The 288,358-nt window shown below is 40.2% G+C and overlaps 2 protein-coding genes and 1 long non-coding RNA gene across 8 annotated transcripts in view; 1 reads left to right on the forward strand and 2 right to left on the reverse strand.

Annotated features, from left to right (window-relative positions):
• Positions 1-14,428: 14,428 nt before the first annotated feature.
• KCNH1 (potassium voltage-gated channel subfamily H member 1) lies at positions 14,429-189,623 on the forward strand. 5 transcript variants are annotated; one of them, XR_010359182.1, is made up of 12 exons: positions 14,429-14,665; positions 26,202-26,325; positions 26,564-26,670; positions 36,509-36,637; positions 44,087-44,205; positions 51,942-52,334; positions 64,734-65,163; positions 98,019-98,218; positions 101,739-101,991; positions 114,119-114,315; positions 182,560-183,603; positions 187,486-189,623. XR_010359182.1 is itself a non-coding variant. In XM_064414325.1 (11 exons), exons 1-11 carry the CDS (start codon positions 14,593-14,595, stop codon positions 183,406-183,408), a joined length of 2,874 nt encoding a protein of 957 aa, XP_064270395.1. In that variant the 5' UTR covers positions 14,429-14,592; the 3' UTR covers positions 183,409-189,623. The 5 variants fall into 5 exon arrangements, 3 of the variants coding, with proteins under 3 accessions (XP_064270395.1, XP_064270397.1, XP_064270396.1); XR_010359183.1 differs by lacking the exons at positions 114,119-114,315; positions 182,560-183,603; positions 187,486-189,623 and adding exons at positions 106,209-106,333; positions 106,774-107,360; XM_064414325.1 differs by having other exon boundaries at positions 182,560-189,623.
• Positions 88,408-97,574, reverse strand: LOC135297119 (uncharacterized). Its single transcript, XR_010359184.1, has 3 exons — positions 97,084-97,574; positions 96,056-96,227; positions 88,408-93,858 (listed from the first exon to the last, which is right to left on the reverse strand). It is a non-coding gene; the product is annotated as an uncharacterized LOC135297119 (long non-coding RNA).
• Positions 189,624-197,366: 7,743 nt separating the features above from the next.
• The window catches only part of HHAT (hedgehog acyltransferase), a 146,666-nt gene continuing 55,674 nt past the window's right edge, over positions 197,367-288,358 (reverse strand). Inside the window, exons 10-12 of one of the 2 annotated variants that reach the window (XM_064414328.1) lie at positions 270,570-270,771; positions 255,857-256,001; positions 197,367-199,651 (exon numbers count right to left, since the gene is read on the reverse strand). In XM_064414328.1, coding sequence (XP_064270398.1) covers positions 199,560-199,651; positions 255,857-256,001; positions 270,570-270,771 — 439 coding nt within the window. In that variant the 3' untranslated portion in view covers positions 197,367-199,559. Of the gene's footprint in view, positions 199,652-255,631; positions 255,744-255,856; positions 256,002-270,569; positions 270,772-288,358 lie in introns of those variants that run through there. The other variant, XM_064414329.1, reaches the window with a different exon arrangement.

Here is a 288,358-nt window from a genome sequence, read left to right on the forward strand (position 1 = left end):
TTCAAAAAGTGATCTATTTATTTACCTCTGAAGGGAATTCTGATGCGTTACCAAGTGCTGCGGTGTTACCATCCAGTTTGTCTCAAATATTCACCTTTTATGAGGTAAAAAAGGGCTGAGACAGGCTCCAGGCCGAGACTCAGTTACGGTGCTTAATCTGGAGATGGAGTATTAGTTTGGCTTGTTCTGTGCAAATACATTTAATGTTCTTGTGGCTATGTTTTAATATGTGTTACAGGTATTTTTAATAACGCAGCGATAGTTTGCCAGTCTGATTTCCAGAATGTAGGGAAAAAAGCATAAATTTAAATTGCTGTATATCAAAGTCCCACGTTCCAGCTGAAAGTGTCTGACACGATCCATTACCCTTTGTCACATCTCAGCAATTCTTCCCAAACTTTGCCCTGGCGCTGTCTACCCCAAGCTAGTTGCTTGGTTGATTGATTGATTGATTGATGGATGGATTGAGGAGTGCTAGTGGAAATAGTGCAGCTGCTTTCTTAGGGTGAGACAAAGGGGAGACGACTACTTGTGTCCATGCTTATGGCTACGGAGTTCATAGTGCCTTATAGTGGGATTGTAACATGATGTAGTTAGTCTGTGTTTGCTGTTTCTTGATACTTGCCTTGAAAGAATCCCATTGTGATCAAGTTATATACTTTTGAAAAACCTTTGGCATATGTATGCTTCCTAGAATATGACAGCAAGATATTGTCAAGACTTTTCCTGCTTTGGGAATTTTGTGTCTTTGAAGAACTGTTTTTGTGACAGCTTTGGCTTTTTGGCTATCAAAAATGCAAGTAAACGAGCTGTGACTCCTTTATGCTTGCTGTTTTTCAAGAGCTTGAGAGAAAGATTAGCAAGGACAAGGTAGGAGCAGTGGTGGTTGACTGCCTGCAAGCGCCCCAACAGTTGTGGATTTGCAGTCTCACAGTTTAATGTGCACAAAAAAACCTCACAATAAGAAACCACTGAAATGCCAGAGCCACAGGAAAATCTTGAACCAATGTTGTATTTTTAAGGCATGAAATTCATGAAAAGCACAAAATCATTATGAAAATTGCAGGAAACTGGGATTTGTTGTTTTAGTTCTCCTAAGGCAGTCTATTTGAGGCTTTTATCTTTATTTTCTGTGTATGTGAAATGTGGGCATACATGAGGCACTACGACTGTATTTGTCTGATAGTTCTTAACTACTGATAAAAGCTGCTGGAAGTTTTAGTAAGCTGTTACAGCTTTCAGGAATGTTAAGTTCTTACAGGGGTCATGAAAGTAACCACCTGAAAGGAAGAAAGATTCCTTATAGCATGGTTTGGAGGAGAATTGTCAGAAAAGCTTGACCTTTTCTGTTTCTGTTATTTGCACGGCTGCTGCTGGAGCTGCATTTTGGAGGTTACAATAAAGGGGGCATGAGTTCACTTAGTCAAGCACTTAGATATTAGCAGATCCATATAATGATTTTTTCCCCCCCTGCAGTCTGGAAGTTGGCTTGCTTTGGGCTATTTCTTCTCTTGAATTCTCCTCTTATCCTTCTCTTGTCTTCTGTTTTAATTTTTTGGTTGTTTTTTTTTATCCCCCTCTGCACAGTTCTTCTGTCACATTCAGTGTATGAGTGCTTCTGGATTAGAAGTGACATGTCAATCAAATAGTTGTTTGTGAGATTGGTCCTGCATTTGTTATAGAAACTATGCATAAGGAATTATCTCAGATTAATGTTAGCATATAGAATCACAGTATGGGTTGGGTTGGAAGGGACCCTAAAGCTCATCTAGTTCCAAACCCTTGCCAAGGGCAAGGATGCCACTCACTAGATCAGGTTTCTCAGAGTCCCATACAACCTGGCCTTGGACAGGGATGGGGCATCCACAGTCTCTCCTTGCTTTATGTTGTCTCCTTTCGTCTGTAAATCATTCCTTCTGTGTGTCCCTATTTCTAATTTTTATTTCTGGACACGCTCCCTAGAGGGCAGCAAAGTAACCAATGCCTTCAGAAGGTGCACATTGGGCCAGTCTAAAGATTCTCTTTATGAGCCTGTCAGTTTTTCATTCTTGGAGATTATGCCTTTCTTCCTAAAACGTGTTTCCCAAGTCATAGTTTCAGGGGGAGGGTTTGTATTTGGGTAGTACAAAGTGGATTGCAACTGAGAGGAAGGGAATTAGGGAATGGACAATTTGAAGGCAAGGTGAAGCAGTTGCTTCTTCCCTTTTAGTGAAATTGCTAAAAAGTAGAAACAAGCTCAAAAGGAAACTATCCATTAATTAACTTAGCTTAAAACCTGCACATCTTCTGAGGGTGCTCCTGAGGCCTCTTGCAATTTTTGGTGGTGTGGGTTCTTAGAATTCATTGCAAACCAGACTTTGATTGAAGTGTGGACTCCTGCATATTATTACCTTATAGTGAGGGTAAATGATGGTATTAACTGTTGAGTGGTGAGCTAGGAGAAAGTAAAGACTGTTTATTCAGAAGAAACTAAATTCTTAAAACGAGGTTTTAACATGCCTATATTACTGTAGAATAATTTAAGATGGAAATGACCTCTAAAATTGCGTCCAACCATTAACCCAGCACTGCCAAGTCTGTCACTAAACCACATCCCCAAATGCCACGTCCATGCTTCTTTTAAATACCACCAGGAATGGTGACTCCACTACTTTCTTGAGCAGCCTGTTGCCATGCTTGACAACTCTCTCTGTGAAGAAAGTTTTCCAAATATCCAATCTAAACCTCTCCTGGTGCAACTGGAGGCTGTTTCCTTTCATCTTACCTGTGAGAAGAGACCAATCCCCACCTGGCTACAGCCTCCTTTCAGGCAGTTGTAGACAGCCATGAATATTCCTCTCAGCCTCCTTCTTTCCAAGGCTTAACAACCCCAGCCCAATCAGCTGCTCCTCATAAATTCCCGCTCCAGACTTTTCACCAGCTTTGTTGCTCTTCGGATGCTCTTCATCACCCCTTGTAATTTTATGCCCATCTCAACTGTAAATTTCTAACTCATTAAATTCTAGGTCAGGGAAAGTATTGCAGATCACATGTTTGTCCTTTTTATCTTATGGTGACAGTTTCATGCTTTCAGATTTTTTGGAAAGAGTGTTTTGACAGCTTAGCGTCTCGGGAATGTTGTCTTACACCATTTAAAATCAGTGTCTTTAAATATTTTTAGAAACAGGTCAACAGATTTGTGATGCTTCTCCAGAAAAATTATGGTTAGATGATGTGTGTTGTGTGAAACCTAAAGAAAATAGGATGACCATGGAAACCTTTTGGCAATATCCAGCCTGGACACTTGTGCATTAATGTGAAGGTTTATAATTGTTCCATAAAGAAAAGTAAGCTCTTTGTCGTCATGAACACATTAAGAAAAGCATGCCTAGGATCAAGGTAATTTCAGATAAATTGCACTGCTTGGAGTCTATTCACGCCTCTGCTGGAAAATATATAGGTGTCATCCATCAAGTCCTGTGTTTCTTTTATATTAAACACAACTAGGCCTGCTGGGTGGTAAGTGGGAGGCTTAGAGTGGACAGGGTGAGATTTATTAGTTCTTTTACACTGATGGTTGTTGGTGTGTTTCATTCAACATTCTTGAATTTTTCAAGGACTTCACATTTTAGTGGAACCAGTGGAATGATGGATTTTCTACAGCTCTAGAAAATCAGGTCTTCAGTCTCAACCTAGCACTCATTAGTACTTTTGAATTCTAGTCTTAATGTTTTAAGGCAGAAATTAGTAAAAAATTTGTTCTATAACTGGCCATTAAAATGAAATAGCAAAGAATTTGCTGCCTTTCTGCTGTTAATATCCCCCAACTGAGATTTTTTTTGTTTTCTTTCTTTTTGTAGTGCTGTCTTCCAGTTAAAGGTTTCAAGAGTTATCTGCTTTCCATATCTGAATGGAATTCTTCTGCATCAGAACTGTTGGTAACTTATTCTTGGGAGATGAAGAAAGTCATGTTGCAGTTCCTTTGAGAAGCTTAAGGACTTCAGCAGTTGTAGACACTTTTTCCTATTTAAAGGCCTGTCACCAGGTATCATATCATATGGCCAAAATTTGAGACTCAGATTGTGTTGTACAGTGTTAGTGGTAGATACCTTGAATGGAGTGTGGAATGTTAGGACTTGGCACTCTGTTACAAATAGTATTTTGAGATAAATTATTTATTGCACTGTAGGAAGGCTTGTTCAGGAACGAGCATAATGGGTTAGTGCTAACATCCATCTTGCCCAGTACTTTGATCCTGACAGTTCTACAGAGGAAATAATTTTGGACTGGGTGCCATAGTCTCCATTCTGTGTTGGCAAGAAGCCTATTGTTGGTCTTCTAAAGATTTTTACTCTGAAGTGTAAAGCTTGGTAAAAAAATTCTTATTTCAGTGGATGTGTTACGAAAACTTCTGTTTCACCTTTACGTATTTGTAGATTTGTTTCAGTGACTTCCTACATGTGAATTTTACTGACACTTTACTGACACTGTATAATTATATTTTTTTCCTTAAAAAGAAATTGTTTTCTCTTTTTCTTGACAGGAGGGACAGCTGTTCCTGCTCAGCCCTTTCAGTATCATTGTTTCATTTCTCTTCAGTTAATCTAAATATCTGGTGAGCTGTACTGTTTGCAAACAGTAAAGAGGTTCCAGTTTGTTATGATGGCACACACTGTGGGAAAAGCTGAGTGTAGCTGACTTCATCTTGTGTTACATAGGCAACTCAGGACAACAGGTCATTTCAGAAAGTCAGTCTACAGATATCATTTGACCACTTATATTTTTGCATACCCTTTTTAAAGGAAATTTTGGTAATAGCTGGCAGTAGGTCTTTTAATCAGAGCATTGACGTTCAGTATTGTCAGTGAAGATTCTCAGACTGTGTATGAAGATCTTGTATACATGGCTGAAATGGTAGAACCTCTTTACAAATAATTTGGGTTTAGGGCCAGTTGTTTCCTACAAAAGGGAAAAAATATATTGTAATTGTTTTGGCAAGCTAGTGTGTTTTTACTTTGTCCTCTTTCACTTTTTTAGTGGTTATCTAAACCACTTTTCATAGGAGTGTTCAGCAGAAAGCAAAGGTCACCTTAATCGATACTTAAAGCTGTTGAACTTCTGTAAGAAATGTAGTTTGGTTCTCCTGCACAATGTTTACATTTTCGTGTGTTTGTTGCGGTTTGGGAGGGGTTGTGTTTGTTTTTCTAAATGCAAAGCAAGATCTTTGATTCCATGTGGTTGGGGAAATTGTGCTAAACTTACGCTTTGCTCTTGTCAGGTTGCCTGTCGCTGTGCTGACTTGAAGAGGTGACCATTTGCAGTGAGTTAATGATGTTTATGTTCTCTCCCGTGGATCTCTCCTCCTTTTACTTCTATCAAGTAACACCACAAAAGGAATACACTGTGCAAGATTTTCTCCTTGCAATTAATAATACCAAGCACTCATTTTGTTGAGAAAAATGTTCTTTAAAACATTCTAGAATTAAAAAAGAAAATGATCTGCTGTGTTACCATTGTTGTGTACCTAATCCTGAAAAAGAGAGAACTTTGCCCCAGACACCTTACAGTTTGTTTTGGATCCAGCCAGTGTATGTAATTGGAAATTGAATTTCCAATAGGGAAAGGAAAGTGAAGGGAGAATAAAGGAAACATCAGTAATATGTTGGACAAATTATGTGAAATTGCTGTAACGCTCTACTGCCCATCCATTTAAGATACTGTGTTATTGCAGGAGTAATCTTGGGGGATCTGAAAGAACCAAATGTTAGGAACTTCACTTGAGGAAGATGATGTATTTTTACATGTGGAAAAAAGGTGTAGTAGACAGTAGTGTCAGCTTTTTTTGCTGTATATCTTAGGCTTGGACTCTCAGAACATTTTATACTGTAGCATACTGGCACCTTCTGTTAAATTTTGTCCTCCATAGCTTATTCTACCTGGCTTCTTGTGATTTAAGTGTAAAGTGGAAAGTAACACTGTGTAGGACAAAAAGAAGGTCCCTGATGTATTGCAAGAGTTTGTATTTCTGCTTTCTATTTTGTTGTTTCTATAGAAATATTTTGTTGTTTCTTAGAAGTCCCTGTGTTATGGAGCTGTGCTGATTTTGAAGGTCAGTGTTGCTGGACTGTGTAGCTATCAAAACATTACTGCTATTTAAGAGTCACATCTTTTCCTGCTGTAACTACTGTTTGGCTCATGTAATGATCCACAGCTCACATATACAGTTTAGGAAAGATCAGCAAGAGGTTCCATTTTGAGAATATCTCTAAGATGGAGTTGCAAGCAACAAAAATATAATCATTAATGATTTTTTTCTCATATAAGTAAGATTTATTTTTCCACATGGAAATTGTTATTATAATACCGTTTCACTGGAATTTTCTAGGAGTAAAAATGGTTCTCTTCAAAGTATCCTGTTAAAAAAAAAAACCCAGCAGCTCAACAACAAACAAATCAATATGGCTGTATCTGGCTCTTCAAGTTGTTTTGTACAGTGTTTCCAGGAATGATGTTCTCTCTTCTCCTGTCTGAGGCAGATAATGACTACATAAATATAAAACTGAAATTTGCAATTTTGCATTTGAGGGTATGGATCAGTACATAAAGGGTCAATCTACAGCAGCAAAATTGTCCTTGGAAGGAATGAACTGTTCACAGAATTTCTGCTGACGTGTTTGTTAAACTGAGAGGATAAACAAAGTTCATGCCTACACAACTTCAGGGTGAAAATGTTCATACCACTAGGACCTTGCTACTGTTGGTTTCCACATAGTTTTTAGAAAAACACCCACTGAACTTCACTCTCAACCAGTGCTTTAAATTCTCTTATTGCTGGAAATGATATTTTTACTTGCTCTTATATAGTTCACTATCTTCCATCTAAATTACATACCTTTTCGTGAAGGTGGCTTTTGTCCTCAATAAATTAAACTAATTAAAGCTTGAAATACGTTACAGTCTGGGAGCCTGTTATGAGGTCCATATGTCTTAGACACATATTGTTCTACAAAACCAAAGAGATGACCCAGGTTCCAGAGTTACACTCTGAGCCCACTGCCAGAGATCCCTCCCAATGAATACTGCAGAACTGGCAAGGACATTTTTGATATGTGATGTTCAGAGGTTTATTGTGTAAACATACACTTCTAACTTCCTACCCATCCACTCATTCCCTAATTTCACCTTCCCATGTGCCACGTGCTGTATTTTTGTTTGGTAGCTGCAGATAGGTCTGGATATTCGAAAGGAATGTCCTGGTAGCTGTCTGTACTGTGTGACTTTACAAAGAAGCTTTTGTATTAATTAACTGGTAGCAGTCTTTGCTTCACAATAATACATAGAAACAAAAAAAAAAAAGGAATCCTCTTCTACTTGTAAAAAAATTAACCAGAATTAGAAAAGACAAAACATCCCCTCCAGCAAGTATGCAAGTGTTTATGAAAATCAATAGCTCATATGTTACCAGTTACCAGGTATGAATATGAGTCCAGTACTGATAAAGATCATGGAAAAAAACCTGTTTTTAAGATCTGATCTAAATTTAGAAAATTAGTAATTTTTTCTCAGTGCAATTGCTGGAGATAATAATAAGACACTAGTTAGAATAAGAAAGTTTGTTATCACTTTATTTAAATTTATTTAAATTTTAAATTAAAAAAGGCTGTACTATGCTAGTTACAAAACCCTTCCCTCCCTCCCTGCCAGATTTATGCTCCTTAGTTGTTTGGCTACTTCTGCTTTTCCCTCCCACTGTCAAAGAATGCAACAAAGTTTTGTCTACACAGAAAGCAGTAATGCATGTGAGTAATGTGAGTAATGCAGCATGTTGACATTACTAAGTGGGAACTATGTGATGAAATGCTAAACTCAGAAAAAATATGAAATAAAGTGGCAAGAGTTTAGTATGTTTTTTTCCCTTCTCTATTCTAGGTGGGTTTTTTTTTGGAGGAGAGGTTGATTTCTGGCTGTTGATAAACCTTCCATAACTGAAAAGTACAAGGAACTGGTATGGTAAAGTCTTAAGGTAAGAAACTTAATAGAATATGTGACTTCAGAGCAGGACTTCTGAGTACGTGTAAGGCAAAACCTACAAAATAGGAGCTCTGTGCAAGAAATGTATTCACTGTGCTGAGGAGAGTTTTATGTAGTTATATGCTGGGTACTCTTTAAGGTGTGTTTCTTGGAGAGGCTGCTTGGAAAGAAGGACTAGCTGTGCTTTTTTACCACTGTCAGCCTCACAGGTGGGATGCTTCGGTCCAGAAAACAAACAATGAGACTTTTAAGACTGTTGGGCTTATTAAATTTACCAAAGAGTATAATCTGGGGAGTCTGACTCAGTGTTAGTTGGGAATTCTTTGTATTATTACATTCTTGGAAAATGCTATATAGTAGACTACAAAGGGAAAAAAAAAAGAAAAAAGGACCTGCTAGCTAGCACAAGCATATTCCTAACTAGGAGATACTTTTTCTGAATCTGGGCCTAAACCATCTAATTTTCAGTTTTATTCTTTGGACATATAATGAAAACATAGGATTAAAATGGCTTTTAAAATATTGTTATATTAGAGACTACTAGGCAGCAGTTGAGAGATAAAGATGCAATTAGTAACGATACAGTAATTCAGCCTTCAGAGCTCCTTGCTACTTTACAAAAAACAATCACCCAGAACTATGGGTTCCTAGGTTTATTGTGGACAGGGCATGCAGATAAAATTATTTATTACAATTACTTAGCAGGGCCCTGCATTCTGTTAGAATTCAAGCAAACTGCATCCAAACTGCTTAATTTTGCCTTGTTTTATATTGATTGAGAGACACGGGGAAAAATGAGGCCAGTGAAATATACAATAGATGTGATAATGAAAAAAATCCCACCAAACCTGGAACCAAAGAAACTATAGGTATTTTCTGTCCCTTCTCTGAGTAACAACACCAGTGGATCACTGCCTCTGCTCTGAGGCGGGGAGAGACCGTGGCCATGCCAGGACAGGGCTGAGCAAGAGGATTGAGTAGACACAGCTGCAGTGAGGAGACGGGTGATAGTAGCTGTTGTCCCAAGCAAGATGTGTGGTGACTTTATGTTGGGTTCTAGGAGTTTTATTTTTTTCCCTCCCTTACTCTGGAAATCCAAGATGCTTCCTCCTGTTAAAATAAATGGAGATGGACATGCTGTCCAAATGGGGAAAAGAATTCTATGCCCTTTTGAGGTGTTCTTTAAGAAGGAACAGTTCCTCCCTGTTAGCCCACACTCCAAATGTTAGATGTATAAATAAAAACTGGCTGTGTACTCCCTCATCAGTTTTATTTTGAGATTTTTGTTTTTTCTTACTTTCAGAACAGTGGATTTTTTTAGTTATTTTTCCATAATTGTCACCCATAAAAACCCTGGAGGAAATTCAGTAATTCCAAAACTAGAAAAGTATTAATATTTGTTGTTTGACAAATTTGTTATGGCTGCTTATAAATACTACCATACCTCAGTTCCTAGGTCTACAGTCTGCTGTGCAACTGGATATTTCTTTGAGTTTATTTCAGACCCCAGAAATAATTGGACCTTTAGGAACCTCAGGCTGAACTTGATGAGTATCTCAAGACAGTGTAGAAATAAATGGAGCCGTTTCAGTAAGATGCACAGATATCTTCTCAAATTCTTTCCTTTTGATGGACACATGTGCTTGTTAAACTACTGACTTGCCTTAGTTTTAAGGACCTTTGTTTCTTATTGCACTTCCCACGAGATAACAAATAAGGTTAATCACAAGCAACTAAGTATTCATGGATGTTTTTACTTAACAGGAGGTCTTTGCCTGCATTCCTCTGGGGGTAAGAATTTTTGCAATAATGACTGCTTTATTGATTTTAATGTAAAAAGAAATAAAGTTATAATTGTTTCTCCATCTTAGTTGTAATTCAGTTTTCTTGTTTTTGTTTAGTATCTGCATGGCAATGTAACTTCTGTAATTTGTTATTCTATCAATTAATGTATTTTATTTTGACAGTCTTATCAAAAGTCATATGGTAGTATACAAATTGAACTCAATTTAAAGATCGAATACTCTTTGTTTTTAGGGTTGGTGGTAGTTTGTTATAACTGTGTTATAATTCTTGGTTTTGATAGTTTATTTTTTATAAAGACCAAAAGGAAGTGTGCAAAACAGAGAAGAAATCAAAAAGACCTTAAATAAATCAGTTATTTTCAATATAAACCAGCTAAATTCTTAGCCTATGAGATGTCCCTAACTACCACGTTTCTTCACCCATTTCATGCTGTGACACTGAAATGAGAAGTCCCAAAGTACTGGCAAAATCTAACAGCAGAAGCCTTGTGCAACTTTGGAAGAACTGGGTTTATCCAGACTGCAAGAGGCAGCAAGAGCTGACAGATGAGCATTACAGCAACTTTTCATGCATTTGAAAACTTGCAAAAGGGTAGGTGATTTTTGTGACTGCAGAAGGAAGAGTTTTTACTGGCTTCAAAGACCAGATGACTTAGTGGCATTTTAGGAAAAGCTTTCTCACACGATATGTTAGACGTTGGAACAGATTGCCAAGAGACTCTAATGGCTGACAAAGGGAAAGTTTTTAAAGTTACCTTAGTGTCTCTCAAGGGTGAACCATGTGATAAAGTGCAAGAAGTGAGCTCTGTCCAATTCCAGTGTTTTTATTTCATAAATGCTGTGAGGTTAAATGACCTTCCTATAAGTTAATTCTGGGAGCTGATTTTTTTCAAGGTGTTTAGGTGTATGAACGCTGGAAGTTGACAGTCCTGATAGTAAATGGGTTGATGTAAGCACAGGCTGCTGCCAAAGAGGGACGTGTCTTAGCTGCCCTTTTCAGGCTGGTTTTCAATTCAGTGGGGTGACAAATATGCACAGCTTAGATGAAGGCAAATCTATCCCTTTTGCAGCAGCAGCTGCTCAGTGTGACCATGGAACAGGAGCTTAAGGCTCTGCAGCCAAGGGATGGTCACTTACTGGGGTGATTGATACTACATGTCCTGACCTAGGGCCTTGTTCAGGAAAGAACAGGCTGAAAGAGCAGCATAATGCAAGACAGCTGAATGCCTTCTATAGCAAGCTATGTCCTTTTATATTAGCCTTAAGTGGATGTGTTAGGTATTTAATTCTGTCCAGTAGGCTTTAGCAAACATGCAAATTAAGCAACTCCAGTTTTCAAGTTTCAAAAAAAATGATAGGTGGAGAGAGGTAACTCACTAGTAATGAAGTCAGAGTACATGTCCTGCTTCAAGTGGGGCTTTACCTCACCTCCAGCTCTGTATCATTTGCAAAATTAAACAGTGATGGTGAGAAAATCAGTATTGAATTCAAAATAATCACAGTAAGACATTATCACAATGTCCCTTTGCTCTAGTGGTGAAAAATTCATACCGTCAGCAAGAATCATATTTTGCAGGGGGAAGAAAGTCCAAAGGAGGTAGAAGATACAGGAGAAATCTTCCATTTGTTCTTGGGTCTAGCAGAGATGGAGTTCATTCTCCCCCAGCAGCCCCCAGCGCTGTGCTGTGCATTGGCAGCTGTAAAGGTGCCCATAAGACAGCAGTGTTTTGGCTGCTGCTGAGCAGCGCTGGCACGGTGTCAGTGCTGTCACTCCAGCATCTTCTCACCAGGAGGGTGGGGGTGGGCAAAATCTTGGGATGGAACATAACCAGGACAGCTGACCCACTGACTGAAGGGATATTTCATACCATGTAATGCTCAGATACAGAAGCTAAGGAGAAGGAGTAGGGAGGGGGGACATTTGTTTTTTACAGTGTTTATCCTCCAGAGCAGCTACTGTGTGCTGAAGCCCTGCCTCCTGGGAAGCGGCAAGACACCACTCACTGATGGGAAATAGACAATAAAATCTTTGGTTTTTTCCTTTGCTTGTGTGCACACTTTCTTTTTTTTTTTTTTTTCTTTTGCCCTAGTAACCTGTCTATTCTTGACGTACAAGAGTTTTTTTCCATCTTATTTTGCTGGGGAAGGGAGTGATAGAGCAGCTTGATGGGCATTTGGCATCCAGCCAAGGTCAACCCACTACAATTTGCTACAGCATTTTAATAATTTGCAATGTTACAGGGTAGATATAAACCCAATGCAGATAAAATAGCACCTTTGACGTGAAACTTGACACATGAAGCATGACACTGAAAAATTAGGTAATCAGAGACTGGACCACACAATGCAACATAAACTGCAGCCAGCCCACACTTCATGGAGTTCCAGAAAAAAAATCTTCAGTTTCTTACTCTTATGTCACCTTGTTCCCACTTCTGTGTACTTGCTGATTCAGTTTGAACCCTTTTTCCTTTAAAGGCCTCAAAATTCCTGTAATGTATGTCAGCTGCCAGGTGTCTTCTAAGTCATAGATATTCCTGCAGAGGCCAGCAGAAGCTAAGATACAGTGTGCACTTATTCCTCTGGCACAGGAATAATTCCTCTGGCTTTGAGGAATAATGAAACACTACTTCACATCCCAGTTTTCCAAATCTCACTCTTGGTTGTTAGCAGTTGCGTAAATTCACTGTCAAAGGCTACATTTACAATTTTGTCAGAGGGTTCAGAATCTCTTCAGGTTTGGCCTGTGCTGCTGAAGCTAGCAGGAATTAAATGAACTGGGGTCTTTGTATGGATTTGTTGGTTTTCTGAGCTTTTATAGAGATGGGGTAACTGAGAGACATGTTAAAAGGTTTTATTCTGTTATTAGTCTCGATGAAGGGTGAGACATAAGAGGCATAATACTCAGCACTATTCCATCAGAAGCTAACCTATTTTCTGGTTACAATACTTTCTAAATGTTTTTCAGCCTATTAGCTTTTCCCACACAATGCTGCTATTACTTCTAACACTAATCACCTATATTTTTACCTTATGTAGTCTTATCACAATATATCTTTCACAGTTCTAATTCTCTAAGATATCTAGTCTTTTTACAAAAATGTATTTTAAAACTTATTAAAACTTATTTCTAGTTCAGTCTCTCAACAATGTTGTCTCTATTCCACGACCTTCCTAAATCAACACACCTTATTTCAGTGTTTATATACAAATATACAAAACTATATGAACTGTCAAGTTTTAAAAATTGTTTATAAATCCAATTCTCACATGGATGGTTGTTAGGGATACTTAGATGCGTAAAGATGCAAATAAATGCTTCTATGGGCTCTTTTAAACCCTAACATTTCAGGGACAGTAAGGGGACTTTTTACAGCTTCAGGCACTTGAATTTTTTTTCTCCTAACCTGCCTCTGTTTGGCAGCAAATGCAGGTGTCCAGCATACAGATACTCACCAGTTTAAAAAGGCTTCTGTGGCACAGCTAATTCCTGCCTGGCAGCTGGGCTGGCTCACAGGGGCTCTAGAAATTCCCCCGGTTCCCAGCGGTGTGAGGAGCTGCTGGCACCAGGATGCTCAGGGACTCGATCTGTAGCTGCTGCTGCAATGAAGTTGTCGCCTGCCTTCACCCCTCGAGTCTCACACTCTTCACTTAAAAGTGCTGTAGGTGGCAGGGAGATGAGACTTCTCAGGCAGTATTGTGTCACAGCTGTGTGGCTGAATCGGACCACATGCATGGCTGTGCTGGGGCTGACTGTGGTTCCTGACTCTGCTGTGGTCCTGGCCCAAGCCTTACCCAGGAGAGAGCAAGCTGGGCAGTGCCAGAATTCTGTGGGAACAGGGGTAGTGGTTAAAAATGCCGGCTGACACAGGCCATCGTGTTTGCCATACTTTATTTGCTCACACTGTGAGAAATAGCTTTTGCTCAAGCAGATGAATGTGCAGAAACATACTCTCCACGTCTCCAATATGCCTTGAGCTGTGGAGCCTGAAGGTGTTACACTTAATGAGGCATTACAGCAAGTAGATGCCAGTGCCAGCAAGAGAAAATATGCCTTTTAAATTTAAAAGATCGGAGTATTTTCCATTTGCTGATAGATTGGTACGACGGAACAACAAAGTCGATTAATCTCTGAATGAAAACTTAGTTAAATATCTCAAAGAGTTCAAGACCTGTCAAAGGTTATACTTAAACAGTTTGTCTCGCTGCTTCCACGGAGCTGTTAATCAGTTTGACCACTTAACACTAAGTAGCCTTCTAACAGAAATCATCGCAGGCAAGCGTGAAGCGCGACCCGGGATGAGGGCGGCGAGCAAAGTCTCGGGAGCTTCGCGGGACCCTCCCGGGGTGGGATGTAGCGGTGCCTCCCGCCGCCGAGACAGCGGCTGCCGGGAGTTCGTGAGCGGCCTTCGAGCACTCCGCGTTTCTCATCGGCGAGGGGTCGAGCCCGGCGGCAGCCGCCCCTGAGCGGGGAAGAGGCCGCGGACGGGCCGAGCGCTGCCGGGGCTGGCGGCGCGGCGCGGGCCCCAGACGATGGCGCTGCAGCCCCGGCGTTGCGGCGCGGCGGCGGCCGGCGGGGGTCGCTGCGGGGCGGGCCGGCGGCGGCGCGGGGCTGCGGTGCGCGGGAGGCGGCGGCGGCGGTGCCGCACAGCCGCTGGTGCCGGTCCCGGCGGGGGCATGAGGCGCGCGGGGCGGGCGGGCGGCGGCGCGGCAGAGCGCGGGTCGGCGCGGCCCTGAGCGGAGCCTCCGCGCCGCGCTGCGCTCCCGCTGAGCGACTATGGCCGGGGGAAGGCGAGGGCTGGTGGCGCCTCAGAACACGTTCCTGGAGAACATCGTGCGAAGGTCTAACGGTAAGGGGGCACCGGGGGCGAGCTCTCGCCGGCCGCAAGGAGCCCGCCGCGACCTCGACGGGGACAGCGCCGGGCGGGGGGCGCCGAGCCCCGGCCGCTGCCGGGCGGCTCCGCCGAAGCGGCGCATCCAGGTGCCGGAGCCGGTGCGGGCTGCGCCGCCCAGGTCCTGCCGAGAGCCCCCGGCGCGGGCGGCGGGGCTCGGGCTGCAGGTGCGCCGGCACGGCTGGAGCCCAGCGGCGGGCCGGGATCCGCGCCCCGGGGCCAGCGGGGGCAGCGCCCGGCCCGGCCCGGGGGGCTCCGGGCGTCCGGCGAGCGGCGGGGGCGGCGGCGGCTCCGGACCGGGAGGAGGTGCGGGGATTCAAGATGGTCCCTGGGCTGAGAGAGCCCGGTGCGGGGGCATCGTCCAGGGCTGCCTGCCCGGGCTGAAAGGGAAGGTTTGGCGTAAGTGAGGAGAGAGTTTGCCATTTTAAAGGCTGAGGGCAAATATTGCCTTTTTTTTTTCTTTTTTTTTTTTTTTTTTTCCTTTCTTTTTTTCCCTCTCCTAGTGCACTGTAACCAGGTCTGTCTCTTGGAAAACTGTAGAGTGGAAAATGCCTCGAATTTCACAATTGCATGCAAATATGTATTAATGCTATCCAGATTCTTTCACTTAGGGACTTACCAAAAGCTGCTCCCCCTGTAAGCCGGCAACCATGCAGGCGTTCTTGGATTTGTTTAACCTAGGCATGTGCATTTCTTTTAAAGCCCCGAGCCTCAGTTGTGCCATTTTTAATGTTCTAGTGACTTCAGTGGGGTTACTTCAGGGATTACGAACTCGTAGTGTGGTTGAGAATATGAGGATCAAGCTCCTTTTGAAGATGAAATGAGTTAATTAATTAAAAACATAGTCCGTTTGTTCTGATAAGGCAAAGAAAATTAACCCTCTTGATAAGCAGCTAAAAACTCAAATGATCCCAAGAATAATTTTCAAATTTTTTAAATTAGGCAGTATTATTGGAGAACTAGCCTTTGATAAGACCATATTTTCACATGAAATTGTGAGGCTCTTTTTATAGGTTATTTCTCTCTGCAACTTTCCTGTGGAAGGAAGGGGGCTGGAGGCTGCATTCCTGAAAAAATTACTCTCGAGTTGTACAGTGAAGCTTACCCTCTTATTTTTTTTTTAATGTCTTTAAAAATGAATGTTACGTGTCATCACATTCAGGCTGCTTCTCTAATCTTCCAACAACATTTATTGAAGGTTTTTCTCAAAACTGTCTTGACTCTGTAGATTATTTTCTTCATTAAAAACCAATTTCCTCTTTTGGCTTTCAGTGCCAAAGCCTCGATGCAATAAATCAGTTGAGGCTTGGATATAGCTTCTGCTGCATGATTCCCCCTATGCTCTGTTTCTACCTCTCTTTCCCCATTATTAAGAAGGTGTCATAACAGAGCATGGTGCTAGACAGCACGGGTAGAATGACAGCACTCCATTTCCAAATGCTCAGCAAGTCCTGAGGACTGTAATCAATACAAGTTTTTAGATTAAGCTTGGTGAGAAATGATTCACAATTCAGAACTTACTAGGATAAGCTTAGGGAATTGACTCAGGTTTCGAACCCTATTTCTTCTGTGATGTGCCTTCAAGTTTTTGCTGGACCAAATCCAGTTTTGCTGGAAATGTGATGCTGTCATGTACCAGTGTTGGATGAATCAGTTTTTCTAACCCTAGTCTTTTTTAAGAGATAAGGATAGACTCCTTTCTCTCGTGCTGAGGCAGGGCTGTGGTGACCAGCACGGGGGCAGTACGGAAAAATGCCACGTCTCATCTTGTCCTGCCTACTTGGCCATTGAGATGATTTGGGATGCCCACAGGATGAGTGCTTAAATGGGCCCATAAAGCTTGAGGTTTGGCTCCCCTTTCTTGGTTTCCTTCAATTGGGTAGTAATGTCACCCACAATGAAGCTGTCTACGCCATTTGGGATTTGCCAAATAAACCTTGGGCTTGTTGTCAAGCTCGTATTTGCTGGCACATGCAAGCAAGTTGAGTTGTGCCAACAGATATTGAGCTGATACAGATACAGGAATGCTCCTAATTTGCAGAGGATTCCCTTTGAAAAGAGGAATTTTGTCATTGAACAGAAAGAATGTACTAAGTGTTTCACATGAAGGAACTTGTACATGACACGCGTATCATCAGTCACGGGTGGACTGAGGAAAGAGCGTTTTGGGGCGGGGGTGTTAACTCAGTGGAAGGGGCCGTACGGTGGTAACAAAGGAATGGCCATACAGCCTCTTTTGCAAGCATTGCTTTAAGGACAGCACTAATTACACCATTATTTTACCAGCAGATTTAACAAGGAATTCTTTGGCCAGCCCTTCTTTCGTGTTAGAAGTGGGACTGGTGAGCTGATGCACATTCTGTGGCTAAAGGTAGTAGCAGTGTACATAGACATGCAAGTTCAGGGTTTTTTCCATTAGGGTTAAAATTTGGCTCATGTTTATAGCACGCCTTCTGCAGCAAGGCTCACCTCCAACTCCTTTGGTCTGAATTGTCTGCTTCAGAATTATTAGGAATGAGAGCTTCTTCACAGGCTGCAAATCAACTGAGACAGATTCTCATGCACTGAACGGCAGCCAAAAGAGCTGTGCTAGGGTTAGAGCTGCAAAGCACTTCCTTCCCACACACTGGAGTAAAGAGAGGATGGGATGGCCTTAGAAAGCACACACAGGAAAGAACATGTAACATGTCATCTTCTAGACATGTGGACCTTGTTTGGTCCTTTGTGATTTCTTCTCACACAAAGACCTTCTGCACGAAGTGTGAGCTTAAGGTCTGTCCTTCTTTGAAATGAGGGACACCATAATTCTGATCATCTTGTATTTAATGTTCAAAATATGTGTTTCTATACTACCGTGCAGAGCTAGAAAAATAAATGTTGCATGCAGTGGTTGGCTGACAAAAAATTCTTTGAAGCATTGAAATATTTAAAGACCAGAACACCCAGTGGGACAGAAAATGAGTCCATGCTGTAACACAGTGGAGTATATAAAGAATCACTAGCCCCTGATGGGTCCTGCTAATGTGATATTAATGTTTTTCTTGGTAATGTAATACATCCACAGTATACAAGCACTGTAATAATAACAGTTATAAACCTGGATCATGGCCAGGGCACCCAAGTCAACTGGTGCAGCTTATTGTAGAGGATAGTGGTTATTTGTGATATTCCAATGCTTTATCAATATCAGGAGAAAAAAATTGGTTTTGATTTATGTAAATGCCAGCCAAATTCTTCAGTCCTTCCTTAGTCAAGATTCTCATTGAAGTGTGTGATAATTGTGCATGTATAAGAATGGCAAAAGTAAGTCCTGTGTTTACATGGCTTTGGAATTTCAATGGAAGTCACAGGTACTCTTCTGATTTATGGACAAAATAAGGAGATTGGAAGAAGGGTAAGTTAGAAGGCATAAGGCTTGTGTGAATTTAATTTTCCTTTCACAAAATCCCCTGGGAACACACTAAGGAGACATCAGTTATGGAAGCAAACCTGCATCTTTTGATGGAGAATGCAGAGAGTTCCCTGTAGAGAGAAGAAAAAGCACCTTCAGACATAGATCTTGAGTATAACAGACATTTGCATGATTTATGGCATTGCTTTCATTACAGGCTATAAAGTCCCAGTACAATAAACATTGCGCATCCTGGGCATGCTAACCTTGTACCATCATCTGAGACCTAGGAGAGAAATTAACTTCATTGTAAACACTTCTGAAACTGAAAAGACTGTTTTTGTGTTCAGCCAGAGAAAAATGCAAAGAAAACTTAACAGAGAATGAGGAATGAAAACAGCAGATCTTCAGAAACTGCAAGAGGACAGCTTGTAGGTTCTGTGTTAAGGACATTTTCCCAGAAGAGAATGAAACAATGGGTTTTATTGCTTCCTGATCTTCCTTCTTTCCCATGTTAACAACTGTGGAGACACATATATTTTCACCCATGCTTTTCACACAGTTGATCAGGACATTGAAATACCTATTCACACTGACAGTCTTTTTTTCTCAGTATCACTGGAATTGAATGTAAAATGTGGGGGTTTTTTTCTGCTGGCTTTTACAAGGCCAGAAGACTGGTTTTGAATTTGTGCCTTTATGCATTTAGGAATGTACGACCTGATTTTGTTAAAATTACTTTTATAGAGAGTAAGGGAAAAAATGTACAGCACAGAGATGGCAGGCAATGTGCTTTAAAATTAATGTTCTGAAAGCTCAAGAACTTCTCCTGTGATAATTCAATGTATCAATCCTGTTTTACATTAAATCCTAGAGCAAGATTATAAAACAAATCTTAATGAAACTCACTCATTGGAGAATTGGTTAATGCATTTTTGTAACACATAGATAAAAATGAGTGGAGAGTTAGGTCTCGTATCAAATATTTTTAAGGCTATAATCAGTAAATCAAATGGCTTCTTTAAACTAAAGAAAGACTCATGACCAATGCAACTAAAGTATGCCTTTTCTGGATATGGGATGGGAAAAACAAACACCCTGACCAGCTGAATGATGAACTCTCTCTGCTAAACAGTGGTTTTGTCCTTTAATGAGAGTGGTGCAATGTCTGCCTCTTACCAACTGATGAACTTTCTCATTTCTGAAAATCATCTAAATATCTCATTCTAACGTCACATGTGTGTAAATGTTGTGGGATTTGTGTTTTAGTGCTTATTTTTGGGGTTTTTTTTAGGGGGAATTGTGTTGGATTTTTTAGGTTTCTCAATATGGACAGTACTTCAAGGATAGGTGACAAATCATGCTGTCCATAAAATACATATGACACCTTTGGAACAAATTTGGTGCCATTTCAGCTATTCTTCTTCTTCTGTTATTCTGCAACAATATGCTTTATTGAAAAAAAATATATATAGGTAATTATGGCAATTTTATAACTACAGGTGTTAAAATGATGCATAATTTTCAATTTAAACTTTTCTCATGGTAGATGCCTACTGTGAAATATTTTCAATAACAATGCAAAGTAAGAATGTTGAGATGGAAAAGGTAGTTTTTTGTCTATTCTGCTGGCTGCAGTTAGCATTCATTTTCTGTAATGATTTAAAGTGACTCACTTGAAGTTGTTGCTTTAGTTGGAGTCTCTTGTTATTTGTGGAACAACTGATGATACAAATTTTTTAATAATTCTTTTCAACTTGCACTTGCACTTTGCTCTAGTGTACACATGACAGTGTAAGTCATGTTTGAATAAACATGAAATATCTATATTTAGGGAATTGTGCTCATGCTATAGCAACCAAGGAACTTTTAAATCAATTTTGTTTTGGAAATTAAATAAATAGTTATAAAAAACTTTTTCAAAACAGCCAAACGAACCTATCTATGGGAGTTTATGTTTTTTGTATTACAGTGAGCTTAGAAATTTTGACCTCAATATTAGGAATGGATGATTTTGAGGCCACTATATCATTATCCTGTAGAGAGATCAAGTTGTTCAATGGGATATTTAAGCACTGAAGCACTTCCATTGTAGGGATGAATACCAGGAGATACTGAGTGAACGTGAATATTCGTGTAACACCCCTGACTTCCACAGGAGGATGTGGGTGGAAGAGCAGAATTATTCATTATTATTTTTGTTCTACCATATGAATAGTTTTTCTGTGATTTGAGCAGGTCTGTGCTTGCTTTGACTACAGTTACACCACTTCTGTCAGGGTGAAAATGTGGTTGGTCCCTGAAGTGCAAGTTTCGAATCACATGTGTGCAAAGAAAGGATTGAATAAGTACTTGAAATTCAGTGTGACTTATTTGAACTGACTTAGGGCCATATTTTGATCTCAGAAGTTACATCTGAACAATGTAACTAATCAGTGTGACTAAGTGCTTCTGTTTTACTTTTTTTTTCAAAGCTAAGACTAAACATGAGCAAAGATTATTACATACCTATCCTTTGTTAGCAATTTTGACAGGCCTACTTGCACACAATGTTTGATTTCTATGCTCTGGGAAGAAATTAGACAGAAATGATGCAATCTCTTTTCCCCCCAGTATCCAAATGATGCTGTTTGTTATGCAAAGTCACAAGTTTGTAAATACCACGTGTCCCTTGTCCTTAAGCTGTATGATACAATCTTTACTGCTATGACAGTGGCACATGATTTTTGCCTGCTGCACATTTCTTACGCTGGCTGTGACACAGCATCTCTGCTGTTCTGGGCCCAGCTCAGGCAGCAGTGGCTGTATCCTCCACCCCTGCTCCATGGTGGAGGGGGTAAGAGACACATGTGATGTGCAGTTCCTTTAGTTCTGCTGTAGAAGTGGTTTGTGCTTGCTAATGCTAAAAAACTAGATTTTCTCCCCTGAAGATCCATGGGAAGAGTTTGAGACAGGATAAAAAAAGACTTGCTGGTCTCAATAACCAGTGCTGTCATCACCCAGCATGAGGGAGGCTGTGGTCTCAAATGAGGAGGGCAATCCTCTTCTCTTCTCTTCTCTTCTCTTCTCTTCTCTCTTCTCTTCTCTTCTCTTCTCTTCTCTTCTCTTCTCTTCTCTTCTCTTCTCTTCTCTTCTCTTCTCTTCTCTTCTCTTCTCTTCTCTTCTCTTCTCTTCTCTTCTCTTCTCTTCTCTTCTCTTCTCTTCTCCTCTCCTCTCCTCTCCTCTCCTCTCCTCTCCTCTCCTCTCCTCTCCTCTCCTCTCCTCTCCTCTCCTCTCCTCTCCTCTCCTCTCCTCTCCTCTCCTCTCCTCTCCTCTCCTCTCCTCTCCTCTCCTCTCCTCTCCTCTCCTCTCCTCTCCTCTCCTCTCCTCTCCTCTCCTCTCCTCTCCTCTCCTCTCCTCTCCTCTCCTCTCCTCTCCTCTCCTCTCCTCTCCTCTCCTCTCCTCTCCTCTCCTCTCCTCTCCTCTCCTCTCCTCTCCTCTCCTCTCCTCTCCTCTCCTCTCCTCTCCTCTCCTCTCCTCTCCTCTCCTCTCCTCTCCTCTCCTCTCCTCTCCTCTCCTCTCCTCTCCTCTCCTCTCCTCTCCTCTTCTCTTCTCTTCTCTTCCCTTCCCTTCCCTTCCCTTCCCTTCCCTTCCCTTCCCTTCCCTTCCCTTCCCTTCCCTTCCCCTCCCCTCCCCTCCCCTCCCCTCTTCCCTTGTCTCTCATGGGAGAACAAGCAAGTTTGGTGAGGAGCAGGTCTTCCCACCATACCGAGCCTCGTTCTCCTTTTACTCAGGGGGTAATAAATTTGGAATAAACCTTTTGAGTGTTGAATTTGTATGATGACTGTGGGAAAACAGATTAATATATTTCCATCACATTTGTGTGTTACACAAACCCAAGCGCCCTGGGGGATTTGACTGACCCAGATATGGGAAAGTGCAGTGGGCACCAGCCTCTCTTGTTACCAAGGTCTGCACTAGAACTGCCTGGGCAGAGGTTTCCCCCTCCTCTCTGCAATGAGGGAACACCTTCAGTGTGGGAATGTGTCTGGCAGTGCTGTGGGAATATGTTTGGCTGTTGGTCTCCGACCTTCTGCCACTGTGTCCCAGAAGAGGGGCTGTGCATCACTGGTGGGACAGGGAAGATAGAACCGGTGTGCTGGACTCTGGAAAGCGGTGGGAGGGTCTCAGCTTGGCACGATCCATGTTGGGATGCAGTGGGAGAGAATATGTAACTGTGCAGGGCAATGAATGGTAGGGGAGAAACGTTTCAGTAACTTGCTCTACTTTCGTGCAAGGAGGTGACCACTCCTTAGTCAGTTAGTTCTGGTCAGATAAATGTCTGTGGGTGCAGCTTATCTACAGGAATTCTGGAAGCTGATGGACAGTTTTGGTTAAACAAAGTACTAAGTGTAACAGTAGGATTCAGTAGATAGAGGAGTTTTGGTAAGATGGCTGCTGTAGACACCTGTGATTGTTACTGTTTAAAGGACCAAGGTTATTTAGAAAGAGATTTTCTGATTCTTCTGTGATGGTCTGTTTTCTGAGTGGAGGAAAGTACTGGTTTCAGTGACTGAGTGAATTCCATTCTTACATTTTGGAAGGAGCTAAAATGTTTTTCTTGTTGCTTTTAAGTGGCTATGTCTACTTTAAAGTGATAACCCAAACTGGATCTGACATTTGAGTGTGCTGCTGCTGACGAGGGTATACTGCAGTGAGCAGAACTAACCTGGGGAAAATGCAGACTAGAAAATATGAAGTGATGCACTTCACAAAGTAATCCGTGATGCACAAGCCTGCCCTACTCATACAAGTAATTGTGCTGCCTTTGTGATGTTACAGCTCTTACTGTGTTTCTGCAACATGCTGTGCTGTGTGCTGCACCTCTGCATATTTCCTTGCCTGCCAAAGGTCTTGTTCAGACTGTGCCAAATGCAACACAAACCAGAAGCCCAGGTCTTGTATATGAGGCTGCCCTCTCTAGTTCTAGCTCATGTTTTCTTCAAGCTCACAAGAAGGGCCAGTGATGCTTACAGCTTCGTCTTGGGCCAGACAATACTGCTAACACAGTTGCCATTGTGATAGAAACTGATTTCCAGGTATGGGAGTTCACTGAGTCCTTTCAAAGAGGTGCTTCAAGTCACCAAATAGTTTTGATACTGCTGCTATTACTATTATGTCCATTTCATCCCTGTCTTTGAAGAGAATTTAGCAGTGGATTTCCTCATGGTGTTCCTCTGGCCAACTCCTTTCCTGGCCTTGCTGACCCACTTGTGAGTCCCCAAGAGTCTCTGCTCTGTGATACTCAGAGGTCACTAGAGCATCCCTCATGCTTGTTGTGTAACAAAGCCACAGCTGTTTCCTGGTCTCTGGGACCCTGTGTCCCTGCAGATGGAATGGCAATATTTGCCTCAGTGGATGTAGTATTTTCTTACGTTAGGAAAAATTACCAGATTATGAGCTGTCCTCAAGCAGCACATTGTCAGGGATGTCAATGCAATTGAGTGTAAATGATAGCAATGAGAACAGCCCTTCTACTTCTGGGTTGTCTGTCGGAACAAGCTATGCAGTGAAGTTATAAGTGGGAGTCCTTATTTTATGCTGTGTCTTGCCAGCATTCACATAGACAAAACAGTGCTGTCAGAGACACTTCTGAAGAAATGAAGTGTGTTTGTCAGCTGTGTAAAGCCCAGATCAAAGAAAGGTCAAGATGCATGAGGTTGGAATTGGTTAGAAGGCAGAGACACTTAAGAAACAATGGGATCATCAAAATCTCTGACTTGTTCTTTGGTTTGATAGTTGTGTAAAATTTTTCATTTAAAGCTTTATGGGTGCATAACAATCTCAGCTTGCTTCTAACTCATGACTAAACCCAGCCTGGATTGTCATGAAACATTGTACCTCTACATGCTAGAGAGGTTCACCCAGTGTTAACTAACAGGGGTGCATAAAATACAACAGCCAAGTCATACTGACTTAAAAACTCACGTGGTGAAGATGTTGACATCTATTTGCTGTGGTAACTTGATGGTTAGAACAGTCACTCAAGAGCTGCAATAATGGCTGAGCTTTCACTGCCCTAAAGTAGCCTACATCTTCTAGGAGAACATCCAAACTGCTGTTGGGGGAGAGAAATGTGTGCATGTTCTCTATGCATCCTTTGGAAACTGCCAGTCCAAAAAAATCGGGCTTTGCTGGGCCAAAACATAAGTGAGAACAAGATTCTTCAGCTCCTGCAATAATGGCAAAGAGTTGAGTATTAACTGTGAGAACTGGGCTCATGTTAAAATGTTAGGTATTGTAACAAACATGGGAAAAGGGAAAAACCCCCCAACCTTAAAATATCCCCCTTTTTCATTGTTTTCTGTGGTTTAACTTGGTCAGATTTCCACTTGCTGGGCTAAAGTTTTTCAGTTCTCCTTTCCAACAATGCTCACAGAGCTTCCAGCTCCCAAGTCCTTGAGAGCTGGGCATCAGGGACTAGACTGTTGCAGTCTCAACTTTTGGAGCTTAAATCCCTTATGGATTTAGGGCTTTGTTTTCACCTGTAAATAGGAGACAAGAGCATTGTTGTAACTCACATAAGCCTTGCAAGGCTAGATAAAAGTAGTATTATCACAGTGATGGTTATCAGAAGTGTGTCCTATATAGCCTTCAATGAAAAAACCCAAGAGATTATTTATCTGAAGACAAAAAGGTTTAAGTGTGAAAGGCAGGCAAATTCTTAACAGGAACTCTTTAAGAAGTGGAGAGAAGGGAAAGTTACCTTTTGAGAAGGGAAGGCAGTCAGAAGCAATTCTTAAGCAATTCATGCATGGAATAACACTATTCAGATCAGGGCAGGACCTTGTCTAACATTTGTATTTGCCTTTTTTTTTTGTCATTTTTGTCATTTTTTGTACTTCCTGATGAAATTTTAAAATACCCTAACACAGTCTAATGTAGTGTTTATAACAGACACACAAAAGCACTTGCTTTAGCAGTGAGAAATGACTTGGTTTACTTGGTTTACTTATTTGTAGGAAGGGGTAAAAGAGGACTATTGTTTTGGGGAGAAAGTGCTTCAACTAAGTAAAACCCATGGTATTTAAAAGAGGCTGTGAGACACAAAGCAGCTAAAATAACCTGAAGTTATATTACTGGTGTATTTCATTCTAAAGAGTGTGTAAAAATACACTTAATCATGTTTGTGGAATTGGGCAGTGGATTTAGCTTAACTACAGAACTGCTTTGTTTAAACCCACTTGAAGTTTGGGCTGAAAGATTTTGAAAGGGAAAATTGAAACAAACTAAACTCTCTGCAATTAATAGGTAAAATGTCATTTGGTTGGAGGAAGCTTTGAGATCTTTGGATGTGTGAGCAGCTGGAAATTGATACTGAAAAGTAGACAGTGTGGTGGACTCCTGTAAAAACTCCTTAAAGATGAGTGCCTCTTGACTGCCCAGCCTTTCTTCCAAAAGCCAGAGGGTCTTTGCAGCTGTGGCAGGAGCCACCATCTCCTGCTGCCTGCCAATGTCCAGGGAGCAGCACTGCTGTCTCTCTTGGCACAGGTGTAGGTTTGAGTTGGCAAATCATAAAAAATGTGGCACGCACAGCCCCAGCAAGAATGGAGGCGTGAACCCTGCTTAATTTTCTTTTTTCCTGCTACTGGTGTAATTGCTAGCCCTTAGTTTGGAGTGCTGTGCTGTACACAAGTGTTTGAGCTTGTGTGGCCAGCAGTGGAGGCAGTGTTGAGAGGAGGCCCTGTGTCTGCATTCAGGGAGAAGAAGTATTGCTCATGTGTTGGTTTGGCCACTTGTAAGAGGCTTCATATTTAAACTGAGTGTCATGTGAATCAGTGCATGTGGCACAGAGGAACAGTTTGGTGGATCTGTCTTCAGTCAAGAGATGAATTTTACCAGCTTAACAATCATGTGTTTTATTTATGCTCTGAGTAATTAACTCCTTATTAAAAATAAAAATTTACTTAAAATTAAAACCAGGAATAATCCTGTTGACTGCAGTGGGAATGATATCTGGGAAAATTGTGCAGGGACTGAAGAATTGGGATTGGGTTCTGAAATGAGTATTTCCTCTAATGCAACCATAGCTTTGACTAATGTCTAACTGATGTGTTTTTTCAGATACTAATTTTGTCCTGGGTAATGCCCAGATCGTGGATTGGCCCATTGTCTACAGCAACGATGGATTTTGCAAATTATCAGGATATCACAGAGCAGAAGTTATGCAAAAAAGCAGCACCTGCAGGTATTTGAGAACAGATTTATTTTCTGTTAAATAGCTTGTAGTGTTGTGCCTGTTGCTCCAGGAGAAAAGTAATCTGTTTATTCCAGTTTTGTCTTTTATCTCCTGGGGCTACATCTGTCAAATATGCTTTCCAGGTGAAACAGAATCAAAGAAGAGCCATTTCTAAATGGGTCTCTTTTACACAGTAAACAAATGGCTTTGTGTCTTTTCTGACTTGAATTTCTCCATTTGTTTGCAGTTTTATGTATGGAGAGCTGACAGACAAAGATACAATTGACAAGGTCCGGCAAACATTTGAGAACTATGAGATGAACTCCTTTGAAATCTTGATGTACAAGAAGAACAGTGAGTAGTCGATTGGTTTGTTCATTAATGTAGGTGTGTAAAGTTGTTCTTAATTGTAGTGTAAGCTGCAATTCTGTCACCCTGGAGGACAGTGCTTTATCTAGGGCTAAATAAGCCCCAGTTCTGCCACTTGGTCTGAAAGGGAGAAATGAGAACATTAGAGATGAAAGTCACTCAGGGAGGCAGAGGAAGCTTTCTAATTTGTTCTGACATTTCGAGTAATTTGTCTGTGATGCTTTAAGACAACACTGAAGATTCCATCAACAATGGTAGTACACAAGTTAGGTTTAGGTAAGTTTCCACTACAGAGAACATGTAAAGTTTTTAACAACCTGATGTAGCAAAGCCAGTATATAGTAATTTTGGAATAAAAAGAACCCATCTTTTGTTTTAGAAACTGAACTACTTCTGATGTTGTCAGGTGAAACATCTTTTGTTTTGGACAAAAAATCCTTAACTGGCACATGATTTTTTTTTCTGGGAAATTCAGTCAGTCTGTAACTGCACATGTCAGCAGATGAACTACTTGACCCAAACTTGCCGTCTCACCTAGTGTGGACTATGTTATGCAGTTATTTTTATCTACTCAATGTCACCTGAAGTGTAAATACACTGAGGTCTTCAGCCTGGCCAGATGTTAAGCTGAAAAAATTGCATTCTGTAACTTACTTTGCTCTTAACAATTTTGCCTTCTAATAATGAAGCTGGTAGTGCCTGTATGCACAGTCTGTATGGCCCTGCTTTGTGCTGCTTTCCTCCTAGGGCTACTTGTCTCCCATATTTACCTATTTTCTAAAAGCTGATTTCTGTTCCCAGCTCAGTTTGTGGCCATGGGGACCGTATGCAGCTCACATCTATGCATCCAAACCCAAGTAAATAAGCTGCAGTGCTGGGATCTAGGAGAGTCTGGAATTCTCTCTTAGTTATCAGTGATTTGGCACCAAGAGACAATGCAGCTACTCTTCTGTCATGCTGCAGCATATGGCCTGCAGTGGAGCCTGGGGCCTCTCTGTCTTTTTATGCAGATTTAAAGCAAGGTAACCGTGGAGTGAGGAATATTTCCTGCCCTGCTGTGTACCCCTCTGAGGAGAGGTGGCCTCGAAGGAAGCCCAGCTGTGCAGTAGCTGTGTCGTGAGACGTGCCGAAGGACGGCGCTGCCAGGGCTCTGCTCTGTGCACAGGGGGTCACAGGCATGGCAAAAAGCAAAGCACAGAGCTTGCTTTCAAGGTTAACAAACTGCAGAGCATCTAATGTTTGTTAGATTTGCAGCTTTACAGATACATTAACTACTGTTACAGAGACTGACTAATAACACAAGGGAGTTTTAACTGAGAAATTTCAAAATGGGGACATCCTGGAACTTTTTTTCAATATAAGCCACATCACAGAAAAACACTGTTCTATTTACCAGTCACTTAGCACCCAGACTGCTAAGTGGCCTTTCCTTTGTGGTCACCCTACCTCTGCCTGCAACTGTGGCAATGGTTCAGATCATGAATCCAATTGGTTCTAACCTGCTCTCAGTTTGAAAGCTTGGGAAAGGACCCTGAGTTTTGTTAGGCATCTTTTTTTCCTGCTCTTTGTTTCTTCTGTTTGGTCTCTCTGTTCTTTCCCCATTCTGTTTTTCTTTTTCAAATTAGTCAGGGAAATAGATTTTTCATGTTCTTTACCTGTCTACTGCCTCTTTATAAACTAACAGACATGACAAATAGCAATTTTTTTTCCCAGTTTTGAGTTGTTGGATAATTGGTACATTTTCCACAGCCTGCACATTTAATGTAATCCTGGCTGTTTTAACAGTACAGTCTCTATCCTTTTAGAGGAACAAAGAAAAACAAAATAGGAGTTTTGAGTTAATAATGATGTCTGTAGTGCAAGTCAATCTTGTACTTTTGGGAGCAGCAGCTATTTCTTTCTTTCTCTGAGAAACAATTATTCCCTGGTCTTACGTGTCGAAGCAGATTGAGACATTTAATGATGCTGCTAGAAGTGATAGGCTATTTTTTTTATTTTACATGGCACTCTCCGTGGTGGTGACCCAGTTTTAGTATTTATTTGGTTGCCTGATAAGAATACCCCATCCAGCTCTTGATAGGTGCAGTATATCCACAAACTTCGTTGCAGTTCACAATATTCACTCTAGAAACAGCATACAATTTCCTGCCTTTATCATGTTTGCATTTATGGCTGCTGCCTCTACCCTGGCCTTCCCTTGCTTTGTCCAGTCCTCCCCACATCCAAAAGTGACTATACTCCCTGTTTTCAGAACTTGAAGTTAAGATGTGATAGAGATTTGATGATTCCTTGAGCAAGGCCCTTGATAACTTAGCAGATATGTAAAAATCATTGTTATTCTCTGGAAGAATTGCTTCCCAGAAATACAGAGCTTCTTCAGGATAATTGGAAGCAATTAGAGCAAACAGGTGCATAGCCATCAGATTTTTGTCATTGTTACTTTCATGCCATCCAATTGCATTCAGTGGGGATTCATTGTCATACCTGGAAGGAGACAAAGCTTTCTTTAATCAGGACTGCGAAATGACAACAGACAGATTGACAGTAATTTCACATGAGAGCTTCAGTTCCATTGTTTAATTAGATGTGAGCGCCCAGTGTTTCTGGAGTATTGTTTATTTTTATATGGGAAAATGAAAACATTACTAAATCTGAAGTCAGTGGAGATAAATGAACTTATTCCAAGGAAGGGTACAGCTTATGTATTAATAAATATTTTATATCTAGCCTTAGCCATGTCTTACCTTATCTGAATTGATGTGTTTTAAACATCTAACTTCTTATGAGACTTTGACAGCCACTTAAGTTTTTATACTTTATGGTCAGCATCATGAGTTAAAAATGGCTGAATCAATTCAACTTGGATTTTCTTTGTCTTGTATTTTGTCAACAATGTAGGCCTGGCATGCAAGCAGTGCAAAAGCAGGCTTGTTCTATATGCACTTGCATTCATTACTGATGAAGTATATTTTTATAAGAATACAAAATTCACTTGCTTCTATCTGCCCCTGAAGAGGTGGTGTCCAATTGAAATCTAACCCCCTTTTCTATGCAGTACTTGACCCACTTTAGTGGAAGAATATTTGAAGTGGGGTGAACTCGTCAAAGGTGAAGTGCATCAAGAGTTAGAAAGAGTCTTCAAGTGTCCCCTGTCTGAGCAGAGGCATTCCCATTGCTTATGGTCTGCAGCTGTGCTGCAGAGAGAGTGTTAAGACACCTTTTTTTTTATGTCTCAGTAGTTTTCTACTGATAGGACCAGCAGAATGCTTGCCAGAATGCTGGCTTGGCTGTAGGTAACTATTTTGCACACTGCAAAGCAGTTTGGTAAAGCAGTAGGTTTTGCTGAGTAGTGAGAGTTATTATGGTGAGAGTCCCAAAGGCTTGGATGCACTTTTGATTTTGCTGGGCTTCACTTCCCCGTTTCCTGGGTGCTTAAATATTTAACAAATTTAACAGCATGAATATTTGTATATGATTTTTTTATTTGATTGTTTGATTTTTTAAATTTTCATTTTAACATGTGCACTATCTTCTCCCCTACTTCCTTCTCCCTTCTTCCCCCAGTGTATTAGAAAGGCTTCAGATGTCAGAGAATGACAAATCAGCCTAAAACAGTGATTTGGTAGATTCTATTAGCATTTATCTTTGGGACCAGTGCTTTCTATAGAAGTTCAAAAGCAAACAACCCCATCCTAATTTATAGGAAGCAAAATTCACTTCAGGGTGGTAGACCTGTGATTGCCCACCAGCCCATTTATGACAAAGAGTTTCTCACAACTGTCATTGGTTCAAACCATGTAAACCCATTTATACTTGTGTGTGCTGTGCCTGTAGTGTCTCCAGATGGAAATCTTTGCTAGCCCATGTCGTTGCATAGGAACAGAAGCAGGAAAGAATGAGGGTGTTGGAATCAAGTGACAGGTATCCTCCTCAACCTCTCACTGAAGTGTAGCTCCATTATTTGTCAAGCAGTATGCGCACCTGCATCTCCTGTGAAATCCATCTGTGTGAGTTCACTTACCTTCAGCAAGGTCAAATTAAATATTTTGGACTCATAAAACCGGTAATTCCCATTTATCATTGTCTTCAAATGTGTTGGCAAGCAAAGCCTACTGTCTTCTCCACAAATATGTACAGAACTCCCAGCAGTAATCCTTAAGTATTTTTCTGGTGGTAAATGGAAAAAAGATCTCAAAACTTGACTGTGTCTTCCTTATACTCATGTTCTGTTCTTCAGAGAACTCAGAATCAAATGAACTGTGCCAGCACTACTGTAGTACAAGACTCTGTGCTGAACCTTGTTTTCTACTGTGCTGTTTTAGTGTCACAGGATAACCCTTGTGAACAGCAATTCCACCTTTGGGGACTAAAATTGATTTTCCTTATCTTAGCATGTAAGGATCTGACCTTTAGAAGCATTAGGTGCCACAGCATCCAAGCACCAGATAGAGAAGGCCCGAAGGTAACAGCTTTAAAAGTGGTGGGATTGTATTTTAAAGGTTTACTCTTTAAAAGAGTGGTGAGTTTCAGGCTGATCTGGTCTGTTCTCATTTGGTACACACTCTCTGCTCAAAACTAGAGTCTGTAGGAAGACTTTTGTTCTTTGTCTTGCACTGTCAAATGTCACGGGCTTCTCTGAACACCTGGTTAAAATCTGGTATAATGGCTTGCCAAATTCTCTCTGCTCACACCTCATCGGCTGGTTGGCTAGTTTGACATTGCACAAACTGTTCAGTCTGTGTGGGAGAGAGAGAAACAATCTCATACTGAGTACCTGGGAAGAAGTGAAACCCTAAACAGGGTGGCTGTAATGGTCAGCCATGCTGTTAATAGAAATTAATTCCTGATGTCTGCATTGCTGCATGTAGAATTGGTGGAGAAAGGGCACATTTCTATTTCCATACTGCCAGACTGTTTCCCTTCAGGACAATATGTGTCTGATGACTTGTCTGTTTGACTGAGACATTATCAAGTAATGCAGAGGTTGTGCTGCTTAGAGGAGGCTTGGCCCATTCATTAATGACAGTGTAGATGTCAGCTGAATTGTCAAAACATTTTCTTTCATTGTATTTTAAAATTAATTTTGGTTTAATTAGTGGAAAGAAAAATTGTGTATTCCAGTTTTATTTAAACTGTGCTTTTTATAGTTTTGAAAAACAGTTGGCCTCTTTGTTAAATGGCTCAAGGTATGGGCAAAGAGCACATTTAAATAGTGGTTTGGATTTTCATACAACCTGTTTTTGTTTGGCAGGAGGGAAAACTTAGGAGAGCTCAATAGTATGCTTGTGGAGAAGCTGGAATAGAACTTTAAGATCTCTTTCACTTTGATGATGTAAGAATTTCTGAAAGACTTCAATCAAAGTTAAATAGCATGTGAAATGCTGGTGTTCCTGCCCAGCAAGAAGCTGAACATATTGTTGAAAGACACAGGACTGCAAAAAAGGATAGGGAAGATATATTTGTTTTTCAGATGGGAAATTGAAAGGAATGCAGACATTTAGTGTGTGTTAGTCTGGAGAAGACTTGGGAGTTGAATAACAGCCCTTAAAATTGTCTTTGCTTTAAGGCAACATCATAAGAACTGTGCTTAGATCATAAAAGCCTATCAAGAGCTGCACCTGTTAACTCTGGATTGGCTATGTAACTTTGGTACCACGAGCCAGGCTGGTCCTATGGCTGCTGTCAGGCATTCATTGTAGATTTTCATTTCTTCTCAGTTGTCCACACTGCTTGTCCTGCAGCTTTGAAGGGGCATTCCCTTTCCTAACATGATTGGTGCTATGCCACTAGACAAACACTGGATTCTCTCACTTCTCTCTCACCCAAACCTAACAGAAGCCAATGTAGCTCATGAGTGTTTACTTTTTTTGTTTGTGCACTGGTATTATCACTGAACTTTACCAGGGAGAGAGCTTGCCAGGACTAAAGACAAAATGTAAATGGAAGTAGATATATTGTTGGAAACACTGGTAAACACTTTCTGTGTGACTGTGCATCAGTGCAGACTGGGAAGTTGCTCTTGTTTTGCTGTGAGAACACTGGGACATGCTGCAGTTTCACTGCCTGAATAACCACAGGCTGAATCTGAAAATCACATTTTTCATTAAAATGGCCTTTTTTGTGCCTCCTGCTAGTCATGGTTGTCTGGCTGAGCAGGGATGTTGGCTTTGACACCAAGAGCATGAGGGCTGCCTGTAGGACGTTGAAATTCTGGTTTCTGACCTGATTTATAAGTAGTTTATACTTTAGGCTTTCCTGTTTAATAGTTAAATAAACTGTTTAAGAAGTAAAATTCTTCTGATAATTAAACCAGTATGCAGCACAAAAGCTGAGCATGGCCACTTCTTGGCTGAGCCATTGGTGTGTTCCCACGTTTCAGATCCCAGCTCTGCTGTGAATGAGCTCCTGGTTGCAGAGCTCTGTGGAAGGCCCATGTAACCCAGCACTATGAGCACTCACCTCATGACTGTATTTTTATATCCACTTATCTTCTATTCACAAGAGACACTGACAAGATGTTAGGGAATACACTGCAGGGAAAATACAATGTTCTGGAGGCAGGTACAGAATTTTCTATCTACTTAATTCTGCCTTTGTAGTGTTACTGTGTAGATCCCAAACTGGAAGATGATTTCTGCAGGCCTTGCATGCCACCCTGATTTTGCTTGTTGCTCTGATGGTGGCACTCTGGAAATTACAGGGATACCCAAATAGTGCATTTCATCAAACCTGCCTACTTTTAGCTGTCAAGAACATCTGTCTCTTTCTTTTAGCCTGTGGGACGTATCACTAAGTTATAGACTTGGTTCTAGGTAAAAAGTGTTTTGTCTTCCTTCTTCCTATAAATAATGCAACACATGAGTGGGAGTCAAGGGAGTCAGAAAGGAAAAACCCTGCTGATAAAAGCTCCTTGCCCTGCAGCAGCCTTCAACAGGTTATTGGGAAAAGTCCTCTTGCTGCATTCAGAACATGTTAGGAAATTCTTGCAGCAACATACTGTAGCATAACCATAAAGGGAAGGTGACATCATGCATCTGACAAATATCCAGAATAAGAGGGTGAATTTCTTCCTTTCTGTGTTGAGTACAGTGTCTTCAAAAGCACAGTAGTAAGTTTTTATAGCTATGAGAAGCAGAGAAGAAACTGAGTGTGTAATTCAGCCTCAATGCTATGAAGGTTAATATTGTGAGCAGCCCGTAGCAGAATAGCTGCAGCTTGAAGTAGTAAAACAATACAAAGTGTTTTGGGGAGGAAAAAAAAATCCCTAATCAAAAAAAGTGCATGTAGATAAAGATCAAAAAGCAATGCTGTTGATGGAGATCCTGGCTGATTAAAAAGTTGCAGTGTTAGTGAAGGGTGTTGAAGTGGGTAAAATGAAACGCAGTTAGTCACCAAGGAGTCTCTGTAAAAGCAGGATACAGATTTGATCAGCCTCAGAATAGTTCACATGTGAAGCTGGGAAAAAGAAGTAGGCAAGAAGAAATTGAGATAGGCAATTTCAGGAGCTCTTGAGAAAGGGTAGCGTAAAGGGTGTTACTGTCTAGAAAATTGCTGTTGGCTGCTTTGTGGCACTGTCTTCTAAGCTCATTAGCAAGTCAGTGATGATTTTACTGGCACGGTTACTTTGCTGAATCTTCTTTCACACTTAGCATGTTTGTTTGTTCATACTTTTCTGGAGGGGGCTGTTCAGGAATGTTAATTCTTTAAAAAAAAAAAAAGGTATATTGACCCTTGAATACTTTCTGCCATGCAGGCATATTTCAGAAATGGCCACCAGTGATTCCATCTGGATTTCTCTGCTTTTTGAGCAGAGGCCTCCATGCATCATAGACCCTGCTGTTTATAGAAGTGGCTGTACATATGGCATGGAATCTCAGCCAGAGTTTGAAACTGCTTGTGTGTTATGAAGGCACAGTGGGAGCCTTAGGAATTGAACTTGGTTTATGGAAGTTGTCCATGGGTTTTGGAGATGCCCTACCTTTCTGTAGCCAGAAAAGATTGCTCAGCACTGAGGCTGGGAAACAGCCAGGTGAGGCACTGGTAACAACAATTTCTCTTATATTAACATAGCTGGGAAAAAAGCTGCCTTTGCTTCCTTTTTTGGACAGTAACTTGTAAGATACCTGAGGTTTTCTTATGACCCTTTGACAGCCAGGAAACACGATTTGCCCTTATTACTAAAAACTGTTGCATGAAATATGCCATGTCGTGCTCATTGTAAAATACTGAGCAATTCAGGTGAAAGAGAATCTGATCACTAGCATAGAGAAGGGTCCTGTGACTGAGAAGAAAATGAATAGTCTTCTAAGATCGCTGTTTCTAAAATGGATTTTGCCACATGAGTGAAAAAGATTGTGTGGTGCTCTTTATTCTGGCTTTCCCAGAGGGTCAAGCTCCTGCTGATCTTATTTTGGCCCCTGGTATGTAGACCCTTCTCTGCAAACAAATCTCTAAAGGGACATATAAAAAAAAAATGTTGCTCACAGCAATCAAGCCTGAATTCTCTGTCTCTTGCTTCTTGTGCTTGCAAAGGCAATGGTGAGTTGTTTTCATAACCTCTGAGGGTATAGGGACAGTCTGAAAGCCCGTGTACAAACTCCCTGAAGGCTGAGGTCTGGAGTGTCCCTACTGTGATGTACCTCGGAGTTGGAGAAGTCATCTTTTTATCTGTAAAGTTAAGACTGCAGACTTAAAAATGGTGCCTTCAGGGTGGTCATATTATTGCATACAGGAGCCAAGTGCTTTGTTCTGAGCCCTCCAATCAGTTTATACTCAATAATAATATAATAATAATAATAATAACATATCACTAAAATCAGGACTCAGTGCTGAGTCCTGTGAAACGAGTGGTAGACACTGCCTTGTTACATGGAACTTCATTGGTATCACTAGGGTCTTCTCAGCAGTCTCAGGAGAACTGCCAGAAATATGGAAAGGCAGGGCTGCCTGACAGATTCTCTCCTCAAGGTGATCTGTGTGGATAGAGGTCAAGGAGAAATGGCAGCAACAGCATCTGAAGGGTCATATTGTGGGACCATCTTTTTCTGTGATGTGCAGACTTAAACTCTCAAGCAGTTTTAGTTAGCAGTTCATCTGCTGCAGTAATTAGAAAGGTGCAGTTCCATGCAGTACAACTTGATCCCATCCACAGCTTCATGTGTTCTGGTCCTAATGGCTTGTTCTCTCCTGAATTCAGTGGAGTCTTTCTTCACACTGGAGTGATTTGGAGCAGGTTCAGGCCAAGGCAAGCTGGAAAACAGCTTGTGAAGGTGGAATCTCTTGTATGGGGGAATTTGCAGGCTGGGCCAGAGCTCCTGGAGTCCAGCTTTGAAGCTAGACATAGGCTACTGTAGTAGTTAGGGCATGGTCTTTTTTAGGACATTCTCGGTTAGCAGGGAAGTTGACCAAACTGGTCATATTTATGAATTGAGACTCTGTGTTATGCTCATGTCCTAGGCACAGCTGGCCCATTCTCAAATACTTCAAGAACCAGCAAGACACTGTTGTGTGCAGCCTTTGTACATGCATGGGACTCTTCTTTCAGGAGATCACAAAGCAGTTCTTAAGTTCAAGTGTTAACTTTGCAGGTGAAGTTCAGAAATAGGGTGATTCCTGGAAGATTAAAAAGTTAAGAAGAGACAGAGCAGAGAACTTTAATAACAGACTTGTCAGCTGCTTTGTTATTGTTCTAAATAGGTGTTTGTAAAAACAGCCAACATTAAAGTAACTTCTACAGATGGCTGATTTGAGATGTAAACATCTAAGCTGGCACATTTACTGTTCTGCCTGCCATTGACCAACTCTTTGATGTGTTTGTTTCCAGGAACACCTGTCTGGTTCTTTGTGAAAATTGCTCCAATTCGAAATGAGCAGGATAAAGTGGTTTTATTTCTTTGCACTTTCAATGACATAACGGCTTTCAAGCAGCCCATCGAGGATGATTCATGTAAAGGTTGGTCTTTTTCACAATTATATATTTATGCTGCTTTTGTTTGTTTGCCCTGGTCTTGGAAGAGCTGAAGTCCTTTAAATACCCAAGCCAAAGAATTAAATGTTAAAATAGCTTGTAGCTGTGCCACTGGGGATGACATTTGTGCAAGAAATGGTTGCTGATTTCTTTAGTAAAATTGTTCTGGCCTGCACTGGAAAGGGTCATTGCTAATGAAAGCCCCAAGTGCTTCAGAAAGCCCAGTTTACATAGTAAATAGGTACTGTTCTTTCTTTAAAATACACTATTAACCCACTCTCCAGCACAGGCCTCAAGGACTCACAGTGTTGCTCAACAGTCCTGTACAAATTGTGTGTGAAACTGTATGAAAAAACTGAGGAATCAACGCTGGCTGAGTCTAGCAAAGATCAGAGTAATTAAATTCTGCCTGACTCGATGTTACTTGTCATTATTATGAGATTTCTTATGCTTAAGTTCTGTTCTAGTTTCCTTTAGCCTATGTGAAGAGATTCCAGTTATCTTAAGTGGAATCAGGCTTAAACTGTCCTGGAGGGTGAAGTAGCGCTGCAGTGTTCTGCTCTTAACCCTTTGCTGAGCTGCAGCCTGGAATCCTGGAAGCAAACTCAGCTGTGACAGCAGCATAAACTTTCACTTGGGTTCAGATCCCGTCAGAAATAGACCTTTTGTACCCTATGGAGGATTAAAGAGACTTGCATCCTCTGGGGTAAAAAAGGATGTAAGTTCTCCTGTTGTTTGCATTTTTGTAGTATTTAATAATATTTGTAGTATTAAATTAAACAGGAAACTTACTGTGAAGATGAACTGATTTACATTTGTTCTCAAAATGTTATTCTTTAAAAACATAGTTTCTCAAAGTGGAAACACCTGTTACCATGAAAAAGGAAGTACAACCTTGACAAATATACCCTCTTTCAGACTATGTGGGTAATTTTTTTCTCCTGTTAATGCTATTTGTTTGGGTCTATTTTTTCCCTGCCTAATGGTGCTCACTGTATACTGATGAGGAGTGACAGCACAGATAAATAAGCATGATGCAGTAAAGCTGGCTCTCATTTATTTGCTGGTAGTGAAGGCCCTTGCTTCATTTAGTCAGTTGATAAGCAGGACTTTTAGTCAGGAGTGGTAGCTGTGTCCTTTTCCTTTCACAGGGGTTCCCTAATGTAGTAGAGATAGGCAGTTTGTCCCTGGCTTTTAACACAAAGAAACACTTTAACTTCCTTTTTTTCAATACAAGTATGTTGAAGAGAGGGAATTATAGTTTTGTTTTTCTTTTTAAATCTCCTTTGTATCTTGAAATTTTGCTGTTCTTGCAGTGAGCATGGTAATTCTCAGTGGTTGCACATCTACAGCAGTATAGGCACCAAACCTATACATAAATGCATGGACTTGCAGAGGAGTTGATGATAAGCGGAATTTCTCCCTCTGGCCCACAGAAACTCGCAAAGTGACTAACAGAGGTTGCAAACAGAAGAACTGAATGTATCATTTAGAGGCCACTAATTCACAGCTCTTCACTCTTTCCCTGAGTGCCATGTCTTTATGTACAGAAGGGCTTGTGCACTAGATGAGTCTTCCAAATATTTTTTCTGGATTTCCTAAAATTAATAAAGTTGCAGAAGTTTCATGATGGTAAAGAGTTCTCTGTCACTTTATACACAAATCAATCTTTATATAAATGGAACTGCACTTTCTGTTTTCATCCTTAATTTATCCCTTTTTCTTCCATAATATACTTGTCGTAGGAATTTTGTTGTGTGATATTGTATTAATCGCTTAATGGCTAGATGAGCAATTTCTTGGAGGAGCTGATTTGTCAAACAGAATTTTACATGTGTGTCCATATCTTTAATGTTAGATCTAGTTGTGCAATTCTATGCTGTGAGAGGGGAAAGAAAAGGCAGGTATGGGGTGTTAGATAATGATCTGTAGTAGGCTCTGGGATTCACAGAGTAAAATGTGATGTAAAATGACTTAGGAAGATCTAAAAAGGTAAAATTGTACTAACTTGTTCTAAGAAAATTAACACACATGAGCTTTGAAGAGGGCATATTCATTGTGCTGTGTGCAGTGTAGGAACTCTGTAGCATGCTTTTGAAAGAGGGCAGTTTTCTTTGAAACTTTTATGAATGTTTCTCATATTCTCAACCCAAATGAACTCTCAATCTGAAAAACTAAAACTGAACTGAAAACTGATTGCTAAATCAATTATTTTTCCTTCTTTCACCTTCAGTCAGCTTAGCAAGTACTTTCCTTTTTACTGTGTTTGTATGTGTAATCAGTTTCTTATGCTTATGAGTACTTAGTATGTAATAGGTTGCCGTAGATGCAGATATGTTAATAAAATGTGCTCTTTTCACAGTTGCAGGACATTATAGTTTAAAGCATTTAAGATTTTCAAAATCAATGCCTGTATGTCTGCGTAAAGAAAAACATTAAATCGATCATGTTCTTGTACTACATAAAGAGCAACTAATCTGTCAGGCTAAGCCTGCTTAGCTGTGGTATAGCTTGGTTTTTTATCACCTGCTGGCAATTTCAAGCCTGATTGTTCAGCTGCAAATGATGCAGCTCCTTGAGTGAAAAGTGTAGAGCTGTAATGGCAGGTGTTTGACTATACAAAGATGAATAGGCATCTTTCACCTGAAGGTGACTCAGAGGGATAGAAGGTCCCATTACCATTTTTCATGCTTACTTTTTTTTTATTGATTAATAATGTCAGACATTGGAGTAGATGAAACAAGAAAGTCACATAAAAGGTAGACTTCTCATTATGGCCTTTTTAAAATTGATTCAGATAATTTAGAAATGTTTCTTTTATTATTTCCATGGAAGGTAAGTAAGCTTGCTTTTAAATGCAGCAGCTTTAAAAATAGTGCATTCTAAAAAAAACCACTTAAAAATAGTGTCAGTGATGTTGATAATTTTTTTAAACAACCTCTTTCCACTTCTTCCCTTTTGCTTGCCCCTCAAAAAAAAAAAAATCAGGGAAACATAAAAGAGGTTTACTTGAATAGAAGAAGGCAAAATCAAGCTATAGCATAGCTAAGTTTGGCTTGTCAAGTGCTAGGTCACCTTCTTAGCTGAATGTTAAAGTTTATACTGTATTTGGAATTAATGCATTTTTTTGCCTCTATATGTCTCTCCCGATTTGAGATCTAGCACACCAAGTATGAGATGCTTGAGAATAGTGTATAAAGTGGAATGCATCACTTTATGCAAAACAATTATTTGTGCAGACAAATAAAAACTGTGCTTGCACTTTGAGTAGCTTGTAAGAAGTTTGCCTGAACAGGTTTTGAATGCATGAATACAAGGTAAACATATGCAGAAGCATCTATGCTGTCTCATAAGAGCTTGAAAACTAAGCTTTGGAGTGTAATTTTTGCTTTTGATAACTTCATTTTTATACAAAGAGGTGGTCAAATTCAGCATCACTGAATCAAGTGGTTGTTATCCTCCAAGATGATGTAGCCTTCTGTGCTTTGGAGCAATCATCAGTTGCCATCTCCTCTGCAGAAGATGCTTTATTTCATGTTGCAGCTAAGCTGTCCTTTGCATAACAAGCAGGAGTACAGGCACAAAAAATATTTTGTTTGTCTCCTTCATCTTAATTCAGGGGAAAATTCACGTTTCCTCTTTTTTTTTCCCTTTTTGTTTCTGGAGGGTTTTTTTTGGGATTTTTTATTCTGTTTTTAAAGATGTATTTATATGAACAGAGCCAGTGTTTGAAATATTTTGATTAAGATATACTCTGCTTTCATCTGGATGAAATGTTTTCTTAAAAAGAGGAAACAAATGAAGGGGAAGTAGTGAGTATATTAAAAACTTCAGTATGCTTTCTCAGTCCAGATGGAAAAATAATACTGTTTTAGTCATGAGGTTTCAAAGTGAAGAAGCACTGCAGAGAAGCTGGATGGATTTAAGCAAGGATCTTTCATGTGTGGGAATACAAAGCTGGCTTGAGTAGATGCAAGAACTGCTGGAATCTTGATTTATTCACATTTACACAGTTGTGTGAACAATAGAGCTGTGGACAGACAGACTTGTTCACTAGCAGACAATGGCTTCTTGTTCTGAATCCAGGAATTATGCAAGTCATGGATCAGCAATGTGGTAACAAGGGTTCTGTAACTGCCACAGTTCCCAATGTTTGAATTCTTGAGTTATCAGGAATGAATTGAGAAGAGTGGTAGGAAACAAATAGCTACCTACAAATAAATAATAAGTGCTTGAGTATCTATTTACTTGAAAATACAGAAAATTCAACTTAAGGCCATTGTTAAATGAAACTTCATGCTTTAAAGAAGAAAAGTTTTGATACCACAGCACAAAAGTATATTTCAATGCCATATTTCCACATGAAACAAATCTCAGGGGACACCTTTTGTAATCATCTTGTCTTGGGTGTTATCAGAAGCAATTTCTATTCACCTTTTTGCAAAGAAATGGTGAAAATTGAAAGAACAGTGTGGAATGCAGGAGTGCTGAAATCAGTGCTGTTAATCTTAAAGGCTTTCCATCCTTTTGAAGCTGGAAATGTTTTAAAGTCTTCACATTGCTTTGTCTGTGCATGATATTTTCTGCAGAACTGAAAAAAGAGACCAAACAATGATAAAAATTGGTTAAAATCAAAGAAAGGGGCAAAGGCAAGTACTGCCATAGGGTGGTATCCATCCTTACGTTTGGTTTCTGAATTTGAAGCTGTCTTCTCTTCTGTGTGAACTTATCTTGTTTGAGGATTATATATGCTGGTATTAGAACCACCTGCAATCATTAGATTTTAAATTTAGTTTATATTTCCTCTGTTTCTAGGGAAAAAATGGATGTAGGGCTATAACAACTACTTGTGTTGAAGGACAACTCCTAATCTCTATCATCTGATCCTTGTGTTTTAGCAGGACTGACACCAATATATTCTTACACCATTTCGAAGCTTAGTTCCTCATCTGGGAAAACTCCATGACCCTTAAAATTTAGTGTTTGTGTTAAGTCCTATGGCTTAAGTGCATTACTTGACCTGTCTTTGTTGGATAGATAACTGACCTGCTGTCGGCTGTGTCTGTCCTTAGGGTTCTGGAGGAAAAAATGCAATAAATTCAACAGGTACTGTTGTCTTTGCAGGTATTACTGGAGATGTTATGATTCAAAAGATTTAGTACTGGCATTCTATTTAATTTTTATTTTCTTTTTCCTATGCCACATTTTTATCTTTTCCTTTCACAAAAGTCAGAACCCCAAAAGGCAATACAAGGAGGAGAGTGTTCTAAAGATGAAATTCTTACACGTTGCACATGGATTCAGTGCCTGGTTTTAGACATACCATGGCACTGTGGTGGGTGTACCTCCAGGCTGGGCTCCCAAGTGTGATACCTGTGTGTGGAGAGAATTAGGGTATGTACTCCCAATTTGTGTCCACCCTGCTTTGAAAAGCCAAGCTGAAAAGTGACACCCTCTCTTGCCTGGAGCAGTTATATTGCTTTCAGATCAGAGTTTGGAGTAGAGGGTGAAATCTAGTGTTTGTGGAAACTGTTCTTTTGTGAGCCATTTAGGCACCCACAAGTGAGATGTTTAGCACGTAGGACAGAGGAGATGCTTGCAGGGGATGCTGAGGAGAGAGGAATGGGTTAAGCTGTGCCTTTCAGAAGGAGATGACTCCTGGGAAGAAGGGGGAACACCTGAAGGGCTCAGCATTTGTAGCCATAAATCATACCGCAGAGTTGTCTGACAGTGCTTTTGTGCCAGAAAGCTCAAGCGAGGTGCTTCCTTTTCATCCTCTCTCTGTATTTCTCCAAATAGCTCAAATCTTAGAACAATGTTCGGAAGAAAATGGGCATTGAAAGTTTGTCCTCAGGTTATGAACCAAATTTCGCATCTTCCAGGAGAATGCCCATCCCATCAATCCGCTTCGAGTAAATAAAAGGAGCTGTCCGTGTTATCTGTCATTAGAAAGGAGGCAGGTTTCGAGGTCCGGGGCGAAGCTGGAGCTCCGTGCTGTGCCCGTTTCCCTCCGGGCTGGCGTTTGCGGGCGAGCCCCGCTCGTTCCGCTGCAGCACCACGGCCAGCGCCGCAGCGCCCGGCCCGCCGGCCGGAGAGCGGCGATGGCCGGGGCTCCCCCGGAGCTCCTCCGGCCGGCCACCTGCCAGGCCCTGCCCCGGGGCCGGGGACAGCCTGGGCATGACTGGGCGAGGTGCACTTGAAGCTCATAACACCAGCTGTATCCCGGGATGCAGCAAAAGCGGCGTGGCCAGCGGTCAAGGGAGAGGATTCTCCCGCTCTGCTCCAATCCTATGTGACCCCACCTGGAGTCCTGCACCCAGCTCCGAGTCCCCAGAGTAAGAACCTGTTGAGCGAGTTTAGAGGAGATGCTCAGAGGGCTGGACCACCTCTGCTGTGCAGACAGATTGGGAGAGTTGTGTGTGCTCAGCCTGGAGAGGAGAAGATTCCAAGGATGCCTTATAGCACCTTTCAGTGCCTAAAAGGGGTCTACAAAAAAGCTGTGTAGGCAACGTTTTCCAGAACCAGGTTCTCATTGTAAACTGAATCTTCAAAGTGCTGAGCATCCTTAGTTGGAGTAGGAGATGAGGAGTAGGAGCTCAAGAGCTCCCAGGTGGTACTAGCATTTTTCAAGACTGGGACTAAATTCACTGATACTTTCAGTATACCAAAAATATCCAGATGTATACTCTGCCTATCTGTTATGGCAAAGTACTGCTCATAAAGATTATAGTTGTATCTAGCTCTTGTGACTGTCATTGAAGGTCTTCTATTTTGAGGAATATTTGAAATCACTGTAAAAAATATTCTGAATTAAAATTCAGCATATGACTTCTCTGCCAGAAGCTGCTAAATGTTACATTCAAGTTTGAGAAAATCTATTAGTATATTCCCCCTTTTGTTTAGAGGGAGTAAAATTAATGATTTTGTTTTGCTTTTCTGCTCTGCTTTTTATTATCTTATGTATATTTCTCTGCTTATTCCAGATCTATGCTTGATGCATCTGAGGCTAGAATTGCTTCTGTTACAGACAACTGTAATTTTCATTGTGCATGACTCTAGCCTTACATCTTGATTAGTCTGAAGTATCTTCTGCAGTGCTGTGAGATCCAAATCTGATCATTAGATTTAATATGAGATTATTGTATAGTGGACATTTATCCTTGCAAAATGTGCCGTTCATGTGGCAGTGCTTTTGTAGAGTCATTGAATACAAAAGTCACAGCAGCCATGGGTTTTATTACTGTACCATGCTGACACCTATTTTCTGACTTGCTTTCATCTGGTACTTGGTTAAATTATACTCCCTTCTGGTCAGTATTAAAGCAGATTGCTCTGTTTTAACAACTTTTTCTCCCTTTAGTCATAAGAGGTTTTATGAGGTACACTTGCAGCTTTTTTTGGTAATGTGTGTCTAATCTTGCATGTTTTCTCAAGGTTGGGGGAAGTTTGCCCGCTTGACCCGTGCCCTCACGAGCAGCCGAGGAGTGCTGCAGCAGCTTGCTCCCAGCGTGCAGAAAGGAGAGAACGTTCACAAGCACTCAAGACTTGCTGAGGTAATTTTTTCTTTCCCTGGGAGGAAATATTTCTGGCCTTTGTGGGTATGTCGTCTCTGCGCAAGCCAAGAACTGTCAGTCCTCCCTGCCCTGGGAATCTGGTACATGTGCTGTGAAATGTGTCCTGTGACAGCAGAATGAAAGCAGGTGTCCCAAAGACTTCATGTAACCTAATTCCAGTGTTGTGTTCCATATCCATAGCAAAGTCTTAAAAGGTGTTATTAAAATAATACTTTCTTGCTTAGTTTCCATTCTTTTGAGGATCTTAATAAGAGTAGGATCTTGGACTATCTGCTTATGTAAAACTGAGGTGAGAAAAACAGTCTAGTACACAAGGAAATCCTGGAGAATCCATGGCAGGGTTATTCTCTGAATTAATTTATGTATAGTGGGATCCCAAACTTGCATTAACAACTGGTTAAAACCTATGTTTAAGTTACTGCTTTTATGGACAGAACAGTTGTAAGATGCCACAAGCAGCACTGCAGGGAGATTATGAAAGTGAAACCTTGTGATTTAAGTAGCCTCTCAAAGTTTTGAGATAAGCTCCAGGTAGAGAAGGCCCCTTGAAACACTTAGGGCTTGAGGGCTTCTGCCACGAGGGGGAGAGACTGTCCTGTTTCCTATAGCTGTCTCCTGGGCCAGTAGCAGGGTCTCCCTGGTGTAAAAACAGCCTGGGGAGAGGTTTGACATGGTGTTAATGACAGCACAGCCAATATGAAGTGGCAGTCCTGTGTCACTTCCTGCTGTGAATGCCATGGCAGCAGCTGTGACTTGACAATAATTCTTGATCTTCCTGTGCAGCTGGAGGTGTAAGGCGTTGATGGGTTCCATGAGGTCTCCATATAGTCATTTATACTGACTATGTATAAATACATATAGTCATTAATACATACATTATACTCTGCTAGTTCTGCTGTATACGTCTCAGTTTCTATGCAAACCAAAAATCACCTCTCTTCTTATCAAGTATAATGGCAAAATTCCTGCAGACAGGATTTCATCTAGTCAGTATTTAATACAGAAGAACTCAAGAAGGAGAAACCAATTTCTGTTGCAAGCAGAGAAATAACATGGATCATACTAGCACAGAGGAGGGATAGTCATTCATGGGCACCATACTGCAGGAACACCATGTGATTAACACATGTCCACCCTGAGGTTGCTTTAGTGTCCTGGAATTTGGAACAGTTTTCCTCCTAATCCTACTCAAGGCTTCATATCAAATTATCTTTTCTTGTCTTTAGATCTCTACCCTTGAATTTTAGTTAATGCTAAAATGTAGGCAGCAAAATGTAAGACAAAGGGTCTGAGGTTATTCTGTTTTGCAACAGTCTGGACGTCAGTGACTACATGTTACTGAAACTTTTTGCAAGTCCATGTGTTCTACAAGTCTTTGCTAGTATTCTTACTGGCACAGCCAATTGATTAATTACAAATAATAAAGGGCAAGTGCATAGTTTACATGTGTGAAATTAGTTTCTTTAATTGCTGACTGAATATTGTGGTCATAATTTTACAAAGAACATTAGCCCCAGCTGTGATGTTAGGTAGCTTTTTTTCATGCTGTAATTCCATTTAAGCTAACAGAACTACACTACAGAGAAGAGTGCAGATAATCATACAGACAAGACCACCTTTCTTTATTTGAAGATATATGGGGTGCCAGGCTTCTTATCCTGCAAAAGTTTTTTGATAATATTGAGTATGGGATCTCTAAGAGTTGTATTTTCAAATATTTTTTCTTTTTTTCCCCTTCATCCCTGCAGTAGCCTATCTGAAATTTTAAAAGTCATCCTTTTTCTTTTGCTGCTCACCATGACATTTCACATCAATCTTGTTTGTGTGAGAAGGCTCCACGTTTATTGCGGTGTTATTTGTGTTGCTCTTAGTTATTTATCTCTTAGATATTTGAATGTCTTGGGAGGTTGTTGCATCCTACAACCTGAGTAGAGCAAGGTGTTGGAGCCTGCCACAACAGCTTACAATTTTTTATTGTTATGGAACAGTTTAAGAAAGGTGTTAGTGACAGACTAACGGGCCATGGATAACACAAGCAGTGTCTGTGAAGCTTCAGTCTCTGACTTTCGTCGGTAGGCATAGATTTTTTTTTAGCCTGATTTCTCTAATAGCAGTCATATGAAAACTATTCAAATTAATTATGCAATTAACAGAAGGGTGTTAGGTAACTGTGAGACAACATTTTGCAATAGGAGTTTGTAAAAGTAATTGATGAATTTCTGTTACTTAATCACCAAGGAGCTGGTTGTAGGGATGGTTCTTCCTGGTCACTGCTGAATGAGTACATGTGTCATCTGCACCTGTGGTCTTAGCTGATGTGTTCTGCACCTTTGCCAGGCAGTTCTGGGCAAACAAGACTGTGTCAAAATTAAAAAAAAAAAATTACAGTTATGAGAAATAAAAGCAGAGAAATTATAATGGTGCTTAGCAGCACTGCTTAAGAATGGATCTTCTGCCACTTTTTAATTTTTTTTTTACCATTTACCATTATTTACCAGGGACTTATAACTGCCATTAAAACTGCCAGTCAAAATATTGAGGTATAACACCTAGCCCTTAGTTTGGGAGCAATTTGTGTGGGTGCTTGGGAAAACAAAAGCAAGGAAGAGTGAGAGAAAGCAAATAGGTGCAATTGAAAACATGAAAAGGAGAGATTAAGCTGGAAATGAGTGAGTGTTTGTGTTAGCTTTTTTTTTGCCCCCCAGTCATACAGTCATAAAAATAAATAAGCCATTGTAACCACATTTGATGCAATTTATGACTCCTGACTTGGGATATATTCACCATTTTGTTAAAAAAAATAGGATTTAAAAAAAAAAGTGCTGTGTTTAGAAAGTAACACAGTCTTGTAAAACCTGTGATGAAATTTGGCGTTTCTGCTCTTGGAATAAAATTCTCCAGCGTTAGAGAGCTATTAAAGCACCGTGCATCATTACCACAAATAATAAATGCAGATAATACAGCTGCATTATCTGATGAATAATAAGTAATTGAAATGATACTTTCATTAATAAGTTTCAGAAATAAATATTTCTTTTACCACGATAAAACTGTATAGTAGTGAAAAATCTTCCAAAACCAGAGCTGTTTCAATTATTCAGAAAATTGTAGTAATCAAATTGTCCAGTGCACATGAAAGGAAGCTCAGCATATTGGTTTATATGGTTGTGTACATTTTCTTCATGATTACTTTTATATCAGTCTCTTGGGGTTTGGTTTTTTTTTTAGCTCTCCAAGAGAAATAGCTTTACAAGCAGATTGAATGTGGTTAGCTCATGTGGGTGTGCAACCACACCTGACTACTTTAGCAAACCTGTCTCAGGTTGGCACTACTCTCCCTAGAGGCTGAAGTGCACCTTGGAATAGGGCAGAAGGTACTTTGCATCGACCTGGATTTGCTGGATGGTGTGGAGAGAGGAGGGTTTATAGCTCTGAATCTTCAGATGAGCCAGGGCTGGTGTGTGTGTGGAAATAGACTTGGTGTGGCCCTTGGTGTGAAAAGTGGAGCACGGAGCTCTTGTAACTTCCAGCGCAGTGACCTGACAAAAGCTTGATCTTTAGTACTAAGCTCTGTGGACCTCCTTCCATGGTTTCTGTGCAGTACTGAGCTCTTTTGTTGTGCTTTATGATAAAGGCACATGCTTGTTCTCTTGTTACACCCTTGTTGTAGGTGTGTTTCTCTTCCTTCAGTGAAATGAAGAATTTGGTGCCTTTGAGAGCTCTTGGCTGGCACTGCCAGGCACTGTGAGACTTTTGCCAGTGTGCCAAGCAAGCTGCCTTTGCTGGGAGAGATAGTGTGAGCTGGGGCAGTGCCCTTCTTTCACCCCAGGCTGTGAAATCCTCTCTAGCAGTGCCAGCAGCATGGGGTGGTTTTACAAAGGTGTGTGTTAATGATGTAGGGAGAGGGAGCTCAGGCTAGAACTTGTCACCTCCATCTCACCCCAAAAGAGGACTGGAGGCACCTCTGCCTTTCTGCAGGTGGCTTTCCCCATCTGGTGAGTCATTGGAATCCCTGTGTCATTCCTTAATGCTTGCCTCCTGCCCCTCCATTCAGGATTCATGCCCACAGTGCTGGTGCACATCCTTCTGCTGGAGACCCACTAAAGCCACAGCTCCTGGTCTCTTTAAATAACCATTGCTAGGGCTTCTCCAGAGACTCCAGGGAGGGTAACAGAAGTTCAGAAGACTTATTTATAAGGTCCCTAGCTATTCAGATAGTTTTAGAGTATGTTTACTTTCTAAATAGAAAGGGAAGGAGATCAATCAGTCATCAATTCCTTTTATTTTCCTGTGCTGTAGCCCTTGAATCTCAAACAAGTAAGGAGAAAGTGCTTTGTATTTGGTGATGACATTTTAAAACACTGAAGCAGCAGTTTATTGTCTTAACAAGTTGGAACTAGAAGTCTGGTTTTTCTGCTTTCAGTTCAGTTTTGCATCCTTACAGTTCCACTAGCTTTATTTTCATGGCTTTTTTCTATTTACAGCAGAACAATGACACCATAATTTAGCCCCTTCTTTTTTGCCAAACAGAGATTGTTCTTGCCTTTTCCCCTAACTGGGTAAGCAGGTATACATTAGTATATTTTCCAGTAAATTTAGTTCTGTTGATGCAAAATTTCCACAAATTCTTGGAATACAAAGAGAGCAGCAGTGACCAAAATGGAGTGCATTATGCAATTCTCAGTCTATAACTGATGTGTGTATAGATAAGAACCACCTGACAAGAGCAAACTTTTTTTTTTTTTCAGTTTTTTATGGTTGAGGTTCCTATGCTGGTTAGAATAGTTACCAAAATATTGGACTCACTCATGTAATACCAGAGGTTAAAAAAAAGCTGTAGTAGGCCTGTGATTGCAGAAGAAGCAATTATGCTTTCCTGCTGCATTTGAAGAGTGATCCTGTCTCCCCACACCAGTAAAATCTCAGCACTAGAACTGAAATTCTGCTAAATGAAAAATGCTACTGTGTGATGGAGGTGCTTGGTTTTGCTGATCAGTTATTCCAGTGAGTGAGTGTTGCAGAAGACACTCCTTGCCCAGTGAAGCATATTTCAGGCTTGGGACCCTGTGTTGGAGCTGCTGGTCATGCAGAGCCTCGTGAAAACCAGGAGTAACTCATTGATTTCCAAGTGATTCAGGTACAGCTGCAATATGCAAAAGGGAGGGCAGGAGATGTTTGCAATATTGATTTGGGCTAGGGCTTTTGCTGGGAAAAGACATCCCAACATCTGTCACTGGGACTGCAAACAAACCTTAAAAGGAATGATGCTCTGAGTACACACACAGACTCAATACACACCCTCTGCCTCCTCCAGTCACACCAGTGACTTTTGGGGACTGCATGGGCTGGCCAGTGCCTCCTGCAGAGACGAGAGACTGCATGCGCCTTGTGCTTCTTCCAGCTCCTCTCAGCACAGGGCAGCTTAATTCCCTTTAATTTAGGTAGTATGGAGTACATACATGAATCAGGGTCAGGATCAATAGGCTACGCAATACTGCAGTGAACACGTCTGAGCCCTGGGTGGGTCTGCTGGAGAAATGTTCCTTTCTCCTCTTTGCTGTCATTCTAGACGCTCACTAACAAAAATACAGAGTCCTCTTATTTTTTTTTTCAATCAAATTTTTTTCAAACTCTTAATGCCTCTGTGGTAGCATGCAGGTCTGTCAGAGCAGGTCTTGTTAATTCTCTTCAGGAGAACATACTGGGCTCAAAGTCAGCAGGCTTGCAATTCCCATTCTCATTTACACGTGTGTGAGGAACTGTGGCCTGACAGTGTCTGACCCCTGTTGTGTACACGAGTAAGTGATTATGTGAGGTTCAAAGCAGCAGGGAATTTCATCTGAGACTGTTTTGTCCAAGGAGATCTTGTGTAGCTGATCGTTTTCTTTTGTCCCCTTTGGCTGAAACTGTTGGGAAAAATCTCACCAGTTCACCAAAAAAAAAAGAAAAAAGACAAAAAAAAAAAAGGCACTCAGAAAAGCCTGGAGATAAAATCCACGTCTAAATAACTGACATTAAAAAAGCTGAGATAAGGAGAATGAAAGGAAGACATCCTTCTATTCTAGCTGTGTTGTCTTATCTTTTCCCAGAGAAAAACAGACATTTAATTTCCTTCTCTGCTTCCTATTGCTCTGAACTATGTGTAAATAAATGTGAAAAAGGAACCATGCTCCTAAATATTTTTCCTAAGTACTTCTCACAGGTTCTGTGAGTTTGGCATTACCAAATACATTTCACTCAGGGAAGCCTTCATGTTCCTTTCAGTTTTCATTTATAACTCGTCCAGGGTAAAATTTGCTTTAAAATTTAACTTCTCTTTATTTGACACAGGTTCTTGATGTTGGTTTCACCCTCATGTATAGCCATACATATAAACAGACACATTGGGCAGAACTGGAGAGAGAACAGACGTAAAATGGGCAGCATTGATTGAGACTGCAGTTATGTAAAACAGTGCTCGGTGTCAGCCTGTCCTCAGCTTGAGGTCCAGGGTTTAAAACACATGCTGGCAGATAATCTTCTGCAGTAGTGCTTTTCTGAATTCAGACCTAACTGCAGTGTAACTCAACAGTGTGCCTCGTCAGGTCCCCTAAATCCTGCATTCAGTCTGGAGGCCCCCAAAGCCAGAGGGACATGGGGGCATTGGAGCATGTCCGAGGAAAGGCAAAAAAGGCAGTGAAGGGTTTAGAGAACAGGTTTGATGAGGAGCAGCTTGGGGAGCTGGGATTGTTTAGCCAGGAGAAAAAGAGGCTCAAGGGGACCATCCCCTCTCTACAAGGGCCTGAATGGAGGTTGTAGTGAGGGGGAGAGCCATCTTTTCCTCCAGGCAACAAGTGACAGGACCAGGGGAAATGGCCTCAAATTGCACCAGCAGAGATTTAGATTAGATGTTAAGAAAAATTTCTTCACTGAAAGGGTTGTCAAGCATTGGAACAGATTTCCCAGGTAATGGTGGCATTGTATGGTACCTGGAAGTGTTCAAAAGGTGTGTGGATGTGGCATTTGGGACATGGTTTGTTGAAGAACATGGGGGTGCTGCGCTAATTGTTGAACAATTGTAGGGGTTTTTTACAACGTTAATGATTCTATCTTTCTGTGATTCTACACCATCAGGTAGATAAGATATTGAACTTCTCTGAATGAAAAGGTGAAGTCCAAAATGAGTTTATTGAGGCTAATGATAGCTATCCATGGGCTTTGGACCTCCACAGCCCAGAGAAGAGGGAAAAAGGCCTGTGCATTCATGATAGATTGTAGTTTGAGACAATTTCAGAGAGGGTGTAGTGAAGAGTTTAATAGGCAGTGTTGAAAAACAGACGTGGTCCAGCGGTCCTGCTGCTGGACCAGAGCTCAGTTCGTGTTGTTCCAGGTTTTGCCATCAATTTCTATTCACCCTGTCCTTCCTGCCTATTCTTGCCCATCATTTTTCTGTCTTGTCTGTCTAGATAGCTGAAGGGGTTCTCTCTTCTCTGTCTGTCTTGGGCACTCCACACATTAGTGTCAAAAAATAATTAATGGCATTAAAAGAAACAACCGTTCTTTGTTTGATGCTGATTTGTGTAACAGAATACTTTTCTTGGCTTGCTTACCATTTGGTGGTGGTAATAGGAGTTATTTGACATTAATTTTTATGAACTGTTGTACTGAGCTTGAGAATCTAGTGTGAAAAAATTAAGCATGTTTTCTTTTTCCTCTCAAATTTGTCTTGACTACAGGTATTGCAGCTGGGTTCTGAAATCCTCCCACAGTACAAACAAGAGGCACCAAAGACTCCACCACATATAATTTTGCATTATTGTGTATTCAAGACTACATGGGACTGGATCATCTTGATTTTAACCTTCTACACTGCTATTTTGGTCCCTTACAATGTCTCCTTTAAAACCAAACAGAACAACGTGGCATGGCTAGTAGTGGACAGCATTGTGGATGTCATTTTTCTGGTTGACATTGTGCTCAATTTTCACACCACCTTTGTGGGGCCAGCAGGAGAGGTGATCTCTGACCCCAAGCTGATTCGCATGAATTACCTGAAGACCTGGTTTGTGATCGACCTGCTCTCCTGCCTGCCATATGATGTCATCAATGCATTTGAGAATGTTGATGAGGTTAGTATGCCACTTCCACTTCCATCCATTCATTGTTACTTGATGGCCGGGGGAAGGTGCAGGACAGAAGAAATGTATGTTTTTAAATTTATTGAATTACTGTACGTATGTCTCTGGTAGCTACCCACAGCATGCACAGAATTTTGCTTATGAATCCTAGCCAGAAGATTCATTCTTTAATTTCTGCTGTAGTTTTTGGTGTTAAAAACCCATGTTTATTTTCCTTCTTTCTGCACCCTCAGGGTTCAGGAGTGCAGGTAGAGGCAGAGAGCAGCACCTTTGCACAGAACTGAGGAAAGCTGTTCCACCTGCCTTAGCAGGAATAGTTTGAGGTGTGTGTCAGGACAGTTTGTCGGGGCAGGCTGTGCTTGCTTTCACTGCTGACCGATCAGGGTAGTTCTGCTAATGCCAGTTCTGCACAGGAACCATTGGGATGTAAAATACACATTTCCCAGCTGCTTCTAGTGCACCATGGCAGGTGGCAAAGAGGCAGGCAGTGACTCACTGAATTGTCTTTGAGCACCAGAAAGCACTGTGTGGATGCCTGGTGATCTGTGCAGCATTGTTTGGCAACACTATTTTTAGAGGAAGGTGAAGCAATTGAAGGTGCTTGTTTAGTGATTTCATAATTAAATGAAAGGTAGGGAGAAATCTGGAAATCTAGACTCTTCCTTAGTTCTTCATTTGTCTGGGAGTAGATCACAATCTAGCAAAAGAACTAACATTTAGACACTTAAATCCAGAAAACTAGTATTTTTTAACTGCTTGGTTTTTGGATCAGTCTGCCAAGAAAATATTCCTAAGGTAAATACATTAAAGTTCCCTACCTAAATAGTTCAGAGAGTTAATGAATTTTTATTAAAATCTTAAAGAGGATTCCTGCTTTCTAGTTACATGTTATAAAATCATCAGCTAGTTATGTCTCTGAGTTTATCTGTGACACATGGTAAAGCTGTAAGATACAGAATCACAGGATGGCTGGGCTTGGAAGGGATCTCTGGAGATCATCTAGTCCAACCCAGCTGCTAAAGCAGATTCACTCAGGGCGGGTAGCACAGGGCATCACATCCAGGTGGGTTTGAATACTTCCAGAGAAGGAGAGGAATTTACATACCTACCTCATCAGGGCTTAGTATTTGAATTTTAGCCTGTAAAATTTAAATTTTATGACTTTGTTTAAAATATGCCCATTTATGAAGGACAGCCTATCTATCAAAAGAAAACTATGCCAAGTGAAATATAGGCAAAGCCAAACCCCATTACTTTTTAAAAATTACACTATTTTTAATAAAATTTAAAGTGGTTTTCTCAATAACTTGAGGACAGGTAGGTAAACTATTAAATGCAGTGGAAAAAATGTGATGTTATTTGATATTTAATTCCCTAGAGAAGCTTTCATTTTATATCAAGCTACACACTGAAATAACACAAATTAGATCAAGCAAAAAAGCCTTGAGAGACCTGTCCTTAAGTATTTGTTTGCCATATAAAAGACCCAGACTGCAGATTATTCTGCAGGGCTTTCACCTGTTACTTTGCTGTGACACTGATAGAGCGATGGGAGGAGTGGCCATGTGTCAGGTTCTGACATTTAGACAGAAAGGAAAAAAAAAAAGAAAATTAAAAAATAAACAAAGCAAGAGACACCCCCCCCCCCCCCCCCCCCCAAAAAAAAAACCAACCAACAAAACTCAACAAACTAGGAAGGAAGCTTTTTTCACCCATGGCAGATAGAAGCAGCCTGGTGAAGATTTTGCTGAACACTTTTTGACTTTAGACCGGTGATGTGACCTACAGAACACCTCTGAGGAAAATGTCTGTAGCAGTGGCTGTGACAGCCCTCGAACTGAGCACAGATGATTTTGGACTCATGGTAGCAATTCTGCAGAGAAATTCTTGTGTGAGTTTGTATTTCTGCAGGTTCTCCATCTCAGTGTTGCCTTGTAGCAATGAGAAGCTGATTGGTACTTCAGTTTTCCCCTGGCTCTTCAACAGTCCTTAATCAGTGTAACAGTGTTAGTTTTAGTTATTCTACTATTGTGCCCAAGGAAAAAAAAAAAAAATCAAGATTTTTCTTGATGCTGTCCTTCCTTTCAAGGCTGTTCATCTGCATTTCCCATAGTGGCTTCTGACATTTGGCTGGTAAAAATCGTTGTGGGATCATTAGAGCAGAGTTTCCACTGGTGAAAATTGCCATGCTTCTACCGAGTGCTCCTAGGCTGGTTTATGGGACTTGAGGGGTTTTACCAGCAATGCCAGCAGAATAACACAGTGCATATCAGGAGGGGGTTTGGAACAGTAGATGCTGATCACTGTTTCAAGAACTGCCTGTAGAGAGAAATATAATCTTTTAGTGAAGAAGGAAAAAAAAAAAAAAGCGCCACATTCAAGAAATCTTGAAAGCAGAAAATCTTTGCCTTTTATCTTTTTTTTTTTTTTTCTGTTGTGTAGAGCATTCCCTTGTGGGTCAACTCCCTTCCTTTCTTGCTGGTTTAAATTTACCTCCCTCTTGCCCTGGATTATACACCATATAACTTCATAGCTAGATGAAGTCAGGTGCAAGGCTGCCCTGCTCAACGTGCAAATAACCAAACTGAACTGTATCTCTGTGCCACTTTAATTTTGCTAGAGGGAATTCCCTTGGAGCCATGGCAATGGAGTCAGTAGCTGGCCATGGCTGCTGCAGGATTTTTTTTTTTTTTTTGGAAGTCCTAGTAAGAGTATTCTTAAAAAATAGCCAGAGATGAAATGATGTCCAGTGTCAACAGTGGTGATAAAATGAGATGAAGAATATGAATTCTATTTTCCCCATCTGATGTTTTCCATACATGATTTTAAACAGGAGGAAATAAGATCCTGACTTTGTTGCAGTCCCTATAATGAAAGGGGACTGGACCAGGTGGAAGCTTGCTTATTTTGCTGGCTACTGTCATTTTCTGTTTAAAAAAAAGGCACTGAAGATTCTGAGAATGTCATGGAGGAACTAACTTGACAAGTCAATTTGTACTGCAGAATGTTGTAATTACTGTGATGGAGACTAATTGATTTTCAAGGGACGCAGGAACTGCAGCACTGAATAAGTAAAAACTGTAAAATAGGGTATTGAGATTTTTTTTTTTTTTGCTCTGGGCAGTTTTGAGACTGTCCCATTACTTATCTCTAGATGAATAGTGAAACCATTTTTGTCATCTTTAAAATGATCCACTAATTGTAGTAGATTAAACTAGAGCTGATCAATATTTTTGGCAAGCAGATACTCGAAAAAATTCTGGTATTGGATTTTTTTTCCTATTTTGAAGTAACTTTTTGGTTTGCAATTTACTTCATTATTCCTTTATAAGATATAACAGAAAATATTTTCTTGAAACAAAATTGAGTGCGATTTCTGTGGTTTTCAGACAATTTCAAAATTCTTTGGGTTTGTTGCAGTTTGGAAAATTAGTATATTTTCACTTCACATTTTTCAATATAATCGAAATTCCAGTCTCCTTCTCTCTGCATGGTTGAGAATATTTTTGTCCATAAAAATAATTTGAATTCATTAACTATTAATCAATACAACTATTAATAACTACAATTAATTCGAGAGGCACTTAAGTATGAATAGCCACATTCTACAGATGGAAGAGGAAAGAAAAAACATTAATGTCTTTGTTCAAGGCCATATAATTATATAAGAGACTGATCTCAAGTGCTGTGCTCAAAGAGATAGTAGAGCATTTCATATTCAGACATGAGCAGAATTCAACAAATGAGGAAATGAGTAGCTGTAGAGAAATTTCTGTTGTTACCCAAATGAAAGTAAAGTTGTGGATGTTTCTCCTGGCTTTTATATATGGGGAACAAATGATACAGTTAAATACTAATTATTTTCTTGACCTGACAGAATTTCAACAGAAGAAAATATACCATATTCATACTGATTGATGAATCAACTTAATGCTAGGCTTGAACTTTCTATTGTTAAGAGAATACATCATGCTGTAATTTAGTCTGAGTAAGAAAAGAAAATATTGGCCTAAAATTTAAACAGCCCATGAAACATGTGGTGTTAGTCTCTTTCAAATTTGAATGATCAAAACAGCATTTGTCAGTAATTCTTTACAGTAATTAGTATTATTCCTCACTTAAGGAAATACCACCTACTTTGGGGGATAATGTTATCTTTTTGTGTTCAGACATCAGTCAGTAAATTTAACAAAAACCAGGCTTAAAGAAAATTCCACAATTTTTGCCAAGAACAGTGCAATTTAAGACTTTGAATTCCAAAGCATATTTTTGCAGTTTCAGCTTGAGCAGTTTTATACTGTGGTTTTCGTCCATAATGCCATAAGATATAATTTATATTGGAAAAAATTTGACTTATTACATGTGATGCTGTTGTGAAATCTCATGCTAGGAGTGGAATCCAGTCATGTCACCACCATATAAATCTCTGAAATAGGGAGTTTGTAGTAGTAATTGCTATATGTGTTTGAGCAGAGCGCTGTGATCAATTGTTGGCTGATGCCAAATTGAGAATCATGTATGACTCAATTAGTTGAGGTAGAAGAGAAATAAATGCATAGTAAAAGATCATTAGGAAAGATATAGTCAATATAAATGATATAGTGCTCAGTTAAGTGAATGAATAGGAGAGAAGCTAGCATGTAGGCAAAGAAGATGTACAGCTCTGAAAGGCCAAAATTTATGATGATAAAAGAAGTCCCAGAAAAAAAATACAATACGGAATAATAGAAGTGAATGAAGATAATTAGTGCTAAGTGAGTTTGGTGTAGCTGGAAAGTAAACAGAGAGTTGAGAGAGGAAAAAATGAATGTGTTGCTGGTCAAATTGTTGGCAGCTCTCTGAGGCAGTACTTTTGCAATAGATTAATTTAAACCTTGTTAATGGAATAATCTCTCATGCTAATACAAATTAGCTATTTAGGAATTACTGAAGCAGCTACACTGGAAAGCATACAACTTCCTTTTTTTTTTTTTACCACTGCATGCAATAAGGGGCAAGGGAATAAATTATCCTATTTACAGTTTTATGGAATAAACTGGGACCTATAAAGAAAGATTTTGGGTTAGATGAATTTTGCAAACTGGAAAATATAATTTTAAAAGTATTTTTAAACTGCAAACAGCTGAGTAATATGAAAACTGTTTGAAACAGTAGTTCACCACCCTTATTTGAATCTGTCCAATGAGGCAGTGCTGTATTTTGCACGTGAGTCTATTGCTAAATCTAGTAATGAATGAATAATTTTCTATGACTAATTGAAATTTTAAAGTAGTCATAACCTACTTTTTATGTAATGTTTAACAAAAAAACCCCAGCTGTGTATCACGGAGTGTGATCCAGGCATAGAGGAAATGCTGGCAAATTGTGGTTCTTGGATGAGATGAAGGTAGAGGAGGGATAAGTGAGACCCTGTGGACTGGGTGACACCTACTGGGGCTTCTGGGGAAGGATCAAGCAGTTGGGTTATTGTGCTCAGGTAGGGCAGGGGAGGGCTGGCACATGGGCCTGGGGTTGGGGGTGTCATGATGAAGGAGGTCTGCTTGGTTGGGTGTCCCTGTGTGAGAAGCCCCTGAGACACAGGGCAAAGCCCATGGGAGGTGTGTGCTGGGGGCTGCAACCTGCCAGACACCCTCGGAGCATGGCTAGGGAGGAGCCTTGCTGTGGCTCAGGGTGGCATTTGGAGCTTCAGAAGGAGCTTGACAGCCTTAAACTGTGGAAAAAGGGGAATGCAGTGGGAAGGAAAAGCAGTGGTGGAGGAGGAGGGCTGCTTGTCTGACTTCTGTGAGTGCCTCTGTTCTGCAGCATGGCCCCAGGGGGCTGTGCCAGGCAGGAATTACTCCTTAGCAGACAGGTAGGTGGAAGGAGTATTTTGGGGAAATGCAAATGGTGTAAAGCAGATTCCTGGGGTAAAGTGCACAGCCAGGATATAAACCAGGTAGGCAAAAGAAGCGCTTGATGTTCAGAGAATTGGGGATTCAAGTGAGGGTGTCTCTCTTCTCTGTCTGATTTGCTCCACATCTCCTCACCCCCCCATTTTTTTTTCCAGTCAAATATGAGTTTTTCTATCTTAAAAACCCAACCTCCATGCTACCTATCACATGCCGTTTTCGTGCTACCCTGTGAAAGGGCAGGCTGTCTTTTCCCCCCAAATCCTCAGTTTTCCAAGTTGTGTTGATGTACACGGTCGCTGCAGGGCTCTTATGCCTTGGAAGGCATTCAGGGTTAAACTCTCTCCCGGGCTGTAAGCCTGACTCAGCTACCTTCCCATGTCTTACCCGGGCACATACACCTTGGTGGCTCAGAGATACCTGCTCTGTCTGCTGATGGCTAGCCCCTACCAAAAGAGAATTCCAGAGCAGGATGTGTTGCTGTGCACCTGCCTGATGTTGACCTCCTCTGTAGGCTCTACTGAGGCTGTCAGCACTCCAGTTGACTCTTCTTCTGTACTCCAAATATTCAGATTAGTCTTTCTGCTAAGTCACAGATAAGTAAGGGTGTTACTGGATTTCAGGGCTACTTCTTCAGGGCATTGAAAGGCCTGACATGATTTATCATTCTGTTAAAGAGAGAATAGTAGTCTGCATAAGCTATTCAATCTGTATCAGGCTAAAAGAATTAAAACGCTGAATTACATTTTCAGTGATAATGTATGGTGATAGCCTTTGTCCAAGAAGGAGAGCTAATTGAATATATTAGAGTCTGAATTATTTCAAAAAGCTGCTGTTAGAGCGAGACTTACACTGTATATAAAGGGAGGCATGTTCCAGAGGCAGGGATCAGTAACTCTCCTCTTCTCCCCCCATTCAGCACACTTGTATCGATGTGAGGCAGAAAGTCAGATGAGATTACAAAGGGTATTTGTTCAAGTAGCTAAGTGGTTGCTCTGTAGTCTATTTCATATTAGGGATGGAATTAGAATTGGAAAAGATGGAGAGGTATTAAATGCCAGTAACACTTAATATTATTTGGGTGTTTTGCTTCTTTGAGATAAGTAAAAAGCTTCTGGAACTGGCTGTTGCTTTGAATCAGAAGCCTAGGGAAGCAGATTGTTGTCTATTTGGGTTAATTTTTCTATTTGCTGCCACAGAAATTACAGTTTGTTTAGGTTACTCGTGTTATCTTTATTCTTGTTCTTCTTCTCGAAGTAAAAGGAAAATAGAGTTTGTTTTCTTTCTGTGATTTTTTTTTTTTTTTTTTTTTTTTTTTCTGAGTGTGCATGTATGCATGTAAAGCAAGCATGGACATAGTTTTACAAATGAAAAATCTGCCTTCCCATCTCTTCCCATACCTTATGCTCTAATACATGAATTGTTGCTGTTTCTCCCCCCAGCCCTAACCAAGCTCACAGATGTCTGTCTGAAATAAGCTTCAGGGGTCTAGAGATCTGTTTTCTTCAGTGCTAAAAACCACAGCAGTATCCAGAGGGCTTAGATATTGATTTTGACCTGTGCACATAACGCTATCTCATCTCTTGGTTGCTAAATATGGCCATCTGTAGGAAAGGTCATGTTCTCAGACCTAATTAAGAAAATCAGAGGAGACAAATGACGGAAATGTGTAGTCCTAATGATGACCTGACAGGGCTGCCAGGTTACTGCAGATAGGCAGAGCCAGACTGTGGCATGGCTGGCTTCAAATAAAGTGTCAAGAAAAAAGGCAGTGCTTTCTGTGGCTCTCGCCTCACAGTAGTGATAAATTTGGTTCATTGCCTCCCTTTTTGGAATAAATAATTTATTTTTTTGTCTGTTTCATTCTCTTTCTTTTAATGGTTAGCTTTTAGTCTCCTGCATCTCCCATTAATTGAGATGAAGCCTGAATTTTAGCAGTTCCATATGAGAGAAAAGTGCTGGAAAACTTAGGAAAGATTTGTGCCAATACTGAATATTTCTTTTTTTAAAAATAGGTAGTAAGTAGGAAGTAAATTATCCTGCCTTTGAGCCTGGAAAAAAAGTCTTAATGCTTGGGTTAAGTGCATTTTCTTTTTGTACATGTAGAAAGTGAATAATGGCTAAAAAGTGAATACTGTCATGTAGATTGAATATATTACTAAAGTACTTGTGTTACTGCAGCTGTAGGAGGTGGGGTGAATGCAGCATTTTAGTTATTTTCTGCAGTTATTCATGCTGCATCTTGTTTGGAGTGGAAAATGAAGTATTTCTCACGTTTTTGGGGGGGCAGGTGGGGTGACGTCAGTTACTTTTTATGGCTGCTCTTTAAACAATTTGTATTTTAATTTTTTTTCTAGGTGGACTTTTATTACTCAATGAATTGAGCTGAATTTAATTTTGCATGGCAAATGAACAGCAGCAACTGCTTTTATCTGTACAGCATCTATCACTGTGTGTCCACTGTTATTGTTCTTGGACCACAAAGACACAAGTAAAAATAATTTCTCTGCTTACAGCCCTTGTATTTTCACAGTGTGTTTTTCTGGGTGTGGAAATAGCAGCACAAATTTTATGTTGTCTTATTGAGAGGTAGAGCCAAAATATGGGTATCCTGGATCCTGTATTTGGAAAGAAGGCTACTTACATGGCTGAGGCATCAGTGTGAGACAAGGGGTGCACTCACAGTAGTTTAGATCTTGCAGAAAGCAAAGGAAATTCAGAAGAAAACTTGTGTAAATGTGCACAGTATATAGTGAGGAAGTCTAATTAATAACAAATTATACATGGAAGTTTACTTTTTGGCAGTATTTAATGGACAAACTTATGAAGCATTTTCTGTGAACATTAAATATGGGCACTGCTTTCCTCTGGGTCTGAGGCTGGTCTGTTTTTTCTGGTTTGGGGTACAGTTCTACCCTGCAAAGAATGTGTAGAAGGAGAGGGAGGGGAAGTGGTTGTGTTTATTATTTTAAGAGCTTTTGAATTCAAGTCTGCTCAGTCAGTGGCTATGGAATTATTTCTTCAGTGTCTCAGTGCCTTGAGCTTACCCTTTGGTTTGGAGGGGACTGGCTACACTTTCTTCCTTTTTTTATGCAGCAGCCATCACTGGCAATGAAAGTAAACCTGCCAAACCATGAAATATTTATCAATATCAATGCACAGGTATCAGCAGTAGAATTTTTTAGTCTCATTCAGTCACTTCAAAACATTTGAAGTATAAGTGTGTGTGAAATTCAGTATTTTCTGACATACCGGACCAAGTGCTGCATATTGAAGTGAGCACTGCACCCAAGTTCTCTTTGTAGAAAAATATAGTAAAAATGTACTATGTGTCTATTCTGGCCATATAAATTTTTTTTAAAAAATTATTTTTGCATGGCCTCAAGGGATGTTTTCTGTTGGATAGAGTACTAGCAGTTGCAACTGTGTCAGGGTAAATCAGACCCCAGTAGAACTCCATGGAATATTATTTAGCCTTGTCCTTTCCCTGGCTGCCACATCGACATTCCTTATGGTGACCCTTTAGAGCAGAGCATCTGAGGGTGCCTGCCTGGGACAGGCAATGCCATTTCTAGCTCTTCATGAACCAAAGTTTTTTCTATTTCCTTTGGGCACAAGGATCTCTGGGTGTCTCTCATCTGCTTCTCAAAACTGGCAGGAGCAGCAGACCAAGAGGGTGGGACACACATCAAGAGAAGTAAATTGAGTTCAGGCGCCTTTGCGTGACATCGTGGAGCCATCTGTCTATGATAAAAGCATAAAAATAATCTGCAGTGATAAGAGCATTAAAATGGACAATAATCTAAAAGTACAGTTCTATTTTGGAAAGTGGTAATCTAAAATTGTCAATTTTTCAATCCAGCAGATCTATTCCAGTGAGCGTTAAAATATAACTTGCTAAATCTAGTGCCAAAAAGTACTGATTTAAAGTATTGCAGGACTATCTGATTTTCCCCCCTACTTTATCATCTGTGAAACAGTCTATTAAGTTTCTGTTGTTTGGAACCATTTAAAATTCTTTCACTTAGAAATTTTTAGGAGTTATATGCATAATCATTTCCCTGTGCAGTTCTTGCTCTTGATATTGATCCAGTTAGGATAGACAAATCCTTTCCTTTGAGGAAATCAAAGAGAGAACACTGTTAACACTGAAATAAAAATAATTTTTTTTTTTTTAACCGGGCTTTTTCTGAACTTTTAGAATCTCATTGGCAATGCAGTCAGGTGAGTATTAGGAGTAATTAGTGTATCCTTCCAGGGCAACCAAATCAAGTATATATTTTCTGTAAATATTCAAGTTCTTCTTGTACAAAAAACCTGATTCTCTGTATCTCTGGTCAGAATTTGGTAGAGTTAGTTTCTCCCAAGTGATGCAGTTCAATACCATTTAAATTTTTTAAATAAAATTTCTTTTAGTGAATTCCACAAGGGAAATTAGGAGAAGAGAATGCTTGAAAAAAGTGTTTTGCCTTAGACTTTTAAAATCTGATTTCACATATTTCAGTTGGCACTCCCATTTTTTATATCCAATTTCTTGAGCTCCTTTTCTGTGATTCTTTCCTTTCCCCAAGTATTTCTAATCTTTGACTCTTTTTAATTTTTCATTAAGAATTAACCAAATTCTAATCTATTAAGTCCTTCTTAAACCATTACTATTTTTTGGCTTTGGTAGAACTCTTACTGACAAACAGAATTTTTTTTCTTTTTTTTTTGTTAATCACAGGGATATATTTAATTTGAAGAACAGGTTTTGCACAAAAATAAAGTCATTTGCTCGGATATTGGGGTGGAGATTTTGAAGCAGTGTGTGATTAAAAGGCTTGGTTTTAAGACTGAAGCTAAAAGAGCACCATTGCTGGAGACCTGTCAAAATGTAAAAAATTAGTGTTTCACTGCTAAGATTTCTTAAGAGAAAAGGGAGAAATGGGCATGAGTCCTGAGGGAAAAGGACATAAAGCTGTGTTATAATGTCAGAATATTTAAAATGCAGAGACCAAATTTGCTTGTCAATCCAGGACTTGCATATCTAATTCTAAAATGTTGTTATAATTTTTTTCAATTTCCACTTTGCTATTCCCCTCCATACTGAGTGTTCAGAAATACCTGCTTTCCCTGCCCTGGAAATTAAGGTATTTTGTGTCATATTCTCAGAATTGGCACTGGGGCTTTGCTTCAGTGTTTACAAAACAAAGCTGGGTATAGAATGAATGGGAAATGGAAATTAACTTACTTTGTGTAGCAATTTTTGTATCAGTGATTTGAAAAGTTTGGCTTAGCTATTCATTAAAAGAACAGTTCACTTGCTCTCTTCTAGATTTCTGGAAATATCTCTGATTTAAAGGAAGGCTGCTTTTTATTTTTTTTTTTTAAATCTCTCTCTCTTTTTACTCCCCACGCCCTGGTTGCATTAGATCTTGTCCAGATACTTAATAGAAATTGCTTGTGTGTTCCCAGGTAACAAATTACATCTGTCTCTGAAAATGAGTCAATGTAATCATGACAAATTCATGAAATAAAGGGAAAATGTATTGCTGCAGTCTTGGGGAACATGAGTCAATATACTTTATGTAATTATTTAATAAAACATCTTTTCTAGTGCATTGAAGCAGCCTAAGATACTGAGGCAGTTGTATTTATGTAGGAATAAACAAACTTCCAGTAAAAGCTGGTGACCAGAAGTATGCAATTATGCATTTCCAGAAATACTCATTAAACCAGTCTGCTTAAATTTTAATCAGACTTCTATGTATGAAACAGTCTTGGTAAGAGGAAGTAGGAAAAAAAAAGGAAGGATTTTTATTATAGGCTATTTAGATCTTCTCATGCTCCAAATGGGTTTGAATTTTTTTATTTGACTTCTTGTGCAAATCTGTATAAAAGTTAACAATACAAAATCCTGCATGCTGGCTTAATTCTGTTTTGTGGGAGCCATATTATTTTCAGCACAGAAATACTGCATTGATATCAAAGCTGTCATAAAAAGGATATAATTTGGGGATTAGTGAGATGTTTGAAATATTTAAGCTTTGTGTAGTTCATATGAGAAATGTCAGAGGACCGATTATCAGTGCATTAATTTGTATAGGAAAGTGAAGTCATAGGAAATGCATTGTAGGAAATAGGAAAACCACAAATTGCCAGCTATTGCCAGTATCTTTTGGCCTTCTTTATCTTTCTGACATTACATCTGACATGTTGCATAAGAGTTCACAGCTGGATATGCAAGAGATAGCCTGTCATTTGAAGTTTTTACAAAGGTATTTGTAAACCTATTCAAATAATCTGAAAAGGGAGTTCAGAGAGCAAAATGGTAGTGGATGAAGGCAAAGGTGCATGTGTTCATCCTGGGAAAGGGTCACTAAGCTTTTTGCGTTTCGCAGTTTCTCTGTTATCTGGTGACTCTCTGTTTTTTGTGGATCACCTTGTTTCTTTGGAAGTTGCAGCTATGAATACTGTTGCTGTCACATGAAATCCTAATGGCCACGGTTCTTTATCCTTCCAGGGCATCAGTAGCCTCTTCAGTTCCCTCAAAGTGGTGCGGCTGCTCCGGCTGGGTCGCGTGGCTCGGAAGCTGGACCACTACATCGAGTACGGCGCGGCCGTGCTGGTGCTGCTGGTGTGCGTGTTCGGGCTGGCGGCGCACTGGCTGGCCTGCATCTGGTACAGCATCGGCGACTACGAGGTCATCGACGAGGACACCAACACCATCCGCACCGAGAGCTGGCTCTACCAGCTGGGGGAGTCCATCGGAACTCCCTACCGCTTCAACACCTCCGGCTTCGGCAAGTGGGAAGGCGGGCCCAGCAAAGATTCCGTCTACATCTCCTCGCTGTATTTCACAATGACCAGCCTCACCAGTGTGGGATTTGGGAACATCGCTCCCACGACAGACGGGGAGAAGATCTTCGCCGTGGCTATGATGATGATTGGCTGTAAGTATTAGAGATTCTCTCTTTCTCGTGCACAGCACCGAATAGCTGCGTGTCATGAATGCTGATTTCATAAGAACATCTGGAACCCTAGTAAGTGTGATGCAGCTAAAATTGTTTTTAGTGGCAGTATAAGTATTACACACTTCCTTACTGGTTAGGTTTAAATCACAAATAGGGGTATTGTTGTGACTAGCAAAAATTCAGTCATTTTGGAAAAAATATTCTGTCCGTATCCCCTCAATATGCTCTTGTAATAAGCCATGAAATGCTTAAAGCCTGAACTGTTAAGAATTAATGCACCTTTTTGCCTCCATTTTAGTATGTGGCAAACTCTTTTCATGTCTGAGAGCTGTATACATTTGATAAGTGGGTCAGGGTGTGGGAGGAGGTCTGGGAGCATCATCTTCTAAGGAAGAGAAAACTGGGACTCTTTAGGAGCCACAAACTCTGGCGTGAGCTGAGCACACAGGCATATCCTGAAGCAAGGGGGGTGATGCTGTGCTTGGGCACCTCTGGCTCAGACATCCTTGTTAGAATGGGTACATGTTGCCAAGCTGTCCAGCTTTTGGCCATATTGTCATTTCAATGCAGGATCTGCATTCAAAGTGCCTTGAGAGCTACTTGGAGTTAAGAACCATATGGTGGCTGCTGTTAAACTAGGTCGTGGTTTTCTAGATCAGGGTGGAGTTTGAACCAAAATAAGGAAAAAAAATAAAATCTGCTTTATCCATGGGAAAACTTATCATTGTATGGAGAAAGACAGAAGCTTCTGTATGGTAACATTGCATCCGGAGTAGGAGAAAGTCAATCCTTGCTAAGCAGAAAATGAAAACCAAATACATAATGAAACTCAATTAGCAGCACCGTGCCTGTTGTAGAAATGTGAACCTTTGATTCTGATGTGTCCTTTTACAGGACACTGAGGTCACACACTGAGATTATCTGTGCAGTATTAAGTCTGATGAAGGTTAGTGAAAAAAACTATCAAGACAAGCATTGTTGATCACACAGGAATTGGGATATTTTAGCTATAAAAATTGTTAATTTTGTTTTTCTAGCTTTTTCCTCTGCCAAGAGTCCCATCATCCTAGTAAAACACCCTGTAGGAGAAGGAACATTTTTATAAAACATGGATCAAATTTTGCAGTTTTCTCATGAGAAGGTGCATTAGACAAGGTAGTGGTGTAGCACAAAGCAGGCTTTCAAACATGTTTCCTGATGAAGATGCCAGTTTGATAGGAAATATCCTGATCTTTGGCTTATTGTTGTGACCATGATACTAGCTAGAACAAGAACACCTAGTATTAATCAGTATTATTGTTTAGTACTATGAATAATAATTAAGCATAGCCTTCAAAAAGTCATGAATGTACATGGGGTTATTTTGGACTTGTACCTGTTCCAAGCTCTTCATGTGACAATGTGGCAGAAAGAAACAGAATTTATGCATAAAAAATACTGATTTTGATGAGCAGAAAGAGAAAGATAACCATTCTTTATGTGTGTTTTATCCTCTGCTCATTTGAATAGCAATAAGTGCTGTGTCAAAAGACTAGTGGCTTAAACAATACTGAGCCCAGCTAAGCTTACAGTCACAGTTTCATTAGTAAGATCACCTTTGAAATTTTTACCTTATTTTTATTTCTCAAAGAAACTGACCTTTCTGGAAATGGTGATGGAGAAGGTGAACATGTATGAAAATGTCTTCAAGCCCCACCATTGTTCCATGGGCTGGATGTGGGGCTGCCCTGCAGAAAGTCAGGGTGCAGTGCATGGCAGGGACTGGCCCTCCCACTGAAGGGTGTCAAAGAAGCTGCAGCTCTGTGGGTCCTCAGTCAGTTCAGAGTCACAGCACTGCCTTTGCACCCTCCCTCTGATTATGGGTATTGATGCTCTTGGCTTCAGTTTGCTCCATGAGCTGTGCCTCCATGGTTTGGTAGGGGCACTCAAGAGCTGCTTCCCTGGAGTGCAGATGTTGGCATCTATCAGAGGGAAAGGAAGAGTTTACTTTTAAAAGTGTGAGTCCTTCCTGCTCAGAATTATTTTTAATCCAATGGATTTGATCGTGCAAAGTTCTTGTACCTCTGGTCATGGTGTGTAGATTGCCAGGAGGTGTGGTGGTTTTGCAAGGCTTTCAGGTCCTTGTTTCTAGCAACTTGGTTTCTAGTTTTGTTTTGGTTTAGGGGCTCAGTATCTTGAATGGTTTCTGAAGAAGAAAGGTGTGAATAGCAGTGATACTTTTTTCTTTGATCTTGGATTGTTGTCTGTTGAGCCTCTGTTTCTGAAGAGGACTTGCTGTGTAAACAAGTGTTTTTAAGACTTGCATTGCTGTCTTTTCCACTGGCAAAAAAAATAATTGACTGAAATGTTTGTGCTACAGTCAGCACAGGCCTGTGGTGGCATCCAAATGGGGTGTTTGTGCCAGAAAGATTAGAGGTATTTAAAAGCATAAGCAGTTCATAACTAGTGTCCTTCCACATGTCTTTAGTAAGCTTATGCCCGGAGAGATGGAGTTAACACTGTAATTCCATCTTCCATAAGACAAAATGTGGTTTGCCCTGCTGCTCAGCCATGGATATGTCCCCTTGTGCTCACTGCTTACTCCCTCTGTAAAGCTGATCCTGTGGCAGAATTTCATTTGTGTTGCATTAACTCTGTAGACACACTGACCGCTAGTTATTAGTACTTTGCTGTGATATCAGATAGCTGTTTAAAAAAAAATAGGTAGGACCACTTCCGTTTTCTCTTTTATTCAAGCTTTCATTATGGTAAATAATAAATCCAGGTAACTTTTAATTAAAAATTTAGAAATACTTTATTGAAGCTGTCCTGGACCAGTGGGAATGTTGGCTGAGTTGAGTGCAAATGTTGACCCAGTAAAACATTTAATGTATGTTGCTTGTAGGAGGAGTGGGTACATCACATTAACTGTGCACAGATACTGGTAAGGCGTGGTTGAGGTGAATAAGCTGTGTGTGGGTATTGAGCCTGTGGGGCTGACTGTTGGTTGGGTTTACACTTGGGTTTACAGAGTTTAAGAAAGCATGGCTTTGTCTCAGCAACCCTGGTCTCTGCTTCAGAGCCTCCTTGTGCAGGGAGGTGTTCTTGTGCTCTCAAATGCAATCATGCACATGCTGTCTTGCTGACCTCGGCTGCAGTTTTCAGAGAGAAAACATGTCTTGCTGTTGGTTATTTTGATATGGAAAGGTGAAGCTCCTAATTAGATTTGTGGAGGGGGCCTGTGGCATACTCCTAACTCCAGGGATGTTTTGTCACTTTGTCAGCTCCACAGGAGGGGGTAGGTGAAAATTGCTCTTGATTCTTAACCTCAAATAAATGCACATCTGTTTGGGAAGTTCAAGTTATTTTAAAATAGAGATGAAATACCCAGTGACTGCTTTTAACAATTTCTGTTCTGTGGGAGCTTGTGTTTCTTATTACTGTGTAGCAGCTTTTCCTGAGCATATGTTGAATTGTAGTTTTGCAAAGCAAAATAGCTTCACATCTCTGAACTGACCTGCATGGTTTTGCCTCACTTTCTTTGTTGAGTGTATGTGTGTGTATATAGAGGGAGAAGGATGAGTTACTAGGGGAAGTAAAAGCAATTAATTCCTCAGCTTCATTCTAAATGAAAAACATATTTGCTTATCCCTTTCCACAGATGGCCCTTAAATTGCTAATTAATAGGGAAGATGTCTACAGACAGATCTTTCTGTGAGGCTGACATTACATAAAGCCAGGCTTAAAACCACTGTCTGGGTCTGCAGAAAGACATATATTTTCCATTTTTAATACTTGAGGAAAAAAAAGCTGTTTAAATTTTTAGTTTCTTCCCTGTGGAGACATATGCCTTGAAATTACAGTCTTTATATATTTTTCCCAGTGATTCTGTCAGGTTGGGTTGGATATTGTTTATTTTTTCTAAGCACTAGCAAAAATCAGAGGACTTTCATTTGCAGTTTTTGTATCTGGGCACTGTGTCAGCAATCTTCTTGCTATGCAGGTGGAGTAGGGATGAGCAGTTCTAAAAATGCTTGGCATTCTTGACTTTTGACATAAAATAATACTGATGGATGCTTGCCTATTTGGATTTTGAGCAATGGAACAAAATCCATCATTCTAGGAGCCTTTTGTTGATGTTTTCGGTTGCATTAAAAGATCCCAAGTTTTTGGTGCCTGTTTATGCTAAATTCTCCTTTGTTAGCTAGGAACTTACTGGAACTACAGGGCTGGACTCATCCAAAATATGAAGGAAAAGGCACATGTTTGAATGCTAAATGAAATAATAAATTCCCCTGTGAAACACTATACTTAGAACAGACAGTGAGAGGGATTATGGGAAAAGACAAAAGTAGGAGTTAAAAGGTCAGATTCATGAACATGCATGCTTGCATACTGTGATGAATTGTCAGCCACTGAGTTCATTAGTCAAAACAGTCCAGAAACCCAAGCCATTCCTCTTCTGCATGATGTGGTGTGCACCACAAGCATCATGCAGTCCTGCAGCACTTCAGCTGTTGTCTCTGATTAAGGTAGACACAGATCCCAGGAGAATGGAGTAGCTGTCTCAGCTTTGATCAGCTTTGTCTAGTTTCTTGCTCGTTAGACAAAAAACCCACCAAAACCAAACCAAACAAAAACACCCAAACAATCCAGAAATGAGAATAATATTCAGTAAATGTGAAAATATGGGCAGTTTTGTTTACAGCACTCTTGCTGAAAGGAACAACAGCGTGACCATCCTTGAGAGCTTTAAGAAAATCTTGGTGACAGGTATCATGATGCACAGGTCAGTGTTATTCCATCACAGTCTCATAGAGCATTGGTGACCTCCAGCAGGGTAAGAAGTGTTTAGTGGCTCTTGTGAACAAGGATAGTGAGGAGCTGATAAAAACTAGACTATTGTTATCAAAACACCTGGACAAGATAAGGAGACATTGCAGCATCATATTTGATGACCTTCCTGAGGCATGATTTCCCCCTCATAAAGCAAGTCATCAATTGAAAAGCAAATGGATGTGGTCATTTACTAAACATGTGTCTAATGACAAGAGAAACACATTTACCCCTAGAACCCCTTCTAGGTGGTGGGGGAATGTGTTGGAATAATTTTTGCTGGAAGTTGGTGGCCTGAAACTAAGGGCCAGCCATGTGCCAAGTGTTAGTTAGGTTTCCTGAGGGTATCATTAATGGCTGCAGCACAAAGGCCTAAGAGATTTTAAACCCAAAGAAACTTTCTCTGTGTTCATGGGTATTGCCAGTGCAGTGTTTTGGGCTTGGGGACATGCTGGGAAAGGAAAAAGAAACCTTGTCTTGCAAAAACTGTCTCTTGAATTTCTGGTCTTTGTCAGATCCCTGGCAAGATGACTAAAATCCCTCAGATGTCACATACCTCTTGCAAGCTCCTGAAGCTGCAGATGGCATGCTTTCTATAGGGCTGATAGTTTTGCATTAATTTTCATTGTCATCTATCTTAGCCGACAGCAACACTACTCTAGCCAGTAATTCCTAATTTAAAGGCCTGGATTCTTTTTTAAAAATTTCTTTTTAATAAGTATGGCCAGTCTCTTCAGTTCTGTTTCTTCACCCCTCCACAATGTGCCTTATTACATTTTATTTGATGCTAGTCATGAAATTTGAAGAGATGGTGTGTTATTGCTGTAATTGTTAAGCAACTGTTTAGGATTTCTGAGTGTTATTTTGCTTGGATGCTTTCTCCACTAGAACAAACCACCAGAAGTGTTGTGGATATATTTCTGTGCAAGTTTCAGCAAAGTGATAAGGCTGGCAGAAAAATGGCTAGAGTTTCTCTGTACATTAGTAGCGGGTTTAACTATTAGGGCAGAATTTGGTCTGGTTATCTCTAAAGATGAAAATATTTCAATTTTTAGTATTCAGAGTAAAGAACGAGTAAAAACCAAGCAAAAAAAACCCCAATAAAAAGCCAACTCCAAAAATCAACAACAAAACCTACCAAAACCTCAAAGTCATTGTGACAAATAGAAATAAAATGGATAGACAAGGTTGTTTTTGGCTTTGTGGATATATAAACAATCCTTCAGACATCTGAGTCCTGAGGGATGCAATTTCCAGCGGAGCGCGTCGGTATTTCTCATTGGTAAGCGTGGGGTGCGCCGGGTCGTGGTGGCATTTCCAGCCCCACTGATGTACCTGCTCAGAGTTACATCACTGACATTCAGTGCAGACAGGCCATGGAGGAGGGATGCCATCAGTGCTGACAGGCTTCACAACACAGCCAGCTCCAAAGTCAGAATTTAGCTCTTAAAAGCTGCCTCCTCTTTGGGTAAGGATGTCCAGCACCTGCTTGTTTTTTTCAGGACTGCTTGAACTGAACCGAACCCTGTTCCCCAGGACTCAGTATTGGGACCAGTCTTGTTTAATATCCTTCTGAATAATCTGGATGAGGGGGTCAAGTGTACCCTCAGCCAGTTTGCAGAGAACACCAAGTTATGTGGCAGTCTTGATTTGGTGGAGGCCACGAAGGCTCTGCAGAAGGATCTGTACAGACTGGATTGCTGTGCTGAGGCTAATAGTGAGGTTCAACAAGGTCAGGTACAGGTCCTGCACTGGGGTCACAACAATCTTGTGCAGCTCTACTGGCTTGGGGAGGAGTGACTGGAAACCAGCCCAGTGAAAAAGGATCCAGGGGTGCTGGTGACAGCAGCTGAACATGAGCCAGTGGATGGCCAAGAGGGCCAATGGCATTCTGGCTTGTACCAGAAATGGTGTGGCCAGCAGGACCAGGGCAGGGATTTCTGCCTCTGTACTGGGCAATGGTGAGGCCACACCTTGAGTGTGTGTTCAATTCTGGGCTTCTCAACACAAGACAGAAGTGCTGGAGTGAGTCCAGAGAAGGGCAACAGAACTGGAGGGTCTGGAGCACAAGACTGATGAGGAGCAGCTGAGGGAGCTGGGAGTGTTTAACCTGGAGAAAAGGATGCTTGGGGGAGACCTTATCCCTCTCGAGCTGCCTGAAAGGAGGCTGAGCCAGGTTGGGGTTGGTCTCTTCTCCCAGGTAACAAGTGACAGGATGAGAGGAAATAGCCTCAAGTTGCACCAGGGGAGACTTAGATTGGATATTAGTAAAAATTTCTTCATGGGAAGGGTGTTCAGGCATGGGAATAGAGTGCCCAGGGGAAGTGATGGAGTCACCATCCTGGAGGTACTTAGAAAACATGTAGATGTGGCACTTGGGGACAGGGTTTAGTGATGGACTTGGCAGTGCTGGGTTAAGATTGGACTCAATGATCTTAAAGGTCTTTTCCAATTTGAATGATTCTCTGGTTCTATGATAAAACACTGGTGTTAAAATCAGAAAAAAGCCTTTAGGTGGCACCTATCTAAATAGCGAATTCCTACAAAAATTATCTCCAGGAGAAGATGGACTCAAAGTTGTTTTTCAGGTTCACAACACAAGTGCTAATGCTGTAATAAATCTGTTTTAGCTAATGACCATGGCCATATGAGGAGTGGCCCATTCATATGAGGTATCCCCTCACCCCAACACATTTCAAAGCAAGCAGTAAGAAAGAATTTTCTGTCAGTATATTAGTATGGTAATACTTTGTTGCCTGGCCTGGCCTGGGGAAGCTTAAATTAATTCTCTGTGAGATGTTATTTCTTAGAATGCAAAAATGAGTAACCAGTATTCCCTTTCTTGTTATTTAAAGCATGTATGACCAGATTAAAGCTAGATTAAATTATTGCTACTAATTTTTTTTGCAAAATATATTTTGGAAAGGGCAAGGGTAAATTGCCCCCGTACTTTTGGCTGTAGGGAAAAACCCATAAATGTTCCAGAACTACATATCACATACCTATGCTTTATGAATTGTCCCTTAATATGTTATCTTGCCCTAATGACTAAGAATTTCAGGCTGTGCTTCAGCCTAATAGATCTAGAGAATCACCCTACCCCAGAATATACTAGAATTTAGTTGCTGGAATAGTCCCAGGATAGTCCATATCTTTAGCAGTACTCTGCAAATCCAATCACAACAATTCCTGTAGTGAGATTTTTCTAAAAATTTCTAATTCTCAAGGTTTTTACAGTCCATTTCTCTCCCGCAGAGCTTAACATTGCTCCCCAAGACATTGGACAACTTTTGAAAGAACTGTAAATGCAAATGGAGAAAAAATAGTTCTGTTTGACAGGAGAGAAGATGAAAACTGTGAAGTGTTAATAGTTTGGTTTTTCCAGGATTTGAGGAGAGCTCACACTACAGTAATGTTATAGATAATTGCCTTTTCTCTTTCTTTTACACAGCATTTATAAATTTTGTCTTTTAACTCTTTAACAGGAAGGAGAAGGATAAGGAAAATAGGTATCCCAGCTGTGGATATCTTTCTTTTTCACCTGATGTCTTTCATATCATGTGCAGCATTTTGCTTTCATTAGACATTTTTATCATTATTTCGTATAGGTAGATTTAAAACACTGAAATATGCTGGCTTTATCAAAATTTAATCACAGTGTGCAACCAACTTGTTTAAAAGTCTAAAGGAACATGATTAACACAAGTTAATTTGTGAGAGAAGAGCGTGATGCATCCAGAACATGGACTGAGAGAGCAGAGGAATATAAAAAGAAGAAAGAATATTTCAGGCAAGATAATTTGCAAGATAAATATTTTGTTCCCTACAACAAAATGAAGAATCTGCAAGAGACACAGTGCTTTGCTATGCAGGACAGCAAACCTTGGAGTTCAGTTTACAAATTTATTCTTAAATTGCTGAATTACACAAGTGCAATCTAGAAGAGCATGGTTTGTCTGTCAGAACTATATTATGGATTCCCACTTGTGGAACTGGCTCAATATATGCAACATACAAAAAGCACAAATTTTTCATTGTCTCTGCATTCCTGGGAGGCCTTTCCTTAAGCAGCCAACTGTATTGCTGAAGGATTGTAATGCTGGACAAGGATTTGGTTTTACACAAGTCCATTTCTGACAAAAAAAACCCAATTATGTAGGCATGGAGGGAAAATAGTAAAATAGCACATCCAACCATACAACACATTGTGCCTCTTGTCACCAAATATGTGGAATATGATGGAAGTTCTGAAGCATCTTCTAAGCACTTTTCACTTCTGCATCAGCTTCAAAAAATTGTATAATTATTTTAATATCTACATTCTGATGGACTCAAACAGGCCTGCTGTAGGTTACAGGGTGTTGAAATAGAAATAGCTTGCCTAGCTGGAATGTGTGAGTGGTTTATAGATCATGATATGACCTTAACCACTTGGAGAAGCAGTCTCATGACATCTTGAGGATGAATAAGGCTTAGTTGTGCTTACCAGATCAGTGAGTTTTAGTGCATTTGGCTGCTTTTGTATTTTAAAGGAAGATTCGGCTTTTTATAGAAGTGATAGGGAATGTTTTGGAGGAGGCAAAAGCTGCTATGGGCCATATTCAGCCTATTTCTTAGAGTTCTGAAATACACTAGATCTGAACTTGAGTTATTATCTGAAGACATATCCTATCATCAGCAGCCTGTTGGAAGAAATTCTGATCTACTGAGAGAATATGGAATATATGTAAAAATATCAGTATCTTTTATCCACTGTGCAGCAACTCTTGCCGCTACTGGTGTGAAAAATGTGGAAGGAGACAAGTAACATATTAATAGGTCCTATTGCCTGGAAGAAAAGTAAAAAATTTATTCTTCTAACCAAAGGATTTTGGCAGCCAGTGGTTCTAAAATCTCAAGTGCCTTACAGTAAAGAATGAAACAGTTGAGGTATTAAGGCCTGACTTTTCTGACTCACCTCAACATGAATTAGGAATGCTTTCTTCCTTCTTTAAATCAAACCAGTAACTGTACCAAGTGGTGTGGAATTCAGTTTTCTGGTGAGATGATAGGTAAACCTTGCCTTCCCCTGTCCCCATCCCAAAAGCAAATATGTCTTGGTTGATGGGCGCAGGTGAGTGGGATAATTCGGGTTTGTGGTTTGGTACTTCCTCATTAGTTTTTGCAAGGATCCTACAGGATTTTCACTACAAAATAAGAGGGAACTGGAGATTGATAATATCTTCTAAGTGTAACAAGGCCAAGTGGAAGGAGACAGAATTGGATTTAAGATAATTAATTTCTGCCTTTGAACTTGAATGAGGAATTTTTTTGCAAGTTATTTTCTGATAAAATTGAGATTTACTAGGAAAGCATGAAAAATAATGTTGGAGGTTTTGGGTCATCCTGGTCCACAAAGGTCTTAAACAGTCTCAGAGCTTCTAGAAACTTCATCAAGTGAATTCTGAAAACTGTAAGCTTATTTATTACAGTTTTATGATGTACTGACAGTTTGTACTTTTAGTACAAGTTTTGCAAAATATGAAGTAGCACACTTGCTCCAATTTTGAACCAACCCTATCCTAATGTTCCTTTCCAAAACCTTTCCCCTCTTTCATATTCAGAAGGCAAATGAATGGAATTTTATCTCCTAATGGTCAGGCCTGCTGACCATTTGTGTGTGTGGTCCTGGACAGTGTGCATCCTTTTGCATCAAGCACACAGATCTGGCACTGATTTGGTCTTGGAAATAACCCAGTATCCACTGAGAATAGTTCACAGAACTGCACCCTAAATCTCATGTGGCCTATTGCCAGTTCTCTTTCCTAAAATGGACCACCATTTTTCTCTCACTTGTCTCTATAAACCTTCATTTCTAGGCCTGTCACCACTCTGAGTTTTGTCATCCCACACTAGCAGCATCATCCTGGCTTTATTTTTTTTTTACCTCACAGAGAAAATTTAATAAGAAACAAGGAACCAGAAAAGATACTCAATTTGACTTGTTCTGCCCCTTTGATTTTTGAGAAGGAAGCTGTTATAAATTGTAATTCCTTGAGCTTCTCATTCTTTAACCATTTGCTGAACTTTAAAATTCTTGTTGAGTTTGCTGCATTTAAATCCAGAGGGAGGGAGGGCAGGTGAAATGAAGGTGATATCCTATATTGCAAATAAGTTTTGATCACTTGATTCACTTCTGGTTTGACTATTTTTGATTCTACTTATTTTTTCTTCATAAAAGCCTTTCTTTTCATGACCTAGAAAATTATAAAATAATTTTTATCAGGAACTAAGTATGCCAAAACTAAAGATTTTAGGAACTGTCTTTCTCACACTCCTTGCAAATGAGTTGACTGCAGGTTAGTAATGAGATGACAGCTACAGAATGTGTGAGGGGGGAAATGGGCATTTTTCTGGAAAGGAGCCTTATTCCACATGAAGTTAGCAACCTCCTGTGAAAATCATAGAGGAATTACCAAACAGGGAAATAACTTTGAGCAAACCTCTGTGTTGTGTAGGTGCTGCACAGAGTGGGGGCATTGGAAAGGAGAAGATGACCTATCAATGTGCCATCTTTGGCCCATAAAGCTGTTCTGACCCACTCATGCAGAAAAATAATGTCTAAGAGTGCTCTGAACCTTCATGTATGTGGTAAATTGAGGTGACTGGAGGCTGTGCCAGATGCTGTCTGGAAGAGGCACTGCAGTCCCCCTGGTGCCATTGGTGACAAGGGGAGCTGAGGCCATATCGAGGTGAGGTGTTAACTGTGCTGTCACCTCCCATGACCTGTTTTCCCTTTTTTGCCATTCTTAGGTATTTAGACTCTGTGCAGGAAGGTAGGGAGGGACCTGCCTCACGTTCCAGATCCTGCTGCTTGTTCCCCATGCTGCATGCTTTGGTGTAGGTGTTTCCAAGAGGTACCTGAGAACACCTGTAGATGCTGGCTTGGCACTGCAATATGCCATCTGATCAAGAAGGCAGCTTTCATGGTAAAAAATGAAAAGGGAAGAGGCAGATGAGTGAGATTTTTTTTCCCCCTCACTGATATAAGAGAAGATAGCACACTTGTTGTGAAAACTGCAAGAGTCAAATGAAAACTTCTCCATGTATGTGTAGAAATACGAGAACAGCAGTACCTGTGAGGCAGAGATCTATATGACATTGTCAGGTACCTTCTGGGGTATTGACTCAAAGCTGCCAAGTAGAAGGATGCTCCTATTTTCCAGTGATGGCAACAGAAGGTCCTTTCAGGCCAGTACAGCTGACTGACTGCTTTTTTGGGCTTCTGCTGGTCAGTTCCTTAGTGCACTGACAGGTGTGAGATGGAAGAATGTAGGTTACTGTGATTCCCTTGCTTCCTTTGCTGTTATGATGAGGTCTATGTGGGTGAGCAAAAGGGAGAGCAGGTGTTGAGAGAGAGAAATAGAACTTGAAGTTGAAACTAAGGTTTCTCCTTTTCCTTTACAAACTCTGAAACTTCTTTTTTGACTGCTTTCCAAAAAAACCCCAGAAACCAACATGGAGTTGGTTTAAACCAACAACCAGTTTAAGATGGTTGTTTCCTTATGCTGGTTACAGACATGTAGTCCAAAAGATGAGCAGTATTTCTCTTCTTTGGTCCTTGTGGCTGAAAGAGTGTGGTTTGAAGTGTGATGATACATTAAAGCAAAGACTTGAACAGGGGATTTCAGAGAATTATTTATGTGAGGAAAAATACAGGCTGGGGCATGAGGTAAGTAAGTGTGGCCAGTTGACTGTGCTGATTTTATCAGGTTTGATATTGTACTGTACAAAGTGCATGAGATTCAGATTGTGATTATGCCAACACAGAAGATATCTCCTTTCATGAGGGTGCAGTTTAGGTCCAGAATGGAGTTATCTTTTATTCATATGCAGCCTTCAATAGTACAGAAGACTGGAGGGAAGACTACTGTTTTATGGGACCATTGTGTTGTATCATGGGGCAGCCATACAGAGGAAAATGCTCTGAGTCATTGGCAGTTTGGGTTGAAATGGAAAATATGATACAGCAGGAAACTATATCCAAAAAGAATGGTTCAGTACATGGAGTTCTGGTACAACTATGAGGTCCAAAGCACAATGAAATGGGCAGTTCAACAGTGAAATGCTGGGGTAGGTAAGACATACAAAAACTGAGGAAGGTGACAGCCTAAGGGCAACCACATTTCTCAAGCTGGCTGCCTTCAGCTGGGAAGGACAACAATCTGCTGTGAAGTTTGTCTCCTCTTGCTTTGGGGGACTAGCTGTGGTAGAACTGGTCAGGGACAGAACTAACTCTCTAGCCTTGCACACTCTGCACAAGCAGAATGTTGAATCAGTGTTGATGACACAAATACTGCCCTTGTGGCAGTAGTTACATGTTTTTCTTCCTGCAGCTGTTCTGTAAGCAATATCATGGCTGTACTCACTCTCCAGAGTTTTAATATGAGACAGTGTCAGAAGGGGAGAGCAGTGGGGAAAAATTCTGGGAAAGCAGCTGCATGTGAATGACAAATATTTCCTGTAAGCTTTTGATCTTGATTATTGTTAGGGGCTGGGGGCAGGATCTGTAGGTCCTCACTTTAAGGTAACACTGGAGATGGCTGCAGAGTTTGATTAATTTTGGGTAAGTGGGCAGTGAAACAAGCTGCTTCCCAGAAGAAGGCACTATGGATTGAAGAAAAGAAAGAACTTAAATCTGAGACTGCTATGTTAGTGCATGTGTATGTATGCTGCTAGTGCTGCTTTTTCCTCCTTTAGTTGCTGTCTCTAACCTTAACCTGCCAGAAAATACTGCTTTATACATTTAAGAGAAGAGTATCTGGTTTTGTATCATTTTCTATGCAGCGATGCACAAAATGGTTGATAGTAATGTTTGCCTGAGGCCACACAGCCAAATTTCCTGCTGGTTGCTAGTGGGAAAGTTTGTCCTTCAGTAGTTACACAGCAGCACTTCTGTTCTAGGAGTTTTGGAGGGCTTTACCATCAGTTGCCAGCTGCCTGGCGAACCAGAGCACTCCCGTAAAGCAGGGCTGCTTTCCCAAACAACCTGCTCTTTAAAATGCCCATTGCTTGTTGGTCATTTTAAATGCCACAGGATTTCTTGCTTCTCTCGATTCAACAGGCTGCAGATTCATCTAAAGTGAGGGAGAAAAAAGCATTTACTGAGTTACAGCTGAGAAACAGCAAATTTCCTCCCAGTCTCTACTGAGCCCAAGTCCAGGGAGGGTAGGGGAAGCCCAGCTGCTCCTTGGTGCCCCAGGTCCCTGAGGGAGGGAGGGCAGCATAGAAATGTTCCAGCTGAAGAAAATAACATGCAGTCCACAAAACCTGTTTACCCTAAGGAGCAGATTTTACTTTTGCATCAGTTTCTCTTCTCCTGGCTCCAGCCATGCTGTTTCTGAAATGTTTTGGTAAGAGTTGCAAAGACTTGACCCCATAAGAACAGCCAGTGTTTCAAGAGCTCTTGCAATAAAGGAAAGTAAAATACCTTTCATTAAAGGGTTGGATTTCTTCTGAACTTAACTCAGAATCTCTGCTTGCAAATGCACTTACTCTCCTCATAGATTTTTTAATATGTTGTTAGTTTTCAATTTTCAAGCAAAAAATTGCCTTTTGGAGGAATTAGAGACTATTTTGTGTGCTTTTGCATCGTCTTTTTTGGCCAGTATTTTTCATGGGTGCTTGATAATTCGTGGTTTAGTTTCAGATTTTCCCTACTTGGTACACTACAAACCTGACTTTATGTTGCTACACCTCTGAGGCAGAATAGATTTATAATTTATTACCTTTATTATTATCACACTTATAAAAAGCAATGACCTGGCATTAAGAATTATAACTATTTGTGTCAGTGACCCACTGAAAAACTCTGACCTTAAACAACAGGAGACAAGAGAGACATAAGAGTGCATGATTTTTCAAGCTAGGGATGTACATACCTGTATGTCAATGGCACTTAAGCAGAATGTTTAATAGAGAAAATGTAGATGAACTTTAAAAGTTAAAATGGGAATTAAAAACTAAAATAGAGAAGCCTAGCAGCACAGGCTAATTCTACCATCTTAAACCCCCTAGTTATTTGTGGAAACAACTGCACTTTCAATGCTGCCACTAATATTTCTGGTCCTGTCAGGTAGGAGCTGCACCTTGCAGATATGTACTCTCTGCCAATATGAACAGATATCAGGCTAGTGCTGATATCTGGGCAACAACAAAACCATACTGTGCTTCTGTATGCCTTGTGTGTGATCTCTGTGCTCTTTCTGTGTAGTGAATACACTGGGTATACTGTAATTCAAACTGTGGACTTTAAAAATCACACTCAGATAAGCAAACAGAGCATAACAGCTATGATAACAATTCTTGATCAGAAATTGTATGGCCGGCAGGACCGGGGAAACGTTCATCTCCCTATACTCAGCACTGGTGAGGCTGCGCCGCAAATCCTGTGTTCTGTTCTGGGCCCCTCACTATAAGAAAGACACTGAACTGCTGGAGTGAGTCCAGAGAAGGGCAACAGAACTGGAGGGTCTGGAGCACAAGACTGATGAGGAGCAGCTGAGGGAGCTGGGAGTGTTTAACCTGGAGAAAAGGATGCTTGGGGGAGACCTTATCCCTCTCTGGAGCTGCCTGAAAGGAGGCTGAGCCAGGTTGGGGTTGGTCTCTTCTCCTAGGTAACAAGTGACAGGATGAGAGGAGGGTGCACCAGGGAAGATTTAGATTAGATATTAATAAAAATTTCTTCATGGGAAGGGTGTTCAGGCATGGGAATAGAGTGCCCAGGGAAGTGGTGGAGTCACCATCCTGGAGGTATTTAAAAGATGTGGATGTGGCACTTGGGGAATGCTTTAGTGGTGAACACGGCAGTGCAGGGGTGGCAATTGTACTTGAGGATCTTTAGGTCTTTTCCAACCTCAACAATTTTATGACTGTGTTCAATACAGCTTGATTGAACCCATGTCTTCTCATTAGAATGGGAAAACAAACACAACCCAAAAACAAAGAGCTTTTTTTACTGATGGCTTTGTTCATTCCACAGGCTGATGATGTGCTTTGTGTTATTCCTTATGCTCTGAATCCTTCCTACTATTTATGATTTTACTGCTATTATCCGTCTGCTGTCATCACGATAGCATTAGGACAAAATGTAACAACATCTATAATTAGGGTTGTCTACACATTTTCTCTCTATTTTCCATTTGACTCATGTTTGTAACTTTCAAAATCTTTCAATTTTCAAGTTGAGATAATCAAGGTCAGCCATTTCTGAGAGCAAGGGTGGTGTTTATCCATTTTTAAAAATGATATTTTGATCTTCAGAGCAGGTATATAAGAACAGCAGGGCTGGATACTAAAATTTGACAGGGAGAGAATACTCGTAATAGAGAATTCTTAGAAAAAACCCAAGTCTTCTTTCAAGAAAGATACCAACAAAGTAAGGACACTTAATAGTGACCTACTGGAAAGTGTTGATTTGAAAGATACACAAAATTATGCAGTTATTGAGATAGCCATATGCATAGTTTAATGTCAGTGGAAGTGCTGAATAGACATGAAAATTATATGTATTGCCTTCTCTGGATGAAACCCAAGAGAATGAATCATGAAAAAAGATGGATGTGTGTAGAACCTGAAAGTCAGTGCTCTGAGGACAAGCTAGGACATGCAGGCGCCCTTTAGCTGCCAGTGCCCACAGCCCAGCCCACACTGTGGGGAGGCACCCACTGGCCCCCAGCTGTGGCAGCAGTAGCATCTGGTGAAGAAATGGAGCTGCTGGACCCCGGGCATTAGGGGGAGGCTTAGGAGCACCTGGGAAAAGGTGGTGGGTGATGGACAGATTGAACTTGTAGTCAGTGATAGTATGTACCTGTGCTTGAGCTAGGCTGGTCGCTGTGCCTTTGTAAGCTTGCCTCAAACAGCACAGCTGTGGTTTTCTGCATGGAGGGTTCTGTGCTTGACCTTGCCCAAGCTGTGCTGCTGTGCACAGGTGCTTTTTAGCATGTCTGGTTTTCAGCCAAGTGTGACTTGTTGCTTTTTATTATTAAAACTGGGCTTTTAATGTTGTTTTGTTGTTTTTTTTATGTTTGTTTTTGTTGAGATCCTTAAAAGCATCCTCCTTTGTGTCTTCTTTTGCGGAGTAAATTCCCTTCTGCTGTGTTTCACTCTGGTCCAGTGTGATACCACAGAGTGCTGTGTGTGCTTCATTTCAGGCACTGATTTTTAGATATTCGGGACTGGCCATAAGTGAGTTAATTGGTGATGCTAATTGGTGATTAACCTAATAATGGCTTTGATTATGTTAATTAAACTCTTGTCCCAGACGGCAGCTGTTAAATCATTTGTCTTCAAGCTCTCCCTCAGCTGGGGTCCTTCTGAAACCTGCTGGTTTGTGTTGGCAGGGTACTGAGTACTGAGTGTGTGATACCAACACAAGTGTCAGCACCAACACTGTACTCAGTTTTTTTCCCCTTTAATTTTAAACATCCTCTTGTTAAAACTCTATGGTAAAAAGTTGAATGTCACTGATCAGCTTCTATAGTGAGGTTCTCTGGAAGTTCTTCCAAGTGTAACTGCTCTCCAAGGTGATGGGAGAGAGCCTATGGCACCTGTTTATGCTGATCTGCCTTTTTTGGTGCATGTATGCACTTCGTGGGATGCTTATGGATGCTGGATACACAGATCATGAGACAAAAACACAGCAGTTCACTAAACATACAGCTGGGAAGGCTGGGCCAGGTTGTGGTTTTCCTGAAAGCAAGGAGAGAAGTGGGTTTTCTTTATGGATTGTTAGCTGACAGAAAACAGTGTAGAAATGAATACTTCAGCAAGAAAAGACTGTAGCTGTGGTGGAGGGAGTTTGTGGCAACACTGATGCTGCTACACCTTTTCCAGAATAACCTTTTAAATTTGAGTAAGTAAGCAGATGTCTCAGACTGGTTGTCCACAGCTTTGTAGCAATTGTAATAATTTTCATGCTGCTTTTTTGGCATGCTTTCATCCAGTCAGAACAGTCTAGGAAACTGCAAATGCAATGAAAAGCGAAACTGGGCAGTTCCATGCAAATGTATATGATATGGAAACAGAGATTTTGCTGACACTGCCCTGGTACCATAGCTTTTAATGTTCAGGGAATGAGTACAAAGTATGAAAGCAAAAATTATATTGTCTTAATGCTGGTTTACTGAAATTGATGACAAATACACACAGAAGGATGAATTTAGCTTTATGTATATGTAAAACTAGTATTTCTACTTGCAGAATATTTCTCATTACCCTTGTTTTGTGGTTGTGATCTTTTGGGGCATTCAGAAGTCCCACGTTGTTTGGATTGTTTCAGCTGAGGGTGCTCTGCAATTTGAAGTATCAAGCCTCAGGTCAGAAAGATTGCTTTTCAGAACTGAGGAACATTTTAAATTTATGGCACATTTACAGTAAATACCTTTCCAGAAGACTGAACAGCACCAAGCCTACAGAAGCCAGTTCCTTTAAACAATGCTTTATCCCTTGTGATTGCTGTGACGATTAAATAACTTCAGAGTTGAAAAAGTTTGAATGGCATTTGCCTTGAGCATTCTTGTGCAGCGCTTTTTTTAATGAGCTCCCACACTGCCAGCTTGCAACTTTCAGTATTTAAAGCTTTCTTTGTGCTTCACTCTTACTGCAGTGTTGAGAAATTGGGTTTAAGACTTTTATTTGCAGTTGTCCTTTTTGTGTGAAGTGTGAAACCATGCATTAAGGCAAGGAGAGGTTTTATGTTTGTTACTACTTAATTCTGTTCTAACTTGAATCTAGCTGGAAGTCTAAATGTACTAGACTGTAAGTACAAGGGCAGAATAACACAGGAAAGATAAAAACTGTGATAATGGACTCTCAAAGATTCCAAAGTATTTTTTAAGACTTAACAAAATATGTATACATTTTAATGAAACGGCTGTGACAACTGCTGTGTTACCACTGTGCACTACTGTTGGAACTGCTAAAAGGACATTGCTCCTATTCTAAGGCTGAGGAAGAGGAGACTGTATGAAGTACCAGCAGAGGGAGTCAGGACTGGCCATTAAATGCTGGGAATTTTCAGATCCCAGTGGTCATCATCTGGAAGGGAAAACATATTGTTAATGTGTGAGGTGAAGTAAAAAAGATGGCCCTTAAGAATCTTCTGCCTTTTGTGTGATACATAAGTATGTCTTTTCCCCTCCAGCATTTGGATTAGGACTGTGGTAACACAGTCTATTCTATTTTGGCTATCTTCATAGTGATTCCATTCAAAAATGATTTTCTGAGCAATTTCCCTCTTTCCTGTGCCCTTCTCGAACGACACTAACATGTATGGAATGTGGTAGCCTTTGGAACAGTTCAGGATTTAACACCTCTAGCTCGTCACTGATAGAAGAAAAATGGCAAATGGGATAGATCCACAGAGGTGGAGAGGAAAAGTGGTTCAATGTGCAAAATGCTGGCAGCATGCTCAGAACCAGCACTGCCTCCTCTCTCCCAGCTGCAGAGCAGTGGTCTCTGAATGCATGGGATGCATGCTGTCTCTGATGGCACACTGATGGTGAGAACCTGGGCAAGTGAAAATGCTCTGAAGAGATTTGTGGCCGTGGAGAAGCTCTTGAAGCTCTTTGCTGTCAGTCTGCAGATTAACACAAAGGGCTTCATCCCTCTCTTTCACACCTTGCTTGTGACAACTTGTTTACTTAGGTTTTGTATGGAGGATATTGTTAGGACTCAATGTTTTTGTCCTCTTTAGTGTCCTTTGCAATAATCTCTCTGGATTTGTCGTCTAGTGTTCCTTGGCTTGTTCTAAAGTGTTTTTTTAAAATCTTTCTGGCTTGTTCCCTAAGCTTCATAATTGAAATAATGGAGAAAAGCAAATAAAAATCATAGAGTATTTGCTTTAAGATACAAAAATGGATGACTTTGTATTCATTAGCCTCTAGCAAAGACAACATTTTCACTGGGCTATTTGTTATCACTGGCACTGTGTTCTTTTGGTCTGACATGCTCAGTCTAAAGAGTCTTGCAAGGCAGTCATGATGTTGACACACTCTTCAAACAAAGTTTTAAGGGATGCACGTAAGCCACGGCTCAGCCTTTTACTGCATTTCACTTGGTGAACGTGGTCCCAACTCAAACTGTTTCTTCATTAAGCAGGCTTTTGGTACATTTTTTTTTTTTACTGGAGTAATGGAGATTCAGCCAGAGACAGTGTTCTTCTTCTGCAATCTACCAAACATTCAGAGAGATTGATGATCGTTGCCCTCTTGTGTTTACAGAAGGTCCTGGATACAGCAAACAGGTGTTATGGCCCACAAAGGAAACAAGCTGATAGGCAAAGAGCAAAGCAAAAGGTGGAAAAACCCTGTTGCTTGTCTCTTCAGGGCTGACAGTGTGGGGCTGGTGGACAGGGGAGAGGCCCTGAGCTGGCAGGTTTGGGCTGAGTTCCCAGCTCTGTCACACGCTCCTCTGTGGCCATATACAAACTGCTCCAGGTCTCTGCTTTGCCTGTCTTGCCACTCTTAACTCTTCACGTCTTACTAGTGCAGAGTGGCTTGCACTGTGCTCCGTACACAGCATACCATTGTGTATCTGTTCCCTCCCTCTGCAGTGCCACTGAAGTGTCTTTCAATCTTGGATGGTAATGATATCAGGAAAGCCAAGCCTATGGAGAAAACTGGACTTTTAAACACTCTTTGTGCTTTTTTCACAAGTTCATTTATCAGATGCTCCTTTGTGTTCTGTGTTCCTAACCTCATCTGCATTCCTTTTCTGCTCTTTAACCCCGTGCTTACATATTTAGGTTTGTATCCCTGTCCTTCCCCTTCTTCCCCTCCTCTGATCTGTGAAGTCACCCAATTCTTCTGACCATCTAATTTAACTTTGATTCCCTCCTAGTCATTCTAGTCATTAGGCTTCTCTATTGAGGCCAAAAAGGTCTGGCAACCTCTTTGATGGGTTTGCTAAGCTGTTGATTTAAATTTTACAGGCTTTGTGATGCAGAGAGACTACTAAATCACTGCTCCCATGGCAGGTTTCTGAAAGGCTGGAGGAAGACAGAGTATTGGATAGAAAATTGGAAGAAGTGAGGGAAGACAGGAGGGTGAAACTTCTGGAAGAAAGCAGGAAGAGTAATTATGGGCCAGGTAAATGACAAGAGTCTGACAGGGAGAAACCATTTCAAAGAAGAGAGTGTATGCATGCATAGATGGAGAAAGGCAGGATAGAAAAAAGCCAGAGGGACATTTGTCAGAAGGAGTTGAAACCATGGTGACTGAATTCTGAATGTTCAGCATCAGGGCTGATATTTAAGGACAACTTCAAGAGATTCTGATCAAGAAAGTCCAGCTGTGTGGTTTCAGGTGGATTCTCTTATTTAAAAACCAATCCAAAACAACAACAAAACCTGCAAAAAAAACCCCCCAAAAAACCCAAAGCCATAAACAAACAAACTAACTCCAACAAACAAAACACCTAAAGAAATCCAAACCCGACATCGAGGCTATGTACCATTCAAAGCATGTCAAGAGAGCTTGACAGAAAAATATTTTAATAGCCTGCTGCTCTTGTGCTGATTGATTACAGCAACAGCTCAAAGATAAGCATTCTGTCAAGAATCATTAATATCTGTCAGCTAGTAGTAGCTATGCAATATCAGAAATTCAAGCTGTTGAAAAGCATTCTATCCTTGCCTTGTGCTGAAGACCAGTAAATGAATATTCATGGTAGCACACATGAACAGCTTACAAACAGTTCTTCACTTCACATAGCTTTCAAAAGATGAGCATGCAGGTTATTACCACAGTTTAGGTGTGAAAATAAGTTCCTGCTTTTTTACTTCTTTATACTTGACAACTTAAATTCCTCTAATGACATGGAATATATTTACCACAATCATTTTCCCAAATCTTACTATTCATCTGCAGTCTTACTATTCATATTCCAATGAGCTGTAAGATTTTCTTGTTGCCTTCACCAGTGGGGAGGAAGAATTTAAGATCTGGAAGATTTAAAATGCTACTTAGGTGATCCTGTACGTGGCAGAAAATTGAATTACAAAAGGCAAGTTCCTCAGTGCTTAAACAAGGAAAAGACTGTGAAAGCTGCAAAAACTCTTCTGGAAGTCCTCTGATGTTATGAAAGTTCTCCCTGATCTGTAAGAATTCTCAGGGAATGTGACCTTAGTGACTGCCCTGGGACTGCTGTAGGGTTAAGCTACATCCAGCGTTGTGTCAGCAGACAGTGGGCATCTGGGGGGATTTCCTTTTGGAATCCAAAGATCAAAGATTTCAGTTCAGGAGTTCATTGCTCTTACATTGTGTACCCCATGCCGCAGTGATGAAAAGTTTATTCTGAGGTTTGACTCCTGATGCTGTGCCAGGGTTTACTTATGCTGAGATTTTGGCTCCTTTCACCAGTTGGTACAACTACCTTATTTCCTTGTGGTTCCTAAGACTTTGTTCATGCGAACAAAGTTCCTGTGAAATCACTACAATGAATCTTAGAAATTACTTTTCCTAGGATCTTTTGGGAGTGCTAGGATAGTAGGTGTCCTTGATCTGCCATGGCTGGTCAAGTAAAGCTTCTCTGAGCAAGCCTGCCAGAAAACACATTACTCTGTGGAGAGGTGAGAGCAGAGTCTGTGTTTATGTCCAGAGTATCTGCCTCCTCCATTCTAATCCATTTCATGGTTCAAAGGCTTCAAGGATATGGACATATTGGGAACACACCCCTGCTGTATTTATGGAGATTGGAACAGTTCTACTAGTAAAAACACTTTTCCTTTCCTTTCTGTTTGATTCAAAATACCCAGTCACCTTTAGGTGAAGGAAAATTCAATTTTCTTCAGAAAAATGGAAGATCTGAGTTCAGGTCTCTGCTCCTGCACTGATATTTGAAACAGGCCTGTTGTATCCCAGATGTTCAGTGACTGCAGGGGATTATATTTGTAGTATGGCCTTCCCAATTGTTCTTCCCTAAGCAAGGAAAAGCTTTGTGTGCCTAACTACTGGATGAGGTTTGTAGCTGCAAATCACTGACAGAGATATTTCATTGCCTTTGAGAGTTCTCTGTACTTTCTGTTGGACAGCTTCAGCTTATTAGCATCTGCAAACGCCATTCCTGGGTGCCTGGCAGGTACTGCACAAGCAGAACAGTTCTCTAAAAAGGTCCCAGTGGGATAGTAACACATCCTTACTTCTGACTGTGTGTTTGTTTATGTGCAAATATATTTTCATTTTGTGGTGACTTGCTAACAAAGCACAAAATGCAGCTGCTTGATATCTTTTAGATGTCAGATAATTTCTGTGTAATATTTACTTTAAAAATAATTCAGTCAGTATCTCTTAGCCAATAGCATCTACCCCTGAATATCATGATTATCCTTTTTAGAAGTGAGGTATGGAAGTCCTGCATGTTTACTGCTGCTTTTAGTCCTGCTGAGTTCTAATAAAATAGCAGACTCAGCCTGGAAGAAAAGTACTTTCAAGACTAGAGCCATAGGAAGAGAAATTAATACCTGTTTCAGAAAGTTAGGCTGTAACCCTCTTCACCACTTCAGAGGCAAGTATTCCTCTCACATGCAGTCATCCATGGTTTGTCATTAAAAACACAACAGTGGTTCCAGTTATTTTTTGATAAACCATCTGTGTCTTCACTAGCCTGTCATTTCACTTGTCAGTAAAGCAGTGGCCCTTGAGAAGCCACTGTCTATGAGTTATTCCCATGTCACATTCCTGTAAATACCATGTGCACCTCTTGATTTTGGTCTGCAAGCACACCTGTGATTAGTGTGTGGGAGGAGCATGACTCAGACCTAGTCATACCAGTGACAATTATTCTTTAACCACCCCAAATTAGTCTTCATCGGTAAATGTCATCTTTGTCTCCAGCCTCATTGGTTTAGTCAACATAATTCCAAACTTCATTATTCTTATTTGTGTTATGAGCAGTATTAAATCTTTCTAACTATTTAGTGATACCAGAAAAGGGGAGGTTTTGCACCAATTTGTCTTTAGGTTTGTTTGGGAAGTGCTTGAAAACCCTGTGTAGAAAATAGTCACCTAACTTGTTTGTACTGTTGTACCCAGAAGTAAAAGCTGTGCATGTGCAAGAAGGGATTGGCAGGTTGATGATGACCCCTTTGCAGTCTGGCTGTGGTTATTGAAGTAACAACACCCCAGGGTGGCTTACCAAGGTTTTATTGCATCAAAAGCTTCAGAGTGAGCTGCAGAGAGGCAAAGCACACAGGTGCAGCGTAGTCCAGTTAAGTGCACTAGCTTTAGGGGCTTAATTTCACAGTAGAGGAGATCTGAACTGAGAATTAATTGTTGTCCTTATGTCCAGTGTCCATTAATCCTGTCAGGTGCAGCCATGCCCTTAGCACTTGCTGGCGGTCTGTCACCTGAGCAGACCTGGCAGCTCCTGGGTGATGAGCACAGCCTCTCTGGTGTCTGGTCAGTGCAGAGGTCACTGCTGGTTTCACAGTGTGACTGCTTAGAGCGAAGTCAGCTTGAAGGGCCTGCTGAGTGTAAACCAGGTGAGCTATGGAACACACAGACTTCCAGGTACCCACTTTTAGTTGTTTTTAGGGTTTTGTTTAATTTTGGGTTTGGGGACAATACAATTAATCCAAAGAAGTGTCTTCTCTCTGGAGTCTGTGAGATGAGGGATAAGCAATTTTTCCATCAGCTGTCTGGTTGAGGCCAGCACTCTACCACCCACCTTTGGTTCTCTTCAAAATGACACCAGAGTACCTCCATCCCACTCTGCTTTTATGTTGGGGTAATTTATAGGCATTAAAATTTTACCTTTTCTTTTGTTCTCAGAGAAGACAAAACCTAAAAAAAGACTGTGCTGTACTGCTACATAGACAGCAGAAGCTTTTGTAAGTCACTGGATGAAAGTTAAGTGTTGAAGAGAAATGCTTTGTCTTGGTAATTCTCTGAACTGTGTCCTTAACTTTCACCACAGGCAGACATGCCCACACCTTGCAGTAGTCCTTAAAGCACAGCTGAGTAGAGGCTTTAAGCCTAATGAGAATTGAGATCACTGCAGTCTCAGGGGAAGCCTTGGGTCCTTCCTCCTTGTGGTCTCACTGGCCATTTCAGATCTGAACATGATCAGCAAGGAATGCAGCCAGCTATAAACTTCCCACACGGGTGCTCTGGTGGGAGTAGAGAGAAGCCACCTCAATCCAATTATAATTTGGAACAAAGAATTGCTCTAAACGTAAGATTCCTTAATTAAATGAGTTTGAAGCAATGACCAAAAGGAACAGACAAGAGAATTTTGCTTGAACTTTGCAAGTGACTTTAGCCATTGAACTCTTGGGTTGCATCAGTGATGGGGGTAAGTTTTGTCCAGAAATCCAGGTGCTGGTTGGTGGTTTTGGTGTGCAAAAGTCAGATCCGGTGCTGAACTCTCAAAGACCATGGATAGGTTATTGCAAAATGAGGTCCAATAGTTGCCAACAGGGGCCGGCCTGAGGCAGCAGTGCAAAGCCCAGCAGAACGTGTGGCAGTGATGAAGGGAAAGGACCAGAAAGTTTGGATAACAGATGATCTCCTTGAGTGTCCTTAGATTTCCTTCCTGCAAGGCCATGTGGAAAGGATCATACAAGTCACAGAGGAAATAGCTTGAACAGAGGAATGCTGACAACTACGTAGGTGAGCAGTTTCCCATGAAGAGAACTTTCCTAATTGTGGCTTTTGATTTTTGTTTTTGTTCTTTTGTTTGCGTAGTTCTGTTTCAGTAATAGATTTAAATAATGAGGAGAGCTGGTGTTTAATTGGGAGAAACCATTTGAGCTAAGTTGAAAGTAGATAAAACTGAGCTTTGAAAGCAAAACTTTCATATGGGTGCAAATGAGTAAAAATCTAGAAGCAGTAACTGGAGATTTAATTTTAACAAGTAATTGAAAATGGCCATGCATTACTCTGCATAAACTGTAGAAGAAAAATGATGCCCTTAAATGGCTCAGTCGTCATTTAAATGGTGATCTGTTCATTAGTGCAGGGAAATGAAATGGAAATCCATTTCAATTTTCTAGACAATTTAAATTTTATTGTCCATAAAATTCTACAAAACAGTAAAAGAGTGTCCTTTCTTACAAATTGCAGAGGATTTAATCAGATTTGGCATTTTATTAATTCTCACAATGGTAAAACCTGCTTGTGAATACATTGAGCTGAGTTCTTCCTGTGTTGGTAAAAGTGTCCCACTGGGGAGTCTGCCCTGGTGTGTTTGGAGCAGAGATAGTTTTTGCAGCAGTTATCTGTTTGTACACTTACTTTCCTCTTGGTAATCAAGTTGGCACATCGAGCAAAATGTTGATGATGCTCCATGTTTTGAGCATATGTACTTCAGTGTTGTTTCTCTAGACTAATTCCTTATGACATTCCTGAAGATGTTGTGATAAATTTACTGCTCTTTACAGGAATTGTAGTTGCTGTAACTAGTTGTGAAAATTGGTACATTTTCTTGCCATTCTGTTTTACCTTATCAGAGGTAAACCTATCTTGTGGGGAATAAAATTTAGAGAGGTGACTGGGAAGTGCCATTTTCTGTAGAATCTTCCTTTTTCTCTAGTCTTACCTTTGATTTATCATTATCACCATTTCAAATCTTGCCTGTTGATCTTGCTGTCCCATATTGTTATATTTTCTCTGAAATAAATTGATTCTGCAAGGGGTTTTCTGTGGACTCATTGATTAAACTGTACTAGTTCTTGGAAAGTCCTTTTGCTATCAAGGGTTAAGGCCTCAATTTCAATTAATGACTAGGTATTACTGTGTTTGGAGTTAGTCATAGCTTTCTGTCAGGTTTCAGAATTTACCTGTAAGATGAGGCAGAACATACATCTTCCTGTCTGGTTTATGATGCACTTTTGAATGTAAAAACTGCTACCCCCATTGGGACTCACTAATCAGTGGAAGTGCTGGGCCTTGCTGAGAAATGGATGCCTTCAGGTAATTCAAGCAAGAAGAGTCAGATGAACTCATTGGTCTGCAAGTGCTGTTTGTTTATAGAGTAAAAGTGTGCAACCCTGTTTCCCTGAAAGTGAGAGATGATCACGGTTAGGGATTTTGAAGTCTGTCAGTTTGAAGTCTCGCTGTATCCGGGGTGCTCTTCTCTTTAATTCCTTTCAGCGTTATGCTTCTGTTCTCTTCTGTTGGTGTCACTTTACAGCAGAAAGTTAGTGTATGACCAGATTGTTACTCCTTGATTTTGCAACCAAGAACACATCTAAGTCCTCACAGGCTACTTCTGACTTGTGCATCTGATTACTTTAATAATCTGCTTTTCTGCAAGCATATTGGCTGCAGTAGAGTCTGTGCCTCCCTAAATCCCCCTCTGGTGACTGTTGGCACCTTTCAGGATAAATACAATACTAAACTGTAGCTGTCAGAACAAATGAGTGATGAGTTTTGTGAATCAGGATTCTTGCCATTTTACTTGTTTGGACACTTCTCAATTTGCCAAAATCCAGATTTTACAGTGTTAATTAGTAGGACTGTTAATTTGGTCAGGCGCTGCCGTGCAGAAGTAGGAGCCTTGGCCAGGGAGGTAACAGCCACCACTCTTCCTTTGTATGATTGGCAGGAACTCTCTTTTCATAAGCAGGCTCTTGGATCCAAGATGCAGCCCTTCACAGAGAGCAGGGTGGTGTTGGCCCTTCACTGTCAGCTGGGAGAGAGCTGTTCATGTTAAAGAGCTTTCTCACAGGGCACAGGGCTGGTGCTGAAGTTTGTTCTACTGGCTTGTACTCACTCTGGCTCTGATGGCTCCTCTGATCACTTTTGCTCTGTGTGTTTTTCCATGCTGTTTATCTTGGCCCAAACATGCTGAAGGCAAAAGCAAAACCTGTTAGAGAGTTGTGTTGTGCGTGTTGCTTGCAAACCAAAACACCTGTGATTGCTGCTATCAGCTGTGTGGGTGCTTCCAGATAAAAGTCTAAAAAACAAGAGGAAAGCTTTGAAGAATCCTAAGGGATGGTGGAGTTCAGCATCTTTGGAAGGTTTTGTAGTTTACCAACACTTGCCTCTATTCTTCCACATTAAGTCTTAAACTGGTAAAATATAAGTCATTGCAAATTGATAAGATCGCAGGAGGTCATATGGCTGTGCTGCTGTAGTAACAGGCTGCTTTTATATTGTAGAGTTAGGAAAGGGTGTGAGGAGAGCAGCAGCAGGAGCTGTTTCTGGTGCTTTTTCCATAGCTGTTCTTAAATTCCCTTTCTGCCCTTACACGCTGCAGACAGCCTATTTTAAGGTGCACAGATGTTTCTACTACTCTAGTCCTTGGTAGTTGCTTAAGTGGCTTCTTAGAGCAGCTGTTCCCTTGTTTATGTCTCTGACGTTCATTTCATTGCAGTTCTTGGGTTTTTTTGGTGATGAGAAGATGAAAAAACTCCATGTGCTGATGCTCTGTTGTTTAGCCTTTATCAATTGTGTCATCACTGATATCCTACCCTTCTGCAGGGGAGGCATTTCCATTGTAGCTGGAGCTCAGTGTTGTCCTTCTCTGTCCCAATTTGCTGTCAGCAGGGTGATTTCATCAAATGTGATGATGAGAGTGAGAAGATTTGCAGAAGGATTCAACTAAGAGTTTAATAAAATTTGCCTGTGGTCTCTCATCTTTTATCCTAGCAGTCAAGTGCTTGCACCACATGGTTTGATGTGCATGTCCCTCATAGCCTATTCAGGCTTCCTGCTTTGCTCTTCGCCATTAAATTGGTTTTCAGAATTGCTCAGTAGTGTGCCAGTTCTCTGATCTTTGCCATTGCTACTGCCTTACTTTGGAGGTGCAAATTAGAAGCTGGTGGCATGAAAGAGGGAGGTGGAGCAGTGTATTGTTTCTGTCCAGAAGAACAGAGAGCTGTGGGAAGAGCAGGATTTAACAGTTACTGGGACAGCAAGGGGAGAGCTCCTCTAGGGATTTACTTTTACTTGAAAAAATGTATTTTTCCCAGGTTGTGAAATTCAGGAAGTGATGCATATGCTAAGACTAGCAATTGTAATTTGTTTTATAACAGGTGAAAATGTTCTGGATATATATTGTGAAAAGTCATGAAGTGCAGAAAATTAATTGACCTATTAGACTTTGGCTAAATTGTTTACATTTATTCTTTCCTAGTTAAATGGAATTATATCTTTATACATTGTGTTAGTAAAAAAAACCAAAAGGTAGATAAAAGATTACAAATAGGAAACTTTATAATACACAAAATTTCCTAAGAAGAAGCAAATTAAGAAGCTCTGGGTCTGTCTGTACTGTTCTAGAAGGTTGTGTAGATACTTGATAAGTACATCTCGCTTCAGAAGCTTTGATATCAGATTGCAAGACTACAAATAACAATTCTATCAAAACTAGCTTTGTAAACAATTCTTTAAGGTACCTGTTCAATTTGGTATTTGCTTGCATATTGTATTTAACAGTTCAGTGCTTTTCTTTTAACTGCATGCTCTCTACCCATAAGTAGGCATAATTACCACTAATCAAGACCCCTAATCTCAAGCAATTATAAGCTCTTACATTGTTCTAATTGCACATTTGAAAATAATGTCATTTTCTCATATAATTATGAGATGATCCATACAATTAATTTCTGCTTTTCTTTTTATCTGATCAATGTTAATTTTGTGTGACCTCACAGTGTGTTATCTGAAAAATGCCTTCGAGACGTGCAGTTTTTGTGGTTAATTTACAGTTGTGTTTCATATTCAGTAAGAAGTGATACAGTGCAACAAATTCTCAAGGCTGTGCTTTCAGCCTTTTATGAACTGAAAAATTTGTTGTATATTAGGAACTTGTTGGTGAAACAGAAGTGTGATTATCCATTTAAATCATCTGCTATTTGCAAATGCAGGTGCTTGCTCTTTGAATAGTACTTAGGTTACTGCAGTATGTAAAAGGGGTTTATTTTTTTTTTTTAATTGTTAAATTGGAATTTACATGCAGACAGACAGACTTTCTCAATCAGCTTTCCAGGTAGCAAAAATGAAGGCAGCTCATTTTCAGAAAGCACTGCAAGTCCTGGGGGCAAGATGTAGGAGATTGTTCGCTAGTTGATGTTGGTCTCACTCGTTGCTGTGTAGTTCTGCACACATTTTGTGTGTGAGGCCATTGCATGAGTGCGTTTTGAACAAATCATCGTCAATCTGTTGATTCATCTCAGGAACCGAATGCAGCACTTACATCTGTAAATAGGGTAATTGTAAACCTCTCATTCTGACAGAGAGAATTCTTCCTGTTATAATTCTAAAACCAGACCCCAGCTCTTTTACTGTGGTAGCTGAGACCTACACTGGCGTGTATTTATTTCTCTATTCTTACTTGTTACATCACTAAAAATAGCAGATGATTGGGTCACCTTTGCAACCTGTGTCTGACCTTCATGATTCACTTGTGGGTAATTTGCTGCTGCAATGACTATGGTCCTGTCTGTGATGTTATTTAAACACTGGTTTAAATGGAGTATCACAGACTGCAGTGTAAATGAGCAGCCACGTTGCTGGGGACAACATGTTTTTCTTTATATATTTACGTCAGGGGGTGAGTGCCATATCATTTCTGAGGGATCTTGACATTCCTGGAGAAGAAATGCTGGAGATTTTGCTCTGTCATAAATAGCCCAACTTTCTTCCTTTAGTAGAGTGTGTGTTTCTGAAATCATTCTGGGGCTGCAGTCTACTGCAGTGGGTTCATTTCATTATTCCTTTGAAAGTAAGGAAAGGCACACAGCCAGCTACTTCTGTGCAGAAGAGTTCAAGGTTTAATATGCTAATGTATCTACCCAATATTAGGCTGCAAAAATCCTTGACTTTGATGTGTCTTTAATAGTAATAAAATGGTTGGCTAATGATAAATTAAGGATGTAAGTTGGGGAATTAAAAAAATTAAGCTAGGCAGGAATAATTTTCCTTGCCAAGATAATTGTCATACTGGAACTGCAGTTTGCAGTGGAAATTGCTTGCTTTATAATAATCAAAATATACAGTCAAACTTCCGGTTTTTCTTTAGGCTTCACATTAAAGCTGGACATTAATGGGACAGAGTGGGGACTCCATTTTACCTTTGCTGGCCTGGAGCTGTACATGCCAAGGTACTGAACCCCCAGGTCTCACTGTTTGCCAGAGAGCAAAGATAAAAATCTGCTTGCCATCCTCTCTCTAATTTGTCACCTATTTCAGTGCTGGGCTGGCTGCCTTGTGCTGCTGCAGTCTCCTGTAGGGTCATGTTTGCATCTGCATAACAGAGAGCAAACCAGGACTTACTCAGGGATAGGTAATGCTGTCCTAATACAAAAATACTCATGGATTAAGGAGCTGTTACGGTAAATCTGTTTTGTAAAGCATTTTTTCATTCTTCACTACTCATTGGACTGCCCAGTATGTTCAAGCACAAGTTAAGGTTAAGCAGGGAAAATATATGTTTCTGGTCACTGTAATAATGCTCTCTACTCTTCTTTAAACTGAGTGTGCACGTTTTCCTGAATATTTTTATACCTGTTTGTACAGAGGAGTAAATGGAAAAAGGGAGAGCTGTTCTCTACAGAAACTCATAAAAAAGAAAAGTCATGTAGCATCAGGAAGGAATTCTACAGAAAATTAGCAGTGTAAAGGCCTTGAACAAGCCTTAACTTAAATGACATCTCTTCATGATCAGGACAAAGACAGTCCCATAAGTTTCTTTTGCACAGTTGCAAAGGTTTGTATTGGTCATAGAACCCTAGAGTATCTTAATTGGCTTAAGGATATCTGCCTATGACACTCACCTAAATAAATAGCTGCATTCTCAAAGGAAGGAGTGGGATGAAGATTTTTTTTTTTTAAATAGCTGGTGAGGGAGTAAATAAACAGCAAAAAGAGGTACTTCAGTAAAGCAAAATATATTTTTTGTAAATATGGCTTCTCATTGACTTATTTTTATTTCAAGTGCAAGTAATATGATACTCACAATTTAGTGCTTGTTTTGGGGTACAGGAAATGATTACGAGGAAGAACTTACTCAGCAAGCCAGAGCACTTACAGGTGGTTATCATCCCATCTGCAGTCTGATTGTTCCTCTCCCTCTACAGCCAACCTGTCACATATCACTGACCTGATTCATAATATAGGAAAGCTCCTCTTGAGGCTTCCTGTCTCTCCATTTCATTCAGGGCTGGATTGGCTGGAAGAGCCTCAGCCCAGCCTCTGCAAGCCATCAAACCTGGCTGCTGAGGCTGCCACCAGCCTGCTGTTCTGTCTTGGCCTTCAGCAGATGGATCTTCTCAAGTCCTGTATGTTTTCATCTGCTTCTCTCCATGCTTGGAAACACTGCCTTTTTTTCTGCCTTGTGTTTATTCTTAAACCCATCTTGATGAACCAGCTGGCTTCATAACTGTGTTGTGTGAAGTCAGGAGGGCGGTGCAAAGGTCTGCCTCTGAGGGCTCTAGCTCTTGCCTTAGGCCTTGCTGTTCTTTTGCCTGAAGAATGTAAAGTAAGTTTTTATGTATTATTAAACTTATGTCTATAAATTACTGACCCATAGTAGCTGTTTATAACATATTCCATCTTCTGCTTTGATGCACTGCTGTTGTCACTCCGAGGTGGGTAACAATGACTCAGCTTACTACTGTGATAATGCACTTAAAGCCTGGAAATCTGTCACTGACGGTATTTCAACACAGGTGCTATAAACCTGAGATGAAAAATTAAAGTATTTGCTGTCAAGCTATTTCTCTTAAAATTCTTCTGTCTGCTGTTGTGGTTTTGTAAGGTTTTGGGTACAGCTGAATTGTTTGATGGACAAGCAGTCATGTTTTAGGAGCTCTGTGATGCAGGACATGCTTGCACAAAACTAGGTGGTGGTCCTCAATTTGCAGTGCTAAAGGTGACCTATAAAATGCTTGTGCTCATCAGGCCTTCCTAATAAAGCACTGATATTTGCATGCATTTTTATAACCTAGCATTTCCAGTCTTAAAGCCCAGTGGAACACAGACTGATCACCACATCTTATCATGTATTTTCTCTGTGGTTCTTGCTCTTTTTCACAGCCCTTCTGTATGCCACCATTTTTGGTAATGTGACAACCATATTTCAGCAAATGTACGCCAACACAAACAGATACCATGAAATGCTGAACAGTGTCCGGGACTTTTTAAAGCTCTACCAGGTCCCTAAAGGACTGAGTGAACGTGTGATGGATTACATCGTTTCCACCTGGTCAATGTCCAGAGGAATAGATACTGAAAAGGTAAGTAAATTAAACTGCAAGGAAAGAAGTCACATCCTGAAAGTAGTCCATTAAAATAAACAGGAGGTACTGCTTAGTAAAGGAGACAAATATTCTTTAAATAGTTCTAAGCAGCAGCTTCCCTTAATTTTTAACTTTCAAATACAGTATTGCAGCTATTCTGTCATACTGACATATGATAGTGGTAAAAGTATGTATGTTTTGCTAATGAAATGGCATGAAATAATATAACAATGATAAAGGGAAAAGCTCAGTTTACAATAAATAAAGGTGATAAGTAAATAACAAGTTCCAGATTGTAACACAATCTCACAGTTTTTCCAAATGAGATTTTTTTTTTGCAATATTTCTTCTGAGGTTTCTTGCAGCTCTGTGGGCCTCTCAACAAGGTAATTTTTTTTGTCTTTGGAGAATTAGAATGTAATGTTCCATGTGCAGGTTAAAGATATTAGTGAAAACTGGGAGTATTTAATAACGTATTGCTTGAAATCTACCTTGTGTAAGGCAAGTGTTATCATTCTGATTCATTGAATTGCTGAATAAATTCCCATCGTGTCTTTTACAATAACAGATGGCCTTTCACCAGAACAAATGTAACTCCTTGTCGCTTTCATATTAGTTGCCAACTTTTGTAGAGATAGGCAGTTTTTCTTCTGCTTATAAACAAATGCAATTTGTGGGGTGGATCATTCAGGAAACCATACCAATGCTCTGGTCACCAGCCTTCTGGTTGGCAGCTTAATTTAGTATTCTGAACTGTGGATGATGCAGTTGAAGAGCAAACAGTGTCATTCTGTACAGCTGTTACAGCATCGTTATGAAGGAGGAGAACAGATGTGGCCTTGCACTGAGCTGCCTGGAGACTGAGGGGCACACAGGGCACTGTTTGCTGTCCTGAATGGTCTTCAGCATATCTGCCATTTTTAGATCCCAGACATGATTCTGTAAGCACTGTCTGCCATACTAGCTTTCAGAAAGAAATGATATTTTAGTGCTGGATAGCACTGGTTAGAAGCTGTTTTGCATGTTTTCTCACAATCTGTCTTTGTGTGGGGTTGTGATTTGAGGTAGGTGCATTTGGGGAAGGTGGAGAGACATCTGAGGATACATAGTGTAATGAGTGCTGGTGCTTTCATTCAGCCCCCATTACAAACTCCTGTCATCATTTTAACAAAACAACAAGAAGAAATTGCTATGTAAAACATGTTGTTTTTTTTAAGCTTATCTTCAAAGTTCATTCTTGGCTTCCTTTGATAATGAGAGAAATGCTTTAAGAGGATGCGTTTGGAGACAGCAGAATAACCAAACCAAGCACAACAATACTCAGTGTAGCCTTTGAGAATTATCTTAATAAACAGGAAAAAAGTCTCCAATTGTCAGGACACCGAAGAGCTTAATACAGTGCTGTTTTCAGTAACTGGTGTGTTCATAGCTGAACTGCTGCTGGCCATGACTGCTAAACCAAGAACTCAGCTTTCATCTGCACAGCAAAAGCTGTGGTTGGCTGTGCCAACCCATAAACTCCCAGGTCTGAGCTCTGTTGTTTTGATGCCTGTGTATAACTTCTGGGATGCTTTGTCATGAATAAAACATGTATTGCTCATGAGGCAGAACAGTGGTACTGGTGCTCCTCTGAAACGCAGTGCAGCTTCCTACAGATAAGGCAGGGACTTAAATATGAACTGAGCACAGAACTGGTCCTGTCACTATATTGTAGGCCACAAATTTGTCAGTTCAGTGTTCACTGCAGACATGCTAAGTTATTGGTCTAGAAAATGCCAGTACAACATAATTTAACCAAGAGCTACTGAAAGATTCTGAAATTGATCCATAAAGATACATTTCTTACCTCCCTTACAAATGAAAGTCTTCTTCCATTTATCTGTAAATCTCAAATGTCTTTAATCCCTTTCATTTTTGTGAACTCTAGAGACAGCTTCTTTAAATGAAGAATGGCAAATTGATTAACTTCCTCTTAGACTGCTATACCAAAAAGTTTTTTGATAATAGCATCATTTTAAATATTATCTTGTATACTCGGGGGGGTTTGCTACTATTTCTATTGAAACAACCCTTTTTGTGTGTGATGTTCAGGTAACTGAAAAGTGTGTGTGTAATTCCAGTAGTAAAATTTGGCAAGAATATGCCACTAGAGAGTGTTTTTCTTGCCAGAGTAAATGAGATAATGGAAAAGACAAATATGGCCACTGCCTGTGTTCCCTGTTAAACGCTGGTCTTGCTGCCTCAGCTCATTTCTGTGAGCCTGGAATACTGAGAAGTGGCAGGTTTGGCAGCTCTTCTGTACAGGGCAGCCAAGAAAAATCATCCATGAGTGCCCTACACCTGAACACTATACACATACATCTCTTTTTAGAAGTAATATCTGTAATAAAATGTCTGTTTGGAGGTGGGCCAAAGATGATGATATTGGTGGTGGAGTTATTTGCCTTTGGAGTACCAGGCATGATATCTGGAACCAGTGCCATGCACAGAATTAATAGCTTGGTTCTCTGTGCAGATCTTGCACAGAACCCCATTTCAAAGTGTAGGCATAGCCATAGTGCTTCTTGTGTTACCTTTATGTTTTTCAGGAGTATTTGCAGTGAGACAGACTTCTCTTTCCATCTAGGAAAATGTGTGGGAGGAACTCTGAAGCTCAACTGGAGTGTTCCTTAATTGGATGGAATAGTTATTACTAAGAAAATAATAATAGAAAAAGAGGCAGACTTAGACTAGTCAATGTTTTTCTCAAATAATATGTCCTAGATGTGCTTCATCATAGACCATCCCCCAAGGATTTTGTTATCCCCAAACCCTGTTCATGTCACTTCTTTCCACTTTTAATCTGCACATGCAGCAGTGATTTTGTATTCTTTCCACTTGGCTGTCTGTGTTATATTAAAACCCTTCAGAAATGGCCCTGGCTGGTACCTGCTGTGCTGAGCATCAGCTCGTGTTCTCTTAGGACCACACATCATGAATTGCCATGAGGAACATTCCATTTGGAAGATCAAAAGCTGCCCAAAACAGCATCATACCTTAAAGTCCCTTTCCTGTGTAAACAAAAAACTTGTTAGTGCCACTTGGGAGTAAATTTGGATACCTGCAATTCTCAGTGTTATGAGTTAATTAAACTTTAAGTAATTTGTTTTAGTTGTTAAAGCATATAATTTGTGCTGGCTTTTCATGGAATTTGCCTATCAAAAAAATTACCTGCCCTCTAGAAACAATTCTTCAGGAAGCTTTTCTTTAACACTTTCTCTACTTTTGTACTCTTTTTTTGTCTTAAAAACCTTAGCAGAGCATGTTGCTGAGAGGAAAGCAGTGGTTTCCTTCAGATGTTGTAAAGTAGACTATGTTAGTATTGTTGCTTCTGTGGATAAATAATATAAAAATAAACTCTGAGTTCAGAAATTTTATAAGAAGGAGGAAAGTGGTTCTTAAACCTTGTGTGGTAAGCTAGCCACAGCAGGCACGTAGAAGCCGTGCACAGGAGCTCATTGCCTGATTTCCCTCTCAGGTTTTGCAGATTTGCCCCAAGGACATGAGAGCAGACATCTGCGTTCACCTGAACCGCAAGGTTTTCAAGGAGCACCCCGCCTTCCGGCTGGCCAGCGACGGGTGCCTGCGGGCGCTGGCCATGGAATTCCAGACGGTGCACTGTGCTCCAGGAGACCTCATCTACCACGCTGGGGAGAGCGTCGACAGCCTCTGCTTCGTGGTCTCAGGCTCTCTGGAAGTAATCCAGGATGATGAAGTCGTTGCTATATTAGGTGAGTTTTGGAGCTGGTAATAAGCATTTGCATAAATACAAATATGCGCAGCAATTTATAGCCTCCTCTACTCAATCTTAAAGAGCTTCAGTTAAGTTTGTTTTTCCACTGAGAGGTTTAAAGGACAACCATCTAATGTCCATATTGCTTCAACCCTGTTCCATCTGGTCAATGGAAACCTTACTTTAGCGTGGGGTCCTGGTCATTCTTGGGGTTTTCCCTGTATTGACACATCCCTGCTAATTAGAAATTCCATTTAGAACTTCAGAAAACTTGAAGTGCCTGGCTTCCCTGCCTCGCTCCCATGTCCCTATAATAATCCACTTTCACTGGAATTTTTCCAGTTAGATTTATTTAAGATGTTGTGTTGAAATACTATTTATCTATTTTAAAGTCAAAATAGTTTATAACATTTAGAGCCAATTTGTGTTAACTTGGGTTGGAAGCATTGAAAATAAACTGATGGGGGTGTGAATAGCATTCTGAGGCAAAGCTAACAGAAAAGAGTGTGATAATCCAATAGATGTAGATGAATCATGGGGTGGCTGGAGCATTGAGGAGGTGATACTTATCATTTGATTCTGTCAAGCCCTTTTGTGATAAGGTAAATTCTCATGGTGGCTTAATGCTGTAACTGTCACTCATGGCAGCCTGGAAAAAGAGAATAAAACATCTTGGTTATCTTACCTTTTTCTGAACACATACACTCAGCTCTCCTAAGATGAATGTCTACTGAAAAATGAGGGGGCTAATAAATATGCTGAGCTCCATGTTTTCTCTAATTTTGAACAGGATTGCATGTATAGCATAGGGTAAATTTAGAGTTGTAGGGAATCAAGTTCATAATACTTTGTGCCACACAAGAAGCTAAAAAGGTGAGAAGTTGGAGGACAACTGATTCCCTTTTGTTCTGGAATCACCTGTGCTGCTCAGTGCTATATGACATTTGGAACTTCTGCTTGTCTATTCTGTGCATTAAGAACTTGCTACCTTTTGCCATGTTGAACTCTCATGAATTAACAAATGACAAATATAGAACACAAACTAAGACCCCTCAGTTTGTATACCTTTATGCCACCAGCTGGGTTCAGCATGAGAAGAAAACCTCAAAGCATCTTGCTGTTCTATTTGAGTATAGGCAAAAAAGCACTAAGATCAAATTTCTTTAAAATGTTCTTTAAAGATATCAATTTTCTCCTCATCTTTACTGGTAACTCCTGCATTTTATCATAGCACTCACTTTAGAATGTCCTCAGCCAAGATTGCTTGAGAAATCAGTGTTAAGGAAACCTAACTCCTAATCTCTGCTGCTGCAGGGTGATAGCTACAGATAAATGAGGCTGTTCCCTTGGTATCTGGATGAATAGAAGTATTTTGTTGCTGCTCTTCTCCTGGGATGTAACTATTGATCCTCTTTCCCCCCACAACTTTTTATTTTTTTCTTTTTCTTTCTTTTTCTTTTTTTAAATTTGGAGTCAGTTCCCCAGCTCTCACTAAAGTTAGTGAGCTTTATTCACATTTTCTTTGTGAATATTTTAAATGCAGAGGAAAGTAAAATGAAGTGGGATCTATTTGGGATTCTGTGAGATTTCGCTCTGGATGTACATCAATATTTGTGTTTCAGTTTCTGGACCAAAGAATCCCTTTCCTTCCACACCTGTGTCCCTTCCTCCTCCAAGCTGTGAAGACTTCTGCTGAAGGTTTTTTTATCCTGAAAAGAAAGTATTAATTTAACTAAGTTTTTCACTATTCTAAATCAGTTGAACTTCTTTTTCCTTCAACATTTTTTAATTTAATCACCACACTACTGAAGGAGATGGGTCGGGGTTTCCTCTCTAACTTCTTTGTACTCTCAGTTTTCTTATCTGTAGTAAACAGCGTTTTGGGGTGGGTTTTTTTGTTGTTTTGGTTTTTTGTTTTGTTTTATGGGGGTTTATTGTTTTAGTTTGTTTGTTTGTTTTCATAGCTAGCTAAACTTGCCAAGTTCATAGTTAGCTAAACTTGCCAAGGTCTTGATGAATGTATACCAGAAAAAACAAGGTACTACAAGGGGGGGAAAAAGGTGCATTGTACATGATTCTCAGCCAGAACCACCTATGCCATAAATTTTGTTTACCAGTCCCAACCAAGCATAGCTGTGAACATCAGGCATGTAACAGCAAACCATGTGAGGAATTCCATAGGGTAATTTTAGTTGACAGGTATGTTATAGAGTCTGTAATCTTCTTTCAGGCATTCTGGAAATAAAAATAAAAAAAATAAGTGCACGAATTATTCAAGGTGAATTATTTGCTCAGCTCTGGCTGTCAGGTAATAAAGCAGCCTTTGTAGCTGGCAATGTAGCCTGTGTCTTCCTTACAATGGAGAAATGAATTTCAATTCTGAATCAGTCCGTGGGACTGCTGTACAGCATTTCATAAACCAAAGGCAAACTGCACTTAATTCTTAAAGGATCCAATTCATAGGAAGCATTTTCAAGTTCTGAAATTGTTTAACCTTGCAGACTGGCATGTAAGAGTGTATTGTGTAGCCCTGGAGTGAATTGTGTATACTTGCATAATATCCTTGCAAATCAGTTCCATGTAATACCCCAGAAACAGGTATATCCTCAGTTCAGGCTTATGTTCTTAGAACAAAGCACTGACTTTGATTGACTTGGATTAATATGAGTACTGAGCTGGAGGAAATTGCACATAGGCCAGCAGTGTAAAAAGTACTTCTTTTGTGTGTCCCCTAAGATTGCCTTTCCCATTAATTTAAATTAAGACACAAACACAAAAATGTGCTAATTTAAAAAGAAACAAACAACCAACCCCAAACCTGTGTATGTTTTAGAAAAATTTAAAGAAATTGGTGCACTTTGTATGAAGTTCGATTTGTTGGGATAAAAATACATGTTTTGAATCCTATGCAAAATGTATGCTAAAATACTGAAATTACTGATGTTCACACAACACAATCTTTGCTTTTGGTGTGTCAAAGAACCAGAAACAAAAATGTAGAAAATGACCTCTGAGCCAGGTGATTGATTTATTTGTGATTCATTCCAATACAAATGAGTCAGAAAAAGAAGACTTAGCAAGAAAAGCCACTCTATTACTATGTTTTCTATGTTAATGTGTAAGTATGAGAGTGGGATTATGTAGAAGGGAAGTTTAGCTGGTGAGAAGCTAAACTCAGGATGAATTAAGCTCATCCTGAGTATAGCTAAAGGATGAGGCACAATTCTGGTTTTGGCAGTTTGCTGTTCTTCCACTGACGCTGCTGTTGCTGCGGAGGATGAAGTGCTGACGTACACTCAGCACTTTGAGGAAGACTGAGACCAATCACACAGTCCCTGCCCTGAAGAGATCTGAGTGAAGCACAGGTCATGCAGGGCTTCCATTAACAGAATGTTTTCAACTTGGCTTTGCTTTTAACTTTCCTAAGCCCGCCCACTTGGCCCGATGCTGCTTTATCCACCTGAGACTGACAGTATCTCTTTGAACTACTCTTACTTAAAGACTTAGCCACTTATCCTGATGTGGTTAGAAAAAAGTTGAAGATTTGTTTCCTCTGTTAAAATAATCAAGTGTTTATGTGCACTTCATTTGGCAGCTGTAGTTTCTCTGTTTTGGAGCAGATCTTTCAGGCTAAGACCCTGACCATCAGAAAACCTGACTTTACTGCAGCCTTTGAAAAGTTAAAACCTACCGTGTTCAGGAGATTGGCTATGTTTTAATTTATCAAATAACTTCTTAAAAATATTCCTCCTGAATTAACTATGTTCCAGGCACAGACCATAAAGTCTGACTGCAGCTTTCTTTGGAATATGCAGGGGAAAAGGCATTTTGCTGCCCTGCAGTCATTTAGCCTGAACCTTTTCAATCTCTCCTCCCCATTGCTTGAAGAAGTGCTAATTCCTGTGCTGTCTCCAATTGTGTATGTGCTTAGATAATTTAATGAAAATTACAGAAAAGAATGTCGTTGGCAACAAAAAATACTTTTTGTACATATTTCCTGGAAATATATGGAAGGGCAGGATAGGAGACCTTGTTAGTACCCAAGTTGGTTCAAGTCTTTCTGCCTGAAATTGGGGTAATTTTTGACATTTAGGAAAACATTCCAGTAAAAAACTGGAAAGAGGAAGGAGAAAACTCTTGAAAATTAGGATGGCAAAATTTTTTTTCTAAAAAAAAAGCAGTGAGGAAAGCAGTGTCTTGTACTTAAATTTTCAGACTGCTTCAAAATTAATGGCTCCTAGAGGGCCTGACTGAGCAATAGATCTTTACCTGTATGAGATGTTCAAAGCTGCTGAAATGGTCTTGACACTTCCTGCAAGGAGCCAGTGTGTGTATGGAAGGTAAGAAAAAGGTTAGTTTTGTGGACTTGATTAGAGACAGGGAGCTTTAAGCTTTTATTTAACACTAAAATCCAAAGTCCTGAAAGCCATTGTGGTCTTCAGAGCTGAGCACTGGATGAGAAAAATTAACATTAACTAGAAGATTTAATTAAAAAGAAAAAACAACACCCTCCCATCAAACAGTTTGTCCCAAGAATTACATTCCAGCTGTTCTGCATTTATGTTCTTGCTATCATTATTTGAGCTAAAAAATTTGAAAAGAATAAACCTTTTTCTTGACTGTTGGTTTAACATCACAGAATATCCCGAGTTGGAAGGGACCTATGAGAATTGTTGAGTCCAACTCCTGGCTCCACAAGGCCAAGTAAAGTGAATGAGACAGGGAGGGAAGTCAAGGCAGGAATTTATTGTGAGTAAGGAGTAAAATTTTTCTCCAACAGGTCAGTTTGCTGTTGCTATTCCTTTTGCTGCTATCATCAAGTGTACCATAACACAATGTCAAGAATGGGATTTTCTGGAAGAGGGACAAGGAGTGTACAAAGGATGCACATAGATTTACATTAAAGATCACACAGAGCTGAGGAAGTGAAATTTGCATGACCCTGAAATACAGATCTTTTTTGTTATTTACAAAGCTACAAACTTGACAAGATTGGAGACTGTGGTTTTAGCATGATGTTGTAGGGGACTTCGGTGTGCCATGATTTGTTTCAGCAGGATATTAAATGCTCCATTTGCTTTGTGTGGAGAAATTCCTGCTGATTTAATTTGATCTAATTGCAGTCTTAAAGAAATGTTATAAGAATAATTGTTTGTTTTCTTTACAATTGCTTTAGCTTACTCATTTAGCCGTGAGCATTTCGTTCAGATGTAGACACCAGAGGATTGATTCAGATTTTGGTGGGACAGATTTTGCATGCAGATAGAACAGTGCCAGCTGCAAGGGCAACTTTGCCACAGGAATGATCTCTTTTAGAGGAGGGGCAATAGCAGTGAAGAAGTATTGTCTGTGTTAGACCTTCTCCATGGAAAACATTGCAACTTCCACACAGTCATGTGAAAACTGCTTCTCTGCACACTTGAAGAAGGCAGATAAGTTAACTGAGCCCAGGCTGCTATCTTTAGACCATCCCTAGTACCTGAGCTAACTCTAATTTCCCTGAACTGAACTGCTCTGTGTACTACTCCATTTTCAAAGATTAGTTCTGTTATTTTAGAGCCTGTTATTTAATTCCAAGCCCTTGAGAAGAAGTCCCTTACTTCTCTGCTTCATTTTTCACCTGAATTTTAAATTTAGCTACTCCTCTCTGTGTTAAAAGTGCCAGGCTCCTGAGCTCTCAGGCTTAATAAATGGTTGCAGGAATATGGATGGCATTAAGAGTTTTCTGACAGTATCTAACATCACTGCATTGTTTGTGCTATTGAATAAGACTGAAACATGACCAGTGCTGCTTGGACAAAGGAATGGTTGAAATTAAAATCCATCTTTATCCTCAGCAGTCCTACTGTGCTTTTTTCTATTTATAGTTGAAAGGTGGGGTTTTTTAAGATTGATTTATATAGGCAGGTTGGCCAAGTTGCATGTTTCTGTGAAGTGATTCGATAAACATCAACTGAAAGAACAATTTTCAGAGTCTGATTTGCTTGATGAGTGTCCAGGCACACTTAGCAAAAGCATTACAGATGGAGATCCAGCTAAACTTTTTAAAAGGACATGGCATAAAGAGGTCTACATTAATATAAAATTTTAATTTCATGGTGGATGCAGGAGCAGCACTAAAACTCTTTTTGAGAAGTACAGGTTTATCCCACATGGTGGTTTGTAATTTATAATTTAGCAAGGAAGTCAGCTTTCTATAAAGACCCTGATTTCTGGCAGATGAACCACTGAAGTAATTTTCTTTTTTATTTTTTTGGGTAGGGTTTTGTTTCTGTTTCAGAATTTTGGATTCTCCGAATTTCAAATTAATACTTTTTTTTTTCAGAGATATATATCTGTAACATTGTTAAATTTGTACTGAAGAAGTTACTAGGAATACTAAATAAAATTAAATACAAAATAGATGCAAATTTTGTGAGGTTTTCAACATGTTTACTTTCTGTATTTCAGAACATAAAACTTACTATTTAAACTCTTGTGAATGCTTTCTGTCTGAAATAAAAGAATACAGTTTTGGGGCTTTAATGTATGTTTCAGGCAATATCTAGAATATAAAGCTCCTCCCTAAGTACTCAGGAAAGTAACTCTGAGGATAATTCAATTTGAGTCTCTTATATAGGTTTGTTCTATTTTTTTTTTTTTTGTCAGAGAATTAGCAGTGCCCATGCAATGACAACACAGATCGAGCTGTGTTTTTCCTGTTACTTAACCAATGCAAATGCATTCAAATATATTTATTACTCCAGTTACCTGAGCTACTCCATATCCTCTGAGTTTGTACAAAATGGTCACATATTTATAACATTTTTATAGTAACCATTAAAATGGAAATAAGGATAAAGGATGCAGATTCTGGTGAAGCCTCTTGGCTTTTTCTGTGAATAAACCTGGTAGGGCCCAGTTGATGTTTAAAACTCTTCATCACAGTACGTCAAGTAGTGAAATATAATTCTATATTCTGTGAGACAAATATAAGCACCTTAATTACAGCAACAATAACAGAAAATTTAGCTGTAACTTAATCATGTTGTTGCTACTCATCTCTAAAATAAATGTTTTTATTTTGTCTGTACAGTAATGTGTTTCAACAGAGAAAATTGATGCAGTTGTGTAGGAAACTGTCTGCAAAATGTTGCCAGGCTGTGGTTTACAGCAGGAACAGATACTCTGTGTTTCTGTTTATGAACCAGGCAAATCACTGAAAGAGCAACTTCAGTTTGTTATCTCTGTAACACTTGCGTTGGTTTCTGTGGCAAAGATGCTCAGGCATTTTGGAGGTCTAATTAGAGGAAAAGAGTAGTTAAAACCTCTGGTTAATGAAAAATAGTATATTCTCTGAGTGCAGTTGGTCATTCACTTTCTATTATGTGTCTCAGTTTGCACTTGAGAAATCTTAAGAAAATCCAAAGCACCAAGCAACTTCCATGCATCATCTCCTGCCAGCTGTACTGTGTTGGAGAGCCAAACTAAGGCTATTCAGTGGCTGTCAAGTTGTGCAATTTATCTGTAGGACAGATACTGAATACTCCACCTCAGTGCCAAATGGTAGCTCCATTTTTTAATGGCTGACAGTTTTTGTTGCATTAATGCACCAAGAGGGAAAAATTAATTTTACTCTATTATTTTTACTTTCCTTGAATCTTTCTTTCTGTAAACTGGGAAGGTTTAAATTGCATGCCTTAGATTTGGAGGAAATGAGGGAAGAGAGAAGGGAAGGATTTTCAGTTGAAGACAATCATGTGGTGATCACAGAGGGAGTTTGACCCTAGAAAATCTGTGTGTTTGCTTTTATAGCAGTTGGTGTCTCCCACTGCTTGGAGGTGGAGAGCAGATCCTGAGGGTCAGCTGGCCAATGTGGGGGCTCTGGGGAGCTGTGCTGGGAAAGTCGTTATGGATCAGCATCACAGATAACTGTGCTTGCTAAACACCTGATTGCCAAGATATGCTTGGTGCTGCATTGCCACTGAGGTGAGCAATGTTTGCTCATTCATTGCTCAACCATAAGCAATGTTTGGTCATTCTGTCTGATCTTTGGTTCTGCTGACACTATCAGATCCTAATTCTATTGTTCAAACATGCAGATGAAGGCAAACTGGGAGGGGACATGACCTAGGTTCTGCTATTGGCTGGTAACAATGATTGCTGTAGCTTTGAGAATGACTCAAACATGAATATTTTGTCTGATATACTGAAAATCCATGGGTTCATGTGAATACCTTCAAAATCCATACTGACTTGGAAGACCTGCAATACATGAATCCATAGCCCCATCTTCTGCCCCAGCTACCACACCAAAACTGCACCAGGACTTCCAGACACCCAGAACCCAGAAGTGGATTGAGTAGGTTGTCAGCCAAACATATTCCACACGAGTCAGGTTGTTTTTGTAGTAGAGTGTAGTATCTTCTGCCTGAGAGAAGAGCTCTTCAGTCTTTCCTCTTGTAAGAGTAAAAAGGCCAAGAGTTGTTGTGGTATTGAGGCAGTACAGTTGTAATGTGAGAGTGGGGTTCTTCCCTCAGAATCAGCAGAACATCTGTCTAAGCTGTGATAATCAGATGTTCATCACTGGTGCTGCTTTCAGGAGACAGAGTGGATGTGGCCTGACCTTATGCCTGACTCAGGCTGAATTGTCAGTGGTAGCAGAGAAATCATCTTTTCACTTATAAGATAAACAGCAAACTTTGTGGAGAAGAAACTGGGAAAGAGTAGATATTATAAAAACAGACGGTTTTATAAAATATTTCTTCACAGTTTAAATATATCAGGGTTTGGGGACTTGTTATTATAATTAAAACAAACAAGGAAACATAACAGGCAGAAAATTATTTGGCTTTCCAATGCATGCTGAGTTGATGGTGGAAAAGGTCCTCAGCCCACAAATCCAGCAGGGAATATAAATGATTGATGGTAACAGCTTAGATCATCCACTTTAAGTGTGATTGACAGATAATGTTCCTGGCAAACATCTGGAATTCAGCAAGCTGGGAAAGAGAAATGCAAAGTACTGACAAACAAACGGCCATCTGCATTTCTCTAGCTTTTTAATCTTTCATCAGAGGTAAGGTGAAATATCTAAAGCCTGGAGTTATGTATAAAAAGAGTTTCTTGGCTCAGGTTCCCTAATACAGCCTTTGGACTTTGCCAACCACCTTTTGACTCAGAAGTATCACCATACCCTTCTTGCTTTCCAACTACAGATGATTTTGATAAAACACCCACTTAGTCTGTCCCCCGTTTTTTTTAAAATTTCTTTTTCCACAGTGGTTGATCTTACTTTGTGGAGAACATGTAGACAAAGGGAGATGGTATGCAATTCCTTATCATGCATAAGAGGCCAATTGTTCTAATGCAGTGCAGGTAATCCTGGGTGGAATTTTAATTCCTTCTTGCTATATAGATTTCTACTGCTCCTTCCCTCCTCATTTTTCTATAAATGCCAAACAAGTTTTTTTTTAGAATCTGACAATCAAATTTAATACTTTTTGTATGCATCATTTAGAAAATGGACTTGACAGAAATAAAGCAACGAGGTGCTTGCATGTGCCTTGCTTTGGAAACTGAAGTACAGTGTAGGATTCATTTTCAGATTGATCATTGGCTGTTAACTTCAAGGAAGTTTTTTAATTAAAGAAAAGAGTACAACTTCTTTTAAAAGCAGGGTCTTCTGTGATCTGACTTTGTCACTCATTTGGTTCAGCAGGCACCCAGCAGACCCAGCTCCTTCCTGTGCTGTTCTTGCCTCTAATGAGAGGTGGCAGGACACTGCAGGGGGGAGATTTTTTCAGAGGGAAGAGTTACAAATAGTGAAGGGAAACTGTGGTTGGTGCCACAAGTGGAGGACAAAGTTGTGTCTTTCTGTGTTATGGGAAAAGCAGAATTAAATTCCAAGCAGAGTAAGATATAACTATCTTCTGTTGTGCCTCGTTTTTGAGGTAGGCACAGCAGCACCATGGTTTTTGTGCTTGGATTGTACTAATTATTCATCACATTACTGTGGGGCAGTAAAATAATGGTTGTCATTTTAAGGTAGGGAAACTTGTCTGGAGATGTTAAACAATACACTTAGAAATGAGTTAGAATTCCTCTCCCTTGTGCTTGGACTACCAGCTCTAACTGTTGCTCATCAGTGATGGCACAATTCAATGCTTGATAGATTCTAGAGCGTTAATTAAAACAGTTGTTTAGCTAATTGCCTGGAAGATTGTGAATAAAAGCATATTTACTCCAAAGGCAAACAATCCATTTTTACCCAGTGAAGCATATCGGTTTTTATCGTGCGTAAAAATTGTTTCATTTCAATTTTGACTATATTGTGTATTTGTCTGAAAGCCTTGTAGATGATCTGTTTCAACTGCATGGAAGCTTTTATTCTTTAGCAATTTTTAATGTAGCTGCTAACAAAAAACATACAAGTAATTGAAAATGTGAAAAATCATTGCTGTTAAAAAAGAAAAGGTGTTTACTGTGCTGGTCTGTGGGACTACCACCATGCTTGGTGATATGAAGCTTTTGTACTATTTCCAGATGTTGGCATTGTCCTTTGCAAGATACTAGAGCTTAAAGAAAGATTATCTTTATGGTGCCTTTGCCTAATTTTTTGAAAAATGTGGTAACAGAACAGATGGTTTCAGTGTATATACACATTAAAATAAAGTCTAAAGTGGTCAGGATCTAAACTGATCCATATGAGGTGGATGGTGTAGATCTTCTGTGGAAGACTGAGAACACATTAGAGTTAATAACAACTTATTTCAATTCAGGGTAGTTCCCCATCAAGCTGATAGCTTTTTCTCAGTAAGTAAAAATGCTTATCATCTAATGGAAGAGATTAGGTAAAGGGTGGAAGTATGGATGAAGGACTGAGATGGGAATTCTGAGTTTGATTTAGAAGTTTTCTTTCTGAGCTCTTTACTCATGATAGTTCTCTTGACTTCATACAGGCTTTCGAAAGTGATGATATATTTAGGGAAGGAATCTAAAAGAACCTGGGTGAAGTCACTAAACTAATACATATTTTGATGCTTTGGATTTAAGAATTGTTATGGGCAAGGTATTCCTTATAAGACAAGGGACCATTCCTATCAAAACTTGATAGATATGAAAATGTTTCCATGTTGGTCTTAAGAGAGATGGGCAGTGATGATACAACACAGCAGAAGTTTGTGAGAAAATCTAATTACAAAACAAGAAAGGTATAGCTTTTCATTAACAAGGTAACAAGTGAATATTCCCTTTTTGTTAGCATTATGTATTGGAAAACGGGGAAAAACGACCATTACTCTTGTAAATGAACTTTGTAACTTTCTCCTACACACTCCCTTTTGTGCCCAACCTGAGTTGGGGTGCAACCAGTGAAATGCTAACAGGGGGCTGCTTTTCAGCTGGATTTTGGTGTACATGCCCTGCATGGTAGTGCCCAGACTGATGCAAATGCCATCCTTGCAGTATTCCACAGCAGGGGTTTCGCTGCTGACCCGAGTTCATAGAGACAGGCACATGGGAAGGGTGGGAGGAAATGGCTGTTTTCTTCCTTCCAGTGAGAAACAGCTGAACTTTCATGCCTTGTCATTGTTAGGTTGGGGATAACTAATTGTACTCTTCTTGGTTTGGACTCTGTTTAGCTGCAGACTGTAGCTGCACTGATGTGTGATACAGGATGATTTTATTGACACAACAGTGGGTAAATGTTAGCCAGATTAAGAAAAATCAACAACACAGATGTAAGAAACAGATCCTTTGTGTGACAGTTACAAGGAGGAAGGGAAAAACCATTTCCTCTTAATTAATTTCTTTGAAAGGGATCAGAAGAGAACATGAACCAAGAATGAACCACTTTTCTTGATTTTTTAAGAGAAACCTATATTGATATTTAAAGGAGACTTGTCACATAGAACACTTTTAAAGTATGATTTATTTTTATGAAGTTTTGCTAGGCTGTTGTAATTAAGAAAAAGATAATGGAAAAAATTATCAATTAAGTATTTCAAAGTTGGCTTTTTTCCCCAACATTTTTTTCCGAGTGCAAAAATAGAAGAAACTTGACTGCATGAATGAGATGTTTGTTTTTTTATATTTTTGATGGAAATAGTGCTGTTAATGAAAGCAATGCTGTTGATTTTCTGTAGGCAAAGGAGACGTTTTTGGTGATGTGTTCTGGAAAGAGTCGACTCTCGCCCAGTCCTGTGCTAATGTAAGGGCTCTGACTTATTGTGATCTTCATGTGATTAAAAGGGATGCCTTGCAGAAAGTGCTGGAGTTCTACACAGCCTTTTCACACTCCTTCTCCAGAAATCTCATTTTGACCTACAACTTGAGAAAAAGGGTAAGTAGCTGTGATTTTAACATACATCATGTAAATTATCTCACCTTTAAGGGCTGCCTGCATGAAAAAACTGAATGGCTTGAGTTCTGGAATTTTTTGTGGACCCCTTTTATGAGATGACTTTTCAGAGCTTGCCTAAGAGACCCTGCTGGCATATAGAGTCAAAAGACGATGAGTATTTATTCCAGTGCTAGCTTCAGAGGGCACTAGACTGTGTGTATGTGAAGGTATTATACATTTCCAGGAAGTAGACAGCATATATGAAAACTGTCATGCACTTGTGATAAACAGTTCCAGCAGGTTGTGTTCCATGCTGGAACATGCACTTGTGATAAACAGTGTTCACTACTTAATGCAACTTCAGTTTATAAAGCAGCTAAAAATATTTTAGAGGTGTTGCCTGAAATCACAAGGAAAATGACAGGGAAGATATAAAATATAATATATGGAACAAAAGTCAAGTAGAGTAGACATGATGGAAAAGTGACATGAACATAACATTCTATCAAGAGTTGCTTCATTTATTATAAATCACATTTTGGAATTACTTTGCTTATCTATAATATTTCCATTTTCTTATCCTTGATTTTTTGGTTCTTTTCATTCTTTGTTGTGTGCCATTTCAAGTTATTTTGTCAAATGCTAGTAATCATAATCTAATAGCCCAGTTTAAATCCTCTGTGTAATCTTCAGTGAACAACCTCTGCAGAAATTTATTAAAACTGAAGTGGGTGTAATTCAGATTATATGATTTTATGATGCAAGGTAGAAGACAATAATATTACATTGAAAAAAATACATTAGAGACCCTGTACTTGCTTTATAAGTGTATTTGAGATCAGCTAAAAAAAATATGTTTGGAGACTTTTTTTAGTAATTTCCAGGTGCCAAGTGAGTCCTAGATAATTAGACATGGAAAAAAAAAAGAGAAATATTTTAATATTTTAAGTCTATTTTGTAAAATTGCACTTCACAACTAGACATTTTAAAGTATTTTTTTTAATATATAGAATTGGCATACTGAAATTAAAGTAGTGTGATGATATTTTTTATCTGCATATGTTATCAGTATAAAAGAATTGGATGAAAGAAGAATGTGTGATCCACACTTTGGTGAAATAAATCAGGACTCTGGTAGAAAATTGATGTGATTAAAAACTGAGAAGCAAATTATTATTTGGGGATTTCCTGCTAAGTAACTTTTTTCAAATGAAGGTACACAGCTGCAAGCATATTAAGAGAGATGTCCTTTTAATAAACTGCTCCTTACCCAGTCTTTGTTAATGTAAGAAATAAAATAAAGAATTTGACATTGCTGTCACCTCAAGAATCAGTATCACTGACTGACATATTTTATAATTAACTCCATGGCTAATGTGGTAAGATGCTCTCAGAATATGTAACTACTTTTTTTCTTTCTTAAAAAAGAAAGAAATAGCAAGCTTTGAGGCTTAGAAGGACCAACTTTTTCAAAACTCATAGTAATGCTACCAGAATTCACATAATTTTGGACCTGATCTGAGCCAAAAGGTCCTGCTTTAGAATCAAATGCCTACTCCAGAAGTGCCACTGGCCCTCCATATTTATTGGCATTGCTTTTCCCAGCTCAGGTTACAAAACATTTTTTAACTGTAGCGTCACAAATTCTGTGCTGTCAATTTTCTACACAAAATGTTCCTAATAAAAATGTACATCTTATGATAGCAATTTCCATCCAGTTATTCAAATAATTGGATTTTAATTGAGTTGCAGTCAGCAGAAAAGTGGCATTGATTGATAATGGAAGTGAGAATTTGATGGTTCTAAGTTAACAGACTGTAACACTATTTTATTAAAAGAAGGCTGATTGCAATCAGAATGCAAATGTTAAATAACGTGAATAATATATGCTCTTAGAAATGTGTGGAAGGTACAATACTTTAGAGATTTGAGGTGATGCATGTTAAAAAGCAACTTTTTAGAATTTATTCTCGTTTAAATATCTGTGATTTTGTTTTTTATAGAAATAGCTCCTCAGCCTGTCGCTTCTAACACTTCTCTGGTCTATTTCTGCAAATGGAATTTTGTAGAATTAAGATGAACTGGTACCTTCTGTTAGTTACATTTGTGATGTATTGCATATCCTTTGGAGTATAAATACCAGAAGTACACTTTTCATTTCAATAAACAGTTCCATCTCTCGCTCCAAAAGTGTTCAACTAGTTGAAATGTAGATACTGTATATTCCTCTTAAATATATTAATACATATTCCAAACACATGAAAAAACAGCTTTGGGTAATTTTTTTCAGAAAGATCTCATATTTTTAGACTTGGTTATTCCTCTAAGGTGTACCCATCTTCAGGGTATATGCATTTAGCTGGTTCTGGTACCAAGTCCCACTATGCAGGGCTAGGTGCTTTGTAGCCCAGTTTCACTCAGCTTAAGTGAACTCTAGCATTGGTCCATTTTTTTCTGCCTATTCACATATTCCTTGGGGGCTGGGTCTCCTCTGGTGATCTCTGGAGGAGCTGGATCTCCCTGTCCTTTGGTGCCAGTGAGGGGATGTTCTCTTGTGGTTGTGTTCACGGTTCCAGGACGAGGGAAGAGATGAATCTGACTCCATATTTGTTAGAAGGCTGATATGATATGATAATGTGATATGCTAAAGCCATACTAAAAGAATAGAAGAAAGGATTTCATCAGAAGGCTAAGAAAGGAATGGGTAATAAAAACCCATAACTCCTCAGAGCCTCAACACAGCTGGACCATGATTGGTCATCAAGTAAAAACAACTCACATGAGACCAGTCAAAGATGCACCTGTTGGTAAACCATCTCCAGACCACATTCCACAGCCATCAGATAGTTATTGTTTACATTTCTTTTCTGAGGCTTCTCAGCTTCTCAGGAGAAAATCCTAGCAAAGGATTTTTCAGAAAATATGACAGTGACATTCCCCCATTGCTGGGACTGGATCCACTGCTGAGGTCTGTGACAGAAATAAGCAGACATGCAGGTACATTGGAAGATACCCAAACTGCTAGTTGGTCTTGACCTTAGCTAAACCCAGAGCTGGATTTAGGCAAAGTAAAAGGCAACATTCCTTGGGCTGTTCTTCCTGCTTGTCTTGAATATGGTTTGAGCTGGGCTGGGAGGGCAGGACCCTTCTGTGTGTGTCCCCTTTATGTCTCCCATAGAATAGGCCTGCAGCTGTAAAATGTTACTGCCTGTGATACCTAAAGATTTTGTGGCCAAGGGAAAAATTTTCCATGGTCTGTGCCTGGCATGTCATTATTGTCACTGTCTGTGCTGTGAAAGCAGTTTCCTTTCACTGACTTTCTCAACAAATGCCAGTGAAATATATCCTCTTTTCTGAAAGTGTCAGCTTGCTGTCAGGTGACTCCCTGAGCAGTTTCCTCAAGTGACTAAAATCCCTCCTGAAGTTATTAGTTGTATAGTTACCTCAGAGTGCAGCTCAGACTTAGGAAACTTTTTCTTTTTCCTAAATGAAAAGAGAAAGCAGACCTTTAATTAACTCCTTCTGCTGCCAGTCACTGAAATTTTCATCTAAGTGGGAACAGGGGGATAATCATGTGCTGCATCTCTCTTTCCACCATCCTAAGAAACTGAAACTGCAGTCTGTGCCTGCAGGTGCTATGTGTTGGACATGAAGACTTTGCAGCTGAAAGGAAGCTGAGAGATGTTTTTCAGAGTAATACTTGCTGTAACAATGTTCTGAAATTAAAGCAGGTTAACTTGGTGTTTCTCTCCGTTTTTGGAGTCGTTGAGGGGAACTGGAGTGTAGACACTGGGGGTACTGTGGGATAGTCAAGTGACAAACTCACCCTCATGAAGGGTATGCATTCAAGATAAAAGAAATGCTGCAAGATGGGAGGGCAGCAGGATTCACAGGCTGGATGGAGAAGGTCGGGTTGTTCCCACCAAATATTTAAACACTTCTGCGTTTCCAAATTGGATGTCATAGCTTCAGACTGGTTGAAGTATAAGAAGAGAAAAGCTTCCTCCATAGCTACCTGTCATTGTCTTTGGCCTGTGGTGGGGTGCAAGTTTGCTGTCTTTAAGAATGGGAAAGGCCTTTGGCAAATGTTCTGGCTTTGGCAGCTGCTTCTTTCCACATGCACGAGCTTTGTGGCCAACTTCCACTGGGTTGTACCACCCTGCATTTGCTCATTTCATTCTGCTGCAGCCATAAATGATGTTACAGCTCAAATGTCTGCTCACACTACATAAAAAGGAGAATTCTTATACATAATTTATTAAGCTGAGATTTCTCTGGTAAGCCATTTGAGCCTGGATAGAGATTAAATGACTAATTCTGAATACTTTGGAGTGTTCATGATAGAAAGCACAGAAGCTGAAATTTGTATCCTGATATAAAAGAAGGAAGGCAGTAGGATCTAGGTATGTTACCAGGATTTTGCTGGAGTGAAAGAAGTGGCAAAGAATGTTCTGCATTTTTGCAAATCAAATGTGATTTAGTGAGTTAGAGCCAAAGCTCCTAGTCAGAACATACTTGAGAGAGCAGTGATTGTGACAGAATAGTCTCCTTGGCAGTGTAAGATTACTTGCTTTTGTACATCTAGAGCTGTGTTTATTCTATGGTGCTCCAGCTGTGCCAGTGGACAGGACTCACAGCATCTCTTTCAAAAAGCAATTTTAAAGTGTAATTGTGCTCTCATCGTCAGCATTAGCTTAATATTTCTTCTTTTGATAGTGTAACCTCTAACTAGAGAGAGAACCTCTCTCAAATCATACATTTCACCTAGGAGTGCCTCAAGCCCCAATTTTAAAGCTTAGGGGGTGTTGGAAGCAATTTGTTTTCAGAGGGAGGGTCCATGGCCTTATATTCTGCCTTTCCACATGACAAGTTTTAAAATTCTTCTTCATGATAGGGGTTCAAAATGGTATCCCAGAATTTTTTCTGGTACACAAAAGCCAAAGTTGCTGGAAGATTTCAACAAAGTTTTGAAGAGAAAGGTTTTAATTTTAGAATATTGTCCCATTTGATGATGGATTTCATAATGGTCAAACTGACAGCCTGCTTCTTTCTCCTGTGTTTGTACTCACCAAAACAATCCCACAAATCCTGTGGGAAGAGGATTTTGCTGTTTGAATGGCATGCATCTTACAGCACTGAAAACCGAGGACGTTGGACATGACTGAGATGTCTGGAAGGGCCTGTGGCTTGTGAATTATGCAAAATTCCCAAGGAGGCAAAGTTGTCAATTTCCAAAAAAACTGTCCAAATGTAAATAAACGGTTAAGCTCTGTGTTTTTTCCCATGCTGCTTTTTAAAAGCTGTTCAGGGAGTCGGATGCTCTTGTATACAGAGTTTCTTTATGGCAATCTAAACAAAATGTATTTTATTTGGTTCACCATTATTAGATTCCATTTTGCATTTTTGCATCTTTTCCCTGGCCTTGGACTTCTTAACTTCTATGTCTAATGGAGAACTGTTTAGCTAGCCCTCAGATTTTTGGTCAAATACACTTTACACTCTGTACTGAAAACACTCTGAGACACTGTGTGTCATAAAGTTTGCACATCTTCTGTGGATGATTTTAGTGCTATATCTGTCACTGAATCGAAGCCTTATGCTCTTGGGAGGATGCACCTTTGGATTTCTTCCTTCCTCTCCTCTGGACTTTGTTGAACCCCTCCAGGTAAAGCATTAACACCCACCCTTAGAGCAGATTTGATGAGCTGCAAGCCTTTAACATTCGTTCACCTACAGTGATTGCTGACATACATAATTGTGTTCAAGCCAAAATAACTCCATTATCTATTTTCCAAAAGTTCCAAAATTCTAAACTTGTTTCTGTTTTATTTAATGCTTATGGTCTGAAGCCCTAGAGAGAGGAAGATCTGGCTACAGATAATTTACATAGTGGGGATGTGTATGTACAGTAGAAAACATAATTAACTAGGATGTATAAGACACTGTGGTGGGTTGACCTTGGCTGGTTACCAGGTGCCCACCAAACCTCTTTATCACTTCCCCCTTCTCAACAGAACAGGGAGAGGAAAATAAGATGAAAAGTTTGTGAGTTGAGATAAGGACATGGAGATCACTTACAAATCGCCATCATGGGCAAAACAAACTTGACTGAAGGAAATTAATTTAATTCATTACCAATTAATCAGAGTGGGATAACAAGGGATAAGAAAAAAATCTAAAAAACACTTTCTGCCCATTCCTTCCCTTCTTCTTGGGCACAAATTCACTCCCAAGTCTTCTATCTCCTTTCCCTGAGCAGTACAGAGAGTGGAGGATGGGGGTTGTGGTCTGTTCATAATGTTTGTTTTCTGCCATTCCTTTCTCTTTGCACTCTTCCCCTGCTCCAGCATGAGGTCCCTCATGGGTGTCACCCTCATGGGTGACAGTCCCTCACAAACCTGTCCAATGTGTGTCCTTCCCACAGGCAGCAGTTCTTCAGGAAGTGCCCCAGTGCAGGTCCCTTCCACAGGGGGCAGTCCTTCAGGAGCAGACTCCAGCATGCATCCTCTGGGGAGCCACAGGTCCTGGCCAGAGGACCTGCTCCTTCATGGGCCCCCTCAGTGGCCTGCAGGTGGATGTCTGCTCCACCGTGGGCTTGCATGAGCCAGAGGGGAAAATCTGAAGCTCCACAGTCTCCACCATGGTCGTCACCATGGGTTGCAGGAAAATCTCTGCTCCAGCCCCTGGATTTCCTCCTCCCTTTCCTCCTTCTCTGACCGCGGTGTCTGCAGAGTTTCTGTCACATGTTCTCACTTCTCTCTCCCAGCTGCTGTAGTGCAGGGTTTTTTACTCCTTCCTAACTGTGTTACCACAGAGGTGCTACTGCCATTGCCGAGCTCTCGCCCACGCTCGGTCTTGCCTTGGAGCAAACCACAACTTGCTGTGTCCTACATGGGGACAAGTTCTGGTGCCTTCTCACAGAAGCCACCTCTGCAGCCTGTCTGCTATCAAACCCTTGCCACATAAACCCAAACTGGACAACAAAACTGTTCTGTTGCTGTTACTCACTACATGCTATGTTGTCATGTAAATTTTACCTGTGACTTAGATAAAGCTCTGTGGGTAAGTAGCAAAATGCTTCTTTAGAATACTCTTAAATGACTAATCCCTTCTAAACTGATTTAATGAATTCATCACATGTTTGAGATGCCTTCTGCTACTATGAATAATGAGTAATTTTCATACATTTAGGTGCTGTAGTATAAAGTCTGCACAGTTGTTATAAAGAAGTAGCTTAGTATGCTATGCAAAGCAAGCTGTGGATTTCTTTACAAAATATTGAGTTACTGAAGTTCTGATAGGCCATTCACTAGCAAATCCCATTAAAAGTAATGCAGTCATCAACAGATATTAATAGTCATCAATAAAATTGATGGAAGAGCTGGTATGGGTGAAATTTAAATTCCAAATCACCTTAAAATGGAAGAATATGATTCTTTTATGAAGCTGATGCTAAAACCATAACTGCCTTGAACTATCTTCAGTAAAGAAAATATTTCCTATTCTGTGCTACTGTAGATTTATAGGTTTTCCCGTGGTGGTCACTAAATTCTTAACTGTCATTTCCATTCTGATCACTGAACTAGGAATTAAATTTGTGCTGACTAAATTTGTAAATCCAGAATTTTGGCTATTTCATGATGTGTTTTCTAAGTATGGAAAATGATGTCAATGTTATGTCAATAAAGACATTCCAATTCTATGTCAGTACTTGGAAGAAAAGTGCAGTAAACAGAGCGAGTTCTGGTCAACCAGAAATTGGGGTTAAGCACTTCATTCATCAGTCCAGAAACTGAATTGATGCTTTGCTTGTTTTTATCATGTTTTGAGGAGACCTGCTTGAATTGTTTTTGAAAGGTTTTTTTTTTTCTCTCAGTGACCCATAAAATACTCAGTCTTAAATATAAACTAAAAAATTCTGACTTTTTTTGAAATCTGTAGAGTGTTCATAAAGTCTTTCTATGTATGGAAAAGCTGTTTCGAGTAGATGAAAAATGCCTTTAACGAGGTTGATGGTGAATTAAAATAAAATTTGTTTTCGTACTTTTTAATCCTTAAAAAAGACACATTTGGGTTTTGTGAAGCTATTTTCAGATGAGTAATAGAAAGTTGACATTAAAAAAAGGTTTTGTCTCATTTAAACATGAGACACACACCCACACCAACTTGTTTATCCCAACAGAAGAAAATGCATTACTTTGATTTTTACCCTCCTCCACCCACATGGACTAAAGCGTAGAAATAATTTTAATACAGAGAAAGGTTACTCAGAGTGAATGAGGATTCCCCAGAATAGCTCCCCCAAGCCTTTTTAAAATAGAAAATGCATTTCCTAGGAACTGAGGAAGTTCTAAATGTTGGCCAACCACCAGAGACAGAACACAATAATCCAAAAGAGCATAGCTGCTCTTACACAGTTTGGGAATCTGGTCTTCCTTGTGAAAACAGTGAAAGGAAGGATTAATCCCAAATTTAAACTCATGTCTTTTCTCACTAATGTGTTGATTTAGAGAAATGGAAGTGCAATCTGTGGAGTCTGTCTGCGTGGTGTGTTCGGTATGCACGTGGCACTCCACCACCTGCTCACAGTCAAGTTTAATGAGGTCCTTTAGTCCAATCCTCCACCAAGCTTGCAAAGAGGGGACATTCCAGGGGAATTCAAAGAATTCCTACCCTTTCTCTAAAGCAGTCATCTGCTTATCATGACTGAATGGGGAGAGTTTGAAAATTTTTCTGTATTTCCAATTTAAAAAATAAGGTACGGGGTTTTTTTTGGTGCCTGCCATCTCTGTCTCTCTGTGTGTGAGCATATATATATATATGTATGTACAGTGACTGACTTACTGCTGAAACTCCCGAGTAATTTCAGTGTCACACACTCTTTCTAATATATTCATGCTGCTGCCCAGGCTTTTTTGCCTATATGTGCCACATTCTATCATGTATTATAATTATATTAATGTCACGGTAACCTCTGTGGCCTGGTGGTTTTATATTTTGGTATAACCTGGTGCTTCACTGTGAAGTACTACTGACCAAGCAAAAGATAGAGTAGTGACTTGATACCCTCCTGTATTATTTTTTTCTAAAAATGATCTTTCTGGTCTGGGAAGCAGCTGGGTCCAGGACAAACTTATTAAAAGGAAATGATTTCCTGGCATAACAGCTTTGACCTTCTGGTCTCCTCAAGGGTCACTAAGAGCTGAACTCATATGACTGCAGATCCAAACACAACCTGTTCAAGGTACTCCATGAAGGAGAAAAAATACAGATAACTGCGATATGAAAGCTGAGTTACATTGGCCAATCTACATCCTTGAGCCATCAAACTTTATGATCTAAGCGATCCAATTGATCCTTTTTTGGCACTGCAATGAAAGCTGAAATAACGGATCCCTATGGGAAAACAAACAAAAAAAAAAGGAAAGAAAACTAAGTTCTGGACGTTGAAGCTAGTGTTGTCTAGAGACTTTGTGATCCTGGCTCCAGACCAAACACTTCCTCCAGGTCCTCTGTTTTCTTGCTGAAATGTTGAGACTTTTATTGTTACTGTGAGCTCTTGGACAGCAAGACAAAGGAGGTCCTTCCCCTCTCTGTGTGTCTCAGCCAGGTCTCCACAGTTCCTCTGAGGGCTCTACTTGCTATGCCACATGATGGCCATAAAAGAAGTAGTTCACCTTAAATGCAACAAATCCTGTTAAGATTTTGTGTGAACCAAAGCAGTTTCCCAGCTTGATTTGGGAAAAGATAAACAGTAAACACTGAGAGGTCAAACTAACCCGTATGTGTAGACAGCTGATGTTTTCCCTGTATCCATTCTTGAGAATCAGCCTTTTAGCTGCCTCTGGATGAGCATCTTGCTGGGGGAGAACAGCCAGGAGCGTGCCACATTCCTCAGCCTCAGGACTGCCGGAGAAATCACACAGGTACCAGGGTGTCTGATGTCAGCCTGCTCTGGTGCTGATGGCAGCCTGCCCTACAGGCTGCTGCCCATTCCAGCCTGGCTTTGGAGTGTTTGATTGCTGCATCTGAAGTGGGGAACGACAAGGCGTGGCCTTGGGAGAGTTTCTGAATTTGAAATCCACTATGCTTTGCCATCATGGGAATGGGCCAATGGCAAACAAAACTTGATAGGGCACCTTGCCACTCATCTGCTGTAATTGTAACTACCAGCTATTGCTTCAGCTAAAGTCAAGTGTTAAGGAGTGTGTTGGGCTGTGCCCCAGTATAAGAACTTTAAGAAATACATTGAGAGTAGGATCACAAATCATCCCCTCCTATTTGGTATTAATTTTGCAGCCAGCAACTGGGTTTTTGTTCAAACTGTGTATGATTCCTTCCTCGAAAGAAAGTTCACTTTGTTATGTGCTATGTCAAACATCTGTTTGAATTCAGATTTTCAAACAGAAATGTGACACTGATATAGAATGTAGAATCCCTATGCAAGTGAATGTACTAAGCGGTTTTTTGAGTAATTTTTTCTAAATTAGCAGACTGCAGAGGAGTCTTAGCTCCACTTGAAAATATTAGTATTCTCCCTCTTTTAGTGCCTTTTTTTTTGTTGCTCCCATTAATTTTCTCTTTTGCTTTTTACATTACAAAATGGGACGGGAACTTCAGCATCTTCTGTTTATATATTTGTATATATAAAAATATAAGGACACACACAAATATATGTATATATATACAGTGGGATGCTACTCTGAGTATACTTAGTGTGCCAAAATGCTGTCCTTATAGGACTTGGAATGGGAATTTCACTATCCACAAACAGCCATGCAGTTGGACATAAAGAGATCATAATTAACCACAGGTCCAAACCCATTATCTCTCTATGCAGCTGTGAGACTGCATAATGTTTTCAACAGATTTTTATCAGGAGCTAAGTCTGGTAAATCCATTTTTAATTAGTACAGCATTATGAATGTGAAAACCCAATACCTAATTAAAGAAGTGTTTGGACTTTTAATACTACTATATACCTTTGTAGTTGTTTTGTTGACATCTCCTGGGGTCTTTTCCAAACACAGAAAGCAAACACTTTACACATGCACTTTTCCAAATCTTTGTGACTTGGTAAACCACATCTACATTTTCCCAGCATTCCTCAACCTGGCTTTGCCTTGCAATTCATCTAAACATATTGTTCCTCTGTCTTAAAATTTCAGAGGATGTGCTTCCACCATTCTGACATGCTTCATGGTTGGTCATTTCTCTCATATGCTCTGAAATAAATATACTACACAACAAAATTTTTTCATTATTCATTTGCACAGCTGATGTCAGAGAATGTGAGAAAATTTCAGCCACAATAATTTTGTAATATGTCAGATGATTTACTTTTGTAAGCATTGTCTTTGTGTGAAAATACAGAATTATGTTCCCCTTTTGGAACCTTTGTTTTTACTTTCTTAAAAAAAACCCCAAAACAACCCAAACCCAAACAAAATACTTTAAAAGGATCTAATGTTATACCCAGGTTGACTGGCATAGATACATCTGTGTCTCCTCTCTTCAAGGTTGATGCCTGGATTTAGTATAAAATTTAAATGTCATGTAAATTCCAGCATTCTTTGTAGTGCTGCAGAAGTGAGGCACATTGCAGTCAACCTCTAAGCAGGGAGACGTGCAATTTGTTGTTTTTCAAGGTTTTGCTGTTACTTCACAGTAACTGCAAAGATGTTATTTATGGCCAGTTATTATCTTGATTAATGAAAACAAAATTGCTGTTGATTTCCATCACATACTTGATCAGATGTTGGCTAGAGTGGAAATATGAGGATGCTGTAACCTTTGGTCATGCTAAGATGCAAAGCAATAACAGAGGAAGAAATAATGTTAGCTCTGACAAATGGATATTGGTTTTGCCATTAGAAATTTGGTGTAGTCCAGAAATATTAACCTTTGGTTTTCCTTGTCTGCATTTTTCAAATTGCTCAAGCAGCAAGTCTTGTAGGAGTAAAAGTTTCAGTGGCTTACATGTTCTCAGTAATTATCCTGTATTCTTTCTGAAAGAGGAGATTCACATTTAGTCCAAAGACAAATTCATGGGAGTGAATGGAAGAAGAAATAGTGAAAAGCTTTTATTTGGAATGTCATTTGGGATCAGTTATATCCTGTAACATAAAAGCATTACAGTGGTCTTTTTCAGCAACCTTGAAAATGGTAATTTGTGTTTGACAGTCAAAATAGTTCATAAATGACCTTCAGCATTCATACTCAAACCATTCTGTAACACAGATGCAGCCATGAAGGGAGTCTGGAACACTTGTGGCTTCTGGTTTGTAATATATTCCCTAAATTGATAAAAGTTTGCCTAAATTTGTAATTGCTCCGTCATTTATGTAGCATATTTGTTAGTGATGTGAAGGCATAACTTCAAAAATACTGAGGGTGTGTTTCTTGGTATGCTCTCTGAGAATCTTGTTAAATATTGCATATTGCTTGTTTCATCACATTTTTCAATCAGTAAGATTTTCCAAAGCCCATTATGCTCTTCAGAGAACTGTTCAGAAAAATCACACTTTGCAGAATTATAAGGCCCCTTCCAAATTAGCTTTAATAATATTTTCATTTTATTACATGTTGGAATTCCTTTACTGGACATTTCAAGGTATGCAGATGGAGTACTTCATCCAGAGGGCTCATATGGGGCTGTATTTATTTATTTATTTTTTATAAGATACTGAATGATTTATTGTCCTTATGTGAGGGGAAACAAATGTAGAGAATTAAGTGGCTTTCTGTCTTGTACAATGATCCTAAATGACAAGGAGTAATGGAACCAGGATTTTCTAGTCATATGTTCTACTCTGTGTAGAAGATCTTTGAAGGTCTGCAGCACGTGGCATAGGATGTTGAATTATGCTTTGTATAGTGGAAGAGCAGACTCTAGTTTTGTGCTGCAGTCTTGCAAAGGGCCTTGTGTCTGCTTTGAAACAAAACCCAGCCTGTAAGTATTTAATAGTACATACAAGTGTGCTAAAGAAAGCAGCTGAATGAGCAAAAACAAGGACAGGGCTGTCAGGAGAGGCCAGAAAAATGGTGCTTGAAACACAGGCTTAGCCTTTTTCCCCTTGTTGAATGCTGCATGTACCAAGAGAGCCTCTCAGTAGAAAAGCTAGTTAAACAGAGAAAGAGGCAGGAGATGAGTGGAGCATCTGGTATCTCTCCATGGAGGTGGGTGAAAAAAAATCCAGATGAATGGAGCAGCTGATGCTCTGTGATCCACAAAGCTATAGGACAGCAGTTGGTGACTGGGGAGAGAAACAGCTCAGTGTTTCAGAGTTTTACTACACCAGGTGGACACAATAAAAAAAATAAAGAGCAACCTCAAATTATCTCACCAACTTTTCCCCTATCTGGCCCCCAAAGAAACCCATCAGGCTGCACCACTTGACAGCCTGTCTGACAACAGAAGCTGCAATACAGCAACATCTACACTCTCATGATCCCCAAGGAATATTATTAAAGCAACCAGCAGAAGATGAGGAAGTCTGGTGACGTTACTGCACTTGAGGTCCTTTTTCAGCTGTCTGTATCCAAATTGCTCTAATACCCAAGACTTAACCTGCCTTCTGGAAAGTCTGACATGAGACCACGGTGGTACCCACTGCTTTGTGTCTTTTGGCTATCATAACACATCCTGAAGCCAGGGCCCAATATAGAATCACAGAATAGTGAGAGGGACCCTTAGAGGTTTAGATTGTAGTGAGCAGGGATCTCTTCAACTACATCAGTTGTCCAGAGTCCCATGCAATTAACCTTTGATGTTTTCAGCAATGGGGCATCTACCACCTCACTGGGCAACCTGGTGAGGTGGTAGATGGTCCCATGATTTACCAAAATTTCTTGTAAAAAGTGCTGCTTCAAAAGCTGTGTGGTGTGGGTATGAGGCCCATGTCTCCCACTAGACAGGTTGTGCTGCTGGGTCTCTGCCACAGTGGTCATCTAAAGCAATCTTAATTGGTATTTCCACGTGGTACCCAAATGGTGCATGATTGATCCTGGTGTTCCTGCTCCTCCTGTGTGAACATGAGCAACAAAGCTGCTTTAAGGACCAGAATAGATGTAACACTTGCATCCTGCAGCCCTCCCAGTTTAGAGAAACAGCATGTGATGGAGCTGCTGCTCTGTGGTTGCTGGGTGAGTGCCAGCTGTGGGTTGCTGAGACTCCCCAGACTCACTTAGCAACTGTGGGATATGAGACTGGCTTGTCACACCATGCACACTGCCCACCCCTGCCTGAGCACAATGCCAGGTCATGTTTTCCTTTGAGATTTACTCTGTATGAGTGATTTGCTGTGCTCTGCCCACCAGCAGCTGGGCCGCACACCTTCTGAGCAGCCTTTGAAGGTGACCTGGGCCAGCTGTATCCCTTCAGACAGGTGGGACATCTCAGGCTGCATGAGCCATGTCATATTCTGAGTTGTGGGACCACCTTCTCAGGGGACAGTGCTGGAACCAAGAGCCTGAGAAAGCAGGGAGAAGGTGGTTCTGCTCCACATGAGCAAACAGGTCTGCTGGAACAAGCAGCTAGAGATCAGTGGTGGTTGGATTTCACGTAACAGTCCTCCAGATGAGCCTGGGGAGTCAGGTAAGGAAGGCTGACCTCTCAGAGGATTTCTCCTGACCTCTCTCTCTATTTCCCTCACCTTGCCTGAAGAGATGCTGGCAGGTAGCAGAGCTATGCAGGATCCCTTCCATGCGACTGCTTTGTGTTGGGGGGGTGGTGTGGACAACCAATCTATTAACAGACTAGATTGCCTTAGCTGCCAAGGGGTGGTGGGGTCTGTGGCAGTGGGTCCCTCTCAGGGATGCAGTGAAGACCAGGTAGAGCCTGCTGGACACACCGGGCTGGGCAGCAGCAGAGAAGACAACATTCCTGCTCCAACCATACATATGTGGCATATGCAGATCACAAACACTCTGAAAGGGCAGCCTGACAGTGAATATTGGTAATCTTACCATAGAAGCATCAAAGTTTGTTGATCTGGAAGAAAATAAGATTTTTACAAATGATTACTGTTCTTTTGACCTATTGGGAGGTTTCTAGCACAAACTGTTCAAAACAAAACCTCTTGATTTGAAACCTAGCACAGTTCAGTGGAGGGTATTTCATGGATTATGGAGCTGTGTAGTAAAAAAACAGATAGGAGTACTTCTTATGTCTGGGAGCCTCCTCAAATGGATCTGACACCTGTGGTGTCAGAAATTCCTGGTCCTTCTTTAACCAGAGGTTTCTAGTCTATTTATTTTGTAAATGCTGAATATATATTCTGCATGTTCAGTAAGGCAAGACTGAGCAGACAGGAGTAGGGTGTGAAGATGCAACAGTAATAATGATAAACTAAACAAATTACCTTTATAAGGTAAAGAAAGCTAATGTTAGTCATTATTTGACTGTTGCTGGATCCATGACTTTAGTTCCCACGTGCTTATCTTAGGACATACTAATCATGATTGCATTAGGAAGCTTCCCATTTTATTTTTTGTTTAGGGTATTGATATGGCAACTTGCATTAAATGCAGAAAAAGAGTAACACTTTAATAGCATAATATTAATTGTTTAAGATTGTTTTGCAACATAAATATTCTTTGTTCCCCATTAAAAAGCTTCAATTGCCTTTAGACATCCTAAGTGATTTAGAGAAACAGACAAATGATTTAATTTTGATTTTGTTTTATACTCCAATGAAACAAACAACAGATTTGGAACAAGCTGCTTGCTAGACATTGGAAATTAAACTGCTCTTTTTATTGGGCACTGGTAAAGCGTCTCTGCTTTTCCTGATGGCAGACAAGCATGAAATACATTGACTCATGCTTGTTAGGGTGCCATCAAGCTCCTTTTATTTCCTTGATTATGATTCTAGTGCTGCCACCCAGGCAGGAGCTCCCATTTGATTTCCCTTGAAACCTGTGCTTTCCAGAGAACATCTCCCCTCTACAACCTGGCCTGAGTTACATTGTGAGGGACTGAGTTACAGGGCTCTACAAAGCTTGTAATTTAAAGCTGGTAACTGAATGCAGAACAGCAAAGCTTTTTCTTACCCCTTTAGGGGTGTGCATGCGTGCAGCATTAGGTGAGCCTGGAGCAGGGGCTTTGGAAAACAGCAATAGCCTAATTTTAGCTGATAAACCTGTTTTGATAAGGCCATTGTTGAAAGCAAGGTTTTGATGACTGAGTGTGATACTGTGAAGAACTCTTGTCCAGGTCATTCTTGGATCTTTGTAGATCTCAGAGCTGGAAGCCAGCAGTGGGCAGCTTTTTGCAGAAGGGTGGGAGCTTCGGGTGAGCGAAGCACTCACTCAAGTGCCTGAAGCGATCCTGAGTGCTCCTTATCTGGTTTGCTTAATGCAATCCAAGATTAAACGTTTAAAGGCAGGTTTCTTGCTTGCATGACACTTTTTCAGGCTCTAAAAGTGCTATAAATAACCTGTTTTCACCTGATTAGTTTCAGTTCTTGTACCACTAAAATATTTGCTTTTTTTTTTTTCTTCTTTTTCTAGTTCTGTCCAGGTTTATGAAGGCTCTCACTGCCTTTATCACTGTGTTATCCCAGTGTCTTTTGGTGAAGCACAAAGCAAACCCACTAACATCTGAACATCTGCATTATGTTTATTAGTTTATTCTTTCTCATCTCTTTTCCTTGGAGAAGTAAATGTATATTCGGTATCCTGGCTTACCTTGGTCAGGATTTTTAGTATGTGTATGTTAAAGAAGGTGGAACCTGTGCACCAAGAACAGCAAATGGTAATAGCTTCTTAAAAGCAAGGTGAAGTAATTACACATAATTACATTTTCTTGATGAGGTGCATCTTGTGGGCAGTATGGCTATTTTCCCTAGGAGTGAAGGGCTAAAGGGTTGTTTACTGGAATTACTTTTGTCTTTTAAAAGACTATATTTCCTCTCTTAAGTGTTTCAAGAGTGTTACAAATATGACTGTGTAAAGATCAGCAGACACTATGGCAATCCAATTCCAATGGATTTCCTTTTTTTTTTTTTTGTTTTAAGAAAAACATACAATAAAAAAAAATCAATCTTGATGTTTCATAGGGCATTTTATTTGGTATTTCTCTTGATTGTACAAAATTTGAATGGCTCTGTTAAATCTAACTTATGTTCTTCATATCAGTGCTACTGAAGAAAAATGTGTCTGTCCTCACATGAGAATATTAATTATTGGATGGTCTCTTCAACTACTGGTGAGAAAAGAAAACTGTTGCTTGTTTCAAAATTGCACAGGGTTTGAAGGTCCAGTTGCCACAGTTGATGTATTTTGGTAATGAACTGAGAGCACTGCCTAAATCTCTGGGGCTTTTTTAACTGATGTTCTTGCAGCTTCTGTCTTTTTTGCTCTGACTCACATCTTGGATGCTGTATTGTGTAACCTGCCAGCCAATTGCTGGTATGAAAAATTTAGCTGCAGGGATTATTATTAAGTATGTCTAATAATTTTCATATTTTAGTGATCTATTTTTGGATCATTATGCAACCCACTACTCAGTGGGACTAGGCAGAAAGGGTAGGGCAGGACTGGATGGTGATAGACAGAAACCCCTTGGTGTGCTCAGCCAGGCAGTGGGGGTCCTCTGGGCACAGGTGCTCTGTTTAAAGCTGCCTTGCTTTGTAGCAAGTTGTCAGAGCCTCCCCCCAAAAGCAAAGCCATTTCCTCCCACTGAAATCTCTGGTCCCTGGGGGCAGTGGCTGCCAGCAGCTGCTCTTTGGCTGTTGGTAGGACCCTTCTGCTATCAGGTAGGCAGGACCCTAAACATACACCAAATGTATTTACGTTTTTGTGTGTAGTGGGGAAGGATTTAAGTGCGATCCAAAACAGTGTCAATACATGCTGGAAACTGCATAGTAAATCACCATATGTTCCAGAGGAAATGCCAAACAAAGTCATGATTGCTTTATATGTGCACAGCTGACTGGCAAGCATTAAGGCAGACTCATGATGGGGAATGCTATCATATGCTTTTCTTCTCTGTGCTATATCAGAGCATGATTAGAGCCCATCTGCTTCCCTCGGTGCTGGGAAAGGGTAGGAAAACACTCAGCCTGAAGTTTTGCTGCTGGAGCATTCACACCAGGACAAAAGCTAAACCCAATGAGCTCTCCTAGATATGTTTGTTCTCAATTTCCTTTGAAGTAGAAAATTTGTAAAAATTATTTAAAATTCTCTTGCTTCTGCAAATCTATGGCTCTGGCTGTGTGCTTGTGTTGTGACAGCCTCATGTTTTCTAGCTGTGGTTCTCAGACCAGGCATGTCTGGGGACAAACCTCAGCCATGTGTGCTGGTTAGGCTGGCTAATACAACTGGGGAGGGGGCAGCAAGCATCTCTGTTCTTTTAACCTGTGCCAGCACGGAGTGTTTAATGCCTCACTAAAGCCCTAAGTGCAGGTGTAAGAGCTGTGGTATTTGCTGACATGTTTGGCAATCTGTTTGCGTTCTTTCCAGACCCTTTAAAGATACTTGAAATATCTGATAGAAAGTAATAGAAATTACTAATGACGTCTTCTTTTTTTTTTTCTTCTTTAATTTTAATTAAAGCCGATTTATTTTAAGTACAGTAATTTAGCGTTCTCCAAACTAGGCACCCCTATGGCCTGCAGTTGCTGTGCACCGATAGCATTGACTGCTGTGACACCTACTGGCCGAGCCGAGCAGGGAAAAGCCTCAGGGCGCTTCCTCCATCCTCTTCCTAATGCTAATGCTAATTCCATCTCCTGATGAGCTGCGTCCTTGCGCAGGCACAGCCGTGGTGGTGTCCCTTGGAAGGACTTCTTTTAAACGTCACCTCCTTCAATACATGTCCCGGTACTTTGGGCATCAAGAAAGCTAGAAAATCACTTTTCTTTTTGCTTATAGCTCCTGTCCTTTCCATTCCTAATAACTCTTTAATCTTCACCTTCTTTGTTTCATCTGTCTTATCTTTACCCAAGTTTCTTTTATGTCGTCCCTTAATAGTATTGGGAACTGCAGGAAGTCACTTTGAAGCTTACTCTGAATTGCCTTCCTCTCCTAGAACAGTTCTTCTTCATTAGCTATGATCATTTCTTCAGTGCTTGAGACCTATTACCATTCTTATTGACCTGTTAGGCATTCCACTTTTCTGGGAAAGGTAAGGAGCCATTCATGCAATTCCTCCTATGAAATCTCATACCTGAGGAGCTTTTGTGAGTATTAAGAAAAATGGAGTTTTTCTGTATATATAAAAATAAAGATCTTAGTAATTCACAATAAAAACAGCTTTGCATCTCCACTGAGCAATGACGAATGGATTACATTTCAGGACTGTAGGGAGATTTTCTGTATTCTTTTTCAGAGGGATAGTTTTTCTGCACTCCAGCAGTGCTGTAATCTTCTGGAAATGTATTCTCTTCTGTGTGATTTTGGAACATGCCACCAATGCAAAAAGTTACGCAGAGGCCTTCTCAGGTTGTTCTGTCTTGAAAGACAATTTATATTTGAAAAGCTTGAGTAGTTCCAAATAATTTAATATCTCATGAGGTGATTTGATTGAATCTGATAGATCTCAGTGGCTGATAGTAAGGAATCCCTGTTTTCTCCTCCTCCCTGTTTCTGGTGTATACTTCTGTCACTTTCTTTTGTGTCTAGTAGCTCCAACATTCTTCAGACCCTTTCTGCAGCCACATTCCATTCACTGATGTGGCAGAGAGAGAGAGGATGGGTCATGGGAATTCCAGTCTGATGAGCACCACCAGGTATCAGCAAGGGACAAAGGTGGCTGGGAAGCAGGAGTGAGGAAGCTGTGGGAGTGGAAAGAAGGTTAGTGAGGTTTCCCCCTTTCTGGCAGCAACAGCCTGACAGATTCAACTGTCACAGAGATTTTTCCTATGGAAAAAAGATGTTGTCTCTTGCTGCCTTTTCCCCCTCTCTGGTCTGCCAGCTCTGTGGAGTCTTGCAGTGAGTTATGGGTCATGCTGCCATTCCTCTGTCTCTTCTCAGGTTTTGGGCAGCTTCTTGCATTATGTTTTTAGAGCAGGGTCTGCCTCCTGTCTAGGCCATATGGCAGTGTGCCCAACATGCTTCCCCTCTCTCTTCTTCCTTGGGGGAGAGTTCCATTTGCCTTTACAGTACAAAGTAGTTCCATACCAAAATGTACACAAGACTTTTGTAAGTGTTTTCCTCTAGAACTGAAAGGCCTTTAACATAGCCCTGGAAGTTATGGGGCTTGGGAGAAAATGGGAAACTGAGCAAGGTTTTACATTCCTTAAGAATTCGGTGAGAAATTGAGATTATATATATTTTTAACACAAAAGATCATGGTATTGAGGATTTGCATTGGTAGTCTACAATAACTAGAAACAGTGCCAGTCTACAATCTAATTAAGAAATCAATTGAGATGAGTTAACAAGCTCAGCATCAAAGAGAAAAGAATAGAATCTCTGTCAGACAGCTGAGATGGTCAAAGTAGTTTTGTTCACAGACTCCTCCTGAGCAGATGAATTGACTTTGCTATGCCAACCACCACAGACTTACTTTGTTTTGCAAGTTGAAGAGATTTGTCCTAGAACACAAAATATGCCAGGGATGGCTATTTTACTTGTCTGACTCCAGATTTTATTTTTAAAAGTTGGGTTTGAGCACTGATGCATGTTACTGCAAGGTGCTGAGAAGTTCCTGCTGATCTGTGCCCTCACTCAAGGCTGAGGACAGTGGTTGTGATGGTGCTCTTTCATGATTTCAGGTCAGTAACAGAAAAATGTCCTTAGCAAACTGAGACCCTCAGACTTGCCTATTGCACTCAGCATGTCCAAGATAGTGCTCTGAAGCAAGAGTGGTTAAGGCAGAGGATGCATGATTCCTGTTGCACTGATGGGGAATTAATCTCTCTCTCTGAAGAGTTGGATGTTAGAGAAGAGTTCAGTACCTTGGGGATTTCCTAAGCCTGGCCAGTTGCCCATAAAAGTCACTTAACTTTATTAATAGTTTTGCTCTACTTATTTCTTATTGTTCATCCCTTGCCATTAAATGACCTGCCAAGGTTCACACAGAAAATCTCTGGCAGACCCAGGTACTAAACCCAGGGGGCCAGATTCCCTTTCCAGGTTCTTAGGCACTTTCTGGGGTGGCTTTTCTGCAAGCTAGATTCTGAAAAAGAGACTGTAGGTCAAGTGGCACTTCTGAAAAGTCATAATGCCTCTTAGACTAGAAATCTACGAAGCAGACTTGCATTTGTACCCATTTTTGCCCAGTATTAGTGTGTCTTTTAAGGACACATCACAAAAAACTACCATTTGAAATATTGAATCATAGAAATCTCTGAGTCTTACTTTAGTCACAATCCTATGCTTAGCTGGACAATCCAATGTAGAGACAATTGACCTTGACTTAATTATATACATTTACAATGATTAATTTGTGGTGATGTCATTTATCTGACGGGAAAGTTTCAGAGAGTGAGGGATTGCAATTTAATTTCACTTATGCCTTGTGCTGTTGTGGCAGTTTGACCTCAAGATGTAGTGAGGCACCATGTCCTTTAGAGGTTTCTCTGTGAGCTGGCTGGAACCAGAGTCTCTTGCCAGCTTTTGGGTACAGCTCAGACAGTGAGGCAGAGCTCTGTCACCCTAAGAGAACTCCAAGCAACACAGTTTTGCTGTCTTCAGTGCAGCCACTAAATTAAAATCCTTTTTTTTTTTTTGTTAAATTCTTGCTGTGAGATTGAAAATTGATTGCCTAGAGGAGGAGTGTCCAACTTTGAACCTCCAGGGACAGTCTGGTTGGTGCTGTGCCCAGCTGTTTCCCACAGGGCCCCTTAGGAGCAGAAAAAGGGCTGGATGGGTTTTCACCATGTTGAGCTTCTCACCACCCTTCTCTGGGGTGTGAAGGTGCCTTGAGCTGCATCTATGATAGCAGGCTCAGATACAGCATTTGGGAATGTGCTGACATCCTTTTTACCTTGGTGATTCTTCTCTCAGTTCCAGCTTTTCCTTCTCATGCTAAATCTCCTTCATGGCATTGTCTCTGCAGAGCTAGAGTTTGTCAGCATGCCTGCTAAATGTTTTCAATCAGTAAATGGTAGTTGTTAGGCTTACGTGCACCTCATGTACTCAACGTCACAGACACCAAAAATAGAAATGTTGATTTTCTTTCCGGCCTTGTGCATCCGCCTGAATAGTGGAGGATTCTGCACCTTTGTTACATTGTTCTATCACATTACAGTAAAGATCTCAGATTGAATACTAAGTATTTCTTATTCTATCAAAAATCACAATGGGATGCTCCTGTAATCTGCCATTGTTATGTCGAGTCTATTTTTTTTGTAGTGCAAATAACAATTGCTTGTATAAATCTTGTGCCCCTTGCAAGCATCTTTGTGCTTTTCTCTCAGATCTTGGTATGATGGCAGTGCCTTGCCTATGAGCACTGAACTAAGGAGGGATTTTGATAAAGGTTAGCAGGCTGCACATAGCTTTTCAGTAACGTGTTTGCTTAGTAAGAATTAATAGATCTGTAAACTGTTAGAAATAAATCACACCTCTTTCTGGCTCCTGCTTCTGCACAGAAGGAATAGGTTTGGAGTAAAGTCCAAGGATCTTGTAGGGACATATGCTGCCCACTTCCAGCTCTTGTCTATGATTTGTGTTGTTGTATTAGAATTTCAAGATTACAAAGCAACATAATAGAAGCCATTTTGCATGCCAAGATGAAGTCTGTTACATATAAATTCCAGAATTACAATTCTTTCCTTCCTTTCTGTGACTTTTTGGAGTTTTTAAATTACATTTTTTCTGAAACTGATATCTGTGGGTTTTATGTTAGCTACCTTAGTAAAAGCTTGCCTCATAGTCTTAGGAAATATGCACTCTTTGTTACTAAGTGCAAAGAATATTGTCAGTTTTGCAGAGTAACAATGCCTGAACACAGTAAGTGCAAATAACTGTTTACCCTAAAACATCTAAAGATATACAAATTTGGCCCGGTGAAAAGCTGATGTACAGTGTTGTAATCCACACTTGGTGGTGCAGGTAGGCTCCAGGGTTACTCCACAGTCTTTTCTGTCTTCAAGCACTACCATGCATGCCTTTGGCTCACTCCTGCTCCAGAACTGTGCATGCAGTCGTTCAGCTTGTCCTGATAAATGAGAGTGCTTGTGCTTGCATTTTTACCAGCACATCTTTTGAGAATGTATTTGCATGCTGTGGTTTCTAAACCTTCATCTGGAGGGGGGAATGCAGTTTTGCAAAGCCAGTGGAATTTCTGCTTTTCTCTCAGTTATGTAAAACAGGGGAAAACAAGCATGGTCCAGGATGGTAACACACAGTTATGGGGCTCAGGCTGCATTGGTGTCTTAAAACAAAGATTTACTCAACTGGCTTAGGAGCATAGCTGCAAGCATGGAGAGATTGCTCCTCTCAGAGGTCCATCTCACTGGGTGTCTGGTGTGAGAGTGTCCAGCAGCACTGCCTAGGGGACAGCACAAGTACGAGAGGAAAATGTCACTGTGCTGTTTGGAATAATCTCCTGGCACCCGACCAGTTAGGGGAGAGGATCAGAAGCAGTCTGTTTGTATTTAGTAATCCTTTGTGTATTTTCTTCTGTGACTTTGTCCTGATACCTTTTGAGTCCTCTTAAAACTAAGACTTAAAAATTCATAAGGTCCATGGCAGGGAGATCTAAAGGTTAGTCAGCTGTGTGAGAAAAGCTGCCTTTCTTGTTTTGAACCTGCTAGTACCATTCAGTACCACTTAATTCATCATCAGAAGAGAGGGTCAGCAGCATTTCCCCATCCTCTAATGTGACACTAATTATTTTATAGCTCTCTGTAGACACCTTCATGTTTTCCTCCTTCTTCCTTCTTTTTTCTTCCTCTCCCCCACCCCCAAGGTAAGTGTGAGACTACTTGTCATTCACAGCTTCATGTTGACTTTGACTAATAAAGCGTGATGAGAAAAAAATTATGATGTAAAATTGTTTTCACATTTTCAAAGTCAGCTGTTCATTTAATAATGGTTAAATTAAACCACAAAACACATTAAAACACAAACCAATATAATTAAGAAAAAAAAACCTTGAGAAGAAAATTAAGCATTTTTCTTGCCTCAAAGTACCTCTTTTGAGGATGTTTTCAGGAGCTTACTTCCATGATAAAACAGCATTTTTTTGAGTGTACATAGCAGATAACAGGGATTTTCTTTTCTCTTCTGAAGAAGTGAATTGTCTCTCTCAGTCCTTGTGCTGCCCTGCAGCTTTTGAGCTCTCAGGCCTGCGCCTGTTGGGCAGTGGGAGCCAGGTCAAGCTGGCAGCACTGGCTGGCTCCACCCCAGCTGTGGGACACCATCTTCTAGCCAAAGTCCAGGGTGCACAGCCTCTGCTCAGAACCAGGTGTTATAGTGAAGGAGTTGGTCTCCCTGCAGCCTTTATGCAGATATTGATACATGAAGTTCTGGTTTTGCCATGTCTGGTTTGTAGCTACCCCTCTTCTGACTGCTTTAACATCTGACTGTGGTCTAATCATCAGATTAATTGTGAAAGTTTCAGTCTGACTGCTTACTAGAATGTTAAAAATAAAGCACAAAGAGCCCTCAGCTTAAGTATTTTCTCTTTTTTTTCAGTTTTTATTTTTATGTTAATACTACAGAACTCCGGACAAATATGTACACAAGGCAATTTTAGTCTTCTTACATCCAAACTGTCCACTTCAGAAACTCCAAGTATATTCACGTAGCTTTAATCTGTGTTTATAGCTAACCTGCAGAATCATAAAACCTTCTCTATTATGCTGCAGAATTAATTAACTGTGGTATCTGGCTTTTCTCAATAAATCTGAAACACTGTGCAGTTGAATACATTATTTGGCTCCTAGCTACTAAGGCAGAGGTGTTCCTAAAAATTGCTTGAACACTCATGGCCTGATATTTCTGATTTTTGGGTGGCCAAATCTTTAGTTGTCTGATTGGAATATCTTGGACCTCGTTTTCAGTGAACTGGACCATATCTATGCCTGCCTCCCATCAGAGGTCTGAAATGGTTGAAACAGAGATTACTGTGGAAATGTTGTGTTATCAACCCTGTGTTAAACACAAATCCAAAAACACAATCCCACACTACCTACTGGGAAGAAGACTCACTCTCTCCCAGCCCAAAGCAGCACAGGCATGTAAAAGAGCTTAAAGTGGCAAGTCAGAGACCACTGTTTAAAAGAATTGAAACATAAGGTCAACAGCTTCTAGAGAAGTTAGTGCAATAAAACCAGGAAGAAAATCTGAAAATAGCACTAAATGGGGGATAAAGATATGAAAATGATGGCTTTTTCAAACTTACTCTTAATTATGTGCTTTTAAAAAAAAATCTAACTTGTGTATAGCATGAGCCTAAGTATTACTTTTAGTTGCTGGCATGTTGTTTTTACTAGAACAATGTAGGAAGACACACTGAAGGAAATTCAGAATGTGGCAAATTATTAAATACCTTTAAACAATTTATTTTAAAAAATATGGTCTTTCAATACAGTTTGTATTAACATACAAATTGTTAAGAAAGAAAATAAAAATCAAACAGCAGAAAATGAGAGCAATAGAAACTGCAGCTTTGAACTTTTTTCACTGTGGAGAAATGTCACAGAGTAACATAATGTTTGGTGTTATATTCTAAGTACCACAGGGTAAAAGTGGAAAGAGTAGATGAGTCTTTGAAGCAAGGGGAATATTTTACAAACTGACAGTATGCAGCAAGGTGAATTGGTTAGGTGGGTGAGTGGCTATAAGTCTGCATGGCTCCACAGCATTTTGTCCCCTTCTCAAAAAGCAGGAGAGTTAGATTTCTTTTCTTGTAAGCCAAGAGAGAAAAAAGGTACAAGTGCATAAATGTGCATACTTGTGCCACACTGTTCTGTGCCTGCCTGTTAAGTGGGTCCAGCTTAGATGCCAGTTGAATTTGGGAATGTCTGGCCAGCCTGCTGTCCCCTGTCCTTGCTCACATGCCCTTCTCTGAGGGGAAGGCACAGAAGGGTTCTGCACGGTGCTGTGGTGGAAGGGGTTGATGTGCTCGGGTGTGGTGATGCTCTGAGCCGGGTTGTGCCCTGCAGGGCTTGCCCTGTGTGCAGGCAGCAGGTCTCTGTGCTTGTGCCAGTGGGCCAAGCTGAGCTGGAGGAAGAGGAGTAAATGGTGCTGCTGGGCTGAGCCAGGCTCTGCCTCCTTTCCTTGTGCACAGGAATACCTTGCTGTGGTAAAGGGAATGGAAATATTTGCAGAGTAAGGTACCACTTACTCGTGATAAAACAGTGTGAGCCTAGTCTTATATTAATATTTATTTAACACCACAATGTTAAGTGAATAGTGCTGTGGAGGAGGGAAGCTGTTTATTTTTCACACAGCAGAGGCATTTTCAAAACCAAGAGATGGCAATGCAAAGTCACTCAGAGGAGTGAGCTGCTGAATGCTGGATGTGTGTGTAAGAAATTCTGGAAGAGTGTAGTGCTTTCAGCTCACTGGGTGGAAATTAAAAACAAATAATCTGTGTGCCAGCAGGATAACAGTGAATGATTTTGGAACCCACTGTTGTTTTCAGATTTATGTTTTTATTAATTTACTTCTTGTTTTTAAACCCACAATATTGCTAGTATGACTGTAGGCCTAGTAATACTCTAGAGTAATGCCTGGCATCTTTACAAGGGTGGAAACACAGAGGGATATTCTAATCTGATTTTGGATTATGCCTGACTGACCTTCAGTCACTGGTTTCCTATCTCTCAATAGGAGATGGAAGTGTCTGAGTGAGATATGTGTGTCGATATGTCAAAGAGGAGACCTTGCTTTATATTTCATTAAAACTTCTTACAGTTCTTCTGTCTTTCTAGAACATTTGGATTTCATTTCTTTTGAGATACTGGGATTGATTTTCCAATTAAAAAGCATTTTCACTGTTACCTGAAACTTCCATAACCAGGATCTTCTTCATTGTGTGGTTGAGACCTAGTGGCTCATTTTGCCTCTGAAGAGAATGCAGGGAATCAGGTCTGATTTGTTATAGCTGAGGAAGGCTGAAAGACTTCCCAAAAAGTACCAAAACCTTTCTACTTTTTTTCTTTATGAAGTGGTTTGCAGCAAGTCCACTGACTACAGGAGCAGCAGGGGATGGGGTTTTTTTCGCAGTAATTCAGAGAGTGTTCAGTAAAGGCAATGTGATCAAAATAAGCAAGCCATATTTGATGTACACACTACATTTTGAAATGCTGCTGTCTTGGAAAAGTCATCTTTCATGTGGTTATGATTCAGCTCAGAGATTAGTTCCAAGAAGAAATGAGAAATTGAAATGCACATATTGGCTGGTAATTGTGTGAATAGCAATGAGTGGGTAGTTCAAAGCCAGCAGATTGCAACTGTTGGGTCTCTCCCAGTTTGCTTTTTCACAAATAGCAATAGTGGCAAGGGACGAGCACTTTTGCTTGTTACTTTGTGGGATCTGAATTATTTCCTCGATGAATAGATGTTCCTCTGCAACATGCTAGATGATAAGATTTTCTGTGGGCAATATTTCAGTGCAGGTCCAACAAGAAAAAAATATCTCTTGTTTTATTATTTTATGCAAATTATTTCCTGTAGCAAGAGGAATTTCGAGCACTATCTAGGTCATTACTGCCAGAATTAATTAGTTCATAAAAAAGTATGACAAAAGAAATGTAAATCACATTTCTCATCCATTCTTAGCAGATCATTGAAGTATATACTGTAAAAAAACCCAAAACAACCCAAACTAAGCAAACAAAAATGTTTCCTTGGCTCAGAAGGGGAATAAATGGTTGGGCAGCCCTCTCCCTTTTCCATTTTTAACATCATGATGGCAGCCAATGTAATTCCTTTTGTATATGTGAAGGCTGAGGTGAGAGTTTCACAGCTCTATACAAGAGTTGTATTTGCAGAGAATTGAAATTATACTGAAGATGTGAACCTCAGTTTTCATAGCATGGTGACAAAATATGTGAGATGGTCAATGTACATAAAATATTTATTGCCATTGCTGTTAATCTTATTCTTAGTGAATACAGTTACCCATATTTAAAGTTTGGCTGTGTCATGTGCTTTTGGCACAAACATATGGCCAATAGTGAGCCATGTTTAGCAGCCGTTTGACTCCGCTAACTGCATGTAGGGGAGCTGTGTGTCCTTGAGGCACCTCGTCCGTGGTGGTAGCAATGGAAAATGCTTTCCCCAGATCATTCCGTGTGCTTCCTACCTGCAGAACCTGAGTCAAAGACCTCTCCTCCTTGCAGTGGATCTGCACTGCTCCTGGATGGAGAGACAAGGGGGCTCAGCTGCCATTGCATGACCTTCATTTGTGATTCCACATCATTTTGCTTTGGGCAGCATTATGCTTTTTGAACAACTTACGTTGAGGAGCATACACTGAAGAACTTACGTATAGATGCTCTGCCTCCATTAATTTATTACTTTAATGTAACCATTAATTAAATTGAAAGCTCAATCAGCACTTTTGAGAATCTGTGAGATGACCAACAGCATAGTGCTAAGCAGTGGTCTCTTCTGGGAAGTCAGTGCTTTATCAGCAGATATCAGAAATCAGACATGGTCTGAGCTGTGAGAGGAGCTGTAGCTGTAACCTCACATTTCCTACAGATATGCAATACTGCAAATGACCAAAAAGATTGCTGTCTCCTTAGAAGTTTCCTTTGGAGAATTATCTTGTTAAAGAAAATGAACAAAAGAAACACTGAAATAAAACTAACTTGGAAGGAAGAAAATTGAGTGTCCTTCCCCTGCTTTCCATAGTTTTTCAGTCAGTAAAATTAGGGAACGAACCAATGTGGAAAAGTAACTTAAAACTAAATCTTACTACTGAAGTTAGCATGCAGAAGTGCAAGACAGTGCTATGTACATGAACCTTGCTTTTGTCCTAAAACCCCACCAATCCAGACTCCTCTTGTAAATCTTACAAGAAGCATGGCAGAAATTTTGAAGGAAGTTACTGGCAGGGAAAAACTTCCAAAACTACAAAAACATTTAAAGTTACAGGATTTTTTTCCCAAATATACTCATTATTATGACTTCTAAATGGAAAAAAAAAATTATTCCTTTCTTCCCGAAATTAATTCTGGGCTAATTAAATTTTTAACAATATTTTTGAACAAATCTGACATATTTAATTTGTTCAGTTCTGAACAGTACATGGCCTGTGAAGTGGCACAAAATTCAGATGATCATAAAATGTTCATTGTGAACAAACTCACTTCATGTGTTTCTCTTAGTTGCATTTGAGTTATGCCATTGCGCATTTCATAAACAAAAGCACCAGATCAGATTTCTGTCTATATTACTTTGTGCTGGGAAGGTAAACATGCTGCACATGAGTGTCAAATTTTTTGAGGTGATTTTTACAAGTCTTTAATAAAGGAACATTTTCATCCGTATAGAGTAATAAGTTAAAAGCCACGTTCAACCTCTGCTCTTTGAGAATATGGAAATATTTTCTGGCACACATCTGGAATCAGATGCATGGAACAAGGGGCTCCAATGTGTGTGTTTCAATTTAACACGATGGTGCCATTTTGCACTTTCCTCCCAATGTGGCCTTTTTCAAGTCTTCTGGGCTTACATTTAAAAAGGCCAAGTCTGCTTATTTTCCCTCCAGTTTCTAGTGCTTATGTTGTAGTTTTTCAGCCTCTGATACCAAAGAAGAAATATTTTATGTTGCTACAATGTGAATATCCATTTTGCTGTGAGACACAAATGTGCTTCTGGAACCATATTACTTGCCCCAGTGTTTGCAAATCAACACTTCCAGACAGAATAAAGCTCACAGTTGTTTCATAGTTCATCGTTAGCAGGCATTCTAATTAAATTGCCTATTTGTTGCTGTTCTTAACAATGTTTTCTAATTTGCTTAGAGTTTTGTGACCAATTTGTATGTTCTATGATTTCCAATCAGAACCTTCCAGAGAGAGCCAAAGTTTTGTTCAGAAAAAGTAGAATTAGTAAAACATAGATAATGAAATTTAAACAATCTGATAACAAGTTGGTTTTTTTCCCTCTCATTTCTTTCAGGATAACTAGTCACAGCAGGCATAACTTTCAACTTCTTTCTTTTTTTTCCCCCCAAATGTAAATGCAGCGTTGTAGTGCAGAAATTAAATTAGAATTAAGGGTGATTGTTTGGTATTTATTATGCAGAGTATGCCTACTAGTTTAATGACAGACTTTGACATTTACAATTAACAAAATTTGAACCTTGTCAGCACTGAAAAAGAAGACACTTGCTGTGTCTAGTAATTAATTTATTACTTCTGAAAGCATCCAAAGAATGCAAGAGCAAAATAGTTATTTATGAAATGAAATCTGTAATGAATTCATTGCATTTGGTTGCAATCAGTAATATTATCATCAGTGTTATTTTGCCAACAATACTGAGAGAAATGGTACAAAATGAGCAGTGACCTGGACTGTTTCTTGTTGTTGTTAAACCAGGAGCTCTGGGGAGCTGCTGAACACAGGGAAGGAGTGAGATGAAGGGAACAAGCTGCTTCAAGCCTTTTCAGAGAACAGTCCAAGTAAATTAGTTTTTCTGATGGAAAATGGTCAGCTCCCAGGCCACAGAGAGCTGTGTGGAGTACAGGCTTGTTAACACTTTGCTGTACAACCAGAAGTGGCAGGGAAGATGCTTGTAGGACTTTGGCTGGTTAGTGCTTTACTGTTTCTCCCCCAGCGTCATTGGAACACACTCTTTATGCAGATTGATGCCTTTTGAGGTTGATGCTCCAGCTTTCAGATCCAGACCCTCATTGCACACTGTGGCCTGACCCTGCTCTGCCTCCTTCTCTCACAATGACAGCAATTCTAGTACTGGCTCCTCCATTCCCAGCCCCGCTTCCCTCCTTGCACATCTGTCTTTTAAATAAGATTCTCCATGGTACCCTCTAGATAAGTTACTGATTAGTCTTGGGGAATTGTGATAAACAACTGGTCTGAGTAATTTCTCTGAAAGTAAGTAATTGATGTTAATAGAAATGGCTTTAATTTGCTGATTTTCCAAATGTAGCTCATCATGGCATTCAAAAGCAACCTGCTTTTTACTCTGGTTCCATTCATTCTTCAGTTCAGTATCTCAGCATCCAGGTAATTTTTCAGGTGCTTAATTGACTTCATTTTTCTACTGTAAAGCCCATGATTTTCCTTGTATCGTTGTTATGTCTCGGATATTGCTTTAAAAGCCTCAGTACTGAGAACCTCCCAAAGTGGAGAGAATAAAATGAAAATATTACAATATAAATTGTTTGCTTTTTGGCATGGGCTTTAAAATTTTAATTTGAAGGAAAGGTAAAACATACTTGGAATTCTAGAAAAGGCTGTTCCTAGTTGAGATCTGCCAAATAAATGGTGAGGCAGAGACTGACAGCAGCATTCCAGCAACATGGCATAAATCTCTTCCTCATTTATTGCTCTTCCTTCTCTATTTGCTCTCTTGCCTGCCACTGTTTTGCCTCCAGGTTCTGCTGAGATGGGAATGCTGCATGGAATCTAATCCTAATGCAGAACTGCGTTTTGCTCTGAACAGCCTTTAACTCTGAGGTACAGTTCCCTTTCCTAAACCCACCTGAGGCTGCATTAATAGCTTAAATGAGGTGGAATGAATCTACCTACTCTCCAAACTACTTCCTTTCTGCCCTTTGGTTGCTTTGAACTTTTCAGATTGTGAAGCTGTGAAAATTCTCAATGGATTTCCTGTTTTCTGAAGGACTTTTATTTTTTACCTCTGTTAAAAACCCGTGTATTCTTTTTATTCCCCTTAATTTTCCAGTACTCTTTCTGTCCAGATGATGAATGGCTTGCATTTGACTGGTTTGCTTCCTTTACTACAGTGTTAGGAAAACAAGTCATATTGGTGATGGAAGAGTTGGAGAAGAGAAAAGTGCACTGGCCCAATGTTCAGCAGCACAAACCTCTAATGCCTTGCTGAGGTTGAAGGTGGGGATAGAGCTGCCTTCAGAAGAGAGGAGAGATAGAGCAGATGGTGTAAGATGAAGGGGTCAGGATGTGAGAGAAATCTCATTTCACACAATGATGAAGAATTTTTTTACCACGTATTTAAAGTAACGCTATGGAGTGCCAGCCAGCCTCCTGTTACAGACCAACAGCAAGTTCATGCTTTTTGCTTATTGGAAGTATTTTCATTTGCAGGCACCATTTGGTTCTGAGAACTAGGCTGTTGCAAAACCCCCCGCTTTATATTTTAAGATTCACAATAAAATAGCAAGAGTCGCAGTGCTTGCCAGCTCCTGTAATTTCATGAGAAGACTGCATTTGGTGTTTTTTTCCTCTGATGGCACAATTCCTGGATACGAGCATCTATGCAAGGAACACAACTCATACATTTAGGAATCCCACAGTTATAAATACTTGGAAATGTGTAATACAAAACCTAAAAAGAGGGTATTTTTGGTTCCTAATCTTGTGAATTCCAAACCTACTTGCATGATAAGCAATACTAGTGTTGATAACATAGTCTCCTCCCAGTTTTGAAGAAGAAAAACATCAAGGTTATTTTATACCCATCTTAGCATTACTTTTCAAGGTCTTATATTGATCCTTTGAATATAAGCAATATATTTTAAATAATCAATTTTATTTTTATTTAAATTAGGTTTTAAGAAAAGCACTAATATGGTGAAAAATATATTTGTTTGCTTTGATATTTTAAAAATAGCTACTTCATTTTAAAATAAAGGACAGGAAAAATAATGTGGTCACAACAAAAAGGGCTTTCTTTAAAGATTTTGGATATGAGAAATTTTTCACAGAAATATATTTTGTTGTTGTGTTCTAGACATGTAAGCATGAACTCATATAGAAGGAGTATGTTTTATATATTTTGTGTATGTAAATATATATATATATTTATGTATGTGCAGTTAAGCTTTGTAGGCATGTGATTACAGCACTAATTGGAAATTCCACTTTACTGATATATTGCTATTCAGTAAAAGGCCCTAAACTTTTTTTTTTAATTCCACCTACTGTATTTACTTGAATAACAAACATATTGTGACAAGCTGGTTTTAGTAATATGATTCTTCTTTTGGAATTAATAAATAAGAATAGTACAAAAGCAAAAAAAAAACATCAACAGCTACCTAGAGAAGCTGTGGAGAATTTCCAACTAATAGGAAACCGGGTGCTGTTTCTTAGCAGGTACAGAGCAACCTCCCAGCCAGCTGGAAGGCTGCCTTTGCTGCCAAATTTGGCTTTTTGAAAACATTTTCCTGGCCACAACGAATGCTCCATGGGCTGCAACAAGGTCAATATGGCATCTGTCATTAATCATTGTTTTTCATGTGCTGAACTCGTAAGACATACTGTTCTTCCAACTCTTAGAGTTGGTGGTCAAATACTTTTCTGACAATATGTTTTCTTTAATTTGAAAGCAGAGAATAGTCTTACTTTTGATATAAAATATTATAGTGGTGGATTCTAAGAGGAAATAAAATGAGACTTGATGACCACTACTTACTAAAAAAAGAGTGAGGCTTATGCCAAATAGATCTACATTGATCATGAATAAATTTAGATGGAATTCAAAAATCAGGTTTCTTATTATAGAAACCATTGAAACTGGCTTTTAAATATGAGTAAAAGTCAAATTAGGCCAAAGACAGAACTTGAGAAGCCAATGAAGAGGTTGCAGTTGTCTGTGACAGCACACAGTTGGACTTGGAGGAGGTGTCATTGCCTTCCAAGCCTGTGTTCCCTGTCCTGCTGGCAAGAATTGTTTTACAGCTCTGTTTGTTCCATGTTACTGGAGGAATCACATGGGCACTTGGGATCATGCCTGTGTGAGGGTATTTATGCTGGAGGTGCAAAGTCTGAAACCTGCTGAGTCAGTTCTGTGTTTCACAGTATTTCCCAGCCAGAGGTGCTGGCAGAGCCAGAAGGGACCAAAAGCTATGCCTGGCATTTCCCTTCTTCACTCCCCCTTCCTTTGTCCTCTCAAATCTTGCTGTTATTACACAGACAGGTCTGAGTGTACAGACGTTTACACACACACTTGTGCAACAGTCTTTGGCTTGAGATGTCTGTCTATAGTCCCTCCACTTTTAGTGTTTATTTCAGAGTTGCTTTCTTCTGTTTACGTCTCATTCCTTGGTTTTGTCAGTCTTGAGACACCAAGTCAAGCGACTTATGCAGCAAATGTCCTGCCTGTGTTTTTGCATCCACCACCCCTGAATAATTGCATAAATGTATCTACCAACTTTCTTTTTCTGCTCTTATTTGAAATTGCTTCCACAAATAAGCAATTTGTGCAGAAGCCTCTGCATCTTCTTCTGCATGATTATACAATAGCGAGGTGTCTGTGAGTCACTGGAATCACCTCCTGTGCTAAATCTGCCTCTTGCCAATAGACTGGCTGGCCTGGACACTGAAAATAGAGTGAGAGGGAAACCCTGTATCTACCTCTAATGTGATTCCTTACCACAAGAGAATAAGCTAAGGGATTTTTCTGTGTGTGTCTTTTCATTTAAGACAATTAAATAAGGGAAATCGTTCTCTTACAGAATAGAAAGTTAAATTACTATGTTTTGAGTCTGTGCCATTTTGCTTTTCAAGTCTATTCTGTAGCCCGGGCTAGATTCTTATTTGATAATAACCTAATAAATTCTTTAAAGCAGCATATTAAAATGCAAAAATAGGGTGTCTTGGTTTAAAATGGTGGTAGTAATGGATTTCAAACAGTAAAAAATAACAGCTTAGTAAAAATAAGCTTTGTTGCTGAGGCTGTAGTATTGCAAAGTGGGAACTTGTTCTATCTCCTCTTGAGAAAGAAGAGTTAATAGGTTTGGATTAGATGTTAAGAAAAAAATCTTTGCTGTGAGGATGGTGAGGCACTGGCACAGGCTGCCCAGAGAAGTTGTGGATGTCCCATCCATGGGACAAAGACAGGTTGGATGGGGCTTGGAGCAACCTGGTCTGGTCAAAGGTGTCCCTGTCCATGGCATGGGGGTTGGAACTGGATGATCTTAAAGGTCCCTTCCAACCCCAACCATTCCATGATTTTATGATTCTGTGGAAAAGTTGTGTTGCTAGTAAATTTTAAACGTGGCTTTATTGCATTGGGGTTCAAATACGTTCCAGAGAACAAAATTACTGCAGTTCAGACTTTAAGAAAGCAGACATTAAAAAGTCTAAATGATTCTTTGTCACTTATCCATGACTGGAAAAGTCAATGTTAAAGGAATTTCAGCTTTATACTGTGGCTTCCAGTAAGTGTCTTTATCTTGGTGATTATGCCCTGCTAAAAATCAGTCTTAGCACAACATTCATTAGAAGTGGCAGTGTTTGCTAACTTTGAGTGTATGCTTTAATGTTTTGTCAATGCAGAAGTATTCCTGATGAAGAGATGATAAAAAGTAGTTTTGTGATTTAGCTCTCCATTAATTACAGAAGTAATTTGCTTCTATCTAGTGTATTTAATGCACGACCCAGCAAAGAAGAGTGATGTTGTTCTTAATCCATTTTTAGCAGTGATCTTGTTAGTGCTCCCCAAAGCATGGCTGTCATGTTATAGATAGAAAAGCACAGAACTGTTTGCTAGGGAACACTTCTCCCTGTTCCCTCCTCCATCCTTGCACTCCAAATCTGCTCTTTGTTTCCATTCAGCTGACAGAACCTGTATTTTCAGTGCAGTAGCTTGCTAGTGCTGGGAATGCAGAGGCATTCAATGCAACGAGGAGCTGATATTTAGAATAGCATTCAGGATGGAGCAAAGATGACTGTGGGTAATTAAATGCCAAGGGAAACTGAAATACAGCATATTCATAAATGTAATTTCTCTTTCCATTGGTCCCTGAGGTGGGCCACTGTCAAGGAACCTCAGTTGAGGACCATGCACCAGCAGCCCACCAAGCTTGTGATCCCTCTTCTTTGGACTCACTGATGGTATTTGTCAGGGACAGTATAAAAGATGAACAGAACTAGGGAGAAGCCATGAGCTTTTCAGGGGGATTTGGAAGTTCTCTGCTGCTTTGTGTTTGAAATGTTCCTTTTCCTCTGAGGGAAGGGGAGAAGTGCATTCCTGTTTTGCTTTTTTTTTTTTTTTTGACCAGCAGGGTCACAAGCAGTGTCAGCCTAGAGCACATTACATGCAAATACATCCAGAAGATTCCTGAGTATCCCCATTGGGGGAGACTCCCCAGCCTCTCTGGACATTCTGTTCCAGTGCACAATAAGGAAGAAGCATAAAGGATGCAGCAGAGGCTGATGACAATGCAGATCTCAGTGCTGAGTTGTTACAAGAGGGTAAGGCCCAACATATGTAGGGTGTATTTAGCTGAAATTGCATTTCTGAACAGAAAAGGAACCTTTATAGAATTATATAGGCAATCCGTTTTTTAGATTTTTGCTGATTCTCTGTGTAGTCTTTAGGAAAGCTGGTGAAGGGTCTGGAGACTAAATCCTGTGAGGAGCACTTGAGGGAGCTGGGGATGTTTAGCCTGGAAAAAAGAAGAACAGAAGAATGTGTCACATCACCAGAGAGGATCAACACAGGTCATCACCTGTGTGGGTGTGGGCAATAACTGTAAGTTTTGAATGGCTCTAATGGATAAGAGGATGACTAGGAAATGTTATACACAGGAAAAGCAGAAGCCAAAATCTTGATTTAAAATAGCAGAAAATGTAATCCCAGAAACTCTACTGGGTAAGATCTTTCTGGCTCCATACTGCACACAGAAGCAGACACTGTAAGCCTTTGAATCTACAACAACTGAAATATTTCTGTTATCTCATTCTAGATGTTCCATTCAGGATCAAAATAATTTATAAACTGCAGTACACATAGGTAAAAATAATAACATTTCAGCCCAAATGAACCACCAGTCTAAACAACTTTAAATATTGAGAACTTCAACAAATTCAGTCAATGATAGAAAATGACACCCTCATCAAGTCTTCATTTGCTAGAAGGGTGCTTTATTTCAGCTAATCAAAAATGTTTTCTATTACTGTGTAGGACTGTCAGCAGTCAAGCAAAATAAATGGTTTAAATGTAGATGCATTGGAAATAAATGTGTTTGGATCTTCAGGCAGTTGTATCAGCTATATGAGGTTTAAAAATGATGAAAGGATAAATTTGGTGGTGCTGACTTCAAGAAAGAATAACATTAAGGTAGCTGCAGACGCACAACTTTTAAGATACAGCAGTATAAAAATCCACTTTTATGGCTTTATAGTATATGCCTGCAGGAAAACTAGTTAAAAGGCAAATAAGCATTATAAAAGATCTAAGAGAAATGCTTTTTCTCATAGAAATTGAGAGAAATCTGTTATGAACTGTTGAACCTGCAGTGTAATTTAAATATGTTATTTGCTTCTCAAATTAGGGTCTAGGATTTGCTGGCAAATTATCCTTGTTGAAGATGGTGATACTGTTACTGGTCTATGCTTTTACATTTGTAGCTCAGAAGTTTTATTTCCAGGAAAGAGATAGTCACAGGGAGATCTCTAATTTCTTTAAAACTTGCTTTGGGAAGAACATATACTGTCTGCTGATTTTGTGTAGGTGGGGTCAAGTGTTGGCCTGATAGCTGTTCTTCCTCCCTCGAGTGGTTCAGAACAGACTGATCTGAGGAACAGGCAGTAGGCACAAGACCAGCAATGAGATCAGAATTAGCAACAGATTCTGCCTTTTTGTGTGGGTGCTCAGCACCCCTGGCCAGCTACACTCCTCTCTGGATGTCTGCTCCACCACACTGCCAGACTCTTGGCAGAACCATACCATTTGTTCCAAGCTTTTGATGAAATCTGAGCAGGACCCCTAAGTGACACAAAGTGTTCCCTTCAGCAAAGCACCTCAGCCATCACAGTCTCCTCTTTTAAAGGACCTGCAGAACAATACCAACAGCCCCTTTTTTAGGGGAAGTGTACATCCCAAAGCAAGAGCCATTAGTTGGTTGTCAGTTTAAGATAGAGACCCCTGATGTAGTTTGTTGGCACAAGGCTTGAGCAGACAGAAATGCCACATACCTTCTTCTAAGTCTATGTTAAGTGCCCTTGGGAGGGCAGTGAAGGAGAAAGCAGTGAATAATACCACAGATCACAAAAGGACAGAGTGCTTCTTTACTGCATCTTCACTCACACCAAAGGAAGAGAACTCACTCTTGTGTAGGGGATTTGCAACGCCACATATTTCTGTGTGTGGTTAAAAGGGAATTGTCTAGTCAGACTGGGCAATTATCTTTTTCAAAGACTTCTTTGTAAGTGGGAATCGATATGGTTGTTAATGATAATGGTTTTCCAACAGTAGTGTGAATGTACCTGGTAATTTCTAGACAATTGAGTGATAAAACCAAGTTGCATTATACTCAGTTGCGTTCATTTTTGTGTTCACTTCATAAAAGTGGCTCTAGGAAACTCTTGGATTATTGAGCTAGTCTGGTTTCAAGGCTCAGGTTAATGCCAAGGTAAAAAGCTGTTCATTGTGCTTTTTTCTTTTTGAATATTGGAAAAATCTATAATTCAGGCTCTGCAAATATGTGTCACTAATGTCTGGAACTTTGCACCAAGTTTATTTTGTCACCAGGAGAAAAAGTTTCAGTGGGAGATAAAGCAAAAGGTGGAAAATAACCATTTCCAATTATATACTCACAATACTTTGAGGTTTCTACAAGACTGAATTTTACTTCAAAGAACAAAGGAATTGAACAAAATCAACCAAGACCTTTAAATGCAATTTCTATGTATATACATTCATATAATTTACTTACTTATCTATTAAATGCCATAAATGAATGCTGTAACAAAATATTTACATGATCCTCTTTGACACCCAGATCAGCCTTTGCATTGTTTACAAAATACTGACAGTAAAGGTGTCACTCTAAAATGGATTTCAACACTGCTGTCTTCCATTCATCAGAGCATAGCACCAGTAAATTGGTATGAGTTTTTACAGACAATGGCATTTAAAGCAACACTTGACTCAGCCAACAGCTGTGATTTATTGTCACTCAGTTGGAGCTGCCAAAACACCAGAAGCAAAGAATTGCTTTGGAAAAGGTTTGTATGGATGGTGTGCCTGCTTTCTGCCTCTTGGGCGGTTATCAACTCCATTAAATTCCAGGAAAGGATTTATAGGGGAGTGGTGAGGCCCAGGTAGAAAATTAACCATCAGTGAGATGAGGTTTTTCTTTTACATCATGTCACATTGGTAGATAGGTCACTGGCAATGCTATTGCTGCATTACTGTGGGCTGTCCACTCTCTTTTGTCCTGTATGTCAGCTGATATTTGTGGGTTTTGATCGTGTGTGTTGTGGTAGACAATGAACTTTCTTTAACTTGGTGTGCCTTGTAGCACTGAGATACTGTTTGATCGTGGTGAGGTAAAAGTTGCAAAATTCAGGCTATATTTCTCCCATTCTTCCGCAAAAGATGTCAGCATTTTCCCCTATGACATTCCTAGAGCGTTCACTGGTAGTCCTACAGCCAGTGAATCAGTTGCTTGTGATATTCAAACATTAAGGAAAAAGATTAGCAAATGGAGTTTTCACCATCACAGTCTTGCATGATTATTGCTGTAGACGTCTTTCAGTGATTTAATCTGTTTACTAGAGACAGAAATGTGTAGCCATTGCAAACTGTCTATAATAATTAGTTCATGATAACAAAGTTATGCCTGGATGATTGCAAGGCAGACTCCTGAGTGCATTTTTATGAAAAGATATTAACAGTGCTGAGTTGGATGAAACTGAGCTAATCCTGTTGTTATCTATCCTATTTATATTTTATAAGTAAGGGCTGTCAGTTTGACTAATGCAACTGAAGTGATGTATATACAGTCATTTATCAAATTATTTGAATGAAATCTCAGTGGCAGGTACTGACTCTGTGCTGAGGTCTGTGTCAGTGGATGTTTCCTCTAGACCTTGCAGATGGAGGTACTCAATTTTCTCTAGCCAGGCTAGTTCTTGTCTTCCTTGAGGTCTGCACTAAAGACATGGCTACAATTTCCCATACAAATGGATATTGCTGGTTGCAGAAGGTTATCTACTGTGGGTTTTTTCCACTAACATCCTCTTTCCTGTTGTGTCGCCCTTCTGATGCAAGCTCACTGTGGGCAGCTGTACCATACTAGTGCAATGGTTCTGAAAATGCCTCCTGTGAGAATCATAAACAAATTTTCATAAGAATTTTTCATTCCTTTTTTTGAAGCAAAGTACAGCAGTCCTTATTTGTTGAGATCATCTCTGTAACATATATTTGAGAAGCCAGCATGTGGAGAAGGACACTGATGGTCCTTTGTGTTGTACAAAAGCAGTGTCTAAAGCCTTTTCATGCTCTAAAGCCCTGCCACTGAGCTGAAAAAAAAGCTTGCATGTTCTGTGGGAAAGCTGGGAAACATCTCACCAGAGCCTGCAGAATGGTTTGCTAGAAAGCAGGGACATGTTTTTTGTGAGGGGACACACTGAAGGAAGTGTGTTGCCTCATGGTTAGATAGATGTTGCATGCTTACACAAGTGTCACATGAGATTTGCCTCTGCTGTTCTCCAGGAATGAGTATGGTTTGCTGTTGTTGAATTCAAATGTTGATGCTGCTTTCCTCAGAAGCAGAATGAGGCTTTCCTGCTTTCTGACAAGGTGGGAGGGGATGTTCAGCTGGTGGCTGACGTGACAAACCACACAAACATTTTAATGAATGTTGTTTGGGATGGTGATGGAAGTTCACAGTTCCTTAACTTGGAGCTCAGTGAGCATCTTTCCTGAAAAGGTGCTTTCTGGAAAAAAAGTATGTATATGTCACAGACTTATCCTTTCACACACACAGGTCCCAAAAGAACACAGCAAATACAGCAATACTCAGCCCAGGGCTTTACAAATGAGATTGAGCTGAACTTCTCTTTTCTGCTTGGCCTTTTTCTGCTGACCCTTTGAGGTTTCCCAAAATGTTTGCCCAATCCAGTAGCAGTTTATTTTGTAGCAGTTATAGCCAACTGCTCAGAGTTTTCTTACTGAGAAGAATACCTGGAATATTTCAGGCTTTTCCTGACAACCATGTGGGAGATGGGTGCTCCTGATTCAGAAGAGCAGTACACCTTCCAGCAGAGGAGTGGACTCTGCTCCAAGAAAGCTGCTGCAGGACTGGAAAGAGAAATAAAGGATGAGAGCCCATGTTTTACAGCAGTGGCTCACAGGAGAGGTGGGTGGTGCAGGGCAGAGGGGCTTGGAAGGAGTGAAGAGAGCTGTGGAGGCTGCAGAACTCCCACTTAACGCAGCAGATGCTCAGCTTTGGTCTCTGCTCCTCTTTCTGCTGCAGCTCTGCTCTTCTTGGAGCTGATGCTGGGGGAGGAAATTTGCATGTCTGACATCTTTCAGCCAGTTTTAAAGCAAAGCCAGAAATAGCTTCTTTGAGGGGGAAAGGAAACCTTAAAAGTTTCATTTGCCCTACACTAAAACTGCCCCTTTTCCAACTTTATTTTTCTTTAATAATTCCTTTAATATGCAAAGTGTAACTGCAAGTGGATCATCAGGCATTTGTTGCTTATATCTGGTTTAGTTGCATGGCAGTTTTAGGGTTTAATAGAGAAAACAGAGGTCAGGCACTCCCTATGGGAGAGCATGTGCCCCCAAGCTAGCTGTGTGTCTGGGATGTGCCATCTAAGAGCATTCCCTCTCTTTTCATAAGATTAAGACAAATTAAGGCTACATGTTAAGTAGTGGTTACAATGACTACTTCCATCTGTTTATTCAATTTTTATTTTGAAAATGCTTTAATCATACTTTTCCTTTCAGTGAGGAAACAGTAAATTCCCTGTACTGCATTGTTGCAGTAAAATGTAACTGTTCAGATATCTTAAGTTTCACAAGTCACTACAAAATTATTAACTGAGTAGCTTAGACAGACATTTAAGGCCAAGAAAAGTCTCTCTCCAGTATCTTGCTGTGTGCCTATGTGCCTGTTACCAGCTAGGTTTGAAAAAAGAGTGTGATTCCCAAATATTCAAGTGGGCTGTCCACTCAGCTAAGCAGTTAACTGCTCCAGATTTTATATTCATTGGTGTCATTGATCATTCTGTAGTTGCATCTGCATTTGATTAGAGGAGACAGAGGATTTACCTTTGTTTTTTGAAGTACTTTGTCAAAAAATTAGATTTTCTTTGAAAACAAAGCAGTAGATGTGCCCATTACATCTTTCTGTTGCTCTGTGTTTTGCACAAAATCAGCTTTCCCATTTTATATATTGCTGTGATAATTTATCTCTGTCTAACTCTGCTTTTGTGGAGTAAGAGATACCTGTAGGAACAGCCAGTAACTTGTGATTCCACGTTGTAATTGCAGTTCTGCCCCACCTGGGGGTCACAGTTGTCTGCGCTGACATGAAGCCGCAGTTGTCTTTGGAGACTGATGACAGGAAACTTGGACAGAAGTCCTCAAGGCAAATTTTGTCCTGTGCTGTGGGATCTCAAGAACATACTGTTTGCTGTCATGCCATTTCTGTAGTGTGTGGAAGGGGCCATGTCTTTGCAGCTGGATAAGTGAGGTTATTGGCTCTCTAAGGCAAAACTGATTAACATGTGGGCTATGGTGAGCATAGGAAGCTCTTCTGTTCCCCAAATCATGGGTTATGGGTATGTGCACACAAGGGGTTTGATGCAGGATGTGTCCCTTTGTGCTCCTCTCCCGTGTAGCTGGAAGGAGGCTTGGCCAGGGCTGCCAGAGGAGGCGTTCAGCACAGGGGTGTGAGGAGAAAGCCTCCTGCAAAGCCTCAGGCCTTCGTGCAGCCAGGACCCAGTCTGTGCTGTGGCCACCGCTGCCACCCCCAGAGCTTTTCACAGGAGTCAGGTCTTTTTAGCTGCTCGCTGGGCATTGCAATCACCTTTGCTTTAGCCAGTCTCTGGTGCCTGGCAGCAGCCAAGGAGAGAGGTCAGGCTGTTGGCAGGGTGCCTCGAGCTCAGCATCCCTTGCTGTGCTTTCCCTGGGCAGACACGCTGTCCCTGGCTCTGCCGTGGCACCACGGTGGGACTCCTTTGTCCCACTCATTTGAACTCCATGTCCATCCCTCTCTGTGACTCACACAACACAGGACTCCTGCCCATGGAATTGCCTAATAGTCTTTACAAGAAACAGTGCAAAGCTGAGGTGCTACTCTGGAAGCACTGAAGGCATTTTGTGTGTGTGTAACATATGCGAGGATTCAAGGCTTAGTTCTGATCCTGCCAAAGTAACATAAGTCCAAATCCTGTTCCTACCATGGCAGATTTATCAGAGCATGATTGCAAACGCTCTGAAGCTGACTGAGAGACAGCTACGTGCTACGGACAGGCAGCAGCCAAGAGTTCACTCCTACAGCTACCACGGGAGCAGGAAAACAGCGATGAGTAATAAGAGTGAGTGGGGAATGTGCAGCAATTTAACAGCTAACAAAATGAATGTAAAATGATACTGTGCTCCCTGCATTAATATTAATTATTTCTCTCACCAAAATAAAATGAAAACAACATTGTAAGCACTCACTTTAAATTTTTAAGACTATATTATTGAAGCACTTATATAATGCATTTGGGACCCACTTTCCTGTTTTGTATGAGAAATAAGAATTTTGGAACAAGATAAACAAGTGAAAAGGAAGCACAATACTGAGAAAATGAAAGTCATGACAATAGCTGCATGTAGACTTTTTTCCATTTCCTCTTCCCATTTGAGATGCTGCTGTGCTGCTGTATGTTCTGGGGTTGCAACTTTATGAGAATGTGATTGATTGCAGTAGGTCTTTGGTAGAATTCAGTCCCGTAGAAGCAGTGATTTAACCTGGAGAGTATGGGCTTTGGTCACAGTTCATCATCTTTCTATAAATTGCAGTATGTAGCTGTGCTGCTCCTCACAGCACCTTAGAAAGGATTTTCTGTCCAGAAAAAATTATCACCTCTCCACTTTGTTCCAAGAAAATTGTAATTTGCAGCCTCCAGGAGCAGCATTGTGTTTGTTACTTGACCTGACCAGTGGAGATTTTCCCTGTTGTGTTAGGTGGCTGGTTCATCAGAGTAGGAGGCAGGGACTGGCTCCCTCATGTTTTGCCCTGGTCAGGTGGGCAGGTAGTTAATTTCTCTACACATGTGCACAAAGATGTGAGGAGGCAATTCAGTTCAGGCTGTCTCTGTATGGTAGCTCTATAGCACAGGACAGCACACCTTCTTTTAAACCAAGGCTTTTTCTTTTTGTATGCCTGTAGAGCACACAGCAGCTATTTAACCAGTCAGTCATGACAGTGGCATATTCAGATAATAGTACTGCAGGTCCATGCCTGTGAGTTGGTAGAGGTGGATTGTGCTGCCCCTCCATCTCCCCATATTCCCACCGACGTGTTCTTTGGTGCTGCGCTGCCTCTCACGTGCATCATAACCCCACTCCTGCCACCAAAGTGGATGTGTGGCTGTAGTCTGGGGTGTAGGAGCAGACACAGTCACCTGTCAGTGCTGAGCAGTCATCCCCTGCTGCTGTTCCCAGTCTCTTCTGGGGAAAGGAAATATGCACAGGTAGAAAAAATCCTGAAGAATCAATGTGGCCTACAGAACTGCCAGCTGGGCCCTCCTGTCTAGGCTAAGGTCTAAGCATGCTGAAGTAATTTTCCATTTCTCATTGCAGAGAAGGAAAAAAACCTGGAAAATCAATATAATTTCTGTTTTCCATAAGAGACAATGGACAGATTGTATGCTTTAAGGTCAAACAGATGTTTCATCTCGATATATTTTTTTAATCCATAAAAACAGTGGGAAAATATATACAGAGGAAAAATGGTTCAAACAGATTAAGGGTATATTTTTGCTTTATTGCAAATATTTTAAAGCATCATCAAGAAAGAAGAACAGTTAGTTTTGTTTTAGCTAGTGAAGTCCAGTAATTTTCAAACCATCTCCTTCATTCCTTGTTTTATACATGTAAAAAAAGAAAAAGGATTTAATTCTTGTTAGCAATTTTCAGAATATGACAAATATTCTAAAATGACTAATGTTTAACATCGGGTCTACTTCGACAAAATGAAAAACCATTTGCTGAAATATTTGGAATAGTTGTGAAAACAAAAATTCTGATGCTACTCTTTAAAATTTCTCTATGAAGGGAACTAATGAAAGCAAGTGGCAACATTACATGATAATTGCAATGTACGGATAGTGGCATCAGAGCTGTCAGCAGAATCTATTCATGTTTCAGGTGCAGCAGTGTGTGGGTTTGGAGTATGGACATATGGAGTTAATATTAGCCTGGCTTCTGATAATACCTGTGTCTGGACTGTGATGGTAGAAAGTGAATCTTCCTCTCCCAAGCATTTAGACGAAAACTCATTGTGGAGAACATGGGCTCTTCTTTTGTGTTGGCAGAAGTCTGGGGTGAGAGATCCCCCGTGCAAATCCAAGGTTTGTCCCTGTCTCTGGAGCCCAGGCTAGGCTGTGCACTCAGGCTGTGAGCAGGAGCTGGGCTGGCTGAGCTGCTTTGCACTGGATCTTCAGGGACCTGCTCTCCTGCAGGCTGAGGGAGCAGCGCCTTGCTCTTCGGGGTGGGCAGTTTAATATTCTCTGATCACAAGGTTTATGAAGACTTTGTTCAAAAAGCACTATTGTGTGCCCTCTGCATTTTCAACATCAGATAAGAAGCTTTATAACCCTGAATTATTTATAGGTTGGTAATACAGTAGATCTGACCTTTTTATGGGGTAGCATCGTGGAGAAACAAATGAAGTATTTTTACACAAGGGTCACACAGGCAAGGCATAATCTTGTTGTTTCAATTGTGATGGCCCCTCACTTTGCTCTGTCCTAGCTGGTTTTGTTTTTGTTGGTGGTGGTTTGTTTTTTTTTCAGTGGCATTTCTTGTATCTTATGTGTGAATTGAGGACAAGTAATGCAAAAAACATCTGCTAATTTAAGCACGGGAGGATTTTTTCCAGCAGCAATTGAACAAATGCAGTTATAAAAAAGTTTAAAAGCTGTACCCTTTCTGCCCCTCTCATAAGGGTGAGCAATAAGGCCTGTATTTCCCAGTTTATTGAGCCTGAGCAGTACCTTTTACCTGCTTAAATGCCAAAGCATTGAAATAAAGAAAATTGGCATTGTATTCTCATGAGTCACCAGAACAGTAGTGGAATAAGATTTTATCTACTTCATAGGAAACCCAATGTGTATCTGTGAGAAGTGTTTTAATATGATCTTTTGGATTCTGAACCCATAAGCCCATAAGTGCTGTATTTTGATTTTGGACCTGATTTCCAGAGATACTAAAGCCCAACGAAAAATAAAAAAAAAACAAAACTAAATGAAACCCCTCCATGTCTGCACTTTTAAAAACTCCAAGGAAACCCATCCAATTTTGAACATCTGCATCTATACTTTGGACCAGAAAACCCCAAAAGAGCTCCTTTCTAGGATGGGAAGAGAGACTCAGAGCAGCACTCATGTGCACACACTTGCTTTCCACACCAGCTTTTTAGGATTTTAAAGGCAGGACAGAATGGTAGTGGGTTAGGTGAGTTCCTGACTACTTCTCACTCCCTAGAATTACATCTCTCAAAAATGCAGGCTTGGGCTGCATACTTGCACTGAACCATAGTGTATTGAATTTGTAGCAGGTTGGCACTGCAGGTCTGAGCCTAGACTGATGCTTTAAAGCATCCCTTAGATGGGAAAGATAAATTAAAGATTAATTCAATAGGTAGCATAATCACTCATTTGTGCACTGCTGTTCAGCTGGACTTTTTAACTTATTTTGAATGGTAAGATAGGGACATTTGAAGATTCAGACTGAGCAAAATATGTGCAAAGACTGTGCTCTCATTGGCTTTAAAATCCAGCACAGTAAGGAAATTATGTGGGTCAGTGAGTAAAGGCAGAATAATAACTGCATGGAAGCAACTTTTGAACATCACTGTAAGATGCTTCAGGTACTTGAAATTTTTAATCTTTTAATTTGTCACAAAACCTTTTTTTTCTCCTTTAAAAGCTCTGAAGGTATGTAGCACTTCAACAGATGTGCTGGTGACTTGCAGGGAACTTAATCCTGTGAGTGCTGTGTCTCAGGTGTCCTAAGAATTCCAGCATGGCTCTAACTACAGCTGCTTGCAGCACTCTTGATTCCAGCTTCCTGTGGAAGTGACTTCAACTAAAGCTTTAAAGATATTTTGTAACATTTTTATTTGCGGCCACAAAAATATTGTGAAACTTCTTTTAGAGAAATTGGTAGGAGAAATATGATGGTGCCAAGCTGTGACGTGAGATAAGGGTGGAATATATTCCAAAATTGCTCTTTTTTTTTCTTTTTTCCCCCCATGTATAGATTTTTGTTCTATTCTTTTGTTTTATTCTTACTACTGAAAGCAGGGGTTTCAGTTGTTGGGTATCTGCTCTCATCTTTAGACAATTCCAGTAGCTCCAGTGAAGCTCTGCTAAACTTCCACCTCTGAAGGGGGCTTGCCCCCTCCTAAATTGGCCATTTCAAAGGCAGGAAAGGCCCATAGTGAAATTTAGCAAACCTATTGTCCTGTCTGTGTCATGGCAGCAGGCCTACCATGTCACGTCCCAGGCCTTGTACCCCTGGAGCAGCGCTGTGTCCTTTACAGTTTCGAGCCCAGAGTGGCTTTCTTAATGCAAGTGGCCATGCAGGAGGGGAGCCTGTAGCTTCTGTCACAGCACTGTCACCAGAGGAGACCCTGCTCTGCTGACACCAGGTTCACAAGCCCCTTTTCAGCATACTCATCCTTCCCATAGAATAAAAGAAGTGAAGCCAGAGCAAAATGGCCTCCTCTAAAATTTTCATTGTAAAGAATGATTGAACCAGTGGAGAATAAGTTCTGTTTTGGACAAAATAATTAAAAATATATGAGGTAACTGATTTCAGTCTAGCAGGAAAACCAAAACAAAGCAATGACGTCTGTAAGGGATTAAATTGACTTCTGAAAATGCAACTCTAATGCACTAAACAATCAAGTTGCCATCTTGATATGTTGAGGACTAGGTGCCTCACTGCAGCCATTTTGTCAGACATTTAATTTCACTCCGGCTTAAGAAGCTTGGCTTCTGTTCCATGTCTACCTTGTAATTTTAGGAAATTAATTTGCTCCTTTTAGGAGCATCACAATCATGTTGTGATTCTTCACAGATATGTCCCCACTATGTTTCCCTAAAAATAAGAGGAGAATATAAATAGGAGTTTATAAGATGGGGACAGATTTTTTAGTAGGGCCTGTAGCAACAGGACATGTGTTAATAGTTTCAAACTAAAATAAGTAGATTCAGACTAGATATAAGGAAGAAATTTTTTGACAATGAGGGTGGTGAGGCACTAGCACAAGTTTCCCAGAGAGATGGCATATACCCCATCCCTGGAAAAATTCAAGGTAAGATTGGATAGGTCTCTAAGCACCCTGAAATAGTTGAAGATTTCCCTGCTCATTGTAGGAGGCTCAGACTAGACGACCTTTAAAGGCCACTTCCAACACAAACTATTCTATGATTGTATGATTTTGTGAATGCCACTGGGGATGGAACTAGTCTGGAGACTGAGGAAACCTGTGGTTCTGTGTGGCCAGTCTCAGAAATCTGGCCTTTTTGTACCATCTGAAATGAGCTGAGTACAGTTTTTCCATTATGTGATTAACTGAAAGTTTCCTCGTAAAAAATTATTTGTCCAGGATATTCTTCCATTACCCTGTCATCTGCAGTAAAAGTAGTTCCTTACTGGAGCTCAGTGGTGCCTATTTTGAATGAAACCCCCATTAGCCACCTCATTGAATGAAATCCCCATTAGGTGTCTCATCTCCATAGTGCAGAGTTACAGCAGATACCCATTGGAAAGCTGGTAATTCCTTCTTTCCAGGGGGAGGGTGGCACTACACAGTATGGGCATGTCAGACTATTCTTTGCTTTGTATCAATTGTATCAAAATAAAACACAAATGATGTTTTTTCAGTGTGGGAAAGCTTTCTTGCTCTGATCCCATGAAATCTTGCATACAATGTGAATATAGTGTAGCATTTAAATATGATATACAGATTTCCATACACTTATGCTGTATAAGAACAATGTAGCATGAATCATTTTACTGTGACTGCAGGGCTTTTGCAAAATGCCCATTAATTCTGTCCGGTCAGTCCCCACTGTATAGATTGAAAAAATTACAATCTGCCTCAAATTGCTTGCATCTGAATGCTTCTGTGTTTCAGAGTTTCTTCAAGCTCTTTTAAATCAAAAGAAAGATGATCCTGTCCTGTTGCTGACTCATGCCTCTTATGTTTCTGTTCCGTTGCACAGGGCTTTTAACATTCTTCAATGTAAATGTAGCAAACGGGTAAAGCAGACTTTGCGGAAGCCACATTTTCTTGAGTAATAGCTGTGCTCTGTCTCAGTTTTCCTTAGACTTAAGGAAAATTTCTACTGGTCTAGCATGCAAAGGCTTTTGGAGAATGTTTTTTAGATTATTTTATTTCCAATGGCTGGTTCTCATTACCAAAAAAAAAAAAAAAAAACAGAAAAGAAAAAAAAGAAAAAAAGGTCAATGCACTTACAGTTTTACTTCTTTTGGATGGTTTTAAGATTTCTTGAAAATAGCACTATTATTCTCAGGAAATCCCTTGCTTCCCACTACTGTTTCTTCCTCTTATCTGGAGCAGCCTAGAAAAAAGAGCAGCCTAGAAAAAAGACATAGACCTATCTTATAAGAAGACAGATCGTGGTATAGTTCAGTGGTTTCTCCCTAAATTCTTATAAATAAATATATATATATATATATAACGGAATATGGTCTGGGGTGTGTGTCTGAGGGTTGCATTGCAGTATGCTTTAATCATTTCCCCAATCCTACTTAGTTTCTGGCATTCCTGAGAGGCGCACTTGCACTGACACTAGCTGATGACATTTCCATCCTTTTCCGACGGCTTGAAAATGTGCAAGTTTCCATGCTTTTAACAAAGCCATCCTTCAGGCTCAACAAAATCCATACAGCTGTTCACACACTGTCTCAAACAATTTTTTTTTTTTTGTAGGGAAGTTATAACCTGTTTTGATCCATATTGATTTCAGTTAAAGGATGAACTGAACTGCATGTATTGATATTACAGAAACAATCTGGCTTAATTATAAAGCATGAGTACATACTAGGAGCAGACATGCAATCTTTCTTCTGTGGGTAAATGGGTAGTAAAATGTCACAGGGCACTGCAAAGGGGAATTCATTAATCTTTGGAAAGGATAAAGCTACTGCAACGCCAGGATCTGTGGGGAAATGGCTCTGTTGGCTGGGCAGGGTTTGGATGCTGCTGGCTGATAGACAGGTCATGCAAAGCCCTGTGAAAAATAGCACCAGGTGAACTCAGCACTGCCCCTCAACACAGGAGCCCCTGGGCTAGAGGGCTGGGCTTTCAGAAGAAACCTCAGGCAGACAGGAGGGTTGGCAGAGGCAAGCAGAGCTTGAGGTGTCTTGGCACTGCAGGTCTGCCTGAGCCTCCCCCAGCGCAGTTTCTGAGCCTGCCTCCATGTGTGTGTGAGGGAGGGATGCCTGGGGGGCTTTCAGAGGCTGAGAAGCTGCTTCAGGTCAGTGATGAGCACTGTGTAGCCACTGAGAAATGGGGAGGTTGAGGGTGTTCAGCTCCATTGAGAATTTAGCTGTTTAAGCTTTTAAATCAAACTGGATAAACTAACTTTTCTATTAAGATGGTAACAGTTTGATAATTTACCACCATATCTTTCTTTTAGCCTGAAAGCAGCCCATCACAATGAACTAAAAGTAGGGACCTCTTATTCCTGTTGTGTTACACAAGTTAATTTATTTACTGCACTGGTAATTCAATGCACTATCTGTAACTGTTCTGCAAGCATATATGACTCCTTTGAACATTTGTTCTTACAAAGAACATGCTGTATTGCTGGGAAAACGGATTGCTTTTCATTCTACTGCAGACATCTAGTTTAAAGCCTAGGCTGATTATTCACTCTCTTTACTCTCCAGTCAGGCAGCAAAAGCAGTGTTTTCCTTGCATCAGAAGCTGTTACAAAGTTGAATCTTCTTAAGAATCCCAGACAAAAGGTGTATGAGAGACTAAAGCTTATTCCACAGCCTAGATTGGTAGTAAAAAAAAAAAAATCAAAAAACCAAACCCAAAACAAAACCTGCAAAAAAGGTGAAATTCGCTGTTGTTGCTTATAAATTTTAGATCAAATCCTAAGTATGGATTTTACTGGGGTTTTTTACTGATTCTTATGTGTGCAGGAAAGTTGCTTTTTTGACAGTGCTTAATTTTCCAGTTGGAATGAAGGGCTTCTCATACACCTTCTGTCTTCCTCCTCACTGTCATTACATCAGTGGGAACTTTGGAATGCTCTTTTCTTGGAGTATTCTGTGAGGAGGACAGTGACTGCTGGAGCTTCTGGAGTACATCCAAACATCTTTAGTGACCTAGACACAATAACTGGACTTGAATCTAGATCTAATTTTTTTAAAAGGACCTTTTTAGATAGGGAGAGAAGACCTAAAAAATTAAGAGGTATGCTGTAATTGTCCTGTGGAGGGGTTTAAGTATAGTGATTCATCTCAGCATGAAAACTCCTGTAAAAATTGGACACTCACTGTAGTTGAATTATTTGTGGGGGTTTTTTTTTTTCCTTTTTTTTAATTTTTCTTCTGACAGTTATTTTTGTGTTGATTCTGGGACCATTTCCTATAGATGACAGTGTGCAAGAGGCATTTTGACTGCCAGATATTTACAGAATTGATAGAAAATGGCCAGGAAATGAAATGGTATGGATGGTTCCTCAGCTGAAGCCAGGCTTTGATTTTCTGAACCTTTTGTTTGTGATATGTATTTCCTGGGTGTTGTGAAGCAGAATTTATCTGTTAAACACTTTGAACTTTGTCTCTATTCTACTTGCTTGGTTTTGTAATACTAATACAAACTGGAGAAGTTTTCAACAAAGTCATGATGCTTTAAAGCTGTGTCCACCAATGTGTTAGAAGGCGCAGTGACGTCTGCTTGTTGCCTAAAATTGCCAGTGCTAAGAGGGTGCCATCAGCTATAGTTAGACACAAAATTTAGGGCTCAATCTGGCAGTGAAATGTGGGAAGAGGGAAGACATACAGCAGAGTGCAGACCCTATCTCAGTTTTGAGAACATAAAGGAGAAAGTAGAATTACCACCCTCACCTGTTCAGGCATTTGGGTCTCCTTTTAAAACCATCAGAGTTTAAAAGAGCTCAGTGGAGCAATGGCCTCATCAGAGATGATGAATTTTCCCATTGCATCCTGCACTGCCTGGGAGTGCTTGACCTTCCCAGTAGTAAGCACAGCTCTGTCCTGACTCCTGACCCTCATGCCTTTGGACACGGCAAATTAACAAAAACCAAAAATAGATGAGATGCTGCCATCAGCCACAGGGTGTCTGAAGTATCCCAGTCCCTTATATGCAAAACACATCTCAATGCAGTGTGTGATGCATTTGCAAATTTGTTGCCTGATTTATTCCTGCAGTCAAAGTGAGAACATAGGCCAGTCAGTATTCCACTTGGGTGTCTGGTCTGTGAATTGTGGCTGTGTTTGGAGGCATTTTGGTTAGCCAGAAGCCTTCTGAGTTTGCCTCCTGTGTGTGTGGCTATCTACAAGCCCAGCGAGGCGTAGCTGGATCACCCTGTCAGTGCCTCAGTCTGTAGACACTGTGCAGCACTTAGGTCCTGCAGGACCTCGGCAGTGCCTGGTATCAATAAGTGCCTGGTATCATAAAAAGCTTCTGATCACTTAGTCCAAGCCTACAAGAGAAAGAACAACCTTTGTGTAGTGTATGAATGTGAGACTTGGGAGATACCAGTCTACATCTCTGATCTGCAAAAAACCATCTCTGGCAGCCTTTAAGAAATAATTTATTTTCTTCTGTCTTTTGTTCCCTTTCCATAAAATAGAGATGGCATCATCATGCCAGACTACAGCTTGGAGAATTAATGGTCTGTGTGTAGAGAAAGGATAATGTGGTCTGTTTGGAGTTTGATTTCATCTCTTTGGCAGGTGTCCCCACTGCCATCAAAATGCATTCAGGAGGCTTCTTTGTGTCTCCTGAGGTACTCTTGCCATCATACTGAACAACCTTGCCCTCATACTCCCACTTCACCGGGGTTGAGTAGAGATTCACATCTGAGCTGTGGTGATTGGTCAGTGAATTGCTGCAGGAACCTGGCAGCAGAGCCCCTGCACTGCCTCCTCGCCCTGCCTCCCGTTCGGGGCTGGCAGCCCAGCCCAGTCCTGGATGCGGCACTAACGGGGTAGTGCTCAGCTTCTGACTCTGTGAAAAATAGAACCAACCACAAAGCCAACAGCAACAACAAATTTTGGGGTGTCTCAGCACTGCTTTGCTGTCGGTAGTTGCTAGCTGTAGGTTTGTCCTTGAACAGGTTTGAATGTGAAGGAGCCTCTCTGAGAGCAAGAACAGAATGTTGTATTGAAGCGTGTAAGTGCCTTGGAAAATCTTGGGCAATTGAGAGTGACTCACGGCTTTAGCACCAGTGCTGGAGATCATTTGGCAAGGTGCAGCTTCAATAACCAATGCAGGCACAAGGACCAAGTGTTTTCAGAGCTGGATGTGATGCAGAAATGAGCTTAAATTCTCCCTGCCCCCAAGGTACAGGCTAAAAGTATTCTCCTCTTTATCTGAATTGTCTCATCTGACTGATGACTGCTTCTTTGAAGCTCTGATATAGTAGATGTATCCAGCAAATGATGTATTTAAGAAGATAATCAAATGCAATATGATATGCCAAACATCTATTAAGACAGAAAAACTTCTTCTCTCTGGGGAATCCCCTTCTCTTGAGCTGGGCAAAGATGAGGTTTGTGTGCTGATTAGTTACAATATGTCCTGTGAAGTAATTTGACTCAGCTAACAGGGAGTGATGGCAGCAGCATCCTGTGCTTCTGCTGAGTCCTTCTGGGCCTGCACATTAGAGCAGCAGCAGGCAGCCAGCTGTTCACAGGCAGCTCTGCACCCTTCAGCAGCAAACCTGGGCCTCTCACAGTGGAGAAGTTCTAATAACAAAGTTTAAAGGATCTTTTTTTAATCACTCCTGCACCTGAGCAAGATTGTAAGGTTGGATGCAGATGCTATTAAAATGTGTATTAAAAAAAAAGGAAATCAAGAAAAACCAGAAGATGCTGTTGAGACTTATTTTTAGCAAACTGAGTTTCAGAGTGTGCTGAAGGCAGCTGGATTGCAGAACAGGTGAAGATACATAGTCATGTTTAAGATAAATGCTAAAAATTGCATGACTTATTGAAGCAACAGCTTTTCAATTTATAGTATTCTGAGCATGCTGGTTTGAATTTTAGCTGGTTTAATGTAAACTAATGTTCTAGAAATAATCTTCTTTATTAATAAACCACATTTCCTAAGAAGTCATATATGAAACAGCAAATGCTAAGTAAAAGTAATATTAAAGACAAAATCTGTTTCAAAATCCAGATCTCATAAACTCTCCTGTTAGAAAAATATCTAATAGCAGCTGGATGGGCTTTTTGTAGCTGGGTTAGACAGATTATTTGGGGGGGAGGGGGGGGGAGTGAATTTGCACCTAAAATTGAAAAGATTCCTGAGCACCACTTGTTCAAAGGGTGTTTTCATTTAGCCCAACATCATGATTGAACCATACTTCATAGCTTGGGGCTGCTGGGGAAGTTATTGCCTCTGTGTGCACGGGAATGCCTGTTAGCAGCTGAGCCCATGTGCTGCCAAAGTCTGCACCTCTGCCTGCAGACCTCCCCCCACCCTGTCACCACGCCCGGGCAGACAGCTCCTGCTCCTCCCAGTGCCCATGTTCAACAGCACAGGACGTTTCTGACAAATCTTCCCAAGAGCCTTCTGGGATTTGAGCGGTCAAATACATTTATTTTACTTATTTTATTTTTGAAAACTTTTTTTTTCTTTTCCCCAAACTCTTCTAAGAAGGTTCAGGCCTGGTGGAGCATTAGAGATAGATGGGCTGCAGGTGAAATTGGTGATCTCCAGCACTCCCTACTGTCTGTGCATGAGAGAGGGACCTTGTGCGTTCAACTTTGTGCCCTGGAAAAATATTTTTGTGCCTTGCCTGTTCTGCTTCTGAGCTTTGGGGAGCAGAGAAAGAGAGAAGAAAGCTGCTGGCAAATATTTTAATTCTTGACCTTCTTTGGTGCAAGACCTGGCTTTGAGAGTGCAAAGGCAGTGTATTTACTGTTCTCAGACACTCTTTGGAGGCAAGGAGAGCCCTTGAGCATTTTGGCTCCCCCTCCCCAATGCAGTGAGGACACCAGACTTACTCTACATGTTGATGTGTCACCCTCTGCTTGTGGTTGTGAGTTCTCTACTGAGGGTGGGGACAGGCACTCAGGCGAGGAGCACAGTGGGGCAGCCCATTACTCACCACTGAGCTGGAGGACAGCTTTTCCACATAATAAAAGCATGCAGCATGTCAAGAGATGCTCCAGTACTGGCATCCTGCCAGGAGGACTCTTGTCCTGAGAGCTGGCATCAGATCCAAGTTATAAGTGAGCAGGTTTTGGAGTTTAGGGAGATTAAATGGTCACTGCCAGCATTGCCATGCCCTCCTTGACAGCATTTTCTAGAGCCTTCTGTCACTGAAGAACAAAAGCTGGATCCAGCAGTTGCCTGGTGGTTCCATCCACTTCAGCCAAACAGGCGTTTTGGGCTGGATGCCCCTACAGCACAATGAGAATAATGGAAATTACAGCTGATTTACTATGCAATGATGCTTCTGAGCCAAATGGTTTCCATCTGAATGTGAAGCAGATTTGCCAGTGTGCTGGTGTAATGAGTGCACCATCTCTTTGCCCCTTCTGTGCCTTTGCAGTCAAGTATTTGCCAGAAAGTGCAGTGTTAGATAAAAATTATGAAGGGAGTGTTGGAAGTCACATATTTAAAGTTTCTCTAGATGTTACTTGGTGTATAATAGTAGTTCCAAGTGTTGGGAAATGGATAAATTAAAAGCATGCAAACCTGCATTGTGCGAAGTAACCCAGGTGTGTGCATGTGCCATAGGCTTGCTTCAGCAGGGTCAACATGGAGTCCCCATGCCAGGAGTTGTAGGAATTGTGCTGTTTCATCTCAAGATGAAATGTTTTTGTCCTGTTGACTTTTGAAAAACCTGCTGGAAGTCTGAAAGCACTGTAGCTTCTTTTTATGAAGCTGGTGCCAAAATCTCTGCAGCGAGGCTCCTGTGTGATCAGTAGCACAGAGCCAGATAAAGCCTGATATAAATCTGTGCTGTGGGCAGACTGGTGATGAAGATGCAGGCTGGGAGAGTTCAGGAGCATTTGAGAGGACAGCAGGGGTGGAAGATGAGATGTATCTTTGACAAAGCTCTGATTTCTCTAAAATCTGTTAGTCCTTCCCAGCCCCAGGATAGTCTGTGACTAGAACAACACAACAATGGCTCGGATCCTCCTGCTCGTGAGTTGTGATTGCACAGGGAAGTGGGTGCACAGAAGTTAGGGGGCAAATTCAAACTGCTGAATGAGTTCCCATGAGAAATGGGGTTATTATGCAGTAAGAGAGATGGTCTTAAAAGCAGTTCATTTGATTAGGATTATGATTAGTCATTATGTGAAAAATTAAGAACACTTTTCATTTCTGTGGGATGATGAAGCTGTTGCCAAAATCCAGCTTTCAGTTGCTGGTGCTGGTTATATAATGATGACTGCTTTGTGTTTCTGAGAATTGTAACCACTTAGTTGAAAACAATGTCAGGAAGAGATTCTTCAGCATGGATTTTCTCTGAGTTCTCTATTAGATTGTCCAGCTGTGTCTTTGTCAGGTGTGCACACATAACAGACTGATCTAAGCATTGTTTATTCAGATTCAGAGGGATGCACAGGCCATATCTGCTGTTGTCTTTTCTTGAGTTTAGGTCCATGACTAACATTATTTTGGATAACACTGTCTTTTTTGGATCTCAAAATAGCATTTTCCATTAAATGACTGTTTTCACTATACTGAAACACTCTCTTTGTGGAGTCTGGTATTATTTCTACATGTACTTAACTGCTGAAGTGTCTGCTGCACTCTTCAGTTGCTAAGGAAATAGTTTCCTTTCCTTGATAAATATTTTTAATGTGTCAGCCTGTGCCTCTGGTATAGGATCATACATCTTTTCACCAGGACAAATTTAAGTGAATTTTGGGACTAGTAATTCTTGCAGTCTAGATGTCTTACAAAGGCATAAGAGAAAGCAGAAAGGAGAAAAGAGCTCTCATGGAGACAGGAAGAGAGGGATTCTTGCCTTTGTTTGCTTAATTCTGAGCAATTAAACAAATTTGTATGCTGTAGTCAAGTACAATCATTGCCATAACAGAAAAACTTTACAGCACCATTGAAATGTCTACTCTTAGGTAAAGCTTTGAACTAGGAACTGTTCCCAACTGGATCTCACGTGCCTGAGGTCTTGGTATGTCCCCTAAGTTGTAAGAGGGACATGGCAAACCTTTACTTCCTCACCTCAAGCACAACTTCACAACACGATGGTGACAAAGCAGAATGGGTCTGTGGCAACATGAAACCCACCTGACTTCCAGCAGCTTCTCCAACCTCTCCATGGCTGTAGGTCTTCTCGTTTTCAGGAAGGTGAGAGTATAGCATGCTGCTCACAGACTTTATTTCTGTTCAGGAAATAATGATGTTTTACATTCCTACACTTGGGATAAGAATCACTTCATGTGAAAGATGAGACTAGAAAATGGGTAACAAAACATAATATGACAAGCTCCTTGAAAGATGCCTCTCTTCTTTTAAAAATAAGAAGATTATGCTATGTAAACATGAACCATAAATGCACATGGGGAACTAAAGAGCCTGCGATGCAGTGTGAAGAGGTGTTAAACTGAGATTACAAAGCTTCACTGCACTCCTAATCTGAGATATGGCACTGGTGGTGACTTCTCCTGGATACTAGTAGAACTCTGAAACTAGAATATATTTATATTTCACTGATGCTTAGAGGTTAAGGCTTCATGTCCCAGTCCTACCAGTGGAAGAGAAGCAGTTTGCTCGAGGTTGAGCTCTGTGTCACATCTCTCTCTTATCTCAGAACAGGGGATCAAGGAGAAAACTGATTTTACAGTGCTCCTTAGGAGGAAGCAAGGAGATGTCACCTGAAGTACTTAAGTTTAGCCCAGTGTGACGTTAGAACATGGAAGAGGTAGAGACGGCAAAGCACGATAGTTAAACAATCAATATTTTATTGATCTCTTCAAAGCACGTAACCACGTCAGCGTACACTCTGTGCTCTGCCTCACTTCAGCTACTGAAGTTGAACTCTTCAAACCTGCCTGCCTCTCAAATGAAAATTGAATGTTTTGCTTTGTCTCAGTGAAGTGGAAAAATAGGAGAAGAGGAGAAAGCTTAAATGAAAAGCTGTCTCTAAGATGAAATGAAACATTTTAGTTTGGAGAAATGAAGGGTTAGAGTTGCAGAGCAGAAGGAGAGCACTATTCAATAAAAATGGGATAGTTTTAGTTTTCAGGTTCAGGAAGTTAATTTTTCTCACTGATTTGAGAAGATGAAGAGAATGGTAAAACTGCTATCCAGGAGAGGTTCTGGGTGTCATTGTCTCCCCAGCTGAGATTTTTCTCTTTTGAATCAGTGTTGGGGGCATTTGCTGAAGCAGGAGCCAGAGTTTGGGGATCCCACCCTCCCTCCTGGTGAGGACCTGTGTCTCCATGCTGGAGCACCAGTCCTGTCACCCACTTGAGGGAAGGTGGGGAACCTCAGTTCCAATTTACAATTTTGAAAGCAGAACTTCCTTCAGCCTGTCTTGTTGGAAACACTGGCTCTGAATGTCTCTGTAGTGTGGAAGGCAGGATGTCCTGTTGTGTGTGTTTCCAAAATGAAATGCAGGGGAGGCCTGGAACAGCTTTCCCTGGAGTAACATCAGCCATCCTGGCCTGTGTCTTGCTTGCAGTGGGCAGGAATCTCATCACAGTCACGTCATCACAGGGCAAAGCTCTGGCAAGGGAGAGAAGGGGAGGGAGAGCTTCCCTCATGGCATCTCTGTGCACATCGGAGTCTGAGCTGAGGTTTTGTCCCCATAATGCGGTGACAAGAGCTGTGCTCCTTAAAGGGGCATTCAAATCCTGATGGCAGAGGGGAAAAGGGAATTTGCTTTCTGCTGTCTTTGAGTACTGTCAACTACTCGTGGAAAAAAGTAGACAAAACCCTGACCGTGGTGTCCAAGAGTCAGATGCAAGAACACAATTTTACTTTTTGTCTTTTAACAAAACTGGTTGCAAATGCAGCCTGAACTTTGATTGAAAAGGCATTTGGGGATGAATCTGTGTATCTGCCCATGTCTGTATAAGAGGGAGAGGTGTGATACAAACAAAGACTGGGTCAAAGCTGGCTTTTAGACTCTGATTTGATGGTCTCAGGGAGTCTGGAGTTTGTGGTTCCTACTGCTCCTGGAAAAAGGTGTGTAGAGGTTTTCAATATTCAAATCGAACTGTCACTCTTTGAATACAGATGATGGTAAATATTTTTAAAATGAGGGTTTCAGTCTGCTTGTGAAGAAACAATGCTCTCCTTCTGAATTATCCTGGTTTCCCTCTTCTAGAGCATGTGTTTTCTTCAGGATAAATTAATGAATGTTTAAGTTTAGCATGTCCAAAATCATTGGACAAATTGTATTGAGGATCTTTTATCTGAAACTTGTAAGGGTGAGCTCTCACCAATTCTATTGGAAAGGGATGTCTTGCACAAGTAACAGTTCAAACTGCTGATAAATACTTGTTGGCTGACATGAGACACTGCAATACATGCTGGGCCTGTGATGTCTTCCCATGAAACAGGCCATTTAACCTCATTGACATTTTGTTCAGTGTGTGTATAAACTGAAAGCCCAATAGAACCCTAAGCATTGATGCCACATTAGTAATAAAAATAATGGCATTGGTCATATTGGAAGGATTGAGAAATTACTGTAAACTCTTGGAGATGTGTGAATGAAATATACTGATAAGATAGATAGAAATCCAATGCCTTTGCCAGTATTGGAATCTACATTCAGCATTGGACATAAGTGTCTGCTTTCACAGAACTAAAATACCTGAAACAAAATCAAGAAATTCAGCTCTAAAGGATTCTCTGTGAAGTTATTTGGATGGTCCAGTCAGTCCTTGGCTATTTTAATTAGCTCACCTGTGGATTTAGTGGATGGGAGGCAGCTATCAGTTTTGACAACTGATAAGGAAGACGGGGTCATCACTTACCATCACTGGGCTGTGGGAAACTGGCAGAGATTGTCTCTAGGAATGGAAAGTTTAGAGGAGCTCTTGTAATGAAAAGGTCTGAAACACCTCACTACTGTCAATTCTTGTTTTCCCTTCAAGGTTTTAAACTCCTGGCTGTTAGGGCTGAAAGGGTTTGACAGCTGCTTTGGGAAATGGTGAGCAATGCACTTTTTCTGTTGCTGATTCTCATTTGTTTCCTTCTCACACAATGTTATCCAAGATTTTGAATGGGGAAAGGACAGACCAGTGGGGTGGCACTGGGTGCTTGACTGTGCATGACTGTGAAGCCATACTGGGCCTCCTACTTGGATAGGAGATTTATTCTCTTTCTGTGCAGGGCTGCAGGTTAGTTTGCTTTTCTTCAATATTATAGCTGAACTCTAGGCCTGCTAACTCAGAGAGACACATAAAAGAGAGTTCATGTTATTTGAGGCAGTTTATGCAGGCAACTTTCATCTGAGTGTAATTGTCAATTTATAATTTCAAGAGCTGTATATTGGGAACACAGAGCATTGTATTTGTGTGGATTGGTTTGTGAGTGGGCATTCGAATGTAGCTGAATGACTTGTAAGCTCTTGGTAAGCTCTGATTAATTCGAATACTTTTGAAAATGCATTTGATTCCTCTCTTGGAAAGTGAAATACCTGTCAATCACTGTAAGCCTAATGACAGAAAGCAGATAAGTGAAAGCAGAAGGAAAAACAAGTGAATGAAGACACTAGCTAAGAGGAAATTATTTTATATGGCAAGCTACTATGCAAAATGTAATCACAGAAAGCAAACTATACAGTTTAACTATTCCCTCAACACACCATTGCTTTTCTCATCTCTACGACCTCTGCACCATTTCAGATCTCATGTGAAATTGTGTCTCAGTTAGAGATGGGAAAAAAAATCCCAAATCCTTGACTCTCACAAATTGCCTGGTTTCTTCCAGAAAACACTTAGTAAATGGCAGCAAGCCACAGGGAGCTTGGAGAAACAGACTCTGAGTCCTGAGAAGGCGCGTTGTACAGATTATATGACGTTTTGTATAGTTGTAATTTAGGTGACAGAGAGGTAAGTTCCTGCTGTGCCTTGGGCTCTTCTTAAAGCAGTTTTCAAGGCAGTGTTGTCTGCCCAAGAATGCAGGTAGTATGTTGATCTGGAATAAAAGATGACACTACGTGAATTGTTAGCGTGTCTGATGTCTGCCCACAGCTAGAAAAGCACCTCATGTGCTAAAAAAAAAAAAAATATTAAAAAAAAAAAAAAACCAAAAAAACCCCCAAAAAAACTGAAAAGCAACCCCCCCACCCCAAACAAACATGAAAATAGTGTTTTATAGGAGTTGCTGCTAGAAACTGCTGACAGTTGGCTGTCAAAACCCATAAACATTCTTTTTTTCCCCTCGTTTACTAGAAACAAGAAGGTCCTACAGAGCATTTCACATTTTGATGGACATAGTAGTTCTCAGGGGGTGTAACATTCCATCACTCAGACCTGGCATAATTTCCCTAAGCTCTTCTTTGCACATTAAGTATTTGCTTGTGACAGCTACTTTTCATCTCAGAATAATGAAGTTCTAGTAGATCTTTAGCAATATATGTATTTCAGTGGTTTCTTTTTCCCTGTTTCTCTTGCATCTTTTCTACATTTGTGAAGGAGGTTGCTAAATGAGTTATAACGTGCTGTAATTTTGTCTATTCAAACCAATGTGGTTTTTAGTTGTGCAGTTGTCTAAGTTTATTGTTGACAGTGTTTTGGAGTCTGTTTTGGGGAAGAGACATCTCTTAATGCCTCAAAACCTGCTAGGGAGTCTGTTGCAGATCAGGCAGGGGCTTTTTATTATTTCCACTAATTGCTTTAGACATAATTCTGTCTTGTTTTCAGTAGTACTTTTGTAAAAGCTTTTCCCCTTTCACTCAACACTAGCACAGCCTGTAAACCTGAATTAGAATGAGGAGTTTGACATAGAGTAGAGCCTTGAGTTGTGCAGAACTTCTAAATAAGTAATAGTGACACGATTAAACACTAATATTTGAGTTGATATTTCTAGAACTTGTAATCAGGCTACAAAGCAGGCTGTCACAGAGAAGAATTGCAGCACTGTTGAAGCTGATAGTGCTCATGACAGTAACATTTAGCCCAGATGTTGTTCTGTAGAGACTGAAACCCTTGTTTCCTCTGTTCATCTGGGTAGCCTGGATGCTCACAAAATGATGAAGTTGTGTCTCTTCTGAGCACTTATCTATTCATGAAGTGCACAGAAGCCTGGTTTTTGAAAAGTAACTGGGTACTGCTCTGTCTGAAGGGCAGGGTGATGACACCCCATGGCACAAGGGACTGTGCCTATCCACATGCTGGCCCTTGGGCTTTGTGTCTCCCAGGGATCCGTGAGGTTTACTGACACCAGCACCCCTGGTACCAGCACTCCTGCACAGCCCCACTGCCAGGACCTTCTGAATCTTAGTTTGCTTTGAATTTTCAGATAATTAATCAAAACTAGAAATATTTGAGAGTGCCCAGAAGGGATGTGGCCTTAGCTGGAGAGAAACTCATTCCTCTTCAGAAGCAGAAATTAAATTCTGCTATTATAGACAATAAAGCTAGAGGGAACTTAATGACATCTGCAACATTATTGCACATTCTCTTGATCCTGTATTTAATGAGAAGGTAGGACCAGTGATTCTCTCCTTTCTGACAAGCCATCCCTTATAATTGCAAAAGACACAGGCTCCTTTTGCCCTGACACCTGCTAATACACTGCTAGAGGGATTTCTCATCATCACACTCTACGTTGTTTATGTGCAGCTTTGGTTTCTTTAACATCAGTGTCAAAAGCATTTTTAATGTTGAGCCTTCTGTCTCTTTCCATTTTCCCTCCCCTTTTGCTTCTTAAAAAAAAACCTAAATAAAAAAAGGAAGAAAGATTGGATCCAATTTTCATCAGACTAACATCAGCCTGAAGATATTTTCATCAGTTCTTGGCAGACCCTAGATGGACTGTGTAATAATGAATGCCTTTTCATGATTGTTTTCCTCACGCTTAAGTTCATTTTCTGTGAGCACTGTATGAAGTAATTTTAAGCTTTTAATTGTTTATGATATTTGGCACTTCCAGACTCTGGGAATGTTTCTGTATCTATGAAAGAGAATTATTAAGCACCAGAGAAAAATGCCATGCTACTTGCTGTTATGCTGAGGAAGACCTGCCAAATCTTGCAGTATTTGTGCATGCTATAGAGGTGGAAAGAAGGGAAGCTGGCAGAGCTAATAATAGCAGCAGCTTTGTGGCTAGAAACCTCATAATTGTAACTCCATGATGACAGTCTGATTCAAAACATGATGAAATCCGTACTTCTATCTATTCCTGTGGGCCTTGGGTCAGTCCTTACAAATCCGAGTTGGAAAAAAACCTGGATGTTTTTGCACAAGACAAAAAGATTCTTTCATTGCAGGTGCAGCCAGGTCTCTTTCAGCATTTGTCAGGGTAAGTTTTCAATATATTCACAATATGCCTAAATGTAGCATCCCTTGATAACTTTAAGTCTGTCTCATGCAGTGTTGGCATGCAAGTCCAAAATCTGGTTGCTAATACATCATTCCTGCCTTGCCCTTCTGTTGATTGCCTTTCTGGCAGTGTGAGGAGAGGCAAAGAATGTGGCTTGCCATGACTTGGAAGGCAGCACCATTCTGGTGGGGTTTTTGAACACCAACAGTGGGCTATTCATGACAAGAACAACTACTGCCAGTGGACAACATAGTAGAGCACCTCTCCCATGAGGAAAGGCTGAGAGAAGTGGGATTGTTCAGCCTGGAGAAGAGGAAATTTGGGGTAACCTCATGGTAGACTGCCAGTACCTGAATGATGGAGAAAGACTTCTTACAAGAGCCTGTAGTGACAAGACAAGGGGAATGAATTCAAACTGAAAAAGAGTTGGTTTAGATTAGATAATGGGGAAAAATTCTTCACTGTGAGGGTTGCCAGAGAAGTTGTGGATGCCCCATTCCTGGAAGCATTCAAGGCCAGGTTGGCTGGATCTCTGAGCAACCTGTGTAGTGGAAGTTGTCTCTGCCCATGGCAGTGAGGTGGGAACTAGATGATCTTTAAGGTCTCTTCCAACCCAAACCATTCTATGATTCTATGAAACTTAGCCTTGAATCAAAAATTGAAGCAATGTTTCATCTAGATGTCATGATGGATTCTTTATAGCCATCAAACTGGGTGTTCTAAAAGATGCAATCTAGTGGTAACAAGATTCCACGCAGGGAAAGCCCCTTCAGAGCAATCTTATGGCCTGCCTTAATCTTGGGGGTCACATTGCCATCTGTTCTCCTGGTCATATCATAAAGAAATTATGAAAGTCATATTCACAAATAATGTCCATGCTCTGTTATTTAGATGATGCTTGGGTTTCAGTGCTGGGTACTCCACGTTTCACAACCAAGTATTCAATTATGTCTACCTCATTTTTTAAAATATTTAGACCTTAATCTGTAAAAACATTTATTCCAGAAATACAACTTGAAAAGTTCTATGATGATTCAAAAGAGGCAGAGTTTTTACCCAAAGTCACTTAAGAGTTCACAACTGGATAATACTGAGGAAAGGGAAAAGTGCTTGGTGTAACCCTGTCTTTCTTTCTTGGATAGGACTCATGCACAGGCAGGAATATGGTCACAGAGAGCATTCTGACACAGGTCTGTAGGGACATAGGGGAGCAGGAGTGCACCAGGATCTGTCAGCACATTTCTCCACTTGTCTCTGAGTGACTTTTCCAAAAAATGAATTTGTTATTGAGTCATCGTCATCATCACTGCATGCCTTGGTTAAGTGTTCATACGATTGCAAGAATCTGTGCCTAACACAGCTATTTTCAAGGTTTGGCAAATGTAGGCTGATACCTCCACAATACCCCAACTTCTGGCAGCTTGGGCAGCTTCCCTGTGGAGGTACAAGATTCAGCACCTTTTTCATAAAAGCAGAATTATGAAATGAGATTTGAGATTGGAGGTGTGAAATATGCAGCCTTAGGCCTGGTGTTTAAATTTCTTGTTATTTCATCTCAATTCAAGTTCTTTGTCCCTCTTTTTGTTTTGACATACTGTTATAATTCTCCCACTAGGTATTTTCGGTGGGACCTGTGTGTTTAGTTCTTGAAGAGTGCAGTGTTCTGGAGAACTGCATAACTTGTGAAGTCCCCTGTGTGTGAGCAATGTATGATACATGGGCTGGGAGATTTTGGGGGTATAAGCTCTGTCCCTTCCCAGACAGACATGAATGCTTGGAGTAAGAGATAAAAAGGGACTGTTCTAAAAGCTATCTTGGGATCTTTGTCACAATATTTTGGATTTTAACTTTGATAAAGGTCCGTATTTGTAGCCCTATCAAATTCCATATGAAAATTTCTGTGTAGGTCCAGACTTTTCTTCCTTAAAACAAATGAAATCTATTTTCTTTTCCTTTGTACTCTTACTGCTTGTGGGAGCAGGTGTACATCCATTGGCATACCAACCAGATTTTCTGAATAACTTGGCTGCTGCTGAAGATAAACCACTTGAAAACTGTATTTTCCTTAGCAATTGTAAGAAAAGAGTCCATTTTAAAGTTATGTGTATTTTTATTTATAAGGAGCATTTAATCTTAAAAAAAAGGCAGAAAAAATCCAAAATGGAGATCATGCTACTAACTGCTTGAGGTGCAGTGACTAGGGCTAATATGGATTGGGCCAGGCTGTCAGTATGGGATTGATTGCTTGAGACTTGCTCATTGCTGTCTCTCCTGCATGCTGCTTTAGCAGAGACAGCTTCTGTCACATAACTTACCCATTTATGTTGCAAACACCAGTCATTAAATAGTGAGAGGTGCTTCAGTGCTTTCCAGACACTGTGCTGATTGGGCTGTGTGGAGCAGGGGTTGGCTCAGACACTGACTTGGCAAAGCATCCTGGCCTCTGGGTCTGAAAAGCTTTCCCTGATGATCCCTGTGAGTGTGACCATTGCACCAGCCAGTCATACATACCTCTGAGCATTTAAGGCTAGTCCTGATCCATAGGTCAGACCAAGACAACATGCTCATGTACCCTGTTAGCTACATCTGGCACAGATGTGGATGTCCACACTTAACATACAAACTCCAGGAGAGGGAAGGCTTGAGGACACAGAATTTTGCAGGGACAAATTGACCTGGCTTGGTCAGGTAGCTTCCTTGGTTTGCTGGGGCTTTTTGCCCCCAGAGCCAGCCTCAGGATGCTGCTGGAGTGACTCTCTGAGACCCTGCTTGGCACCACTTGGCTGCAGCAGAGTGAGCAAGGCAGTTGCCTTAATACTGGGCTGACACTCATCCCTCAGGTAAAGTGGGAAACTGCCAGTGCGTGGGAAGCCATCAGCCTGCAGGACTGCATTGAATTCCCTTCCCAGTGAGTCCTATTCTTTCACTTCTGAGATTACACTGCTTTGTCCATTTTCTACTGAGCTCATTGCAGAGTGAGTTTCCTGGAGGGAAGAAAAAAAAGACTGTCAAGCACCACGTTTTCTTATTCTTATCTCATATTTAGTTTCCTAATTACAGCTTGGAAATAAAATATCCTTCCTGCTAATTTTATTCTTTTGTATTTAGGAAATGCTGCCAAGTCTGACAACTTCTTCCTTCCAAAGACGCACTGTTAAGATGGTTTTTTCCCTGCTCCACAATGACAAAACTGTCAAGAAGCACTGGAGTCTGGAGAAACATTCATTTTGTGTGTGCCAGTGAAGAAGTGCTTATTAACTTTCGTTTAATTTAAATTTGTCTGCAACAGAGGGATGGGTTCATTTACACATTTCCTAATCATGATTTGAATCTCAGAGTTATTTCTGCATTGAAGTATAAGGTCTTTAAGTGGATTTTCCCCAAAGCAGCTAAAGGTATTAGGTATCAGTGTTCAGTGAAGCTGTGGGCTGCATCTTTTACCCTCTGTATTGCAAACTTCAGGTTTGGGGACCCCTCATTTTCAAACAAGGCTACTTACTGGTTCTTCATTAGTGCCAGAGTGGAGTTTTTGGGTTGGCTTGGAAAATACTAATATTAATGTAAATTGCACAGAGTTTTTTAGGGAATGTATTTCCATCATATACAAGGAAGAAACCTTGCCTGACTACGGGTTGGGACACTGTGAGGCTTTTTTCACTACTATGGGATCCTTGGGCTGCTCCTATAGAGATCATTTAGCCTTAGAGGCTCAGGAAGATATAATTAGGAGGGTAGATGGCAAATTAATCCTTCTTTGTGCAAAAATGTTCTCTTTTGCATAGAAATAGAGATAAATCAAGACATGAAGCTCTACAAGCTTCTGAGGTAATCAAGCCATGAGCAGCTTCCCCATGTCTTGCCAAGCTCATTGTCCTTGTGCCCCTGGCTTTGGGATTGAATCAAGCTTTGCATCCTTAAACTGCACATTGCTTCTAAAGGAATATGTGGGAGGGAGGGGAAGAAGCATTTTGCAAATGGCTGTTGGAAAGTCTGGAGTAGTATTTGCTGTACTGGCACCACAAATGGCCAAGCTGCACTAAAATAGTATTAGATCATTTGCAGTGAGTGAGCTCTGAGATGAGACTGATGGGAATGGCTCTAACATTAGAAACTTGGTGCTAAACCATTGAGTCAGGAAAACAAATACAAGAAGTCACTTTTTAACACAAAATAGAACATGTATCTTCCTGGGATCATTATATTTACAATGGCACTGCCTTGCTCTGACCTGTCAGAGCTGGAGAAGTATTTTTCTTCTGGTTTTTTTTGTTCTTTCTGGTGTTATAAGACAGATGGTGTCTGCTCTTAAATAATGAAATAAACCATGTTCCACACAACGTAAGACATTTGAAAATGTTGCTATAAATGTGCAGAGGTTGTGCACTTCTCAGTTAAAATAGATTCTTTCAAATAATTCTTTCTCCAGCTTTTCCCCCTTAAACAAGCGTGCAGTTAATCACAGAGTGAAATCTCTTTCCCCCTGTAGATTGTGTTCCGGAAAATCAGCGACGTCAAGCGGGAAGAAGAGGAGAGGATGAAGAGGAAGAATGAGGCACCTCTGATCTTACCCCCAGACCACCCGGTCCGGCGGCTGTTCCAGAGGTTCAGGCAGCAGAAGGAAGCGCGGCTTGCAGCGGAGAGGGGCCGAGATCCGGAGGACCTGGATGTGGAAAAGGGCAATGCCGTGGGGGAGCAATCCTCCGCTCGCGCCGTGGTCAAGGCCAGCGTCGTGACCGTTCGGGAGAGCCCGGCGACCCCCGTGTCCTACCAGCCCGCCTCCACCTCCGGGGCCTCCGACCAGGCCAAGCTGCAGGCCCCGCCGTCGGACCACGCGGCGTGCAAGGCCCCGGGGGAATACCCCCGGCGGAAAGGCTGGGCCAAGTTCAAGGAAGCCTGTGGGAAGGGTGAAGACTGGAACAAGGTGTCTAAAGCAGAGTCCATGGAGACTTTACCTGAGAGAACTAAAGCTTCAGGAGAAGCTACCCTGAAGAAGACAGACTCTTGTGACAGTGGCATTACAAAAAGTGACTTGCGCTTGGATAACGCCGGGGAGACGAGAAGCCCGCAGGACCACAGCCCGGTCCTCACCGAGGTCAAGCATTCCTTTTATCCCATCCCAGAACAGACTCTTCAGGCCACCATGCTAGAGGTGAAGCATGAGTTGAAAGAGGACATCAAGGCTTTAAACACAAAAATGACCAATATAGAAAACCAGCTTGCTGAGATACTTAGGATATTGACCTCAAGAAGAAGCTCCCAGTCACCCCAGGAGCTGTTTGAAATATCAAGGCCCCAGTCTCCAGAATCAGAAAAAGACGTGTTTGGAGCTAGCTGAGGTGTTTCTTTTTAAAAACAAACAAACCAACAAACAAAGAAACAGCCCCCTAACACTTTACATTTAATCTTTCTTGAAAACAAATGAGGGATCCGTTCACTAAGCATGTTCCCTCTGTCTAAAAAGGTATGGTAACAGGAATTGCAACCTCATGTCAAGATGGCAGCTGACTTTGAAGCCTTTTTGACAGCAAGGGTACAGTTTCTAAAGTTTTTCTTTCCACCCTTTGTCCTCATTCCCTCCCCAGCCCCCTTCTCTCCCTCGGGATGTTGGAATAAAAATTCTGACAGCAGCAGCCATCCCTGTGAGCCCCAGCTGATCTCTGAGGTTTTTGGAGCATGCCTTATGTCCTTAGCTCGGGTTATGCCTATATGAATAAGCACTTGCCAGGGTGCTTATATTTTCAGTGTTTGGTGGGTTGTTTGTTTTTTTGTTTTGTTGCTGCTGTCACTGTCTCAGTCACCTCTACAGCACGTTGGATGTCACAGTATATTTTCATAAAGCTGTAATAATGCAAAGAGCAGTAGGGGACTTGTGTTTCATTATGTGCTGAAGTTTATTTTGGGTAGTCAAGGAAGAGCTAATAAGATGAAAAAAAATTGTACTTTTTAATTTTGAACTGACATATTGCTGGAACAAATGCATTTGGCAACATTTTCAAAAATAGCCACAGTATTTCAGATCTGTTAATACATGGGATCTTCCACACTGTCATTGACTGAATGAAGGATATGGTTTTTTTTCAAAAACTTGTCTTCTGCCTCAGATGTCTTTCAACATTTGATACTTCTGCTTTCAACTCCAGCTGCTGGAGGGTTGGGTGTGCAGTGTATCTGAGAGCAGCCCTCGGCACAACATATTTGAAACATCACTAATAGGTCCTACGGATTTGCTTCCCAATGAAAATATACTGTGGCATTTATGTCCTGTTCTGCTATGAATCTGCTCTTTTAATTCTTGTTAAATTATTATTCAGAAGTTTCTGTTTTGATAATGTTCATTGAAGCCAAAGTCTTTCACAGAATTTTAAACATTTTTAGATGGTGGCATTTTCCTCTACATCCAGATGTATTGTTCCTGATCTAATCTAGCTTGGAAGCAAATGGATAGTAGAGGCAGAAATACAGTGCTTACTGTATGCAAGTGCTATTGTAGCAAGGAAACAAAGAGATCTGCTTCTTAAAGAAGGAGATGTTTCCAAAACTTATATTTTCATAACTTTTTTCAGAGGAAGATTGAAGCACTTTACCAAAACTATTCTTCATTATTCATATAGGGTAGCATAGATGGTATGACTTGTGTTCTCACCTTGGGATACAGGTATCTATTCACAATATATTCACTCCACTGATCTAGTATGTTCACTGCTTAACAGTAGCTTAGATCTCAGAAACATGGTACCATACCACACTTTAAGGGGTTTTCATCTTTAATGTCATCAGGTTTTAACACTGAGTGCGTTAAGTCTCATTCTTTTGCCTTGGTACTAAGTCATTTACAAAGAAACACAGGAGTTTTTGGGGGAAGATTTTTTGTTCATGTTAAGTACAGAAGAGGCAAGGAACACAATCAATTTTAATGATTTCTGCTGGCCTGATGCTTGCACAGTGCAATGCAGAACAGTGTCAGACTTCCCTGGGGATTTGGGACGTCCACTGATGACTGGCACAGTGGTGAGGCTGTGCTGTGCAAAGCTCCCAGCTCAGGTCCTGCTGTCAAGAGTGTTTGTTTGTACCTGTTCCTGCAGTAACTGCCCTTGCTCTCAGATAGATAATAATTATTCCAAGTACAGCACCATCATTTCTATGTCCAGAGGCAGGTGGTTTAGGATTGCCTTTTATTGTCTTACTCCTTGGTTTGGTATGAAGGTGCCCACAGACTGTGAATTCATACCCAAGGATTGAAATACTCCTGAGAAACAACTCTCACGTTCAAATCTGTGGGTTACCTTCTTCCCTCCCACAAGAAAAGGCAAGCAGGGAGGTGAGTTGCTCTGAAACCAAGAAGCTACTTCCTTATTTCTGGTTCCATGTTTAGGTTTGTTCAGTGGTACCTGGTGTCTTTCACAGTTGCTCACTGTAGACCTGCAGTGCTGAGGAAGGCATTCTCTGACCAAAGCGACGCTGTTTGTGTTTGGTGCTTTAATAAGCAGCAGTAAGTGGCAGCAGTTACCTGCAACAGCAATGGCATGGCTGCCACAGAAACCCAGCCATCCACAGTTTCTGTGAGAAACTCATCCATCCACAGTTTCTGTGAGAAACTTTGTCATGATTTTTTTTTTTTCTTTGTAGTCTTCTTAGACAGTAACTACTACCTAAGTAAACCCCAGGTGTACTGATACACAAGGATTTGTAATTGATTTCCAGCAAGTTTTTAGAGACTGCCTTGGAGTCACTTTCCTGATCCAGGCAAATTCCTCACCAGCATGATATTCACGACACTTTTCTTCATAAAGTTTTTGAAAGGCTGAAGGTCTTAGCAAGTCCTTTGTGAAAGTGTCACCCATTTACCTGCAGTTAGATAGACATGGACTTGAGCTTGTCCCAGGTGGACAAGGGAGGAAATGTTTACAACCTCCCAAGTATGTGCCTAGTATCTCCAGAATTGCAGTGCAAACCTGTAAGTAAACGTGCAGTTGCAGGTTACCTGGCCCTTTGTTGCTGATACTGAATTGATGTTTCTCAGTGATATTTTTGTGTGCCCTCAGGGATATGTTAAAGGTTATTCTGCTGTTGCTGATTTCCCAGCCTGGAATCCCAGCAGGACCAGCCCCAGAAGCCCCCTAATTGTAATAATTACCCAGGCCTGTGAACAAAGGCAGACAAGTCCCCGTTTTCTGGGGATGCTCCTTGTGTAGCCTGATGCTCAGAATGATACCAAACTCCTCCCCACCCTGTAAAACAGTGGTTGGGTGAACCCAGTCCTTTTGTCAGGCTTTCTTCAGGCTCTTACAATGGCCTATAAAGACATTTATTATTTGTAAAGCCCTCAAAGATTGTAACACACACCTGAATTCTACTTAAAACTTGATGTCTTTGAAGATTATGGCCAAATTTCACTTTGCTATGGTCACGAAATGGCAGAGAAACTCTGTTTGCTCCTTACAATGACACCTTCAGGGTGTCTGCTCCTGGTGAGCCCTGACAGAAGTCAGTGTCAGTCAGACCTGTACAGCTGTAACTGAGATTAGGCCCATTATTATGAGCTGTCAGGCACTAAAACTGGTTGTGAGAGAGTGCATCATCTCTAAGCAACTGTATTTGTTGTAAGAGAATTGGAAAAAAAATACTGTCTAGGATGAGTTTTGGTGTTTGGATTCCCTGGACTACTGAGTGGCTAAAAAATGAACAAATCCATGTCCACACCTTCGAACCCCAGGCTAATCTGAACCTGTGCTATGGTGCTCAGGCTCTGCTGATGCAGCACTTTTCCTTTAAAGAGTGGCTAAAAGCCCCTGTGTCACAAATCCGTTTTTCTCCACTGAGCCTTACGCTCAGACAGATGCCTATGGCTGGATGGCATGTGGACCCATCATAATTGTTATTAGTTCTTTGATTTTATTTGTCAGCTTTTCCTTTTTCTCTTGTTCCTCTCTACATGTTGGCTAAGCCTTTTCACTGAAATTATTTTCCAGCTTAGAACTGAAGGATCTCTGAAAATAAGACTCTGCCCCTTCACAAGCAAATGCTTGTAGATAGTATAAAGAAAAAACCCAAACAAAACCAAAGCCTCAGTTTTAACAGTGTTCTGGCATAGTGCTTCTGCCTTTTAACAACCTGCTAAACAACCTGCATCATTCTAAAAGAGATTATGTGTTCCATTTTGACTATATGGTGTAATTAAATTTCAGCCAAAAGAAGGTAGTGGAGAGAAGGAGCCTGTATTACGATTTGGTCAAATGGGAACTTCTGAAAGTTCATGCTTAAATGGTTACAAAGAATACAAATACGCAGCACGAAAGGATTAAAAAAGCAAACCCCAGCCCTCACCCCTACCTTGTTCAGATACATTTACTTCTGTCTGGTATTACAAGTATACTTTTGAAAACACCATTCTTCCTTTAAATCTCTTCCACAGTTCTGCCCTGAATCCCAGCGAACACCCCGTTTAACAGCTTCGAAGGCGATGTTCTGTTTCTACAGCACTTCCCTTTAATGAACTGAACAAGATACTTACTGTGACTATCTGGTGATATATTTTCAATCACTCTTAACCAATCTGTGAAAAAATTGACTACATAATTTGTCTTTACTATATAAACAACAAGGTGTATGATTACGCTTGTGCAGATGCGTGTACATACACACATATATATATAATATCTATGTATAGATAAGTCTATGGATTGCATTTCTGTTAAGTAAAAGCACATTCCTCATTGATTCCAGTCCAAGAAGGGAGCTTAAATCTTCCCAGCAGACATCCACTGAGTGTCCTGTTAGTGTCTTGTTTGTTAACTGTTGAACTTTTAAGGCCATGATTTTTGATTTTTCTAGCTGGCCTCAACTTTGTACTGTGAGTCTGGTAAACAGTGTGACTAAGAGAAGATCTGGTGAGGGTCATGATAGTCAGGAAAGAGAAATCCATGTGGAATTGGAACAATGTTGTATCCTAGTTAGTAGGGATAAGGCTCATAAACTGGTGTTTGATGCTCACAGTATCTCTGAAGCCAAGCTGCCCTGGTAGTGTTTCTCATGGCTTTTCCTGCAAGAGAGATGGTGGAATAGATGGATTTATTTTTTCTGGAACCAGGGGCTGTCTCAAAGGTGCTGAGCCTATCCTTCTTCTCATGGGCAGCGTAACACATGGTTGCTGCACCTCTGCTTTCTTGTCCTGGTGTTAGGTGGCAAAAAGCATCTTCTACTGAATTTTTCATTTCCACATAGTCTCCTGTGGGTGTATTGGCAATAACAAAGTCTGTGTTTTTGCTGCACTTGTGATACATCAAGACAAACCTTTTAGAGAGAGTCCCATGCAGGGGGAGCTCCAGAAATTTGAGGTGAGACACAGTAGGATACTGTATCCTCCAATCTGACATCATTTTGACCACATTGTTGTGGGAAGCATTGATTCAATTAAATAAAAATAAAAATAAAGCTTTTTTGCAATAAGATATATCCAGCATTTAGCCTTAAGACCCTTTCATAAGTGATATAATTCAAACTGTGATTCCATTCTTCTTCCTTCTTAATGTTCTGTAGTATTTACAGTGTTGCCTAAAGATGAAGCACTTTGATTAGCTTTCTAAATCTAATGGAAATCACTTGCTGGTAATCACATTTCTTTCTCCACTTATTGCCTTCTTATTAGGATAATTAATTACTCCAATTGCCCTCTCCCCTCATAAAACAAAGAGACATAGCTATTGTCTAAACACTTTTGTGTATGAGGGAGCCAACCTGTCATATTGCAAAAGTGTTTCAGAGACTTCTTTTTACAGGTCAACAAAGCTAATGTGAATTTACCTGCAACTGTAATTTGTTTCAAGCTGATTGTTGAGTGTTGTGTAAACATATTTGATGTGTAATCCCAGAACATCTCTGTAACGGGATCCAAATGCCTAATATTAACAAAACAGTTCGGGGTCTTCACTAACTGTTCTGAAAGGCTCATGGGTTTCTTTCTTCTTCCCACTAAATCTGTGACCACTAACATAGAAAAAGAATCATTTTAGCTGTAGATGAAAGAAGTTCAATAATCTTGTATCAGGATGAACTGCTATATAAAGAAACACCAAGTTTTCCAATGAATGTGTTCTATTATTGTACCGACATACAATCAATATTTGTACATCTGTTGGAGACCTGTCTGCGTTTCAATATTTAGCCACCACTGCATGGACACTTGATTGATATGCAGTTAATGCAGTTGCTTTGGCGCTTTTCAATGTACTTCACTTGTTTTGATCCTTTCAGAAATCCACCAAATACTCTCAGTTCTTTTTCTTTGCATTTGTCACTTTGTTCAATGAAGCATGACTAGAAACAGAGAATGAGTAGATACTATTTTTGTGGTCAGCAGAGCAGCTGCCAGTAGATAGACAGTGTGTGTATGTATGTATGTATACGCACTGTCTGGGAATGTTTCAGATACAAATGCAGCCACCTCCATTAATGATATCCCTAGTCAACATTTTTAAACAAGCACAAATAATATTTGTAAAAAAAGAAGTTTAATTTTATTTATTATAGTAATAAACTATTTTATACATTACAGTTACTTTGGTGTGCTTTCCTCTGTGTTGAATATGTGCTCATAAGATCAGCAAGGTGATTTTAAATTAGTCCCTGGAACTTCTGGCTAGCAGTTTTGTGGCTGTTGGTTTGTATCTCAAGTGTTATCAATGGAGCAGTGGGATATTATTGCTCGAGTTGTAAATGATTCAGGTTGTTTTTCAGATTTCGTTCTGCTGTGTATCAGTACAAAAGGATTCACATTTCCAGGCTCACTGTAAAATAAACTCAGGTGCTCTTTAAAGTGAATATCCTGACACCCCAGGCAGTGTCCCCTGCTGTGGGGCACTAGGCCAGGTATCTGCTGAGCAAAAAGAGATCACCAGAGGTCACCAGGTTGTGACCTGTCTGAAATGATCATCCCATGTCCTGAAGGAACACAAGTCTGTGTTTTAGACTGTGCTCATTGCTGCAGTATCTGAGAACTTTTACAAAACTCATGGAAACCAGAGATGAAAGAACCTTCTGCTTTCCTGTCATCTGCTTGCAGAAGAAAGTGACCTCACCATGGACTCACACAAAGACAAACCCCACAGAGGAAGCCCCTGGCAGTGACACTGCTGTAACAGGCTGCAATGAATATTATTTTGTTGGTATCTCAGCAAAGGATAACCTAAGGTCATGGGAATGGGAGATCCTTTCAGATCAGGGTGGACACATGTGACAGGATCACACTCAGCAGTCATTCCTGCAGGCTAGAAGCCATGCTGGAAGTTCATACAAAGTTTTAGTTTTCAGGATGTCAGCCTGGGCCCCGTGAGCTTTGCAGCCAATTTTGTGGCTCATTCTCCATCCTCTCACCCAAGGGTCTGGTGAACGTGGCTGTCACCTGTACTAAGACACTCCATGGGATTGTCAGTCTCATCTCCAAAAGAACAGCAACAAAGCAGGAGCTTTCAGACTGCCGAGCTGGGGTGGATCTGTACGGAGAGCAGCCAAGGAGCACAATGAGGAGCTATTTTTAACACCATTTCTGCATCCACTGCCGTATGTGGTGTGACAGGAGCGCTCGTCACTCGCATTGTTTCTCTGGCCAACGTGAAAATCCAGCTTTCTTTTGCATTGTGTTATACAGTGGCCTTATACTTACTAGAAAAGGGAAAGTTACCATAGTGAAGGCATGTACTTTGACTTGGTTTTTTTTTAGTTTTGTTCTGTGGGGTATTTTTTGGTTTGTTTTATTTTGGTTGGGTTTTTTTGGTTTGGGTTAGGCTTTTTTGTTGGTGGTGGTTTTTTTGGTTTTTTTTGGTTATTTTTCCTGAGGTCTCTAGAGCCTGTTGTGCTCATTTTCTGAATTCTTTATTATTTTCTTTGCTCCTGCATTCTTTGCAGCCTCTCTGGCAGTGCTCCAAGCTTCAGTGAGCACAGGAGGGGTAGCACGATCCACACAATGTTCCCCATCAGAGTTTCTCTCCCCTCAGCAGCCCCACAGCATTTCAAACCAAGGACAATTAACTAGAGCACTTGTTGCCCAGGTTTACATGCCAGATTGCAGACTCATGTTCTGCACGCTGCCCACCAGCCCTATGCTCAGCTGGGCAGCAGCTGTGAGCAGCCTCAGGCCCACCTGCACCAGCCCCTGCTCCTCATTCCCTCCACCTGGGAGCACATTCACAGCAGGGACAGAAGGTTTCTAAAGCACAGGGAGTGTGCTCTGGCTTCTGATTTTTCTCAGAAATAGCTGCAGGTTCTTCTGTTTGGTTATGAATTAGTGTGCAGCTGCTGGGGACCCCTGCCAGGGGGTGTGCAGTCCTGGGGCAGCAGCAGGAACTCCCAGGGACAGTCAGCATTGCATCGGCTTGTGGGGAGGTGAGTGCTGCCTACACAGTTTTAAATTCTGCATTTGGTAATGGAGGCTCTTTAGTCGCTCTGTGGTACATTTTAGTATCCGTGTTAAACTTGGAAGCACTCTGGTTCTTTTTTGCAATGGAGTAAAGACAACCAGCATAAACCAGCTCTTCTGTGCTGTGAGAGCCAGTGGGACTGAACTGCAGCAAATCAGCAAATCCCTCCCCCTCACACGTGTGCAATAGCAATGGGTTTTATTTGCTCCCAGAGCACTGAGGAAACATCAAAATTATTCCTGTTCAGCGTGACCCAGCAGTGTGTGTGGCTGGTGCAGGGCAATGCTCAGGAAACCCTACCAAAACTTGGGGAGAGCACTGAGCCCCTCACCCAGTGGGAAGCAGCCACTGTGCCCCAACACTGAGGCTGAGGAGACCTTGGCTGATTAGCTGCTCTCTGTGCTTGCCTTCTGCTCCAGGAGTTAGGCTGGTTAGTAAGGCTGTGTATCCAACCAGAAAATGCTGGATGCTGTGTTGCTATGGTATTTATTGCTGCCAGTGGTGTCAGGGGTTTAATTGCTACACACATATAAAGAATCTCAGCCAATACAAGTCTTTTTCACCTAGAAGATTGAGTTTGTGCTTCTTTCGTTCTAATTCACCACAACTTCTGTGTTGGTATGTGGCAGCTGGAGGAATTAACCTCTCCTGTTCTTGAAAGACAGGATGAGTAAAAACCTGTGAGAAATCCAAAAAAGGCATTAGGGAAAGTGGACTTCTGAAGTCTGTCAGAAGTAGCTATCAAGATGCTCCTACACAGCTGTAAAATACATGTGCTCAAGCCTTGTCTTTTTGCTTTTTTCCCCTTTCCTTTTCCATTCCTGCTTCGCCTCTCCTAATTAAGTTCAAGTCCTTACGTAGCACAGGCAAATTCAGATTTAAGCTCCCCCATGGCACAGGTGTGGGTTTAAAACAAGCTTAACTATGGCAGCTCCATCCATCATTACCAATTCCGAAGCTTTCTCCCTGCAGACCCACTTTAAGTACTTATGGAGGCAGGAGTGTCTGAGAGGCCTTAAGGAGGTTTTGGCTCTTTTTAAGCTTAGCTCAATTGTAGAGATTTTCTTGAAGATGTTTCTGTTCAGGTGGATGAGGGAAGGTATGAGCTTTGCTGTTAATTCCTCCCTGGGTCGGGGGGGAACACAGAGAACCTGTAAATGTCACTGCAGTTTCTCTGTGCAAATCTGAGGGGGTTGTGCTTTTGCACTGGGATGTCCTTCCACATCCCAATCTCCCAGCTTACAAAACTGGAGGCAGGAAGAAACTGTCCTGGAGTATCTATTACACAGGTGGATTGTCTATAAAAGGAAGATTATGGCCTCTTCTTCATCAGGGGCTGCCACTGGGGGGAAATGCTAAGCAGCAGCAGCAGCAGCACAGGGAGGGCACTGTTAAGCCTGGGAGCAGCTGTGTGCTCAACAATGGGACCCAGACAGCTCAACAAGCCATGGCTCCCTGCAAGCAGGGCTTAGAGAGGAGAAATAGATTGCTTTTAAAGCTCTCCAGCAATCTTTTTTTGGTGAGTTTTACGGTCAAGCAGAAGGTATTTTAGAAGAACTAACGATAACAGGAAAATGTATTGAACACTCTCAGCATGAGAACTGGAAAGAAAGCTAAGATAATCCATATGGAGCCCCGAGTCAAAATAAAGTATTTATTTTTGTTTTCCTTTAGAATGACAACACTGCACATGCAACTTGGCTAGTGAAAATGGACAAAAACGTAAAGTAAAGCCATTCAGCTGAAAGCTAAATTGGTAAAAGCATCTTTTAGGAAAGTGTACAGGAAGTGTGCATGAAATTACAATTCTGCCAACACAAATCATAAATAGCTCTGTAAAATGGGGGTGGAAACCTCTCACTTGGGAGCAGCAAATAGAGCAGCTATGGCCAGGTGTGCTGAAAGGCTGCAGGCTGGTTCCTCTGACCCCAGTGTAGACCAGGGAGAAGAGTCTAAGGTCACAACAGCAAATGAAAACAGCATTTAATGTAGCAGAAGTATGGCCCTGGATACCTGTCACATTTCCTTTACCCAGGAAAATCTGTTATGGAGGAAACCTGTCTGTGTCTAATGTAAGCATCCAAGGAAAACCTTGGAAAATGAAGTGTGAGAGGGGGGTTTGTAGGTTACACTCACTGAGGGGAAAGACATCAGGGAGGGAGCAGGAAAGGGAAGCACAACACTGGCACCAGGCACAAGGGCAAATGGGACTGACTGCCCAGGAGGCTCCTTTGGCTGAAGGGTCTAAAGGGCTGTAGCCCTCTGAGTCACCATTTGCCTGCTGGAAGGAGCTGTGAGATACTTTACCCTGCCTCAGTTGTCTCTCCCAGTGTTGGAGAGTGCTCTTGAGTTACTGCCAGCAGCCCTAAAGTTCTAAAGATTTAGCTTGGAAACCTTATTAGTATGAAAATGTAATTCTTCTTAAAATAGAAGTTTCCTCAGCCACCATGAACTAAGAGCCCCCAAGTTCAGAACCCCGAAGTACTCCAAAAGCAGTGTGTTATTTTATTTTGAATGGCCATCGTGCTTTTTAAAGCCTTACACCTATGTCAGACCCAACCTGCAGTTGCTCATGGTGTCAGTGGTTATTGGCATAGCTGCTCAAGACAAGCAGGACCTCTTCAGACCTGTTGTAAGCTTCTTATTTTTACCAACAGATATTTAGCAGGTCTTGGTCAAATTGAGGAGCTTTGAGAAGAATAACCTGAGTGAAGGTTGGGCAGAGGGCACCAGCAGTGGTGTGTGGGTCAGCAGAACTGGATCCAAGGGTAGCCTTGAGACAGGATGCCAAGAGCTGGGGAAAGACAGTGGAGAGGTCACTGAAGTGGCCTGGAGCAAATATATGACCAAATGCAAGTTATCAACCTGCAATTTCATCATGAATTACCACCTCAGCACAAATCTATTACTGCAAGATTAAAGAAACACATAACTATAAATTAGCATCTCTTCAAGAATTGTCTCATAAATGCTTATTTTTATCTCTGAATTGTGGCTTACTATACGGTAATCCTCCCACATACCTGAACCCCTAAAGCAACCTTAACCCTTCTGGCAGTGGTCTAAAGAATAAAAAAAATCAACTGGACCTAATTTTTTCCCTGACTTGCCTTTTGATTAATTTATGAACAGTGTAGCTGTTCTGGTCTTCCAGTATCATTTCCAGTTCTTCTATTTTTGCCACCTAATTTTGGAAACCCAAATGCGCTAGTGCAGGGATAAAATGTTATGGTCCATAAAAATTAATTAATTTTGTCAAGAAAGATCAGCTCTAGAAGGAGTGCCAATACAATTTAAATGCCACGGGTCGTAACTGAAGTTATATTTCTGTGCTACTTCTTCAGTAAACTTTAATTTTTCAGTGGCTGGCTGATGCACCTGTCTGCAATGATTCACTTCAGCTACCCAACCATATATAAAGCTTTTCTTAAATCCCTGTGAATAGAATGCATTTCTGTTACCTGCAGGCTGACCATTGCTGGGGAAGGCACAGGCCACAGGTAGCCCATTTAATTTGTTCTGTTCCTCAAAGGTGCTGATATGCAGCTACCTAAGGCTATTTACACATTTAGCTGCCCCTGGATATTAAGAAAGGTGGTGCAGGCTAATTTGTGGTCAAAATTTGCCTGTTAGATCCCAATGTTAGCTTAACTTGTTCTCACCCAGATCATTGTGATTCCCAGCATAAGGAATGAGATTTTTTAACATAGTTTTAATCCTGGCATTATTTCTACTGGGTACAGAGTGCACACACCTTTTTCCTCTTGGAGCAGTTCACTTATGTTCCTAAAGCTTGTGGGAACTAAAGGGAGCGGTGCTGAGGCTGCCTCAAAGTTGAGCCTTGACACCCTTCAGCTTCTTCTCTTGTGCAGTATCCAAAGCGTGTCATATCCATGAGAATTTTCCTTTTCCTGTCCTGGGCACTGGTGGCATCTGAAAGCCTCTCAAGCTTGGAGCTGCCAGTGTCCCCTTGGCTGGGGATGTCTGAGCCACATTGTCCTCTGTAGGTTGGGTGTAGGTGCCTGGTGCCACAGGCAGCTGGGACTCATTCTCAGATGCTCTGGCAGGACCTGTGTTGGATGTGATTGGGTTTCCATGAAGCAGAAAATTAAAAACCACCAAAGTTGTCTTCATTTTTTCTTCCTTTTACACACAACTAATGGAGGAGCTGCTCCACAAGCAGCTCCTGGTTGGATTGTTGAATTCAGTGCTTGTGCACAGAAGAGCCCTGGGCATCCATGGGGACCCACCAGAGAGGGTTGCTCTCAGAGGTCCCATAATACAAGAAATGATCTATTGTAATGCAGATTTCCCCTCCTCCTCAAGGTGTAACAGGCACAGTGTTCTCCACACAGGCTTTGCATCGAGCAGTATTTCAGCTATCCCTGCTGGATTAAAATATATGCCTTGAATAACAACTGGCTGTGTGCTGGGAGTTATTTTGGAAAGCAATAATGAGCTGCACTACTTGTGGAAGGGGGGGAAACTATAAAGAACCATGAGGAGAAGTTGTGACAGACCATGCATAGCAATCTCCTCGCTCTTCACAGCTCCTTGAGGACAATCCTGCTGCCAAGTCAGAGGAAGCAGAGCCTCCCCCCTCAGTGAGTGCAAACTGTGACCAGCTCAAGGTTTTGTGGTGACAAAGGCAATTAGGTGGGTGTGCAAGAGAAAGGACAGGCCCTGTGTTATTGCTGTGACTAATAACTAAATTGCTGCAGGTTTTCAGTTAAGCTGTTTTTCTTCTGACCTGTGGTAAGCTGGATATTCCAAGTAAGCTGCTTTTACCTCTCAGATGTGAAAGAGATAGGTAAGCAAAGCCTTGCTCACCTTTTAATCAATGCAGAATTAAAGAAAGAGCCACTTAGTATAATCTTACCCAGTAATGACAAGGGCTCTGTTAACTTAGGAGGGGCTAGAGCAAGGGGGTGGGAGTTTGTGTGTGGGGGTGTGTGTGCAAGAGACTTCACTACAGCTTTGTGGTAACCATTGCAGCCATATATCACTACACATTATGCTTGCTAGTCACTTAGCTTTTCAAAATCACTTGTGAACTCTTGTTGTCAGTAGCCATCGTGTACCTGTCCAGCTCGTTTTCAGAGCCACCACCTTTTGGGGATTCTTTGTTCGTTGCACTTTTGTGACTTTTGGGGTCTCACAGCAGTAGCAGTCTGTGTCTGCTGTTCCCCTCACCCTGGCTAAAAGCGCTCCCCTTTAGTGCAAAATGGCCAGTGTCTTACTTTGGCCATGTCTGTCCTTGTCACCTGTTTCCTACACCCCTTAGCTAGCTTTTTCTCAGTGTTTCGAAGTCTCTTTCTCACACACCCTCACCTATTTTTTTCCTTTGGGAAGTGGCATGGCTACTGCAGTCTCTTCCAAGTCTCTGCAAACTCCCCCTGCCCTCTAGGATTGCCACCTTGCTTGGAGGATGGCACTTTGGGCTACCACACAAGGTGCCACATGGAGAGTCACTTCCCAGGCCATGCTGAGGATTGTGTCTCCAAGCTGAAGGAATAACTGAATAGCAAGTTTGGAGTGCTTCAGGTGTAGAGCCGTGTGTTTTCTGACTGAATGTGCCCCATGCTGACAGCTGCTGTATAAGCAGGACTGAGAAGGAATTTTGTGAGTGGGAAGCACCATTTTATGTGCATGCTGCTCTTCTCAGAAACTTCACATGCTGAAGTCTTTCCTTGACCCAGCTACAAAAGGCTGATTTGCTTTTTAAACTCACACCATTAGGGAAGGCATGTTCCATGCAGTGCACAACCAGTCTGCATTGCACCCACCCTGCAGGTTTCCAGTACATAGTAGTGTTTCTCCACAACAGCGGAGAAACTGTTATTTTTCTTACACAAGGCTATAGTTTTCCAACACACAGCTCTCAAGCCAACAGTGCATTTCAGCTTTATTTATAGAAACAGAAAAAGATACAAAATTATGAAAGATATATAAAGCACCGAAAAAAAAATAGAAAACAATTTTAGTTCAGAAATAAGCATGCTCTAGATGACCTTCAGGGTCATTTCCATATTGGAGCTGGAAGTTTTTCATGCATACAAATTGGAATCCAGTCACTCAGTAGCACCTCGGTTCATGTAATAATGGTAATCAGTGAGACTGAAGAACAGATTCATGACTTTTTGCTCTAATGCTAATTCTACTGAATTACAAAATTTGAGCAAAGTCTGAGAAAGTTCTTGCCCTTAGGTCAGTGCTGCCCCAAAATGGAGGCCAATCTTTGGATCCTTCTAGAAAATTCAGAGGCTTAAAACCATATACTCTATGACTGAGAGAATCCCTGCAATCATCATCCAGTCAGTCAGTCAGGAGAACCATGTCTTTGGCCAGGCAGCATTCAAGGTAAGTTATTTTCAACAGGCCATGGTGTCTCCCAGAAATGGCTTCCAGGGGAAATCATGGCATTCCCATGGCAGGGGAGCTGGGGGACTCGTAACACAAAAGGCTGGAGCTTCTGCTTTGAAACAGCAAGAGATGGGCTTTTCTCTGGATGGATGGAGAGCTGAAGCCTCTGCCCTTGTTTCTTCAGGAATAAATGGAGGGTAATAAGAAGGCTGCCATAGTTGTGAGCAGCAGAGACACCAGAAATGCAGACAATAAGCAGAAGCCTGTCTCAGGTACTGAATTTCTTGTTGAAGGGATAAATGATATCAGACTTGGCTGAAGCTGCAGGAGTGATGGACAGTAGGACACTAATTCCCAACAGGCTGAAATGTCTGCCAGGGGCATGGAACAAGTTTTGACATGCTTTGGGTGGAGGAAGCTGCTTTTGGAAGAAGTTTACTCCAGAACTTGTGGCCTTTTGACCATGCCTAGGGGGAATGTCTAACTTTAGAAAGACTAAAGGTCTTCTGGCTGCTCTTCAGTATCAGTTTAAAACAGAACAGTGTAGAAGACACCCATAGAATCAGACAGGGGAAGGGTCTCCCCTTAAAAAACAGTGTGTGTCAAAGCACTCCTGCAACCTGGACAGCTGCAGGCATGACCTTCCCAGCTCTGGACAACACAGTCTTTGGGCAAAGATGCTGCTGTAGCAGGTCTATGTGGCCAAAGGACATGGAGCTCCCAGCTCATCAGTGCCACTGTATTGGACAATTCTGTTTTTTTCTAAAGGTCTTAAAAAGTTCCTCCCAGGGTGTCTGCAATAATTGCAGGAGCTGATTGCTTGGACACCAGAAAATGAAGCAGACTGAACAGATTTACCATTAAACCAGACTGGAGATATCTCCCTTTGTCACAGAATAATACTAGAGGCAGACTGAACAGTTTGAAGGCCCCAAAATAAAGGTACTGTTTAATGCTTTAGCTCTAAGACAAGGCAGAGAGCACTTAAAGTCCAAGGAGCTTTAAGAGCAGATTTGATTTAAAAGGAAAGCTGTTCCTTAGGAAAAGATCTTCCTCCTTACTCTGTCTTTTTAAAGAAAACCATTTCTAAGGTTACCAAAAAGGTGTTATTTTAAAGGCAAAATTTTAAAAGAAGACATTAAAAAGAAAATGCAGGCTTTGCTACAGTAAGTGGAAAAGTAGCTTAAGGCAGAACTACTCCAGTCAGTGAAAACACAAAGTGTTCTAGCTTATATGGGAAAGCAGTCAAGAAGAACTGATGAGCATCATGCCCTTCATGGAGTAGTGTAAGTGCAGGGCACAGCCCTACATGCCCCTGGACACCATCTGTGAGAGACTGGGCTTTTTGAATTCCCCAAGGTAGATTTTTTTTTCAATATCTCAAAATGGGCAGCAAAACACGAAAACAACCCTCGACATATGTAAAATACCTGTTCTGAGATGCACAATTCTGAAGTACACAGAGTCACAAAGATGCTGTTTTACAAAAACAACATAATTCAAAATGCTTTATCATTTCTCCCCACCCCCTGCTGCAGACCATCAGTGCTTCTGCAGTTCAATTCCTGCATTTGCAATCCAGAACCAATTAAATGAGCTTTTGGATTAAACACACAGACTGAAGATTGGGTCTGGCTCACCCTTGTGCAGATAGAATATCCAGTGTAGAAAAACCATCAACCTGCCTTAAGAATAAGTGTGTGCATCATTCCTAATGTGCAGCACGCTTCTGCTCCCATTCAATTCCAACATGAGAATAGCAGTACAGGAACCCATGAACAGTCAGTGTCGCCCATGGCCAGCCTATAAATAGAAAAGACAGACAATCCTAGTCAGAATAATTAATGACTGCTTCAAGTAGAAATACTCTTGGGATGGCCAACTTATGATGCTTCTAATTAATTTTATTAGCAATTCAGCTTCATAAGAAAGTAGAGTCAACCCACAAAATTTGAAAAGTAAAATTATCTAAGCTCCAGGGTTGCCTGACGCCCTGGCAGTCCTTGTTTTTCCCATTTTTCAGGGAATTAGACCAGATTTATTCCTGTTGAATTACAAAAGTCTGTTTTGATCCTCTCCTTTGGAGTGAGTTTGTGCATCAAGAAGATGGTCCCAATGAACCCTGATGCTTTAAGCTGGCTATGGTGCTTCCTAGGCACAAAGGGATGTACAGCCACAATGAAGATTATTACAAATCTGAACAAGTCCAGTTACTGTTCTGCAAAAGCAGTTTGGGGTCATCTCTGATTAAGGTTGTCTTGGATATCCTGCAGCTGGGTGTAAAGCCTGATGTACCCCTCTACAGCCCACTAACAGCTAATGTGTGTCCGTGATTAACAGACAGACCTCCCTGCCTGATTTGTCTGATGCCCAGGTTATTTTTCAACTATAAAGGCTCTTCCAATATATAAAATCTTTGCTGGTGAAATGATGTTTCATTATTATTCCAAATGCTTTTCAACAAAAGCCACCATCCTTTCACTCAAATTTATCACAGCAAACAGCAGCAAGCAGGAGGTCACAAGCCAAAAGGTCTATTGCTTTCTAGTAGAGATGTAAATAACTTGAACAGTCTGTAATCAAGTAAATGATTTTGCTTTCCTTGATACCCTTCCTGACACTTCTGTTTCCTTTGTCCATTCTCCTCCTTTCTCTAGAGTTTATGAAATTTAGATCTCACAGGTAGAAATCCTCAGTGCTAGGCCCTGATATGTTTTAGTGTGTGTTCTCTGGGGAAAGGGGACAGAGGGGAAGATGTTTGAAGGTTTTTTAACAGCTTTTCCTGTTGCCATTATTGACATTAAAATTTTGGTCATGTCCATGAATGGTTTTCTGCATCCTGTCCTTAGACTACCAAGATCTGCTTCTGAAAGAAAATCTGCCCCTCTTGGGGAAAACTGGTCTAAAGGAAACTACTGGCAGACAGGAGATGCCCCTTTGGGCTGGAAGAAGGGAGGAGAGAACCTCTGCACAACACGATACTCCAGGAAGAGCTCTCTCTGAAGGTACATTTAAAAGCTGCTTTGCAGGCTGGTTTTGTCCAGGCTCCAAGCTAATTCCAGTCAGGGGAATTGTATCAGTTTGATTGTGCTCACATCCAGCTGAGCCTTAGCTCAAAGCCCTGCCCTCAGCAGAACTCAGAGCCCCAGACTCAGTCCTGCACTTTTGGGGATGGCACGTGCTGGGACCCTTCCTCTGTGCTCCAGGAGCTGGGCAGTGCCACACTCCATCCTGGAACAGCTTCAGAAAAAGTTGTATCCCCCTGCTATGAATAGCTCTGTTTGTTTCATGAACCTCTAATTATTCTGGCCTTGCTTTGTGGTGAAATATTGTCCTGTAACCTGACTGATTTTCATGGAGACATTTACAAATATTAATCCCTTGTCTTCACAACACCCTGAAGTGAAATTATACTTTTGTTTAATTATTTCTTTTACAAAACAAATTTGCTGAGGTATCTCCAAGGGGATTTTTAACCATAAAAGTCTTGTTTTTATTTCAGTGAAATTAGCCTACTGCAGATTGGGTTTCACCTTCAATAGCAAGCTAAAGCCCAGCTGTGCTTTGTCTCTGCTGAAATTGCATGTGAAAGTATGTCAATAGATGTAATAAAAACATACCTCTTCTGGCAGCAATATTGTGGCGCTGCTTTATACAGACAGAGCCAGAAAATTAAAAAAGGACTGAGCCCAGAATTGTTCTGTTTTAGGGGCACTTTGGAAATTTGCTAGTTACATGTTTTGCATTTTTAAATACTGTAAAGCTCTGGCACACAGAAAATGTGCCAACAGTAGCTGACTTGCTTGCTCTCCCCAACCAGCATATTAGAGATCTTGTCAGAATACATAGTTATGCACTGGAAATCTTTTCTAGATGTCTTAGATTTCTGATAATATTCTTCCCTAGTGCCCAGAACCTGGGTTCACAATGTTTTTAACCCAATAATCAAGCTTTTGGTAATCCTCCTGGAATGTAGGGAGTCTGTCCTGTACGGTCTCAGGGGTGGCATTCAGCACATCATCTCCTGCTCGTCCAATGAAGGTGAGAAGGAAGGGGGAAGAAAAAGTGACCCAAATATGGGCAAAAGAAAAAAGAATTTTAAAAAAATTAATCTTGTTATAGTTCTTATAGGAGGTGCTGCACAAATCCCAAAGCATTTCCTGCTGCACAAGTAGGAGGCAGCTCCAAGCAGGGGTAAGGGGACCTTGCCCATTTTTGCCATACTGGAACCATACCAGTGCTGGTGGGTGTGAGGAAATGCATGTGAGTGAAGAAAAGGCATTGTGTTCTGCTCCTTGGCAACCCCAGATTACTCCAGTGCACTCAAGGCAGATTTGCACAGGTGCATCCACACTTGAGAAGCAGTCCAAGGACAGCCTGAAGCAAGCAGGAGACCTTTAAATTGTTTTTACTAATCTCATCAATTTTAGGACTGGATACACAATAAAGTTGTTGAAAAATCTGAAGAATTTGGTGTGCAGAAGGCAATGATGTAGGGAAGGACACATGGAGCAATGTTAATCCAGTAAGGGTGCAATTTCAAATTCTGCCCAGCATGTGTTTTCCTTGCAGGTGACATTCATAATCAAACAGCAGCATAAGCTGCTCTCTTGCAAGGTCAGGTCACAGAAGCCTTTTCTGGCTTCCACAGTTTCTCCTTGTAAACCTAAGCAACCAAACAGTACTGACGGCCTTGGATGCACAGCTCCAAGGAAATCTCCTCCTTTTACCCTGGGCCAGCACCTTAAGGTATGTTTGTACCTCAAGTCTTTTGCTGCTTCTCATTCTGCTCCTATTCTCAGACACCATTCAGGGGGCTCTTCTTTTTGACAATTTCTCAGCTTTACCTTAACCCCTAAACCACTGCACCCTCACCTGTGCTGTACCAGTCTCCAAACTCTGCTTGGAAGCATACATGCCTGCATTTTGGATCAGTATCTTTATAGAAAGTCATACATAGAATGTACTCTCCAAAACATTATTGGTTTCAGATCAAGTTCTGATCAAGATTTCAGATCAAGGCTGTTAAGAAATGACTGAGTTAAGTCTGTTTATTCAAAACCATGTCACATACCACCTTAAATCTTACAGTTTCTTGACTGCTTTCAGTAATTTCATTTTGAACTTGAAGGCTGAGTTTCATGGGACTACACAGATTGTCATAATTTTTTTTACAGAAAGATGAATTTGTGTTCATTAACATATACTATTTGTAGAAACAAGGACTAATTCATATGCTGTTTGAAAATCCAGTAATACTTGTAAGCTTTACCTGCAGCAATTTATTTTAAGATAGCTGATATCACTTCTAACAAAGGAACACTGGGTGAGAATCACAACCAAATTCTCTACTTATGGCAAGGTATGCTGCTTCACAAACTATCAAACACAAGCTCCTTTGTGAGGAGGACTGCAAATTTTGTAGAGAGGTAGCAGCAGCACTTGATTCATCTCTCACACAACATCCTCCTAGAGAAGTCTTCAGTCCCAGCTAGGCCTGAGGCACTGCTCTGTCCAACACAGCCCATGGACTTTCCAGCAGTCCTGCTGGTTACAACCACATTTTGGTATGTTATGTACTCAGCTTTTCGCCTAATGAACAGACTTGTTTTCAGGACATGATCAAGAGAGAATTGATACAAACTTGCTGCAGGAACAGCTTTTGAATCACACTTTCAACTTCCTATCTCTCATTCCAAACTATTTTTGCATATTTTGCAAATGACTAGGAAAGGTCATGCTTCTAGCACGCTCTGGATTTTGATAGGAGCGGGGTAAAACTAAGCCTTCAACTGAAAAGTAGCAGTCTGGATCACAGCTTTCAAAAGACCAGTCATATCCTTATTACCCCAGTTCAAACCATTTGAACCAACATTTAACATGTATCCAGAAGGAAGCTCTTTCAAATTTCCTCATCACCCACAGTGATGAAAAAGAATCACACTGGCAATGTTTTGGGCATACCCAGGTTTCACACCATCCTCAAAACCCTAGGAAACAGTCCTTTGCTCCTTCCAACCCGTGAGATGTAAGAGAAGGGGGCTGTAGTTATGTTTTGCATTTCCAAAACTGCCTTAGTGGCTCTTGAACCTAAATGTTATTTTTAGATGTGCCTTGGCTGCACAGTCCTCAGAAGTCTTCAAGTGCAGAGTAGTTATTAAATCAATTGAAATCAGAAGAACTAATCTCCCTGAAAAGCTTGGCTGGAGGAGCATACATCTACTCTGACTTTGATTTGGAAGTACCTAAGTTGCTGTAAGGCTTAGCACTCAGGAAAATTTATTCTTAAACAAAAGTTCAAATGTGACAAAGACACTGAAGCAACTCCTCTGTAAAGTGGAATTAAAGAGACACTGTGGTGGAAAGGAGGGGGAACAGGCACCAGTCTGTCAAGCATAATAAAAAGCCAAAGCAAACCAGCATTTGAGGCCAAGACAACTCTTACCCACAATTACTAACATACTTAGAGGATCAGTAAAAATACCACTTTTTCAGAAAAAAATAACACATCCCAAACCACACATCTACTAGTTTCTGTTGAAAGAAACCTATTATCTATCCCAACATTTGAAGCACCTCCAAATGTTGGGCTAGATAAACTCTGCATTTTTTAATTTTAATTTCATGTATTTTTGTCACTTCCAGGTGGACCTGTCTGACCATTACAGCAGGGAATGTCACACAGCATGTGTTACAAACATGGTGCAGTTTGATACCCAATTAGTCTCCAGATATTTGGAAAAGAATACCTGTTTTCAGCTGTGTTGTAGCAAAGCCCTAACGTGATTCCTAGCAGGTTTTTTTGCTGCTACTTTCAGCCTCCACATTGCACATTTGTCAAAGGGCAGACAATAAATTCTGCCAGCAAACACACAGCCCTCCAAGTCCCAGCTGGGCATCTCCATCCTCCCACCCCATATAGAGCAGCACACAGTCACAGGGTCTGTAAATTCAAGATTCCACTTTGTCCCATTATGAGCCCCCAGCTAACAGCTCTCACATATTTCTCCTCCACCCACTGTGCAGATTGGGAGCAGAACAGCTCAACCAGTGGGAACCAGCTTGGGAGATTAGGTAAGGCTTACCTGACCTATTCCTATAGATTTCCAGGCATTGAAGGCACTTTAGCTGGTGGGTGTGGAAAAGGTTAAAATATTAATAAAAAATATTACTGTACAATAGGTAGTTTTCAAAGGAAACTCATGGAAATGCTGTAAGGATAACTCAGCTCTGTCCCATGCAGCATCTGGAAAGATGACAGAAGGACAAAATTCTAAGCTTCCAGGTCTAGACCTGAGCCTCAGCCAGGTACACTGGCAGTAACCACAAAAGCTGCCTCTTCAGTAGACATGGAGCAAAAGGCTTCCAGCAAAAGGCAAACAAATGTGTAACACAGTAATCTACTTATGTGAATTTTAAATCATACCATCCTGAAGAATGCTTACATCCATGGCTTTCTGAGTACTTATCACTGCTGTGAAAAACTGAAAATGGAGAGATAACAGTCCAAGACCATCAGCTGCAACACAGGATGACCACAGATCATTCAGATCAGCATTACTGAAAGCAAAAAGCCAAAGTCTCTTAGTGATTTCATAATACAAAGAGAGTGGATTTAGTAGACAGGTGTCACAAAAGTTGTGGCTTTCCTGTGTTCTAAGTGTACATGGAACCAGGCTTTACCATAGTTAAAATCATTTTAGTTTTATACTTGATGGCACTGAAGAAAGTTGTGTGCTGACAAAGACTTTGTTAAGCAACAAGATATCAATTTAACCTATGTCAGGGCTAAGGCTGCTGACCATGCTTTTTCCTGTTAATTAGGTAAGCTGCAAATAAACAAACCCATAGGTAGAGCTCAAAAGATTGGTTATCCTTTAGCTTTTATAAAGCACCCCCAACACAATTCAGTGATGCCAAAACTATTTTCATTGCACTAAGTATGCATATGAAAGAAAAAAACAAAACAAAAAACCAAAACAAAACGCCTCACTACCACCATGCTCTGCTAAATGCTGTCTGGATGCAAGCATCTAGAGATTCTCTGATTTGTCTTTGGAGTAGAACCTCATTTAATGCTAACTACCATGACCACTACCAGCTCTCCAGATGCTGCACAATGTAGACTAGAAGGGTTATTTCCCCAGTATGTATCACCTCATATAAGCAGGATAATTTCACTCTATATTTCTTGGTGTGTTTTTTTGATATTATCCTACCTTAAGCATTTTTACTTCTAACCCTCATATAAAGCACAAAAAAAATTCACAGGAGTTATGCCTTCTGCTTCATTTTTTAAAATAAATCTGCACCCTCTACTAGTTTTCCCAGCAGAGCCAGTCAGTGGAAAAAAGCCTGGTATTTTAGGCAGTAATTGTGGTCTCATGCATATCAAGTTGACTCTGGAGTAATTCAACTAAAATCAAAAGAACCATATTCATGCTACTGCTGAATTTGAATTAACAGTAAGGAAGACTGATGAAAACTGCCTGTCGGAATCTTCCTGCCAAAACTGCTAATGAGAAAGGAAAAAAAATCCAACCAACCAGCTTTAGTTTTCAGATTATGAAGGGGTGAATCTGTAAATCAGAACCAACTTTCCCTCTCCTCCTATATCTTGAGACCCACACACAGCTAATGTGAAATCAAAGACCACAAATATGAAATCTTAATGCTAATTTATTATTAGAACAGAGAGAAAAGCTTCTAAAAGCATTATGGTAAACAAAGATCCATCTTCATCCCGAAGCAAGGCAAAAGAGCTACCTCTATGAAGTGCTCTGCAAAGAAAACATTTTAGTCATGTATCTGGCTTAGGGCAGCACTCTGTTTATCATTAAATGTCTACTCAGGTAGACAACAGAACTTCCTTAAATATGGTGTGAACAAGTACCTAAAGATGAGACTCACAAAGATTTTGGGGCATTTTTCATTTGTTATTATCTGCTGAGTGTTACATATACCAATGGAAACACCAGAGCCAGGAGCCTCCTTTTGTTACAGTTTTAAGATGAAACAGGAGAATGAAGAGTTACCTCCCCAGGAGAACATGAACATCCCAAAGGCAGAGCTGGGAACGTTGTTGTTGCCTGGCAGATCCTGAGGTGAGCATCTGCCTCTCACTGAGCAGAGAGATGCCCATGTTATAAATAGAAAGACATGCTGAGCAGAAAGGTGAATTTACTTCCCCTCCACTAGAGCTTCACATTTCAGGAAGATTTCTGTACCAGTCTAACTGGGGTTCTTGGATTTAGGTTTGTGTGTCAGGCTTTTCACATACAATGAAGCTCTTTCCCTTGCCTTTTAGTGCTAGGGAGCTCTTGAGAAATCAAGGCTTTATACTCACAAAAGAAGAGGATTTAAACCAGGGATTCAGATATGTGCCATCAATCACCAGCAAGCAAACATTGGGGTAAAAAGGTGAAGCACTATAATTTATTTCCTCAATGTGATTTCTGGCTAAGGTACCCTGAAACGGTCATGAATATAAGATGCTTAAATGACTATAAAATAATTAATTTTTAAATAAGAAGAATGGTTTAAAGATTAATTATTCACAATCCCCTTCCTACCTGCAACCCATTTTTTAATCTGCCATTTTTCCTTGTCATCCTCAAAACCACTTATATTCCAAGACCATTGCAGCTATTCCATGGTGCTGTCTTGTGTCTTCACAGCATTAAGAATTAGAAAAAAAGCAGACAGTGTGACAAATTTAACATGTATTTACAACCAGCTCCGCTAGCAACAAACAAACTGTAGCTCCTTATCACAGAGCTCTCATAGCTGAAATGCTCTGTGGATAAAAATTATATTAACTACTAGAGCTTAGTGCAGTAAGAGAAGGGCTGAGAGCACAGTGTTAATTGACATGAACACTGCATTTTGGTAATTGCTGTATCAGTGTAAAGCTAACACTACAAGTGAGGTCATTGAGCTGAGTTCTCACTTAACAGAAATACAAATATCTTGAGGGATGGAAGTGCACAGATAAGGTAACCAGGCAATCCTGCAGTCGTTTACTGAGCCGTAGCAATCGATGCAGGACTAAGGCATTTTGAACTGCTGGCTCAGGCTGTATGAAGTTACTCCCCTTCTGCTTGTGCCTTGTTTTCACAGTGTCACCAAAGGGCAAAGAAAAGGGCTGATGCAGATTTAGGGAGGCAGCCCTGGAGAGACAGTGGTGCCTGAAGGTTGCCATGAGCCAACAGAAAACCTTGACAACAAACAATCCCTATCCCACTAGTGGCGTATCCCATGAAATGGAATCATTGCACACAAGTTATCTGGAGCAAAAGGCCCCTACAGGATTGCCTCAGTTGACCACATTTTGATAGAACAATTGTTTCACTTCTTATCTGCACAAGCTGACCTGACCCTGCTGCAGCCCACAGAATCATAGCAACTAAACAGAAGAATTATCATCAGTAAAAGAGTTAAATTATAGATAGCTTGTGGATAAGAGCAAATTAATTTTAATTTTTTGGGGGAAAACAAATCTGTGTTAGTCCATCATCAAGACCACTTGAAACAAAGGAAAAAAAAATAAAAATTCCTTGAATTATGTCAATATTTAATTGACTTTAAGGACAAAATTAGACAATTTGCTTCTATATTATTAGAAAACCCATTCTGGATTTCTAAAGGACATCTACTGAGTTTGGGGAGGGAGTGCCTTATCCTCTGCTTTCTGTGTCAACTGAGCAACACAGAGTCTAGAGAGTATCTGAAAATACAGGCCTCCCTGGGTGAGCTGTGTAAGCACAGGAGTCATCTGAAGCAAAAGCTGGTAAACCATTCATCACTTGTGTCAAAAAACACAGATTAGAAATACCCAGGCAGCTCTATCAACACGCAAAATCTGCCAGCACTTCCAAGGACAGGGATTTCATTTACTAAGTCCTGCTCTACTTTTCTGGGATGTGGTCTCAGGCCAGTAAGCAGCAACCCAAGGGGAGGAAGCCTGATCAGCACGAATCTGAATGAGTTACCTACCAGCACGGTCATGGAGATCAAAACCATACTGCCAACCCAAGCTGATGCTGAGAGATGCAACCCTTCTATGCCTTGTACCTGGCTTAGAGGAATGGAAAGAATGGGAATGGAAAGATTTAAATCTTGTAACAGCCTAGCTGTTCTCCTTGCTTCCCAATTTTAAGGAAGCTTCCTGAGCAGCTGCTGAAGGGGATCACTCACGATGTTCCTTTCAGGTAGGATGGCTGCACCAGCGTAGCAGAGCATATACAGAAACAAGTCTGCAACTACAAAAAGATCTCATAGAACCCCATCTTTTCAAATTGTTCTATTTTTACCAGCATGTTCCCTTTTCTAGAAGGAAAAAAACCCTCACAACCTCTCTATTTCATAAAACTGTAACAAAGTTATAGAATTACTATGCCTTGTCAGCAAGTTTTTGCCTATGTTTAAATTGCATTATTTAGCAAAGAGCAGCTTAGTGCAATGAGATATAATCTTTTCTGTGCTTCTCTGGCCCACTAAAACTAACAAGGAATATGATCTGATGCACGGCTGCTACAGCCTCTGTCCCACCTGGGCTCTGCTATTCTGTGTAATATAAGCAGTGCTGCAAATCTTTAACAAGACTGTTGATAACACAAATATCCACATTTTGCTCCAAACTAGCGTATACCTACACCTCTCTGGAGGGATCCATTTGTATACACAAACTCTGTACTGTTCAGCTAGTTTCCTCTTCTTCTTCTTCTGTCACTGGCTGAGACATGTTGGAGAGGACAGGATCCTGCCAGCCTCACTGACTCCCTGCTCCCCGCTCCTGGTGGGGCAACCTCCATGGCAGAGATCGTGCTTCACTCCCAACCACTGGGGGACTTCTCCTAGTGCTAATTTCACATCTTCTGGGAGAGAAATATAATGAGAACTGGCTACGAAGCAGTCATTTCCATTTGTAAATGGGATAGCACAAAGGAAGAAATGAGAACAAATTTCCATATGTACAGTCTCTGCTAAACAATCATCTCTGCAAATGTCTCCCCAGCGTGTGTGGTGCATGCTGCCTTTTTGGGATCAGCCACACAATCAGAATAATTAAGAGGATCCAACAGAAAAGAGCTGGATCTGATCTGATTTCAGATCCCAGTTCATGTGCAATGGTGTGGCTACATGGATTAGTCATTTTACAGATAAATTTGGTTTAATTCATGAAGGTCTAATTCATCTCAAGCAGGCCCAGACCATGATCAAATATCTTTGCTTACAATCACTACATGTCAAAACAACACTTCCCCACATCCTCATTTTTAACTGAAATACCAAGGTGCCCAATCAAGAGAGCACAGTGGCTACAGAGCTTGGCTGGGCATGGGCAAAGCCAGTGTTGAAGAAGGATAGAGTGCAGAGTGTCCATCATTTACCCTGACCAGCTGGAGAACCAAAAGATTTACTTTTTTGGCCATGATGGGGGCAGGGGGACAGGGTATATGACTCACCCTGCCAAAATAGGCTGTTTTTCTTCTGAAGGCAGTATCACTCCTGATCTTGAGCACGACAGTAATGCCAATTTCTTTGGCAATAATTAGCATACACAACAGAGAGGACACAGGGTTCATTTTCTTCCCTTCTGCTTTATTTTCAGTTGGCTCTTCTACTGATTCTACATGAATTATTACTAAAAATCGATGCCTCATGCTGAAGTAAATATTCTGGAAATGGAAGAGCTTCACAAATTTTATACATGGTCACTGAATGCAGATGATTTTTGAACAGGAAATGGACATTTAAAAATAAAAGTATTAGTTTGTTTTACTGGTTCTTTTCCCTATTTGAAAATCTTAAAAGAATCTGGTTCTACAGCCACCCTATATCACCTTACTAATTCCTTTCAAAAAATCTTTTGAACAGATACTAGCACATCCAGGATAAATTTTGAAAGTTTTGTTTGGATCAAATTTTGCAACACAAGTTTTAGCTCTCTTCACATCTGCTTACACTGTATTCATCATATGGGTCAAAACTGCTCTTGATAAGTCCTTTTTCCCCTTTGAAGAATTACTTTGCATTAGGATTTGCCTCAGTGTTCACTTTTTTGCAGAACTGCAAGATAACTATGGATAAAAGACCTTCGTCTGTCCTTCAGTGAGTACTGGCCTCAAGTGAAGAGCTCAGCTGCAGTCAAAGTTTGTTGTAACAAAGAAGCCTGATTAAATAAGTGAAATTTACCATTTGGCAGAGTCCTTCAGCCCTTCATAAAAGTCAACGACAATACTCAATGTTTTGATCAGAAACTGTGCTTAAGTCTTTGACTTGCATCCTTGATGACCTTTCAATCACATTTGAATACATTTCAATTACCAAGGCAGAAAAATTACCCTGGCAGATATACCAAGGTCATTACCAACTTACTAACATCTCTACCTTCTCTTTTGCTGAAGTCCCTGTATCTTCTATGGTTTATATAATAAATATAATAGTCTTTTATTCTGCAGAGAGTGATGTAGCTTAATTTGTTTTAAATCCTAATCCAAACTACAACAAATGTTATAATTGTTGGGTAGAATACTTGAGAAGCTGTGGCATCATTTGTGTCTCCGTCTTGATCTGGTACTGGAGGCCTTAAAACAATAAATGGAAGGACAAGAGCTTGGGGGTGACTCAAATGCATTGGCATCACTCTAGACAAAAAATATGAAACACTTAAGTGTTTAAGTGATCAAGTACACCCTCAGTAAAAAGGAAGACATGTCTCAGGTGGACTGAGAACACAACTAGGGAAACAGCAACAGAAAAGATGGGAAGCAAGAATCAAACTCACAGATTTGAAAAAAATTATCTCTTTACTAAAAAAGAAGACATAAGAGGCTTCCTCAGCTCATCAATACTGATCTAAGAGTTCATTTAGAATATGGGCAAAGAATGGGCACTATATGTCACCTTCGATGACAAATGATCTTATTCAAGTACATTATGAGAGACTAAAACATTCAAGTACTCTTGTTAAAAAACCACTTTTTGAAGAAAAGTAGACTGTAAGAAAGATTCAACAATTCAATTCAATATATTTTTTTCAAATCTGAATTGGTTATTTTTAATCATAAAAGTAAAGAAAACTTGTACAAGCACTTGAGTGTGCCTTCAGCAGGGAAAACAGCCAGCTCAGCTTGCCTTGTGCCTTTGGTGCATACCTGCACCCCACACATGCAGAATGGATACCAAAGGTCATGTGGCAAAAGAGACCCCCAAAATGATCAAGGTGTGATATCAAGTTAGGACTAACTAGGGTGACCTTTACCAGGCAAAAAACAGGTCCAGTCTTCTGAGCTTTCTTTCAGAGCTAATCATGCCAGTTTTGTTTCAGTCTGAAGACAGTCTACAGTGAGGAGTTGTAGGCTTGGCACAGGTTAACCAGCAGCTTAATTATAGCTGTCATCTCATTAAGGCAGAAAAATTTTATTGCCTTCCTCTTGGAAATATAAGTGGACTTAATCTTGTATCTCAATCAGGCTTACCAGAACATTAAATACAAGTGCTGTCAGTAGCCAACTTCTTTGATGAAGGCAGTAGTACATAAAGCTGAACTGAATTAATAATTACATTTCTCCTGCAGAACTCACATGATGGTAGAAAAATTCTGTAAAAAGTCTTAAGTAAATGTTAACATTTTCAACAAAATAACCACTGTCTTTGACTAATGGAGATCTAATCAGACTATACATTAATTTGGAATAATCTATGAACTGTCATGGAAGTAATTTGTGTCATCTCAAGCCCAGTACAAATTTGTCAAAGTACTACATGTAATACAAGGTCTTGATGTAATTAACTTCAGTGATTAAAACTCTCATAAACTGCGTGTCCTTGGCCAAGCACAGCACTGCCATGGCCTCAGTTTCGAGAGAGCTGATGGGTCAGCACTTACTCTTGTAACAAAAGTACAGGAAGGTTACTGCAGGCAGACCTGTGCAGCTGCATACACCACTGTGCCTGCACTGAGATAAAATCATACATTATGTAACACCACAGACGGTGGGAAGATACAGAAAGTGCAAAGTGCAAGCAAGACAAAAAATCCTAAAACACTCCTCATGCTGTCTGAATCATGCTGAAGACTTAGCAGTCTAAGATGTGACATCTGGGTCTGTGGCAAGTCTTCTTTCTTTTTTTACTTTGTCAATAGCCATGCTCATTGTAGCACCTGCACATCATGTTGTAGCAATAATGCATACTGCTTTTGATGGGGCAGTAGTTATTTTGGATTAGATTCCCAAAGGAAAACATGCTTCTCCCCAGGAACCTTCAGCTGGAGGCTCCCTCTGGAGCTGCCCCCAATGCTGGGCTCAGCTCTTTGCCTCCCTTGGAAGGAAATTAGAGTCACTACATAAACACCCCAGCATGTTCTGTAACCTCACAGCTTGCACACTCTACCATGGCAAAATGAGAGTGGTCCTCTCCCTGCTCCCCAGACTACATTGGGTTTCCATTCAGTAAATGCTTGAAGTAAATCAGATTTTCCAGTGTGGCCCACAACTGGCAAAAGCTACATCCTTACAGATGCTTCCAGAGAGTCTTTAGCATTCCCCAGGAGGCATCAAGAGCCCAGACCATGGGAAGAACATCTCACCATTTCACATTACCTGAGCAGTGGGCAGTAAAGGTGAGGGCAGATTTTTTAGAGAAAGAGAAAAACCACACAAATGAAAACAAGAGCATTATACAGGACCCCTAACCTATGCATGACAAACACACTAAGACAGACAATCCTGGAGGGAAAAAAGGGGGATGGAACCAAAAGAGCCATTTCATCTCAAAGAAACATTTTGACAGCTCTTCTAGACTGTCAAAGCAAGTAAATGCTGACTCTATCTCCTAGCTTCTCCTGTCCTCATCTCACAACCTTTCATCAGCAACATTGTTACTTAAAAAAGAAGTATGAGACAGATCTTGTGTGTTTGACTGCACTGCAGGAGCCAGTTTCAGTCAGAGACAGAGCAGCGATGCTTATCCCAGTGAAAAAGAAGACACCTTTGCATTAGTGACTGATCAGGACATTTTTAACAAGGACTTGACCTTTCTAAATCTGACATAAGTCAAACAAATTGAGAAATGACTAGTTCATGGCAATCCCTTTTATAGACAACACAGTGGATTTTTCATGTACTGTTGCCACTGAAGACTACTGGCACTCAAGAAGCACAAAAACCAATGCACTGAAAGGATCTTCTAACACTATGTGTTTCTGCTTTGTGACCACTTCTTCCTCATCGTTCTGTGCTTACTGAGCTCCACTCACAAACCCCAAAGAATCCAGTGTCACAGCAGGGCTGTGGAAAAGCACATCACAGGGAGGAATGAATGTGAATTACTACTGTCTGACATCAGGCACAACAGCCAAAATCCACCCCCAGTTCCACTACTGACTTACTACTTCTCCCTATCCCTTTGTTTCCCCTTCTACTTGTAAAGCAACTGGAATCACAAAATTCTTCAAATGTTTAGGTCAAAAATACAATAGTGGACAACAAGGGCATACACATATCTATTGCAATATTTTGCTGCTAAGAAAACTGGCAATCTACTGTAACCTTAAAGTGACCAAAGCAGATTCAAATGAAGTTAGGAGAAGAAACCATGCTCACTTGCTCTCTCCTCGGGAGTAACAATTTTGGACAAGCCAGGTTTAAGGACAGGTGTTTTGGGACACTTTTGAGCAATTTTGTCTAACATGTTGCTAAGTACAACAGAGGTTTTACTGAAATAAAGACAGGTGCTATTCAATTTTTTTTTTCAGAAACAGCATCATGATGTAAAATTTGCATTATCAGGTTAATGTCAATTTCATGTTTAATGCATCATTAAACAGGTTAGCTCACACAGTAATGTGCATGGAGCTAAATGATAGTGTCACCATTAGGCTCATTGGAAAAGATGCCTGAGAAACAACAGAATCATCTTGCTGCTACTAGAAAAAGGTTTTAACTGTGGCAGCATTTATGTTCAGCATAAAGCAGAAAGATGGCATCAAATGCCCTAGCAAAACTCTGTGTCCCTTATGAATAAGCTGCACACAGTTAACAGTATAAAAAGGTTCAATCCCTGTTTTACATGGTTGTGCTGGTAAAAGCTACAAATGTATTCATGACATTATATGCTGTTTCAACCCAAGGAAGGGTTTTACTGGTACAAGGCATGGATTTATGTGAGGTGTCCTGGTGGTCCCGTCTGTGGGCATTCCTGTACTTGCAAAGATGCCCTCTGCATAGGTATAGCCCCAGCCATACATAGTGAGAGCACAGAACCAAGTATCAGCTAGGTTCTGGCAGAAATCCCTTCTTGGTTTTACCCTCTTTGAAAAGTGGTCTTCCAAAGGAATCCCAGACTAACTCCAGACACTCTTTAGGAAGCCATTACTCCTTGAGAAATTTGGCATCTTCAGGTTACTTTGCATCACTCAGGGATAACCTCCCCTAAATGCATGGGCCAGAGCTTAATTACTTACATAATTAAATACAACAGCTCTCCCTCTAACCAGGGCCTCTGTCCCTTACACCAAGGGCAGCCATTAGTAATGTCCCCCAGGAAGCATTGTCATGCTGTTATCAAGTAAAAATTAACTTCGGGCTCCCTTAGATTTTTTTTGTTTGCTTTGTTTTGCAGAATGACCCAGAATAAAAGGTAGGCATTGAACTGTTTATGGGATAAAAGACACAAGTGCCACCACACAAGTTGAAGCAGCTCAATAGCTGAAAGCAGCAACTTCCTGGACAGAGTTGATGTGACAAAACTTGGACTCATTTTTGGAGTCAAACAACAGATCTTCAGGCCAGCACAGACCAGCAAGTGTATTGAAAGCAGGCTGTGTAAAATTCAGAATGCAGCCTGCCCAAATTAGCTTTTTGTGAGACAGCCTCACAGCTTGGAGAAGGTTTCTTAAAAACAACACCTTGATGGTGCTTTCTAAGGCTATGAAAGCATCTGTTGAATAAACAAGGCTGACTTCAGTAAATGGAGGGTTTAACATATCTAGGATAAGCTCCTACTAAAATTTTCATATGATATAATAAGGCTCAGATTTAAGTCCTTTGGTCTTTGTAGAAAATGAGTTTACCTGACAAAAGAAGACTCAGACATTTAAATCTGGTACTGTCAAAATAGTGGGAATTTTGCTACCAATTTTAAAGGAAATATGACTGGGTTGCCAGGGTATGATGCTCTTTGTTGTGCAGTGACAACCACTCCCACCAACTCAGCTGGGAGCTGAGCACTCAATATTTGGAGGAACTTGGCTTGAAAGTAGGGGAAATATTGATGCCTACCTCATCTTGAAACTACACTACTTGCTTGCAACAGTTATTTTGGGACTTCACATTTATGAGTACATGACAGGAACTTCTCTCACAATCCTCCCCAGACCCACCCTGCAAAGCATGCCCCACACCATTCCATCTGAGAAAAGGAGTACATTCAATATTTTAGTAAATAGCAACACTTGAGTACTAAAATTATGTATCTCTCTAGTAAAACAGTTGGAGTAGAGGACAGGAAAATAAACAACTTTTTGTCTATTTCAGTGAAAAAGATACAATTTTGCATAGATTAAAATACTTCTGTCAAATTAATTTGGTTAACAAATAACTGCCAGACTTCTGGAAAGTGTTAGATCTCCTAACTTTAATGAAAAACATTTAGAAAAAAAAAAAACCCCATGTGTCTGCTCAGAATCTGCAAATTTCACTTGAACCAATTTTGCTGTAATTTCTCTATCTACTTGACTTTCTCACTGCAGCATTTGGTTACATTTCAGCTACAAATTTACCTATCTTCAGAATCATTCTGTGAATGGAAATAATCTCATCCTTTCACCACCCTCCTGCTCTTCTCAAAACCTGCCAAGCTCTGCTGCATGCTCTTTTACCATTAACTCTTACTCTCATGAACAAATTGGACCACCAAGCACAGGATGTGAGCAGACCAGTAATATGTGCCTCCCAGGCAAAGATTTCTTCTTCCCCCAAACCAGAGAGAGAACAGGACAAAGTCAGAGTCACTTTTACAGTCCAGTGGTGTCTGCTCCAGGCTGCATCTCTGCCTAGACCACAGTGCATGACCTGCAAGCACTAACAAGCAAGACAGAAGGATGCAAAGAAGCTACAGCATACACCAGCATTAAGGCTTTGTCCTGCGTCCTGACACAGTTTCAGATCAGACTCCATAAATAACTAAAATAACATTTACATATCAAAAGAACACAAGAGTCCTTGCTAACTTCAGCAGGAATTTCTGAGTAAGAAAACAGTGGTCAATTCCCACATGACAAAAAGCCAAATGCTGACAGAAGCAATTGTTCTTCACCTCTGGGGTACAAATCTGAAGTGCTCCCCTTACTTCCCTTCTCCTTTTCCTCATCTCCAACTAAATGTCAAGTCTTGCCACTAGCCTTTCAAAGAAGCCTGCCAACCTGGCAGCATGTACTTCAGCCCCACACTTGGAGATGTCTGAAGTGTTTTGTCTGAGTGGTTTCTTCCAGGAATTGGCCTGAGGGAAAGGAGAAATAAAAACTAAAAAAACCAAAAAGCAAATAAATAATTAATAGTCTTGTAGCAAGAAATGTGAGGTGGTCCTAACCATACTAATGCATCAATTCAAAATTTTAAAAGGATTATTATAATACAGAAATGTTAATGTCATTCTTCAGTTTTCTAATATGACTGTTGGAAAAAACTAAGAGTATGCAGTCTTATTTCAGCATGAGTAAGTGCTTAGGGTTCAAATGTACAGAAATATTTAGGTTAAACATATTCTTTCAAAGTTATTCTGCCTCTCAGTTCTTATTTACTACCTGTTTTTCACTAGCAGGTGGGAAAACTGCTCATAGTTCTCCTTGAGCTCATCCCACTGCAATAGATTTGAAAAACACCAAATTTCTAAAAGGTCTGGTAACTCTTCTTCATACGACAAAAGGGAGGGCTGTCCCAGGACACCTAAGCAGGACTCACTCAGTCAGTGAGATGTGTTCAAAGTCTCACTCCATGACTTTCCTGGCCATTTAGGCATTCTCTCACCTGTACACAGGGTTTTGCCTTAGTATGTTTCAGGTGCTTCAGGTACTTCTGATTTGGAAAAAAGGTACCAAAAGTAATTCTCTAATAACCAAAATCTGCAGCCTCTTTGGAATTTTCTTTATTGCAAGAATCAGTCACTGATTAGGAAATAGCAGTGGAGAAGACTGGATAGCTTTGAAAAACCAAGCCCACACTGTACTGTGAACCCAGCTTGCCCTTCATTCTGTATGCAAAGCACATAACCCAGCTGAAAACAACAGAGTGCCTTAGATCTACTTCTCCAATGTGGACTTGGAACTGCCATTAAAACCTAATTTTTACTCTCTGATCTTTCCAATCTTCCTTCCACTTCAAAAGATCTCTGGAGGTGGCAGGAGCAATCACCATCAGACTCTCTTAAATGAGCAGCTCCAGGCTTTTGAGGTTTTGCTGAACACAGACATACATTGACACAAACAGTCCTGAAAGCACAAAACTAAAAGATGGCTCATAGCGATGGAAAAGGGTATTTTCAGGAATTATCAGGAAATTGTATACAAAGCAACTTATACCCAGGATTGTTTCCCACAGATTTACATGACAGTAATACTGTAACAGTCAAAATGGAAACTGTATTTTCTGTTTCTGAGAAAAAGAGGTACTCCCTGTTATTTCTACGAATTCAGGTAGGCATTAGTTCAGCCCCCACCTTGGGAGGCAGAGTCCTCAGGCTGGCACCAGAGCAGAGCAAGGAAGAGGAGTCCTTCCAGGTTCACACTGGAGGATTTTTTCCTCCCTGTGATTTTACATGGTAAGTCCAGATTGTTCATCAGTCACCCACTGACCTTTCCAAAATCCTCTTTAATACTTAATTCTGCATTTTATAATTTTAAGCCAAGTCCGTGCAGCAGGAGACCATGTGTGAAGAAGATAAAACAGAAAGCTTAACAAAAAACAGCCTCTTCATGTCCACAACTCTTAACCCAAAAGATTCGAGACAATAAATGCCCAGCACTTAAATACAGCTCCAACATCAAAGCACTTTACAGACCCCACATATGCTGCAATAAAAGACTTGGGGAATATAAAATGCTCCTCTGTCAGGATGACCTGTCAGTAATTTCAGTGTAAGTAGTCCCTGACAGGAGACTTGCACCAGCTTCCCTGAGGGCCTGCTCCTTATCTCACCAATATCCCTGTAAAAATCTTTCAGACTCTGCACCTAATTGAGCAATTGTGTGTAAAAGCATCATGTGGATGTGGATGGAGCATCCAAATGGACAAAGAACAGTATGTACATCCATTGGTGTACAGAAAGCAGCCAGAGAATCTTACTGGAATTTGCTTCCATGGGAGATGTGAAGGATCTTAGAAATGAGAAGGAGGAGGTGCAGGCACAAGGTGTAATAGAGAGGAAGATTACACAGAGCAGTGGAAGGAGACTCAGAGGAGGAAGAGTTTGGACTTCGGACTGGAGATGCCAATGGAGCAGTGGACAGCAGCACTTGCTGATGTAAATGCTGTGGCTCAAGGAAGGGCTGCACTCGAGAGCTGGGGCACAGCTGACCAAAGAAAAAATACAGCCCAACATTCAAAGAACCACTCTTTTTAACAGTTGCATCCATGATTGCATGGAGATGAAGGAATTAATTTTGAATTAATTTTTACCATGTAAATTACGTTTCAATGCATTTTGCCTTTTAAAAAAATTCCTTTAAAATTTAAGAAGAACCACTGGTGAATTTATTGAATACCTGATTTTTTTTTTGGTAATCTGTTGAAGTAATTTATATAATAAATAGTGCATTAGTGAATCATGCTGTGAAGTTTAATAAGACAAAAGGTGATGATTTTATACAAATGTAGGAATGGAATAAGTAAGAGCTGTAGCTGTGGATGTCAATTCAAGTTCTATAATAATGCAACAAATAATGTGATAGAAGTACCTATCATATAATTATAATATTTATCTAGAAGTTTTTCTATCAAGAAATGCAATTATTTTCTTATTTTGATAAGGAAAATGAGGAAGTTTTGCCCTAACTAATTTTCAGATTCTATTTTCTCAGAAAATATGCGGGAAGATGTTTTTTTAAAGTAGCTAAAAGAAACACAATGTGAATCTAAAATTGGTGTTCTTCCTTTTACCACTTAGGAAGTACCCACAATGTAGGCACTACAGTGTAGTAGAGCACATTTCATACAAGGAAAGGCTGGGAGAACTGGGGCTGTTCAGCCTGCAGAAGAGAAGGCTTTGGGGTGACATAATTGTGGCCTTCCAGTACCTGAAGGGAGCCTACAATATTAGGAGGCAGATAGAGAGTGGCAGGATAAGGGGGAATGACTTTGAACAGGGGGAGGGCAGGTGCAGATTAGATAGCAAATAGAATTCTTCCCTCTAAGGGTGCTGAGGCACTGGCACAGGTTGCCCAGAGAAGCTGGGAATGCCCCATCCCTGGAGCTGTTCAAGGCCAGGCTGGATGGAGCTCTGAGCAACCTGGTCTAGCGGGAGGAGTCTCTGCCCATGGCACAGGGGTTGAAACTGCAAGAGTTATTAAGGTCTCTTCCAACCCAAACCATTCAATGATTCTTTGAAAGGAAAACTGGAAGAGTTGTAAGAGCTCAGCACTAAAGGACTCAGTATGGGCCACTTTCTGAAGGTCTTAAGATATCTAAAGGTACTGTCAACTCTTCTGTGCTATTGGAAATCCCCTTAAGTCATCTACTGTCACACTTTGTAACGACAACAATAATCATCATCATCTTCTGCTTTTTTGTGTGTGTGATTGCTCAATCACACACAAAATTTTTCTTACAAAAACAGCTGAAGCTTTTTCAAAAATCATTTCAGAGAAGTTCTTTTTCAGTGATGATGTGTAGATATGACAAAATACAACCTGTTTATCCTAGCCATCTTTTAGATATGCACTTATGCAGAGAAACTTCCTGTTTAGCTTGTTTAAACCCCATGATTATATTTTGATCAAACAGCCCAAGAATTGAAACATAGTGCTCAGACATCCATAACTTCTAAGAACACAGCTTCAACATATTTTTAATCAAACCTAGTTAAGACTATTTGCTTCAACAATGAGTAGATCTCTGCAATCAATGCTTACTACATATGTTTCTTTGACCAAACTCATATAATTTAATGCAGTCTCTGCATGAAAACTGCCTTTTAAGAAAAGTTCAGCTAAAAATATGAATCTTAGCACTTAATTTCCGAAATTGTGATTTACCATGTCAGACAGAAAGTCTGAAGCAAATCTGGAGAATTCTGTTTATAATAAATGGTACTAACCAGTAAGCATTACTGCAACCAGTCAATTCTGTGACTGGAATATCAAACTTCATAGAACACTGGTAGTTAAATTGCCTCGCTGAAGAGAAATTACATGGATTTGAAAGGATTATAAAAGGATGAAATATCCCAGCTGTCCTCATTCTCTTAAGGCACTTTTATTAAAATATTTGCTGGAGGCAGGGTTGTTCTGATGCCTAATTTTCATAGACACTTTAGAGCCATGTATAAGAGTAGAGCTTTTATAGAATGGAAATTTTGAAGTATGGCAGCAAATACAGAAAATCAGTATTAAAATTTTTTTCTTTTGCAGGCATCAAATCAAAGGGTTACTTGTCTTGAGGCTGATTTCTTAAAAATCTATTGTGTAAATAGAATAATAGATTTTGTCTTGTTTGAGGAACAAGGTACCATACTGATCACTAGTTATCATGCACTTGCAATGTTACAGTTTTTATTAATTTAGCTCATTTATTTAAACTGTGAGTTTCATTAACACCATTAGGAATGAACTACCAAAAACCAGTGGGAGCAAAAGTGAGAGAGGTGCGTTCTCTGGGCAAAACTGTATTGTGAATTTCAATCAGATAAAGGAGCAGAAAGAAAAAAGAAGCAGCTGGATGAAGAAATTTTTTTCTTTTTTTTTCCTCATGAGCTTGTGCAAAAGCTCATTACCAACTACCAGCTATTTTTGTAGGGAATAAGCCAGGGATGCTCTCCAGTTCTTAAAGGAAAACTCTACCTGATACTAATCGGTATTAGTGGAATGAGATCTCATCACAAACAGGAGCTGAAAGAATAAGAGAGCTGCTTTCTCATTAGTGGACTACAAATCAGATGCTGCATCTAATCTGTCATAATACCAGATTCACTCAAGTGTGTGCACGTGTACACACACACCTGCAAGCAGAGATTTTCTTCTAAACCCGAACAGCTAAACACATTCTGTTACATGAGAACATTTGACCATGCTTACTGATTTTAAAACATGCCCAGAAAACCTGAAAAGTGAAGTAGTCTTGCTCTTTTCCTATTTAAAGGAAGAACTGTAACAAATGCTTTGTAAAGTCATAACTAGATTAAGAAAAAAAATATTTTCAAGCACTCAACAGCAGGGTGAAGTGGTAAGGTAAGAGGCAGAATAAAAGAGGTCTTTTATTATAGTAACCACATTCGTTTAATATTCATGGGGATTTTAATAGATGCCAATCCAAGAGAAATAACTTCAATTATTTTAATTACTTTTCTTTCAAAACTATGTATGAAAAAGACAAAACAGGAATGATGAAACTGATTTCCATATACTTGCCTCAGTCCTCAATGAGTATGGGTTTTTCTCTCTCTCTCCAATTTTTTTCCTTTCAGTTTTATTTTTTTATTAAACCTCCAGCATGGAACATATTGTCCTGAAAAGGACTATAATTCTTCTACATCACTGTTAGGAATACTGTATTCTGGTAAAAACAACAGATTATACAGTGAACTGGCAACTCACTTTCCAGCTATGACTCTTGTTGACCAGCTGGCTAGTTAATGAATTAGTGTATATATACATTTTCTAGAGAATTCCCGCTTTTAATTGAGACATTTCTTAACATCAAAAAATCCAAGATCAAAGCAAGAAGACAATGCTGAAGGAATTTTTTTCCCCTCATGGCTTTTCCTCTCTGCATCTTTATATTTTCAGTCTTTTCTGCGATAATTATACAACACTTTTTCATACAGAAACATACGAAATTTTGATTATAACTCAGAGAAATGGTTCTCATTATTAAACAAATTTACCATGTGGGGTTTTTGAAAAAATATCCTACTGCTGAATATCCTGCATGCATGCTTGTGGGATGAACAAGCCAAGGAAGCTGTTCAATAACCTTTGCCAAGACATTCTAACAAGAAAGGCAGTAGTCAGTATGGTGCTGTTGCCCTCACACACCAGAAGTGCTTCTGTTGCATCAAAAAAAAAAAAAAAAAAAAGAAAAAAAAGAAAAAAAAACCCAAAAAGTGGCATTTTTCAGTGTGCTGCTTTCCGGTAAAGGAAAACTGCACTTTGATGCCAGTTAGCACCACGATGCTGTTGAGTGTGATGATTCATCAAAGGGGCCTGGAGGGCAGCTGAGGGTTTTAGCAGAGCCATCAGACTGATTTTATCCCCTATATTCAGTACTGAGTGATTACAGCTCCTCTGCTTTTGAAAGTCTGGCCAGCTCCGCAGCGTCCCCAAGTTCTTTGTTTCTCTGACAGGCTGACTCCTCCATGAACATCCTGCTCTCCAGCAGGGCAGCTCTGGCTGCTGCTGTGTGACCTGAGGCAGGCTGCAGCCAGCCACGCTGCCAAATGCTCTGATGGACAGACACTGCTCCTGGTCTGATGGACAGACACTGCTCCTGGTCTTTCCTTGCACAGGCACCAGATGCCAGCATGGACTTACTGACCAGGTCACCGCTTGGTTTTCGGCATTTTGAAGCTATTATTAAACTGACACGGCATTTGGAGATGGGGACAACAGCTGCCTCTGAGAAGCATTACCACTTCCTGTTTTAATTAAATATTTGTATGCAGACAGCAACAGAAGAGCACATCTGTCTGCCAGAAAATTACCAAAGTGAGGATAACAAGATGTAAGAATCGGAGAGAGTGCAGTGAGCTTCAGCCCTGCTGAAATCCTTCCTCTTCAGATAATTGTTTAATGCCTTAAGCAGGTAAGAATTCATCCAGCAATTTGAGTCAGAGCTGGAGGCACAGAGTGGAAACACTCACCAGCCACACACATCATTTCCAAGCATGACATAGTAAGAAACCAATTATAAACAGATATATTTATATGACACTATATACCTATAAATGGACCAATGGCTAACACTGTGTCTTCTACAGAGCTACTTGAAATTGGTACATTTTGATACAGACTGAATACAACCAGGAGTAAACCACTGAATTGGTTACCAATGGTTAACAAGGCAAAGATTGCTGAGGAAGTGCAAAAAGGAGGAGAACTGCAGGTCTGCTGCTGGTTTTTGCGGTCTACTGCCTCCATCCAGGACTTCTAATTCTTTGCAATCCTGACTGAACTTCTTCTCTCCCTTTGAAGAATCTGATGCTGAGCCTACAGGCCGAAACATTCAAACTCAATGTGCAAATATGTTGCAGTAGGAGATCACTGGAATGTCCTGGTATTCTACACAAAGTATTTAGTTACTAGTAATGAGCTGAGAACTTTCCTCACCCAAAATACACTCTCACACTGAGGCTGCAACTCTAGACAGGGAGACCAAATTTATACAAACCTTCTGTGTGTGGTCTCTCAATTAGAAAAATCCCAGTGAAAGAAAACCTTTTACCATTTCCTACATCAGTATAAAAAAGCAATCCCTGCCCACAAATGTTGGTTTTAGAAATGCAAGCTAAAATTTAATTTTTCAATTAAAAAAATTCAAATCTAAATTAAATTTAAATCCAAGGCAAACACACCTCCCTGGACCCTATTTGGTCAGGAAAACTAACTGCTTTTTGACTGTTTTAATCCATATTAGGACAGAATATGGTTTTAATCCATATTAGGACAGAAAATTTTTTGGAGACTCAATACCTCCCTGAGACAAGAAAACCACTTCCTGTCCTGCTATGGTTTCCAAGAAAGACTCTTCTGGATTAGAACAAGTCCAGTTCTAATAACACTGGCCAATAATTTCCACTTGAAAGAGTGCCCTCTCAGGAGGAAGGGAATTCCAAGCTGGTACCTCCTAACTGCTACAAACCTTGCTGTTTGCATCCGGGTCAAAGCATCTGCCATTGCTCTGAAGGTGCCTCCAAGAAGCCAAGCAGCTGGGGCTCACCAAAGCAGAGACAACGAAGTGTTGCAGCTGTCCTGTCTGATTGATCATGCAGCTCTTTCACTGCTGCTCCTCACTGACTCCTCTGACACTGCAGCCCCAGTAGAAATGCCTCTACAGAGCTCACTTCCATCAAGTAGATAAGTAAACGTGACAAGCTCTTAGAAACAACCTGTTAGCACTGTCCTTGCATTAGCAGACTGCCATGAAGAAATGTCCTCAAGCTTTTAAGATGAACTAAAAAGTGCCTCTTCAAAGAACTAAACAGTTCAAATGCAAAAATTTCATTACTGCTTAGTGATGCTCGCAACGTTGCACATTAAGTAAGCACGAACTGAGAAAGGCCTTCAATATGCAGCTGCGCCCTTCTACTCCATGCCCTAGCAGAAGCTTGGGAGTGAGTATTGCTCCTAAAGGACTGAAAATCCTTGAAGTTCTTTTACCTGTCTCTAACAGCAAAAAGAAATTTTACAATGGGTGTAGAGTGTTGTAGCTTTACCAGGCCTTTTAGATTTACACACCTTTAGACTCTAGGACTTTATTTTCAGTGGGGACAACAATTAAAACATGATCCCACAAGCTACAGTGACAAAACCAGAGGAACAAGGCAATGCCCTGACTCCCAGCTTTACTGGAGTTCCAGAAGGCGAGGCAGCCCCACTGCACAGACTGTATGAGCAATCACCTATGTGCACACTGAAGCGAGCTCTGCAGAGCAGGTGGGTTCATCAGCACACCAGGGAGTCACTGATGCAGCCCATGGTTAAAGCACAGGCCCAGGGCTGCCAGCACAAACGGGAGGTGCGTGCACCATCAATGCGCTCATCGCCCCGAGCTTTTCTCATTACTGTCTTGAAGACACACTTTGATCACCTTAACAGAAGAGCTGACCTTAAGAGCAAACAAGAACAGAAACTGCTAAGAAAGACAGCCACAGGCACAGAAAAGCTTCCTGCGCAGCAGTGTTACTCACAGCCAGCTGCTTACGATGAGCAACTGCACTCTCATCAGCTTGTAAGTCAGCAGCACCTGCTCCCCAACATCTTCCTGGAGGACACATACGCAGCAGCACCGTGCTCAGCAGCCCTGCCCAGGACCCAGCTGTTTGTGGGAGGACCTAGCCCACAGGATATGTGTTGCATGTCAGCCTCCTGTCCTGCTGAACACAAGCCTGCACTGCGCATTCGGCATACGTGCAGGAGACACAGCCTCCCCGGAGTGTCATGTCTAAACAGAAACAGATTCCAGCAGAATTAGTAAAGGAAAATTTGAGGATGTTTTAGAAGCTTCTAGTTTTTAAGGATTCTGCAGACAATATTTTAATCTCTGTGTAGTCCTGAATTGTTGTTTACATTTAAGTGAATGTCGATGGAGATGCATCCACAGAAATCACATATGACTGGTAGTTAGTCCAAATTTCTCTTACTTTGTGATTTTAAGACCACACTAAACTATTGTACCTGGTGTTCAGCTGAAGAAAATGAGAACACCTTAAGTACCCCAGGTAGGATTTTCACACAGTAATAATTCATATGCATATCACAGTGCTTAGGGAGTGTACTACTCCATACATCAGTGGCTGCAATTCCTATAGATATGAAAAGCCTCAGTAGATAAGACATTTCCTGTACTTTCTACCTCCAGTAATTAACCATCCACCCAGCAAAGTTACAATAAAACTAATGTCCTGTTGCTTATTAATTATCAGCTCAACAAGCCATTTAAGCAGGGAAGAAATGCACAGCAAGCTGTTTCCTGCCATTCTGCATATCTGCTGTAACAAATGGCACATTGAACAAACCAGGCAGGATTTCTCAATGACCATTGTTTGAAATACACCCCTGCATCTAATTTAGGCGTATTTATTCTGGCACTTTCACCACAGGAAGCAGGATTGTCTAAGGAAGTCATTTGAGGTGATTGAAAGAAACCCTCCCACACTGGTACAGCCTTCCCCAAAGTAATTCCCTTTCACTGGGAGCTGAGCCCCCAATATCAAAGAAAAGTAACTTTGCCTTTTAATGGGAACTGACTCCAGTGGACATTGCTGCATTTCATAGTGGAAATATTGATCTTGCAATTTTTTTAAACCAATTTAGTATTTGCCTGTCTACTTTGGAGACCATTGTTTTAGGTGAAATCACTGAAAACGGTGAAAATTTCTCTCATTGTCCCATTACCCAACCTTGTAATTTTAAGCATAGTACTACAAACTAGGTATCTACCCTTCTGACCTGTGAACAGAATCAGATACTTGTGTATCTTGACCTAGACCACACCTGTTCAACTTTCAGTTGCTCTCAAACACCTACTGCCCTCTTAGTTTTGTTTCAAAGGTGCCCAGCAGAATTTGAGTACTTCAAAGAGGAAAACCAGAGCATGCAATCCATATCTTCTTTCTAGCTCTGCAACATCAGACAAGGAGCAGAAACCTTCCAACAACTCATTGTTTCCTCCTCTGTGAAATTAAAGATAAGAATTTTCCATTTCACTATATATTGCAATTATTTCTACACCAGCTAGAAGTTTTGTGTCCTTGATGTAGAACTGATGGGGCTTTGAGCAGCCTGGTCTAGTGGAAAATGTCCCTGACCATGGCAGAAAGGTTGGAACTGGATGGTTGTTATGTCCCTTCCAACCCAAACCATTCTATGATTCTATGAAATGTAAGATATAAACATCAAACTACAGTAAATCCCATATATGCTGTAGTCCATACAGATTGCTCTTCCTGGAAGATTTCCAAATTACCATGACTCCCATTCACTTTTGACAGCTCTAATCTGATTTTTGGAATCTCTCTCTCTAGAGGAAAGAATGGCAATGACCACAAAACACTGTTGATCAGAAACATGAAGAGCAGACCTCACTATCATTCTCATTTGTATTTGAGCACATTGGCATTTTGATTTGCCCCATTTGCAACAGCAGTCTGTAAATCAGCCCCGAAATTTCCTTTTCTATCCAAAAAGGCTGAATGTGTGGTATCAGGCATGCAACAGCAACAGCTTCCTAACTTCTCATTTCTAGGGATTAGAGAATTCATATTCTCCAGCACAGAGAATTCCTTGGATACCAGTAGGAATTGGAGAAAACTAAAATCAGGCCTATTTTTTCCTCTTCTTCATTAAGTACAGTGGGAATTAAATACTGGAAACCACACACTGAAGACAACACAACAGAGGTTTTCCTGCTTTCACAGATGTAGTCTTTGCTTTATGAGCTCTCTACTGAGCATGAGAACAAGCTAAGTAGATCAGAATCAACTTTTAATTAAACTCAACAGCTTTTCTTGATTCACGTAGGACTTCAAGAACAGACATCTGGCACAAGCTTTGGATGCTAGGGTGTCATGTTTACTTATTTCTTTCCTTTGAATTCACATAGATACACACATATGGATGTGGCATGACAATTTTGTTACAACTCCATTTATTTATTTAGTGCATTTGCTTCCCATCATTCTTTATTGCTGCTTAAAGTATTTAATCTCAAGAAGAACCTTATTAGAACCCAACAATGGTCACATTTGCTGCACTGTACGCAGGCTACTTTGACAAAAGAGCAAAGCCATCACAAGATATAAAAAGCACAGCTTCAGAAGGTGAGTTCTGTTATGCATGTTTGAGAATCTGCGTGGGGATTTTTTCTATACAGCCTTTCCAGAGTATTTTCTTCAGAATGATTGTGGCTTGTGCCATAACTGTAAAAAGCATTTTCTTAGATGCAACAAAAGCCAAGGGATGAGTATAGGTTAGTTTCCATTTTACATGTGGCAATAAGAGCTCCTGATGTCCTGTATGAGAGCATTTTCTACCAGTTTTCTAAACAGTTCCCTGTAGTTAAGGGACCACAAGAAAGGGACTGGAGGAGCAAAGTCCTTCCCACTGCAAGAGTAGATTAGGTTTGTCCTCACTAGAAGAACCTGAATACACATAATTCTGTGGAACCTGAAGAGATGTAACCCAGAGTCCTAGGGAACTGGCTGTAGTTGTCAAGCCACTCTCCTTGGTATCTGAGAAGTCATGGCAATCAGGTGAAGTCCCTGGTGACTGGAAAAAGGGAAACAGCATATCTAGATTTAAAATGGGTAGAAAGGAAGAACCTGGGAACTAGTGACCTGTCAACCTGACCTCTGTGCCTGGGAAGATCCTGGAACAGACCCTCTGAGAAGCTCTGCTAAGGCACAGGGAGTACAGGGAGTGATTTGAGACAGCCAGCACAGCTTTACCAAGGGCAGGTACTGCCTGACCAGCCTAGTGGCCTTCTGTGGTGGAGTGACTATGGCAGTGGTCAAGGGAAGAGCTATAAATTAATTTATTGATTTCATTTTATCATTAAAAGACCAGATTAAAACAACAATTTTTTTTTTTTGAAAAGCAAAATTTGATGGTCATAATTGTCCTATTAAAAATGTCCAAAACAAAACCCAAAACAAAGACACCCCACTTCTCTCAAAATAGCACTAAGAATTAAAACAAACAAACAAACAAAACCAAGTACTTAGGAAAGTGAGAACTTAACACTGGCACATAGAAAGGAATACATTTCCCCTATGGCCTCTGTAAGTCCATTTAAGTGCTCCTGATGTGATTATTTCAACCTTCAACATTCTATTTTCCTTCTTGAGTTGAAAATCAGCTCAAACATAGAGACAAAGAGAAGCTGTAATGCTCAGCTTCTAGCTAAAGTTACAGAAAGCAAAATTCCTATCTTGGACAAGCTAGATTTTTAAAAAGCCCCAGGTGCTGGAATTGCATAAAAATCTCAGCTTTTCACTGAAACTAGAATTTGCATTCAGCCATCATATTTGTTGAAATCTACCTGAAACACAACTGGACTAAAGCCAGTGGCCAAGAAATCAAAATCATGTTAGAAAATGCCAATGAAACAAAGCTCTAAAATTATTTTCAAGACATTAACACACCTTGTGCAATCAGACTTTTTGTATTTCAATATTTACATTTGGCAATGTTGAGGAGGAGATCCAAGTGAAACCAGCTTGCAGTTCACTGTAACATGAGATGTCTTAATTTGTGACCAAATTAGTTCTTTTGTGACATTTTTCCCTTTAACATTTATTATTAAAATTTAACATTCAGTGCTTGCCCAAGTAAGGGGAGAAGATAGACAGGGACTGCCTCAGACATTTGAAATAATTCCTGAAATTTTAGCCTTACTTTTGAATCACCACACTGAAAATACAAGGGAGCTACTTTGGAAAGTTAGAACAACAGAAAAATGAGAGGCTTTTCTTCAGGAATACCAGACTAGTAGGGAAAACACTTAGCAACAACAACAGAGGAAGGGGAACTATGTAATTCTGTTTTACATCACATCAGGTTTCCAAGTGAATTTATATTATTTATAATTAACTACAGTTTATTCAAATTTGACTAGTACTGGATTTAAGAAACTATAATGTTCCCTACCGCCCTTTAATAAAACTGCATGGCAACAAGAAGTAATGGAGTGAATGACAGACATCATGAAAATAGTACCAGACCAGCTGATAAACTCCTTTGTACATCATGACACTGCTATTTTCTTCCCAAAGCCTGATTTCGCTCAAATAGAGAGATGCCCTGAATGTTACTGGAAAGCCATTGTCAAATACTATAAAAAAAGACATGAAGTCTGGCTCACCAGTAGAATTCACACACAAAAATCAGAAGCTGGGGGAGCGAGGGTTTCAGCAGGGTCAGCTGTTACACCTGAGCTGGCAGAGCAGGGCTAGGCCAGCACTCACTGCTTCCGAAGCTCCAGTTCTGCTAAGTGGCATGGCCACCTGCCCACCACTGCCTGCCAAATGTGTGTCACTGCTAATTATAACTAGTTCAAATACAGCAGAGTAAAGAGAAGCAGGGAGCCCATCATTACACAGAAACACTACAAAGCACGGCCTTATTTTACCTACATGAAAGACAGATTTTTGTCACTCGAAAGCAGCGTGAGCAGAATCCCACTAATTTCCATGCACAAAATCCAGTGACTCTCAGCAACAGAACTCCTGTGGCTCCTGCTCTTTCTCTCAGAATAGATTTATTAGTTAGGTGCTACAGTGAGGTCCTATTTTCCTTGACTTTTATCAGCTGTATAAATTGAATTCAATACCTTGAATATAGTGTGGCCTTGTTCTATTTTACCCAATAACTTGCTGAATCCTGTAATAAATGAGTAACTCTTTGAACTCTCCTTATCTATAGCTTCTGCAGTTTGAGGCTCTTTAGAGGATGAAGATGCCCCATCCCTTGTCTAAGAAGACACTCAGTGTGTTGCTTACACACTGTCAATACATTTTTTAGTTGCTTTTCTACAAAGAAAGAACAATTTCCGCAAGGCTCATCTCCTCTGTCAGGCACAGGACTATGGAACAACCCTCATACACTTGTATCTCATAGGCAAGACACAATTGAGACAGGGACAAAGGGTTTCTCGATGAAATGTTTTAAAGGTGATGGCATGCACTACAGTCCTGCAGTACAATGAGCTTGCATTCTACTGATTCCAAGCACAGAAACACAGCATTCCTGCCAGTTACTTACAACAATACAGATGTAACAGTATTGAGACACTTGGTGCCACTGCTTTACCTCAGCTCCTTCCTTTATAGGACACGAGAGTCACTTGCTTGCCCTGCACCTTCCTCTCTGCCACCATTCCTCTCCTTGTCCTCGGCACCTGACTTGATATGAACATTAGGAGTTGTCACTGCCCATCATAGCAAACCTGCATTTAGCTCCTCCCTGTCTCACAACTTCTTAAGCTGCTTCAGCCCTTTCAGCAAAGTCTGCACAAGCCTAAGAAGCAAACCCAAGGTGCACTGGGTGTACATGTGTGTATTGGGCTTGCATGGCCATGTTTTGGTAGCAGTGGGCTACAGGAGTGTCTTCTGTGAGGAGCTTTCCCTATGTCTACTGGAGTCAAAAAGCCAGCTCCAAGACAGTGGCTGCACCTCTGGGATCACACAGTTAAGAAGGGGGGAAAAAATCTGCACAATTGCAGCTGACAAAGAGGAAGAAAGTAAGAATAAGGGAGAACAACAGCCCTGCAGACCCCAAGGTCATTGCAGAAGGAGGTGCAGGAGGTGCTCCAAACACCAGAGCACTTTCCCCTGCAGGCCATAGTGAAGACCCTTGCAGCCCATGGAGGTCCATAGGGGACCCGAGATCCACCTTCAGCCTGTGACAGGTCCCATGCCAGAGCAAGTGGATGCCCAAAGGAGGCTGTGACCCCATGGGAAGACTATGCTGGAACAGGTTCTTGAAAGGATCCATGGCAAGAAGAAGAGAGGAGCCCATGCTGGAGCAGGTTTTCAGGGGACTTGTGACACCAAGGGGACACCACAGGGAACCCACAGGATCCACAGGCTGGAGCAGCCTGTTCTTGAAGGACTGTATCCCTTGTGAGAGACCCAGGCTGGAGTGGTTCACAAAGTACTGTAGTCCATGGGAAGGACTGACACTGGAAAAGTTCATGGAGAACTGTTTCCCATGGGAAGAACCCCATGCTGGAGCAGAGGAAGGACATGAGGAGTTCTCCCCTTGAGGAGGAAGGAGTGCAGGGACAACATATGAGGAACTGACCACATCCCCCATTCCCTGTCCCCCTGCACTGCTAGGTGGGAAGAGGCAGAAAAATCAACAGTGAAGAACAGACAGATGGGGAGAAGGTGTTTTTAAGACTTATCTCTCATTACCCTACTTTGATTTGTTTGGTAATAAGTTGAATTAATTTTTCCCCTAGTTGAGTTGGTTTTGGCCTTGACAGCAATTGCTGACTGACCTCTCCCACTCCTTATGGAGCCATGAGCCTTTTGTTACATTTTCCTCCCTGTCAGCTGAGGAGGGGAAGAAACAGAGTGGCTTTGGTGGACACCAAGGTCGATCACCATACTGTACAGCTTGTTTCCTTCCCTATGACCCTTTCTGTGCAATAAGCCCCAGAAACACACCAATGCTGATCAATACCTATCAATGAAATGGGACATTTCATTAGTAAGAGAATTCTGCAGGCAGCCTCTCTCACTGAGTTGGCCGGATTCCACCATGAGCTGCTCTTAAATTCCTCTCCTGTAACTTGATGCATCACTGGCAGACAGCAGAGGAAAAAGACAGGTAGATTGTGTTCACTCCATCATTGATTTTACTGTAAAAAAGAAAGGCAACTTGGGAAATAAAACATTTCTTCAATTTCTCCTTTTTAATATGTGAAATTCAAGTCAAAAGCTAGAAGGTTTTCTAGCATACAAAGCCATATAACTCACAAAGAGGATGACAAGCACTGTTGACAATAGGATTCCAGCACCTTTCAATATCCCTGTATTGGCTCTGGACTTAACACTGACTCAGCCCACACCATGGCTGTAACACCAGCCAGAAAACCAGGAGCTGAACACATTGTGCCTCTCTGCTTCCATATTTCTAAGCACCAGGTTCAGGAGTCAAAGCCATAACTCACTTAAGGTCTGCTGCTGATCTGTCATGTAGATAACTGCCCCAGGCAAAAAGTATCAGGTAATGAAAAACTGGGGGGCAGGGGAAGCAGAGATTTACAGAACTCAGTTAATGTGCAAAAATGAAGCTGGGCAATGAAACTTTCAAGAGGCTGCCATTGACCAGCATAAATCAGGGGCAGACAGAAGACTGAAGAAACATCTTTTTATATCACACTAATCGGAGGTGACAAGAAAAAGAAATCTGCTTTGGAAAGGAAGCCTGGAAAGGTCTCCCAGGACAGGCACATGAGAAAGCCTACAGAGGCATCAGCACAGCACTTGGCTGAGTGGCAAGGGCATGCTCAGGAAAGCCCAACAAAAACTTCACAGTTTGCTCCAAAGACCCCTGAATCTCCACAGACCTCCAGGATCTGCACCCAGTTATAAGCTTGTTCCTATTTCAGTGCTACCTTGGAGGTGGGAGGCCTGGGGTCTGTGTGATCATCACTGCTGGCAAAGAGCCATTTCAATGAACTGCTGGGGAATTTTCTGCAGAAGCAAAATCACGTCCTTCCATGCTTGAAAATGGCATAAAGAGAATACACAATTGTACAATAACTAAGGGTGGAAATGAAAGTGGGATTGTGCATGACTAATGCTGAGGATGGCAGAGAAGATATCAGAAAAAAAGGTAACAAAAAAGAGATAAAGAAGGAAAGGGAGGAAGTACCTACACGATAGGCAGGTAAGGACATAGCTGAGGACACGGTATAAGGAAATGGTCTGTGCAAAGGAAAAAGGAAAATGAGAATAAAACAGAAAAGGAGACAAAGATGAAATTAAAAGTCTAAAAAGCAGATATTTGGGCCAGAATAAAGAAGAAAATTGAACTGTGTCAACATCCGTACACTGCATGCACCTTAGAGGTACAAGTAAGAGTTTCAGCCTAGGTGTCTTTGCATATAATTTGTACTGTTTTGTTGCATTTGTTAAGACAAAGCTAATCCTCTCTGTATTGTTTCTATTTGAAATTAGAAGCAACTTTTAAAAATGTTGAACAATGCACTAGAAGAGAGATAAGCCTTTTATCTGCCATACTCAGCTGCAAGCCTCACCACACATTTCATTGTTCCAGCAGTTCAACTAAATCAAAAAGCTAAACTCAAATCTCAGAAACCAAAAATCTATCAGAGCACCAGAGACCATGAAAACATATGAGTATGAGAAGCAAGTTGGAGCGCTTCCAATCTGCTCCAGACTGTTACACAGAGTGGTTCTGCAACAACAGTTTTTCACTTGTGATTCATTTTAAACAATAGATCTGAGCCTGTGTAAGAGTTACTTATCTAGTTCTTGCTGGATGTTCCTGACAAAATGCATAAGGGAGAGTTTAAAAAAAAAATCGCTTTAAAATTGAAAAGCTGTGCTTTGGAAATGAATCCTGTGCCTGCCTCTGCTTACAGCATCACAGAGCAACACGATCTGCTTGCAGTGAATTTCTCTCTGCTGAAACTAAAACCTTACAATGCTAACCAACAAATCCTGTTTGAAGTAACTTCTTCATAAAGCATACTATGCAAGGACTTGTGAAGGTCATCCAGGACTATGGACTACAATTTAGGTCAGAAGAGTCTCTCATCTTCTCTCAGTGCCATCACCACCAGTTTAGGTTGCTCTGGGCTTTGTCAGCAGAGCTCCACTACCTCTCTGGCCAATCTGTTCTGAAACTTTTTCCTATGAAATTTAATTGCATATCCCCTTTTTGCAACTTGTGACTTCTGTCTTTTGCCCTGGTATTATGCAACTCTAAGATGATTCTGTTCCTGTCTTATCCATACCCTCCCCTTAGATATCTGAGAGAGCAGAAAGATCCCCTCCAGCCTGCCCTCCTCAACCCTGAAATTTTGCATGTGCACCTGAGATAGAGCTTCTGCTTTCAGAGTGTTACACCATGTGAACATTTTCAATTTTCTTGTCAAAAGCATTTTGTAATCAGCAGACCCTCAGTGTCACCTGCTGCTTGTGCTGCACAAAGCTGCTTGGGGATGCAGCCCCAGCCCTGCCCTGCCATCTGTGTGCACAGAGAGCAAGGACAGCATGCCCAGGAGCACTGCAGCACATTTACACAGGTATGGGCTTGGCTCAGAGAGAAGCTTAATTACATTAGCCCAAATAAGTCATTCAGCAAAACCCTTCCAGCAGACAGCCAAGAAACACGCCCTTGAATACAAACTCATCCCTTCAGTACTGGTCCTGAATAGGAATTAAGCAGAATTAAAAATGCTTCAGATCTTACAAACACCAGTCTGAAATGGCAGTTGTCTAGATGGCTGGTGGGATTTTGTCACTGCCACAATTTCATGGTCATCCTCAATCTCAACATTCATACAAATCTAATGTGATACAGTTCTGTCTCATCATTACTTTTTTATATATTTGAAATCTCAATAGCTTCCAGCAGCAACTAATTGCTTATTAATTCCACCACAGAAGATGCTGTAAGGGATTTATAGTAATTAATAGAAGCTAATCTTCTTTTTTCCCTGAATTATCACTCCTACACATGAACTAATGAAGCAGTGACTGACCCCCAAGCTCCAGAACTGCAAATACAAAGCTGAATTCTGTGCTACCTTTTCCATAGTCCTCAGGAAAGGTACTGCCATTGTGCATGACAGTAATACAAAATAGTGCTTTCCCTTTTTAAAAAGAAGCCAAAAGAAGACAGTTGCATCCATCAGTTCTTCATCCATCACCTTCCTGTCACCTTTCAATTTATTTCCATCACTGGGAGGGAAGGTGTGTAAATGCAGCTCACAATCATGAACACTGGTGACTATTTATAACTGCAATACATTCCACTGCTAATCCTTTACAATACCTCTCACAGATTTATTTATTTTTGCAATAAAGCTGAGATTCACAGAATTGCCTGCATTTGCTGGACATTCTTAACTCTGTACTGATAATGAGCAGGCAGCTATACAGGGGAGAAAACCCCTGTAAGTCAGAAATTCTGAATCAGCTCAACTTTATGTTTTAGTTATGCAGACATCATACATCCCATCATCCATGAGGTCCCACATTTCTTAGGTGAACTTATGATTAGCAAGACAGGGAGCAGTAGAAATGCAGCTCTCCTTTGTCTGCTGGATCCAGCCTGTCATCCAACAGGCACATCCTTGCTAACACACCGAATGCTTCTCCATTGGCACTCCAGAGTATCCACATGACACACTTGCTAGGATGCCAAATGAGTTGAGCCCCCTTCCAAATCACAAGCCCATTTTTCTTAAATGATGAAAAAGTAGCTGCAGAGCAGTTAGGCTCATTTTAATGGAGAGCAGCTGTAAATGCTGGCTTGTATAATTACTAAAGGAATGCCACAAATATTTAGATAACAAAAACTACAAACAACCTCTGTGATGACAAAGGTAAGAGTGATAAGCAGCCATGATTTAAAACAAACTAATTATGTCCAATAAATCTATTCTCTTTCTGGAAAAAGAACATAGGAAATTTACTAAATCTGGTCATGAGCAAAACATACTGGGATGGAGTGCAGCTGCAGAAATGTCAAACTATCCTCACAAGGTTATACTTGACATTCTGGGGGAAATACAAACAACAAAACTTGGAAGAAGAATTCCTAAATGTCCTTAAAGAACTATAATTAGTTGTTGCAGGTCAAAACTATACAAAATAGCAGGATGGCGGGAAGGGCAACAGGAAAGCAAATTTTGCCTCTTAAACTTTGCCATTAACTGATGGAAATAAATGACAGGCACTCCAAAATTCAGATGCTTACAGTGCTCTGGAGCAATCTAACAGGGTAATAATCACATTGTTGCACAAAACTGTATGGCTGATTCTTCTGTGCTGCTTCTTTGAAGTTACGGAATGAAATCTTGTCCTTCAATGCAAGTTCTACTTCAGCTTCAACTCAGTTTCATCTATGCATTTTGAGTTGCCAGGGGAAAAAACCCTCAGATTTTGACAGGTTTTTAACACTGTTTAATCTGGGGGTGGGAGGGGAACCAAAGTCCAAACCAACCTACTCTATTACCATAGGTGTTGATTTGTGTAGCTACAGGTCTTCCTCAATATTTCACCAAAAGTCAGAATGTTGTTTCACAAGAAAAATGTACTTGGCCTCTAAGTGGCAAAGATGACTACTTCTAATGAAATACATTTTAAAATACATGGGTTTTCAGAAATCATAACTCGACCACCCACCCCTCACTCATATTTAACATTGTCAAACTATTTTTTCACTTGCTGAAGCATCCAGGCTATCTATGACATAACAGTTCTGTGTCTCCTTTGGTGTTACAGTGTAAAAACTCACTGTTGGGCTGAAAAGCTCTGTTCCACATCTCCAGCCAGCTGCCTTCTCCTCCCTTTCCAAGGGAAAAATGCCATTCTATCAGAACCAAATTAAATGAAACCACAGCTCAGTTGTCAACGAAGCAGTGCACATTTATGTTCTGGAGGCCAATATGGAGAAGCTTTCTGCTCAGTAACACTGACCAGGAATATGCTATTCTGTACTAATTCTGGCACTTTGAAGACTCCTTAATTTGGAATTTCGCCACTACTTTTCTCCACAGATGAGCTGTAATAATCACTGAAATTAGAAGCATTGCAACAGAATGATTATTTTAAGAAACAGAAATTGGTAGCATGACAAATTAAGAGATAAATCCAGAAAACTAATCACTGTCATAAAGGAAAAAGATGAAATCCTGAAATATGTCCATAACATTTCAGATAAGTTATCAGAAAACAGCAAGGTGCCCAGTGAACTCACCTTTGGCCACTACTCCCCATGAGACACAGAGGGCACTGCTAAGGCAGGAGGTTACAGCTACCAGAATTGAACCAAACACAAAACCAACAAAATTTAAAAAGCAGCTCCAGCATATCAAATTGAAGCAAAGTTATGTGTAAGAAGATTTCCCCAGGGCATCTCATAAAACATCTTCAGCTTTTTAACACTCCTTTCCTCCGTTTGAAAACTTGAGCACTAAGAAATTTTTCAGATGATATTCAAGGGAAACATCTACCTGACTCAAGCACACAGGTAATTTCAGACACTTTATCAACCCTGAAAAGCTGCTGTGTATAAATTAGTGTGTGGTAGCTACCTCATGAGTTTTCCCTCATTTTATGGTAAGTAAAAGGAAAAATGGCAGAGCCATTTCAGTTTAAGGTTTTTTGTGTTTATAAACATATGCATCTATTTGGATAATGGTTACATCAGTGCTAATATTCAATGCCTATTAATATTCCTTTTCCTAAAATAACCTGCAGATTAATAATGATCTAATGAAAAGGTATGCTTTCAGTTCAACTAAGCAAAAGCAGTAATGACCATGTGAGCACTTCTACTCTAGCTCAATACAACTGATGCCAACAATAGCCTAACCAAACCTGTTCCTAAACTTTTCAGCATAAACCAAAATGTTCAATCAGCCTCTCTTTACAAAAGCTCTGGGACTGTCTCAAGAGCTTCTTCAAAACCAAGTACTGAACTATTCTCATAAAGTAAATCTGCTTTATCTTCTTCACCTGAAATTAGCCTACAGCAAAATGGTATCTTTCCATTAGTCAATGGGAAGACAGTTGTATTCAAACCAATTCTGCATGGGTAGATATTTCAATTTTAAAAATGGAAACTTTGAAATCACCCCATTGCAACTCGGACTATATCACATTGCAGGGTTTTTAATGAAATATTAACAATACATTCTGCAGCACCACTGAACATGTGGGCATACTAGTTTAAAGATTTCACATTGGTGCTGTTTGCTTCAATAAAACAATCTGAAATTCAGTGAGGAATGAGATTTGTAATTTCAGGTGCTATAACATTATAAGCTTCTTCAAGCAGCCATCAAAGGACTAATGAAGTCCTGTTATTTCTCACATGGTGGGGAAACTTACTCACTTCCCAACAAAAACAGGGTGAATGATGAAATAATGCCATCTTCAACAGATACTGTACCAATCCAGTGCTCAATAGAGTTAACAATCTGAGTAAGCTATCTGTGCTTCACACAAAAATCCTCCCTGTAATATCTATAGATATTTGGTATCACCTCTGAGAATGAAATTCATTATACTGAAATCTCCTTTTGTTCTTCTTAAATCCCTTTACTGATAAACTTCATCCTGAATACATAACCTAAAAAACAATGCCAGTAGTGCCAAATAAGTAATTTCATTAATCATTTGTATGCTACTCAGTCTCTTCAGGCAGTTTTCTCTTTAATGTCCTCAGACTTTTCTGATTCATTTGTATCAAGGAGATATTTGGGGTGATATTGGGACTGGGAGGAGCTGACCCATAAAAGTCAAGATATACTAAACAGATCGGTGACAGCTACTGCAGAGCAATATTACTGTCAGTCTGCCAGTCAGCCAAGAGTGATGGACCATCCATCACACATCCTCTAGCCCCGAGTGAATCCTGATGCCTTTCAACAACCACAAGGAAAATCCAAAACCACCAAAAGGGGCGATCCACCAAAGAATTTACAAAAATAAAAGTAGTCACAAAGTAGTCAAGGCTTTAACTCTTCCCTGGGAATGACTTAGAGAAAGGATTTCAAAGGATTAAAATATGACCAAAAGAACAAAATAAGGGCAATTTGCCTCTTTCATGCCTTGCAAGTAGAGTGCCTGCTAAACACAAAGCTCCACTAATGTCTTGTGGTATTTCAATAAAATGTAGGTGTTGATGAAGTCTTGAGTCAGCTCTGCTAATAATAAGGATAATAAAGTCTCAACCCACTAGCTGGTTGGTTGGTTTATTTGTTCAGGGAATTAGGGAAAGAACACACAGGGAGGAACATTGTTAAGGACATTACCTGTTTGTAACAGTCTGAGATGACTGAATACGGCTTAGATTTTATTCCAGATGACACTATTTGTAGGCAAGAACTTTCTGATTTCTTCTAAGGGTTTTGATTTTTTAAAGGGAAATTAAAGAGAAATGCATCTAAAAGGTGTTTTACTTTCTGATGTTCCTCTTCAAAATGGTGGACTAGCAGAGAAAAAGTCATTCTGCACATGATAAATGAGTATTTTTCATTTTAGAAATCAAGTAAAAGAACAAATGATCAGACGTAACACAGCCAGAGTAAGTGGACTTTACATCTTTCCTAGGCCTTAGCTGGACTTCATTAAATTACAGTAGAATCTATTGCATTCTGCAATCTTCGGCCTGCTGACAACTGCTGTAATTTGTTCCAAATTTCTGCAGAAAATGAAAAAGCTTTATAGCTGTTCTAACCTCTATCACCAAGGAAAAAGTTGTCTTCATTACTGGAGAGTCCAAAAAGCTGTTTGTCTCCTGTCCATCCAACTTCTTTTAAGAGAAACAACCTGGACAAAAAAACCCCCTCTGTCTGTTTCCAGCATGTGAGCTTTGATTGCGAAGTCCCTCTAACAAAAAACCCCAAGAAAAAAGCCAGTAATCCCACAGTTTGTGTGAGCTGCCCTCCAGTGCCAAGATCAGGCACCTTGCTGGGGGTATCCTCAGCAGCTGTGTCAGTTCCAGCCACACAAGCTAATGCAGCCACAGGCAGATGTGAATCTGAACTCTGCTTTTACAAATTAAAAATGTTGGTCTGCATTACATTTTTAAGGAGGTATAACTAATTCATTCAACACAATGTGCTCTTGCAGCCAGCTGCTAATCCCACTGGTATCTTGCACTGCACGAAATGCCATCCGTGTTCCTTGTGCTACTTTCCAATGGGACTTTCTGCTCCACAAACCAGACCAGTAAGAGGAACTGGACAACAACTTTTCCCCGAGCAAAGAGTGAAAGCCTGTACAAAAGCCATGGAGGAAATCTGTAAAGATGGTGTAGGTTCCATGCAGGTGTCTCTCCAAGGTTTATTGTGGAGAAATTGGCTGGAACTGCCTTGCTTCCATTTCTCATTTTTTTTGGTCCTCCCTCATAGTCATTGCCTTCTTTTAATCTCCATTGGAGCTTAAGAAGTAGCTGAGAATACAGCTCCATTTCTTCAGAACAGCAGTCAAAAGAATACTAATTAGTGTTTGTCTTTTGTTGTTCTCACACTTTAGTTGTAGTTAAGCCAAAATATCTGAGACCTTTGTCAACAGCAGAAGAGTGCAGAGACCCAACACATATTTGTAAGATAAAGAAATAATGACTTCTTTCTCAGTTCCACAAGGGAAATTAAATCCTGCTATTTCTAGGAGGTGTAACATGCACCACCAAGCACTGTCCAGCATTTATGTCCTGCTCTGTGCATGAGGATATTCACTGCAGTCACTGTCAGCAACACATTCACTGATCTCATTTTCAATGGCTCTCACTGTACTGAAAGCTTCTGATGTCCTGAACTCTCGAGACCTGGTCCATTCCCTATGCATTTCTGCCTTGAACATCTGGTTCTGGAAGCTACCATGATACCTGGGACCACAAGAATATTGACCTTCAGGTGTGACCATGTACTAAAACTTGGTCTGACATGATGGTAAAAGAATATTTGCACTTTTAAAAAGACTATTGAGTGTCTTTAGTGACACCTTGCTTGTAAAACTTGAATGACTCCCATCTAACTAACAAATACTGCTTTTCTGTTTCTCTGAATGCTCATCCAAGGAAAATGAACACAGATCCTCCATGTTTAGCATGAAACTCTCCTCCCCTTGACTGGAAAGGTGAGCCACTATCAACGTATCACATGGCTGATCTGATGCAAAATATTAACTACACAGCTCAAATTATACCCATTAAGTCTTCATGGAAGGAGGATTTAATGAACAGGACACAGGACTCCTGATTTCTCTGTCTACTTGTGTCACTAATTTAATAGGCAACACTGGCCAAATCACATTGTGAAGATTGTATTAAACTAGTCACAATAATGTTTACACACCTCAGTGAACAGTATGAGGGCTTCAGGCATGTGGACAGTAAAAATGTACCAAATACAGCAGTCTTCTTTCATAGAATTTTGAGTCAGATAATGTTAAGAGGCTTTCTGAGGGCTACTGATGGTTTTCCACCAGGGCTCTAGTGATGGTTTTAGCCTGAGGGTCTTGGTGATCCTTGTTTTGGCTCTATGTGCCGACTTACAGGGCACTTTCCTGTACTAGTCATGCAGATCTCCTGTTACATCTGATGAAATGGTAACACTCAGGGTAAGAAAATGATGGAAAAGAGAATCTCATTCTGCTAGGATATATTTAGTAAGGGTTGGAATACAATAAGCTAGAGTGACACTATTTTTGCTACTCTAACTAATACACAAACCCCCATGTAAATTCTCCTTCTGGCACATCCAGATGGGTGTGATGGACATTTTTCTGGACATTTTTCATAGCTTTTATGAAAGCTGCTGTGGTCTCAAGTGATCAAACTATTGACAAGAGCAGGAGTTCCGTCTCCAAGCTTATTCCACTCCTAGAGAAGTCTGCAGACCCACTATGATGTGGCTGAGTTCGTGTTAACAACAGCAACTTTCTCCAATCCCTTCTTCCCAGCTGTATATCAGAGGCACAGAAAAAACTATCAGGTGGTACAAACCGTCTGGTGCTCCTGACCTGGAAAAATATAAACTGAAGCTAAGGTGAAAGTCTGTATGTACTATTAGCAGTTCTCTAGAGTTTTTCAGCATTTCATTTTCCACATTGGTACAGGTCGACAGTTCTTAAAACATTTAAACATGCCATTTGACCAGAAATGTGCAAATTGCCACCTGTCTCAATGATGGGTGAAGAATAAGATATACACAAGTTGGACTTCAGCTGTGATGAATAGTGCCCCTGTCTTAAAGATTATGTTGTTGCAAATACATTATTTAATTTTCTTTCTGCTGCAGTAAAAAAGTACCTGAAGCAATGTTTATACACAGCAGTGAAGGGATATATATAGATATATATACACACACATACACACATATATATACATATACGCATATACATATATGCATTAGAATCAGAAGATTCAAGTTTAAAATATTTTCAATTATTTGCAAACTATTCCTCACTGCAGGATATATATTAACCTACAGGTAATGGAACACTGTACCTAAAGTTTTCTTTCAATGTTAAGGACTTCTAAAGAAGATGTTTTTCCTTCTGAACAATGCAACTACTTCAGTAACACCTTGCTACTATTTTAGAAGAGCAAAAAAAATCTCTTCAACAACAACACTCCACACAAGTACAAGGATTTGAGCTTGTGTTCAATCTAGATGCAAGATAAATCTTTATTCAGACATAAAAGTCCCACCATTGGGAGAGTTTTTATGGATACTTTAGTATAATACAGAAGTCACTCTTCTCCAAGGATTGTTTTAAAGCCCAAGTTAGAATTTGTAGATGGATTATTATATTTGATTGAGGGCTTAGCTGTAGGTCCTATAAAAACCACATGAAAGAGGGCAGAAGGGATAAAAATCAATAGTCCAATGTTCTTACATAGCCAGGAGGATGGATGCTAACAACACAAAAAACTTATCATGTTATTTACCAGTTTTTGATGCAAGCTCCAAAAATAAGGAAGTAGCTTTAAAAGAAAAAGCAATTATGAATCAGTTATTAACAAAGCATATTTTCTGCTTAAGATGCCTAAACACAGGCATGCTGCTCTCTAGCTTCAAGTGACTCATACCATTTATTGCTCATCCTCAGAATGGACAGGAATACACAAGCTTGGCAGCTTGACAGAGATTTGTGGAAAATTTCTGTCAGGTATCTCAACAACTGTCAGAAATAAAATGGATCTTGTTAAAGCATGGACAGCGAAGACATTTGTAACAGGCTTTAAGCTAACCTACCAACAGTGAAAATTCAACACCTACAAACACAGCCACAAGCCACCAGGTCACTACTGGGCTTCAGTGCATGCTCACCTTAGATCAGGAAATTCAGAAGCAATAAGCAAGAAATGAGAAAGATAAATTGGAAGATAGTGTATTAAATAAAAACTACTCTAGTATTTTTAATCCATTACTTTCTTGGAAGTAACATTCTTGAGGAATTTCTCTGCTCTGAAAATTATAATTATTTCATACAGAATGAACTGCAAACATCAGATGTAATTTGTAACAATAACTGGGAATGCTTATGATGATCTCTGACTGGCTTTAAGGCATTAATATTTCTTGCATTTATTTAGCCTAATATCTCAGGTACATTCTGTTACACAAAGATGGGTATTCATGCACTAACAGAAAACTGTAATATTTCTAGGATTATTAAGTCGATTCTGGGAACTGTCCCATTCAGTACTCTAATTCTGTCTGATCTCACTGAGCTTAGGCAGAGCCAAACCATGTACTTCATGTATCCAAATGGTCATCACAAGCCACCCCCATGACAGCACTGGAGAGCATGGTGTCCCAGGGGTGCAGCCTCTGCAGGAGACAGAACCAAGGTTTCAGGAGACAACAGATATTTCTCCATGTTCTCAGGGGAAGACAGTGCCCAAAGAGATTAAAAATGTAGTAGGGCCACATGCTTCCCTGCTTACCCATCCTTTACAGGTACCACACTAAACAGCAAGATTATCAGTGACTGGTGTAGCACTGAGGAAAAAAAATGCAGCTGTTTAGGGAGGAGACACACTTCTGCCTCATAGTGCTTCCTTGGGGACAGCAGAACTGTGTGTTCCACCATATGGTGCTGTTTCTCATCGGGTTTGATAATACCCACACAAAGTTTGCTACATTCCAAGCTCTGCATGAACTTAAATCCCAGCTCTGCAGAGTTTCAGGTCTTTGTTGGCTGGTGCAAAGTGCCTTAAGGAAACATGTCCCAGCATGCAATTTAGTAGTAAATGGAATGATATGAGGTAGAAGTCATTTTACAGAACTGCCAGCATTTAGAAGGATATAAGTCTATAAATTTTATTAAGCACATATACAAGGCTTTGCTCTCCCCCTCTTAAAAAAGCCCAAACAAACACTAAATGAACTCTCTCCCAAAACCCAGCAGTCAAGACAAGGCTGAAACAACTCATTTTTTCTGGGTTCTTGTACTTTTAGCTTCTCTTTTCTTTAAAGCAGCACTTATTTAAAGATGGCTGAAATAAATTCATTCAGAGATTAAAAAGAAAAGATGCTAAAATAGTCTGAGACAACAATTTTTGCTTGTGTACCTAGAATGAAATTATAAGCAAACAGCATTAGTGTAAAAAGGCAGCAGAACTGTGCTATCGCATAGTAAAAATCCTCTCAGCCTTTCTCAGTGAGAAAAATAAGCTCTTAACTGCTTTTCAAGCCTGTGCACAGGGAACACTAGTATTAGAAAAAGATCAGCTTCCTCTGTGGCCCATGCATCTTTACAAGAGGATTGTTCTCACCTCTGACTTCACTGGTAGAGGTGCAAGAACCAGAATGAATTCTCAATCTGCTGAATTCTGCTAGAATTCTCCATCTCAAGCTGATATGCAGGGCTGGCATTTGGGGCAAAAAAAAAAAGGTGTCTTTTTTTGCTATAAATGGAGAAAATTTGATCTAGCAGGCTCCAAGTGGTAGTAATTGTAGAACACCACAATGCTGTTTTAACACTACTTTTCAGGAAATAAACAACTTAGAAAGTTGTCACGAAAGTCTCAATGATTGCAAAGCTAAATACAGCTGGTGTTCCAGTTCCTGCTGTGAGGTTACTTTCTGTGGGTGGGAACTGTTCTCTCAAAAGGCATTTGTTAAAAAAAGTGCGAGTCAGGACTAGCTCAAATCTGAGGACAAATGAAAGGGGCTGACAGACAAAAGAAACAGGATTCAATGACAAGATAGAAGTTGCACCTACAAGACTCCTGGAAATTTCTGAGTACAGGAAAAGAAAGAGATTACATCATTCCTCAGAAAACTTTTCTTGATTGTTGTACATGTTAGCAGAAGTAATGCCTCTTACTAATCAAACACATACATGCCACCACAACCATGAATTCATTTATGTATAAATTTCCCAATAAGCACAGGGACCACAGCACTTCAAGTATTCTACACCCAGCTGTGTCACTTTGGGCCACTGTGATGCTTTTGCTGTATATGGCAAAAATACAAGGGAATGAGAAGGCAAAGCTGAATTACCCACTGATGAGCACTCATGAAGTCATGGCAATTTCAAGGTTTTTGACACAAAATTTAGTTTTTTTCTTTTTATGTAAGTGCTATGTTTAAGGCATAAAGAGTCCACACATTCAAACTGCTTCAGCCTCTGAAAGATTATGCTAAACCAGCACATGCTGCTGACCTGTCATCCCAGTAGAGCATGTGTGTTTGGTGGCATCATTCATTCCTGCCTCCACACTAAGCATGCTGCTACCAGCAAGGTTACATCTGTAAGATGGACTTGGCCAACCTACTACAACAACTGCTCATCACACCATACTGTACTTCACTAGCAACATCACAACAATTCGGAAAAGGTTGTAGGAACCTTGCCAAAGTAATTGAAAATCTGGGGGCATTTTGCCTGCGATCAGTAAAGCTCACAAAGTAGCAAACTTGTGTTTTTATGAAAGAGCTGCAAATTGACAAGAAGGCAGCACAATGTAGGAACAACTCCCCATTTTCTGTGTGCAGAGTAGTTTATTTAGTTCTTTAAGTCAGATGCACACCATGGACAACAGGGAACTCTATGTGCACTCGTATTGTGCACTGCCCTGCTTTTTTTTTCACTTGTACATGCGCTATGTAAAATAAAGGCTTCAATAAGATATATGAAATATGACTGATTCTGACCTTGGAATCATATTGATCCCAGCAGATATGTTTGCACATGTTCTGGAACTTTCCAGACAGAAAGATCTTTCTGCCATTGATTTGGTTGCACGATCAGATCCTAAGAATCTAAAGACAAATTAATGACAAATGGTAAACTATTGAGATTAAACAGCAAGAGTTGAATTTAAACATAGAAATGCTCCAATTTTCACATAGAACAGAGTCTCAAACCAACATGATACAACAGAAAATGGCAGAACACACTTTATTGTTTCAACTCTGAAGAAAATGTCCCCCCAAAATATGTGAATATTTGCTTTTATACAGCTTCATCCTTTGGGAGGTGCAGGAGAAAAAAAACCCCAAATACTGCCTCCTTATTGCTGCAGACCCAAATCAATTTTTCTTGGTATTTTGCCAGTTCACATCCCAATGAACTGCACCCACTAAGCAAGGTCACGTAAATGATTGTGAAAACAAGTTTCCTTTGTGCATGAAGAAGAATGACTCACTTAGAAAAATGTGACATCTTCAGTAATACTTCTGCCACTAGGCAATATTACTCTAAATTATGCAATTCATCAATATAATGTTCATAAATGTATTTTTGGAAAAATGACCCTAAGTAAGTTTCTGCATAACAGCAGCAAGTGGGATTTCTCAGTGAAAGTGAAAATCTGGAGGAACAATGTTGGAACCCTGGGCACAGGGAATATTTCTCTGTCTGTCCTGAGAAGTCCTGATCCCCAGGGCAACGCTGCTTTTAACCTTTGTCCATGGAGAAAGCTTCCATGACTTTGGGATGAACTGGAATCTACGAATGTGTGAAATAGATAGTAGTATAGTTTCTCACAGGGTGAAAAACTTAGAGTTTTGGGTTTTTAGTATGGAGGTAGATAGAAGACAGGATGGAGGATTTTGGGTGTTGTCTGATCTCCTTCTTCTTCATCTACTCCATTTTCTGCAGTGTTGGTAGCACAGAGTGATCGGTTAGAAAAAGCTGCAATGTAGATCTTGCGTGAACAGACAAGTAATTAGTTATTGGTAGAAAGGTAGAAATAAAATACATTCTAAGAGTTAATTGTACAAAATAGTTTTAAAAGGCTTTGAACCTGTGTGTCTTGTGACATCTCAGACTTAGCGTATGAAGTGACTTAGCGTCTCTTCATATGCTAAGTCTGAGATGTAGACAGTGTGCTGAACTGTTGATAAGAGAAAAATAAGCAGCAACCTGAAGACAGAAAAAACCAAAAGTCCTGTTTGTCTCTCAGTCCTGGCACGGAACTTTTTAGGGGTCTCCCCACCAGGAGAATCCTCGGGGGGGGTTTCCACAGAACAAGAATGCTGTAAGACCATATGCCAGCTACTCTACAACAGAATTTTCCAAACTAAAACAAGGGCCATCTGAAACTCTGAACTGCCAATAAGCAGCCCTCCTTTTTCTTTCAGCTGCAAAGAAATATAAGCAATGACTTTGCAACAGATGCATAGAATAGACAGCAAAGTATCACACACTCACAGGGATGCCCCAGCTGACAGGTTTTGTGTATTCCTTTGAGTTCCTTTGCTGCATGATTTCATTCCTCCTGCACCTTTAAACCCCTTCACAGCTAGATAATTACATCTACCACCGCAACCCATTTCAGAAGTTGTTACAAGCAATATGGCTCTTAAGACATTGTTGTATATTATCTGGCAAGACTCAGAGCTAAAATGTCCAACTAAACCCTGCTGGATAATAAGTTCTAACTACTTTGCTCCTCAGCCCTTAAAATGTGCTAAATGTACGACCTAATCTGACTAGCAGTACTCAGTTTCTGAAGGATGAGGTCGTATGAACTGATTACCCTGAGGCCTTCTACCCACACTCCTTATTGCAGCACATGAGGCATACAGTGAACAACTTCTCTGATGGAAACAGGATCTTGCATGAGCCAGGCTCAAACACACAACAACCAATACAGGAATCTCTTACCTTTTTTTGCTGATGACATCTCACACAGCAGTGGAGCTGCACATTAAGTAACTCATAATTTTTTTAATTAGTTAGATGTTGAACATAGGTATTTCTACTACTAATATAGAAATGACTTTTTGTACAGCAACAACCTAATTTACTGTCTTCACAACCAAGGGCAAAACTTCAAAAGGCAACAATAGTTCAGGACAATGCCTTGAAAGATGCTGATAGCACTGCAATTGCCAACGCATGCACTAAGTGATTTGCATAAAATGAAACCAATAGAGATTGTTAGAATAATTTTCAGTCCTGTGATAGATACAGTGTCATTACCAATCTGCATAATTTTATTTTAATATCATAAGATAATGGTCCACTGTTTCTGCCAAAGTAAGCCAAAAAATCCACATTTAGGCATGTTACATTTAGGCATGTTTAGATATGCTACACCAAACTCTTTGTTTCACTCATACCTCTGAATCTTGTACGCCATGACTGTGGAAATTCCCACTTGCAAATCAGTGCCTAAGATGCCCTGTGAACACAATCTAAGATTGCTGTGCTGCACAGCTGGGAAGAAGTCCAAAGGCTTTCTGCCTCTGTAAAGTAGGAAAGGTGTTAATGAGAACATATTTTCTTTTCCCTATAAATTGACCCATTATCTGAATTCTGATTAGCATAGGACCTGATTTTGCTTCAAAGCAAACCAAAAGGGAAAACTGGAGGCAAAATAAAGGCATCACCTTTATTTTATATAGTGAACAAATATTAGACATGGAGAAATAAATTTTAGTTTTGCTTTAAACATCTCTGCTGATGAACTGCCTAATGAAAATACAGCTTGGAATGGGTCTGGAAGCAATTTAGAGATTACTCCTACATCATGATGTTGTTGGTATTTTCTACATTGCTTGACAGATTTTTTTTCTATCTCAAGACTGTCCCCCGAAGTTGGCAATGCAACAGTTTACCTAGGTAATGTAATAGAATCATAGAATATCCAGAGCTGGAACTGGAAGGGATCCGTAAAGGATCCCCAAAGTGCAAGTACTTGCTACATTTTACAGGGTTTTTTCCCTTCTCCTGACCCACTGCTGATCAGAACATTTTTGTAAAACTGAATTTGCAAAATCTTTTATGTATCCATTTCTTCCTTCAATACTTTTCTCTGAAAACATAGCAATATAATTTATTCAGGATCACAGCTCTAGACTTCCAATTGCATTGCTGTATTTCCTTCTTCCGAATTGTCAGCTTACTGCTTGTTTAAACTGCAGCAACCAAAAGTGCACATATTTTAACTTTAGCCTTCAGAACATCATTAGGAGAAGAGCATTTATGCATTTTGCACTGCTGTCAATGCATCTTTGCACAAAGTCTATTTTTGCTGTAGGTGGTATGACACTGTTGATGCAGGGAGTTCACAATCTGGTAGAGCAGTCAGACATCCTTCATTGCAGGACATCTGCCCAGACAATCATTCTGTACCCCTGCAGTGAATCATTCCTAACTGAGGGTGAAATTCACTCTTTCCTGGATGTCTACTAAAGGACACCTTCTCAAAGGTTGGGTGTTCAATCTAATCTAAACTAGGCTGCACAAAATGCCCCTGAACGCAGTGAAGAGCGACAGTGCATCTCATCCCATGCTAAGACAGATGTATGTGGGCTGAACTGCCCTCCAGAGAGGCACTCCTCACAATTTGGCAAGGTAAATTGGATAGCTAAAGTACTGGTTTACAGTTGAGTTAAATCACGACTGTCCAATTTTCAGACAGCTGTTCAAAGTAAAATACACCTGAAATGCACTGTGTGCTTTCCTCATTGATCTGGACTCTGCTCCTTGTAAACCAGAAAAAGACCAGGAAGAATTTTAGACTTTTGTCACCCAATACACTTATGTCCTCTCCGATCCATGCTTGATAAAATATTTCAGTCTCTTAACCAAAAGCACTGCACAGTGCTGGTTGCAGGAGTGAGCCCTTCCAAAGAGAACCCTTCTTGTTGGAGCATCTCATTTTGAAGCGAAGCATTACTTGATTATGGAGAATACAGGATTAAAAATGGTTTGTTATGTAGAAGATATTTCTCCTACTTTCTTACTAGACATTTGTGACATTGTCTCTCATGAGAAAATTCTTACAAAAGAAAGATCAAAGTAAATGCTTGCTATAGGAACTTTTTTCTTTGCAAATAACAGGGCCAAATTACATTTTAGAAACAAGCACTAAGACTGGTCTGAACAGAAAGAACACAGAGAATTTTCAGAACAAAATGAAGAACAAATATTCATACACATAAGACACACAGACCTCTGCTCTCATAATTTTGACACCAGTGATTTTGATGATGCACAAAATTCTTTTTAAAGCCAGATAAATTTAACCTATTTTTCACAAGAAGAAACAAATACTAAAGAATACATGCTCAGATATCAACTCCCCTTGTTTGTGGCATGGGAACTGTGGAAAGCACTGCCAAAGCACTTCAAAGCAGTTCAAGTATCAGACAAATAAGAATCCCAGGAAACTTAATCTAAATCCTGTTCTAAAATGCAATTCACAAATCTTTGATAACAAAGGTATCCCACTTGCATGGTTCTCATTGAACTGACTGTGCTGGCCCTGAGATTTAATTGCTTTCATATCCATATCTTTTCTTCCCCACTCTCTGAAAACTGTAAAGATTTTTGACAATACTCAGTCTTTGCAAAAGAACAGAGTAAATCCTCTCCAGTAACCAAAGAGAAATACTAGAAGTGCATTTCACACACCTTAAGCTTCAGTAAAACTTTCTTTTAAGAGCATGTTGGTTTTAATTTGCATCACTGTCACATACATGCTAGCAGGTAGCTACTCCTCAGTGTTCTGTTTTTCAGTATTATACAACAGAACTGCTAATTTCTAACTATGAAGTGCTGTAGGCTGGGCATTTAGAGCCTTACAATACTGATATTCTGAGGTTCATTTACTTGCTAGACCTGAAAATGCCACACACAACTTCTTATATTGCACCTAAACCTGCAGATCTGATTTCTGCTCTGAGATGCATTTTATTGCTGGACTTTAGCATATATGTTCTTGTCTACTTTTTAGTGATCTACAAATGCCAATTACGTTTACAAACTGTGAAGCACACATCTGTTCTCCTATTTTTTTCCTACCTGTACACGTACTGATCTTTATAGACATAATTCTGTGGGATTTGAACAAAGTAAAGGAACCAACTACTCTTTGCAGCCGATAGTGCACAGGTGGGAGGTTCTGCTTCCACATCTCTCTATTCCTGACCTCAGAGGGATTTTATGTGACACTAGTACTGAAGAAAATTCTGCCACCTCAGTCAACAAATCTCAAGTCCTGCTGGCAGGTTCCTGAGAATGTAGAGATGTCCTCCCAGTGGAAATGTCTACTCTCTGGTTTTAGAGTGATGCAAAACCTGCTTAGCTTTCCTAAGCCAAGGTAAATCTCAAAGAGATCAAAAAGCTTTGAAATAGAGAATATTATTTCTAATATTTTAACCTGAAATTTACAGAATATCTTCTTTCTTCTTAACCAAAGCTAACAAGTACTGATTGAAAGCAACTAGATACATATTTAGCAGATCTCAGTAATGTACTGGACATTTTAACATTGCATTATCTACCAAGTGAAATGACTCAGATTTGGGTATTACATACAAAAGAGCTCTGGGGGTCCTTTGCCAGATTTCTAGACTATTCTCCAGAAGTCAATGACAGAATATCAACATCTTTCTAATCAAAGCTCGCCAGAATCATAATGCACAAAAAAAATCTTAATTCTTGGGAACTTTATATTGCTTGCATCATCAGAAATGAAGTGCAAATATAAAAACCCAAACAAATACCCTTCTGCCTCACAGAACACCCACCCACCACCACCATCCTTAGTTCTAACAAGTCAAGCATATCCCCACTGAATTTTTAATCAAGGTGAAGACAAAATCTTGAGTTCAAGCCAAGTAACTAGATCATCTCATCTGTTCTTGGGCTGACAAAGGAATGATCAAAGAGTAAATATTTGTAGTGTTTAGTTTAGTCTATAAGTATTGATGAGTTGGATTCACCAGAACAGTGCAGACTACAAACAAATTTATTTAACTTTAGTTTTTAGCATTGCACACTCCAAACATAGATTTTTGTTGTCTCTCTTACAGACCAGCACCTAAATTCAGTTGAAACTGAATACCAAGTTTTGAATAGTTCTTCTGGATTTGACCAGCCTTCAATCCTAGAATCATTGAATATCTTGGGTTGGAAGGGACCCTAAAGACCACCCAGGTCCAGCCCCCTGCCATGGGCAGGGACTTCTCCCACTACACCAGGTTGCTCAGAGATCCATCTGGCCTGACTTTGGACACTTCCAGGGATGGGGCATCCACAACTTCTCTGACCAACCTGTTCCAGTGCCTTCTGTACAGGGAAGAATTTCTTCCTAGTACCTAATCTAAACTTACCCTCTTTCAGTTTGAAGCCATTCCCCCTTGTCCTGTCACTACAGCTTCTTGTAAAATGTCCCTTTCCATCCTTCTTGTAGTCTCCCTTCAGGTATTGGAAGGCTGCAGTTAGGTCACCCTGAAGCCTTCTCTTCTCCAGGCTGAACAATCCCAACTCTCTCAGCCTTTCCTCACTGGAGAGGTGCTCCATCCTTCTACTCATTTTTGCTTCAACAGGTCCATGTCCTCCCTGTGCTGGTGACCCCAGAGCTGGACACAGCACTGCAGGAGGGGTCTCACCACAGGGGAACAGAGAGGCAGAATCCCCTTCCTTGGCCTGCTGCCCAAGCTCCTTTTGATGTAGCCCAAAACACATTTGGCTTTCTGGGCTGCCAGTGAACATTGCTGGGTCACGTCCAGCTTTTCATCCACCAGCACCCCCAAGTCTCTCACTGCAGAGCTGCTCTTGGTCTGTTCATCCCCCAGCCTGCAGTGATAGCAGAGTTCACCCCATTTGTTCCACAGTAAGAAAACCACAGTGGATCAGGTGTGTAGATGCAATAAAATTTTCATGGATGTTTCAGTTTGGGAGTTGTCAGAACAATAATGCAGTTAAACAATATACTCACAGGCATCTGAGTGATCAAATAATAGAGGCATACAAAGCTCTCAAAGCTAAACACTGAGATTTCTACTAGTGGAGTATGAGCTGGGCTAAGCAAAAGCTTTCATGTTCTGAAAATAAAGTTAATTTGATTAAAACATCATGGAAACAAAGATGCAAATGACTAAACTGATTTCTTATTCCTTTCTTAGATGACTGGTACCTAATCCTTAAGTAACTCTATGTATTCAAGTGCAGGAGAAATAGAGCAAAGAATTAGCCCCCCCAAGGAAAAGAAAAAAACAAACCTAGAAAAACAATCAATAATTGATTGATTCTGTTTGAATTAAATATTGTTATACTTGATAAAACATTGTCCTTCATCAGTTGCAAACCCCTACACAACCACTAGCCCTTCTAACAAGGAAGGCATACTTTCTTGATATATATTCTCATATAATATATAGATTGCATTAGGGAATTAATTTGTATGGAGCTGTAAGCCTGAGATAGACAACTTCACTAATCCTTTTTTTTCTTTTAATAATTAAGAAGAGATGTTCAAATTTACTTTCAACTTTTTCTTTCAGCTTATTTTCTACTATTAGCCAACTAATTCTAAGGAAACAATTTAAGAGAAAACAAAAAACAAAGCCTTTCAAAAAAAAGAAAACAAGTATTTTATGCTTTGAAGAGCAAAATCTAGTACTCCCTCTTTGCTGCTCAGTATTAATATAAAGCTTCACTATACTTCATGGTAAAAATGTTCCTTTCTTCAAGCTCTTTGAATAGTTTTTCTCCTTTAGTTCAGAAGATAAATTGTTCCACTCATATACATAACTCACTCTTTAAGAGTTTCACTATTTTGAGATGCTTAAGTAGGATCTTGGAACTCCAGAGCTGATTTCTAAGCCATTGAAAGGAACAAGAGGAGAAAACACTGCCATAGACAGTGGTGGTCTTTTTAAGAGAACACTGCTAGGCACAGAAGCCTATTAGTACTTCCCTCTTGAGGAAGAAATATTCCTCTACAAGATCTTAGTTTGACTGGCAGCAGTAAGAACGTAAAAAGAAAACTGGTCCTACTTACACTGACCTCTAGCAAAACACTTAAAGCTCGCTCTGTCTCCTGAGTCAGTTCAGAGCACGTCCCATACTGCTTATTCAGCAGCACCACAGGCTGACACTGTCACCCAAGTTCCCCTGTCCCCACACTTGTCCTCAATAGTCAGCAGGTCCCCAGCCTGAAGTCACATTCACTACAAAAAAACAGCCATTAATGCTTGCTCAGTTATGCTGTATTATGCAGATCTTACCCACTAACCATCCACAGAATCTATGGGGTTGGCTTTAGTACACCTATCCTTACTGATGTGTGTTAAATGCAGAGTGGGGAAAAAATTCAACTTGGTAACTTGTCACACATTTATTACTTGATCTTCAGTGATTTCTCTTTGTCAGAGAAGCCTGACAGCCCTCCTTCTAGGCTTGAATGGGAAAAAAGCAATGTTTCTTTGTAGTCATGCAGCCTGCAGATTTATTTGAATTTTCTCAGATTTTTGATAGTTTTGATCTGAAAAAAATTAACTCCCAGTTAGTGCACTGAGAGGAAAAACCTGGCTCAGCCCACCCAAGGTAACAATTGGAACATTCTGTTATCTAGAAAGCACATAAAAATAAACTTGCCTTCCATAAAGATCCTGTTCCAGTAGATTTTTCCAACTTGATTTCCTCCAAGAAATATTAGATTTGATAAAATCAGCATTGAAGTGCTAACAGATGCTAGGACAGCATGAAGTCGACGACGAAATCTTGGCGAGAAGAAACGTTCCTGAGGGGCAAAACAAAAGGTGCATATGAAGTTAACAATCCCTGCAAATTTTCAAGCAGCATTAGAAAAAGACATTGCCATTACAACAAACAACTTTTAGACAGAAGTTCACATCCTTATGGAACAGATCCCAAAGGTTTCTTAAATATCTAACAGAACCTCTCACCAATGCCATTCAAAATGGAGTAAGGCTTCCTGATTAAAAGCAGTCTTGAATCATAGTTATGGCTGGAAGTGACCACTGGAGGTTACTTAGAAAGATCAAAGCAGGGTCAGCTAGAGAAGGCTGCTCAGGGCTGTATCTGTTTGGGTTTTGAATACCCCCAGTGAAGAAGACTGCCAAACCTTGCTGGGCAACTACTCACAAGAGAAGTGATTTTTTTTTGTGTTTAAATGTATTTTTTATGTTTAAATTGGATTTCAGTCTGTGCCCCCTGCCTTTTGTCCTGTCACTGAATACCACTTAGAAAAGCCTGTAGTTGGGTATTTATACATATGGATAATATTCCCCTGAGCCTTCTCTCCTCCGGGCTGAACAGTCCCAGATCCCTCAGCTTGTAAGAGTTTACAGCAGAGGTTTCAGTCCCTTTACTATCAGTCCTTTGGCTGGACTCACTCCAGCATGTCCATGTCCCTGGTGTGAGGAGCCCAGAATGGGACACAGTTCTATACATTCAGTGGATTAATTCTTATTTTACAAAATATGCTCCTTGATGTATTTTTGCTGACAGATGTGAACAGCAGCAATGTTCTAGGGTGGGTGATACTTCCAGTAGGATCCAATATAGAGTAAAACATTTCAGTAGACAGCAAACAGCATCAAACAACTTCAGAAGTCATTAATCCTCTGGCTGATTTAATAAGACAACACTGAAAGATTCTAGAATCAGATTAGATCTGGTTATAGTAATGATTCTTAACAAATTACTCTTAACAATAGATACCTCTAAAAAAAGCTTCATATATACAGGCAATCTCAAATTTTCTTTTCAGTGCAAATGTTACTGCTCATGTTCAAGAAGTGTAATTATCCAGATTTTGGTACTTTTGTCCTAATGATACCAATAAAGGAGGTCTCTCTCTACCATATACTAGTTTACATTTTTGTGAATCTGTATTTTGCATTTTCACCTGAGGTGTGAGTGCAGCATGGAGACTGCAAGAAGATGGCAAAAGAAGGATGAGGGAGTTTTAGCTTCCTCCATTAATCAGTTGGTAGAGGAAAATTTAAAGAACATTTACAGCACTTCACCAAGAAATATTGTCTCATTACGGCACAAGGAAAAACATCCTGTACATTATGGCCCCAGGCTGAAAGCCTCTGTACATAGTGCTTGAATTTAAAAAACAGTGAATGCTTTGTGTGAAGTGATGACCATTTTCCAGGGCATGGAAAATAAGGGAAGTATCGGGGACTGCTCAGCCTTCATCTCCTAAATGGTGATGTTGCAGAAAGCAAAGTCTTGTGACTGCAGCACCAAAAACCAAACCAAACCAAAACAAAAAAAAAAAGAAGAACAAAAAAAGCGGTAATTAATCTTTAATAGCTACAGGCAGACCAAAATTCATGCTCAGATACCTGAAACAACATAAACACATGATCAAAACACACCAAAAATACATTTCTAGACAATTAAATTGCTCCTTCTGTAAGCATCAAAACAAATGTTTCAAGTGCTAGATTATAAAGAGATAAATCTTCAAATAAATGACAGTTACAGGCATCGAAATACAATTTCAACATATTACTGCAAAGTAATCTCTGGGAAATTGAACGTTACCCTTGGTCAGAACTATATCTAGTACATGAGTCAGTCTGAGTCAGCACAAAAATGAGGACAGATAAGGTTTGAGGACGGTGCTCTGTATCAGTCAGTATGTGCAATAGAGCAACAGCCAATCTTCCACACAATGCTATGAAAAATAGTCATGTATGAAAACAGAGACTGAGATTTTTCTGTGCAAATTCTGGATAAAAACTAGGGCATGATAGGAAGAGGTAGAGAATATAAAAATTATATAAATATTCACAGACACAGACAATTGAGTTAGTGAAAGAATTTTTTCCCTTTCTAATACTTCACATCTCCAAAGCTATCCAAGGACTTCCAATGCCTTCTCCTTCTGTATGCACACACATAGAGGACAGCTTAAGTTTGTCTCTCCCTGAAAGGCTTAGTTTGAATGTATGGTCCCACACATGAAAAACATATGTCTTTTCAGAACGTGGAAGTGTAGGCACACAGAGAAAACATTTCAAATCTTGCTATGAAATCCATGTCAACAAAAAAGTTTAAATAAGGACAAGTTATGATCATGGTAGCTCGAATTAAGCTACAGCTCAAATAGGGCATTTTCTATCATCAGATCTACCTTTCACTCTCCCTTTGTCTATCAGACTTACTTGTCAACTCTTAGGAAAACCAGTTTTAATTGAGAAAGGTAAAAAACCTCTGCTAAACAACAGAAAGAATTAGACATGGGCAACCCATCAGACAGTTGGTGTTTAACTGCATTTTCCATCAAGGTAACGATCAGACTTGTTAAGTTTCTAAAGTTTGCCTGTTTTACAACCCAAAGCAGTACAACTAAAACAATATAAATAACTAAAAAAGCTCTGCTACCTTTTTTCTTTTAATAAATAGAGTTACTAAAAAAATAAACTGTCATATATAGTACATCACCTTTTACAGAAGTGCTGCACATTAAACAAGGCAAGTTAAATGTAGTATAGACCATAAAAGCCCTTAGCCATTTATAAGGTATAAAGGAACAGTTTATGACAGACACAGTTTAGACAAGCACTGAATCTTCAATGGGTTTTGCTGTAGCTAATTTCCATTAGCTTGGCTAGTCATTGATCTAAAAAGCAGTAAACATTTTCCTGACAGTCTTTGATGTCAATGCAGATTTTACTCAGCTGCTATAAGAGTAAAAAAGAAAACTTTCCTTAAACATCTCAAGACATCTAGAAGAAGCTAACTGGGAAAGTACCCGAGCAGGTAGTGTGCTCAATTTAATATATTAAAAGCATTATGTAGCAATGAAAAAGAAATTACATTGGTCTAGATAACCCATAACAATAATTTTAATTAAATATTTCCAAGCTTGTAAATTTTGAGAATGTACAGCAAACTGTTTACATCAAAGCAAACTTAAAAAAACTTTCTACACCCACAACTCTTCATGATGCCATTTAATGCTTTTAACAATATGCTCTATTACAGCAATATAAACAATTGCTATGGATTTGTGGTGTTTCTCTGGATTTTACTGTTGTCTGTTTCTCTCTCATCTTTCTTGTTGGAAATACAGCCAGAAGATAGAATGGCAATCTTGTGTTAAATTACAATGAAACCATGGCTGCCAGGCTGAAACTCGGGCATCCCTCCTCAATGCTCCATCTTATAATCTCACATCTTCCCCCACCTCCCCCACACATTGTGAAATAAATGGACTGTAGCACTTAAACAACACACCAAAAAAAACCCCCAAAAACCAAAAACCAAAAAAACCCCAACAACAACAAAAAACAACCCACAAAAAAACCCCAAAAACCAAAACCAAACCATATCATCATGATAGCCCAAACACATGCAGCATGACATAGAAGGTGGCTTGTAAAACATTGGCCCAAGCAACCTTTCCTGCAACTGAATGGAGTTCGGGTTGTTATTCTAAACCCATTGCTGTTATACATGAAGATCAGCCTCAGACATTTTTGCCAGATGTTGGAAAAAAACTTCCCTCTGCACATTGTTTGGTCTAGCAAAACTGGCTGCCATCAGAGCTCTCCCAACACTGCAGTGTTTGCAGCCATCTTACAGAAATAAATGGTAGTATGATGTAGAAGGGTACCTTGACAAGCAAATCTTATGAGTTTGAGAGTGGAGGAGGAAGACAGGCGTGAAAAGAAATTGCATGGTCCAAACATTTCCATTCCTAAATCCATTTCCACTTACATGTCACATTTAGCCTCTAAGAGAAAACCAAGCCAGAGATGGGAAGCTTGTATAATGGTTGCCTCTTGAGAAAGCTGATGAAGGACAACACACAACAGAATAGATCATTTAGGTGAGAATTAAGAGTTAAGGTAAAGGACACAGTGGAATTTTGAGTTAGAGAGAAAATACTTATTTCATTTGCTATGCAAGTTAATTACACCACTCTGAGCACAAAATACACAAACATGGAAGGAGAAGTGGCTTCAGGCAGCAGAGCAGAATTTAAAGGAACTTCTCTCTAGTGTCACTTAGAGGTACGGTCAGTAAATTTGCATTTTTACAGGACTGTTCACAAAGATAGCACTGAATGGCACAGAAAGATCAAATTGAGGGTCCAGGTAAATGCATTTATTTCTCGAGCTAGCCAACAACAGAGAAAACGCTGTGGGGAAGACTGACCAAGATAAGTAATCCATTCTTCCAGATGGAAACTTGTAGTGACAGGACAAGTCACATGTAGTGACAAGACAAGAGAGAGTGGCTTCAAACAGAAAGAGCATAGCTTTAGATTAGGTATTAAACATTCTTTGCCGTAAGGGTGGTGAGGAACTGGTTGCCCAGAGAAGCTGTGGATGGCCCGTCGCTGGCAGTGTTCAAGGCCAGGCTGGATGGATCTCTGAGCAACCTGCTCTAGTAGAAAGTGTCCCTGTCCATGGCAGGGGGTTGGAACTAGATGATCTTTAAGGTCCCTGCCAACTCAAACTATTCTATAATTCTATGAAGTTGAGGAGATACCTAAGACTGAATTCTGTATAGCAGTCAAAAGTAGGCAGTCCTCTACACAATATCACACTAAAGTTTTTTACAGAAATAAATCCTTCAGTATTTTATCAGGGAAGCAAGCCAACATTTTCCTACATCCACCATTCTTAAACTTTTTCTAGCAAAAATGGTGGCATCATGGTGATTTGGAATATCCCAAAGGCTCGTCATTGACAGAGATGCCAAATCCAGCTGCAGTGGCTTGTTCTGGGAGCAGGTCCGAAGCAGCACACTGGGTTAGGGAGGGCTCAGGAACAGGGGCACATGTTTTCCACCATGCTGCAAACCCAGCTTGATGACACAGTGACAAGTGGCAGGCAGTCTCCCCTGACAGACATTAGCTGGTAACTTCTTGGCAAACACTCATAAGAGGGAAAGCATCTATGTGTGCTGCATTTGCAAAACATCTCATTTAAAGAGCTGTTCTGGGACAGATTAAAGAAAACTTCTCCGTAGAGTCAGTGACGTTATTGAGCTTGCTTATACTGAAAATACTTTAACAAGTCCCATATAAAGGAATTAAATTTCCTGCAATTTAAGCAAGAGTCTATCTTCATGGAGTAAAACAGAGATTCACAACATTTATATCTTTATGAACTACCCATCCAGAGAATTGACGATCCAAGCACATGGTAAAACAAGAGCATGTGATAAAATTGGAGAAGCAGCTGAATTATCTCTTATGTGAACATATGCACTGTGGAAGAAGACTGTCAGATACTATGACCAGAGTGACATGAAACATACTTGATACTACAAACTGCAAAACTAGAAATTACATTAATCTATTTTCATCTGCCTTTGTTTTTTAATGATCAAGATAACCTAGAACAACTTTTAGAAGAGATTTCTTCTTTTAAAAGCATACAATATTTCATTACTATCAGTTCTACAGACTTCATTCTCTCCCACTCAAACCTATCAGCCAAATAAGATATAGAAACTGCACTATTTATTGTGTTGAAGAAATAGAGCAAATTAACTACATGAAAATAACACCTATTCCTGCATTATCTTTCATTGCCTCTCCTAGTGTATGAGAAGTGTGCTTCCTAGAATTCCATTCTTTCCATTTCCTCAACGTTTTTATTAGACAAACAATGCTTAAAATCTGATGCAAGGTTGACTCATCTTTATGTCACAAAACCAAAATTAAACATTCTTTGCAATAGTCTGTTATTTCGGGTTTACAAGGACTTTTAGGGGGAGAGGATGGACAGATAAAATGTTTGTGAGTAAAGCTGCCCCAGTACAGAAGGGATACAGGGGTGTTCTCATGCATATCAGCAAAGAGCTTAGAAAAAGCCTCAAAGTTCTTTTTACTAGTGCAATTTTCTGAGCTTCAGTTTTCACCCTCCACTGTACTCCAACTAAAGGATTAAGCCCCTCTCACAACTTTCATACTTATTGACAGAAGGGATACCACCCAGTCAATCTTAAAGGTGCCAGCCCTCCTCAAGAGCTTTCTTTAAGAAAATGTGCTCAGGTAAATGACAAGCCAACTTTCAAAGGCCCTGAACCCCAGGAACTGCCACATTAACACAAGAGCAAACACCCCAATACATATCCTGAATCTGGGTCATCCGCAATGCAGCCATTTGCCAAAAATAACAGGACAGCAAAAAAATAGGAGCATGGGTGAAAAGCTGCAAGAGAGCGAGGAGCAGATGGGACAGTGGGAAGGGAGGCAACACATCCTGACTAACAGTTACCGGCTATTTTATCTATCTGCAGTTCGGCACACTGAAAATGGAGGGCAGGGTGTGACTGAGCAGCTGGGGGAGCAGATGGGACGGAGGAAAGGCTGAAAATTGTGACAAAGCTCTGCCAAACAGAATGTCAATTTATTTAATTTTTAAAGTGAGCAATAGAAATAAAGATGGGTTGGGTCCAAGCAATGGAGCATCTTATGTTTGTTAATACACATTGTCAGTGGGCAATGGGGTCATCGCGACAGATGCGTGTTTGGGAGACTGCTGAAACAAAGGGAGGGACTACCCGTGCTCATTGATGATAACACAAGTTATGCTCGAAGATCAACAGGAGCCCGGGAAAGGCAGCTCATGAGAGGCTGACATCTCAATATGGTACATATTCCTGCACTCAGAAGCTGAGGGACAGATGTTCAACAGAGTAAGAGTAGAGACTGTAGCATAGAACAGAAGAGCAACAAAAATAAAGAATTCTGGTTGAACACATGTACAAAATATTAATTTATGAAATCCTGTAAAAGAAATTGTGGAATTCCCAGAGCTGCAACATACCAAGATAAGAACAGGCCTGCAAGAGGAAAGCAAACAAGATGTGTTACCAGATCTTATCCATCAATAACTTCCACACTAACTAGAAGAACAAATTTACTTCCTCATCAACATACATAGTACCCTTCAGTAATCATGGCAATCACTCCTGTTTGTTCTGTTCTTCACCTAACTCTAATCCAGAAACACCCCCTTTACTTCAGTTTGCTTCATTTTTCTGGCATTTCATTTTGCTTGCAGTTTTTCCCTCCTTTCTACCCAACCTGAACCGTGGCTTGAGGTCATATCCCATTTCTTTTCAAATAATATACTTTCCTTGCAAAGCAAAGGTAAAAATTAGCTCCTGGAAGGTTCACACATGAAAGCAGGAACTGACAGCATTTTTCCAAGAGACAGGATGATGCAAACAACCTGTAATTCCCTACATAACTCCTACAAAAAGAGGACCACACAATTAAAATCAAGCAGCTGTCAGTTAAGATCTATTTTCACAAATAGAATTTGATTCTGAATTTAGGAATAAATGCTATATATAGTATTTGAGAAGATACTCATCTTCTCTATTGATGTCTTACTAAACATGCACTCAACAAAACGCTGTCTTGCACTAGCACCATTTCATTTTTAGACTTTCCAAGAGATCTACATTTATAGCATCTCTCAGCAAACAGCCAACTCCCCCTTCTGTTTGAAGAAAGCCTCCTACCAGCTCGTATGTATCCACTACACTTACAGAAGCATGTGTGAAAGCTTGACATACACACAAGTAAATTTCTGTACTTCTACATTTAACTCTTCACTCTCAAAGAACCTGCCCATTTATTCTTTTTTAAGTGGCAGTTTGTGAAAAGTACAAAATGAACAGCACTGAAATGCACCATCCTCTTCTCTGTTTTATGTTTAAAGCAGGGAATTTAGCCAAGTAATAGCAGTGTACATATTCCTGTAAATGTGTCTCAGTTCTCACTGATCGAGAGATTTGTGCTGTCTTCTCTGTGTCTAGGTACTTGACATCCCTGTTTTTGTTCTTTAGGTTCTCATTCTGCCCATGCTGATTCTCTCAGTTCCCTCATCCACACGTTAACATTTTTACCTTTTAAATTGTAATCCAGTTCGGAAGGGATCCAACTTCACCAATCATTAGTGCTGAGTTTTATGACTGTTAGCAAATAAATAATACACAGTAATAATCCCTGTGGAGACATTTGACAAACACTCTCAGCAAATAAAGACCACTCTTTCCCTGTAGCAATGTTCTGTAGCTCAAGTCAGAGCAGGAAGAACAGAGTGCAACCACTCCTCAGGACTTTAACTTGTTTTTCTGTAATTGCTGACATCTATAGCCTGGACTAATTTTTGAGGCAAACCACAGAGGGAGGCTGTATTCATGCAACAGTAACAAAGAAGCACATAACCAGCATCATTCTGCCTTGTTTTCACACTGTAGCATGATTTAGTTGCTTTTCAAACAGCTTTAATGAACTAGCACCAGAAAATTGCCCAAGGTCTCCAAAATGGAAGAGGAAGTAAATAATGCTGGTAGGTGGGATACATGGTTTTTGGGGGTTTTTTTATGACAATGAAGCAGCTATGCCAGGGGCTTCCCAGCTGACATTGCTGTCTGGAGCAGAGCAGTAATCATATCAGAGAAATCACAACGATTTCTCCACTTCTGGCATAAAAAAATAGTATTTCTTGCAAAGACTAGACCAAAAAAAGCCTCAAAATATAGAAAACAATACAATATTATCTCTAAATTATTTCTGCAGTCATTTTTGTCATCCACCACACAAAATTCTGTATTCCATTGCATATGCTTGTCCCTCTACTACATTTTCAGTTTTTGTTACTGGGTTTGAGATGAGAAGATCCCTCAGCAAAGAAAACCAGTGCCACAATGTAAGTGTGTGACTGTGTGAGCACATTCTAGCAGGGCACTCAAAAGGTTATGGGATTTACTTCCATTAAGACAAATGAAACTTTACCACAGAAGGGTGCAGAAGACAGAAGAAAATAAAATCAAGCAAAAGCAGAAACATGGCAAGAATTGCTCGACTCAGAACTATTGTTAGCAAAACTAGAAGTCCTAGACTGACTAGGATGCATCAGGCAACCCATATTTACCTTTGATGATCATTCAGCATCTCAGTACAAAAGAGCACCTTGATTCAGCTTGCTGCTTCTACATACCAAAGACCAGTAGTCACAAATCTGCCCTGACTAATGTTCACATATAGAAGAACAAGTTTCCGTCTATTTTGAGTCAGAGCATGTCTACTCTGGATAGTAACGATTCCTGGTTAGAGCAATGATATGGCTGAACTCAAGGTCAGGGTGAGCAGTAGGGAGTGAGTGGCAAGCCTCTTCCCTTAGTCTGGGTTTTGACATTATGGTTGGTACCTAGTCTCAAAAACCAATTCTGCATTAGAGAATAAGAGTCTGATTAAGGGAATTTGTTCATTCTTAGAAAGTGAAGCAACAAACTCAAACACTATTCTACAGCAAGTACATAAAGATGTTATAAAGAAAGTACCATTGGTAATGCTTGTCACTTAACCAAATCACCATGCTGCAATAAAAAGATTTAAGAATTATACAAAACTATTGGAAAAAAGAAAGGGCCAGACTGGCTTGACAATAGCGTACAAGAGATATAAGTACTTTTTCCACCAAATGAAGTAAGAGGAAGATCAAGGCCCAGTGCATGCTGAAGAACAGCTGTTAGGGTCTTTATTTGTTGCAGAGATCTTATTAAAGATTTAATCTTCCAAGGTGGTCAACAAACATACCTCCCTTGAATGACTTCATAATGTTTAGTCAGAACTTGTCTCTAATGAAGAAGGAAACTTCACTTGTCGTGTGGCAGTTTAAAGTGAGTTTACTTGCGAAAAGATTGAGAGGAAGTAATTCCTAATTTTTCAATGTCTATAGGACACATACATTGAATATGTAAATGGTTGTGAAATACACAGGCACTTCCACCTTGGTGAGGCTGAATGTGTGCCCTAGAATAGCCTGAGTAACTAATGCAGCAGAACCCAACTGGCTTCTTTGTTTCCCTGCTCTTAAATACAGAGGTTCAGTCTGCTACCCCACACTTTATGCACATTTACAAGTGGGAGGTTCCAAGCAGTCGAGCTCCTCCCCTTCTATTCCCTTTCCTTAGCTTTTGTCTCTTACACTGTACTGCTTTGGATGCTTTTCAGATTCCTCTCCATGATATCAATAAAATAACCCAAGGAAGTAGAGCTTTCTGCAGGCATAAAGAGCTAGATCAGCAGAGCAAAGATCCCAGCAGGAAGGCATGAGGAGGAGGAAGGAGAAATTAAACCTTTCCCCCCTCAACAGCAATGAGCTTTTAGATCAGCATAATTCCCTGTGGAACCAGAGCTCAGAGGTCAGGCTAACCAGTCAGAACCTTTCCATGCTCCACATCAGCTGTCTGCAGGATCACTGTACAATGCATAACTTATTACGAACAAATGTAGACATTTTAATGCATATAGCAGAACAAACAGGGCAAACAAAATTAAGCAGAGGGAAAAAAACCCAGAAACAGACAAAAAACACCTCACCCCACCCAAACTATGGAAATCATCTAAAATTCTGCTCTCTGGAAAGCTGAAGATAGTAGTTGTCATTGACCTGATCTTTGGTGCACAAAATAATGGTGATCTTTTAACTACAGAGACAAATGTATGGAGTTCATTCCTCTGGGGAAAATAATAATCTAACGTACTAATGAAGTCTAATCTAAACCACTAAGAAAAATATGGACATCATATAAAATGCTTCCCCTTTTGCAAAGGGAGACTGGGTAGGAAATGACAGCATATTGAAATGGACATCATTAGTGCACGTCATTGCAGCCATAAATGAAAATGTAGAAATCAAAATATTCTATACTTCAAAAAAACAAAACACTTACAAGAATAGTAAAAATTTAAAATATGCCATATGTAAAAGTAGTTGGTTTCCCAAAATGAATTGCTTATGGTGTATTTAGTTTCATACCAAATAAATCTAAAAATAATATCTTAAACTAGAAATTCATCATAGTATGATTTTGAGAAGAGAGATCTTTATGTCTCAATTTAAAAAATCTTACTAGACTGAATGACATGTTTTCACTTAACCGAAGAAGTAAAAAGATAAATGTTGCTATTTCAATTTAGATTAAAGCATTAATTTTATCAATCTGCCAGTTTCACTCCCTTTGCTACCTCTTCCTTTTGGATAATCTTCAAATATTTCTTCTTCAAAAATCCATTGATTTAAAGGTGTTGCCAGCGACTCTAAGGTTTAACTCATTCTAAATCTATTTTTATATCAAGATCTAATTTTTTTATAGATCTGTTTTTCTATAGATCATTTTCCTTAAGGAAAGAGAAGGAAAAACTTCAAATCACTGGGAGAATGTTAGCCATTAGCATTTTCTTTCATAAATCAAACACATTATTTATTAAAAGTCTATACCAATTGTCATTGATTTCAAATGAGTTACAGCTCGAGTCTCTTCATCCGTAAGAAATTAATATAAAAACAGTGAAGCAAAGCACTACCTTGCTCAGATCTAAATATCACCTGAAAAAGTAAGAAAAAAAAGATCTGACAAAAACACAATGAAACTTCTCCCATTTAATATAAAGTTCCCAGATTTACCCTATCTTAGGAAGCCTAGGATTTATTGTTGTTTTATATATAACATTTTGCTGAAAAGAAAATATTAATTAATTCAGCTCTAATTTACTGAGAACTAACAAGTAATCAATAAGGAAAAAAAGACATGGAAATAACTTCTCCTCACACAACTTACTGAAACACTAAGGTGCAGAAGAGTGTAAGCTGAAAAGGATGGAAGAAAGATCATCAGCTCTTCTAGAGCTGAACGCAGGAAGCCAGCCACTGGTTTGAAACCAGTTCAAATTAAAAGTTCCAGAACCAATTTTTGGGGTTGGGGAATTTACTGTTTTCAGTAGATATTTGTTTATATGTTGATTTTACTTCTCACAAATAATGACAATGCTGCTTTGTTTGTTCTAGCTCAATATGCCTGAGATAATATTTTAAACCAGCCAGACTGCTACAAAAGTGGGATTTCCCCATATTGTTTCCTGCTGGTTTCAAGCATTGGGACTGAAACTACCCTAAAATCTGCATAAATATAGGTGATATACACATATATATATATTTAGTTAGCACAAGGATTCAGGGAAAGATGAGAGCTGAATATGCTCTATTTTGATTTTTAATTTTCCCTTTGCAAGCGAATTGAAACAATATTGAGTGAGGGGAAAAAAAGGAGGCAGTATTGATACCATTTTTGGTACTCTTAGTGGTCAATTCAAACTCAAAAACAGAGCAAAATTAAAATTAAACTTATATCTCTAGATTTTTTTTTTTTTACTAAGCACCTCCTGCTCAACTGAATTATATATCTCAACTTTAAGAATAATATATGAGGAGGTTTGCTGAACAGAATGGGTTAAAAAAAGCATAAACCTGTGCTCTGTATTTTTTCAAAAACTCATCTGCTATTCTGAAGACAAAAATAGACTTTCCTTTTCAAAAATAGCTCTCAAGAGCCAACACAGCAACTGAGTGAAGCACAAGAATGCAAAGGATTTCAGCTTGTCAACAGATGAAATTTAAGTGAAAAACCCATCCCCCAGAAGAGGGTCTTCAACACCACAGTGATTAGACTTGCAGCACACCCCTCACCAAGACAGGATGACAGGAATATTTCCAAGAAACAGATTAAAAGGGGAAAGAGGAAATTTATACAGGGTACTGGGAAATTTTCAGTTTCTTTCAAATGTGGTACATCTCAGAGAATGTCATATCACTCCACCCTTTGATATGGACAATGAAAAGTCCAACTGCTCATCTGCCCCCAAGTATCAGCATTCAAGAAGAAAATGGGAGTTAGTTAGAACAGTGAGGAGAGAGCAGTAATGAGTGTTTTGTAGTTCATGTTCTTGTAGAGCAACCTTCAAGGCACAGGGCAAATCATAACTTGGCCATAGCTGCAGCAATCTGCCTCCTGTACTAATGTAGATGCCAAAATTACACATATAAAAAATTCTGGCTTCAGATTTATTTCAGGAAAAGATATGAAAGGGTCTTCTCAAGAAGGTCTACAACCATATTTCCAAATAGAAATGAGAAACAAAGGAGACTGGATAGGCCTTTAAAAACAAGGGATGAAAACAAGGTGGAGGAAAGGGGTAAAATGCACTTGGCTGGGGATTTAATTTATACAAAAATAACCCTACTGCCAGCATCAGTTAACTATAATTAGAACTATGTGTTAGAAGTTAATCCAACATATATAACCCCACCTTTATATCATTATCATTATCATTATAATTTCTATGACATTTAAGAACTTAATTCCCTAGGAGTTTTATTAAAATTTCTAATACAGTGACATCAGATAGAAAAAGCAAGCCCCAACATTTTTCTTTCCTCCTATAGCTGGATGCCTAAAAAACTATGTTGTGTTGGAGTCCAGAGACAAACATATGCATCTGGTCAGCTGGTGAAGCTCAGTTTTCCCCAAGAGGGAGGATTAATGGATCTGATAAATTTATTCTCTAGGAAGGTACAAAATCTGCATCCAGACTATCACTGAAATTGCAGTGATGGACAATTGGGTGATATAAGCTACTAAATTAGTGAGCTATATCAACTGCCACACACAGGATGCCACAACAACAGTGAAAACTGAAATGGGTAGGAGGGACAACAAGCATCATTCCTTGAGCATCAGGACTCCATCAGGGTCCAGACTGAGTCTCCACCAAAACAACAATACAGAGGAGTATGAATTCTGTGTAATTATCACTAGTAAGGAAGCAAGACATACAAATCAGTCTTACAAACAGTTATTAGAAGATTTGGGATTTACTAGTGAGCGAACCTGCAGATTAACATGACCATCAAAATTTAAATAGTGGTTTTTGCATCTAATTGCACATCAAAGTCAATTTTGTCCTTTGGAAATTACAGCATGAAGGTCAAAAATATAAGTAAAATGAAAATATCAGAGGATTTCAAGTCAAAATAATGTTTTCTTTACTTTGCTCTTTAGTGGCATAAGATTTCCCAGTGTAAGCTTGTTCCCAGATGCAAGCAGCTGCTACACACACATTTGTCCAGGAAACACATGGTTAGAAACATACACTCCTAATTTTAGTGAAGATGAATATTTTAAGGCCATCCTGAGTGAAATCAGAATACAAATGTTAAAACTGGCTTCAGTTCATCCCTATACAACGTGACAAGCATTTGCTTACTCTAGGACTGCAGAGGAAGCTTTTAAGACCATGCATATTTCACCATCTGCTTTGCTGCTACTTTGCAAAATTCTAGTGTTATGAACTCGTTATTACCTCAGATACTGGGTGGTGGGCAAGGGAATGCTAACTCTATCTGTTATCACGATTTTAATCTTGATTAAACCAAACTAGTAACCAGAAACTTCAGATGAGCATGGAGTCAGGAAGCAAGCATATGAAATGGAGAAAGATTCAACTTACAATTAAATCTTGAATAAGTGAAATTGAAAGTATCCTCTTGGTGCCATTCTCCACGATTACTCCAAGCCAATTAAATGCACCCCAGTACCACAAATAACTCTGTCCTCCATGCCAGTAGCTTACAAAAGCAAAAGTGAGGGCTGTAGATAATAGTGTTCCAAGCAAACTGGACTGAGATCCTCCCATTGGAACATAAATGTACCTGTAGGTGAAATGACAAATAAGCAGTGCTGTTAGAGATTTCACAGAAATCTCAGAAAAACATCCACCACAGAACAAATGTGTCAATTTGTAGTATAAAAAAGAATGAGAAAAAAATACCTGACATGCTCTATTTACAGAGCTTGCCCTATTTTCTGCAAAGCTGTAGATCACTTCATGAAATATGTGCATGTACCATTTGGCAAAAGGACAATTTTGTGGTCCTGGGAACTCTGCATTAGGCAAATATATAGTCCAAACTATATTATCAAAACTGCAAATAGCAAATAATCAATTTTTTTAAATTGGAATAGTTCTAAGTTAGCTACAGAAATTATCTGTAATCTTCATGTGAATTTAAATTATAAGATTGTTAACAAAAAAATTTAAAACATTATATAAAGTCACATACAGTCACAACCCATAGAGCATTTCCCATATGTCAGAAATGTTGATGCATGCAAACATACTTTATTACTAAAAGGTTGTAATTTCTTTCTTTTAAAATATTTCATTAAAAATTATGTGAACTGTAAACACTTCCTATCTGGTTCTTCTATTATACTCTCAGGATCATGTCAGTCTGATGACCTTTGGAGAATCATACCAAAAAAAGCCTGGAAACTCATATGAAGCACTCTGCATGCAATTATATTCTGCATTTAAACTGAACCCAGGAGTCATAACCTTAATCATTAATTGATGCTTATAAGTGTCCAGAAAGCAGTGCTCCTTCAGAAAAAACACCAGAAGCAATGGGATTCTGAAAGCTGACACTATTTTGTGGGTCATTTCACTTCCAGCCTGAAGAGCTACATCCACTCCCATCATTTTCTGATTAAGGCATGCCCACTGGCCAGACACTGTCTGAAAGAGTTGCATATTTCTGTCAACACTTTGAAGGAGCCCACCAGGCAGGGGAGTCACCACCCAGCTCATGGGTACCAGCAAGGAGATGTGGTATTGAGAAGCACCAGTGACAGCTCTTCTCAGCTGTCATTCCTTTGGCATGTCTGTACTCATATTTGAGACTATTCCTACTTGCTAAGATAATTCAGGGATTTTTTTGTTTTCCAGTGAAATTTTTATCTCTAGTTATCAGTTTTCACATTCAGGGATAAATATTATTTTAAAAATTTAAAAGGGAAATTGACACACTGCTTATTCCTAATCTTAGGAAATAAGAAAATAAATAATGAGGTAAAATACAGTGATGAACATAATTAAAGGGTAAACAAAAGTCATTAAAAAGCAAGTGTCAAATGCTCTAAATTCTTTCTTAGCATAACATCAATACACCTTTTTAATTCAATCTGCTACAGGGAACATCTGATTACATGTTTTTCAGTATAGGTGTGCTTTTTCACTAAGCATATGAAAAATAAATAGAAATTAAGAGCAATAGTTTCTATTTATGTTGTGCTTTTCTTCTCTCTCTCCTTCCTACGTTTGAACAGACACTTGCAATTGCAATCAATTTATCTAATGGCAGAGGGGTTTACCTTAGCAGTCTGCAAGCAGTGAACGTCCTGCAGGGCTGTGGCACAGAGGGTAAAGAGAGCAGAGCTGCACAGGCAGCCACCACTGGCAATGGCATCGCCAGGAAGAGATCAGCAGCATCAACACATTTGTTTCCAATTGCAGCTCACTTCAGGTTGGCCTGAAGGGCTTTCAGCTTACTGTGCAGAGAAAAATAGGCTATTTTCTGATTTTTAGTGTTTAACAACAGCAGCTAGATAATTGAGCAGCAGCAACTCATAATTCTGATTAATGTTAAAGGTTAGTGAAGTTTTAGCTCGTAGTGAGGCTGATGGCAAATGTGCAACTGAAAATCCACAACCTGTTTGAAGAAGGACAGAAGCCAAAAGGAATAACAAAATCTTTACTAACACTCTGACCTTCCCCTCCAGTACTGTGGAGAGTCTGCCTCCCTGCCCAGAGGAGAAATGGAAAGCAGAAAGCAAAGCCACTCTCCTTCCCTGCTAGTGGCATAAGGAAACGGACAGGCAGCTGGCTGCCATCCCTTGTCACCAGGCAGTAACCACTCTCAGATCATGTGTCTTGCCTTCCCTGTCAGGGCATTCCCAGTGGCAGCTTCACAGTGATTATAAAGGATTGATAGATGTTGAGTCATTTCTCTTGAACAGAGTGAAGAGCAATTCTGTAAGTTCCTGTATTTTTCACTCAGAAAAATCTCATGAAAAAATCATTGCTACATTACAGAACACATCAGAGGGAAAAGGTTATTTGCTACCTTATCATCCATGCACATCACACCCATGTGATGTACATGTGCATGCACTGCTGCACTGGCAGGCTTGCATACAAGCAATGGGCAACTCAGTGTGCAGCCAGGGGCAGAGCCTGCCTCAAGACCAGGCTCTGTGTGCTCTCTGGTTACCAAAACACTCCAATAACCAAAACTGTCTTGCAAAACAACTATGCCAGAACTCTCATTGCTGCAAGGATGCATTTTGCTTATTTTAGAGCACACTGGTAAATTTACAGTCTAATTTCTCTATACTTCCCCTATGTGTTTACACAGAAAAATACTCATTTGATTACAAAAACCTGCACAAACACTCAAGTGTGAGGGAGAATAACCCCAGGAAAAGCATTATTAAGCCAGATGATAGAAGAAATATATTAGTTCTGTATTAGCTACAACACAACACACACTTTGTAACTAACAATTTGTTGTGTTTAACCTTGTCCAGCCGCTACACCCTGCACAGTCCCTGGTTCACCCTTCCCCATGGGAAGAAAAGGAACCTCTTACAGTGCATTCAGAAAGCTGTGCTGCCCCCCACTTCAGTAAGAAAATCTGTGAGGAGGGAAGGAAGTAGGCAGGGAAAGAGTTTAAGGGACAATGGCTACTACAAATTGATGTCTTTTATATCTGCATGGTTCCTGACTTCTCTTCTTACCAATACTTCCATCTACCTGCAATCTCTCCCTGCAGTCCCTTTGTACTGTAAACCCTGTACTTTACTCAGGGTTTACACAAATGGAGAGGTTGCTGTAGAACATGCTGACCTGCTGCACCATAAGTAGAACAGCATTACATAAATATCTCATCTTAAGCTTCCATGCAGCTTTTAAGATTATTCCCATTTCTAATCACAGAAAATCCACACAGAAGTTCAAAATCCCTGGTTTGGAGTCTATTAGCACATAAAAGTAACCATGGGTACTCATGACAGCCTAACTCAACTAAAAGGAACACCCTTGTAGTAGAGTTTCTTAACAGCTCTTGAACAGATGGCACATTTATTCTACATGTGTAAGGAGGACAGAAAAGCTGGAAAATGTGGCACCAATATACAACAAATTTATCTTAGCATACAGAAAAAGAAAACTCAGCAGTTCCTTGGTGGTAAATAATCCAAAGGTGGACTGATAAAGGAAAGCAGCAAAATATTTTGCAAGGAGAAAAGGATGTTGAGTAGATTTGAGGGTAGCAATTGGTCATGTCCCTCCAGGTTGTGTTAGATGGATGGCCAGCAATGGCCTTAAGATCCATGAAAATTACAGACAAGAAGATTAGACCTGTGGAAAATGCTTAGTATCAAAAATCTGCAAGCTAGGTGAGTATTTAAAAATAAAACATTGACTTAGGGGGCCAAAAGTCAATCACTGGCAGAGCTTCAAAGGAGAAATTTGAAGGTGGAAGAACAGCGATTTCTAGGCAGACTATCAGATAGGAACATGTGAACATCACAGGCCAGGCTTTGCCAGCCATTCCTGGGCTGGGGCTGGCTAGACCTCCCTTAAGGACAACCAGGGAAGGTATTTCATGCTGTCAGAAGAAAAAGTTATACATGTAATGTGGAGAGAAGGGGAAAGAGAACTACATGTGATTAGAATCCCAAAACATCTGGGGTGTGTTAGAAGCACATAAATAAAAATATTGGGAGAATGTTATATAGCAAAAATTAATTGCATGCACACCCCAGACCTGACATGACTAAACATACATTCTTAGCCTTCCCCTCCCAAGGCAAAGATGTCAGTCTTAAAAATATTTCTGTGTTTTCTATCTTTCTATTTCTCTTTTGATTTCATACTTAAACTTACATGCAATTAAACATGCTGCTTTCATGAACAAAGCATACTCTTCTCCAAAGTGCAGTACTTTTAGTGCAGGTGATTTAAACCTTATCCACAGCCAGCAAGCTGTTCCATTTACACAACTTATCTTAATTTTAACTCACTAAGTGAACATTAGAGAATTGGATAAAATATGCAAATTGTACCATTTAAATCCCTACAGTAATGCAAACACAAACATAATAGCTGAAGTATTTAAAAGTGACATTTACTTACAGAGAATACCTTTTAAATCCAATAACCATTTTGTTAGTTTTCTTGAAGTGGTAATCTCCAGAACAATCATAAGACATCTGACAACCATTCCCTTGAAAAACACACTACATTATGAAGTTTTTATTCTGGTAACTTCAGAAGATCTCTAAAAGAAGCATTTTTAATCAGTTAAGAATCATTCAGGAGGGCTATTATTCCTTGAGACCTCCACATACTGCTCTTACTTGCACATGCATGTAATTTTAAACATATTTAAATCTTGAAGTAAGTGCAAGTAAAGTACCCATTTAACTGCTGCTCTGTCCAGGACCTTTCTTCAACATGTGCCTCAATTTCTTCCTGAACTAAGGTAATACAGCAAGGTGCGTGCTATACACAATTTTTTCCCCTCTCTTAGGCATTGCTCTTGGAACAGCTAATCCAGAATGAGGTGAAATGTAAAAAAAAAAAAAAGGAAAAGTTAATTTGCTTGTAATGGCAAAGTAAACACAATTAATATATGAGAATTTTGTGTTTTATTTCAGGGAACATTCCAATCTCTCTGTAATCTTCAAAGCACTCAAGGGTTAAGTGTGTGACCATCATACTGTTTTGAATTGGGCAATTACAGAGACAACACAGCAGAAGTTTAAGAAGGATAATGCAGTCTTGATCTTGCATCCTGACTACAGAAAGCACTTGAGGCTCTGTACAGGGAGGGTGTTCACTTGTGGACATGTGTGAAAAATCTTGTCCAGGCAGCATTATGCTGGTGCTGGGCTTCCTTAATTCGTTTTTAATACTCTCTTCATGGCCTTAAACCATGAACTTTTTTTCTGCTGCATAATAAAAAGATGTCAGGCACAGCTCTGCAAATTCTTACGTCTGGGTGAGTTCTCACGATTCTTGTTTTGTCACTTCAAGCTGACACTGACTTCAATGGAGCTACACAGAGTGCATAAATAAAGCACACCTGTAAGTCTTTGCAAGACTGGGTCCTACAGGAATAATTTGTTTTAAATCACAGAAACATCTCCCATAAGCATGACTTTGAAGGCTGAGCCACTCATATTTGCAACTGAAATAAAGAAATAACCAGAGATACTTCGAATACCATTTTGCAAAGTTTTCATTAAGAGACTAAGACTTGTTCTGTTAAACTCCATTTCTCACAGTCTAACAATTTTGCTGGCTGTTGGCAAAGCTTTTTAAGCTCTGTAAGAGACTTCCTCACCTCACCAGCTTAACCTGATGTTTAGAGACCTTGACAAATGCAGATCCTTTAAAATATTTAAGCTGATGTTGGCTGCAGGCAGGTCTTGTTGCATTACCACAAAATTGTTTAATGAGAAGCTAAGTCCATTTGGTTTACAAAGCATTAATGAGAATTTTCATATGCAAGAACACTCAGCTTTACAGATATAAACTGAATTCTCATTCACTTCACAATTGTTAGCATGCTTCCCAGCAAAGACTGAGTGAGAGGTTTCCTACTAAAAAACTGAGAAGTGTTTAAAATACTTGTCTTCCCTTGCATTCAACACAAAAACTGACACGAGTCGAGTCCATATGTCAAAGGGCAGATAAATGCAGAATACTGAATAAATTATTTTGAATTCACTCTTCCAAGGAGGCTCACATTTTCAAAGAGATTCATTTATTTCAAATGAAATTTTAATCTAAATCATAGTATTTCCTTCTAATGGAAAAAGTTTCATTACTGATGGACTGCTGTGTTTAGTTTTCTTCCAGCTGTATGTAAGAAAGAAAGAAACCCTGCCTACCACCACCTGTTTGCAGTCAAATGCAAAACTACCAGTCAGCTGCCTTTGATCAGAATGGAAATGGGAGAGCTTCCAGATGACCAAAGAGCCAAAAGACTGGTTATAGCATTAAGTTCAAACCAGCACCCCAAACATTTTGCTGACAGTAGAAGCCTAGACGTTATTGCCAAAACAACCTAGACTTAAGTGCCTAGAGCTCAACTACTGGGTGGGAGAGGGCTGTGTCCGCAGCTGACAGAGGGAGCTGGGCAGGAGGCACTCCTGCCTCCTCCCATAAGGAGTCTGCAGAGCTCCCTGAAGCTGTTCTGAACTTAACTCTCCTCAGGGGCCCAATTCACTCCTGATATTCACAATACACCGACCATGTGTTGATGATATCTGGGCTCAGCAGCACAACAGGCAGGCTACATACTCCTTTGAAAACACAGCTAGAAGAGGGATATATTAATAGCACTGTCACTCTCTGCTTATAAAATGGTAGAGGTCAGGCTCTTTGCCAGGGAGACCAACATATCTTGCCTCTCAGAGGAGTGCTCCAGCTGTCTGTTACCAGGCTGCCACCAGGCAGAAAATAAATGAGATTCAAAGAGTGAATATGCAAGAAAAAAAACAACTCTGTGGCTAGGGCATTACTCAGAGAGGTGCAGATATTCCAGTCCAGATTTCTGCACCAGGAATTGCTCATTGTGCCCTAAACAATCATTAGACAAAATGCATAAGCAATACCATGAACAAAATAATTCTTTTTTCCCCACTTATTTTCTTTACTTCTCCCAGCTTTTACACTGGATGTGACAGACAACACAGAGAAATTCAGTGGGAATTACATACTCCCTACTAACCACCAGCTAGCAGAAAAGCAGAAAGGATGAATTACACTATTAAGCTGCAACTCAGTAAAATCTGTCAAGAAATCTCATTGAGTTGGGTTCAAGCGCTCCCAATCGCTTTGTAGAGAATTAGGATCCAACCTAAGGGCACGGAAAAACTAAGCCACTACAAGCTGCTCTATGGTCAGCCCTATCAAACTCCACACATCCCAAGGGATGTGCATGTTAAATGTGGGCCAAGACCTCAATAACTATCTCATATCTTCAGGTAAAACGCTGCAGGATTTATGACAGGCAGTTGTTGTCACCAGACTGGTGGGAATGGATGCACCAGCACACAAATTCCAACCATGGAACTGAGTGTACCTTAGGGACAGGAATTCAGCACCTCTCCAGCCAAAGTACTGTTAACCACATACATCACAGTAAAACTGAACAGTAAAGGACTTTGGGTGCAGTATTCTAGAATCAAAAAGGCATCAGCTCCATAGACAATGGAATTATTGTCCCCAGTATAAACAATGAGCAAAGAGAATGAGTAACCTTTTAACTAAAGTATTATTTATACCTATGAGTTGTACTATGATAGCTAATAAGAATCTTTGTTCGCCAAAGAGACTTTTAGAGTTTCACCAAGGGATTCATCCTGAAAATTCTTATGGAAGTTTAAAGATCAAAGTAGCTAAAATATTAAATGTAACTAATTGCTGGATATGTTCTCAAATAGTGTTGGGAGGAACAGGGTTCCTTTGGATGGTCCACCCGTATGGGGTGGCAAGAACTTTGTTAATGGACTATGACTTCTAATGGAGTCAATGAAGGAATAGTAAAAGAAAACTGTACAATAGAACACAGAAATACAATTATACATGTAAAAGGATTTAGTAACATTTCCCTTAAGAAGAAACCTAAAACTACTGTAGTTAGGGGTCATAAAATGAAAGTATTTATATGCTTTAATTTTACTCAAAATAGAAATAGAACTTGGAGTGCTGAGACAAATCAGTGTCAGTGTGATACCACCCCCAGCTGCAATGCCACTGTGCAACTCCATCAGCCTCATGCACCAAGCACACAACAGAAGCACATGTAGGAGCCCTAGATCCACCATCAACAGTGGGAAATAGGAAATCAGACCTCTGATACTGGGAATAGGACCTACTGGATATGTGGAGACAATGCCTACAAATGGCTTCCTAAAGGATGGTTTGCTTCCTGCTTCCAAGCAGTATTAATGCTTCCCCTTAAGGTACTTTGGCAACAAGCAAAAGGAAGACTTAAGGCCAGGAGAACATTTTCCATCCAGGGAGTCCAGGTTGATCCACAACAAACTCCTTTGATTTTGGGAAGCAAAAGATTATTGTTCACTCTATGCCCCGTGCTGTCTTGCACTACGGAATTTATATTAACAAACTAAATAAATTATTACAAGAATTGTTGAACAATACTATTAAAATATCAAATAGCACATCCTGTGAGCTCCAACAAACATGAATGGTGGCTGTACAGAACTGCATAGCCTTAGATTATCTGCTTGCTAGCCAGGGAGGAATGTGTGCTATTTTAGGACAGGAGTGTTGCACTTACATCAGTGATGGGTTTGAAGCCCAACACACAGGAATCATCCTGATAGAAAGAGTAGTGGAAGACTAGCAGAAGGAGGAACATTCTTCTTGGTGGGATTGGCTTACTTCATGGATACCAAATTGGAGACTGTTAGGAAATGAAGTCATGGCAGTCATTGTAATTATTGTAGTATGTGTACTTCCTTGTATTACGTTCAATGTTATAGATGTTGTAAATCTTTGTGCTGAAAAATGAAGTATTGAGACTTGTCTGAAAAAGACACATCTCAAGAAAAGGGGAGACTGGACAGACAACACAGAGAATAGAAACTTTTAGTTCCTTTGAAGTTATAAAATAGAGCTTAAAGACTAGCTAGAAAATCAGATTAAAGAATGTAAAAGTAGACACACAGGATGTTAAATGTTGTTGGAAGCAGTGGATAAACAGATCCTGAGGAACCTAAGTGGTTTTTGTGGCAAAGGTATATAACAAGAAACAGTGCATGCCCTAAAAGAAGTTCATGGCAAGGTCATTTGCAAAATTGAGGGCTCTCAGTACATATGACCACTTTAGACCCATTTAGATGACAGTCTAGAACCATAAAAAGACTTCCAGTAAGAGGCAGAGGCATGTAAATTAGTTCTATGAAAAGGGATGTTTATGTATTAGTTAGGAAGTATATTGTAATGAATGTGTATGACCACAATGGATTAAATACTGTTGTAAAGTTTTACAACACATATTCGATCAGAAGAAAAATCCTGGAAAAATCCAGGATTGGAATCCTGGAATTTGGACTGGAAAAATCCAAATGCGTCCAGCGCTGTAATAAAGAATGCCTGCTTTCTAATACTTCATATTGTGTTACAAAGTTTATAATCTGGGCTATTTCTACACCAGACGACCCAGCTCAAAATTCAGAACTCCGCATACCTCAAATGGAGGCTGCATAGGCATAATTTTCCCATACAAATAAAACCTTTGCAACAAATCTCTTCCCTTGCCATCTCCCTTCTCTTCGTAAGAGTACATTCACAACAGCACATTTTACAGTAGTTGTCAACTACAGCTGAAGCAACAGAGACCAGTTTTTTCTCTGCATGTGACTGCACATATCAAACTGTTTGTGCTACAGTTAGTGAAAAACTGTTAAGTATGTGTCATTTGTTGCTTTCACCACACCAAGAATAAAGTACTGTATTTTTTATCTTCTCTTAGAAAGCTGATTTAAATTCCACAAGGTGTAAGCACAAGCTATTTAGCCATTCTGCTAATCTTAGTATGCCAGGTACATCAGAAAAAATGTGGATTCATCTGCATGTTTAAAACACACTTATCACCATGCACTTAACAGCTACCTTTTCCAGCACATCTCTGTCAAAGGAGTGCACGAAATGCAGTCACTACAACAGAACCTATTTATTTTCCTTATTAAACCATTTTTGCTTAGAGACGAGGTAATAAAATCAAATACCCCTCTAAAATTTGCCAGGTAACAAAAAGACTGTTTAATCTTTGCAGAGTCCTTTGTGGAGAGTTTGATGATTCTTTTGCACTTTTATATCCCTTTGTACACATGCATGTTGAAGGGCACTGTTAGTATCCACAGACCACACAGCAGTTTCACCAAACCATGAAATACCTTTGCTTCACTGGGCTGTACAGTTCTACAGACAAACAGAAACCAAGACATCAGAAGACTTTCACTTGGGCGCATCAAAAACACAAATTTGTGTGTAACCAGAATAATGTTCAAAGACCAAAGTCAGTGAAGACTCGGTAAGTATTACAATCTTCAAATTTAAACCAAAATCAACAATATGTACTTCAATGGATCTCTGAAATAAAGGCATGTAATTAATGAAACACCGAAATACGGAGGAGATGTTGCATAAATATGGCAGGAAACTTGCAGAATGTCGAAGTATCTGCTTAAGGAGAGCATAGCATCACGTATTCCTCCAAACTGCAAGTGCACAAAGTTTGAAGAATTAGATTTTTGACATTATTCCAAACAGAGTAATTCACTCACCTCTCTTGAGCTCACATTTCTCAGAAGAATGCACATTGCAGTTCTGGGAAATGACTATTTATAAAGTACAGCCAAGGCATTGAGATGTCTAGGCAAAGCTGGGATCACTTAAGATTACACAGCACCTTCCACAATAAAGAACTTCTCTACTCTCTCCAGCCTGTGTCAAAAACCCTTCACACACCAGCAGAGTTAAATCACCTCTGATGTAGAGTACAATACACATTTATCAGCTCAAATCAATCTAAATCAAAATATTTACTTATGTTGAAGTAGCACCCTTAAATAATTATCTCCTTTTTTCTCATTTGTAAAGAAAGAATAGACACACACCCCTAACAACCACCAGCAACAGGGTTCACTCCAGATAAAAACTTACGTGGAAAGTATCAGTTCCTATGAAGTCAGTAGCAATAGAGGCTAGAGCTAAACAAACCAGTAAGTTTTAAACATACAGCAAAGAAATTATTCCAATGCAAAGGTAGAACTTGAAAAAGAAGCTGTAGTTACAGCCAGAAATTTAAATATATATATATAAGGATGGGGAAAAAACAGTAAAAAAAATGGGACAAAAAACAGGTGCATACTCAAGGAAAAAGGAAAGGTAAAAGTGCCTGGGAAAATCCATCAGTTAAGGTGTCATGGAAAGTTAAGTAGAAAATGTACCATAAATCTTCTTATCCTGCTACAACACTGAGCTGTTTAGCTCTCCAGTTGTCTTTTTGTTAGAAAGACAGAACAAACAATGATTGATAAAATAATGATTTTGCATTGATCCTCATGAAAAGCCCCAACAGGGTGAATCAACAAAACTAGTTTTAACTGTTAAGTACAAATGTAGGCCAGAAAAGAGAGAAAACAGGTTAAAGACCATTAAGGATATCAGCAGCATTCTAGTCAGTGTGCCTTGATGAAATTCTCAGAAAGGTATTCAAGGAAGCATCTGGTTTACACAGTGGGTCACCAGTGCTTGTTTATCATGTTTTCTGCTTCTTGAGATTTCAACAGACTATAAAAAGCAAACAAACTCCTTTCCTTTCTTCAAAAGTGGGGGTAACCAACAAGAATAAGAGAATTTCATCCATCTTGGGAACTGCTCAGCAAATTCCTGGTGGTACTTGGGAACACACTACGAAATAGCTTGTGCTCACCTCATCCCTAGGACTGAGGGCTAGCCAGCTAAGAAATAGCATTCAAAGAGGTAAAGTAGTTTCAAAGAATTAAATAGAATCATCAACAGCAAACTGGCTTATTTTCCCTGAAAAACCTCAAGAAAAAAACCAAATCTGTCAGTGAAAGTCTAACCAGAAATCTAAAGAATGTCATGGTAAGATAGCTTTTAAATTGTTTGAATTATTCACCAATATTAAACAAAGCACTTAAATTGCTTCAATATTCAATAACTGCTACCCCTCAGCAACAGGATGCAAGTGGGCTGAAAGCTCCACATCTGGAAGAGAATCAGACAGTACGAAGTCCCTCCATCTTATTGCAGTTTTGCCATGAGGCAGTGAAGATGACAAAAAAAAAAAACGCATGCACAGACAACATCCCGCCACACTAAAAGCAAACATGAGGCTCTGGACCCCAAAGCATGGGTGATGCTGGATGGAGGTGGAACATTTGTTTTTGACCCCAGCCTCACCTGAAAGGCAGTAGGCAACCACTGCTCTCAGATATTGATTTTCCACCATCTTGCAGAGAGAGGTCCTTCACTAGAAAATGACTTTTCACGGTCACAAGCCATCACCCACAAGGCTATCACTCATCTTGGAGAGTGGAAAGCAGAGCATTATCCAACACTTTCTGCCTTCACACTGCAGCAGATATCTGCCTCCAAGAGCCTCTTCCCTTTCCACAGCGAGGTTCCTTCAGAAGGAAGGATGTGGGGGTACGGCATCCATCAGCTCCTGGCTGAGACCAAAAGCTAAGAAGCAATGAAAAGGTACCTGAATTTCAGGTGTACCCTCACCAGTGATTTGACTCTTTGCCCTGAAGCAGAAATGCTCAGCCAGTTTAAGTTGTAGTCTCCCATTCTCCCCTACCTCTTGCCGAAACTTCACAATTCTCAGTTATGAGCTCATACAGTGGCAGAGCAGAGCCATATGCATAGAATTCATTAATACCTAAAAGCCAAATGAAATTATGTGGGGTCAAACATGTTGACAACATCCTGGAACATTTTCTGTTTACAATGCAAATGTTTTGTTTGACAGCACCACTGCAGAGGTTGATAATGATGATCCATCATTACAGTACTGTTTATTAATGTTCAATGAGAATTAATGTGAAGTTGAGTGGGTATAAAATGATACCTTCTCATTTTTACTTGCTTGCACAGTTGACCATTAGTAATGCTAAGCTGCCTTCCTTGTTTCTCAACTTTTTCTACAAACTAAATATCCTCTAGTCCCACAACAGCAGTCCACTCCATCCACTTCTTGTGACCATCTGGCAATTCTATGACTGTCTCAGTCTCCATTCTACCCTGTATAGTGAGAACTAAGATGGGTTTATTTGTTCCTAAAACAAAAAGCTGGTCCATATTTTCTTTTATTGTCAGCAAAATTTTTATCAGTTATGGTTAAGGATCTGGAATATGCACTTGTTTTCATTTCCAAGTAGCTTTTGCACCAAGCATCCTCTTCTCCACCCCTAAAATTACCCCAAATGAAATATTTCAAAATAGGAATTGAGGATTGAAATTGAGGACCGAAGAATCAGAAAGATTTCTTGACCTTTCACAGTTACAGAGACCATGCTACAATTAACTGCTATTTCAAGAGAAAAAAGCATGGAAAAAATGTGTGTTTATACTTCTTTTTCTGTAATTTGTGTATTCACACAAATGTTTTGCCTGGACCCTTGCATGTTTTGTGAGGTTTGTGGATGCAGGGGTAGTGTTCATCAAGAAAAGCACACATTTAACACCAGGATAAAAATATATTAATTTGCCACTAACTTAGTCTGGAGATTGGATTTAGCAGAGTGAACTTGACAGATATTTCTTTCCATTTGAATGTTACCTCAATTTCCAGAGCACATGCATTAAAGGATTTCCATTTTACAGTTAAAACCAATGTATTGGTTTTATAACATTAAAAACTCTTCACTATAAAAACCTAATACTACATGCAAGATACAATTATTTGCTCATCTCATACACTTATGGGCAGAATAACTGCACATAATTATGACCTGGCTGAAGAGTTTTCATCTTCTAAGCTTTCCTGCATGTTCACTCTTTCTATGCTTCCACAATCTATCGATATTTTTACTTGCATATTTATTGAGAAGTAGTTATCAAACCATCAAAAAATACAGCGCAAAACTAAACTACAATCCTTAACACTAAGGCTGCCAGTTAAATCCTCTTCCAAGCACATGCATGGTACTACCTTGGCAGCTAAGCTGGGAGGTATCACTGTTAAGCTCCAATTTTCCTTAAAGAACAAACATACAAACTTTCTTCTCTGAAGATCAGACTCTCTTCTGTACCTTTGTGGGACAAGCTGAGCATATGACACAGCCTCCTGAGGTAATCCCTCTTGGACAGCCGTTGTTCCCTCGCTCCCTCATCGCCTCTCCTCCGAGCTGGAACGCACACACTGCCGGGGCTACTCCTGAGATCTCAACAGGCAATGGCTTTTCTGCTCCTGCCTGGCATGATGAGAAAGGTTGGAAATCAAAGGATCTGAACATGCACACATTTAAGCAAGCTCCAAAATCTCTTTAAAGCTATAGGCTTTATAGAGTAACAGTCCCCTATAGCTCTTTAAAGCCAGTAACAGTTGGTGTTACAACCTCTAAAGCATCCACTGCTGGCAGAAGGTTGAAGATTTCCAGCAGGGCTGCTGCTATTCAGAAATGGAGGCAATTTTTAGCTGCTAGCATAACAACCACAAAGAATGAACAAAAGTTAATGCAGGCTACATTTAAATTATAAATTGAGTTTTACACGTAATTCTAGTCGTGTAATACACATTTCTTCACAACGATAATGCCTGTATCCAACAGGATGTTTGCATAGATATTATGCTTTGCTCATTGTATCTGAGAAAGAAAATCTGTCCATAATTATCATACACTTTTAAACCTTTTTAATAGAGTTTAATATTAAATCTGATTACATTTGGTGATGGTAGCCTAGCTGTGATTCCAGTGACTCTTGTTTTGCTGAGTAGGTAGAGTTTAAAATTAAAAGCAAGGGCATTGTTCTCCATCTTCTACCTTCAGCTGCCTTTGCTATGCTTTTCACTTTTGACAGGAAAATAGCCATATGAAAAACCACCACGCATTTTAACTCAGAATTCTTGAAAGGTAAAATGATCAAGAAAACATGTTTAAGATCAATCTTTGGTTTTATGAACCAAACATGTGGGAAATACTTCTTGTGCGCTGCAGGCTTGATTCCTCCCTCTTGGATTTTTTTGCACTGGGTGCAAACAAGATGAAGAAATGGACTGCATCAATTGTTTACTGTGTAATCTATTAAACTGATTAACTTCTGTCCTGTTTTATTTAAAATTGAAGTGTAATATTGAAAATTAACATCCCAGCATTATTTCAGTATCACTTCTAGTCTACTCATTGAGATTCAGTAATTAAGAAAGCATTTTCTTTCCACATTCCTTATAGCAAGAAATAAAGCAGCAAAGAACTTACTTGTTGCTGAATCCAAGTGTTTTATCTTCTCCGTACATAATCCTGCAAGGTTTAACAATACCACACAGCCATGTCAGACTGTAGATAGTACCCAAGATCAGGCAGCAGCCTGCTGCATGCAGTGCTTGACATGCGAGACAAGTCTGTCCCATCCATGTTTCAAAATTTTCTAGTTGATAATGCTATTTAGGTTTAACATTTTGCCAGTTCAGACAAAATCCTTACAGTACAAACCCTGTTCTGCCATTACTGGCTCTGAAAGCCATTATGTGAAGGAACAACACAAGTGATATTAGCACAAACCAATGGTGTATTTAAACTCTAGTGAGTTAAACTCTACTGCCATGTTAGGCACAGACCTGTCTTGCTTAATTGAACAGAATGTACATGCTTAACAACAGACACATGTAGTTACATAACATGTAAAACCCAAACCTTTTCAAGTGATCCAAGGTGCTTTCCATTCATATATTCACCCTATTTTAAACAAATAGTAACTGACAGCATGTTTTTTCTGTTTCTCACAGGCTCCTGGACTGCACAGACAGTACTTTTTTCCAACATACTCACTGCTGCAAGTTTTTCTCTTATTTGCCATGCCTGGAGGACTCTCTCAGAAACCAAACCCCTTTAGGACTACCACTCACCAAATCTAAAGCACACAGACTGATCCTGCACTTAGGGAGAAGTATTCAACTATCCCATCCCTGCCTCTGGAAAAGGTCACAAATTAGGACAGCATCGTGACTTGCACAGTGCAGTTCCACCATCCTCAAGACAATACCCAATGTCCCTGACTGAACATTCAACACTTTGACAGGAAACCAGTGAGCCCCAGGCAGGGTTTTACAAGGCTACCTTGGTTTCATTTCTGAGGGAGTCAGTATCTCTCTGCCAGGTCACGCTGTACTGGGCTTATCAGAGCTCTGAGGAGCACAGCAAGGCCTGTATCCCGCCAGCCATCATTCCGCTAACTCCATGTGAATTTCTCCATGTACATGTGAGACAGAAAAGGAAAGAAAATGTCCTGGGGTGACTTTATGATGCTGGCATCCCCATTGTCTGCCTTTTTGCTCAGAAATGTTGCTTTAAGCTAGGCCCAGAGAGAGAGAAGTGGGGAGTGGTGGATTTTTTTCGTGCTATATTCAAAACACAGAGATAAGAGTTCAGCTTTCTCCAAGCTTGCGGCAGTGCTCTCTGAGTTCTCTGTCGCACAGAGAGAAAGAGAGAAACTGGGAGCTTTCCTTGGTTTTTTTTGCTCATTAGCTATGGCAAGAAAGGTTTTTCCAGGGCTGGTATTTTTCCAGAACTATTCAGCTTCTCTCCAGTCCAGAACACCAGGACAGTCGCCCAGGCCCCCCCAACCCTCAAGCTGCTCTGCAGCCTGGACACCGGGTCTGAGCCCCAGAGGGACTGAGAGAGACCGAGTGAGCCGAGCCACACCCCACATAAGGACTCTTTCTCTGAACCACAGAAGGACTTTCTGAATTTACCATCTCTTCAGAACAATGAGAGGTTTCATTGTTTAATATTATTCACCTTTTGATGCTTGTGAATATTTTGTTTGTTAAATAAACAGCTTTTTCCACTTTTCTCTAAGAAGATTATTTCCTGAACTGGTTATGGGAGGGGTCGCTGAATTCTGCCCTTTAGGACTATATCCCTTTGGGAAGTTCCCTTCCAGATTTGCCCCAAACCAGGACAGATTAAAATGTTTTATTGACAGCACTTGACTATGTCAAACATTCTCTATTGACCTCTGTTATAATATGAAAATAACTGTTTGACATGTCCACCTCAAATCCTAGGCTTTCTGAAGTTATCATGATTCTGACATTAACAACAGAAATAACATGACTAAACAAACTCCCCAAACCACTTCATATAGACCCAAAGTTTTAATATCAGCTTCATCTAATAGCAGTGATTGAACTCACACTTCAAAGCAAACACAGATAAGGATCCATCTAACTGTGCTGGCACCATTTGCAAGCACCCTACTTCTGTTCATCAGCAGGTTTGCAGAACAGTCTTTTGACTGCGAAAATAATTTAATGTGGAGAGGAACTGCAGAAGGACAAAACCCCAGCATACTATTTTGTTTCTTTTCAGCATCATTTTCTTCCTATACAACTAAAATACAAGACTCAATTTATGAAAATTAAAGCAGAGTGAAGAAGGAATGAGAGACAGAAATTAAGTGTATCCTAGAAATTTGACATTTGACCGATAATGATGGAAATGGATTTACTACCCATATGGTAATTATGTTTTCAAATTATATCATAATTATTCAAATGCAACTGACCTTGCCATGTATAACTCTTAAGAACGGCATGTACAGTAGAAAGAACAGATTTTAGACTGCTCTCAAGCTGAAAGTTGATTATGCTGAAACATTGTATA

The sequence above is a fragment of the Passer domesticus genome, chromosome 3 (assembly GCF_036417665.1).
Source record: "Passer domesticus isolate bPasDom1 chromosome 3, bPasDom1.hap1, whole genome shotgun sequence".
In the NCBI taxonomy this organism is placed as follows: domain Eukaryota; kingdom Metazoa; phylum Chordata; class Aves; order Passeriformes; family Passeridae; genus Passer; species Passer domesticus.

What these genes read in the sequence shown, in the direction of transcription:
- KCNH1 (XM_064414325.1), top strand. Translation starts at nt 14,593, where the DNA reads ATGGCCGGGGGAAGGCGAGGGCTGGTGGCGCCTCAGAACACGTTCCTG. An exon ending in CGAGGATGATTCATGTAAAG is followed by an intron (nt 36,638 to 44,086) that starts GTTGGTCTTTTT and finishes TGTTTTCTCAAG; the next exon opens with GTTGGGGGAAGTTTGCCCGC. An exon ending in CCTACAACTTGAGAAAAAGG is followed by an intron (nt 114,316 to 182,559) that starts GTAAGTAGCTGT and finishes TTCCCCCTGTAG; the next exon opens with ATTGTGTTCCGGAAAATCAG.